Below are 288,358 nucleotides of genomic sequence, written 5' to 3'. Positions count from 1 at the left end.
TAAAAGTAGATGATATAGTCCATTTATCAAAGGAGGTTTGTTAATTTAATCGAATTTTTGTTGAACTCAAATGTTTTTTAAGCCTAAAATTTAATATGCATTTTAGATACAACGATAATAAACACATATAAATTATTAATTTATAATTTAGAGTCCATAACTTCGATTCAAAGTAATTCTAGTGGAACGAGTGAAAAGCGCTTCCAGTATATCAGGTTCTTATTAAAAACTGATTATCATTTACGATCCAATATTTTTGGATTTTTTTTTTTTTATCAGTCATGAATATACTAAATCTCTGATCTCTCGAGGACAAACGTTTAAGGGTCGATCATAATTTTTTATTCAAATTATTTCAAATGGTAATAAGCTTGATGCTCCTCGAGCGTATAAGCCTCAGAGTTTCAACCGCCCTACTAGATCCTCTGAAACTTTTCACAACCTAAATTTCTGCTTGAACTTTTTATCGAATGATCCTTTGTTAAAACAATGTGTAGTTTAAATGTTAGTAATGTTGGTATATGACCTTACATTTCTGTAATTTTTTTATTTTTGTTTGTTATTATTTTATTAATATTTTGTTATCTACAACACTTATTTCATTTAATGTTATAACAACTAAATTTATATGTGTTAATTAATTAATTCATACTTTTTATATGTAAAAATCCGACTGACATTTATATCAATAAATAAATAAATGAATAAATCCAATTGAAAAATTACAATTAAAACCTTACACAAATTATCCATAATGTAATAGATAAATATTATATTAATGACAAAATTTAAACGATTAATTATTATTATATTTTTATGACATATTTTATCATAAAAAAAATAATCGAGATGAATACCTACTTTAATGGAGGTCAGTGATCCGTAACATTTTTAAGTTATAGCATCGTGCGCACCAGCAGTGCGAGTTTATGGGGTGCACCGTGCACACTACTATATTTACTCTTATATATCTTAATGCTCGCTTAATAATAAAAAGGGTGTTAAGTCCCTGGTTCTTTAAGTCCATACAATATTTTAGACCTGCCTTTGAATTAATATCTAATATTTAAGTTATATCGTTTGTTGATAGAAATTATACGAAGAACATAAGCTTATACGTATTAATTTTAATTACGCATCATATAGTCCTTCATTGTGTACTTCTGATATTATAGGGTTTTTTCAAATAGTGTAATATCGTTAGACATGTAAGTACTAAAAATAGATTAAGTGTTTACCTAGCATCTAATTTTTTATACCTATAATCTTTTTATATTTAGTTTTTTAAACATTAAAAAAATATTGGATAATCGATAAGCAAAACCAATATTATTAACTGCAAATAACTATACAACACTGATTAAACAATAATAAGGGGACGCTACACCCGCATGTGTTGTTTCCGTCTTATAAATGTAAAACATAGCAACAATTGTTTGGCGCGAGAAAAACAAAATTTTCACCCCATTAAAAAGAGAACTTTGGCTATGAAATAAAGTTTTTATTTTTTTTGATATCGGAGTCACAAAACAAATTATTCAAGTTTGAAAAACACAAACATTTTAGATTTTTAAACAACAAGAACTTTTTTCGTATAATTTATATCAAAAAAATAAAAACAAAATTTCATAGATAATGTTCTCAACCATATTATACATCAATTTGGAGTCTTAACTATCACTAAACCTGAGTGGTTCTATCCCCCACAATACAGTTTTTGCTATGTTTTACATTTGTAATCGAATTAAAATACGATTTTTATTTCAGTAAATAAAGAGAGATTAGTATATATTTTACAGTTTATATCTCATTATTCAAAACGAATCTGAATCATACTATAAATATAATTAATGTTACATTACATTTTTGAAACCACTATTATTTGAAAATAGTTCAAAATACACTGACATGGAACATGAAGAGTTTTCAAATCAAAAAATAATATGCATCAATAAACACTTCGTTTTCTCCGCACAAATTATTGTTGCGTAACAAAACATTATGTTGTAGATGTTTTATCGGTGTTAGTGGAAAACCTGCTCTGTACATAATATACACTTCCCTTCTGGTTTGACGGCAAACATTGGGGCCTCTTTTTAGGAGAGAAACATCTGGACCCTTCCGGTGTATATGTGCTAGTGTGTGTGTATGACAAAAGACTCAAGGATACGGTGGGTCGGAAGAGGCGGTGCCCCCCTAGCCTGGCCACGACGAACGGAAGAAGGAAAGTCGTGGAGAAGTCCCGCGATTCCCTTTCTGCATCACAATGAGAAATATATAATAATCGTATAAAGAGATTTAACAGTGTACTGCCCTTTTTTACGAGGAACAATCAAACAGCTGCCGCGCACTCTTCAGCTTATTTAAATTCTGACGCTACTTGACTGATCCAGATCACTGAAGATTTGCATACACCTATCGCACTAGACAAATTACACTGTATTCTGACGACCATGGGACACTAGACATTTTTAAGTATGACTTGAGTAGGTAACAGTTTTCATATAACAAATTCGATTCCATTATATGTATAATATAGCAATATGCCAATATGAACACAGATAGGTAGATAGTTTACTATAGGTAGTTTATTATTGTTCGACGAGTATATAGTATACTTCACTATACTTTCTGATTTATTTGACGGTAAAACTCAAAATATATTTTTGTATGTTTACAACTGCTTTAAATTATGTTCGACCACAGTAAAAATTATGCGCTCGATAAACATGTTAGACGTAGATCTATTTATTTATGTAAAATTCAAATGATCTATTATACAATCTAGAATTCGTTATTTTATGTGGCCTTAGTATAATGATTATTCCTACTGACGTTATTTGTTTTTCGTATGTACCTACCTATTAGGTTTTCAAAAAAATTATATGCTGTAATAAGATATTTCTGTGGGTATATTCTTTCTTTTCAAGATGACGTTTAAGAATTATTAAGAAATAATACAATGTCAAGTGAATAAAAATAAAACACTATGTATAAAACATTAAAATACCTAAATTATATAATGAAATGCATTTTTTACGTAAACATTTTCTCCTACCTATACATATAAACTTTAATGTAATTTATTTTATTTGCCATTCCACACACAGATGTATACGTACATGCTTTTAAAAAAAAAAACAAGATCTCAAGAAGTCCCTTGATGCATGAAACTGCAATTATAATAAATTTCTAGTCTAAATTATTATTTAAAGCAATTAACATTTGCCAATAAATTAAATCTATACGAATGTAGTTTGATAAGATTTAGTCATTGCTACGGTCGTCAGCAGATCATATTTTCATGGTTAAAAATCGTTTGGAATGGATATACGGTTTTGAAAACGTTAACTCCGACGATAACACCCCCCCAAAAAAAAAAACGATCGCCGTTCGGCAAATATAAAACCCCGTTCCTACTTGATATACGCACTACATGCCTAGACAATGTCATGCACAACTATGTATAAATATACATATATATATATAGATTATGGATAGCTAGGTACTCTGTATTCTATAAATATATATAGAGAGATTATAGATAGCTACAGGTACTCTATATAATCTATAAATATACAAGGTGTTACCGATTATGTTCACGGATTTTTTGTTTTCCAGGCCACGAGCTACGGACTGGAAGACTGCAGCAGTGGGTATATATAATGTTATTATTATGTACATAAAAGTATTATATATGTATACTTAACATTTATTATTCGGTTCACCGGTAATTGGCGGAATAACAAAATATTGGAACGCGCGATAGCTGCCGTCGCTTTGCTCCAGTGGCCCCGAGTATTACGACACATACGCTCGTGTGTATAATATATACACGAGATTCGCCGTACCATGACCAATGCGTATATATAATAACAATAATTCGCCGCACCGGAGCCCGAGAACGGCGAGAACTACCGTATAGTATATTAATACGAAATGACCGTACAATATCACCGCGGTGCAAGTATATTTATTATACGTATATGTATATATATGCGCCAGGACTGCGGTGTGTTCCACACGTCGTGTGTATTAAACGTTTTGAACGGTTTTCGGTTAGGAATATTCAATGATAATGGGTTTTATGAACACTAAGATATGCGTTTTCCCCCGAGAAATGGGACGAGAAATTTGCGTGCTATTATAATTGCGTACACTGCGGTCTTGCATGTCTTGTCAATTACCAGTGTGTGTGTGTGGGGGGGGGGTGGAAGTTAAATAATTGCTTCGGGTGACGAATTTTTCGTATCGGTGTTGTATTGATGAAAGGTGCACTCTTGAAAGATTGTCCACTGACCACCGTTATGATATTAGTAAAAAGGCATATAGCATTGGTCGTATGTTCGATCGTATAGCGACTGCAGGTCGGGCGTCATGGCCCATACGTAACAGATACGTCCACGATATTGTATACAATTTACGTGTTACTTGCACGTATACATGGGACGAACTTGCTGAATATCGGGCAGCGTGCAAACGAATAGCGTGTACAGAAATCCGTTTCACAGGACCGTCACACAGGACGATGAGGTTCTGTTAAGGAAATGCACGCCCACCCAGTCGTAGGCGTACCTTCGCGCGCTGTGAACACGGACCGACTTGGCGGAATAAAAGTGAAAGTGAGTCTTTCGTCTTGCACGCACGCGACTAACCTAGATTTCACTTTCATCGAGCATGACCCACATACCTGTCGCCTGAGAGCGTGTGATCGTGCATGAACGACACTAAGAAGCGCGTATTATACCCGCTCCCGAATTCACGCTGCCCTAGCTCATAGCTGTTACGCTGACGGTTGACCACGGTAGTTTTACCACGGTGGTTATATAACGTTATTCCATTACAGACTCCCTAGGAGGATCCATGTCGGTTCGGTTTTTGGTGGCACATTGTCATGGTCAATTATTTGTCTTTTATAAACGCATCCAATCCAGCGATATCAATACGAAGTCAAACCAATACGATAGAAAACAGAATGCATAATATTATTGTGGTATAAGTAGGTACATTGTGAGATACAAATCACTAGCGACATTTTTGTTTAACGATTTTAATACTCGATAAACATTATAATTTTATTTAACAATGTTATCCGTTGTCAACAACAATGGAAACAAAATTATTGTCCTCATATTATATAGTATTTACAATTTATACCTACATAATATGTCCTATGTGTTATTATATAAGTTCAAAACGAATAAGACATTGAAACTATAGCTATACATAACTATATATATTTATAGTCTCGTGATTGTGATTTAATATAATTGTATACAGTATGCACTGTAGGTATTATACAGCATATTGCATATATATCTTTACAGTTGTATGATAAACGATTGCAACGAACTAAAAATGTACGTTTATAAGATTTTGTACATACAACTAGTCAAATTTTTAGTAGATTTTATAGTACCTACTTATAAAATAAGTATGATGCAGGATAAACAACTGACGATTTACTAGTTTTCAAATAAAAGATTATGATTTATATAAATCAAACTATGTAATATCTATATAATTAGCAATACTGGATTAATCTAAAAATTATTTCAATTATACAATAAAACACAATTATTTTATAAATTGAGATTAGAGTAAATTTATTTATTTATCTGGAATAATTTAAATGTTATTTTAATAGTAGGTTTATAAAGCTTCTTAGAATTTATTACTATCGCCTATCAGTATAAAACTTAAATCACAATAAATTTAACTCTCTGAACAAGTTCACCTAACCTTTCATTACATTTTTCAAATATTTATTATTCACTCTTGGTTTTATATTATTTACCGAACTACAAAACATACTTCCAAAACCCATTTGCCATTAAATGTAAAGACTGTACAATAATAAATACAAATATAATTCTAATATATGTATATACAAAAACACACAAAAAATAAATAAAGTAAAAATAAAAATTATATATAGTTTATAAAATAAATTTCAGAACTATACATTTTAAATGTTGTTTTAAGAAAATATAGTTAACGTATTTTTGTAAAATTAATATAAATTCATATTAAAGCATTTGAAGCCTTATATAAGGCCTATACTTTATATTGAATGAATATAAATATTTTTATCACATAATAATATAAGTAAGTATTAAGAAAATAATACAAATTACTAATAACTAAGTTTTTATTTCCAATTAATTTCCATTGCTAACACTTTTAAGTTTATCACACAAAATATGGCCGCCTCATCTTCTTACCGACTAAAAAGCAAAGGCTAACGTAAATACGTAATCCATAAAGTATAAACTAAATAAATAAATAATTAAATCAGGTACTACTAATGGAAAACTTCTTCTTCACGCCATCACATCTCTTAAAATGTATTATAGTAATTATTAATTAATTCTATTTTATCACTTCATTGTTGTACAAATTGTTTTGTTTTATATTTAAATAAAAATAATAAATCGCGGAAGTCAATCAGCTGTATAGTACGGTTATGTATATACATGATTTTTAAGTATGTCACTGTAATGGATGTGTTAAATCTTAATTCAACAATAAATCATTGCATAATGCGTATAAAAATAACTCCGAGTGAAAACAATATTTCAATAGTAAGTATTTTTTAAATTAACTAGGTATGTAACTATTATAAAAATACAATAATACAGTAAGTTAAACTTATTTTTCCTGAAAACATTGCATGATAATATAATTATAACTAAAATATAATTTAATATTAGTCTAAATATTTTAAGGATGTATTAATAACAATAATAACAAAAGGTTTAAATTACAACTAAGTAACTAAAATCCGTATGGTTTTATAATGATGTAATTTTTATGTATCACCCCGATTGGAATATAAAAGATCATTAATTTAATAAATAGTATAATTTTTAGATTCTAGTGACAAGACTAATAAAAATATTTTAGTGAAAGTATTACATTAGGCAAATTATTTTGTATGTTTATGTTATGCATATAGGTATCGATAAGTTTATTTCAATTTTACGAATAGTCATCTAATCATTAATAATACTGTATTATTTTAATGCTTTAATTAAGAAAATGTTGGTATTTCAATATTTTGAAATCAGTATAAGATATTTTAGATACTCAATAACTCTATAGGTAATTTCGAGAGTTAATAACAATTTTATTGTTAAACATGTATGTTTAAGACTTCACAGTTCATATGATATAGGTACAATTAAATATGTCTCGATGATGTATAATGTACATGAATTATTTAAAAAGCAAGAAGAAATGTAATTCATAATCACATGGATATTTTCTAACTAAAATGTTTATTTTTTTACTCAAAATGAGAGCTCATAAATAAAGTGTAAATATATTAACTATAGAAAAAACGGCGTGATAATTATAAATTATAATAAGTTAATATTAAGTATTCATCATTACATTTTAATTATAAATAAATATAATATATATATATATATATATGTATATATAAGAGTTTTAATTTTAGAATTTTAGTTATTTCATATTTTGTATAATATACTTACACATAATTTAAATTGAAAATCATAAATATCGAAGGAATAGCATACAACCGTTATAATCCCTATGTATGTATTATGTTGTATTGTATAATATTCTAACTAACTACAGTATTTTTATGAAGAAAATGTGAATGATAGAGATGTGGGATTTTAAGTGAATCGTAAGATGTATGTATTAGTTCTGTAATGTTATTTTTTTCTTATTCTGATGAAGATAATATGTTTTTTGGCCAGTGAAAAAATTCCAATAGTTTTAAGTAAGCTCTATGTATTGGATATATAATCTATTAGAACTTTTGAATTAATTTTTTCTATTTTTTCAATATTATCTTTACGCTAAAAAATACTCAAAGGAGTAATAAAAGTAAATTAATTTAATTTAATTTTAATACAGTTTTATTCTAAATCGTCTTTTAAGTATGGTGAGTTATCATTGTTGAAATATATTGCACAGAGGTAAACAAAACAAAATTATTACCTATTTGATACTATAATTTTTTGTATCTTGCTCGAAGAATTTTGGAATTGTTAATTGTAAACAAACTATTAATAAAATATAAATAAGAGTTAAAAAAAATACCTAAATCTATTAAATACAGCAATAATTTATATTCAAAGAATACCTGTCATTTGATATTATCTAAAAATTACTTTTACTCTTATTTGCATTACAACTAGAAACTCTTACCTAGCTAGTGCATTTAATTTCCTTAAATTCAATATTATAAATAATATTATTCAAAAAAATCAGGTAACGTTTTAAATTAAAAAAATACATTTTCAAAAAAGCCATGTTTCTTACATAATCTTGATTTAAACGTTTGATAAAATATTAAGATTTTTCATAGTATACAATATATCTACATAATAATATTATGTATACATTCGGGTAAAAATGTTTAATAATATGTTTTATTTATAATACGGTTCTGTGTCACTGTTTACGACGATTTAATCTTTAGATACACATTTTATAATATTTTATTTAACTAAAATACTGACAATATGTATGTTAAAAATGTATATAAAAAATATGAAATATTTAGTTTTTATAAAATTATTATAATATTAAAATTAAATATTGTAAAAATCTTATATTGAAAAAAATCAGTTTATATTGTTAAACAAACCATTTAAATATAATTTGATATTATATTATTTTATAAAAAAGAACATTTACATTGAGATTGAATATTAGTATTTAGTTTTATATAATAGGTAGATTTTTTTTTTCAATGATTATAAATAAAAACACTAATTATATTTTTAATTTAAGTGAAAATAATAAATTTAATAATCAATACAGCAAATATTTTAAAAAAACCACATGTTAATGATACATTTTTTTTAAATTGTAAATATTTTTTATAAAATTAAAAAGATATTTGATTATAAGTACTTGATTATCTGAGGTGTTTTAAGAACAGAAATATAATTAGTAAAATATGAATTTATCAATATTAAAAATCAAGGATCGACACTAAATTTTATAATGAATAGGCAGAACATGATATTTTTAGCAATCATAATGATTTAATATACAGTATAGTATTATGAATTATAATAAACTAATTTCTTTATAAAATTGTTAAAATTAAACAAGAAATGTAATCATTTCTTGTTTAATACAATATTAATTCAACTTAAAAAAAACATCTTTATCATTATTCAATTAAAATGTTTATTATTTAAACTAATGTTGATCAGAACGATGATACGTTTTTTTTAACATTTATATGCTATATGTATATATTGTGATATTCATACGTATTATCATTTTATAGACGTTAATAATTATGAATTTAATGTCTAAAAAGTAATTAAAGTTTTTAAAACTTAAAGAATAGTCCAATAAAAGGGTCTCTGAATACCACTCATCAATAAATTGTTATTGTATGGTATCCAATATTTCGGCAAAAAAGAAAGACACTCATCAGTTTTAAAATTATTTATCATTAAATTTAAACTATTGAGTGTTACAATGTTACATATTCACATATTCATTAATGAACTCATTTGTATTATTAAAGGTAGGATTTTTATGATGTTTACATATTTATTTCAGTAGTTTACAGTTAAATGGGAGTATGATGTATTTACGAAAACGATTCACGAAACAACATATTCGTAGAAAAAATTTTATTTTGCATAAAATAGTTTATTTCAGGAGTTAATGAATATTCAATACATTAAAGAATATTTGAGAATAAAAATCAATATTTTTTATTTTTATAAATATTTTTTCGAAGAAAATAATTTATAATTATTATATTAGGTAAATACGACATATTATTTGTATGCACCTTTATGAAAATTGTACATCCATTGTCATTTTGATAATGTTAATCAACAAATATAATGTTCACTCTGCGAGTTATTTTTATATCCTTCTGAGTTCTTCGTAAATACATAAATTAATCATTAGATATTCTTTATCAATGACGTGTATCACGTGTAGTTTTTAGACAAATTAAATAAAGAAAAATCTTCGACTACTATTAAAAAATATAAAAACTTACGTATTACAACTATAGTTTACAAACAATTATTTATTTTTTATTAAATTTAACTTTCATCAAGACAAGTGACATTAGACAAGTTCTCAGTGGAAATAAAACAATTATACTTCCAAAAATTATTAATTTTATTAGAAATTTATTGACATAAAACTTTATTATATTTGTTGTAATATTAAAAAATAATTAAACTTAATAAAGTATATAGTTATTTCAATGTAATAAAAATTATTAAAAAACAAAAAAAATACCATCTTTGTTTTTAATAAAAGAAATTTATAATAAGCTATATTAAACTCATATTTTACGCCCTAAAAAAGTTATGAATATTGTTTTATTAGTTTAATGCATTATGTTAATATTTTATTTAAGAATTACAATAATTGTTATAATCTTAATGTATTTCATAAGTATAAACAGAATGGCATTTTTATTCACAACATCATTAACAGAAATGTTTATAGTTTAAAAAAATTATTTTGAATGTTTGATAACGTTGACAAATTTCCATTGGATCATCAATTACCCCCCTTATACACACGCGTTCACGTGTCCAGTGAGCACACGTGCGTCCGCGGGCCGACCTGGGGCCACGTGTGTTGGAGGACGTCAACCCGAGCCCAACAGGTAGATACGTATACATAGGTAAACAGGCGCGGTGGCCGCCATTAATCTAAATCCTTAAAGTACATGTATATTGTGTATATATATATATTATAGATAGATAAAATAAAACTGAATATAACGCACTGGAATACATGCGACACATCCGTTTATTTAGGGGGGAGGGGTATAATCTATACAGCTTATTTACTCCCAGTCGCCTAACCGAGAACGAGCGAACGAGCTGCGTCGATTTTTCGACTTCTGGAATCCTGGAACTAGTATGTTTCGAAGGTCAACCACATGTTTTTTTACGTATTACAGATGGGCTTTTATTAGGATAAAAGGTTTTTACACACGATCATAATATGGCAGAATAGAAATTAATATATTTATATACATATATAATATAAAAATTCAAAATACTTGATAATCAAACAACTATTTTTATAGGTAAAAACTATATTCGACATAATTAGGTGACGCACTAGAGTTAATGGAAAATTTTAATGAACAATAGATTAATAAATACGATAAATAAAATAATAAAAAAAAAAGTAATAATAATTACTTTACCTAAAAGTACGTCAATAAATTTATAGTCACATATATGTGGTAGATACTTATCAAATTAAAATTACTATAAAAATGAAATATAATTATGCTTGTATGTAAACAAAAGATTTATCTTTGTTGTCAAAGTTTGAACAGTCATATGCATTTAAAAGTAAATAACTATTTTTTTTTTTTAATTTTATTACTCGATGATTGTTATTTGATTATATTCTTTAAGGTTATAAGTTTGTTATACTACATTTTTAAAGCTGAAATACCTAACGGTTCGTTACATTCAATAAATATATAAAATTATTTGTTTTATTTCAAAAATAAGTTTATTTTTATTTAAAAATAAAAAAAACTAATAGGTAAAATGATAATAATTTATTTTATATGTTAATAAGAAATAATATCTGAAATAAAAACGAATAAATAACTTTTTATAGTAAAATAATATAGTAGAATATGTATCAGTAAAAACTAGGTAAAAATATACATAAATATTTAATTTATTTATAACCAAATAACCAATTCATTAATTGAATCTACTCTTATACTAAGTCACTTAGGAAATATTTGGTTATGTTTTTTATATTCTGAGCAGAGCAATAAAACGTTTTTTTTTTACTCTCGGAAAACAAGTTTATTAAAGTAGTGAAAGTGATTAAAATCTTGTACAAAACTGTATTATAAGTTCGTTTTATCTATTGGAAAACGAATACAAATGATACAGTGGAAAGGTCATTATAATTTAAATAATATATTTTCTCAATTTTCACGAAAATTTCTGAAAACCAATCATATTATATTTAAGCTTAAATGTCAATACTATTTTTATATTTATTTTGATAAATTATTGAAATAATGCGATATTAACACTAATATTATATTATTTTCATTGTGATTCAAAAAAAAATTGTTAACGATAGTCAAATATTTACTTTTTAATTCCTGATAATTAATAATTGTTATTATAAATACATTCAATATAATATGTAGGTGGACATTTATTTTCAATGTTGTGAGTAAAGCTTTATATATTTATTAAAATGGCTTATAAGTTATAAGCTATAATAATCAATAATTATATAAGTAGTTATGTATCTCAGACAGTATCTGGATAGTTCTACCAGTAATCTATATTTAAATTTTTAAATGATTTAATTTTTTAATATCTAATATTTAAATTTAAAAAAGTTGAGTTTTTACTTTTTGGTATATTATTAATTGTATGTAGTATACTATTAACGTTTAATCAGAGTATCCTGATAGTATAATTCATACACGGAAAATAATTATAAATATTATTTTATACATGAAAATAATTTTTCTTATACATTATAACTTGCAAATTAAAAATACTTACTTTTGGTCTCTAAATTCTACATTATAAATATATTATAATATATTATATATTATGGTTAAATGTTAATCAGTTGATAGCCTGTTGAATATATAATATTTATTCAAGTATAAGTATGTAAGTAGTGTATACGTTTATATGCAAGGTATAAGATTCGCTTTTACATTAGGATGACTGTACGTCTCGTTTATAACAGAATTGTCTCTTTTTTGAAAAACTTTTCCCTTTGTCCCGGTAAATTTCAAACAAGACACTTTATCCCGTTTTTAGTAAGTAGCCCATTTTTAATCTAGATATCACAATATTATTTAACTTGGTTGGTCGCATGTAAATTCCACCGAAACTTTTTTTTACCCGAAATAAAATTAATTTTATATTGATAATAAGCACTTACATAATCTATGTACAGATTTATTATATATATTATACTTTATGCAAATACTGATTCTTCTTTAATATAAATATAAAATATATTATTATTTCTTCGAATTGTGTAAGTTTCGAATTTCCCGGTTTTATTAATTTTAGATCTATAATAAGAAAATTAGAAACATCTTTAGTCAAAAAATATTAATCCAAAGAAAATTTTAAATCAATCACCCATTTCGGTTCTTTTTTTATAATCTTTAGTCAAACCAAATCTTTGTACCTATAACTCTTCTCCAACTTTGAGTAACTTGAAATCTACAACCTATCAATTTCGTATTTGGATCAATTTAATCGAATGCGTTGTGTATTGCTTTTTTAAAATTGATAACGATGTGTTTTAGTTGAAAAATAAAATCATAGGATAAACATTTTTTGTTAATTAACTTAATATTTTTAAGTTTCTATATAAGAAAGACAAATGTTTGTTTTTTACTACGTAAAATGGCAATGGAACGTAATGGCCATTTGAGTATCCATGTATTTATAGATATATGATTTACAATCAGTAAATGTATATACAATAAGTAAATAATTTAATAACAAAAGATAACAACATGAATAACGTTAGGAGATAGCCCAACACCTAACCAGTGTAAAAACCCTCTAACTTGGGGCGATAGAGAAGATTTTTTAGTTAATTAATACAGATAGGAATTCAATAAATCTTGACACCAATTTCTTATTGATGGAACTGTGGGATTTAGATAATACTTATAAAACTTATTAACAATTTTAATTAGTACATAATAAAACAATGATAATGATATTAATTGAATAAATACATATTTCATAGCTTATTTTTATTCACATTGTGTATTTATTCTCTTGGTATAAAATAGATTATACAATGTATGCCCCCTTTTAAAAACAAAACAGTAGTTAATATTTACCTTTGAATTAGCATGTTAACTTTTGTAATTTACATTTATTTAGTTTAAGTTTGAAATCTAAAATAAGGGAATGAGTTGTAAAAACACGCTTCCCCATCAACCACATATTAAAAATGAATATTCCCAAATTTTTCCTGTACCTACCAATATTTATTTATTTACTTATAATTCCAACGAAAAATGTTCAATTTACAATAAAGTTATAGTGATAACGTAAATAATAATATAATGTAGCAATTACTAAAGTTTTTAAATAATAAAAATTAAAATAAAACAATTGAACAAATTATTAAATATTAATTACATATATATAAACCTAAAAGTAGGATATAGAATTTATGTTATACAAAAATAATATTAAATAAAGTAAAAATAACAATTTTGTATACATTCGTAATTGAAATAATGATTACTTATTAATATTTCAATAGCTTATAAAAAACTTGATTGTTACCAGAAGACAACAAAATATTAATATGGTCATTTTTAATATGTATTTTCGGAAGAAATGGGGAATAAAGAATAAATTACTATTACGAAAATTATGATTATTAATTTTTAAATTTATTTGGTTAAGTAAAAATGAGTCATCAATATTGTTATTTAACCAATTATTTAAAAAAAAAGTATTATAGATAATATTTCTGCATATTTTTGGAGATTCTTAAATTTAAAATATTATTGAAACCAGTGTTGGTAGTTCTTGGTAAATTAGATTTATGACATATGAATCAAAGTACTTAATTTTTTACTTTTTAAGCTGATCACAACGGCTATTGTTATTATTTTACCGAATTAGAGAAACATATTCGAGAGATGAACGGATAAGTGAGGTATACCGACATTTAAATAATTGTTCCTCGTAAGTTTTTTATACGAAAAATATCGGTTTTCAATAAGTGTTTCAAGAATACATTTTTACGAAATCCGTCAAAACACAATATTCATAAATCAAAAACACCATTATTCTACTAAATAATATTATACTGACTGAAAAAATGGATGTAAGTGTAAAATACAGTGCTACATCAGTGTAAGGTGTAAGCTTTCGGTTAATTTCTGTACCCAGTTCACGGGATATGATGGTGTCTGTGTATGTTGTAATCAATTCGACCGAAATGACAATCCGTTTATATCGGAAATAGCAACCGATATATTATCGAGTGTGGTTCAAGCTATACTCTTAAAGTCTTAACAGTCTAAACTTTCCTGATGAAAAAAATTCCCGAAATTTGGTTTTGTATTGTTTTTAAGTTTATAAATATATAGACAGTACTAACCAATAACAGTCATATATATATATATATATATATATATTATATAATCAAAAAAATATTCGATTTACATGTTCAAAAACGAAATACATATGTGAGCTTTAGCCACCCTAACCAACCAATCATATGGGGTCGAAAAACGATGCTATAAACACTCCCAAGTTTCAAAAGCATGTGTGCAAAAATTGGTGCCAGTTAGTGCCAAACCTAACCCAACCTTAGTTTTCAAGTGTATAAGTTTCATCCGAACGTATATTAATTTATATATAGATAGAAAAATAAAATATACTTACTTACCTACTTAGAGTTAATAATCATAATTCATAAGACACGGCAACCATTGGATTAATATAAGTATTATATGTAATATGTATTATGTATAAGTTTAATTATAATTATTTAATTTTGTGGCCGTTCAACATACTTTTAATAATTTATTTCACATGAGATAGTTGATCATACGTTTCATTCTCACGATAGCATAAGAGTATAGGTACTAAAGAATCTTATGTAACTTGAGTATAAAAATTTGGCTGTGATTTCCTACTATTCCAACCAACTTACTAGTAGTCAACAGCACAGTATAGGTGACATAATCAAAAATAAGTATTATGATGCTTAAATGTTCCATAAAAAACCTTAAAAATATTATAAAATATACAATGTGTTATTTTATTTTATTTTTCAACTAGGTTCTTAAATATTCTTCAATTATCGAAACTGCTTTTTTTATTACTATTTTTAAATATTATTTTAATATTATCACATTTGATAAATTATCTAGTTTAGTGCTATTATACGCTATTCATGGCACGTTCAAATGTTTGATTTTAGTTCGTCAACTTGATTATCATACATCACATCAAAAATGATATTATTTAACAATGAATAACTAACCGCAAAATCACGATTTATTATTATTATTATCAACAAACAATATACACACTATACGGATATTTTCAGGTTTGGCTATTACATGATCACCCACTGCCCACTTTCCCTAACCTCATTCAATGCCTGATTGGTTGATAGCCAGTATACGGACGTGAACGAAAATATTATTACATTACTCATTTATACCAATACCCGTAATTTTATTACAATAATATTATACTTGATAATTTTGACAAAATTTGTTATTTTTTATAATTAATTATATTTATCAATTTAAATAACAATTAAAAAAATTAAATTTATATGTTAATAAGCATATTATTGTTACTAAAGAAAATAATATAATTTATAAGGCTGTTATAAATAGTATATATAGATATTTTATACTAATAAATATTAATGTAAATAAAAATTAAATATGTATATAAATTTATAAAAATCGATTTATTTACAATTTATGTCATAATAAGTATATTTATAAAACACTTACAATTTTAAGATTTTGAAATAAACGCTTCTAAAACTATTCTAATATTTGTATGCGTATAATTTAATTATTTTTAAAGTGTCAAAATTAAATCAAATTTTTACTTAACTAAAAACCATCCAAAATTTAGATTATATTATAACTTTTGAATAAAATAAACTTTTATAATAAAATATCATAGCTGAATTTTTCTTAACTTGATAATAAAACCTGCTTAAATAGTGTCATTGTTTTAATTTTACAAGCTAAATAGGTACATTTTTAATGATAATTATTTCTTCAATATATTGTTGCATTTATATAATTTGATTAATATATTAAAATATGTCTTATTAAGCTTATAATAGAAGAAAATATAATTTTAAATAATTAATTTTTATGATTTCTATTGTCTTCTTTAAAAAAAAAATGCAAATTAAATTCAAATACAGTATAGCAATAAACTAACACCGTTTGCTAAGTTTATAGCTATTTTATATGTGTACAAAACACAATGGTTATTGGTTAGACTGTGCGATAATATAATACGGCGTAAGGCTTGTTTACTACAAGTATGTAAAAATGATACGCTATACCTTCTTATTGAAAAAAAAAATATACAATATGTTTGTATTGTATATATAAATATATATATATTATATATAGTACCTACATTATATTATGTTTGTAGACATCCATGCAAAATTGTTAATTATAATTGCCAAAATGTAAACGGCGTTTATGTGAACTTCCGACAATTTAATCATAGCAACATACAGTGTTATATTCACGTAAAAAAATTAACAATTAGTTGTGGTCATCTGGTAGAGAATAATAATTTCTAGAAAATATATGATTCTGTTATTGTCGCACTTTCTCGTAAAAAATTAAATAGTTTTTATAAAAAAAAAAAGCATAGATATTTGATATTTATTTATGGGACAAATCAGCTACGTACCTATATTGTATAATATAATCAGTATAGTTTGGGAATAAAAGAGAATAATATTTCGATTTTAACTGGTACTGGATGTCTGGATATAATAGCGTGAGATAAGCTTAAATACCTGTAGTAAATCCTTTATGTGACCAATAGTAGGGGTCAGTGTTCCCCTTTTGTTCAGATACCGTGAGAGTGAAACCTTTGCAAAAGTCTCATAATAAAGGGTTACGCAAAAAGGGCGCTGGTTGTCTGCACTTGCCTCTCTTGCCTAGCAGGTACAAAGGTCTTTCGAAACACCAGGGGCTGTGCATGAAAATTTGATAATCATTCGTACAAATAAATTCACTGAGTTGAGCAACACTCGGCTTTTATTTAGCACACGCCAATATTCATCCCATGTACCTCGAACCTCGAGGGGATTCACCCTTTTAACATTTTTACAAGACATTTTCTTTCTCACTCCTTCTATATAATTATACATAAAGAATAAAAGTTAATATATATTTATGTGTAAAATGTATGTATATATAACAAATATAAGGTATATATAACAAATATACGGTATATATATCATATATTATATGCACATAGATATTATGTACAGCAGGGAAAAAAAATAACAACAGTAATACTAAGTGTAGCTCGTGAGTCATTCGTGCAGCTGTTTCTAGAGATTTTGTAACACTTTCAAAGAAGGGATGGTGAAGTGAATAGTACGTGCCAAACAATGGTTGCTTTTGTGTAGAAAATAAATAAATTCACAATGAAAAATTCAATAATAAAATATGTAAAGAAATGTCCTGTACACCCGAAACCCTTGAATGAATTACAAGGTCAAATGGAAAACAAGAGGGTTTTAAACAGGTAATATATTATTATTATATTTAAAGCCACATGGGTTTAAGTTCAAGTCCGTTTTCTCATCAAGTGCTGTAAGTGTGATTTAAAGCAATCTGTATATATATATATTATTCAATGTTATACACGAGTATGTTTTTAGACTAAAAAGTATGTATGTTTGAATAATAATTATTTTTAGATGAAATATATTTTGATTAATAAGTATGCTAAAATGTATTATGTTATAAAAACGATAATATCGATAATCTCGTCAAAATAAGTAAATAATGAAAGTCAAAACTGAAATCACATAAATGGAGTATTCAATGACAAGGATTTGTTAATATCGTCGTTAATTGTTCTAATTTCATTTTATGAAGTTAATTCACATCAAGTTGGTATAGTGTTATACGAGATTAAAATACAAATTTAAGTTATTTAAGATCATTGTGTGTTCTATCGGCTGAGTTTTATGTAAGTGTTCTTTGTTGTTATGGATAAGTGGCATTTGTATTCATATACTTCTTATAACAAAGAATCATACATAATTCAGTAATGAATATTTTTTCTTGTATATGAACCAATAATGTTCAATAACTCAAAATTTAAAGCTTTTCTAAGGTAAAATATAAATCATGTAGCTATATTTAAAAATTAAAAATAAATAGGTAAATTAAATAGGAATAAGTTTAAATAAAAATAAATGGTGACACTAACAAAAATACTATTCAAATACTTATTAGTTATTAGTTATTATTATTAAGTACGGATGTATTAAACAGTGTTCTTAAAAAAAATACAAATTTTATTTTTACATTAATACAATTTACTATAGAAATATAGACCATAAATATTTAAACATTTTTAATTTTTTTTTTCTTGATTAGATTGACAATATTTCGCTATATGGACTTACTAGGTTAGAACAAAGACAAACAATTTTATAATAATTATTTATCATTAAAGTTATTTTAGTTGTAATACTAATTCAATTATATTTAGTACAGTTTACAATATTTTGATTAGTAATAGTTTATTTGTCTTGAGTGGTAACAAAAGATAGTATAAATATATTTTTCGGAACTTCGGTATTTCTGGACGGAAAATGTATTTCATAAAGCCATAAAGTTAACCAATCTACTAATGGTTTAAAAATTTTCGAATTAAATGTTAAAAACTAAAACGTTTTACACAATGTACTTATACAAATTTAGTACTTAGCTATGTTAATACATTTAAATTTTAATATCATACTACGTTTCAAATGTTGGATAGAAAAAAAATGTATAACTGTTTTTGGAATTCAGGAAGTATGAAATAAAACTGTTAATGATTGTCGAATGAGGTATCATAAAAACCACACGCCTGGAGGTTCGTGGATTATACATTCTTCACTCTTACGAAATTATATATTTATCCTGTCAACTTATTAAGTATACATAATATTATGTATAATGATAATATACTATGTAGGTTATTAGAAGAAGATTATAATCGTATTATTAATTATACCAATATTAATTTTTTAACACATTTATTATATTTTAAATATTCTTTGAATAAAAAATAAAAATGTATATTTTTCAAACTAAATTAATGAATATATTATAAAAAAAATTATGTATAGAGAGAATACAAGTGCAAGAAATATAATATTGATTCAAATTTGACATTTTTGAAGTGGGTGATTTTTTTAACCACTATTTATTATCGCCTACATATAACGGCGATATACCTAATAGAATTCCTACAGCAACGAGTTATGCTCAACGACGAATTGGATTGTTCAGTTAATAACATTCAATTTTATTTTTCTCTCTTAAACACTCTCCCTCTCACTTACTTTTTCTCTCTCTTTTTCTGTGCGACTAAACGAGTCGTAACCGAGAAAGGAGCAAGTCGGTCAGTAGGCTAATAGAAAGTGAAAATCATGACTGCCAGGTCCAACGGTACAAACAAAATTACGTCACCCCGGCCATTTTTATGGGCTGCCAGGCCCGGACCGAACGAGTGAAAGTGTTGTTCAAGGACGACAGCACATAGGACTTCAAACAGCGCACGTTTACTAGTCAAATAATTTAACTAACAAAACACGTTAATGGGCGTTAGGCAAAATCCAAAAGAAAAAAGAAAATAGCTAGTAACTATAATGGTGAGAATTATTTTTCCAAAAATTCAAAAATCCCTAAATAGCTGGTATACAAAATAAAGTGTTATACACTGAAATTTTGAAGCATGAAACTCATTTTGGTATGTGATAAGACTATATTTTTGATCAAATATTAAAAATATGCAAAATCATATAAATATTAGGTATAAGTATTGAAATTTTTACTTACTTTAAGTTTATCTATTTTATAGGTCTTTTAAATGAATGACATTAAAATGCTCTTTTTATAACAAACAAATTAATAAATCACTAAGTCATTATCATTTGTTTAAAAATGAGAGTTAACAACTAACAAACGAGTACTACTGACTTTAAGATAAACAAAAAACGTGAACATGTTTAAAAAAAACTGTATTCATTTTCGATAATATTTAAAAAATATTAAAATCTATCATTTTATCAGAGCTTATAGGTGACATTTTGCTATTTTTAATCTCTGGTTTAGTGATAGGTGTCAGGTGATAACCCTTCTAACTTCTTAGAGGTATAAAAAAAACTCATTGAATGTAAAAAAAAAACCAAATGAAATATTGCAAAACTAGACTTAAATGCAACTTATTAGTGTTAATATAGAATTACAAACAAAAAATGTACGAGTATATATTTCTGTTTCCGGAAATCTTTAAATGTTTTTATTATGATATAATATAGGTCAATCTTTAGTCAACCAGTTTAAACTAGTTCTTACATTATGGAAACCATTCGCGAATCTCATGAGTAGGAACCTACTAATAAAACGTGTTTTTGCTTATTTATGTTTTTAAATTTTTTAACTTAAACGCATATTATAAAACATATTATGTATAAAAATATTACCAGTTATAAGCTCATCAATTTATTATCATCGTTACCTAACTTACACACAATTTATTTTATTTTTAATATTTTTTCAAACTGAATTATTTAACGTTACTTTTATAGCTTTAATCATATTTTTAAATGTAGTTTTCGCTATAATTTCCTATAATACCACACAATAATAATATATTAAACAAACCTACAAAAGTACAAAATAATAATGTTTATTTTTTAACTAATACCTTAACATTGTCTTCATCTGACAGTAGGTATTAGTTACTGTATGCACTTGACAAAACTAATAATATTGAAAAATTAATAATACTAAAAAATATAGTAATGTTCATAATTAGTTTGTATCACGTATCCAAACATATTGTATTATAAACCATCATCAACCCTACCTTGGGAGTTCAAACTATTGAGCCTTGGCCTTGTCCTGTGCAAATACTACCTGTATGACGAAAAATTTCAAATAGGTAGTAAAGCACTTTCATTTTACGAATCAAAAAATCAGATATTTTTTTGTTTTACATCTCAAGTTAATAATAAATTTTACATCTAAGTAATAATATTTTAAAATTTCTAATATTCTTGCGTATAATAAACTCTATTTTAATTGATATTATATTTTAAGATATTTTTATAATATTTCTAGATAAAATATATCGGTATTTTAAAGCGAAAAATAAAAATTACGTATTTAAATCAAATTCCACTAATTATAATTATAAAGTGCTGGAGATCTTCTTCTATTGTATGGGTTTTGAGTCTTCGAGTGTACACTGTCATTAAGTTATCTAAGTTAGGTTAAGACACTATAATCGTAATAGATGTGTTAAGTTTGAATTTAATGATATAAATTATTAAATACAAAAAAATAATCGAAGCGAAGGAGACGATTGTGATTTATATGTATTTCTAAAAACAGTGTTTGTTATATTATTATTAGTAATTATTAGTAACTCAATAGGCTAAATATACATTTTTGCACAGAATATTGCATATATATAATATAAATTTATATATAAATGTCAATGTATAGACGTGTCGACGGTACGGTGTACGATCCATACCTTGAACTATGTGAATTGATTTCGCGGTATTTGTATAATTAACTTAAAATTAGTCAAAATATTTTGAGAATTCCATTGTGTATTGAAAATAATAATATACGTTATCCCAAAAAGTTTCAAGTCTCTATGATAAATCATTTTTTAATTATAACTTAATAACTAAAATCTTTAAAAGAAAAGTCAATATTTTTCGTTTAAGATGGTACTATCAAATTTCATCAAAATGTAACCTTTAAATGCCTATAAAAAATATTATACATTTTCTATTTTATCAAAAACTTTTATGAACAAATGTTGAGGATCTTTTTATTACATTGTCACGATTTATGACAGAGAAACAAAAATGTTATTATCAACACAAACGTATTTATACAAAATATAGTTTAAAGATAATACACGGAAATAAAAAAGTTCACGCATTTAATTTGTGATACATAAACTAAATCACTTTGTCACTAAGTAAAACTATGAACTACATAATATATTACATGATGATGTATTATATGTACCCACTATAAATTAGCATTAACTTGTATTCAAACGATAGTCGATAACTGATAATTGTTGTATAAAAAAAATGTTTGATAAAGAATTTTACATTTGACAACTGCTTATTTAATAGTTAACGTAATGAATGTAGTAAATACTGTGAAAATGATTAACACATAATTTTAAATTGTACGTATACGCACCCAATTACTAAACTCTGTAATTGTGTACTGAAGTTGTTAAATGTATTTTATTTTATTCCTAAAAAGCTTGTAATAATTAATTTTAATACACTATATCATCACATATTGTGTACCGTCACATGTCAATATTCCAATCTTACCGTACTATTTATTATGTATCATACATAATCGTATACTATTGTATTTGGGCGAAAGCCAATTCATCATCAATATAAAACATTGTTATTAACTATTTTGTCGATTAAATTATCGATGTAGTATCAATAAGTAATAACTAATAAGTAATACCTAACCAATAATACCATACTGTTAGTGCGAGCGAGCCGAATCAACAATGATGTTATAGTAATACGTATAGGTATACAATGGGACAAGCGACACCTACGATGATGGGAGGAGGGATTATGTCGTGTATGTATATACATATCGTTATAGTTCTCAGTTCATACAGTAGTACAACGAAAATCTGCTGAGCGTCGCGATAATTCGGTCGTGTTATATAATCGCATGTGTGTTATACGCATTATTATATTGTTAAAATACGATATTTTTAAATTAACCGATCGGGAATCTAAAATGAAAGTTATTGCGAAACACGCGCACACAATGAAAACGACAATAATAATAATAATAATAATAATAATAATAATAATAATAATAATAATAATAATAATAATAATAATTATTATTATTATTATTATTATTATGAGGTATACCGAAACGGTGGCTGATACAAATATATTGTATTATTTATTGCTCCGTGCGGAATCCGAAGGAAAGAGTTAAACACGCGTACTTTAAAAGAAAAGGTTCAAAAGATAAAAAAAAAAAAAAAAAAAATTCACAGTCGGATCGGTTGACACTCGAGAGGAGGACTTTTCGCGAAATCCACATCATAGACATACACACGCGATCTCGGTTTGGTTGTGTACGTACATCGCGCGTGTGTATAATCATTATTATTTATTACCTATAAAATGTAAACGCGCGGGACACGATCGGACACGACCGGAAAGACCCGCGCGGCGAGAGAGATCCATAACCCGGAGGCGTTTGGTCCTTGACATACTGCGACACGACAGCGGCGGCCGGTGAAGTTCTCCGCCGCGTTCGCGAACCATCTCGCACGACGCTCCGCCGCCTAACCACCAGCGCGGTGCACTTCCCTCCGCGCTGTTACCCGGTCGTCGTCATTATGCTGCTCACCTACTCTATTATAACGTATACTTACTTTAAGTTATACACACACACACATCGCCGACCAGAAGGCGACGTCGGCGTGTGCATAATACTAAAATTATTATGAGAAGGAAAGAAAATGCGGTGCGCGCGTATACCTATAATATCATACCGACCGCGGCGGTACCGCATAATATAATATTATCATAATATATTATATTATGTGGCGTTGCGCAACGCGCGTACGCGGGCCACCGCCGACAACATCATAACAATAATTGTCTTTCCGTTCGCCCGCGCCGCCGTGCGATCCGTCGCCGCTGTCGCTGTCTTCGCTGTCTTCGCAGTCGTCGCAGTCGTCGTCGTCGTCGTCGTCGTTTTCACTATTTTATTTTTTTTTCTCTTACAGTGCCCACCACTCCCGGCGGGCCCGCTTGTCCCGCGTCTCTGCCGCGCGCGTGTCCAGCGCTGCTCGGTCGACCGCGTTATCTAACCGGCGTACATAATGATATTATACATTATATTTTAATAATACATAATCGGTGTCGGCGGGCGATGACGACCAGTCACCCACCAGCCGCGCTACAGCCGTCGCGTTCGTTCCCACCCGCCGCCAAACGTTCCGGCGCGCCCGCACGGTTTTCCCGCCGCACGGGCGCGTTTTGCGTGCGTTTGATTACCGTCACGCCGCGGCGTGCGGCGTTCTGCCCGCGATTATCTGGGCCACGCCGAGAATGCCAACGATCGCTAACAATATTATGCACACGATAATAATAATAATAATAATAAGTATACTGCAGACTTGTGCTGTTTTATAGGTACATACCACCTACCTTCCGACTGTGATGCAGTGCCGTGTATTAATAGGCCAGTGTGTGTGTGTGTGCATCAAAACGTTGAAAAATACATTATGATGGATTTTACGATTCAATTTCACGCATTATACGATAGTCTTTCGTCAGTGCGTATGTAGTATATGACCAAATAATAGTTATACTATTATTAAGACATTTAATTGAGCTATTTAAATATTAACCCGACAGTAAATGGAGTGCATATTGGATTCTGTGGCCTAAGTATATGACCGGCTCTGCAGGTTTACGGTCTAACAACGACGATTGGATCTCACACTCTACCGTGTAGATAGGTACCTACAACAGTGTAACCTAATTAGATACACATGATTTAAAAAAAAACTACAACGACTGTAAAATGAGCAACAATTATTATTTTTCAAGTGTGAGATAGCCAATTTATACAGTTTTTTATGTAAATATTATAAAAGTTGAATTACTAGTTACCACCAAAATCTAGAAACGAAGTATGATCAGGAAAACATGGTGATATATGTGTATATACTTATGATAACCGCGATATTGTAACGTTTGTCAATTTAAAATAATGAGTTATATATATCATTATGTATTAGATTTTTGAATAATGATGGAGATATTGTATAGTGTGGACTTCGGTCGGATTACTCAGATGATAATTAACTCGTTGACACCCCTCTCGCACAGTCCACTTCGTTATAATAGTTAATAACTGTAGACGCGCCATTTTTATCATTGTAGTTTACTATAATTTATCATAGTCCTGACGGCTTAACTAAATCCTCCAATACGTGTTAATACCTAAAAGAGAATAGTACTTTTGGACATATATTTTTAATTTTAAACTTTTTAAGTTAAAGAAATATCTTAATGCAATGCATATTTATTTTGATATCTATTTTTAAAACAATTTAAGTCTTTAAGTCTTATGAGTAGTATAATTTAAGATTTCCTTACTTATACGTATTATTATATAGGTACATAACCTATGACCTCTTATGTTTAATTTATAATAATGTTTAAGTACCAATTAAAAATTATAACTCATTTATAAATATATATTTTTTTTTTACTAGTTCGTAATGTTTTAGATAGGTATAGTTATTGCACAATAACAGTTAAACTATAAAAACAATTGATTTTTATCATATAGCTTATTTTAAAATTATCTTAAATTTGAAATCTTTACTAAATTATTAAAGTTTTATTTAATTTTTCAACTGATCTTATCATCTAGAAATTAATTATTAATAAAACTCTCTGAACTCTTGTGTTCATAAAATTGACCACCTGACATAATCAGACCTCGGCTGATATATTATTAATTGCGAGTATTAGAGCGCATAGCCAAAACATTTGTTTTAACAACCATAACGATAATCCACTCATCAATCTGGTAACTAAGTACCAACGTAATATTGCACGTGACTGACTTTTTCTCTCTTAAATTTCAAAACTTGCATTTTTTTATTTATACCTACTAATACACGCATACATGATATATAAATATATATATACATACATGAAATATTGATATCCACTTAATTCTATAGTAAAAAATGTAGAGTCTTATCTTTGTCTTTAAATAATATTCAAATAAGTTTGAAACATAAATATGACAACAGTTAACATTCATGAATAGGTATAGGTGAATTAATCTTAAGTAATGAATAAATAAATAAATAATAATACATTAATACAATGGAAATAAAATGAGGAATAAAGGAATAAAATATATCGAACTACCATTTTCCAAGATGATTGATCGATTGATGAATAATATCACAATTTAAATTAAACTATATAATATATTAATATACTTCTTACATAATATATATTTGTATATTACACTTACTGCATTACTTAATATACCTAATCGACAAAACAATACTTATAATTATTTTAAAATTAATATAATTTCACTACTATATTTTAGAATGTACTTTAAATGTATTTTAGCTGTTGTGTTTAGATATTAGTATGAATATCACTGGTGTAAATGTATAAAGTATAAGTGATATACTGATATACGTATGATTATATGTTGATTTTATGGATTTCGAAGATGATTACTATTATGTGTCACAAAAAAAAAAAAAATAAAAATTTATCAAACAATCATTGTATGTATTTGAATGTGTTTTAGTATAATTAAAAAAAAATTACCAAGAATAGTGTCTATGTTATCATAAAGACGACAGCATTGTTCTATATATAAAAAAATGTGGTATATAGACGGTGTATATATTATGTTTACATTACATCTTTACTAGAATTATAGAAGAATAGTGGCTTTTTAAAACGCTAAAAAAACCGTATCATAGATAATGTTAATAATTATGACAAGATTTTTTTTATTATTTTAGTATCGAGTGTTAAGGCAACACAGAATGCAAATGAACGCCATTATATTTGAAAGTAAAATAATATCAGAATAATGATAATCAATGAATAATAATAATAATAATACTTATTTAACATAGTTAGGTACACATATAAAGTTTAATAAACACAAGAAGTAATAAATAGGCAATAGACAATAGATACATACGTACACAAAACGTACATATTATAAAAGGATTCCTGTTTCCATTATTATTACTATTTATTAATAGTAGTAATAGTAAAGTAGTATGTAACTAAAATAATATATTAGGTTTAACTTATACTAATTCATGTGTATACGGAAATATAAAATTCATAAAATGTAATGAATGATGTTTATAAATAATATACTTATAATTTATAGCCGAATTAATTGTTTAAATTGTATTTATAACTATTCGAATTACCAATATTATATTTTATAGTACCTTATATATTTATTTATCTAGTTCACTTATCTACATCAACGTTACGTGCATTTTTTCCTATTAGTTCATAAAACATGCCAGTTTTGGTACGTACCTAAATAATATATTTGCATTTATCAAAAACCAAAACGTATTGTATTCTGAGAGTTGTGATGAATATATTAATATGTATTAATTTTACACGAGGTTCTATTATTATTATCTTTTGTATGTAAACACTTTTCTAAGTAGAATGACAGCTTATAGCTTGCATACATTTCATTGAGTACATATTAAAATATTAAAAAAATCCAATTTATACGTATAATAAATTATTAAAACATGTAGGTATATAATTTTCGATTTCCTCAATAGTTTTTCAAGTGCGTAAGGAAATCAATCAAAGAGAAATTGTCTGAAATACTTTTCTTACCAAAGTATTTTTTTATATTTTATTTTAACTTTGTACCCTTTAAATGTACATAGATATTAAGTATAACATAGTCAAATTATTCTCCGTAATTATTGGTACTCATCTACAGAAAATTATCTAAGTATGAACAAAGTAAATATAAATAGTAAGCAGATTGGGATGGATGGAAAATAAAACTAATAGGAATACAAATATACAACACACTCGAATGCGAACGCATAACAAGTATTTATGCCTAATATTATATGAAACACTAATGTACACCAGACAAAAAATTACAATAATTTGTATGTATTCGATTTTGAGTACCTAACTATATTACCAGCGTGTATTGATCATTGAAATCGATCAAAAAATCTTAGAATATTATTATATTATGTACACTTGGTTACATAAACGAATAAAATATTCCCGACCGTTAGAAAAAGTGTAATTACATATACGCTTACCTGAATAATAAATTATCATGTATGATATGAATTTAAAAATAGCATCTGCTTATTATATTGAAGTCGATAATAGTAGTTATGCAGAGAATACCAATACAATTGAAAATGTTACAATTGTTTTAAATACTATAGCTAAACATACATTAAGAATACATATATATATATATATACATTACGATTTATGACTTACTGAATTATTGAACTATTCTATAAATTTTGTAACTAAATTTCATTTTTAACTTAAATATATACATTTTTTATATTTTTATTAAGCGTGAACCTTGTTATTTTAGATTCTGAGCGGAGCGATTTAAAACTATGTGTTTTTTGTGTATGAATACATGATAAGTTTTCCATAAAATGCTTTGATTTTCAACTTTGAGGGTGGTTTTGAATAGAAAATTGGATCTAGTTTGTACTTTCAGAAGGTCAAAATTAAAAATTCACAGTATTTGTTTTATCTTCGTGAAAAATAAACAAAATATTAGGAAATCCGAAATTCTTACGACTAACCAGATTTTGACTAAATTAATTTCTTTATTTTGTTATAATTCAAAAACTAATGACCACAGTAATTTTAAATTATCAAAAAATACTTATGTATATTATAATTTTCTATACTTAAAGAATAAAATTTCAAAATTTAACTTTTTTGAGCTACATGTAAATATTTAATATTTTCAATTATTTTTAGTTTTTTTTTTTTAAATGTCAATTAATAATGTATGAATTTATGGAAATGCTTAAAAAAATATAATACAAGGCTCTCAAAAAGTTTTTCAACCTATGTAAAAAAAATGCTACCGACAACCTATTTAATTTTTTATAAACATTTGAACATTTGAAGTTTTATTTTATTTTTTTTTACATTGGATACTTCCCAGTACAATGACTATTTTCTTTCAAACGATTTTTGTTCTATGTTTCAATTCAAAACGAGTAACCGTATATATGGAATTTGTATAGAATATTTATATTATCATTTTCATTATAAGATAAAATTTTCAAATAACTCATTTTGAAACTGTTTACAGGCATATCAATTTTTCAATTTTTTTAGTATTTTTGTATAATACAAGATTCCACATTTGTTGTTCTTATATATGTAAAAAATATATAGGTGTAAGTTTTTTTTTATGTGCATTTGAAATTACAACTTTATTATTATTAAATACTACATTATCTAAGAAGAAATTATATCAACCTACTATAATACTAAAAGTAAAATAGCTAGATAATATATAATAATAATATGATATAATTAAACAAGCTTTAATAGGTATAGCAAAAAAAAAAAAAAAAACATATCACAAAATAAACTTGGTCATATTAAAGGCTGACAGACGATTTCCGCTCGGAATTGTTTTTCGTATACAATGATATTAAATCATTGAATTATGATTTACACACCCGTAATAGTGACTCACTCAACACCTAATGTACAGCAGAGTGGTACCCACTTGCCTACCTTTTTTTACTTTTGTCTATATTCTTAGATATGTAATATAAGTTATAAGTTACAACAATCATACTTACCTTATGGTTAGAGTTACTATACGATAAATATTGGAATACAAAACACGGTTATCCAACAATAAGTTCACGAAGAGTTATGATGACTACAGTAGACTCTCGTAATAAATTACTCGATACGTCCTACATATAAACTACAGTGGGTAAAAATTGCGATTGCAGGTGGTGCGATGACCTTAGCTAATCGCTTCTGGGGAGTAAAAATGAAAACCATTGCCCGATCGTCTGGAAAATTCAATTAATGATAAGCGTAAGTGTTTATCATAAGTTCTGATGAACGGTGGTCCAAGTGCGTCGCTTTGCAGACCCTTTGTCCTTGGCGCGTTTACGACAATCATTAATCGTCTTCTGTTACTTAATACTATTGCGATTGGCAGTTAATGACTAATAGGTTTAAGTACTGTATTGATCTATTCGTGTGCACTACCTTTCTCATTTTTCGTTGATCGTTGACGAATATAATTATTATAATTTATACATTTTATTAACATTATTAGGAACAACGAATACCGATTATGATGGCCGTTGTTTTAAATCACTATTATTTTTACTACGGCGGACTGTTTAATCTATAATGTAGATATACAATTGTAAGTATACTTTCATAAGCAAACTGAAATGGATTCATATTTCACGACATTCCTCCGATTCGTAAAACTACACAACAATAACAATATCAATTTAAACACATGGGACATGTACACGAGGTAGACTTCAGTATACATATATATAACTACATATGTGATATATGGCCTTCCGAGTGTGAAATTTGTCCACTAAAGGCTGTTAATAAGATGCAATTTTCTCTTTATTATTTATAAATACTTCAAAGTGTATAAGATTACGAGAAGCGCTTACATAAATGATCTACCACTGTTAATTTATCACCTATATAATGTTTATATATATACATATTATACATCTATATTCTAATATATATTCGTTCTTTGATGAATTTGATATTCTCATCTAAAATATGGTTATTAGTTATCACCAATAAGTTTTATTTATTAAGTCAAGTTCATAACTACGTCTTCTATCGTGCCGGGTCCAAAAGTTGAGCTTGGCCTAACTTTGGAAATGTTCCCGGTAGATCGTGACTAGTGAATGATCCATGGTCTATGGTTACAACGACCAATAAACGATAAAAAAAACACACGGCACAACAGATGACGTAGTTCTGATTGTGAACATGGCTTTATAAAGTCACGTATATGGTAACTGGCTCCGAGTTAATTACATTTTTTTTTACGCCGCTTTGAGATTCCTATCATTTCCAAAAGTGAGGGATGCCTGCGACGCCCGCGGGACACGATGCCGTCTTTCTTTTTACTTGATTATCGTTAATGACAGCACAGATTTCACTTAACCGAACTATTTATTATACATATTATAATATTATTATAGTGACTATACTATGATAGTGTCACACCTACATTTTATAAATTTATAACCTTACACGACGTGACGTGTCGATTGTGGTTGTTCGTATTTTTCCGTTCTCCGTGTAAACTGTGAATAATAACAATTAACATCACAGAGGCTCTAAACAATATAAACATGCATGCCTATATTGATAATATAGGTTCCAAGCTCTCCAGTTTATAAATGTCCAACCCCCTTTTTAATCAGTGGGAATTGACGAATCGCCCTACCTAGACTTAGGGTCAGCGTCACTGATTTTTATGCATTCATACGTGGGCGTATATATATAAAAGCGGAGACCCGCCTTTACATTATTCTCAGTTTTTAATCACTTCAATCCTCATAGATAATATAATACACACAAGCCAACGCTACATTATGGTTTAACTACTGTACGTTTATATATTTATCATAATATGCAGTTATAAACAAATATTTACGCAACATAATTCTGTTGATTCTAGTAATAATCAAAAAATAAATAATCACAAACTATCAAATAACTACCTATAGTGATATATCATAATGTTATATAATATATAGACAGACAAATTTACTATATATAATAAATAATAATGTATGTCTGTCACCACAAATCGTAATTTAACTATCATTTTAATATTTGTTTTCTATAAAATGACAATTACCTATTCGTATTATAATTGCATAGTTTGCTATACCTACAACTGTCAGCTGTCGGGTTGTATAACTATTAACTGCTGACGAATATTAATTTTGTTTTTACGATAGTATTAGTATATGTATATCCTAAACCAATACCAATGTATTAAAACTTCGATAATTTTGTTTATCCTTCCCCCCACGAACGGTCTGCAAAACTATATAAATGTACATTAATTTCATTGCGGTAACCGTTTAATCGTTCGTATATCATATTATAACTGCTCAAAGTCAGCGGCCGAGGAATTGGAGTAAATCTGTTGTGGTTTTATAATAATTTATTATAAGAATAATGTTACGTATAGTTAGGTTGTAAACATAATATAGTATTATGTATAGCTGTATAGGTATTTGTTCCTCCCATTTCTCCATAACCCTCTCAATCTTTCTCTCACTATATATATAACCCCCCCTCTTTAACTCTTTCGTGAAAACTCTTGTTAAAAACTAAAATTGACATTATTTATTTTCGGTAAACCGCCTATACTTACACCGTATCTAATATTTGTAAATAGTAAATACCATAACATCATTATTATTTTGATATACCATATACAAAGTCGTCACACCGATAAACCGTTTAACACCTGTATGAAAATCGATTCCGTATTGCTGAGTATAAATATGATATATCTACAATATCGATTTCAACCGTCATCGTCAGCTCTACGACCTAGATATTATGTATATACACGTATAATAATAGCTTACACTTGAGATTTCATGAATAAGTCAATTTTAAATCGTATTAAAAAAAAATGATACACGTAGGTAAAATAATTTTGTCGTTTCGCTATTAAACAAATCACATAATTATTAAACTCAAACATTTCGAACACATTTTACACATGTATTAAACCTATTATTTTTACCCGTAAATTTTATTACAATTTAACAATTTAAAATTATACGCGTTTTTGTCCATAGGTTATTATTATATTATATGATTAATGATATAATATATTTTAGTCGTAAAACGAAAACTAATCTAAAACAATATCATATTATAATATTGTCTCCTATCAAGAGTTAACTCAATTAAAAATTTAGTGATTTATACTGAAAACAATCTGAGTTTCAATATTTATAATTAAATGATCTTGAACAAATCCTATAGGATGTTGAGTTTCATAAATAGAAATATTAAAAAATGTAGAAAACTGTATTATTCATATTTTTTTATAACATTTTTTTGTTGAGATTATTGGGACTCACGTGGAAGCCTTAATATTTTGTTAGTAAAATACAAACTTGAATTTGGGACTCTTATTTAATTATTTTGGTCACATAACTTTTCTACATATAATATTGAAATTATCTGTACTCAGAAGTTTTTAAAAATAAGATTGTATGTATCAAATTTAATTTTTTTTCTATAGGATTCATTAATTATTTATAAAAATGCATAAGTCATGATATCTCCCATTAAAAGGTATTTTGGCTGATAATGTTTATTTTTGATATTCTTAATGACTATGCTGTCTGTCATGAAATATTAGCTTTGGTAAGGTTAAGTATTATTATTCGATATTATAACTTATAGTGTATAGAACAGTTAGTGGATAAAATATATTCCTTTCTAGAGCTTTTTGATTAGCCAATAAAATATCCTCTTCATTTGATGTATTTATTTTAATATTTTATATTAGTTCTATACTTTTAAGTTGTTAACTATTGTTGTAATTGTTATTATTATTCATATATGTCTCTTTGGCTGTCATTTTGTTGTATCTTGTATACATTGTATTTTACTAAAGGGCGTATTATGTCCGTTGAATATTGAATATACAATAGATGAAAAATAAATAATATTATGTAAAAAAAATAACAAAAATAAATAGGTAGAACATTTATTTTAGTTGTATGTAATTGCTGGTACAGAAATACCATAAACTATTTGTTAATGGAACACACTCAGTAAAAATTATTATACAACGTAATATATGGACTATAGTGAATTTTATGTAATTCTAAAAGCAATAAGCGATGCAGAATAAAAAATTATCATTAGCTAAGTAAAAAATGAAATTTAAAAAAAGTAAAATAGCACTAAATTATTGGGAGCCAACGACATTTTTTGATATTATTTCTAATTTTGTTATCTAAAAACTTTCCTTCTATGTATGTTAATATGTCTAAATGTCTTATAAATACTAAATAATTAGGTTGATTTTTTTACATGTTTTATGTTTATACACCTTACAATAACTTATTTGTATTATAGCAAACAATAATTGCTTTAGAAAAATATATGTTTGAAGTGTTCGAACGGAACAAAAATGGTCCGGAAATAAACAAGACAAAAAAAATTATTATTACTAATTTGTAATTTGAAACAATTGAGTGTTCAGCGTATTGTTGGAAATGTTTTTTGTTAAGCCAATTTTTTTTTTCAAAAAATATGTGAAGGTAAAAAAGGTAAAAACAACACCTAAACTATTTTAATTTGTTAAGCCATGGTAAATTTGGAAAAAAAAATCCTTAATCAGCACATACTGTCAAAAAACTACATGCACGCTCGCGCGCTCGTCTTAACACACACACACAACTACACAAGCTATCAGACTATCACAAAACAAACAATTAAAACCCAGATTACCAGCTCTTCGAAGCCGTGTCCCCGCCCACCATGCCTTCTTGAAAAAAATTCTCCGTCTTCCTGACTTCCTTAGACCCACCACGGAAATATGTAGGTCACACGTTCTCATCAATTGACACCGACTTAGGCCTACATATATATAAACGATTTGATAACATTGTATTATTGTTATAATTCAGAGGCCTTTTCTGGGATCGAGAGCACGCGTGCGCGCGCACACGCACCATTCTATTGCTTTATGAACTGTGTTCTACAATGAATCACAATTCACAGGTACCTTCATATATACGTCATATTTAAAACTTCTTACGTCTCTTACGATGACGGGTTACAGCGGATCTAATGATTATTTCGGACGCGATAACGAAATTAACTAGAAACTAGAAGGCGCGCTTTTAAATGGCGATTGGTTAATCAGTGGACAGATCTACTTTTATGAAATAACATTTTGAGCCAGAAAAACAAATTGCAAAAAAAAATGTTTACTTAGTATAGAGATATTATACTACATCATAGCAAATTAAAAATAAAACAACTTAAAATGTCATTACTATAGTATAATGTACCTATACACTTATTACTATAGTATAAAATATTTTATTAAGTTATGCAAATTTTATTATAATATTATAATATGGGTACGCGTGTTAAACGATAAAGGTAACATGAAATATTTTGAACCAATGACATTGAATTTTATTTGTATTTTTTAACTGCTAAAAACTTAATACTGCACTTGTTTTTGAAATACTTAAATTCTTTAAAAAAAATTTCTGCTTAGCAAAACAATATTTTTTTAAATAAACCGTCCCTTTCTATATTAAATTTAAATTTAATTATTTTTTTTAAAGATCTTTGATTTATAAAGATTTTCTTTTATTTAAAATTAGATTTTTAAAAGTGAGTTTCGATTTATACTGGTTATATTCATCATATTTTTTAGCAGTCTAACTACAATTTTAAAAGTTTCGTGTGATTTCGTACTTACGACATTGGGTTTTTTAAAGAAAATTATACGAAATCACATGTAACTTTGTAAAACTATACATATATTGTTACAAAATACAATAAATACACATGCATAAATTGAAATTTTAACTCGCTCTCAATAAATTAATTTTTAGACAAAAAATACTTTGTAAGACAGTTGTTTTTAAAAAAAATAACTTAATCTCAATTCAAAATCAATATTTCTGAAAATAGTAGGGGAAATTAAAAAAAAATAATTTTGCTGCTCATGTGTAACAGTTTTTTAAAATTCAAAATTTCCAAAAAATGAGTGCAATATTAATTAGTTCTTTATTATACAGTAAAAAAAGAATAAAAATTGAGATTATTATATGTTTGAACTTTTGTAAAAACTTTAATTTTTTAAAATTTAAAATTTATTTATTCGTGTTACCTTTATTATTAAACACACTGTATACTTTCATGTATACAGTATATACTTGACCAGTATACATAAATACGTATCTATATAGTTTAATATACAAATAAATATCGTAAATATCAAGTAGAACGCGTTTATGTTACATTATATATATATATATATAACGTTAATACATTATAATTAACGTGGAACAACGTTAGCTCATTTTCAATTAATTATTGTTTATTTTATTTAAAAATATAGTTTTAATTGGATCGATCTTTTTAGATCAATGGTAACATGTATACATATTAAGATATATTTAATATCAAACTAGACTTCTTTATCGGTCACAGTAAAATGAAACGAATAAATTAAAATTAAAATAATATTATTGATATGCCCTTTACAACATAATATTTAAATAAAAATAAAATAAAAATAGAAACTCATTCGTCTTGTTATCTCACAGCATATTTTTATGGTTAAAATAATTAATCAGTATACTTATTATGAGGTTATTAACGTTTATCATTTTAAAATTAATCGGTTTTAATAAATAGGTATTTTTAAAGTGGTCCATTTGGTTGATATGGTTCCAAGGAGTAATAAGTAATAATATTTAAGCATTCCTGTATATTATTATTAATATTGGAAATATATAAAAGTGCAAAACGGAGGGGGGAGTGGTTGGAGGTTCAATCCATACCTGAGTAAATATATTTAACAACGAGAAAAAAAATATTATGACAATTATGTAAGAATAATTTATTAATTATTTTAAAAATATTACGAAATAAAAAATGTGTTTCAATTATTTATTTTATTTGCTATATGTTTGAAGATACAGAATTATCAATCAATTTAATTTATAATTTTACTCTACATTCAATGTTTTGTCTATTTTGAATATTATAGCTTAGTATGTATGGTATTGCAGCGTATACAATTTACCTATAGCGGCTTTAGACCTATAGCCTTTAAAGTATAAGCTATAGTTACCTACCTATGTTTAATAAACAATAGGGTATAAACTAATGATATGTTCCACGTAACCACTTGAAACGTTGTACGATTATTTTGAAATTTAATACACATCAAAGTTTGTGGAGGAGAAATAAAACACCTTAATATATAAGTATCAATTTTTGCCTTTTTGTATTAGTAATATTAAATTATTCTAATTAAATATATTTTATTAAAGACCAATAAATTATCTAATATTAATCATTGACATCAAAAAATTATCATATGATCTTGATTCGTATAACACTTAAGTAAATAATTCGTTGTATGTATAATATCTATATTGTAATAGATATATTATAATTATTTAATATATTTACAGAATTTATAACATTACTTAATTACTGAAAGAAGGAAACATTAAAAAATAATACTTATAAGTAGGTTAACCTACTCGGTAAACTATAGGTATCTACATATTATATATTTGACAAATAAAGATGTTTCGATTAATGCATGTTTTTAAAATTTTATTTTTGAAAATTTGTTTTCATGTCGTTTGATTTTGATTATTTTTATTATTATTGAGTGTGGTTTATATAAAATTTAAAATAAGACATTTTATTATTGTATATATTTTAATATTCTCGAATAATTAAACAAAATGTAGAGTGTAGACGATTTGAATTGTTTTTTTATTAATATTGTATATCTACATGTGTTTTTTCGACGATTCGTCCAATCATATTATAATATATTATAATAGCTCTTATAGATTTGAATAGGTTTGTTCCAATTTCTTACAGACAAAAAAAATTAAAATAATAAAGTTACTGATAAAGCTGGAAATAATGAGGTCTCCTCTTATATGACAACCACGTGTAGATCGTAAAATGACGTACTTCACGTACACACGCACACGCCAATAATGAAAACTAAATATGGTATGATATTTTTTTCCATATATAAAATATTAAGAGTATATTAATCTTTAACGATTTATTAACTACAAGCAACTAAATAATCCTAGATTATTTTTGTCACAAATGCCGACACAGATACAAAGTAAAATATATTATTATCCTAATAGTGTTGCATGTGTTTTGGGCTCAAAATGATTATTATGAATAATATATCGTATAATACAATATTATTATATCGTATTTCTGTTTAATAATAAAACACATTGAAATTTTAAAATCGATATCAAACGTAAATTGAGAAGTGAGTAGTAACTAATACGGTTGGTAGTAGGTATATATTATATTGCTGACGCGATTATTTTGTATTTTCAAACCTTCGTGTACAATAATATAAAATATAGGTTGGTGCCTAAAAAATTTGAGAAAAAAAATGAATTTGTTTTTAGATTTCGCTTGTCGTGTTAACCAGTTTAAAAATAGTTAAGTGTTTTGAGCGATTATTTTGACAGTAAACGTGTATTATTCAAAAAATGTTTTTTTTTTTTACATAATTTGAAGTCATTGCAAGAAAAAATATTATTAATAAAATTAATATTTTATATCATTATCATATCGTTATTATTTTTTTAAGTTTTTATTTTTTGAAAAAACAACATAAATTTTAGATTATGAGTGAAGTGAAAATTGTTATTTATTGTATTAATATCTCATCTTTAATAGTGATTCAAAAATACAAATACTTACGGAACTTTTTTTTATTAACATTTAAAATTAAAAATTAAAATATTGACGAAGTTAGATATTTAAACAAAGAATAACGATGTTAACTATTTAGTTGTCATTCAAAAATATTATACGTGGAGATTTTAAACTTTTACGTATATTATTATATGTACATGGCTACATTTAAAAGTATTTAAATTAATTTTAAACTAGGTATTTGCTCAGGCAATTTTATACCATGAACTTATTCACACCTATTTATAATACTTTATAATACTCGTATATTGTATATATACGGTAACATTTTCGACACCTACTATTCAGCAGAGCAGTTACCTACTATCTCTATTTTTCCTTTCGTATTTTGAAGTAAATTATCTTACTAAAAATTTCAATCTATAATTTCAAATTAATAGTTAATTAATTATAAATATATACAGTTATAACAAATCAGTAATTAGCTATATTAGCTTGTAATTCCATTTTAATGTATAGATATTTTCAAAAAAATACTCGACGTTGAAATATATTTTATATTTTGTACATGACATACCTATACAGTTTTTATTATTCGACTTACTAAAAGTAACAAAAATATGACATAATAAAATAAAAATATTTGATGAAAGTTGTAATGATGTAAAAAAATATTTTTCAAGCCTTTTTAGTTTTTGAAATAATTATTGATTACATACTGTTAAAGTAATTATTCCGTTTATTGAACTACAATAACTATACAATACAGTTCACTCCATACCTATTATAATGTTATATTGTAACATACACTTTTAAAAATTAAAAGTAAATTTTATTGGAGAATCAGAAGTCACGAAAATATAAGTTGTTGTAAACTGTAGTTCATATGTTATAAAAGTATAATAAATTATAATAAAATATTTACGATTTTACATATTTTAATGTACCCGCGTGCTATAGATAGTTTGATTATTAATAGTATACCAAATTAATTTTTTAATTAGCACTGGTAATATTCTTATATGTTTCTAATTTAAATTATCGAAATAATTATCATCAATATTTTTTTTCATTGAGTATATAACATATTTAATAAAATAAACTTATTAGTAAGAGTTGACGTTTTGTATTGTTTTGTCGTAAATCATTCGTATCGTTATTCGAACAACATTATACAATAGATTCTATGATAAAATAATAAATGTTTCTGTTAATACATATAAACGATCCACGAGAAGTTTATAGTAATTATACACACTAGTGTATAAGTTATGATAATATATGATATATCTATATAGACCTACGAAGATAATACATAATAAAGGGGTCTAAGTGTCGAACGTTGTGCAGATTCACGCACATTATTCTAATTCATTCGTAATTTAATAATTAATATTCATTATTTTATGATCAACATTAAAATAGTTGGTACTAAATTTTTATGTTATTCATTTATCAACCAAATATTGTGGTATTAATATTTTATATAATAGCAGTTATTTTAGGTACTTCACCAGTTTGGTATTGTATTTAATTTTTTTATGTCTATTTGATTTTGCCATTATAGTATTAAATAATAATTATTTTGATAGTATGTGGTTATTATAATATATATTTTATATCATAAAGGTACACTATTATTTTGTGTGGCAATTTAGTTCAAATATCATTATTTTAATAAGCGTGTACAATACAAACGTATATCTGTATGACTTATCAATAATCATATATATATATATTATATTGGACCTACATACTTTTTATTAAACAAATATTCGAGTATTATAATTTATTATTACTAATTGTAAATATTTATACATACTGATTCTGATTATTATATATTAAAAACTATAATAATTACAGTCATAAACAGGAAAGCATTTTGTTTAAAATTGTTTTCATATTTAACTTTGTTTAGTCTTAACTACACTTTTAGAGATACCCAAGCACATTATGTTTGAGATAACGTTTAATAGCTTCACTAATTACTAACACACAAAAAATATAAAATAATATGATATAAATTGGAATATTGTGGTATATTTTTATAACATTGAATGATAATTGAGATTTGGTAGGCATCTATTTGGTAGGCAATATATTAATGTCAATAATTGTATACAAGAAAAAGAAAAACGTTTATTGTTTATAACTCAAGTTTAATTCCCAAACAATACATGCTAGTATGCTACGTTATCGTGTAAATTGTCTATGCCCTACATAATTGCATCACAAGATCCGTGGGCATTTGCATTTATTCAGAATTCGATGGTATATTGACAATTGGCATACTGCAGTTGTCCCTTGTCGCTCAGATAAAATGAGGTTTAATCAGAGTAGTGTATAAAATATTTTAAAAACAATAGGTAGGTATATTACTATACATATAAGCCATTATTAGGTTTATATTATACTTATTGGTTATGTTTGCAATATGAGATTGCATGACACATGGCCATCTATAGATGGCCCAACGCCCAATAATAATTTAATAGGTTATTTGTTATCTCAAATTTAAATTTAAAATGTGCTTGTTAATAAAATTGAAATTCGTAAAAAACGATACCTATAACCTATGTATTATATACTTTGCATTGTTTACAATAAAAACGTGATATGTGAAAAGCGCATGGTTGCAGATAAATATGTTGCAAATTAGAGTCTATTTTGTATCGCTGTTCGACGTTGCATTAGTATACTGACAATTTTAACTCGTGAAAATCGTTCGTAAGTCATGCAAAGTAGACTTATAATATAGCATTTTTTTTTACTATCAACAAAAGTTAGGCAAAATTATGTAACTTGACGATATGATGTTTCTGCGGCAATGTATAATGTTTAATAAATAATAATACTTAAATACTATTTCATGCTATAATAATGTTTATAAATAAATTATTGTTTGAAGTTAATACTAATAAGACAATGCACCACATAAAAATATATATTAATATATTATGTTACATAACTATAGGTATATGTCGTACTGACGTAATTATTTTGTGAAATTGATCTTTTCGTGAAAATTTGTTGAAACGTTTTTTGATGCTTCGTGAAATACTAAAATATTTCATTAAATGGTCACTCCAATTTGACATCGTGTAATCGAACGCATGATACAAAATCTTGCCGTACCTACATAATGTGTCTCGTTCAATAGTGTAACATATGTTTTATATTGGATAGAGAGAGGGCGAGTGTGGAATAAACCTCTATATGTAAAAAAAATAGGCATTTTAAAATGCATATAGAATGCCCTTAAAAAAGAGTTTTAAATGTATAATAAAAAATGGTTTTAAGTTAGACCCTATTCCCAAATCCACTGTAAACTATCATGCATATTTGAGAACATGATAACTTTATCATGACATAGTAACAAAATCTACCATATTGCTGTTACTGTGACTATATCTTCAAACTATCACTAACTATTGCGTTTTACTATCATCATGTGCTAATCAAGTGATGTCGAGATCGACGATTAGATATAATATATTGTCTGCGTATTTTGTGTATAATATACCTGCTACTATACGCATATACAATATTGTGGAATACTTATAGCGTAGTACACTTGTACTAAAAAATATCCGTAATTTCAAATTTGCCACTATGTATTATATTTATGAAATATGTGTTATCTATAATATAATAATTACCTTTTTTTTATAATGGGCAATTATATTAAATTTTTAAGGTTTTTCTAAAAAACATTATTTCACCCCTTTGGAATTTACAAGTCCAATTGACTACGTACATGTCTTGTTAAAATTTGCTTGATAGTTCCCAGAACTTATTCGACATATCTACCAGAACAATTCAATTTTTTAAACTGAGGGTTTAAAGAAATAATTCTCCAACTTTTCGAAGAGAAAAATGTAATTATATAAATTTTTTTTACACTATCATTATTATATCATAGATTTATTTTATAATTTTCACGATTGTTTTAACAATGCTCTTACAGGATTTATAAAAAAAAAAAATCAACAGGGGGCAGACCCCACATCACCCGATCGTATACGCCCCTGACTGTGTCATATACTCGCATATTATAGTAAGTATGTGTATATTATATATACATATATATATATATATATATACACGAAAACTCGATAAAATTACAGGAATATAACAATATATAGGTAGGTAAAATTTGTACCGTACAAATGATTTGCAGCAAATCCATTTTAATAAGCAACAAGTCCCGAATACACGCCTGCCTATATACTGCGTATGTAAATAGTGTGTGCGTATAGTATATAATATAGTAATTAACATATGAAATTAACATGAAAATAGTATATTAATATTAAATTATTATTATATAACTACCTACTTCCGATTTATAAAGAAGTGACGGACAACGACGTTTCACTACCTATACCTATGTATTATTATTATTTATATGCGTAGGTATAAAATGTTTATAATATACATATTATAATTATTATATATAGCCAATAGGTAGGTACCGTATAGATATGTATAATATAATGTATACTCACCGTCCTCTGCACTACGACACCAGCAGTGCACTATACGAACTCGGGCGCCTCCTCTGTAACAAGTAACAACACGCACATTTACTTTGCACCTTATCCATTACGTAAAACGTAGGTATATAATGGTAGGTGTCTGGTTATGTACGTATACACATAATATGTAAATAATAATAGCTCATGTTTACAATTTGTTTATTATTATTATTATGATGATTATGTTATAGAGCCTTATAGATAATGACAACTCGGCGCAGTGTTGTATAATATCAATGTTTTCGTTGTAACTTATAAAGTTATAACACTCAAACGAGGAAAAACATTCGTCGAATATAATATGTGATAGAGATTAGCGATACATTTAGAGATTATTCATTTTTTTTCCGTTTGTTTCATTGATGATGATAATAATAACATATTATACTAATACCTTATGGATGAATATTATATAATAATATACGTATAATAATTCTTTTTTCCTTTAAAATTATAATTGTAAATCGTCTTTACGTCAAATATTCATGTAGGTATATTATATTGTATACAATATAATAGTCTTACAGAAATAGCTCATTTGCCGCGTGTCAAATAATTTAATGTCAAACACAATTTTGTATCAAAATCATAATTACATGGTCACTTAGATACTTATGTACAGGTTAAAAGTGTAATTTCACGGAAGAAAGTCCTAGAAAATCAGATTTTAACGACAACATAAGCTTAAGACATATTATGGAAGTACTTACTGCTTTTATATCTATAAGTATACTTGGCTAGGTATGTATAGTTTCTCGTCTTTTCGAGAACATAATTCTCATCAATCGCGATGCAACGCTGTACATATATTAATATATTAAGGAGTTTTGGTATTAATTATGGTAATCATTGTATTTTAAATTAAGAGTAATAACAATATATTATTATAATTGTCGTATTACGGTAATGCGGAACTGAAAAATAATACACTTAGCAATATAGTCTATAAACCGTACTGGATGGGGGAGGTAAAAAGTACCAATTTGAAAAAAAAAATCAAATGACATTACTATAACGCAATATTATGTAAGAAATTATAAAACTATTTTTCATTTAGGGCTTTAGACAAAATCGAATTTTATTTTCTGGTTCAATTAACGAACCTGTTAAATTGGTATATAAACTATATAGATAGCCTATATATGCATGTTAATTATTATTATGTCACGATTTGCGCTATGTCAATGTTCAAATTAAAAAAAAAAAAGCTATTTGTTGAGTACTGAACATATTATATTATTATGGTATACGTGAATATTATACACGACTCTGAGCTATAAAACATTAATCGACTTTACGCTACATAACGCGTAATACGTAATATACCTACGATGTAGACTATTACGTTCTCGTGTGAAGTGGTTTAATAAATGATTTTTTAAAAAAAATTTTAACAATCGCAGTCGAGTTCTCGTCATTCCACATGATTTCCTCTGTCGAGTATTTGAACATTATTGCGTACTCGGGATACGTCACTTTCATACTGGGAGTAAAACAATCATGCATTGTATTTATAGTTATATATATAATAATAATAATTATTATTATTATTGTAATGGTTCCTATACACACAAGTGCAGAAATGTTAAAAGAGGTATTATAAGGGTGAATATACGTGTACATATTATAATATACATATATGATGTATACACACTAAAACACAATTAAAATAATATATTTTAAGTAGGTGCCTACAAAACACATTAATAAAAGTTTTTTTTTAAGTTTTTTTTATTAATCAATAACGAAAAAAATGTAAAACAAAGAGAAAAATATAATATTAAAACCATAACATAAATACATAATAATATTTTAAAAATATACTAACACTAAAACTGCGGAATATTTTATATGATATTATAATGTATGTAACCTATACAAATAAATTATGTTTAAATAATAAAAAATAAAAAATATGTATTACGCGGTACTATTTTAAATAGCTAAAAATATGATATCTTACAAGTTATAAAAATTTAATTTTAGACTAGAAAAAACTACTAAATAGGTAAAAAAAAATTATACTTTAAATTAAAATTAAAAAAAAAAAAAAAACAAACAAAACGTACAAAATGTTTATTATTGTACAACATATGTATAAAAAGGTATTTACAACAAATTTTAAACTCTGTTGAGCCAAAGGCAGTTTTTCGTAAATCTTATACAATATCTAACTTTTTATTAATAATAAAAAAAATCGATTAAAAAAATAGTATTTAGACGTAAAATATATATTTTTACGAAAGGCCGAAAAGAATAAAGAAAACGGTTAATATATAATATTAATTTAGTGTATATAAACATTAAAGTATTATATGCGTATAGATAGATATATTAAAAATCTACTTTTACATAACGGGTAACATTATACCGATATAATAAATTAGGAATTTCGTTAGGTAACTATTTTTTCCTTTCATTTATAATAAACGTTTTGGCATGGTGTGGTTCACATCTGGCTCTAGGACCTAGTATGTTATACACAGGTAACTCATTTGTTGTTCTTGGTTTATTTTTTCAGGTATGAAAATAACGATAATTATTATTAATTATATAGGCACTTTGACATCACAGTGTTTCACAATATTGAAAGAATTTATTAAAATATTATTGTAAAAAAAAGAAGAAAAACACGAAAAAAGATTAAGAAAAAAAAACCTAACCAATTTTGGCAGTTATTATTATAACTTTTCAACCCAATATAATACATTTATTTATTTTTATTATTTATTTTACGGATCGGAGGAGTAGTACGTGACCAAGGAATACTCTAACGTGTTTCCGTCGCTCGAGGGTTTAAGGCAAAACAATTTATAACGACAAGATGTTTTCGAACCGAACGTAATCGATACTTCGTTAAATACTTCCTCTGTACAATGCAAAAATGATAATTAAAATATGCACATTCTGCGCTCGAACACTTAACACCTACTCATAGTTAAGTACTAGGATTTCTGGGTGCGAAGAAAATATTCTGCTCCGGTCGTAATGAACGCAGATCTAAATTCGTACTGAAAGTTACTCGTACATCCTGAACACGCGGGCGGCGGACATTCGTACACAACGCACGTGGTAAATAATATGCATATTTTGTACAGATGTATTGGTGTCGTCACCGAAAGTTTTACGCATACAAATAACAACCCAAACAGCATATTTTGGAAAACAAATAATATTTTAATGACAGTGTTGAAACATTTTAAAATTATTACCGTTTCCAAATGTTGCACGTCTTGTTTTTTTTTACATTTTGGTAAAAATGTCCGCCGATGATAACACTTCCGAATTACGATTTTGTTATACAATACAATCGTATAACACTTATAGACAATCTATAAACATATTATACATCTCCACTGACGTCGTTAATAGCAGCAAGAAACGGCGTAGGGACTATATACTATATAATTATATATATATATATTAATGTATAAGTACGTATAACAGTAATATTATACATAATTTGGTCGATTCGTTCACTCCGATCCTCTCACGGTTATTTGTTTTTGTATAGTATGTACAAAAAAAAAAAAAATAGGTAAGTAAAATAATTATTATAATAAGAGAAAATACAAGAAGACGAGCAATAATCTCCGAAACGATAGGTAATAAAAATTGAACACTCGTGGCGTATGCACATTTATACAAACCTAAAAGGAGGGGTAAATAATGCTGCGGCGTTTCAAAACAATAATAATATATTTGCATAGATTATAAAGGGGTTTTTGTACGAATAGAAAAATAAATAAATAGTTCATAATATAATAATATTCATAATATTATGTCTTAGATATACATTCGTATAAAAATATAGGTACTCGGTAACGAAAGGTTTCGGTAAGAATCGTAATATTTTTTTAAAGAAATTATAATATGCTCTACATTTATATACGTAAACAAAAATAATATCATACGTTATCATTATTACTGACATTATTGTAAGATATTAGTTAAGTAGCTCAGCGTTTGAGCGCCGCCGCCAATATATTTTTATTTTGTATTTTAACGTATATATACTGATGCTCTGCAGTTGTACAGTATTATAGGACTATCATATTAATACATAATATATCATTTTATTTTTTTTTGTGTGAAGTCTCGAAGAAACTTTTAAATAAATGATTTTTATGAACAATAACAATTATAACATTCTATTATTCTAACTAGTAATAATCTTAATAAAAATAATAATAATAAAAAAAAAAAAACAGGTCAGAAAATATTCCTGTTTAATACCAAAAAGTTTGAGAGGAGATGATATTGCATCGGGTTCATCGATGCCAATTTCTTGAAACCTGAAAATAAATCAAATAAGAACTTTAATTATCGAATATCGTCGCAAGCATTGTTCAATATTGATATATTAACGTGTCGATCAAAATAATTAAAACCATACAATGAACGCGATCGAAAATCGAAAGCCTCGTCGTAACATAATCGCACGGTCACAAAACACATCATCAGCAGTGAATCGAAATCGTCGCGTCTGATCAAGGGGGGGAGGCCGTCGCGCGAGAAACGTTCGCACCGCTCACACGTAGAGGTACACGTGCAAAGGGAAAAAAAACGCTCAACAAGTCGTCGTGCAGGAACGACCGTATAAATACTATTATAATAATATCACTCCGTCAGTTTACGCACGCACATTTCCTACATAATATGTTATATTATTACTCGTTTTATGTGTATTTACGCTCGCAGTGTTCTCTTACGTGTACCATTATTATATTATTCGGAAGCGGTGAAATATAAATGTTATCCCGGTTTCCATTGATGAATCGGGGTGGTATCGGACGACGAAACTGCTCTTGTGTGTGCTTTTACGATTTTTAATATGCGAATAAGCTGCAGCAGTCGCGCCCCTGCAACACACTGGGGTGGTTAGTGGCGGCGGTGGTGGCCAGTGTGTGGGAAAATATTCAAAGATTGATAACCTGCCCTCGAGGGGTGCGAGTTTATAACACACACACACATTCGCGCGTGCGCGCACACAAATACTCACACTGCAGCACCGCAAAAATACGCACACAGAAACTCGCGAGCGGTCTAGGGGGTCCATGGGAATTTCGGACGTAAAAAACAAAACATGAAAAAAAAAACAAGGGGCTACAACACAAAAGTGTAAATGATTATGCATGCGCAAACACAATTATATATATATGTATGTACATCATTATATAATATAATAGTAACAGGTTAAGGTGTACACAAAGAAATCGCTCAACTAGGTCGGTAGGTAGGATATGGCTAGTACTTATATATACTATTATAATGCCTATATACATTATATAATAATAGTACCGCACTGTACAATTGTATTATTATTATTATTATTATTCTGATGATGATGGGTGATGGTGAAGAGGGGGCGGACTAACCTAGCTAGGGAGGTGGGCGATCTCGAACACCTGATTTAGTATTATAATATATTTTAATATAACAATTATTTCGAGAAACGTTTAATACTATATGAACGACAATGATTCCCTCTGTACGCACAACCGTTATGGCTTTTGTCGCCGGACACTATACGTATAAAATATTATTATTATTAGGATGTAGGTATATGCGAGTGTTATACAACATCGTATTATTTTATTACATCGATATTGCCGTGTAATAATAATAATAATAATAATATGACGTGGAATTGTAGACGGATGAATATTGTTATAATTTATCGTTTTGTCTGACCAACGGCAGCGCGGTGGTGGAAACCCGGCGAATTTTCGAGTGTGCCTATACATTATATTTGTGTTTCGCAACGCGCGCTGGGAACAGCGTTATTTTGTGCTATTATCATTATTATTATTATTATTATCATTATGTAATGCGACAACGCCGTTTTCCATCTCGCGCGCACATAATATATAATAATATAATATACACTCGACCCAGAAACCCACACGCACGCCGCAGAGTGAAAACAATGTGTGTATACGTGCGGCGGTGGTCATTTCTACGATATAATAATAATAATAATAATTTATATCATTATAACATTATGTATTATAATATAATATATGCGTGTGCGAGGTGTAGGCAGGTGTACGTGTATATTATTGTGTTGTGTTGGCCCGGGAGATCGACCGAGTAATTAATTTATAAACCGTTACGCGATATTATTATTATTTACATTATTATTGTGTCGTGTAATACGCGGTGCTTTAAGAATACGCGACGGTCAAAGGTCGGCAATTGTCAGAACGGTAGTTGTGTACTAACAGCACTGTGGTGTTGCGGTTGTTGTAATATTGTATAGTGATACCGAACACAATATTGTCCGATACAAGCGCCTAGTGATTTTTCGCGATCGGTATTACCAGTTTACCACCACCGACGACGAAGGCGGCGCCAAGCCTCCGGTACCCCAATGCATTGTAATGTTATGCGCATATTGTTTTTATGATAATCGTTATTGCTGGCGATTTATGGAGATTTGCGCCGGTGGGTTTTTTTTCGTCAAACGCGCTTCCGGATCCTGTCGCGGGCAAACGACCACTTTTTCCCGTGAAATGGGTACAGACCGCGGTTTAAATTTTGTACGGCTATTGTCGGATTCGTCGAGTGCAGGCCGATTTCGTTTGATATTTAAAAAAAAAAAAAAAAACAATTATTGTTGATTTTAGTTTATGGCCAGAGCTATAGGTCAAGGCAGGTCTTGACGTAACTCATTACTGAATCGATGATATGAGTGTTATATTATATTCACTCAACTTTTGCTGATAACGCGCGCCGTAGTCGATAATATGCGCTGTATACCCATATATACCGCGTTTAGAGTGATCGCCATGTATACACCTGTACGCATGGTATTTTTCCGGAAAATTTTCATCAATTCACTATCTTTCATCGGTACATATTTTCACACGGCTATACGGGCCTGTGTGAGTTGACGATGCGTCACTGTTTTAATTTACAAGTACGTACGTTTGTATATACCCATTACAGTTGCATTCATCAGTGCTGTCGTCACAGAAATGATCGTTGAACTCGCCAGTTTTAAGAGAAAACAATTTGAGCCTTTGCAGTTTAACAAAAATGATTTGCCGATGTTTCCGAGTTGACCTACTCCCGAGTTCGAACGCAGGAAACGAACGCGCAATCGTTGCGTGCGCCCGCGCCTAACCGTGAAAATCAGTCGAGTGTTATATCGTGTTACGTGCAACTGTGTAATTATACACGCGTCACCATTTTTTGCACCAGCAAAATATCGGCCTCGGGCCATAATACTTGATTTCTTATGATCGCTTGTTACATATTATTATAACTAACAAGTGTAATTTATGTTATTGGCAGATCACACTGGTGGGAAACGTCTCGTGGGATGTATCATAACACACAAACTGCAGAAGCGCGCGCCACCAGAATTCAGCCGACTATCATATGCTGGAAAATCTTTAGGGTAGGATTATGGGGTGAGTGTTGTGCGTGTGGTGTGAAAGGGGTGCGGAACGAGTCACGTGTTTAAATAACTAATTGAATTTACTGTGATCGACGACGATAATATGACAATGTTTATTATACATTAATACCTAATAATAACAATAATATTTACCACGCGTGTGATGGTTCACTGCAAGTGTGGATAGGCGTCGAAATGTTTGTTGAGCTCCCGATGGAGGTGTTCGGGCAGGACGCCCACGTTGGTGAATAGCGACCTGAGCACGTTGAGTTCCTCGCTGAGCAGCTCTATCCTCTTCTGCAGCCGCTCGTTCTCTTTGACCAACAGTTTGACCTTCTCCTCGGTCTCGCGACTGCGGATCTTTGCCTTTTCCCGGCTCTTGCGGACCGCTATGTTGTTCCGTTCGCGCCTTCTCTTGTACTCGTCCGTGTTCTTGTCCACCGACTTGTTGCTGCCGGAGCTCGACTTCCGGTGGTGGTTGTGGTGATGGGCCTTGAGATGCGAGCTACTGCCGTTGCTGGACACGGGAGACGTCTGGAACGCACCCCCCTGGCCGTTGCTAAGGTACTGTTGTTGCTGCTGCTGCTGTTGCTGCTGTTGCTGTTGCTGCTGGTTCCGGAACTCGACGGACTCCGGGGGTTCCTCCTTGATGGGACCGCCCGCGGAAGCCGGCGTGCTCTCGTAGTGCACCGGCTGCGGCATGTACGCGAGCGTGGTGCGCGAGTTGAAACCGTTCTGGTTGACGCCGTTCCGGCCGCCGCCGGTGCCGTTGGGCAACTTGACCTGGCCCTGTTGCAGGATCTCCGTGAACAGCCCTTCGCTGAACTGGCTGTCGTCGATGAGGTTCTGCAGGTCGAGCGATATCTCGGGCGTGGACAGTTCCGATATGTCGTACCTGTTCTTGAGCTGCCCGAGCTGTGCTTTCTTGGCGGCCATCGCCAGTTCCTGTTGGCTGAGCTGGTGATGTGGCTGATGTGCGTGCGGCTGCGGTGCCGTGTCGTACATTTGCGGCGAGTTCATAGTGTACCGTGCGTGTTGGGTAACTGTGTGCGGCGGTGTGTAGGCGTATTACGTCTCTGTACACGCGTGTGCGCGGGACGATACGTACCGGTGCGGTGCAACGACGCAGACGCACGAACGAAACCGGAGCGCGTGCTGAGCGGCGTGCACTGTGCGGCGCTCCGAACGCGTAACACTGTCGCGGAAATTCGGTGTCGACGAGAAACGACTCGGTATGGTCGTCGATCTACCTCTCTACACTTACTCCGGCGATGTACGGTGGCTGTCGTGTCACCGGTAGAACGATGCGTTTACGACGGTCGAATGACAGACGGAGACGGCGATGGCTGCAGCGGACAACGGCGTGACCATCGTGTTCATCGTGTGCGCAAACTGTGATGTACCGTACCCATACGCGTGTGTATTCGTGCACCAATAATGACAATATCGAGTCCTATAGGCGAACGGCACCACCACTCGGATGACAGACAATAATAATATGTAATGAAATATTTTTTTACGCGACACGCGGTAGAGAAAATGCGAATTATTTTCTATAAATGTATTTTCTTATTTTTAGATTTTCACAACGACGTGTGGTGAAAAAACAAAACGCTCGGCAAATACCTCGTGAAGACGCGAGACGCACAGATTTAAAACAATATATTCCAACAATAATATAATAATAATATTAATAATAACTGCTGTATAATAATATTATTGTATTACGGCGCGTACGCGAAAAATAATATTTTTATTACTGTTGATGCGTACGCGAAATAATATTATTATCGAATGATATAGAAAAACGGAACGGATCGGCCGACGACTGTACAATATCACGAGAGCGTGTTCGCACCTACCAGACGCGTGTTCAGCGTGCGACTACCCCGGCGCAGATTCGGCACCAGTTGCGCCGAGTAAAACATAAGTGTATTAGTAGTAGTAGTAGTAGTAGTAGTAGTAGTAGTAGTAGTAGTAGTAGTAGTAGTAGTAGTAGTAGTCGTTGTTGTTGTGGTGGTGTAGTAGTACGACGGCGACGCGATCGCGGCGTTGGCATACGCGCCGATTGAATAGCCGCCGCTGCCACACGCTATCGCCGCCTCCTCCTCCTCCTCCTCCTCCTCCTATTTCTCCTCGTAGGCGATGCTCGAATTCCCCATCCCCTCGCCGCCGCGCCGTCGATGCCAAATCGCTATGCCCACCCCTTCTCTTCCCCGTGGTCCGCCGATCGCGTACGACGACGTCCTCGTCGATCGCTCTCTCTGTCTCGCTGTTCTCGCTCACTCTCTCGTGTACCCAACAACAACAACAACAACAACAACAATGATAATAATCGTATTATTTTTATTTCGTCTTTTTTCCTCCTCACGAATTCTCTCCACTTTTTATTTCGTTTTCGTCTCATTACATATTATTATTATTATTATTATTACTATTATCATCGTTATGCTCGCCATTGTCGTAGTTATATCATAATAATAATAATATAACAAATTATTATGCCATTACTGCGATGGTCTGTACAGTGTATAGCCACTGGTGGCCTGTTGCACGTCGTTTACCGCGCGGTGTACTCGATCGCGTATACATATTATTATTATTTACAACGGTCTTATCGTCATCGGCGGTTACAATATCGTTACTGAATAATAATATTGTAATAATTTATCATTGTGCACTATGTTGGCCGGTGGTTTTTTTTTTATTTCACTCGTTCGTTTTTTAGCGTTTAACAATCCATTCGAGTTTATGAACGTGGTCGCGCACGTGCGGCGGGTGTTGCGGAGATAAGTAAAATTAAACGAATTCGCTAAGCAAAGAGCGGACGATGATTTTCACACACGTTCGTGCGAGTGGGTGAGCGTAGTGGTTGTCGTCTAACGGAAAATCGAGCACGTGGTAGTTTCCGTTTTTGCGAACGCTCGTCTCGGCGCCGTCGTGACGTCTACGCCGGTTTCCTCGAGCCCTTCGGTTCGGAGTCTTATGATATGACTCACTCGTTATAATTAATAATTGTGATACGAAAAATGCAATAACACAACTCACTGATGATGATCACAATAGTATCGCTATTGCTATTATTAGTGTTATTCTACAATTATGATGATATGTTTTAGGTTTTAACCTAAATTAATTTGTGTTCGAATAGTGTAAACGGCATTTGTAATTTTAACTTTTACAAACATTAAACTTGACAAGATATAAAAACCCAATAAAGGTACATAATGACGCAACGAGTAACAATTGTACACTCATTAATATACGTTAACGCTAACATTTTATTTATTTTTTATCTCGGGCTTAGTTCAGACATTAGATAATCAAAAAAATAATAAAAGCCGTGATGGTTTTCTTAAAACCGTAAATTAAGAATATAACTAAGAACACTAACGACTAAAAAATTATAAAATTAGTAGAGTCAATAGTCGCAGAAATAAAAACAGTTCTACACTCGGAGTAGGGGTTTAACGCTTAACACGTACCTACCACCTATACCTACCCATACATGCATAAATACATCAGTGTGCTTAGTTTCTAGTGCCGAATGCGAATAACAATAAATATTAGCATGGACGAAATGTATACCGAAATCAAATAACTACACCACACTGAATTATATTACATTGGTGTCCGATTGTTATCGATTTCTCATAACGATTTTCCATGTCTGTACTAAATTCTACTCATTCTTTACCTGATAATTATAAACCGACAAGGGGCCTAAAGATTCAATGTCTGCGGTGCGCATCAAGTGCTTAGCCGCTGCCTGCTGCTCTGCAATACAGATACAACCCTATACGTGTACAATAGTGTGTATGCTGTACACACGGCATGAAAAACACGGATGTTTAAAAATGTTGATTGTGCGTAAATAAATATATGTCACTATACACGATAAACGAATATCATATAATACATAATGCGAGATTATTATTTATAACATGTGCTCTTCATGATAATATTATTTAAAAGTAGCGTTTAGGCGTATAGGAACTTATCTGCTTATCTTTTACAATGAATTTAATGCGCAAAAAATAATAACGATTAATTTATTAATTACCACAGAAAAATTTATATACACCATTAAAAAAATTAATTAATTAATAATATCCCCTAAGTTATCATTCAATCGCTTAAGACCAGAAGTGATAAATTTATAAAAATCATTTATCGTATGTAAACAACAAACATACGTATCATATTATTGTACATTTGTACAATATATAATTAAAAAATTGTCGGTCAACGAGGCAGGTGTTGAGGCTTATTCTATTGAAAAAAATATAGTAATTATTTGTTATAAATTACGTAATACACTCAAATTCTAATATACAAATCTTGAATTCAATAAAATATTATCTATTCATTTTTTGCAATGAAATTAGGAAAACATCAGTTATATTATCGATACCTAAACCAAAATATGGAAAATAACATTAACATTTTTCAAAAAATGTTATTTTATTTTAAAAAACAATTTAACTAGATACATCAAAGGATTTAATTTTATGTAAAAAAAATAAACTTTCCACTTACAGAAATTATACGAATAAAAATTCCATGAAATAAATTACCTATCTATTTATAATTTACACTGGCTAGTGAGTAGTGACTATAGTGACTTTATATTACTTAATTACCCATTACATACCTATACAAATCGCAATTTAGATATTCGAATAAACATCAAAATAAAATAATACATTTTATTTGTAATTGGAAATTTGAAATCTTTATTTAAATGTGGTCAACAGACTACAAGTGTTAAGTAATTTAAATACACTGTTGATGATTTAAATGTTAAGTAGGTATATATTATGTAGTAACAGCCCGCATTAAGCAAGATAATTATAATAAGCAGTATAAGCACTGTTGGGGAGGAGACGAAGCGAACCACGTGCCGACGCGAGATAAATTATGACTAGGAGTTCCTTCAACCCCTTCGAATAAAAAATAAAATAAAAACCAAGACCCCAATTATTATTCTATTATAATAATATTGCTCCGCGTACCTACTTTCCAAAAAGATCTCTACCGTCGTCACAAAGACTTTTTACGTCCATTTTGCTAGGGGTGGCTGTCGTAGGCATATCGGCTTTACACGCGTTTCGTAATCGTTCATAACAATTGGCTACAACTATATATATATATACCACTGTGGTAAATTACGAAACTCCGCACGCTATTACTTATTAGCAAGCAAATATATTACTATATTATCCCCAAAAACGTGAGCAAACCGAGCGAGGACCACGATTCAAATAGGTACCAAGACAGTTATATAGTAAAAAAAAAAAAACATCACGGATAGCATAACGCATAAGTAATTGATTTCATTTCTTAAAATAGTTAAAATCATTATGTCTAATACTTATTGACTATGTACATTTCTTAGTTAAATTTTATTTATTAGATAGGTACCAATTTTATTATCAACTTGAAAACCATTTTTATTTTATCTAACCTTGAGATCTTCTCTGCTTTTCTTAATCTTATATTAATTATTAAGTGCTTTAAATTATCTCGTAGCCATTTATAAGCATATTATATTTCTATCTATTAGAACAATACATAACATGTAAAATATCTAATGTATTTTTACGTTTTTGTAATTAGGTAGCTACGTATTGTCTCGCATTTTTTTTTTTTAAACTTCCTTCAATAATTTGTATGTTGAATGTTTATTATCTAAAGTTTTTATACCTTTTATAGATGATAGATATAGTCATAAGCAGATAATAAATAATAAATATTATTTTATTAATTAGAATTATTACCTACTTGAAGGTTATTAAAAGTCTAATCTGTTAAAGAATCTATAGCTTATTTAGCCTATAGAGTTTAGGCTATATGCCTATAGATAAATAATTTAAGCATATAATAATAAAATGTAATATTTTATATAATATTTTGTTTGTTTTAACTATTAAAACTATTAAACATCTTTTTTTTTTTTTTTTAGAGAGACATTTTACTCGCTAGTGTTGTCTTCATTTTACTAACGCACAACATCTAATTCTACACGTTGAAGAATTTTGCTGTTAAAAAGTCTACGTTGGATTTAATATTCTTACCTTTAAACGCAATAAATAATAATAATACTATAATAGTCATTTTATTCTAATAGTAAATAATAAATACAACGGAGTAAATGAATTCTTCTGAATGTAAAATACTAAAATATACCTACTATGTCATTTGTATTAATAAAACTGAGACAACACATATGAGTAAGAGTGGTAACATCAACTAAAATGTAAGATCATTATTTGTGTTTGTACGTATGTTCTTTATGACACTTGCAGTTTTAAGTGGATTTATGACTATGTTAAATATTGCAATTTAAAAATGATCATAATAGGCTTAAAAATTAAAATATTGTACAAAACCGACATATAAACATAATGGATATTATATTTACCTTTTAAGTCTTACATAACAGAATAGTTCACTCTAATTATCTAATAATAAAAAATTGATTCTGCTTTAATCAAATTTTGTATGTAAGATGCAGATAAAACATGCAGTTATAGGACATCTTAAATAATAAGGAAACTTTTTGTTCTTCATTTTAAAAATGTCTTGATACATCTAGTAAAAATATAATATTAAAAACATAAAATAATTTGATATGTTTAATAGTTTAATGTTATAATCAACTATAACTGTTGATTCAGTTTTTATAACAAATATCAGATACATTTTTTATTTATAGTTGTAGCTGGTATTGTCTGTAGGTAAATAATATAATAAATACTTAAAGAATGTTATGATTTCATAAATAAAACAACTATTACATTACTAAATAAGATAATAAATAGAATACAAAAATATGAAAAAGAATTCTTTTAAATACAATTTTAAATTACAGATTACTCTTGTGTAGTAATAAAAATGTAAATCAATAATCTTTTAACTCGAAACCAAAATATGTACTTAGACACTACAAATTAATAAAATTAAATAAATTATAAATGTAATTCAAGATAGGTAAACAGCCATCATATTAGATAAAAAGGTTATTCATTATAACGTGTAAATATATAATTCATTACGAAATTTAACATATTTGATTGACATTGCATATTGTATTATTATTTATTCATTTTGACCTTATGCTTACACAAACACCTACAATATTGTTTAGAGATATCACTATTTTATCAGATTTTACTTGAGTAACAATAAAAGTTGCGTTATAGTTTATAAATTTAAAACTTTAATGAAAATATAATGTTTCTTGATAATTAAGTAAAAAAATATATTATTAATATTCATTACAATTTTTATTCAAGTAAAAATACGGCAACAAAGATAGACAAAAATAAATTTTAGGTGTGTATTATGTTGCGTTTTATAAATTTCTCATAACATATAAATAAGAATACATATTATTTTCACAATAAAATACTAATACATAGATTGAAAGGTAATAAAATACATAAAAATATATAAATTACAATTTAATCATCTAGAAAACTAAGTACAAACAGTTTTTATAAAATATTCTATAGTTGAATTCATATAATAAATATAACAATAATAATGAAATTAAAATCTAAATACAAATAACAGTATCGTAAAAATATAGATCAGTAATTATCTGATTGTAAAATTAACTAATAGTAATAAAAATAGTTTAAGTAACCTTTATAAATTATAATGAATACATTTTAATGAGGGATCATGTACTGCAAATAACTGTAAACACTTAATTCTCCCAAGCATTGACAAGCAGCGTCTAAAAAAAATATATCATTAGTAAATTTCTATGAAATAATCCTTATATATTATGTATACAATTAGCAGTTATGAAGAATAATATTCAGAAGCCAGGATAAAAATATTTTTCTTTCTGATTAAGAAATACATTGCATGTTAATGGTAAATTATGGTGATTTAATTTCTGTATTATAATACTAACTCAACATAAATAAGTATAGATTAGTAGTTGAAGTATCTATTAGTTAATTATTGATTAGTATTATAGTTTTACAGTAAAAATATTGTTTTGCTTGGATGGTGTTTTAAGTTTGGAATAAGTAGACAGACTACATTACTATAAGTACTTATTGTTATTGCTTTGTCAATTATATAATTATAAATTTAATAATTTAAATACAAATACATATATTTGAACACCTGTATAAAATATTAATATAAGGATTATTTAATTCAAGTGCAGATTCAGGCATATGGTGGCACTTGAGCAGAAAATATTGTAGGGCTTCAAATAAACTATAAACAAGTCATTACATTTTTTAATTATTAAATAATATTTTCATCTCTCTACTCACAAAACTATACACAAGTAGTTTTAATTCTATATTCTATATATTTTTTTTAATATGTGTATATTTAAATTAAACTCATTTTTGTACTTAATATTAAATAATTACAAAACTGTGGGGGCCTTGGACTGCAGTCTACTTAGCCCTTCTCTAAATCTGGTCCTCTTTTGATTAATTATTTAAGTATAAAGTATGTTTTATTTAAGCATAGATTAGAATATTTTAGATTTAAGATTTATTAGATATAGATAATTTAGTTCTTAATAAACAAAAATAAATGATTGTAATGTTATACCTTTAGAACAATTGCATTTCCATAAAATTTTATTTTGAAATACAGTTGTTAATAATCCATTGGCATCTCTAAAATTTTCTTTGAGAGGCCTAGAGATGGATTCTGAGAATTCAATTACTTCAACGTGAATGATGCCAACAAACAACAATAATTCAGCAATTTCAGATTTAATTGTCAACCATGGAGAGTATATACGTATTATACTATTCTTGGCAACATTTATAGAACAATTGTCTAGAATAACTAACACTTTTTGAACTTCCTTATCTGTAACATATTACAGTAACAATATTTATTGATTTAATTTAATAACAACTATTATTCTAACTCTTTTACCAGATTTTATGTAGTAACAAAGTAGGACAATCATTCTAAATTCCATCCATGCTTCAATAACATTTAATAATGCAGTTTCACCTTGATTTGGCTTATAACTTTTAGACAAGCTCTTCTAATATTCTCGAATACGGGCTTCAGATTTTTTACGATTAATAAGATCTCGAAATTTTCCACTCAATCCATCCTTACTGTAAAAGATATTAAATATTTTAATAATTATTTATGTTTTTTCAAAAAAATCAAGAAACTTACCGCATTTTTTTACGTTTTTTAGCAGAGTCAAAACAATTTGGTGATGATTGGCTATTTTTTGATTTTCTTCTATTTATTTCGGGTGAAAAAATAATATCATTTTCGTGAATAACTCTAGGTGATTCTACGGCATCAATCTACAAACAAAAGCAAATTATACATATATATATATATATTAACCATACTATTATACTTGTACTATAACTTGAAATACACACTTTAAATGGCAGTTCATTGACAAAAGACTGTATTGGAGAAGCTATAGGTTCAAAAAAATTTGGTACTGTTGTGCCATCAATATTCGGTGGAGTTTGAACAGATTGAATGAGTACCTGACAATTTCTTTCATGCGGAGTTGTAGGTGATTGATCGACTTCAATCAATGGAATGTATGGACTTAAAATGGTTTCAGGAGAGTATTGGATTGTGGAATTCTCCAAATTAATTGATTCATGTTCAGGAGTGGCAGGGATTACGTTTATTTCGGAAGAATGTACAAACGATATAATATTGTCTTCATTCTGATTAAAAAGTTTTGCTCTATGAGGCATAATTATTTTTGAATATTCTTTAACTGTATTTTTGGTAAGTTCTTTTGTATTCAAAGGTGAATGTTCTAAAGAATTATTGAAATGATATCTTTGATTATCGTCATTAATTATACATGATTCTGCTGGTCTTTGATTCTGATGTTCTTGTGATACAATCGTTGATTTTTTACGTTCCGTGCAGTAACTTTTTATATTTAATTCAGTTACAGGATACTCCAAAATATTTTCTGTATTGATAATATCTATAGAATCAAAATTAATTTTACTTTTAAAAAATTCGTTTTTGACAATGGTTGATATTGTTTCAGTACTTTTCTGAATTTCATTTTTTGGTAAATTTATTTTACTTTTTCCATAGTCTAATGTTTTATATTCTGATACTTTACTCCCACTGGTATAGTTCTTGATCTTAGTTTTTTTACTATAAATCCAGTTTTTATTTTTTTTTTCGTTTTTTTTTATAGGTGATGTAATTTTTTCGGACGATTCAATAATATCTTCAGAATGTACAGAGTTTATTCTACTTATTTGCGTATTTACATTTTTATATTTTTCATTTAAATTTTCTGGTACTTGTACAGTTGGTAACAAACACTTACAACTATCGTAACTAGAAATAGTAGCTTTATCCAAATTACTGTACTTAACGTACCGTTGTCGATTTGACATAATCACGGGAGATTTAGAATAATCAAAACCTTTAGTGTGTGAATTTTGTTGATCTATATTATGCGATGATTTGATGACCGGTGCATCATTAACAGTATGTAACGACGGAAATTCACTTTTTGTTTGAAATAAACACTTTTTCGATTTATGAATTGTAAAATCTTGATTTCTTATTATTCTTTTTCGATTTGATATAATTTGGGAGGACTGAGTAAGTACATTTAATTGAGATGTTTTGTTTATATTATAAGTTCTTTTTCTTAAGTTAATTGCATAATCAAAAGTTTCAGAAGGTTTCTTGTTTTCTCCTGGGCTTGAATGTTTGTACACTTTTTCATTTTTATTGTCTTGGAACAAACTTCTTTTTACACGTTTGTGAACATGTTCTATTTTATTTTCGTTAATTTTGACATCCAGAGATTTAACCGATTTTTTAACTTTTTCAACACTATCTTCTATATTAATTCCTTTCAATTCTGGTAATAATTTTGGTTTATGAGTACTGGTATTTCTGTTCCAAATAACTTCTAACGGCTTAAAAGATGAATGCTTTGGATTTTCCATTTCTTTTTCTACAAACATGAATACATTATATATAATTAGATATTCAAGAAAAATGTAGAAATTATTTATAGTCTTTAAAATACCTATTATCTATTTATTAAAATATTTATAGCTATGGTATGTCAAATGTATATGGGTACGGTACGCTATATCAATGGTCCCCAAACGTTTGGTCACGTTAACAGTTTTAAATATTTCAATATTTCTTTAAAATAAAAAATATATATCTTATGTCTATATGCATATTTTTTATATATATATATATACACGAGTATATTTTACAGTATTATCTGTGTAATATTATTGTATATTGATGTTCGAATTAATTTTTATCATTAACTATTATCTGCGACGATTCGAGTGTATCAGTAACAAATAATTTGTCGTTACGACGCTGCTGACTAACATGAATTATAAACAAACGGTTATTACTTTATTAGTATGTTGTGACCGTTGTGGGTTGTAGGTCACCAAAATGGCAAAATTTAAACGTTTTTAAAAATATATAGTGTTTTTAGTGAATAATTTAGAAACCTCTGTACCATATAAATTATATAAGAACGATACGTTTATTGTTTAAAACATAGGTTAAAAAGGTTGTACAATAATTGCACCGATCAATTTCAAACTAAAGATGAAATTGTTTATACTGACGTTCGAAGACCAGGAAAATATAGGTTTTATTAATAATTGATATCTAGTAATAATCACTGAAAAACAATTTTCAAAGCAGTACATATACTTACATTATAATATATTTTACTGTTGCATTATGATAATTTTTATTAAATACTCGTATATTATTAAAATTCATACTTTTATTGGGTACTTACATACTATTATTATCTCAATATTATTTATACAAAACCATTTTGAAAAATAACTTCTCAAATAATTACTAGGTATGGTAACCAATATTAGAGTTCTTTTATACAATTTGTGATAGATAGAAAGAGAATTCAAATACCAAATGAAGTGTTCGTGTTACGATTTTAATAAATCATTTTCTCAGGAATCTCATTTTTTCTAAATTAAAACGATTGTATTCAAATAATATTAATATAAACATTTCAATACTGGTAAAATATTAAAAAGAAAAAAAATCCCTAAACTATAGGTACCTAGCTATAAAAACATTATCATTCTGGACTGTAAATCTTAATTACCATAAAAAAAATACTATTGGCAAAACTAACATTATATATTTTTTAATTTTTGGTTAATTTATTAGAACACACATATTCATATCTTATTATTCAAATATTATGATAAAACTACAATTTAAAGCCAAACCACATATACTATTTGCATTAAATAAAATGCTAACAGTATGTAGATTAAAACATATCGTGAACTTTAATAACCTATGTTTGTGTAACAATGAATATAAATATAACACGCATATCATTAACTATAATGCATAATCAATACAAATAAATACATATTGTACCTTGGCCAGAATACTAAATTTCCAATGAAGTGCAAAGTTTCAATTATTAACTATATAAATTTTTTGTTTAATCAAATATCATCTTTTACAACGTATTTCACATAAACATTAGTACATATTATTATTAAAAGCTATAGTATACACATATTGTTTTAAATAATTAGTTCGTATACCATAAAAGACGAATTATTTTATGTACAGATGACAATCCATACATTTTAATCATTTCATAAACACTATTATAGTGTTAAACGAATTTATTGTTCTTAAAAAAATAATAAAAACATTATATTAAGCATACTGAGACCAAATCACAATTTAGCTAAACGCTTAAAATATACACGCCGAAGTGTAGGTATACAATATATAGGTAATCGTATTAAACTGTTATAAACATGAGTCATGTGGTAGGTATATAATCTGTAATCACTAGTGATAGCCTATATAGTGTATATTCTGTATAGCCATAAATATAACAATAATTTTTAAAGAAATTATGTTTTGTAAACAGGGGCGGATTTAAGACACTGCGAACTATGCGGCCGCATAGGGCGGCAAAATTATGTTGAATATTTATTTTGATTTTGTAAAATTAATATATTGATACGTATAGGTACTGTTAAAATGCATAGCTGGTATCTAATAATTTAGTTTTTCTACTTATGGGTATATATAATCTAAAAAAAACTGTATGAATGTAACTATATATAGTGATTTTTTATCATAAAACACTCATTATTTCAAAAAGTATTCATGTTTTTGAAAATATTTTTTCACATAGTTTCAAGTTATTAAAAACAACGTTTTTAATAAAAAATTATATTTTTAAATATTATTTATCCTTATATTTTTTTAAGTTTTTTACTTTTTTGAATGACAGCATAATTTTAATTTGATATTCCAAAGCAGAATAATTTTCTGAGTATTTTTTATACATAAAAATCGAATTTAGGGCGAGTAATTAATGTGTTATAAGTATTTAAAGTTTAGATGCGCGAAATGGAGCGGTGCAGAGTTACCCCGCAAAATGTTTATCCACTACTCCGCTTGTCTAAACTTTAAATACGTATAACTCAATATCTACTCGTCCTAAATTCGATTTTTATGTATTGAAATACTCAGACAATTATTCTGTTTTGAAACATATGAAATTAAAACTATGTTGTCATTCAAAATGTAAGAAACTTAAAAAAATATAAGGATAAAAAATATTTAAAAATATTTTATTTTTTTTTAATAAAAACGTAGTTTTTAACAACTTGAAACTATGTGAAAAAATGTTTTCAAAAACATGAATACTTTTTGAAATAATGAATGTTTTATGATAAAAAAATCACTCTGTATAAAACGTTCCTATTATCTGGCAGTTGTTCGAAAACAATTAGAATTTAGAATTTTAAATCTTTGTACCTATCTTTATAACTATATTATTGGGTCCATAGTAATAAATACATTTAAAATTACCGATATGATTTTGAAGCAGAGAAATAGCTTTGAAAAATAACATTTTCAGAAATGAGTAATGTTTATATTGATTATAATTTATAATACAGTACAATGAGTCATGTACTACCAAATACTTTTTTTTACGATTTAATGTATGTACATTATCAAATGATTTGACCAACCACGGAATTCAGAATGTTTAGACAGATCAGCTATATTGTTATTGATAAAAAATAATTTTATAATTTGCTTTTTACATACCTATACTTTAGCGCTCAAAATAGTTAAATCCAAATTTTGTATTTTTCTAATTTTCATATAATACATTTTTTCAAAAACTTAAAAAAATACTCATTAGGCATTTCAATATTAAATAAATATATTAGGGAAAAATGATTATTAATATAACTGTTATGGGTATAATGATAAAATGGATAAAATATATTTTAATGAATAATATCTGTTTAGTATTTAGTTTAAAACGACTTCAAAGGTTAGTATATAAAAATATTTTTTATAATTGATATTTGAATTTGATATGGATGCGTACCACCAGATGTCGCTGTTACAATTATATTACACAATATATATATAACTATACAGTATGTGGTATAGCATTAGTACATCCGCCAGCTGGCCAGTCACTCACCGGGACCGGGCAACTGCCAACTAGTGGTTAGTCGTTGCACAGTTATCACGGTGTGCACGTGAGGGTAGAGTAAATAATCGGGAAAATTATTTTTGATTACATTTTTGTTATAGTATCCTTAATTATGAATAAAGACAATCAACAAAGTGTATCATTTGTTTTGCTCACAGCTTTTATTGCTGTAGCTGTTATGTTAATCATCCTCAATTATTGTATACTTTGTATAGTTCCAGTTTTGAGTGCATTATGGTTAATAATCAATTATTGGAATTTCTTGGTCAGAGTTTGGCAAACACTTCCAAGGGACGCAATGTAAGTAAACAAAAAAAATACAGAATTTACTAAACATTTAAATGACTCAGGCTGTATCAAATATTCGTCCATTTTTAAATACATTTGTAATTGTAAGTTGTATAACTTTTATAGATTTATGTATAGAATTATCAAACATTGAATATATATTTAAGCTATAAATAAAAAAAATCGGTTTCAAAAATATGCAAAGTGGCCAATGTCAGATGAGAAAATATCAGTGTTAAATAAAGTATAAAATTTGAAGTATAAATATAGTTACACAATGAATGATACAGAAATAACGTAAACATATTATAATATATTATCAAATTTCAATACCAATTACATATAAACATATTTAATGAATAAACAATATTATAAATTTATATATGATAAAATCTATGACTCACAGTAATAAAATATATTATAATAAACAAGTGCAATATTTTCTAACAATTATATACACGTTTATAATACATGTACTGGAAAGAAAAATAGTAAAAGATAACAAAATGCATCAGTTATTTGTCAAAAATTGAAAACTATTGAATATTTAATATGTTTAAATTTAATATAAAACGTTTAACGATTATTCGATTAACTTTAAATTTTGTTAATTAATAAATAAATACGATTATACAAAAATCCCACACGTAATATATTGATCTAATTTCAAAAGTTGTTTATGTGTTTAACCATCAATTATAACTAATTAATAAATAATAATATATTTATAATGTTTTGTCTGAAATTATCATAACAAGTTTTCGGTTAATTTGTATAAATTGTAAAGACCTATAATTTTAAGGTCATAAAGATATTATACAGGTCAAAAATGTAAAGGTTACTTACAATATTTTTATGAAATAAATAAATAATGATATAATAGATAAATGCGGCAATGACGAAATCAGAGGGAAGGCACAATAATGTCCCTAGTATTTTTAATTTAATAAACTAATAAAGTAAACTATGTAGTTAAATATTATGATTATCATATTATTGTACCAATTTTAAAATAAAATCCGTGCAAAGAAGACATTACGGATAAAGCAGTTTTACTAAAAAATGTAAAACCAAAAAACCTGGACTAGATAAAAAGCCGATAATTGGTACTTCTCTGCATCATGGCTTCGTTTACATTATATTGGTTGATAGTGATATATTATTTGTGGTACATTTGAAAGTAATTAAAAAATTAATTTCTATCGAAACACAATTTTGTGGTGGGGTTCGAATAACAGCACTTATTTAAGATTATTAAAATACATTAATGGTTCTTTAAAATTAATTTATGAGATGTATTAGTAATATATGTAAAATTAGAATAATATAATATGCTTAGTTTATGTTCTTAACCATCAATAATAAGAAAAAATAAAACAAAACGCTCAACATTTTATACTCGATCCAAAGCTAAATTTCTAGGATTACTATATTTGTTTACTGTAATGTTAACTAAAACTCGATTTATAATAAAGAACAATTTCATACGTTGTATATTTAATAATTTTTCGAAGTTCTTAGGTAACTTACGCCTTTCTTTTATATACGTATCTTAAGGATAAATTAGTAAACAGGAGAACTCGCTTCGTTTATTGAATAGTATGTTTTTAGTAAATATATATATGATGTAGATAGTAGGTGTCTTGTTAAGGTAATAATGTGTTAAGTATAAACTAACTGCACAGCAATATTTATGGTAAGAAGTAGATTCTGAGCAAAGGAGACTAATGGATTAACATCTATTTCTAAAGATAGTTTAAGCTATATTTAACTTTTAGGTATTATTCTAAAGCCTTATACCTAAATTTGTTCCAATCTTTAAATTAAATTAACATATTTGTTTTGATAAGAGCTCCATGATACATACTAGTATAGCAGTACTATACAATGACCTTAAAATCACTATTCTCTAGATCAGCATGTCAAATACGCGGCCCGCGACTTATTTTTATGAGGCCCTAGCCACATTGAAGCAATGTTAAAATATTTAATTGTTTAAAATAAATTCAATTATTTGAAGAATTTTTTTTTTTTGCTGCCCACAAAATGTTTGGTATTGATGTTTTGAACCAAGTAATACTTTGAGTTTTATATATCTGCTCTAGATTAGTGAGTCTAGACTATCTATACTTGTTTCAATTCATAATAAAACGTTCCACTTTAATACTATAAATCACCCTAATCTACTAATATCTTATCTTTCTTTATTTAAATTCCCGGATAACCCTTACGAAATTTTAGGATGTCATGCAACCTCTTAAACAGTTAAAAATATAGGTATACATTATATACATATTAATATAATCTAATCCAATCAGTTAAGCTAGAGTAGTGCCCCCCTATCATGTCATCTAGTGTTTTGTAAACTTGCACCAAATTTACTCATTATTTTTAATTTTAAAGAATGTAAATTACCATGTTGATTTTTTTACTAGAAATTTTGAGTGAAGTGATGATTGTATTGAATATTGAGGGCTGTTATCACTTCTTGGAGCAGTAACATTTTTTGGGAGGTTTTTGGTACCAAATTAGATCAAATTGATACTTTGGGAGTGAAGGGGGAGGGGTCAAAAGTAAAACCAAAACGCAAAGCTTGTTTTCAACCAAATAAATTTTGTGTTATTTAGAGAATTTAAATCGTAGAAACTTGAATTATTTTACTATTACTTAAATTATCATTTTCTAATATTAAGATTAGTTTTAAGCTATTTTCGCATATTTTAAATTTTCGAATTATTTTTATTTTAAGTGTTGATCAAATTTTAAGAATTAGTCAAAAAGCTTGAAAATGTTATACGAAATCCCACAGATGTTTTTATATAAATTTAAACTATTACTATGAGTATAAAAAAATTAAAAATAACATAATTATAACAATATAATATTCTAATTTTTAACTATGTTGTAATGTCAAGGCTAACTATTATTTTTATGACGTCACGGTACACTTCAATAGTCTCAATAACGATGATTACAATAAAATAATAGTATATTCATTATATATTTTAAAAGTAAATGTTATTTTATAAAATAACTATTACAATAATATTACTATTTACCATGAGGTATAAGCTATAAGTGTTATAATCATCATTGTTTTATATTTTTTAAATAACAAGTAAAATTAAAATAATATTTTAAAGGTAACTACATTTCACACAAAAAATTCACGTGATAATGTTATGGTATGCTACATAACAACTACCTTCATTTGATCACTTTCACTTGGAATCATTATTCATTATTTTATATAGTTGTTTAACAGCACGTACCGTTTCACCTACCTTCTACAATTTACAAACCGTAGTTTTAGTTTGTAAATAAATATTATATAATTAATTCAATGTATTTTATACTACCCTTATTGTGTAAAACTATTTTTTTTTAATTTATACGCAAGAAAACGGTTAAAAATACGAAACAACATTTAATTCATAAATTAATGAAAATACATAATATTATTTGAATTGTATTAAAAAACCTACCATTGGGCAATAGCCTTGAAATATAATTGAATTAGAAATCAAAATCACAAGTTACCTACGCTAATCTTTCAAAAAACTCTTGCATGCATATACTATTATACATTTATGCATATATACATAGACATTTTGAATTAGTGACCATTTTTTAAAACTATTGTACCTACATAGACTACATTTTGTTATCTTAAACACACGACCTTCATCTTCAAAATATTTATTTAAATTATTTATAATTAGAAAACAACACAATAAAAGCTTAATCATATTTAGTTTATATTAAGAAGTATACATACAATATAATCTATATCATTAAGTGGGAACATAAAGAGAAAGTTTTGTTAACTAAAATTTTTTTAAATAGGTTTTGTAACAGTTAATAAGAAATATGATAGATAGGTAGATGAGATATAAAATAAATTACATAATATCAATTGTTTATAAAAAGTATATAGATAAAGGAAAAAGTACAATTTGTTTTGTAATATTCTCAAAAATATGATAAGTGGGATAATACCATTCAACTAATTATAGAATATAGACACTATAGTTTGAAGTCAAAAAAAACATTAGACTTAAATTGTCTTTATTCTTTTAACGGATTTTAAATTCACAAACACAATTATTGTTCTCTGAATAATTTATTAGGAAGGTACTAAATAAGAAAGGTTAAATTTGTGACTAAATAATACATATATATATATATACACATGACTGTACTCAAATCTCATTATTTTTGGTAATTTTGAACTTTTTATTCGTGATTATTTAAGTTTTAAGTTAATAATAAATAGAGATGACTTTCAAGCATTCGCATATTTTTTCTGGTTAACTTTCGTATGCAGAGTAAGTACACAATACATTTTACAACGTTTGAGACCAAATAAGTTTTAGTGCATATTTTGAAATTGTTGGGTTTAAAGGACATATTTTTGATTATAAGAGATCTAAAATTAAAAAAAGATTCCAAATCAATTTAGTATAATAAAATAAGTAAATCAAATTTAGTTACAACTTATAGAGAGATAATATAAAATTATTTAAATTAAATTTAAATTTTTAAGGAAAAAAAATATTTTTAGAACTATAAATTTTAGCGTTTAATTTTTTTGGGTGCATATTTAACTGCATATTTTTAATTTTTGGTGCATAAGTATATAATTTTAAATGCATATTTTTTGATTTTTTAGTGCATGAAAGTCCTTGCTCTAAATTAATAACCTTATCATAGTATAAGTTAACATCAATATAATCTACTTGAGATTATAATTAGAATATCTCAATACATTTTAAACGCAATTTACTATCTTTTACTCTCTTTATATATATTTACTTTGTAGTATATTGTATAGATTCCTACTTAAATAAATTATTATTACAATTTTCTTTATAAAGTAATTATTTTTAGAATTCCGTAGGTATATTATGGCCTAAAAGTATTACTACATTGGATATATTTGCATATGTGTTGGTTATTATTCATTCTTCAATTATGTATATAATATAATATATTATATTGATTCAATAAGTTTAAATAATTGCATATGGCACTTATGTATGAAATTTTTTTATTTAAAAGTTTCATCGATATTTTTAAACATGTACTTATAAAAATAATTATCAAAAATATTCGATAAAATAAGATAATTTAACTAATTTTTACCGTTTAAAAAAAAATAATAATAACAGAAAGATATTAGATAGTTTACGATATTTATTTATTTAGATATTTTAAATAGGATATTTCTATACGTGATTCATTTAACGTTAGACATTCATTATTTTTATATTTTTAGAAAACATTAACAATTTCGCAATTATTTCTATTACAATTAATTTTAAATCGTTATCATGTTTTAAGTTCAATTCTTTTGATGTACATTTTACATTTTTAATTTCATATTCCTAAATATAATATTACTTGGAATATTTTGATCTACAAAATTCAAATTTAGGATGAGTAGTTTACTAGTTTTAAGTATTTAAAATTTTTATGAGCGGAGTAGTGTACTAAGATTTTACGGGGTGCCTCGGTACCACTTCATTCATCAAAACTTTAAATACAAATCTCATATCTACAATCTACTCATCCAAAATTCAATTTATTTTATTATTTATTTTTTTATTCATCGAAGTATTCCAAAAAATATTTTGGTTGGAATAAAGAATTTAAAATGCATATTGTCTTAATTTATTTTATTTTTTAATGATAACAATAAAAATAGTAAAAACATATTTTTTAAGAAAAATTTTATTTTTAACGATCTTAAAATTATGTAAAACATATTTTCAAAAATGGTAAAAGTTTTTGAAATAATGAATATCTTACGTGTTATGTTAAATGGATTTTTCAGTAAATAGATACACAGTACACACGAGCATAGGTATTTAAATCATTTAAGGTGCCATACAACAAATATTATATTATAGATTCTATTTTAAGCGTGAAATGTATATATTTCATACCTATTTTTAATATCTTTATAACTATATCTTAATCTATGAATAAAAATATTAAGTTTAAGAGAGTAATCGATAATCGATTTTTTTTTAGATACCCTCTCGAAGGGTTACGTTATGGTTTTGTATTTTAGTTTTTTAATTATATTATATTATTTAATTTAGTGTTTAATAATATTTCAGAAATTTTATGATTGTCACGAAAAATATGCATTGTTTGCTGATGTATTTATTAATAAATTATTTTTATTGTGTTAATCAAATTATTTATAAATTCCTAGACATTTTGGCTTTAATAAATTCGTTACCAAAATGTTTGAACTTTTTTAAACCGTTGGTAAATTCTACAATTAAATTTAATCATTTATCTTATTCAAAGAATTTTTTTATAATCATAAATAGCCATCAGTAAAAATGTTGTATAGTAATACATATATAATTTTAACGTACATAGATCATAAGTACTATTTTTTTAAATTAAAATTATCAATTTTTAGTTATGTAATAAGATACCTAATTATATTAAAGTATCAAAATAATAATATATTTTTATACTCTAGCAAGGATTCTATTACCTAATATATTTATTTAAACATGATACACGATGTTATAGGGACCGTTCAATTATTAGAGTAGTTACCTTATTTTGTTATGATGTGTCTATTTAACAATCAAGGACGATATTCATATGGCTGTGGCCTGTGAATTATACAGAGTGATTTGATTGTTTATCAATAATGTATATACTAAAAACTAATGTCAAACTCTTTATTATACTTCAATATGATATTTTTTATTGGTATAGTGTACACTATACCTCTAGATATATTATAATTACTGCAAGGCTGTTAATTTAATGCACTTAAAAACTATTAAATATGTACTAAATACTATCAAAATATACTTGAATATGCTCTAATTTCTCAAAAAAATGTAAAAAAATTCTTATTATTCTTTTTATTATTATTTTTTCATTATAATTTTTTATTAATTTTACAATTCAACAAAGAAATCAACGCGAATAAGAATAATACTAGAACACAGGTACGATGCACGTTGATCAATGGATCGCAACAAACTAAAAACAATTGTCTAACGATTTTTTTCATCCCTTATGCACGATTGATATCAGTAAATTAATTTAATCTCGACTTCAACGGTACAATATAGTCAATAATACATTTTAAATACCTGACTAAAAATAGAATAACACAAAAAATCATTAAAACATGCATGTATATGCCCCAACCCATGAAATATGCAAAAATAAGATTTGGTATTTGAACTATAAATAAGTCAAAACAAATTTTGGCTGAATCCATTTTATTATACAGTGTAGTAAATAAAACATGCAAATGCATTATATCTACAGCCTTGATAATTAGTATAATTTATTACGTTTATGTATTAATAATTAATATGTAAATAATTAATATAATTGGTTTCGCCAAAGTGAACTATTTAAGTTGCATTTTAATTTTTAAACATCTAAAAACAGTTGTAACTTTGATGATTAATTTACTCCTTGAAAATTCATTACTTTTAATACATTTTGTACGATAATTACAATAGAACTACTGCGAAAGTCAAAATAATTGTTTTACGCTAAATATCAAGGATGAATGGATGACCCTTTACGTTTGATTAAAAAAACACAGCAGCAATTTAAAAGTCCATACTATTTAAAATCCTTTATAACTTTTAAGTTTTAAGTCTAATCAATCCAATTCCTGATAATAGAATGATTCTGAATAAGACTGTCACTGTGCCTGAACAAAATTTGCACTACATTTGAAAGAAAGCCGAGAACACGACTTCAGGGTTTTATTTATATTATTATATTCTATAAACCAATAATAAATTGATTTCTTCACAATAATTACGCTTCTATTTCTTATAAGCTACTTAAGAGGACGCTACACCCGCACGTGTTGTCTCTGTCTTATACACGCGTAACATAGTTAAAAACTGTTTTGCATGGGACAACTTTACTCCCTCGATATTTCAACCAAAACAACCAAAATTACTTTAATTTATAAGGTAATAACTTTACCTGTGTCGTAGCGTTTTAATTTTGTTGATAACATGAATGCAATTAAAGTTATCGGTTTGAGAACTTTAGGTTTTTTCATTTAATTATTAAAAATTATTTGTTACCACTATCAAAAAAATTAAAACGCTACAACACAGGTAAAGTTCTTCTCAATGCTATTTAAAATTTTAGTAATTTTGATATAAATATCGAGGGAGTAAAGTTGTCCCGCGCAAAACATTTTTTAACTAAGTTACGAGTGTACAAGACAGAGACAACACATGCTGGTATAGCATTATAATAGTACGCCAAGTATAGGCAATTTTTATGCAGCAATAATTAACTATTTGTGTACGTAGTTAAAGAAACTAAATATTTCACTTAGTATTCAAAAGTACTATAACAATACACGTAAAATTATATTTAAATTGATAGAAAGTTTGAATTTTTAATAAGTAGAGCTTAGTGAGCAAGTTAGTGCAAACTTTATAATTTAGATATCCTAGAAAAGGATTGAAGGTACTTAGAAATCAAAATTATCATAAGTTATACAGTATATATAGAATCAAAGATAAGTTATTGTGCATTGCTCAACATAGTACCTATTAGTGACTAATAGTTATGATATGGATGATCAAGTATGTATTATTTTTAGGTCGCACCGCATGTTCAACGTTTTTGCGTGAACACTCTCGCCGCCCCCTAACGCCCAAAATTAGTTCACCGCCCACTGGGGGGACGATATCGCTCTCGTTGAGAACCACTGAATAGATGATAGATGTATAAGGCCGTAATGGGAGGGTTCAACACCCCTACCCCCGAAATTTTCTCGCTTTACACAAACGTAGAAATTATTTTTATTTCATCATTATTTTATACACCGCTCACTAAGATTTGTATAACCCCTACCTCGAAAATTTGGCTTAGATCATACATGTTTACATGCTAAAGTAAAAAAAACCTAGATAAAGGGTTATTCACAAATATACAGTGGTTTGTCTATGAATAGGCGCCTAGGCTGAATATCTAGCCTAACATAGCTATGTTTAAATCAGTTTGTTTGTAAAAAAAACAGAAACCGTAGAATAAAAACTGATATTACCAATATTAGAGTCCAACTATCTAATTTATCACAAAGTCATGCATCCAAAAAAGTAAAAACAGTAAATGTCTATATAGATCATAGAACGAATATAATGCATACTTAAGAATTTAAATTCTCAATAATTGTGAAAAAAAAATTTAACAGTATCTAAATAAATACATTTAAATAGGTGGTTTTTATATTTAACTCTCTATTAGATTTACATATATTTTTCTATTAAGAACTATAAAATAAAACATCTTCATAAATACAAACATACCATTGTAAATCAAAAGGTTAATTGCTCTACTTCAATAATTATTTTCATAAAAATACAAAAATATGAAGCCAGGTGGTTTGCTCGGTAAAAAAAAAAAGTAATAGTTTCACTGTTTATTTATACAATGGTTTATTTATTTAACTTTAAATAAATAGGTAGGTACTTTAAAATTTAAATATCAAGATTCATAAAAGAATTTCTGAGAAAGTAAAATGTCTAATCAATTATGTACCTACTTTTATTTATACATTGACATATTGTTTACATTTTATATTTTAATATGTCTTATAATATTTATTTATATGATATGAACAATATCAGTGATTAAGAAATAAGCATATAAATAGAAAGTACTATACCTATCTAATAAATATTAGGTACTAATAACAGTAATAAGTAAAAACCATTAGTTTAATATATTTTGACCAAATAGTCATTTAAATTAATTTTTAACATAATTGATTCTAGTTATGTAGATATTATAAGTGTCTATTGTTAAATAGTGTATAAGAATTTAATCTGAGTAATATAATCAAAATTAATATCACCTTATAAAAATGTATTTAGATAGGTTATTAAAAATGTAATGTCCCATTTAGTGACAAGATAGAACTAGACATGAAAGTCTTTAATTTTAATTGGTAATGAGCTAATAAATTATGCAGCAAGGCAGAGGTTTCTAAACTTTTTTCACTCATTGCACCCTAAGGTATTTTCTAAAAATCCAGAGGCATCATATAATAGTGTATATCCAATAATTATGTTTGTATTTATAATTTTAGTTTTCTTTAGTAAGGCATAACCATTTTACACATATATATTTTATTAACAAGTTAATTAATTGAGCATGTATGCTATATCTTTCATAAACTCATTTTATTAAATTATGAAAAATATGTAATATGTACTCATTATACTCGTATGATTGCTTTATACTTAAAATACAACACTCCTAATTCAAGTTTGAAACACTCTGATTGAGAACCTTTGAATTTGGAGATAGTATTATAGAAGATATAAATAAAAACATGTTTTATTTTTTCAGATTAATCAAAGACTATTCAACATATTTTATCAAAATAAGAATATGGAATTTATTAGGATGCGACACTTATGCTAAAATTTTTAAAAGAAATGTTGAAAAACATCCTAATAAAATAGCATTTAAACATGAAAGTTCGTCATGGAGATATATTGAAGTAAATATTACTATGATTACAAGAAATCAAAGTTTATAATTTAAAATAAATAACAATCGCTATCATATACAATATAATACATAATATGTGTACAGTGTACTTCCTATTATTTGCATAATATATAATGGATCTAAATATTAAATCTATTAAATACCAAAATTAAAGCTAATTGGTTGAATTGTGAAATGTAATATTTTCATTCATTTAGTAGTATAACCAAGACTAATTTAAAGTACCTAATTAAATATTAAATCCAATCTACAAAAACTAATAACTAATATGAATCATTTGATATAAGTAGAGTTATGTTCAAACACGTCGATTCATGTATCAATACAAGAATAAAAATGTGATGTATTAAGTATAAAAAAACCATTAATTAAAGTTAACTTAGAATACAAAAATACAATATGTAAGACATAAGAAGATGAGTGGTGTTGAGACCCAACTCTAAAATACTGATATCTAAAACTGTGAGTGATGTTACAAATTGCCTTTGAACACCTCAGATATCCCTAACCGTCTGTCGAACTCTTGCATTGGTATCCTTTTTACATGATCTGAACATAAAAAGTGGTGACCGTGGTGGGGGTGACTCTACTGCACAAGAGGTCTTATAACATGATTTAGTATGCTTGTCAACTCACTTCCTTATCCGTGGAACTTTGATTTTCGATTTTTTCAAGAAAAGACATGTAACTATACTTTAATAGTTAAATTTATAACATTTGATTTATATTATAAATATCATAGGTTCGTAACAGTAGTTTGGACATAATTTTTAACATTTAAATTGATTGTGAATAATAAAATTAATATCCTAGTTAATTTAAAGAAATTAACGTAAATTATCACTTGCACATATTGTTATTATTTTAATTACTTTAATTTGCTTAACCTATTTAAATATAATACACTGTTCTTTTTTTTTTTTTAAAAAAAATTAAAATATTAATTCATTAAGAATAATTGATTATATAAATAGAAATAATTATTTTAATGACTAATATTTCCCAAAAATTAGGTTTTATAAGATAAATTAATCAATGATATTTTTGCAGGTATGTACATATTGTACACAAAAAAAGTCTACAGTTATCAATATTACATATATTTTTTACTTTTACATGAAATCCTAAAATTTTTGGTGAGAGAGAATTCCTAAAAACCTCTGTATACATGCTTGTATTTTTGTATTCAATCTTTTAGATTACATAAGTGAACTTATTACTATATAAAATGATTAACACTTCTTTAAAATATTAAAATTACTTTTGGTAAAGCTTAGGTATGTATACTTACAAGTTAATTTTTCACCTTTAAAAATTACTAAATACCTATCTACTAACATTAATTATTAAATTGAATCTAAACAGGTTAGTAAATAATTAAGAAAATTACTGGAATAGTTAGTATAGGACTTTTTTTAAAACATAAAAAGAATAAAAGATTTTTATAATTCTGTCAACAGCAAGTCACAAATACCTATATTAAAAGATTTTCAAATTATAGGTATACACTTTTCCAAAATATATAATATTTTTTATACTTTTATAATTTAGTTATTAACAAATATATATTAGCAACACATCAAATATACTAAAGATAATATTATAGTTTTGATACTTACAATTGTTTTTAGGTAGAACAGCTTAGCAACCAAATTGCCAATTATTTTAAAGAGCAAGGACTTAAACGAGGTGATATTGTTGCTTTGTACATGGAAAGTTGTCCAGAATATGTATGCATTTGGCTTGGTTTGTCTAAAATTGGTGTTATAGTAGCTTTAATTAATAATAATCTACGTGCTGATGCATTGGCACATTCCATAAAAGTATCAAATTGTTCAGCAGTCATAATCGGCAAGGAACAAATTGATGGTAAGTAGATATTTTCATAATCTTCTATATTTTGCAATGGTAAGCAATAAAACACAAGAATGTGAAATTAAAAAATATAAGACTATTTGTTTGTATATTGAAATATGTAGAAATTTAAATTATAAATTGAATATTATTATTAAACTCAAATTTTTAATGTAAATGGGTATTTAGTATACAATGACAATTCTTACTTGCAACTAAACAAATAATATTAAATTGAATGAATATTTTTAACACTATTCTTGGGTTGTTAATGATTAATACTTAATCGTTCCCAATGAATTAAACTACATGCACAGCACGATCAGCAAGTCAACAGTTAACAACGTTAACACTATGGCCAGAGTGTCAGTCAGTTGTTCTCAGTACTATAATACTATTATCAAACCACATGTAAATTATGAATACATGATATCAGTATAAGAATGGCGGCAATTTATTATCATTTATATTTAATTTTTGATAAGAAAAAATAGTAATAACCACGATGTAGAAAGCACTGAACTACAACTGTATACAGTATGGAGTTCAGTGGTAGAGAGAAATCTTCTTTAAGTTATATTTATAATAACTTGTAAAAAAAATTAAGAAAAATTAAAAAATCAGAAGCAAAGTCAAGATGTACAACGTAGAGTAGTTAGAGACGTCTGTCGACATTCGACCACAGTTATAATGTATTATGTAAAGACATTATAATAATACCGACTTGGCGACTTATATTAGTTATATTTAAATAGTTACGATATTATAGTTAGAGCTTAGAGTTATAACTAACTACATGATATCTAGAAGACGATTAATAACGTCTTTATAATTGGATATTTAAGTTAATAGTTATGGAATTTTTCAGTATAGTTTAGGCGTGAATAGGTACAATTTTTGTTTTCTCATTTTCTGTTTGAACAATAATCAGAAACGATCTCAGAAAAAAATCGTGGGGGTAATAGTCTTCAAAATTGCCGACTAAAATTAGAAATTCCAAATTGTTGATAACTATTAAATTATCTTTAGTTATATTTATATAAGTAGTAAGTACTATACATTTTTAATTTATTTATTACCTTATGTTTCAATTTTTAGTTTCAGTTAAATTGTTAAATTTGAAGTAAGAAATAGTAAAAATATCTAATTTATTACCTATTTTTAATTCATATTTGAATAAAATAAAATAAACTAACATAAAGAACAGTTAGTTATTTTAATTCATCACTAATTATTTATTATTAAATTATCATATAATTGAAAAAAAAATATTATAATAAGTGCTTCAATTTATTTTTTTATACACGCAAAAGTATTTAGGTATTTATTTCTATAATAATTACTTGCATTGCATCAATTATATTCAATTTCTATTCGCTTCCGACTTTTCTGTGAGTGCTTTGAGTTTATACAATGAATTTTTCATAAACATAATTGAAACTATAAAATCAAATGTTGTTATTTTTTAAAACAGAGCTAATGGTTGGCTTTTGGTATTTCTATCACGAAAGTGGTTACGTTTAAAATATTTACTATTGTAAATTAATAATTCTAATAAATCATTAATATAATAAAATATATATTCCATAATAATATAATATATAGGTAAATAACATCAAGTTTTGAATGAATAATGCCTACTAGCCTACTTATAAAAATTAATATCGTCAATAATAAATAATACTCTTAAAATTAAATGGGTAAATATTTAAATGATACAAGCTTAATAAAAAGTCAAGTCTACTAATTTGATTATTATTTATAAAATATAAATAAACTTGTAGGTAAACAGGGCTTGTAAGTTTATATAGCCTCGATTATATCATAATCGACAAGGTATAAATAGTTGTAACAAAAATTCAAATACATGATTGAAATGACCAGGGGCCGGTTTTAAATGAAAAATTAAAATTTACAACTCATGGTGCTTTTAAAGTCCCAGTAAAACAGAATCGAATAAAATATGAAGCTTATCGATTATGATAGACATTGACACATTGATGGTACCTATATATTTTTGTTATTCCCTTTACTGGCTTCAAATGGGTGCTCCAAAATGCATAACTTTGGTCCTCTTTCCATCGTGACATTTAGGTTGTTATATTGTGCCGAATCTTGAAGTTTCGCTATGTTTTTGCGGCTCCGTTTCAAGCTCTCCATAACCCGTTACGGAAATATTGAGTTTAAATAATATTAAGATTTTAACAGTTTATTTAATTTTCCTCTCCTCGTTTTAAAGTAATTTAGTTTAATTCAAACGAAAATAATTTTCATTTTGTCGACTGAAAATCAAATATTGCCGAGTGGTGGAGGACGACCCCCATGACCCCCCCCCCAATCGGTTCGTCCCTGATAATAATATGTATTGAAATGATCAAACATAATTCAGACCCAGCTATTTGTAAAAGACAGTAGAATGAAGAGCTCAGTTTTAGTTTATTGAACAACACATTTGTAAATAAAACAGTCTTATTATTTTACCTAATGCATATTGGCTATTTGTTAGGTATTACTATATTATTAGGTACATATTTCAGGATTTGTGAGCTTTATACCTAGATAAATAATGTGTAGTAGAATAGTAGCATAATCTAATAAATAATAATCTTGAAATGTTAAGAAATAGGATCAAATTGATTTTATTTTTTATTTATATTTATATATTGAAACTTGAAATAAATAAACATATATAATTATTTATTTATTTTTTTTTTATAGCGTTAGCAGAAATTATTAATACAACTACAGATGATAAATTGAATAATCTGTTCACTAAATCAAATGTATACATAAAAAATTACATTGACAACACTGCATTGATTAACAAGCCAATAAGTAAAGCTATTAATCTCGACTATGAATTAAAGGAAATATCAAAAAGTGCCCCTGAAAAAGATATTTCTGAAGGTAGTTCAAAAGATCAAATGCTATATATTTATACATCAGGAACGACGGGTATGCCAAAGGCTGCTATTATGACCCAATCAAGGTACCTTCCCAAAAACAAATTAAAGTTTAATATATTATTAACGACCTTTTATTTATTTAAATATTACTATACATATTACTGTTACTACTTATGAAGAATATCTAATTATTTCTTAACTTTATCAGAGCTATCTATATGGCGATGGGTGCTAAATACATAGCTGGAATATCTGAACACGACGTTGTGTATACTCCGTTGCCATTGTATCACACTGCTGGCGGTATCTTGGGTGTTAGTTCTGTCCTTTTAGGAGGTTCAACGTGCGTTATAAGGTCCAAGTTTTCAGCATCTAACTATTGGACTGATTGCTTAAAATACGAATGTACAGTAAGTATAGAAACATGTACAAGGTAATTTATTGAAGTGTCTACACTAATTATTTCAAACATTTTTTTATAATAACTTTTACATAGTTTGTTGTCATTTCTAAACACTCAAAAATATTATTTTTTGCCCTAATTGCATTAATTGTTTACCTACTTTTTTATAACGACATTAAATATTTTAGATTCTGAGTGAAGCTATAAATGTATATATGATTTTACAATGATTAATTAACCATTTTTATAAATAAGTATTCTAAATAATTCTAATGAATTGCTGTTATTTTTATTACACTTACTTAGGTACTCGTGTAGGTCCATGTTTTTGGGAGTACTTTCTAAACATAAAAAAAAAATAAAAAAAAATATTAAAGGAATTACTATAAGGATTTTTTCCTTTTACCCTGCAAGACTGTTGGTAGCATTATTATTATATAGCTACTACAGGTAGGTAATAGTGGCGTATATAGGAATTATTATCATTATGGTCCAATTGATCACTAGTATATGATTGCATACACAACTGGTGCGTTTTTAGGTGGTCGGGTGGTTTTAAATATGACATAAATAATAAAAATAGAGGAATTTTAATTTATATAAATACATATTTATTAATACATTATACATATGTAGTAAATTAAACATTTTTCAACACTTGATTGAATCTGAAATTACGTCAATACGCCACTAACAGGTTGGTTAAAAATGTTGTTTTACAGCTTTTATTTAAAATTCTTTTTATAAACGTTACTTTGTTATTTTGTAATTGCACTACATACAACTGCAGTTATTAAACAATCAACAAAAATATATTATGATAGACATTTTCTTAAAATAATAAACAATAAAACATTAATATTATAATATGACAATAAGTTTACTATCGTTATTATTAAATATGAAACGACAATATTTTATATATGGACACATTTTAAAATTATAAGTACCTATCTATCAATCAGGTCACATCTCAGATAATATAATCCCAAAAAATAACTGATACAACGCACAAAACCTCGAGTTGCTATTCGAATAAATTAGTCTTATTATCGAATTTAATTTTGACAAGTAACTAGTAAATAACCAACATTTTGTTTTCAACACTATTTAATTTCCAAGACCGTTACTGGGGTAGAGTCCAGTGGTCCGGATCCCCATCGCCCGAAATTTTTAAAAGTAGAAACATTTTATTGGTGAATGTAGTTTAGGTATTTACTATAAAATTCCAGTATCTATATAAAAAAAAAAAAATATTGGACCCCCCCTCGAATTTATTTTTCAGTAACGACCTTGTGTATTTCATTGTATTTTCACGAATATTTTATAAATGTAAAATGATTAGTGTAACGTATAGTAAAAACACTAAACCCTAAAATTCATCCACTACGATGCGGTAAGAAAAGAGTTATTGACAAAATCAAATTAATATTAAGTATACCTACCTAGATATGTGTGGTATTATAACATACTACATACATAGGTACATAAGTAGCCAGGTAAATAGGTGCACGTAAGGTAAGTATCGCGTATCGGTTAATTTTGTCTATACGACTATACATAATAGCCCAGGACTTATGTAAATAAAATACTATAATCTGGTATGTGGGTTACCCCTGTGCTGTTCTATAAAACCGTTTAAGGAATCTACATACCAACAACGGCTAGAATAGTTAATTATGGATTAATATTTCCGGAGGCGTGACAAAAATATTGTGTGGCAACTGGCAGTGGCTCGTGCACGCGGGAAGGCAATTTCAGTCTTGTGCTGCAAACGTCAACTGCTACTGAAATAGCCGACTTCCCGCCATTGCAACACAACCATAATATACTATTTAAATATTTTTCCTTTTGAATATCATCAATTTATGTAAAATAAAATGTGAATTAAAGTTGGAATTTAATGAAGTAATAATGTGTGTACACTTCAATTAATCACCTTTTATTGTATCACCAAACCACACTTCTAATATATTATAATTTTATTATTTGACCATAAATATTATTATACAGGCATACTTATATTCTAATTCAATATTACATTAAAGGTTGCACAATATATTGGTGAAATGTGTCGTTATTGTTTGGCTTCACCCCCATCTGAGGCCGACAAAAATCATCAGGTCAGATTAATTTTGGGAAATGGTCTTCGACCTCAGATATGGGAAGATTTTGTTACACGGTTTAATATAAAGAAAGTAGCAGAATTCTATGGAGCCACAGAGGGAAATGCTAATATGAGTAAATACAATATTAATTATTTTAATAATTATAATTAAGATACATTCTTAAAATTTGACATCACATTTTTAAACTGAAAACAAGGTTCAGGGATTATCACTTTTATAATTTTAAGATTCTGAGCTGTTATGAATTACTTGATTTTATAATGGTTTTTCTTCTTTTAATCTGTTTTTTAACAATATATTTGGGCTAAGAAATAGACCAAGAAATGCTCCAAATTATGCTAATAGCTTTATATAGTACCTATATATTATATATTAAAAATGTCAATAGATACTAATAATAGGTAGGTACCTCTGTACCTACATACATTTTCCCCTAGTATGAGCAGAAATTACAAAAAATATTAATTAAATTCAAACAAATTATTTTCAATAGGTATTGATTTTAAAATCCAATAAATTATTGTTTTTAAATCCATTATTATAATCTAAAAATTTGATATACCTACATGAAGTGAGCCCCTTTTCCTCCAATTTCTATAATAGCTTTATTTTTATTTTAATGTCAATTTCATAATTTAAGTTAATTTGTATGATAAAAATATTTTTGATAATAGATTGCTAAAGAAAAGATCCTTCCCAATTAATAAATTTTTCTAACATTAAGATATTGTAAGTTATATAATATTTATTGTTTTTTAGTGAACACTACAAATAAAGTCGGTGCTGTGGGATTTATCCCATTTATTGGAGAACCATTCTATCCTGTCACATTGATACGTGTTGACCCAGATACTAATGAACCTATTCGAGGAGAAAATAATCTTTGTATTAAATGTAAAGTTGGTAAGATTTTTGTTTAGTTTAAATAATTAAATGTACCTACATCATAAGAGGTATGACAAAGATTTTCAATAAATTTCTTATAATACCTACACGTAAGCATTAAAGCTATCTTTTAACACAATTTATTTAACTATATAGGAGAGCCTGGATTATTGGTTGGAAAAATAAGAAAAACAACTGAGAATTCTTTTAGTGGTTATGTAGAGAAATCAGCTTCTGAGAAAAAAATCATCAAAGATGTTTTTAGTAAAGGAGACAAAGTATTCAATTCTGGTAATTTTTTAGTATACATTTTATTTAAAAAAATTATCAAAATTTTAATGATATAATTTAAAATATAGGTGATGTGCTAATTCGGGATGAACTTAATTTTTATTACTTTAAAGACCGCACAGGAGATACTTTCAGGTAAATTTAATGATATTTACTATTTACCGATTGATAGGGCTACCAGTTAAAAAATGTCAATATTAACTCCTCTAACAGATTTCTTTTTCAATAGTTTAAAATTCTAAGTATTATTTAATTGATTAAATTATATTTGATAGGTGGAAAGGTGAAAATGTTTCTACATCAGAAGTGGAGGCTGCTATTAGTAATATAGTTAAATTAAAAGATTGCATCGTTTATGGAGTAGAAGTAATTTACGATATTAAATAATACTTTATATTTGTATTTAAATTATTCTATCAATTTTATATAGATACCACATACTGAAGGAAAAGCTGGAATGGTCGCCATTGTAGATGAATCTAGTGACTTAGATTTGGATAAATTATCTGCTGGAATTAACAAATCATTACCAGCCTATGCACGACCACTATTTTTGCGAATTGTTAAGACACCTGTGTCACTAACTGGTTAGTTTATTTTTCATTTAGTCTTTTAGTAATTTTAACCATACTAGTTTATAAATATGTATAGGTACGTTCAAGATGAAAAAAAATGATGTTCAAAACGATGGATTTGATCTAACCAAAGTTGCTGAAGATCCTTTATATTTTAATGAAGGAAGGAAGTTTGTTCCGCTCACCCAAGAGTTACACGACAGCATTGTAAATGGAGCAAAGAGATTATAAACTGTTTTAAAACTATTGTACATTAAGTATTGGTTTGAAAGGGATTTACATTTATGTTTTTAGTAATACTATGTATGATCGAATTGTTGTTTTCCTAATTGACTTAGTGATTTGTATCATACAATACTAAAAAATAAAACCAAAGACTTTAACATTTATTAGGGTAAAAGCTGTGATTCTTTTTTGTACGTCAACTATACAATAAGTTTGGTTTGTTACGATATTTGATCATTATGTATTTTTTAAATAAAAGTTTATTGTTATAATAATTGGTATTATATTACTGGTACTTACTAGTCTAAAATTAGATTTCTTTGTGTACAAATTTACTGTACACAGTTTTATCGAAGTTACTACTAAAATATTAATAACATTGTAGTATAGGTCTAATAGTGTTAATAAAAGTTTTAGCCAAGAGAAAATATAAAATTTTACTTTAGTTTATATGTGACAATTGTTGAGATTAGATCAAATTATATTTTTGTGAATTTTTCTTATTTTTTTGTGATAAAATGTTTATATACCTACCGATAAAATATTTATTTACTAAAAAAATAAAATAAAATATTTTATTTTAAATTACACAAGTTTAAAATGTTGGTAAATTGTACATTTTAGTGGTGGTAAATCAATAGTACTTCACTGCTAAATGACATGTCTAACCCATGCCAAATTACTAAGTAAGTACCTAATTATTATGTTATGTGTATGAAAAAAATTTCAAATTTGCAACGTAGAGTAGGTATAGACACATCACACATATCGATATATTATTAATTATATGATAATATATCATTAATTTAATTGTCATTCATATTACTATATTAATTTAAAACTACTAAATACTTCAAACTTATATTATATTTAGACCATAAACCGGATTTATACGCGCTTAAAATCTTAAAAATAAGATTTTTTAACATATGATTTTTTATAAAAATGTATTAAATACTTAAAATACAAATAAAATTAACAGTTTATAAAAATTATAAGTTAAATTAATCCTAATCTTAAAAAAAATAAACAGTCACATCTCACATTCAATTTATACTATGGTTATTATATATTGTTGTAATGGAGTATAAATTGTTTAATTATATTTTATATGTTGGATTTTAGCACATAGTTACATACCTAAAATTCAGTTTGATGAATTCAAAAGCAATAATAGTAACATGTATTAAAAAATAAAAATATAAACTAATTTTATGTTAAGGGTAGAAACAAATTTTTTTTATACAATATTCAAATTAAGCCCCAATATGGCAATATATTCCTAAAACATATAATTTTACATAAAATATTCTTTAACTTTCAATTATGATTTTGTATGCGTTAAACATTTTTGTATATCAGCAATTTCATAGACAAATTTTATTGCTGAGAAAGCTTTCTAATTAGAGCTGCATACTCTCAGTATATAAGAATATGTAAAAACATAAAAATCCAGAAAAAATAATAGTCAAGAGTAAATTATTATAATAAATAAATGTATACAATTTTTAAAATTTTATTCTATAAACATGTTTATAATATGTTTGTTTTTGTTTGTCAATGGTCATTACTCATTACTTATTTTTGTAATTATAGTATTTACTACAATATTTGAGATAAGTAGGTTTTGAACTTAAATCATAAGCTAATATAATTTAAATTTAAAGGTCTCGAAGGTGTTTAACAGTTATAATAAAAAAATCACATATGAAACAAAAATATTTATATTTTAATTTAGTCAAACATACATTGCTCATTACATTTAAGTACAATGTTAATGCTAATATTATATTGTTTGCTATCTTCTTGCATAAGGATTTGTTGGCGTAATTTAACTAATTTATTTAATGAAATCTGTTTATTTTAAGTATTAAAAAAAAGTGTAACATACAAAATTTGATATATGAAGTATGCATGTTAAGATCGCATAAAAAAAAAAAATCAATTTTTTTTAGATGTTTAGGTATTTAATGAACAAAATGAGAAGATTATAATATTATAATATGTATTTTCTGTAATATTGTAATATTAATCTAATAAAAAAAAACTATTATAATTAATATTCAAATCACTTATGATTGATTTATATAGAAACGACACATATTATGTATGTTGAATAATAGTAAATTTAAAATAATAATTGCAATAACTCAATAATTGGTATTATTATTTCAATACTCTTCACAGAAAACTGAGTAAAAAACTATAATTTAAAAATTGTATTAAAACAGTTCAAATATTTTTAGTTAAATATTTAAAAAATCAAAATAGGTTTTAATTATTTTATCATTATATGATATTACAATTTTCAGTAGGTTTTAGTAATAAAATAAATTCTAATTGTTTATGATTACAAAAAAAATTTAATGATGTAACAAACACTGATTTAAAAAATAAAATTAAACAATACTTGCATACATTATTCAAATCTAAGCCTGGTTAGGCTATTCAAATTTTGTATCTAACCAGAATCAAACTTTAAAGGTCTAAAAAATGTAAAAAGTGTTGTTGGTATCATGAAAAAAAAGTAATATACTTGATAATAATAAATCTATTTAATTTTATTTAGTGTTTTTCATTGAATTTACTAATACAAAGTAGAACACTTGAAAAGGCACATACATATTTTGCCACCGTAGTGGTAAAATTATGTTTTATTGGCGATGCAAGCATATTATGCTAACAGCATTTTACCAACACAATGACAGTTGATGCTAACCTATTAGGTTTTGAGTTCAGTTTAAATATTTGCCTTTTTAAGATTAATTTTTGAACAGTTTAAAACACTAATAAAAATCATAATTAAATCAACGTGTAATAAATAAAAAAAATCTATATTTATTATTAATTTTTTTTAATACATACAATTTTATTAAAATATTAATAAATTTATGTTTAATGAAACAGTTAATGTTTTTATTAATTTAAAAATCCAGAGTTACTGCAACTATAACATTGCACAATTAAATGATGTGTCATTTCCAACAATAGTTGAGACTATTCATTTAGCTTAAGTATACATGTACAATACATCATATACAATAATTTGTTATACAAAGTCATTGTTTTAAATATTAATTAATAAATTACCAAGTTTGTAAAAAAAAATCCAATAGTTAAGACATATGCTAGATACTTATAAGTAACACAAACTTGAACACTTGGTCTGTAAATATTTAAATAATAAAAAAAAATAATCAATATTTATAAATTATAACTTATTAAGTATAGGTAGTAAATACATATTTCATAATAATGCCTTCATAATAAGTAATTAAAACAATACCTAATTTTACCAAAATATTATATTTTAGTCGCTTACATAAAGTAATTTTATTAAAAGGTTTGTTTTTCAAATATTGTAATAAAAATAATAGTAATAAAAAAAAAAAATATTTTGAACCATATAAAATTATAATAAATTGGTACATACAAGTTATATTAGACACTTTTATTAATGACCACATAATAACTATAAGTAAAAAAGAATTCAGGGGCGGATTCATGGCATACTAGACAACTGCCTGGGATGCACATACTTTAGGGATTACAAACATGTATAATATTATATATAATGTATATTTTGTATATATTATATACTACCTATTATCTGTATTATAAGTTAGGGCATATTAAGGTCTAGAGAGATAGCTTAAAGTTCTTTTAAGCACCACTGTATTAAATCTGCCCCTGGATAAAATAGCATATAAAATGAACACAAATGGGTAATAAAAAAAAAAAAAAAAACAAAATAATGAAAAGTAAAACCTACTGTGGTACCTAATAATTTATTAAATACATTCAAGTTTAGAAAACTAATTTACATTACATGAAAATTAATGATTGTATTAAACCTAGAATTACTAGGTACTCATTTTCACTTATGTTTATTAATAATACAATTGTCTTCATTTTTTAAGAAAAAAATCTCAAGTTATTTTTTAAATATTTATTAATGAGAAACACAATTCAACATCAACTATATTAAATATAATAATTTGTACATTTGAGACACATTGAATTATTAAATAAACAAATTAGTTCGACATTTTTAGTTTATTTAATGATATGTTTCATAAATTATTTTGAAAAATTATGAAACATTGACAATTTTTTATTTTTATGATTTGTAAATTTAATAAAAAAAAAAAAAATTATACCTACAAGATGTATTTACAATATCATACAAAATAGAAACAAAATTATTAATTTATCATTAAAATACATTTACATTTTTTTTTTTTGTAACTCACAAGTCATAACATGACGAGTACACATACACACGTGATGAACAAAATCTAGACAAACAAAAATAGTTAATACATGTCTTAAGCATATCATTGCAACTTAATGATATATTTATGTTATTGAATAAAAATTTAAATACATGCAAAAAAAAGGAAATATATCATAAAATTTTAACTGATTTAATTATTAATAATAGACCTAGATATATTTTTTCTTTTTGTAAATAGTATTTTTAAATAAACAAATGTAAGTTAATATAAAAACTCACAAAAATATAAACAAAATTCATTATTAAAACAAATATTATTTTTATAGTTACAAGTTTAAAGAATATGTGAGATATATGTATGTACTCAAGTCTTATTAACAAACTAAGATACTCAGTGATAAAAATAAATATCTTTAAATTATATTTTCAGGCTAATTATTTAACAAATGTTGTCAACTAAATGATACAAGTATTGGTTTATTTTTTTTGAATAATGAGAAGTATATATAAATTCTCACTATAAATTGGTTCATACATTAGTTATCTCCCCAAAATGCAGTTGATTAATATCTATTTTATTTACATCCATATTTGAATTAGTTGGTTAGGAATAAGTCATAAAAGAAAAATATTTCGTTATTTTTCATGGATACTAATCCACACAAATATTTATGTGCTTTACACATTTGTTGATATTGTAACATTAATTCCTAAATTTCCATTATCCGCAAAGAGTTGTGCTGTACTTGTATCAAAAACCAAACAGTCTGAATTCAAAATTGCTGTTGAAACTCCTTCATGTATACTTCTTGGTGTAGCTTCCCATGCTAAACGTCTTCGATGTCCATTAAGTTCTAGCCTATAAGCAAAATTTTCACATTGCTTTCGGCTACCAATCAATTGCACAATGGCAAAGAACTGTTGGTGTCCTTCATATTTTTCTTGCTTTTCAAGTACAAGCATAAAATGATGGCCAAAACATGATTGCATCATGACCCAATCCACTGCACCGGGGAGATTTATATCTGTTGCTAAAAATACTATATCTTCTCCTTGTAATGTTGTTATAGATTTATGTGCAACCATTAAGTGTTCCATGACTTGTTCCAATCCACCTTGCCATTTACATGAAGCACCTGGACATGGGCAAGTGTATGGGCGACATTCACATAATTCTTCATGTTCAACTTTTTCAGAATGCAATAATGATACAGGACAACCTGATGATGAATATTTACAAGGAAACATGACTGTTGAAGCTACTTTTTCCATGGCTAAATTGCGTATGTTTCCAAGTGGACCACGGCATGTTGGACAACAGTTGAGTTTTGGTCTACATGTACTACAAACTAAATGTCCGCTTTGGCATTGCAATATTGGAGGTAACACATAATCAAAACAAACAGGGCATTCAAAAAGTGACGCTAAATCAGCAGATATAGAAGCAGAATTTGAAGCAGATCCACCATTATGAGAGCTATTACTGCCAACGGCACTTCTTCGCTTTGTCCCACCACCACTGGGCAACAACACACTGACAGTGCCAACACTAGCAGTTGGATTACCAATCGATGTACCACCACTATTTGACCCACCAGATCCACTCATCCTTGTTTCTTGATCAGTGACTAAATGGTGGTTAAATTCCACAATACCACTGTTATTGGAAATGGAGGTGTTTTCTGCCATGTAAAGCTAACAAATAATCATGAGCGTATTTAATCAAGTCTTCGGTATTGAGACACATGAGAACTGAACCAATATAAACCAAATTGTTTGGTATTTAACACGAGTTGTCAGAAAACAAACAAGAATTTGCAAGACGAAACAACAGTGGATGCGGCGAACTTCCTAATGTTGTCCATTTCTAATTTTGTGCTTTTATAATTAGGTCTAATCATATACAAATTAAGCTAAAAATACGTAAGTACCTCGCGCGTACTTTGGGTGTTATTTTTGAATTTGCTGTCAATCACGAACTGCAGGTCGGTGCATGTCCAAATAGGTAGTTTGTACAAGTAATTCAGATGTCCGGCGTTGGGCGAATAAAACAACGAACACACTTCATAAGAATAATAACGTTAGACTACGGTGTTTATTTTAATGCACGAATCAATAGTTACTTCACTTGGTGGTATTGATAAATAAACGGACATAGCCGAAACGCATGAAAACCGTAGAAAAAAAAAAAAAAAATTAGTAAACCTACACTTATAATACACTATTGCCATAGAACATTACCCTGCTATTCATATGACAATCATTTTATCTATTCATCTTCATATTGATACGATAACGACATTGTAGCATTGTACAAGGAGATTACATGGTTACAGTGTCGCCACACTGACATCGTTGCAATAATAATAATAATATAATTATATATAATAACATTATGATATTGTAAAGACAACCGAAACACAATAAATTTTCCGTAGTCGAATTATTTTCCATTATTAGTATTATTATAGTATTTTAATATGAAATAGTTATTTCATAGTGACTAATGGTAAGAAAACATTGAAAAAAATAATAAGACATGGTACATAAGGTTGATACGTTACAAATAAAAATTTCCGCGGCAAATAATTTCGAATCGGTGGTGGATTTAATAACAATTAACGTATTTAGGTAAATACCAAATGCGTATAGGCAGAAATCTATTAAAATTTCAACGGAGGGGAGCTAATAATTTTTTGTATTTATATGAACCAATGTACCTATAACTAAGCTTGAAGGTAATAATAATAATTAGGGCTCGGATTTACATGTAAATACATATTTTTACTGTGACTTGATAAATTAATTTAGATGAGTGATTAGTTCGTTTCGGAGGATTTTCAATGAAACTAACTATATTTTATTTTACATGTTTTTACATATTTTGCCATAAGTACATGTTAATACATATTTCTCAAAATAATAATTTATATAAGTTTTCCTACATATTTCGACAATTTATTCATTAAATGATCTATTTAACGTATTTAGCACGCGCATTTCACCGAATAGCAGAAACCACACAAAAATAGACGATTATCTACAGTTATAAAAATATTTTTAAAAGCTCCTAGCCATACCGAAATATTTAAAATTATGTACCCAGATTTTAGCCTCCCCCACAACCCATTGCAAATTTGGTTTAATGTCGCTAATTATTATGTTCTTTCGAATTTGAAAATTTAAAAATGCATGTTATCATAATTTGTAATCAAGATAATTAATATTTTTAATACGTTTTTTTTTAAATATTTTTACTAATCATATTAGTAAAATACATATTTTGAGTTTTTAGCACATATTTATGTACATATTTTGGTAGCATTATTACATATTTTGGTTTCATAAATACATATAAATCCGAGCTCTAAATATAACGTTAATTTTAATTTAACTCAAATTGTTTAATGATGATTTAACAACATTTATTATTTATAGATATAATAAATATTTATAAAATTATTAGAGATCTGTTTCTTTTTAAATTAAAAAATTATATTATATTATAAAATAATTAACATTAATATTTCATATACTATTCATAATTCACACTCTCCAGTCTTCATAGTCCATAAGACACCATAACGGGAGGGAAATTTAAATCATCTTCTAAAAAATATAGTTCATAGTTGTAAATGTGTAATGATAGGTGAACAAATTCTCCCTAGTGGTGCCCATAGACAATATTCCCTATACCATCTTGAATTACCTACAGTATATTCCATTTACTTATTGAATTACTTATTTTTAATTTTATGTAAAGATGGTAAGTTTCTTATGTAAAAATTAAAAAAAAAATTCTTATGTTCATGATACTTATTATGTATATATTGTATGAACAGAAATCCAAAGATACATATTTAATAAAATAATCTGTTTGTATGGTGCAGTAGGTATATATTAAGATAAATAATATTAATATAAATATGGTATTTATTTTTAAATCACCATTTTGCGAATTTAATTTAAACTAATAATTTATTAATCATAATAATTATAGATAGAATGTGCTTGCTTGGTTACTATGGTCTCAAATGTGATTACAATAACAATACTATTTAACAAAACTTTTTTTTTCATTAGTCTCATTAATAAATTTAAATTAAATAGGGTAATTTAACCTACTTTGCATACTTTTTATCACCTTGTAAATTGAAGATAAATATAACTAAATAAATACAATGGACAATGATGTAAAAAAATTTACAAAACGAGTTATTAACGAAATAATTAATGTTGATTTATATAATAGATAGATAACCACATGAAATTGGCTAGGTATAATCTTAAACAAAAACGAATTAAAAATTTGATAAATATCATAAATCAGTCAAAACACTCCAGCCAGTCGGAACTATATGAAAAAGAAAAGAAATTAATGTTTACAGGTATCAATAATTTAATGACTAAGCTCGTAATCGATAAAGATCGTTTGAATGATTCTAGTGAGTACCTATACCAACAAATATTTTTATTAAAAAAAAAAAAAATATTATTAATAAACTAATATTTACAATAATATGATTATATTAAGGAATTTACAGATCCATTTCTGAGGAAAATGTGATCTTCAATGATTTTAGTAATCGCATGAAAGCAGCTTATGACATTATTAGTCAGCTAAAAGGTTTGATACGAATAGAAAAATTATTTTGGATAGGATCAAAATACAATACAAAAAAAAATAAACAAAGTAAATTATTATGATATTTAATTTTCAATGATATTATTAGCATCTCAAATTACTATAAAATGAATAATGTAAAATATTTTCAACATATTAATACGAATTAATTTTTTACATATTATATGCCAGTCTATATAAAAAAACATCAAAAGGAAATAGTGGCATTAATAACAGGAGAGCAAAGTTTTCATAATTGTAATTGTAGGGGCAAATATGAAATAAAAAAATGTGCTAGCTTTAAATCAAATCTAAAATGTAATAGGCGTTGTCATAATATTATCTACCCTATGTTAAAACAAATAATAAATTGTATATTTTGTGTTTACTTTTTATTTATTTTTATTTAATTTTATTATTAATAATTTACAATATAAATTTATCTATAGTTTTCTAGAATGCATTATTATTACAGGTTATTACGACAATTTTAGGGATGCCAGATTTCAAAATAAAAAATACGCGATAAAACTATAAATAATTAAATTAGGGTTGGGGGTGGGATTGAAACGTCGGTCGTTGGGTACCTACCATCCCAGTATGTTATAGCCTGATAAGTTTTATATAGTTTATTTTGTTAAAAAATGCTTTTTAAAAAATCATATAAAAATATGGCACAAAGGATTTCACGATGTGAGAAAAAATAACTAGTTAAATAAAAATAATTTTCAACAATTAATAATATTCATTATTCAAACAATTAATTCTTATTATTAATTTAAATAAATATACAAATTTTATTTTTATAACACTATTAATAATACAATTAGAATCGTATAGACGTATACAGATAATTTAAAGATTACAATGATCACAAATATTTTTTAATATTTTAATATATTTAAATTATTGAGTTATAGTTAAGAGTATGCAGTAATGCAGTAGTTCACAATCTTGACTTTGGGTATTGTTAGAAACCAGATTCCGAATTGTTTACCGTACGGTAAGTGATAGGAACGCATAGACCGGACACATTTATGCATAGACCTTAGTATAAGGTATATGCATTTATGTTAATATGTTATCTCTGTTATCAGTCAATCAGTGGTTAAAAATATTTTTGTCTTGACATTTGAAAACACATTTTGAATATCATATATTATACAAATATTAAACAATAATGTATTCTACTTTTACGGGACATACGGGACGAGAATTTCATAATACGGGACGTTTTTACGATATTGAATCTGTTACGGGGACACCGGGACACTGTCATGAATTACGGGACGTTCCCGTATAATACAGGACGTATGGCATCCCTAGACAAGTTGTTACTATTAATAAAAATTATACACGTATTATTTGTTTCGTCGTATGAACGTACAGATTACAGAACAAGTTATGTGCTACCTACTAAATATCCGTTTCGTGAAAATTTATTCACATTGTATAATTACTTAAATGAAATTCCGTTTCGTGAACTGGATAAAACTTTTATCCATTTCATAAAACGGGACAGAACGCGAAATGGATGCCATGTTACCAATTTATCAGAAACTAAAAAACAAATAAATGAAATAAATTCATATTATATTACCTATATTGTTTTTATTTTGTTAACCCATTACCTATTAATAACAAACAATGTTTAAATCCACGATATGAATACATAATATTATTATTAACGTCATCAGCATTAATATGATAACTTTATTATAGAATTGAATGAATTTAAAAAGAAAATAAATTGGATGAATAAATCAATAGCTTTAGCTGTTAAAAGATATAATGAAATGAGAATGTTTTTAAATCTTCCAAAGGACAATTTGTATTCAGAAATAAAAAATCCAACGAAACCGTTTGAATTAAATTTTATATCTAAAAAAAAGAGAGAAGAAATAGTATGAATCAAATATGCCATACGGTGTTACATACCCACTTTAAATATAATTATTATTTTTATTGTTAAGGAAAATCAATTAAAATTTAAAGAAACAGAACTCATTTTATATGATTTGAGATCACCAACGGAATTGTTAAACAATAGAATTGTAGATCACGGGATCACTCCAACTTATCGGCTCCTTAGAAGAAATACATCGGGTCAACAATTTATTTACAATTACTCGTGTTCATTGTTTGGGATGTATGGTGAGTGAATTATGTAACTAATTGTATTTTTATGAAGAGTATCTAACATTTTGTTTAGTTGAAGGAAGTGGTACTAGCAAGAATGAAGCAAAGCTAAATACAGCTGCTGAAATGTTGCGTTCAATTATAAGAAAACAAAAAAATCGAACTCTTTCACCGCATATCAGAGCTTTTAACGATAAGGAGTAAAAAAATTATATTATATATATTTTTGTGCCCTTGTAAGTACATATTAAATACATTTCTGTACAGATTAAAAACTATCAGTCCGTTAATTAAGTTTAAAGCAAATTATGTGGAGGAATTGAATAATGAATGCGTTAAAAATAAGCACCAACCACCAATATATACACTTTTATCAGAGCCCAAAAAAGATTACAAACTGGCAGACCATTATTCAATTCAATGTAATGCGATGGACTTAGTTGCAATAGGTATTTAGTTAAAAATAATTTATTTATTAATAGATTATTATTTGATAAACTTATTAAAAGTAATACACATTCATAGGACACAGTAACAAACGATCAGCGGCCAAGCAAATGGCAGCACAAAATGTTATCAACTTATGGAAAAAATTTTATCCTGCAAAAAGCATACCCTTTATGTAGAACAAATATGATTAACTTTAAAAAATACGAGATTATACAATTGTATATACAGGGTGTCTCGTGATGAGGATTTACTCATTGCGATATCTCCTGAAATAATGGAGGTATCATAATTATGATTTTTTAATAAAATTCACAGGGACAAGAACTACAAATATTTCATGTTTTAATTTATTTTAATGTTTTGGTAAAAAAGTTAAAAAATATATTTTTTTATTTAATTATTTTCAAAAATTTGAAGACAGCCATTTTGTAGAGTTCAGTTTTCTGAAAATATTGACGTTTCAATATTTTAATTTCATTAATCTCTTGATTTTTAATATTTTTTCTAGTTTCGAGAAAAACTGTGAATTACACTGAAAGCGTTCGTCGGCCGTACGAGCACTATTCGCAGTTTTTTTCAAAATTAGAAAAAATATTAAAAATCAGGAAATTAAAGAAATTAAAAAGTTGAAACATCAATATTTTCAAAAAACTGAACTCTACAAAATGGCTATCTTCAATTTTTTGAAAATAATTAAATAAAAAAATATATATTTTTTAACTTTTTTACTAAAACATTAAAATAAATTAAAATATGAAATATTTGTAGTTCTTGTCCCTGTGATTTTTATTAAAAAAAATCATAATTATGATACCTCCATTATTTCAGGAGATATCGCAATGCGCAAATCCTCATCACGGGACACCCGGTATAGGCAATTATAAATCTATTTTCATGAGATTTTTAAATTAACTTTACAAGAATTAATGTTTCCTTTATCTATATGTTGATCAAATACAAAATTATAATTTTAAAATACAATTGTTAGTTCATTTTCTAATTAATTCATAATAACTTACCTAGTTGTGCATTGTATTAGTAAAAACTATAACAGTAATAAATTTTCCTAGTTAATTTGAAGAGTAATCCTCTGAATCAATATTAAAAATAATTGATTTTTCTAAACTAAAATGAAATTATTATTAAGAAAATATAGGATGGAAATGTTTATTAAACATTTTATCCACTATGCAGTTCGCTTTAAAAATTTTCGAAAATATTTGCAATGAAACATGTATATCCCCTTTTCTTTTTCAATATTTTAAAATTCTTGTGATTTTTTTTTACTACTTAAAGAATTGAGAAGTGTTTTGTGGAGATACAAACTTGTGTTTTTTAAATGTTAACACCTTTTTTAACTGTTAGGTATTTAGTGGATAATTTTTCTGAAAATGTTTATGTTTCAAAATCAAAATTCGAACGACTATAACGAGTTATTTAACTTTGTGTATTAAGGATAATGGATTTAGAATATATGATATTATGGTAATTAGAACATTTTAGTAATTAGAATTAATCTATTAACATTTATATTTTGTAAAAATAGACCAATAGTCTTAACATAATAATTATTAGATACAATAGCTATATTACATATATTTTATACTTATATAAAATCATTTTTAAAGACTACCTATATTGTCCATATTTAAAATATTTTAATAACTGAGAAACTACTTGTTCAAGTTTTGAATTAAAGTATATTACAATTAAAAATATAAATAAAATAATCTATAATTGGTTATTGGTTCTGAATTGAAAAATGGAAGTTTTTATCACAATAGAACACTTCTTAAGTAGTACAAAAAATGTCGAGAGTTTTAAAGTATGGTCTTTAAGTATACTGAGAAATTCCAATAATTAGAATTCTTTTCTTTATTAAAGGAAAAACATGAGGTGAGAATACTTGTTAAATCACTCTGTATAGAACATAGATAATCAAATTTGTGTTGTATAGGATTTAAATAGCTATTAAAGTTTTTTCTGGGATCAAGAAATAAATATTATTCCATAAGTTTAATAATATTCCGAAGTTAAATGGAGATTGGAAATTTCATGCTGCAATGTGCTAATGAGTATAAGTATTTTATATTAAAATTTATATTGTTGGTAGGTGTAAGTATACCTCCTATTCTTAGCCAAATAATATAGGTGATTTGTATTAGTTACAAGAAAAAGGAGAACATGGTTGTTAACTATTTCGTATTATTGTTGAAAGTTATCTGAAGAAAATCTGAAAATTAAATAAGATACCGACATTATGAATATGTAAGCGTCATCTGGTGACAAAAGTGAGTTGGTTGGCGAAGTTCTTCGCGTATTTGTTAAAAAGTTCATAGCGACGACGATAGAAGACGCTGCTCTAACCAAACATCAGGTCGACTTGACTTAGTTTTACAGTTTATAAATAATACTTAGAAGTTAGAAGTATGATATCATGCTTTATTAATTTTAATACTCTATTGAGATATATGCATTTTTTTTATCGAATTATTGTTTGAAACATGTACACTGATATACTTAATTTCTGATTGAATACATGCAGTTATTCACAAAAGTTTAAATTAATAAATTATTGATTTGATTTTTTTTCAAATACAATGAGAAGATATTATTAACGATGAGGAACTTTAATCTTATATCAATTTAATTAAAATGTTATTATACTTATTTTGTTTTCTGTTTACTCTTAAGTTACTAAGCTATAGTAAATCGTATTTGTAATGGCTGAAAATATAAAGTCGGACATTAGATTTATTGCTACAAATAATAGGTAATAATTAATTAGGATTAATAGTTTTAAATTTTTGAATATAGCTGGTATATATATTTTATGATAGATCCGCAGCAAACGAATTGCGTCCCAAGATCCTTTTTTTCATACGAATTGCGTCCCGATAGTTTTTAACAACTACGCTAGTTGCATCCCGATAATATTTAACAACTATACTAATTGCGTCCGATGTAAAAACATTATTTTCTTTTACATTTAATACAGATTTAAGACTGTCAATAGCAACATGAAATATTATATTGCTAAAGGCAGTTTAAAAATATTTTATTTATCGTTTCGTAATTATGTAAGTATCTTTGTGTACGTTTTTAAGTACATCAATAAATTTGTAGATATTTGGATGAGTAGAATAAAACATACCGTTAAATTTTGAATGGAAAGCTCCACAGATATTTGTTGTCCATGTAATTGACTAAATATTTTAAAATATGTATACAAGGGGGGGGGGAGATTAATAGTATAGCCGGCGGAATCGATATTTAGATATTATAAACAGTAGCCGGCGGATTCGATATATAGATATTATATACTAAATAAACAGTAGCCGGCGGAATCGATTTACACCCGTATAGAAAACTCGGGACGTAATTAGTATGTCACAAATCGCAATTTTTTTATCGGGTAGGCAATTCGTATACAGCCAATTGATCTACAGTGGAAATTTGATTATTTTACAGAATGTTAATTTAATAAGTGATTTCTTATTGGTTCCATATGGTCATGTTCATAACACATTTATTTTCAATTTTTAGTTTTCTTAAAAACTTAATGAATTACATAGGTTTTTATGTTGTTTATTTTTTATGATAAACGACCTAGAGCTCAATATATTATAAATACAACAACAATATACTTTAGATAAGTTATGTTATAGGCATAGTAACAAATAATAACAAATCAACACTGTGTGAAACGAAGGTTCATTATTGACAAGTCATTCATACAGTCAATAAATTTGTTTTGAAGATAATTAGCCGATCGATGTGTGATAGAACATTTGAGGTAAACTTTGAATGTGGCAAACTAGGACCTTAAAACTAATTTTATCAAAAAGAAAAAGCGAGTTAATAGAACCACAAAAGAACTTATTTAAAGAAAGAATGATTGTAGGTATGCTTGCAGTTTACTACGAGTTTAAATTAAGAATACGGAGTACAGGTGTGTAGTCGTGAAAAAGGGAGTCAATATTCAGACCGTATTTTGCAAAGTTTTTGGACTTTCGTTGGACCCTTTCGACTTGTATATAATCATCAGCAATATGAGTGTTCCAAATGACGGTACCACGCTCAACAATGGATCTGACTATAGAGCACAATAAAGCGCTATCAAATAGGAAGAAAAGTTGAACTCACCAGATGCACTTTGAATAAATTCCAAGTTTATTGATGATTTTTTTTATTGGTCGTGTATCTCATGTATTTACTGTATTTATCGTTTTTGTTTGTTGCGATTTTTATAGAGAATGATGAATGTTGAAAAATATCATAATGAAGTTTAAAATAACTAGTAAATCATTTAAATGTACCGAAAGTTTAAGAAGAAATATTTCATCAATTATCTACATGAAATTATTTGCTACAAATTAATTCAAATAATAATAGATATGAATTTAAAATATTTCAAAAAAAAAAAAAAAAAAATACACAAATTTTTAGTAAAAGTATCTAGATATTTCTATCATCGATTTTAATAAGTATAATTATAGTTTCATAATAATATGTCAATATTATACAGCTTTTGACTTTTATTCAATTATTATTTTTTAAAAATGATTTAGCATAACACTGAAGTGGGTCTGTTTAAATGGTGCTTTGGAATAATAATATGATAATACATATTGATATTTTATGATACATAAATTTCGAAAAAAAATACTTCACAGATGGGTGGTCAACGCCATAAGAAGTTTTTGTATAGGCATCCAAATGTACAGATGTATGATATTTTTATACTGGCCGCAAATTGTACATTATATGTGATCCTGGTACTATTACGATATGAATAACCTATCCACTCATACAATAATTACAAATTTAATTAAATTTATACGATTTTGACTGTCGAATGTGCTCAGGATTTCGTGAATTGGATCCGCGACTCCGCATTTAAAGCCCAATTCTGATGTCCCGCAACTTGTCTTAACACAATGAATCGAAAATAGCCGTAAACTGTTGTACGATAAGACCGTCAGAAGTCTAAATGCACACAATATAAAATGTATTCCGCGTAGCGATAGATTGAGTACGATAAACGATTGTTCCCTTTTGGCCGAACTATTGGACGTGTAAACGTACCTACATCAAAGAGTTATGCTGGGCGTATTTCGATTTCTTCTCATTTTGACCTTTTTTACCTTCTTTATGCTCCGATTGCTATCTATTTGTAGCAGCTAGGCCGTAAAATGGAGCATCTATTCCGATTGCATCCCAAATGCAACTGAACGAAAAATACAAGTGTTCGCTGCGTATTGATTAAAAAAAAAAAAAATGTTTTTGATGCAAATGTGAAGAGCAGTGTTAACAAAATATTACGTGTCAAAAAATAGTTTTACTCAAAAACTATACCCATATTTTAATACCCAGGTATAATATTTATAAGTTATATAGGTTATAACTGTTACACATTTTCAGCAATGTTCAATAGAACTATTATTGGCTGTAACGCATGTAATCAATAGTTATTCAATGGTATACATTTAGTGTAGGTAGTTGTATAGTACACATTTTTGTTTAATATGTAATAATATAGGTATAACCTACATATTTAATAAAAACAATTTGTTTAAAATTGTATTCATTTATTTAAATTTAATACCTAATATAATATTAAACTCAAAATATTTTCTAAATTAATATTATTATTGTTTAACTTACTTTAAACTCTAATGAACACTTTTTAAAACACTTAATTATAATCAACATAATAATATACATATGCATATAATTATATAAATAAAAAATTAATTTCAACAATGGTACTCATGGTGTAACACTAACTTTAATGATTGCCTCAATAATAGTCATTTATATTATTGAGTCTAAATAAAATATTTTACAAATTCAACTAAGTTGTCTGGTCTACAGAGCGTTGAATACGTTGATAAATGAATAACTGCTATTCAACATAATACGTGACAATGTAATCATAAGTCTATAGCGTGTGCATGGGCGTTGTTATGACATTTTTCTCTATCCATTTATAAACTTCTAACTTAGGAACACGTATACATAGGAGATAAGATGAAAAATTGCTTGATGTTACCATAAACTTTCAAAATTAATAGCTGATTTAAAAATTGTTTCTGTATACCTACATAAGTTTCATACGAAATACGGACCAATACATAAACGTTTTATTTATTAATTACCAACCTATCGAAGTAAATTTTATTACAATATTGCGAAATCTGTTTTGATTTAAATGGGTTCACGTGTTTGAAAAAAAAATGTAAGTTTAGGAGTAGCTATGTTGTTATTAATTTTTTGTGTCAATGTAAAAATACATACAAATGTAACTAAACAGTTTCCAATTATGATATAATTGGGGCTCTAGACATCACTAGAGCGCTTTAGATTCCGTTTATCCGACGGAAAATTTTCACTTTTTACCGTAGGCACTACTGCTAAAATATGTATATTTAATAACATCAAGTCATATTATATCCATCTGTGCAATTGGGTAACAGAGGTTCTTTATTCAATGGCATCAAAATGTCTTCTACTGGTTTCATTCCATCTTCTTTCCATTCGTCTCTCACCTGAAAATAAGTTAATCTTTTTAGTAAATTATATAATTAACACCAGTGTATTCGTTTATTATTATTACCTTCTCTACTTTGGAAAAGACTCTTAATAAATTGTTGCCTGCAAGTTTCTTTATTTGATCCTCAGTCCACGAATGGTTACTCATTAATGATGTTAATAGCTGAGGATAATGCGATACGTCTTCAAGTCCTTTCGTAGTGCTGAAATCATTTATTAGATCGTATAATATAACACACCATTATTAAAAAGTAGTTTTAAATATACTACGACAATAATGTTTAGAAAATACATTTTCAATATGATTTTAATATTTGGTTTAATTAATTACCATGCATATTCTTTATATTGATAATAATAATAAAAAATAATTAAATAAAAATATATTTTATAATTTGATTAGGTTTTAATTAGGTGAAAAGTGTATAAAAAAACGTTCTGTAAAAATATGGTTTCAAACAGTATTTTTGAAAGTATATTTTAAAGCTTATTAATGTATTTAAGAACTGGAAAGCCATCTGTTTACATGTGCTTCAAAATCCTAATTCCAGTTCTAATGCAGTTATACATTTATACGTGTAATATTCACTGTAGTATCGTGTTATAATATTACATAGATATCTATTAGATATTATATTACATAATATGATATTTCCCAAATATCAATGATGATTAATACATAGTATATAATAATTATAAGTATAGGTATCTAGTAATATGTACAGTGTAATACATTTATATTGTAGCGTATTGCCTATACTCGCATTATGTTATATTTTACTATTTTAGTGTGAATTATTGGAATTATTGTAAATCGGCTTAATGCTTAACAGATTTGAGCCTGATAATCCATAACACAGAGTTGCTGCATTAATTACACATATTATGTCATCACGATTCACGATTGAATAAACCAAATATTGTGTTAGATTCTATAGTATTATTATATTAGAAAGATACATCGTACACTACGGTTTAAAATGTTTAGACATACATATCTGACAGATCAATTTTTTATTCAGTATAATATCGTAATGGGGCCCAATAGGTAACGGATGGCCTGATAATATTAATAATCCAGTATTTAAATGATGGTATACGAATACGCGTTTAATACGCAATACACGCACGTTTATTGGCTTATTAAATATAATAATATAGTATGTAAAAATCTAACCTAACATTGGCTGGATTTCAAGTTAGGTGAGGGAGGTGCGAAATTGTTCGTATTATTATATTCATATCAGATTATTTTATAAACACAATATTTAGGATTTGATTTTAGTTATAGAAAAAGTAGTTAATGAATTTTGCCGAATAGATTATAATATCAATAAAAATAAATGTCATCATCGCGTATCATGTACTTATTGTACCAACGCACCTACCTAACCTAACCCACGCTGGCTACATCATATTAAACATTTTACTATACGTCTATACAAAATGTTTGTAAAATAATAATGCCTATTGTATAAATACCGGTTGAAGATTATTAGTTTATATTTTAGTATTAAAATTATTTCAAATCAATCATTTTTCTTACTGGTTAATTCCGTCGTAACCAGCACCTAGACCGACATGGTCCTCTCCAGCTACGTTTTTAATGTGGTTAATGTGAGCTGAAATTTGCACGAAAAGAATATTAACAATATAATTTTATTTTAACAAACTTAAAACTAGCAACAATTATTTAACACTACTACGATATTAAGTACATACCAATAACTTGTTCCAAAGTTGATGTAGAATTACAGCTTATAAAATAGGAGTAGAAGCTCACCATAACTATACCATCGTTTAAGGCCTAAAATTAAAATAGTATAATATGCAGTATGATAATAATATGTATTTACTCGATTTAAAATATAATAAAACTTGCGTGTACCACTAGTTTGAGCACGTGATCAGGAACATTTCTCAATGAAGTGCATAACGAATATGCACATGAATGTGAGAAAATTACTGGTGCTAGAGTATAGTTAAGTGCGTCTTCCATTGTTTTGACAGACGTGTGACTAAGGTCAACCATCATACCAAGTCGATTCAATTCTCTGAGTACTAGCTAAAAATTAATAATAAATTGATTATAAATATCTAAGTTAAGCAGCAGGAGTAATATTTTATAAATCAATAACGGTTACAATAAATTAACACTTGGTTAATTTTGTGTAAATAAAAACTTCTACATTTGTCGAAAACTTCATTAAGATTTATTATGTATTATGTAATAATTGTAATCAAATAATTACACTATAATGAAATAACTTATTTTTAAGTTAATTTCAATATTATGAAGCAAATAAAATAAAACATCATATTTCGTTGTTAAATCAGTGTGTATTGGAAATTTAATTCCATAAAACAGTATTTACATCTAAACCTATATGATCATATTACTAGAGGTCAGTTCACTTAGATATCTTTAATTACTGTCAACCCTTTTCACAACCATCGTTTACTCATATAATATGTTTATTTGATACTCTCTTTAGCGTACCACAATATACTATATTTATGTCATTAGTTTTAAAAATTTTTACGTTATTATATTCTGTTGAAAGACTAAAGACATGAATTCAAACGTAGAGTTTTTAGGAAACTATAACGAAACTGGCATCTTATATCTATAAAGAATAAACATATTTAGTTTTCAAAATAAATATAGCATGAGATAGATACTACAAATTTACAACAATGCCTATAATAGGTATATAATTTATAACTAAGAGATTTATGTTTAAAAATAGTCCCGTTTCAAATTTTTCCAAATGCGTATGGGATATTTTGTTTTAGTTAATTGTATTAGGTGTATAATTAGATCGATAATTATTTATTTAAATTATTAAATAATACATAAACGTCATAAGCCTTTTATTTTAATCGTAAAATGAAATGACATTTGCAAATATAACATATTATTGTACGGTGGTCTATAATTGGTTTGCAAATCAAGAGTTCCGAAAATCCGAAATGAAGAACTTACATAATGGCGTACAATGTACATATACTTGTGCACTTGGCGCGTGTTTATTGACACGTTAGCACACCAACTAGGTATATGTGGTGCATTGCAGTATTTCAATACGTGAAATAAATATGAGATTGTACTCAACTAATACTGGTGCGTATAACTAGCAGTGGCACAGTCATATGATCGATTTAGATTAGAAGTAGGTAAGTAAATGTACTGTTAAGTGACATTTAATATGTTAGCCGTTATTATTATTATTATTTTTTTTAATTGCATTGTTTAATGTTATTGTACATCAAACTACAGTGAAAGAACTGTAGTATTAATTATTTAAATATTGTATTCAAACATTTATAGTATAGTGAAAACTTCAAATTTGTATTACTTAAGAGGACGCCATACCCGCATGTGTTGTCACTGTCTTACTAATGAACATCATAACAAATTTTCGTTCACCAAAATACATTTTGTGATTTTACCTCTAATATTAGAGTAAATTTACCTATTATTAAATTTAAAGGTAAGAATATTATTTAAACAATGACATATGACTTTAATGATATTATTATTTTAAAGTGAGTTACAGCTATGTAAAATATAACAACTTTAAAATGATAATATCAATAAAATCATATGTCATTTTCTAGATAATATTCTTACCTTTAAATTTGATAATAGGTAAATTTACTCTAATATTAGAGCTAAAATCACAAAATGTATTTTGCTGAACGAACATTTGTTATGATGTACGTTAGTAAGACAGAGACAACACATGCGGGTGTGGCGTCCTCTTAAACAATGAGACTTTCGAGTACGTGTATGCGTATGCTGTTCTCCACGATAAATTAAAATATAATAGTATATACAAAAATACATTTTTTACGGCGGCTTGTATTTGTATTGTCTATAATATTAATATATCAACGATCAAACGACCAATAGGTTATGAATGGGATCAAGTCATTGTCAGACTAGTATACACAAATGCTTTAGATTTAAGACAAACTACATTATGATAGTAGGTATGAACACGGTTTATTTTGTGTTTAATATCACGTCCATTGAATGCGAGCTTAATATCGAGATGTCCATGTTGTCAATGTATATTACAATATATAATACCTAATGTGCTGTATATATGTATTATTATGCGTACTTACCAAACCAAATGGAGATAACCCTTGATGTTCATTCTCTGGCGAATCTAAGCCGGAACAACAGCCAGCCCTATTAAAAACAATATAATATATTATTCATTCGCGGTGAGGTTAAGTTATTATTTCCATTGTCTACCAATGTCTACAGACATTTGTTGTTAACGTTCTAAAAAAAAAAAAAAAAAATGTAATATCATAAATAATAATCTGCAGAATTATTGAGATACGAAATGTGTCTACCTCCAAAGACCAAAACTGTCCAACGTACTGACAAGCATTCTAATCTATACAATATATCGTTGGGTCAGTGGTGCAATACGTATAAAAGTGTAGAGATAGGTAGGGATAGTACCTACATATATTGTTTGGTGCTGTGACCCGCGACTAAATAAACGTCTCGTCATCGACTGACTAAAAGATCCCCCTGCCGATTCTCGGATGTATGGGTAGTTTACAGTTCAAATCGAAAAATAAGGGTTGCAAACCGAATGATTCACGGCATGACTGTTTCAAATAGTATTTTACAATGCTTATACATTTTTTAAATAAACAGAGTCCTTTAATATAGTCGTGTATAGACGTGCTGATTAAGAGCGGTGTGTATTAATATCACTTCTTCATTGATATCAAGAAATTATGTGATAAACTATTAAAAAGTACTTTTTACTATGAAAGTATGAAATGAGACGAACAGAAAAAATTAAAACCTTAAATTCCTTTTCCGGCATTCTGTCAGACGTATCAAATACAATATAATAATATTGCACAGCATGTGTAAAACCAATTTACTATTTACATATTATGTGATATGATTGAAGCACTCGTTTGTTCGACACAAACAGGATACAATGGCTTTATCGGATCAGTTATCGACTGAACATTGAGATTAAGACAAATCGAATCCTTACCCAGCCAGTGGTTATTTAAATTACTTTGAACGTAAAAGATATAATATGTTATGCAAAACTGTATAATTAAGCACAAAAACATGTAAAACCATCTCAATGTATCGCTTATATTTTACTCTATTAAAATAAAAGCATCCATTGAAATCAAACGACATTAACTTGCACTCGAGAATCCGTATTGTTGTTACTAAATAAAACCCACTCATTGACTAAATATTATATTAATGTATACTTACTTAAACAAACTGAATAATCGTACTCCAAATATTAATATGTAAAATCTAACTTTAGAAATAGACACGTGCTGTATAAATGTATTTAAATAGCTCGGGACATAAAATAACAAACTCTAATGTGAAATTGGTAAATTTTAATATATTATTAATAAAAAAAAAAAAAACAATATCATATATTATTATGTTGTATGTATATAATAATATTTATTATGCAGGGATTTTATTTTTGAAAAACGGAAGAAGATAAAAATAAAATATTACAGGTGTATACCTAAAACAATAAAATTATAAAACCTACATTACCTATAATATATAATAATACGTGTAGTTATTTTTTGATGTACAGAATGGTTTATTCACGCATGAATTGATTTCAACTGCGCATAAACGTATAGTACGACAACCATACCTATCATACAGAAAATCAGTTTTTATACAGCGGTAACTCGAAAAATATCTAATTCGTTTTCATACCAAGAAATTATATTACTCCGTGGTTGTAAAACGACCAACAGACGGTTTGAAAAGAAAAAAAAGCCGTTTGAAAAAGGAAACGCAGACGCCACAAGCCGTAAGCCAATTCACGTCATATTTGTTTATTGAATACTATATTATTATCTAAATATGTCAATAGGCAACAATACACGTATGCCGACGCCGCACGAAACGTTTTTAGAAACACTGCAAAAGCTCGTGTAGTATATTATATTTTAAAGGTATGTATATATATATAGGCTAACCTAACCTTCGGCATCCGCAGCCTGCAAGAACGTACGAGCACGTGCCGCCTTTTATTGCCGATCGTTATAAAATCGTAAATAAAAACCGAACGAGAAATATTCGTTCTCGATTAAACCCAAAACGGCCGCAGAGCAATACAGCTAATATTATTATTATTATAGCGGCCATCAGCGCATTTGTTTTCGATTTCATCTACCGTGTACGACCGTCGTGTGGCGCGCGGCGACAATACCTTACACATAACATAATAATATATTACTCTCATGGTCAGAGTCAATAAAGTTTATGTAGGACATGACCCGCGCGCGTATTCGATTAGACCATTGAAACCACTCGAATGTGCTTTGCTGCAGAACACTTAACGACCGTGTGTGTGACGAAATTCAATCAATTCGGACCTTTTTTTTCCTTCTCCGTCCGTCTCCTACGTCCGCTCTCTCGCACCCTGTCCGTCTCCTTCGCGCCCTTTCCAAACGTTTAGCTCGTGTGCGTGTGCGGATTGATAAGAAACCAATGGGCCGAATTAAGAAAAAAAAAGTATTATTATTTCTAAACACTCTCAAAGTGGCTAGGTGATTTATCTTGTTTTTATCTTCTGCTCTTAGATTTATAGATTGTATCGCGATCTCTACTGTTTTTTTCTGAACAGTCAGTAAAAACGCACGCCCTCGAGCATTTTGTCACGAAACAGAAATAAAAAATCCTAAGATTGTATTGACGTTTTGCTGAAATAATGCCACTTATTATTACATCCATTAACTAGGAACAAAAGAACGCGAATAAATAAGACAGTATAATATTATTGTTCACGAGTTTCATTATTTGCATACATCAATATAATATATTTATATTCCTAACATTATATATATATACTAACATAATTTAGCTTACTCCGAGAAACTAATATAGCACACACAAAGTCATAATATGAGCTGAATACGTACAGTTGTTATAGTTAGCTTTATTCAAATTAACGAAATTTGATAAAGTTAATTATGAAAGTCGTTTGATACATTAAGTGGATTCCACAAATATATAACTTATTGGCATAATAATTAAGAAGACTTGGAGGTTTAATCAGATTCTGTTTCACGCATGTAACTTGCGGGCCGAAGCATGTAAGGTATTAAGTATACTATTGTAAAATGTTATTTGATATTTCGAATATTTTGTCATTGAGCGTCACGGAAGATTAATTATACTCGTATACGGAAAGATTATATTGACAGTGGAGTAGTATTAACAGTTAATAACCATTTATATCAAAAGTAATTAACTTTTATTTATTTAGGTTTTTAATTTTTCAATTAGAGAAATTGAAAATATATAAGCACAATCTTGATATCATAATTTTATTCTTTATTATTTTACACTTATTCTTGTTGGAGAATCCATTATTAAAATTTTTGTTTTTCAAATGACTATCGAAAATATCTATTAGAAACTATTTTTCAATTTATAGTTTTTGGTATAGGTATTAGCATTTTAATTGAATGTGTATATTAGATGAATGAAGTCACAATGGTCATTCTGTCGATTTGTGGTGTATTAATCCCTTCGCTCAACTAAGCTTTAAATACTTATTAATAAAAACAACTTTTTGTTTAGTATTCAATATTTTCAATATTTATACATCAGTGGTTTTATAAAATTAATTTGCATAAGCTAGGTTTTAAAATTATAAATTTTGGTTGTCTTTCGAAAATCTAATGTTGATAGTGGTTTATCAACACGAAGGTGAAAAAATAAATATACAATTTTAGAACGTATTTGCGCTTATCTGTTCACTCTATTAAAAATTAATTATATTAAAATTGTTCGCAATGAAAAATGTATATGTTACCTATAGACTATGAGTAGTTAATTTTAAATTTAATGATATAAAATCATACGACTTCTTAGATTTAATGTTTGTCAAATTTTTACAATTGTAATAAAATGTTGTGTGTTTGAAATATAACTTAATGTTTTGTATGAATTTTAATTAGTATAAAAATAGGCAATAATGTTTTGTGTTCTTACCACAATGTATCGCAAGTATGCGTTAAGGTTAAATATCGGGCACCGAGGCTATGAAAAATCCTGAGCACTGCTAGTGAATTACCCAGTGAATGACCACCTTCGACGCCAATTAGACTAGCAATTTTTCTTACTTTGTGTGCCTCTCGTATTCCTGATTAAGCGATATAGATATATGCAATTAGAAAAAGACATGTTATATATTTATGATTTATGTCGTACCTTTTACCGATGTTACAAGCTGTAAATCATTGGAATAGGTTTCAGCCAACCTCCTAATGACGTCAATTTGTTCCATTGTAGTTTGGACACCATCCAAGTGCTTTCTGCCACAGGGTACATATGCTGACCAAAACTGTCAACAACGCATGCACATAAGATATTTAAAAAAAAAAAACATAATTTTATGTAGGTAATTAATCATCAATAAACGCTAATTATCTTTAAAGCACTATGGTGGTATATTATATGATTATTATTTTGGATTTTTAATGGCATGGCGTGTTAAGTTATTTCTTCTAGTAGAAACCAAGCTTTTATAATAATACATATTAGGCAGTTAGGCTATATATGTATTAATCTTTAAGTAATATTATGTTCTCATTATAAAAAATCGCGATTTTGCGATTTGTTAAAAAGATAAAATATGATTTCAATACATTTTTTATTATAATTTATAATTATGTGAAAATGCCTACATACATTTAAAAAATTTCAACTTTGATTCAATAATAGTAAGTTTTTTTCTATTACAAATAAGTAATTTCGAGTAAGTGTGAGTTTGTAATATATTTGAAAATTGTAAACATGATTAATTCATTTCATTATATTATTCATCAATATGATATAATTAAAATATATCCATGTAATAAACAATATAAAAATGTTTCAATGTACCTTATACACTTTTTCTACTTAACAAATAATAATTTTTAATAATTATACTTCATAACATTATACACTGCATACAGAATGTTAAAAAGTTTGGTAACGTAGGTATATAATATTATATACGATATGCGACGGGTGCATTAATAACCAGTATTAAACATTCCTAAATTGTCAATCAAATTCAATATTATCATTTAGTTAACACGAAATGATGGGATTATGAGAGCAATGTATTTTATCGATTGCATTAATATATATCGATTTGACCAACTGTAGATAAATGTTAGTGATTGACATATTATTAAAGATATGAATAATTCAACTAAAATACTGAGTAGTATACAAACTATGTGCTATTAATTAGGCACATTTACGATATACATTATACATAATATAGGAATTAACGGATACATCGCGCAATTAAACTATAAAATACTATATAATCAATACCTACTTGTATGAATATATTTAATTTACATACCTAATAATTTTATAATAATAATAATAATAATAATGGTAGTAATAATAGAAGATTAATATATTATATTGAATGAAATAGCCAAAAGGAATTCAGAACGAGTCTATAAATTTAAATTAGTTTCTGATTGTGAAGATAAAAATTATTTTAACAACAGTATAATTAACATAAATAATGTCAAATAAAACGAAAATAAAAATAATTGAATCACATATTGTGTAACATTATACCTAACACAAATTTACCCTAGTAATACGATAATAATTAATAACTGGGCACAACGATAAAGGGAATATTTCTCCGATTTAATTCGTAACTGTAATTGTCTGATTTAGTAGATATCAACTACTCGTAAACTTTAAGTATTGAAAATAATTCATTCATCTAATAAGAATGATAAGAAAATATTATTTGTCGTTCCATTTTAGTCGATGGTTTTGTTTTTGGTGGTTCCTGTTGGCTGTTATACCTACCAGTATAATTTGTTCAAAGCACTGAATAAGGATTACAAAAACCATATTGTGCTAAAACATTATAATTCTCTGAATACTTAAACGAATAAAACAAGTTAATTAAGCTTGGCATATTTATAAATAAATAAATTATAAAAGTCAACGTGTAATTAAGACTTATAAGATAAGAGAAATTTAAATATAATTTTTGAAAAAAAATAAGCAACCGTATTATACATATTATGTTTTAACTGAAAAATTGATTTTGCTTACATTAATTATAAATAGGTTTTTAAAATTTGAATGAATTTTATCATTAATTTTGTATAGAAAATAATACTTTTGAAATACAATTCTGAAAATACATATTAATACTTATTTTAAATTTAGATTTATTTTTTAGATGAATATTATTACTATAGAAACTATGTGCAATAAATACTTTAGAAATTTAGCTAACTATTAACTTTATAAAAATTCAAAAGTATAGGAATTGTCTATACATTTTCTAAAATAAATAGATATAGGTAGGTAAATTCATTTAAGAGGATTGAAACCCGATGAATATTTACGAATATTGCGTAAGCTATTCGTCCCATAAATTATTTGGTAACATTTCAATCCGTGAAAAGCAAATAGTCATTAATATAGATAAGTTTTTCCATTATATTATATAGGCACTGGACAAAGTTGTACTTAATTTGCACTATTATAGGATTTCCTATAACCCTATCTTAAATATAGAAACTAATAACTAGTATTATATAAATCTAAAACGATAATAATGAGTAAAAATATTATCGTTGAAGTAATTAAAATTTTTAAAATATCTCTTTTAAATGTATGAGTCTGAATTCTGAAAAAACTAGAAAATATCTATTGGTATCCACTTATAAAACACGTAATATTAAATTATAATTGAAATTTGATTTACGATGTATAAGCATATTCGTTTTTAATGTGTTAGTATGAAAGTTATAAAAATTGCTTGACAAATTTTAGTGAATGATTTGCAAAATATCAGGCCTAGGTTTAAAGTCTACAGAACAAAGTAGTAGTGTCAAACTGTCAACTTTACACACGTACGTTTTAAATTATATACTAATGTTTTATTCTATTGAACTATTGAAGAACTATTAATTTTTGATGAACTTAATTTCATCCGATTATTTTCAAATCAACTACCTATCTTTAATCGGTTAGGCAGATTATGAATCATTGCATTGGGCTATGTATTAGAATATATTCCTCTTATTGAATATTTTCAGTAAAATGGAATTTTTAATAATCCAAAAACAAACAAATTTATTTATTTTCTTAAAATTTTTAATGAAAATCACAAAATAGATGAAAAAAAAAACGGATTATTATTTAAATTAAATTAAATTAGTATAATCTAAAATATATGGCTCGATAATAATGACACTGATGTAAAGTATAATTGGTTAAAATAAACTGATATAATTTAAATATATATATATTACATGTGACTGTTGAGAATAAAAAACTACTAACAACTTAAAAAAATATGTTATTTGACCTATTTAAATTAGGTTAGTACATAATATTATATTATACTATATAGGTACACAAATGAAATCATTAGTTCGTTAGTAGAGGTACAATAGATACATATACATATGAGTATTAAAGATATGAAATTATTTTACAAATCTAAAAACACTGTAATTGCACAAAAATTTAAAACCAATCATTATGTTTATCAAAATATAGAACAATTATTTTATTTTAATATATATTATAATATGCACTTTGCAGTCCAAATGTAGTAAACTTCAATGAATACATTTTCAAAATTAAGTAAATAAAATAAATTACTAACCTAAATTTGCTACAAGGTTATGGTTAATTTAATTTTAATACATTTCAATTTTCCAGAAATATAATAGGAATGTTCAAACTTGAACAAATTCAAAGTAGGTACCAACTTTTTTTTACATTGGTTTAAGTTAAAAAGTTAAAATCGATGACATGTGTTACATATTACTTTTGAAAAACGTTTTCTAACTTCAGCAATGTTAAATAAAATATACATAATTGTATAATCAATAACTTTCTTTTTCCGTTTTGCAGAGTATAGAACTCACAATTAAAATATTAAGTATGAGATGTCAATACAATTTTAAAAAAAATATTGTTTTTTTGTATGAATACATAAAAGTTCTGACTATAATATGTATATCTAATGTCTATGTTTGTTAGAAATGTGTTAAATATGTGACATATGTTAAATAACTGAAAAATAAATGTAAAATACTATATATTAGGGATTTTAATAAAATGATGGATCATAAGGAAGATACCGAAAAAATTAATTAGAAAGATAATTTTAATCATAAATAAATTATTTATACATTTTAAATTATAATGATAAATTATTATACTTAAATATTTTTGCAGATAAGATTTTATCCCGTATAAAATCTTTTTAACTTTAAGGCCTATAAATTATTTTTGTAACATTGAATAGTTTTCGGTCTACTGGTTTAACAAGGATTTCACGGAGCAGAAAATATTATATGATATTTTTATATTTTGAATATGATTCGTGATTTAAAAATTGGATTAAAATATTAGTGATTTGATACAGATTTTATAAAAAAAGTTTTTGAAATGTTTGAACTTCTTTCATTATTTTAGACGTAAACGTAACCACTTAAATTCAATGTTTGTGAGCATACACCACGACTGAATATAGCAAAAATATTATTTTCAATTTTGATAAATATTTATGAAGTATTTTATAAGTTGAAGAACTAAAACAAACAAGTAAACAAATTAATACCACTTAAAACTTATAAGTAATAATAATTTTTTTTTTTTAATAAAATTAATTATATTAACCCACAGAAGCATTGTGGTTTAATTATGCGATTGAAAAAAATTCTATATTTGTAAAATAAAAAAAAAATATATTTACATTCATTTGGAAATTTTCCATAAAATACCTAATTAAAGTAATAATAATTAATTATGTTTTCGGTTTCAAATAAAAATGTGCTCTAGTATAGTAAGCGGATACTTAATATTCAGTAAACCAAAAATAACTTATACCATTATGTTATATAGTTATTGTTTTGGAAGTATTTTATTAAAGCAGCAACCTTGTAATTTGCATTAGAGCTTAGTTGCTAATATAATTATAATTACATTTTTTTCTAGCTAGAATCAACAAAGTTCAAAGAATTAAAATCAAGTTTTTTTAGAAAATGTAAAATGTATAAATTAATACCAACATAGCTAAATATATAATGTAAATATGTTTAAATATTACACTGAATATACTAGATAGGTGAATACTAAGTATATTAAACTATATAAAACTAATTTTATCCACTTTAACATTTAAGACGATTAGCATTAATAAATTAAAATATGATCTGTTTTTTTTAATGACTATTAAATAACATTATTCGTTTTTTAAATAATACCTATACTTAGCGTTATTCCTTTAGTTGTTTTTAATTATTTAAAAAATAAGACAGATCAGATATTTAATTAAAGAGTTTTATAATTTATGGTGGAATGAAATTTTTGTTGAAAAAAAAAAGAAAACACAATTAAATAATATTGCTGTCATAAATTATAAGTGCAAATGAATTAATTTATACACTAATATCTTATGTTTTTTTAAACTAGTTTTAATAATTGTATGAGTTCAAATAATATTTAGAAATTTATAATGATATCACCGCTGTAAATTTAACTCTCTAAATAATATTATAATTTTTGGGTTATGGTCTAAATACAAAATTAAATTGATTTAAAAAAATCAAGTTTTTAATTTTTAAGAATTATTATATGGCGTGAATTTAAATAAATTATCTAAAAAAAATGAATGTTTTGATATGGATTAAATAAATAATACGAAATACCTATAATTAATTGTGTTCAAATATGGAGTGCAATATCCATAAATTAAAATAAAATTCTCTCTCTTAGTACAAGAATTCGAAATTAAAACTTTTACATAGATACTTATTTTTTTAATGGGTTTTTTTTTTTATATAAATAATTTTTCCTTTTGTGTTTTAAAATATTAAAATACTCAATTATATATTATGTTTGCACTATACTATACAAATGCAAAATCATTTTGTTATGATATTTTCCAAAAATTGTGAAAATTTAATAATACATTATTAAAAAAATAAAATACTTTCTTAAAGTATATATTTTTCCCTTCGTTAATGTTATATGACATTCAAAACATAGTATCTCGACATTTGAGGGTTATAAGCGTTGACCACACTGAATATAAATATTAAATTTGAATATTATATTGTACTCAATTCTATACAATAGGGCCAATTTCTATTAGAATGTATTTTACTGACCACTAGGCACAGAACTACAAAAGTGGATTTAATATCATAGACCCTAATACCCTATAAAGATCGACAAAAAGATGTAATTTAATATTTATGCATTATTTACAAAACTAATACAAACAAATACCGACGTTTAAAATATATATGTAGTACATTATTCTATGATTTCTATAAAGTAAAGTACGAATCAAGTATTATGACCACATGAAGTAATAAATATAGATTTATATGGTTAATAATGTACGAGTACTCACTTTATAATATTATATAAAACAATAATATGTCTTATACAATTTTACTTACACCAAATTATATTGTTTGATTATTACTAATTTAATCATTTAAATAAATATGTAAATAATAATATGTGCATATTTTACATACAATTTAGAAAGATATTTATTTTATTGTAAAGTATATTTATGTTAAATTTATTATACTTAGCTTTTTATCGACATACAATAGTAATTGAAGACTTTAAACTTTATGACACCTTTTTTTTTAAGATCACGATCCTGGAAAAGTGCGTGGTTTTTAAAAGTAAAATAATTATAATTTAACGAATTGATAATTGGAAAATGTTGAAAGCTACTTCTTAAAATTTAAGTTTAAGAATAATATTTAAATAATTTAAATAAGAATATCTGTTTAGTTTTCGGTATAAAATATCTTACAATAATTCAAAGTCATAATAACTAAGTTTTTTTTTTTAATGATATACTTTAATGATACGTTTCAAATAAGGAATTCATAGTAGATTTATTTTTTTCTTATATAGTTATATTAGTTTTTAAAATAAATAATGGAACATTTTTAAAGGTAGCTTAGTGTATGTAACAAATAATTATTATTTTTCAAGTGGTATATATTTTATTTTATGGTGTTGATATAAAACAAATATTTTTTGTTGACTTTAAGCAATAAGCTCGAAATTTTGTTAATGACGTAGTAAGATGTAAGGACTATGTATTAAGGGGACTGCAGCACGCGTATTTTTTATACGTTTTAGACCAATAAGCGGTGGTAAATTACACGTACTTCGGATTGTCCGATTTAAATTTTTAATACATGTATGAATTCGTTGACAAATCATCTAGGCTTTTTAGGAAGTCGAATTTTGATTTTCAATTTTAAAAGACCTTAAAACTAAGATATTTTTTTCAAAAATCCCATGAAATAATTGCATTGTATTTGTATTTATTTTGAGCATATCTAATTTTAAATCAAAAAAGTGATTCCTAAAGAGCATAGTCTAGAAGATAATAAATTCAACCGTTTTTTTGAAATTTCAATCAAACTTCAGGAAGTATGTTTAATTTACTACCGCTTTTAGTAGTTTTTATAGTTGTGCATACAAGAATATATTTCGTTATTTGTAATTCATTGACATGCGCGTGCGCGTGTGAGAGTTGCGTAAACGCCTAAAGGTTTGTGGATACCTATATCGTGTGTATACTCATTATGGCTTATAATTTATTATGTATATTTATATAGGTTTGATGTTTGAAAAAATAAAACGTGACGGCAGTTTTTGGGAAAATAAAATGAAAATGAAACTAAAAACATTTTATTTAAAAAACGTGTTGCCTCAAATACTTGCTGAAGAAATCAGCTAATTATTATTATAATATTCTGTTCTTTTTTTCAATAATATTATTGTTTGTTATGATTTGTGGTCAAAAATAAACACAGCAAAAAATATATAGTTACTATTTTTATTTTATGTAAAATATTTTCATTTATAATTGTTAATTTATTTATCATGTTCTATGATGCGGGTACGACGCGACTATAATATTATGAATTAATATTATAATAATATCATTTTTTCAGACGAATTCTCATACGGCATTGTTTATTTTGATTATTATCGTAAATCTAGCAATTCAAATTTCGTCGCGAAAAATGCAATAATGGATCACACACACACTAATGTTCATTTACTTTTCACACATTGACATAGCCAAAATGTACATGTAATATGAAATGCCTAAACACTAGTCCTTAAAATATGGTATGCTTCAGCCCCCTTAAATTACGGAAGTCATTGAATAATGAATAGGTATAATAGGTTCGTATATATATATTATATTTATGAAAAGATTTAATTACAAGGGTTTTAGCCTACATGGAATTAAAGTCTAAAAATAAATATTAATATTAATTACATCCTTATAAATATAGTTATAACATGTTTGGAAAATTTATAATTTTTTGCTTAGGTTGATCGTATGGAAAACATGTACAGATTGCTAAAATGTTTTCTTCATTGAGGGTTTGATGTTGAAGGTGGGTCATTTAGGATTTGGCGGATTTAAATATATTTGGGCGAGTTGATTTCTATGATAATATGATCTATTATATTGTATGTATCACACAGTAGTACTGATTTCTAATTGATGATGTAGGCGTAAGTTAAGTGGGTGTGGCCAATTCTTATTCGAGTTATGATCACTTCTTATCTTCCAACCTCAGGAGAGTATTTTAATTATTATGTCAAATTTCGCATTTATAAAGAGAGAGGTATTAATCTAACATTTCTGTCATTCTTCCATTATCTTTTATTGGATAATATTGTGTGTTTCAGATAATGTATGTAGAAATTAAATAATATGTGATGACTGATGGATTCGTAGCTTGCCGAGTCTGCATTTTCATTTCCGGGTATCCCGATATATGAGAGGAACCCACATGAAAGATATTGGCTTAATGGTTTATCAATTATAATTAGGTACATAATATTATATAACACGAATTCGTATTATATACGTTGAATAAGCTCATTTTGTGGATATGTAATTGAGATCGACGAGAGGGCGCTCAGCGAGTTTTTGATTACGATGTTTTAATTTTTTACTCGTATATTTTAAAATGAGGATTTTTAATGCTTCGTAAATATCCGTAAGTATAGAAAGTATCAGGACAATTTAATATGTTCTGTGATCGTTAAAAGCCTACATCATTTGTAGGCATCGATAGGTATATATATTTTCCTAGTATTGTTGGTATATTAGTAACAGTTATATAATATATTATACTGTGAAATATTAAATGTCATTCGCGTCAGAAATCACTGTGTATATATATAATTATATATTATATTGCATTGAAATTATAATACTAACATAGAGCAGTGGCAGGAAAAAAATTAAAACATCGCCGACTTTGTTAACACTTAAAAAATATATTAAGTTCTAATGATAGATTTTCATTGGAATGATTAAATACGAAATGTCCGTTTAAAAGTATCTTTGATAAATTTGAGATGGAATCTATGGATAATTTTGGTTACAACATGTGCAATTTCAGTGGTCTAAGTCTGGTAGATTTTAATAATAATAATAATAATAAATCGTATAAATTAATAAAATAATATCAACACTCCACGGTATAATGAATACCTGGAATATACGTGAATTATAGCTAAAAATGGGACGACGAGTTGAGAATAAAATTGAAAAAACTATGAAAGCAAAAAAAAACATCGTTTACGGCAAGAAAAGAATATAAAAATGGTTTTAACGTTTAACACAATAGGCGAGCTCGATAATGGGCAGCTTGTTATGTGAGACTCGTTTGGCGAGTTAATTTTTTCAGAGTGCAACACGCGTGTAATCTTTGTATTCAGCTTGGGTTTGACGAAAAATATTAAAGTAATCCTTTCATCCGCAACAGAGGTTTTTCGTATACATATTATTTAAACTTACTTGAGCGCCAACCATGCCCTTCCTGAGCCGCGGTAAATCGGTTTGCGACCAATTACTCTTCGACCACGGTTCTACGGTCGTCAAATCCGCAGAGAAATTGAAATACATCAGCTGATTGTGTACGAACTTTCGAATATTCCACGGCAGATCGTTGTGCCTATAAAACAAACGCACATTTATTGATAACCGCGAGTTAAAATATTATATTGTTTATACAAATAGGGTGGGGAAAAATATGTTTTAAGACGTCACGCGCCTAAATGAAGAGTGAATGGTCTTCTGTATGTATGTTTTATATAGATTAATATCCATTTAATATATTTTTTTTTTTTACTAAAAACTAAACGATATAATATATATTTCTTTTTACACAAGTATAAAAAAATAATTATTGAATATTCTATTCTTACCACGTGGTTAGATTAATAGGATGCAAAGATTGCGAGTTAACTTTCAAGTCAGCTGATAAACTAATTAAATACTTCTGATTATGGTTTTGAGCAGATACCTTATTATTTCATAAATCTAAACTAAATATATCAGTAAAACATACACATATTTTAAAAAGGTTTTACCATCTTGCATTTCATTCCCGTGCACCAAAGCTGGTACTTACTTACATAATCGATGTATAATTTATAATAAGTTATAATCTGTTTATAGTCGGTTTTAAAATTATCGAGATTAATGTGTACTACTTATTGTATTTATATTGATGAAATATGGACGATCGTATAAAAAAAAACGAAAAACGCTTGATAAAAAACAAATATTATTTCATGTTATTATTTATATATTAAGTACCTTAGTATATCAAGTATGACGAAAGTATATTAAATACAAATATAACTTCCAGAGTTTTGACTGTTCTAAAGAAACACGCTGAATAAGGTTTTGGACAAGGTCGTTCAATTTGTAGATAATAAAAGACAAGTAGCGTTTGAAAAAGAAATAAATAAATAAAAAAATACAACTAGTAACTATAAACCTCTTTAAAATAATATTTTTTTCAAACCTCCTGACTGCTCCTATTATGTAGTGTTATTTCAGATATTCTAAAGTTGAAAGTTGTAATACATAAAATAAAAACTTGTAAATATCTCAAGTCACCCGTAAGTGTTGAAACATGTTTGAAAATTATATTTGATATTATAATATACCTACATAAATGATGAATATTATTAATTTATTATTTTTTTTATAAAAAATATAGACACTTGATTTAAATGTTTAATATTCTAGTTTATTTTATTATATTATATTGGTCTAGATAATCATAAATTGGCGATACCCTTCAATTACAAATTTATTTTACTATTATAAGATACTAACTAACAGAAAAGTAAATTTATACATAAATGTTTAACCGTGTACACATTTATAATATAATAGTTACCTAGGTGAATATTATGCATGTATAAAATATGTACACACGCGCAGATATAATATAAATGTCAGTACTTATTTATGTAAGATTATTATTACAGGAATAGGTCAATATTTAGGTACATATGATTATTATTTGCATTAGTTTTCATTTTTTCGTATAAAAAAAATATTTGTTTGGTTAAAAAAAACGAAAGCATTTATTTGAATTAATGCGTTAAAATGAAAATATTTAAAATCCACGGTTTAGAACATTATAATAATACAATGATATTTGTAGTAAAGTTACATTTGTTTAATAAAGTAAATTGCATATTTCAATATTTGTTATTATTACAGAAGAAAAAAAAACATACGCAAATATTTAATATTTATTTATTATTATTATTATTACACGTTTCTCTATATGGTATCCCCATTCCCTACTCCCTTGCTGTTAAATATCTTGGTATAACACTTGATTAAAGATAAGCTTGGGTTCACCGTATTAGAATTAGATGACTAGCTCTAAATAATCGCCTACGCATATTCAAAGGTCTATTATGCAGTAATAAATACACTGGTCTCCACGGGATTAAGCTTTTTGTATACAAAACTGAAAACTACTAAAACGGAAATATAGACCGTATAGCTGTGGGATAATTTGAAAAAAATTAATATTAATAAAATTCAAACCTTCAACATTTTACCCTACAAAAGTTAACAAATGCATCTCTTCACGTCTAAAATTATATCTTGAATTTAGATTTAAAATTAAAAACAATACACGATGAAGTCAAATGTTTTTAATGAAAAATTTATCAACCACCACTTTTACGAAACTTATAAAAATTGTACTTAGATTATAATACCTGGATAATCCCAACTACTTCTAATACCGTCATAAAAATATTTGTTAAACGCGTTCAAGTCGGTCAAAATCAGAAGCAGTCTAATAAGATTCACAGAGCATAAAACGCTTTACTAGAAATAAGTGATATGTATGATCAGATCATTAGTAAGATGAAGAATATTTAAGCCAGAAGTATAATAATCCCGTTGTACAGGCCAGAGGCGCTCAAACGGTCGATTGTCACACTTAAAAAATGCCCAGATCAAACAAAACATTTAATCTAAATTTAGACTTGAGTAATTTATTTAAAAATATTTATTATTATATTTTAATATTGTTATTTATACAGTATGTTTGTTAATAATTATAGATGTATAGGTACTCAATAATAAAAAAACATTTTTATGGAAGTCGATCCTCAAAGGTACTGTAGATTTTTAGTAGATCTCTGCCAAAAAAGTTCGGTCACCCTTGGTATAAGTTATAGAAGAACGAGATCTAGTGAAGGTCATAACTTGGCATTTAGAAGCATTGATTTTGAAACCTAGGTAAAGTTTTACACCATTCAGCTAAACAATCAATGCAGACTTAAACAATGCTCAAATTAATTTATTTCTATAAAAAGTTTTACGCGGTCTATGAAACAAACTAATTTACAAGAAGGCAAGAAATTACACGGAAAATCGGTGATATACAAATACTGAAAAAATACAATTATTTAATACTTTTTTTTTTTCATTTTAAATTGTACAAAACTACAAACCATTTCATTGATAGTGTTTATTGTACAGATAACTGTATTGTGGATGTTTTTCCATTCAATGAATTATTAGTTTATACAATGGTTACCGATTGGCGTATAACTAAAGATACACTGATAAATCAAATTAATACTAAACAGGCAATAGCATGGCTATTTTAAAACTAAAACATATTTATACGGTATCAGTATCGGAGTTTAATTAATCAATTTGGGAATTTGTATTATATTATTTCATTTAAACACATTAAATTAATGTTTAAATTTATTTTAACTATTCTCAAATATAAGTATGATGTCCCACCAATAATGTAGTGTTCGATAAATAATTCAAAATATTTCATACTCTATTATATTCAAATAATATAAAACGTATAATAATATCATGAAATACTTGCTAAATTCAATATTTATACCTTTAATGAAATCTTTACATAGTTAATTAATTGCGTGTTCTGATGGGTCATTTATCTTTTAGATGAATAAGAGATACTATAAAATTCTGTCATGAAAATAAATTTGAAATGGTAGTTAATATCACACGATAGAAGAAGGAAATTATTACAAAAGTATTAATTGATATTTTAATTGCTATGTTTATATTTTATTAATTTGCTCAATAATAATATTATATATACCCGTTTATATTGTTTTAATGTCATGACTATGACTGATTATTTTGAAAATTGTATTATATTTTACACTGGGAGTTTAAAGTGAATTAAATAATTTGAATAATCGATAATTTCGAGTTATTGAAAAACATAAGTGTTATGAAAGTTTAAAGGGGATTTTTTTCGAGATAGGTATCGAGAATATAATATTTTCAAGGTTTGAGATAACCTAAACTTTGTGAGTCAACTGTTTTATAGTTATTATTACATCATATATTGTATTGTTATCAAAGATTTTAGATTCTGAGCGGTGTGATAAATGTATTGAATGTGTTTTTTTATTTTTTGTGTGTGTCATCATTTTTTATGGTAATAAAGTTGTGAAACACATTTTTTTATAGACATTTTAAGTTCTTCAATTTTAACGAAGTAATAATTTAAACGAAATATAACGATTTTAGCTATTATGCTGTAATTATTAAAATATTATTAATCGAAGGGATTTAAAACTTTTCATTATTTTGTACATTATTATTGTTTATATACAATGCAATTTTCAACATATTTTGATTAATTTTAAACTATTTACACCATGATTATTTTTTCAGCATTCTATAAGGTATTTTAGTATTAACTTATAAACTAATAATAATAATAATAATTTAATATAATATTATATTATAGTATATGCCATATGTTTTGCAGATTAGTTCAGCCTACCCTCTTACCTTTTTATTTATAGTGATAAAATAATATACTAAAAGAACGACGAAATAACTTTACAAATAGATGTGAACACATTATCTCCTTTCAGAACCCTTTTATGCATGCAATAATTTTCAAATTTAACACATTCATTGCAGTAACTTACTCAATGATGAGGTACACTCAAAGCTTATAATAAAACACCCTGCTATTTTCTTTGTATTATTTTTAAGCCAAGTACCTATTTGAATTTAAATAACGGATTGGTTATGAAAAAGAGTTGTATTCTATATAGAATTATTTTTTTATTTTTTATTATTGTGTGATAATAATAATTTTATAATGATTTTTAATTTTTATAGTATTATAAAGGGAAATGTATAATCAAAAATAACGATTTTAAAAACCTATACATGATTTTCAATTTTCTTTACAGATTATCATTATATTATAAATATATATTTTTAAAATTTAAGAAAAAGGTATGCATAGTAAAGTGCATGACAAAAAGTAGTTCATGACACATTTGTTGAAATTAAAAAATCACAGTATGATCACAGTTAATCGATATTACAAATTTACAACATGGTTTGAATAGAGCAACAATTTACTATTGTGTATTTTTCTCTTCAGACATAATATTACTAAGTACATATACGTATATATATATTTTAATGTTTTGCAACATAGTGTTTTCAGTGGAAGAAAGTATAAAACTCCAAATAGAATATTGAAACTTTTTCCGATCGATATATAACATTTTTGAGAATAACAAACGAATTTTCAAGAATTGTTTTATCGAAAATGTCTTGTCCGACATAGGATTGAATAAATGCCACAAAAAATAAAAATAAAATAGAACCAGGACATTTCTATATAGTATTAAGTGGGCACATTTTCGTCTCGGTTTGTTCAAAACAAGACTTTAGTTTGTGAAAATTGGGTTTTGAGCAGGACAATAACCTAATTCAAAAATTGATTGAGTTAATATGAATTGTGACCATAAATTTAGTTGAAGATTATATTTTAATAAATAAGTATTGATAAAATGTAATATTTATAATATGTTAAAATACATAATTGATAATGGGCGTTTTGAAATGTTTGTTTGCAGCATTATTAGTTTATATCAAATATTTAATCTGTAACGAAGGAGCAAGTACATATTATATTAAGTTATTATGATTTTAAAAAAATGCTTAATTATTTAATCCACGAAGAATCAATAACATATTTATAAATATATTTTTATATTATCTAACAAACAACGATAATCCTTATCCTTTATTAATAGATATGTTTAGTACCTAGTTAATAAGATGTTTGGTAAGTAATAACATACAAGTATATTATACTAAAATTATTTAATAAAACAATAAAATGATAGATAAAAATACTATATTACTTACACTTAATATTCATAAAGCTATAACAGTCTAGAAATAAATGTAAGTAAATGTACGTTTTATTGATTTTTCAAATAAAATATGGATAAATACAATACTTGTGTAAGCTCCTATAAAGTATTTTAACCATTTTTTTTTTTGTTTATAGATTACGAAAACATTTTATGATACGTATTATTGTATTACTAGTATATAAGAAAAAAAAGGGTAGTAAGTAAATGTAAAGTTGTTATTGTTTTTGAATCCTTCATCTAATTATTATTCAATGTAAACATGTAAATCTACATTTAAATTTTAAGATTAAATTATAATATAATAGTACATAAAAATACAGCAATAATACAAATTAAAGATATACATTTTTATTTTAGTTTATAAGTCGCAATGTTGAGATAGTGTTTGATTAAAATCGCGCCATTTAGAGTGACACATCAAAAATTATTATTATTTTATATATTGATTTTTTTTTTTTTAAACTAAGATTATTTAAAAAAAAATTGATTGGTATATGTGTATAATATACTTTACAAAAACGTATCATGAAGAAAGAAATCAAAATTCAAAATAAATTTTTTTTATATTTCTATTAGTTTTGATAAATGTTATAATTTTATTGTTATAAAATATAAAATAAAGTATATAAGCATGTGCTATACAGTATGTATCATTAGTTATCATTGTTTATTTGGTACCTACCTACATATAAATAACGTGTATGTGTTTTTAAGTAATAGCAGGTACCTATTTTACAATAGAAACCAAAATTAAACGCTTAATTCACATTTGATATATAAATAATTGTATACTATTGTCATAGTATTCAATGATATAGTTCCTATTTCTTATATATACGTACACGAACCATTCGGTTTATGGATTTTATTATCTAGTTTCCAGGTCAAAAGAAAAGTACTTTTTATTTAACTTCAGCGGGATTCGTGTAACCAACTGAAAAAACCCTTGCAAACACTTTTGATATTTTCACCAGATTATCTACCTTTATACCATCTTATATTCTGTACAAACTTCAAAGCCTAACTAAACCTTTACGTTCCGTGTTTATTGACTAGTAAACATTGCACGTAAAGTTTCACTGCGGTTTTTAAAAATATTCTAAAAAAGATCTGAGAAATTGAAAATTTTCTTTATTTTTAAAATTGTAAATATTAAATGTGAACAGTAAACATTTAAGTTAAATATTATTTTTTTCAAATATACCTACGAGTATAATAACAGTTTTGTTTGATACTTAAATTTTTGCTACAATATTATTGTCAATGTAAAAATTGATTTCTTACAGATTCCGAGTGACAATATCAAATATAATATAATATCTATATAATATAGATTATATTATTATAATTAGATGATAGATAATCTATAATAATAAACACAACATTAATGTAATATTGTATTGTAAATTGTATATAAGCTATGTTAAAAAAATTTAAAAAAAACATTAAGTATCTAAATAAATATTGCTCATAAAATGTTACCTAAATACAAGGTGATTGACTGAAAACGGGAGGGTATATTGTAAAGAAAGGATACTAAATAATGACCAAAGGGTTGGTTCATGTCTTATTTTTTTTCAACTTATACATATATATGTAGCTTAACAGTACTATATTTAGAATAAATGTTCGTTATGCAGTCAATTTTTTGCGAAATTCCTTTAAAGGTTCAAGAGCTGAAGCTAAGGTCAAATCAGGTATGAATTGAAGAAAACTAATGAATATATTTGTTTAAAACTATAGCGAATTAAAGGTTCTAATACTTATAATTAAATTATTGTGTATAATTTTATTTAAACAAAATTGATATTATAACATTTAATATTGGTTAAATTATATATCCGCGTTGTAAACTTATAAAATAATATTAATAATACATGTCTGGTATATATAGGCGTGCAAAGACTCCAAAAGTAGGTAGTACACACTACCCATATATCATTATCAGTCCTCTATATTAAAACTATTAGACTTTTTTCAAACTTAATGTGCTTTTGATATACATATAATAAAAAAATACAAATCAGACACTACCACATATCATTTTCCAGAGAATAGTCGTAAGTTACGACTCGTAACGGGTTAACATTTAAGTTAAAATACAATCGAAAAGGAAAAATAAATGAATAATGTTATCAATAATAAATAATCACAAGTAAAACATAGACCAATAAGTACAAAAATACAATTAACTCATAACAGTTTTTAATATACTCGTATAATACTAGTCACTACACACCTATACGTACGTTTAAATGTTACAGACTTTCAACAATAGAGTGCACACAGTAAATTATCTTAATATTTAAAATCCACTCTCAAAATATAAACTATTATTGATGTTGGTAATTAAGGTATATTTAGTGAAATATTAGTATAATATGGGAAATTTGATTGAGACATTTGCACTTGTGCAGACCCCTATAGCACACCCATGTGCGTTCATCAATACTTATCGTATCTCGTCACCCAAGATTCCTTATGCCTAATGAGTAACACGGTTGTAATACAATTATTTCAAATTATTGTAACACATTAACACGTCGTATACTTACTATTGTTATATGATATACCTCATATAGCCATATAGAAGTTATTTAATCACTCTTTTTGTTGGTTTATTAAATTACAGAGTTCTCTATATACGTATATGACGTATACGATGTACCTAGTTAGTTGATAGTGTTGATACTTTGCAACTAATTTATTATTACTTTAAAGTTTTAAATATTCTTTATTAACGAGTATTCTGCAGTGTAGACGTGTCCATTAGTTTACGAAAAAAAAAAAATAATGGTTTAATTCGTAAGAAGACTGGATTAGCAGGTACCAGAAATAATTGAATTACCTTTGAAATTCATTCTCAATCGAGTTTCATAACTTCTGTATAAGTGAATATGCGCTGTGTATTTAAATATACAAATTACTTATCACTCGATGAAACAATTTTATAAAATGTTTTAAGTAAATGTAAATATGAAAATGCATCCTATTATAAACTTATATGCTTATTATTTATTGTTTTATACCTTAAAATTTTCTGTAATTTCGAGGTTTGTAAAAAAATAAGCTCAGCATCTGTTCCGTAAAGGACAGAATAAAGTTCAGTGCAACACGCTCGATTTACGATCTTTTAATGGAAAACAAAAAGGAGTATGTTTTTCTAAAGTAAGCGAAAACATCTGGTCTAAAGATGTATGAAAACAGAAAATATATAATTTCCAACATAAGAAATAGGTATGTAAAAGTGCTGAATAAATTAAATAAAAAGTTTAGTTTTAAATTGTTTTATACAAATTATCATGGAACCTATCAGGAGTTGTATGAAAAATACACAATAAATAAAAAACACAACAAACAGGTGTTTTTTTTTTTAACAAACAAGTGATAACATTCGATTATATAAAAATGTGAATGTTGTATGTGAATGTTTGTAATGTACAAGCAGAATTATAATAGACATAAATCAAGCAGCATATGTGCTCTAACAAATTTTGAGTAAAAAATTGCTATGTTATTACCATTCTAGTAGAGTGCATTTACCATTTGAAATTTATTTTTCATACAACCACGAAGTACTCGCAATAAATATCTCTTCATAATAATATATATATATATATATATATATATTATAGGGGACAACGAATACAGAATATAATATCATATAGCGCATTGGAGCATATATTATTGTAACGTATCAATTAGGCGTAATTGTTATTTATTATTCAAATAACTTATCATTTAACATTTTTGTAAAAATTGTATTCAACTTATTTTTTTCTGAATAATAAAAAGTATATATTATATATTTGGACGAGTCATAACATATTTATCTTTATTACTCGTTTTTATGTACAATTTATATAATATTTTGTATGTAAATAGACGTAAGCTGGTTTGGTTTTTCATCCATTAATACTATTTATCAACAAAAAAGAATCTAGCAGATATATTATTATTGTAATAAAACTAGTAAATTTAAAGTTTTTTTTAAGGCTCTTAGTGATGTCTTAAGTTGATCAATTATTTAACTATTTTATCTAAATTATAGCAAAGATATTTTTCTTTATTTTCATTACTCGAGTTATAAGCTGCGTGATTATTACTTATTATTGTTTTAACAATTGAAAATAAAGAAATTATTTATGTGAATTACCAAAATAGCTATGTTGAATTGTATATACGTTAATTAAATTATAGATATAAGTTAAAATTAAGTAATATAATGAAAAAAGCGTTTGTATTAAAACAATTTGCATTAAACACTTTAATACTTCTAAAAAATCTATTTAATTGCATTAGATCGAATACAATTATTAAAATTATATAAAATATTACTTATAGTTCGGGTTATTATATGTATACATTTTATTATAATCATACATATTACTCAGTTATTATTCTTATAATTAAATAAATATTCATAAAAAAATCAAGGAATAGCAGCCTTTTTTCAAGTTCTAACTAATTACCGTGATCATTACTGAGTAATTTCCATAATGTGATATTAATTTTTAGATGTTACCAAATACATATTTATAGAAAAAAAAAAATAAGAAGGATCAAATACAGAGTAGAAAAACTCTTTTATTTTTATAAAATTAGTACAAAAATCTACACTTGAGTATAATTATTTGTTTTTGTTTATAAAAAAAATACTGATATATGCGGCTCTCTCCTTCCAACGCAAATAAAACATTTATTTTTAATTTGAAAATAAATAGAGTTCTGATGTTGTAGATATTTACTTTTTTTCTATTGATCCAATATAGAGCTAGATTAACTATACATTTGCTGCAGACTATGTAAGATTTAATACACAACATTGTATTTATTGTTATAAGTATTTTTAGTATTTTTTCTTTTAAAATGCATTTAAAAAACATTATGAACAATAATATTATTTTGTTTTATTAAATACATTAGAATATCTATCTATTTGCAGTATTCGAAAGGTTAATATCTATTTTTATAGGATATAATGTTCACGGAAATATACCAAATTTGTTTTACTTTAAAATGTTTAATCCATCGATATGGTACAATTGATACAAATAAGAAATTACACGTTGTAGACTTAGAATGGGTACGCCTTTTAAGAGTATTTAGTCGTTTAGTCGTTGTATCTAATTACGAATGTATTTTTAGTTTGTATAATATAATTTTACATTATTGTTTATTTTTTTTGTTAAGGAAATGCTGAAAGTAAAATTTTTTATTCCGTATGATTACTTGACCTAGTTATTATAGTTAAGAAATTGGGTAATATATGTTTACTTTCCATGATTATTCAGTTTTCTTTATTATAATTTATCATATTTTAATTTATTATCCTATACATTAATACGTAAAATTATAATGTTTTTTTTTAAGAATTTTTAGTGTATAATTGCTTGGTTTTAATGTTTATAGTGTTACGACAACCAAACTTGAGTAATAATTATTTAATATTCTTATTTATCATTTATTATGTAATAAAATTAAATCTGAAAATTGTACAATTATAAAATTGTAATTGATACAATTGATATTGTTTTAAAAGTAAGTTTTAAATTGAAATAATAAAAATGTATGTTTTAATATGCGATGAGCTTAAAACTGTCATTATTATTTTTTTTTTTAAATCATAGTAATTAATTATTTAACACAATGTGCCTGATATATTATTTTAAAAATGTACTGTATATAACTAATGTCCAATCTCATATGACATTTTTCAAGTGTTCACATTAAAAAGAGTGTTAACGGAAGTAGGTATTAAAAAAAAGCACTTCAATGTCGAATACTAGAAACAAAAGATTTCTTGCTTCACTTGATCACCCTGCAGATTCTAAAATGCATTACAAACAAAAAATTTTATTCACAATATATATGATAAAATGGAACTACAAAGATATATTAAGAATATATAAAATCATTTTTCCAATAAATTATATATTTTGTTGTGTAAATAATACTATAGCTAAAAATGTCTAATATATTCAAAAATGTTATTATACTGTTTCGAGCATCTAGTTGTATAGGTCGGTGAATGGGGCTTAAATAATTTCAACATAGTTTTGGTTTCGACTTAAATAGTTTTTAAAATGTATATACATAATACATATATCATAGTTTTTAATTATTCTATAGTTATAGTATATACATATACTACATATTATTAAAGTGTGTTTCGTTATAATTTTAAAACCATTCAAACTATTACTAAAAAATTATGATAAAAGATGTAATCGATCGATTGCAGTCAACAAAACCGAATGTAGTGAAAATAAACCGAATGGAAAATACAATAATAAACATACAAACGCGAGGATAGGTTCAATTATTGGAACGCACAAGGAGATGTGACAAATTAATAATTATTATAAAAATTATCCATTATTATGTGTCTATATTCGGAACTTAGAATGTTCGAGTTATCTATAGCTTTTCTTTCGAGTATTCGAGGTTTTCGTAAGGAAATAACATTTATTTCAACTTATCAAGGTTCCACTGTATTTATGTTAATGGCGGTACGTGGACGCACGTACCGTATGTCCCTTCATGGTTATCCTGCGTGTTGTCGCTAATCTAGTTCAAAAATACACTATTCCAGGTAGTGTTGAATAACAGTGTTAAAAATATAAAATAATGTAATTATCAACAGGATATTTTATAGGCTTACAGTCCATTTCATGTTATTATTAATGTATTGACTTACTATACATGGTTGCTATATACATATAAACTTACATATATGTATAATATGTATAAGTTATCACAGCTCACTATAATACTAAGCTGAATGAAAACATTGTGTAATAATATATAAATGTTAAATGAAACATCAACTACAAATATATATTATTCCATGAAAAAACAACCATTTATTATACCTACCTACCCCGCGGAGTCTGTCAGGTATTAAATCTCAATAATCGGCCCAAATATACAAATCGCAGCCATTAAACCAAAATCATAATTTAAGAAATATAGGTACGCCGCCTTCGGTCGACATTACTCTTAATGCTCAACAGCTATCTAAGCTCTTTTATCCCACATTTCCCGGGTACACGGCTTATCCGAAATGAATTGTCTTCGACATATTTTATTGCTAGAGAATCGAATTTGTATTTATATACAACGTGAGAATATTAAAATGCGACAATATCGTATAACGGTAGTCCACCAGTCACGACGCGTATAGGCAGTGCAATAAATATTGTAATAATATATGTATTTCCGCAAACGACTGTGCCCTGACGATAGACAGCCATCCAATCATCCTAACGCAATTCTACTGTTAAACTTATTGTTCTAAAATATCAAAGCACTCATCCCGTTTCCTTTATTATGAACATTTTCGTTTGTGTGGAGAACGATGACAACTCTGTGGTTAACAATGACAGTATGACCTTTCTGTATTATGCATATACACGACGCATACTTAATAATGGTGTGTTTTTCAATTTATTTACACGTATTAAATATATAATATTGTATTATTGTGAATTTATGACTGCTGCAGGTAAGCAGATATATCAGACGCGCGCAACACAACGTGCGAAGCTCATTCGAACAAAGTGCAGTGTAGCTGAATTTAAAATAATTATAATTTATATTATGATACTAAACGAAATTAATGCATTCTTTTTAGATTCTGAACGGAGCGATTAATGTATTGATTTTATCATGTTTTATTATTATTATTATTGTGGATGAGTCACCAGTATTCGATAAGTTGTTGTTGATAAAATGCTTAGAGTTTTAAAAATGAGGGGGTTTTGGATATTAAATTGGATCTAGTTTATACATTAAGCAAGTAAAATAATTTCCAGTATTTATTTTTATTATTAGTAAAACAAATAAAAAATTAAGAAATACAGGAATTTTTACGCAAATCTAATTTTTGAATACAAAATCGATTTTGTTTTTTTTTTGTTAACTCGAAAACAAATAACCGTAGATACTTGATATTTTCACCAAATATTTAAATTATCGTTTTCTATTTAAAATAAAATATTTCAAATATTTTTAAAGCTATTTATAGGCATAAGAATTTTTTAAGTTCTTTTAGTTTTTTTTTATATAAATGTAAATTAAAAATTATTTGATGAGTAGAAATGCTTGAAAATGTAATACAAAGCTCCTAATAAGTGATTTATTAATTATTATTTTAAAATCGTTTAAAGTTAGAATTTGAACAAAATTTATAAAAATAGCGAAAATTAGTAAATTATTTTGTAGTTAAAAATTCATAATATATTTTGTTTTTTACTTAAGATTTTAAAATTTAATACAAGGTTAATCTTTATTAGTTTTTCAACTCAAATATGAAAAAAATTCCGGAAAGCCAAATCAATTTTTCATAAACATTTTAAGTTCAAATATTTACGACATTCGATATTCATCCGTAAAATAATAATTTTTTCACTAAAAGTTTTTGATATTTTATTATACTTTAAAATAATAATAACAACAAAAATTTGATACTTATTATTTTCACCGAATGTTTATATTATCACTTTCGTAATACAATACAGTATTATAATTCATTTAGCTCTTTTTGGGTTATTAAAAAGATGAGAACTGATTTTTTGAATCAAAAATTATTCGCTGGTTCAAAATTTAATATAAGGTAAGTCGTAAGTACCACAATAGTTATTCCTATATTATCTGTATAAAAATTAAAAAATGCATAATTACATATTTTTTTTAAAAGTATTTGAAGTTAGAATTTTGAAAAATGTCAAAATCGCAAAAATTACAAACTATTTTGTAGTTATAAATGCATAAAAACTTTTCTTTTTGTATCTGAATTATACGTAAGAACTTGAATTTTTATGTATTTTACTATTTTATATTATTATGAATCTGTTTTTATTATTTTACAGTATTTACAGAAAGATGTTTTTATATTTTAAGTTATATTAGTTGATATATAATATAATGTAAGCCATAAACATATATATATATATATATATATATAATTATAAAAATCAAATATTAATAATATTATAAACGTAATATTTTCGAAAAAAAATTTATCAACGTACTATAATACTAAGAATAAAATAAATGATTTTAATAGTTATATAAAAAAAGCATTAACACTTGGTGATATAGGCTGATAGACCGTTTCCGCTCATAATCGTTTTTCGTATAAAGTAATATAGGCATTGTTGAATTTATTCTAATTTAATACACCTATAATAGTAACCAAAAATACATACATCTGAGCGGTACCCATTTATCTATTTTTTTATTTTTATTCAATAACTATTTTATAATGTATTATGTATATAGCAATAACGTATAATATGCACCGTAAGAATAATATGAGTTGCTATTATTTTCAAACATGTTGACAAATCATTAATGGGAAAATTGGCTTTTTAATTTATTTGTACAACATAATTATTTATTATTATTATAAAAACGCCATCATTCAATCACTTGAAATACCGTCCTTGTTGGAAAATCCTGTAGTCATTTGTCACCGAGGGGCTCTTCATCATTGGGATAAGCATCGTTATATTATACCTCCATAAGTCTGCGTGGACATTCGTCCGTTTATCATCCATACATACAGTATGGCTTATAGTTATTTAGTACCTTAATAGATAATATTCTATTGAGCATTCGCACTGACCGTGAATTGAACTCTATTTGCAAACACATTTTTTAACATTTGTTTTATATTATAAATAAAAATAAGATTATTTGACATACAATATATATCGCAAACTATCTCATAGAATATTAGCTATATAAATAATGTCGAGATTTAATTTGAAATAGTAGATACTTTTTATAAAATCTCAATTACATCGATAAGTGAGAATTATTCATGTTCTATTTAATAAGATATGTCTTAATATTATGCTCATGATAATGAATAACTCGACTGGATTCAATTAAAAATAAAAACTTTTGTGATAGATGTTCATTTTTACATTTAAAAAGAACGAGTTTCTATCACAATATAGAATCATTTATTTTAATTACAAGTAAACTTATTCGCAGAAGATATTTTAAGGAATTATGTCACTGAGTGACATTAAAAAAAAAAAAATGTCTACGCTACACGTTATAATTAAAATCAATATGAAGATATGAGCCTAAAAGAGAATTTTTTTAATATAAAAAAAAAATAAAAATATAAAATATAATATCTAAAAATACCATAAAAACTCTGAACGCGTCTTAAATAAGTACAAATAAATAATGAATTAAATTTAAATAATATAATAAATCGTTAATGAAATTCAATATAAATATTATATAAGTATAAGAATCAACATTGTATAAAGTAGAGATGTAAGAATTAAAATTATATTATTTTTTCAAACTTTTTCTAAGAATTTATTAATAATTTGAAAAAAAATATTTAGCTAATATTTATAGCGACTACGCCAGTCGCTCATGATGGCTGGATGTGTATTGTCAATACAATAAATATTTATTTTTTATTTTTAGAAACCTTCAGGTAACACGGATTTTCAACCGTAGAAAATCGCAATAACTATTTTTACTTCCAAGTTTAAATTATCAATCAAAATTATACACAAGAATAAAACATAAAAATAAATTAATCTAATTAAACATTATAAATTACTATTAAGTATATACTATTAAATAAAATGATAAAATAATTTCAAACATCGTGATCGGTTTGCTGTACAGTAATTAAATGTATCATATTCTAGACGAAAACATTTTTTTCTTTGGGGAACATAATTATGTCGCCTAGTATGTTAGTATGTGTAAGTAAAAATATCTATTGCTTACTCACATTAACAGTTGTATGATGTCGTTAAATTCATTGTTCTATGGCGTAACAGAATAATAATCGTTCATCAATATCATAGTTAGTTTTTTTTATATCTTAAATATGACTCGATAACTTATTGTTAGTACTTACTACTTAGTACTCTCTCATTATTTGATGGGTTATAACTTATAAAATCGAATTTGAATGTCTGTAAAATAGATTTCTACACATTATGCAGGTTTCTTTTATTGCGTATTCCTCATATCCCGCATGAGTTATGACTTGTGACCTAGTTTTCTTTATGCCATAAATGTCTCATTGAAATGTTTAAGTCCATAGGCTTTATTATTTTTATTCCCTTGTTAATATCTGAATAAAGCATAAGCAACCCGATCGCTATTTTTATATTTTTCTTCTTATTTTCTTTACAGTTCCAGAATCGTTTTTATATTATTTTTGATTCAATTTGATAATATTTTTATAAGTATAGTAAAAAACCAAATCTCTTTATTCAAATTTAGTATTATTAAATTGTTCCGTTATTCTGATTTTGTAACTTGTAGAATAGGTACTTATATGATTTATATAAATGTATGAGCTTATATTGATTTGTTTAAGTTGTATTATATTATATAAAAAGACAAGACATAAATCATGCTGTCATTTAAGTATGTGACTAATAAAACGATTAAAAATTAGAAATTGTTGCGGACTTGCGGTCATTATATTGTCGGATTTGAAGTAAAATATATAAATGGTATAATCGTATAAATGATAATCTTGACAAATCTATCGTATGATAGGATTCAGTGTAGTGTAAAAGATATAAAAAACACAAATTGTATACAATGTCAGATGATCCGTCTAATGATAATAGTATAATTGATATAAATGATATGTTATTATATTAATATAAATCACTATTGGGTCAACATATAAACAAACATTTTAGATTTCATCATATTTTGAAAATTCTAAAATTAAGAAAATCAAGCATGATGAAATTATAATGTAGCCTTTCTTCGATTTAAAATTATATAGTTAGTTACTTTGTTTAAAGAAGGCAACTTTTAATGTCAGCAAAAGTAAAACGCCATTGTTGAAACTTTTTTTTAACATTATAATATATTCAAAAAGTTTATTGAAAGTTTTGTCATGTATCAAAATATTTGAAACAAACATATCGAATGTTTCTTTACTACCTATCATAAATTTATAAACCGTTATGGAATTTTTATTTATAACAACAATAAAATAGGTTATACCTTATGATTATCTAACTGTGATAATTATAATAGTTATTTAGATGAAAAAGTATAATTTAGTCCCATACATATATGTGTTGTGTATTTTATATCAAAAAACAGTCATTCATCTATTATTTCATCTGTGTTCAGTCGGACTTGAACATTTAACGAACCATCGTTAATGTTTTATTGTTTTATTATATTCTGTAATGAGTACACCTACTCGTATGTTAGAATTTTCTTTTGTTAATCATAAAAATGATAAACATTAAAAGAAAAAAAGTAGAACACCAAAAAATATTATTAATTTAAATTTATACAAATGTACATATTTTTCAAAATATATTATCAAGAATTTGTTAAAGAAATTATAATTCAATATTTCTATATTTATGTTAAATTTTTTCATTGTTACAATTGAATTTTTTATAGCTCATAATTAATAATCTATATTCCATGTCATAAAGACTTTACACTAGCCTTCGGGATTAACTATCCTTGAAGCTTCTGCATAGTATATAAATAACTTATATAATAAATTATAACAATTTATTTGGTTAATAACGACACACACACACTTCATATTTTTTAGTAACATAAAACTAAGTACAATAGTAGTCAAATAAATTAGGTAAGTGATAATATTTTAAAATACATTTTTTTCGTCACATTAGTTAATGTCTTTGTTTTTGAAGTTTGTAATTTATATGTTCGTCAGACGATTCTTAACAAAAAAATACACCCTTATAGCTTCAGAAAATTAATTTAGTATAACCTTAACATTTTCAAACTATTATTAATAATATAAAATATTAATATTATATTTATATTCTACTATTATAAAATATTCTCCAACCAACTTTAAATATTATTATTACTATTTAAACCTTTATTTACATATTCTAGCATTTTATGCATAAGTAAGTATTAAAATTTAAAGTATAATAATTTTCCAATCAATATAATAATAAATTATATAGCTTATTCAAACACAATTTATTCTTGAAAATAGATCTAATATTTTAGGTACTACAGTACTCAATGGATTAGGAAGTATACACTGTACATTATTAGTAAAGAACAATAATAGGTATCGCTTTGATGCTAGAAATTATAATTTGAATTTATATTTTAAACTAAAGCGTAATATGTAAAAGTAAAATGTTATAATTATTATTTATTAACTAATAAAAATAAAAATGTATTAGTTATAACAGAATTTTAGTAAATTTAACTAAACTATAATTAATCTATAAAATTCAATTTTTAGTTTATAAAAATTATTTAAAATGTATGCTTTTTAAATAGTAATTAAAAATTTAAAACAAATAAATCGGTTTTAATTATAACCGACAATCTTAAAATGCAAATATTAACGTTTATAACGTTAGCATTCACTACATAGGCTTATCAAAATATTTGTCATATTAGAGTATAATTTAAATATTAAATTATCGTTTGGGTAAACTTAAGCTTTATAGAGTGACTTTATTAAGACACAGACACTTCAGTAGGTAGTTCAGCTACAGGAACGATAATCATGAAAATGCATTTCATCATCGCTTAAATTATTAGAAGGTATATACATATCAAAGGTTTAACCTTTTGGTAATTTTAACGAAAATCATATTGAGTGGATAAATTACCTATTTAAATAATAGGTGTGTATTAATTATAAGTTATAACTATCTAAATTATATAATGAGTATAATGTATACTAAATATTATTATTTCAATAATTTTACCATAATGTCACCAAGTAACTTAGAATTCTCGAAACTCTATAAAATGTGAACTAATAAATTATCGTAATAGTGCTAAAATAAATCCCCATATACCATTTACGAAATAGTAGTTAAATTAAATGTAAATTTGAATATACTTTAAAATTTAACTTTCAACCGTAATGATAATGTAGGATCATATATTTTTTGTTAGATTTTTCAATTTACGTTGATTATACAAGTAAATCATTAACTTTTATGTTGTGGCAAGTTAATACTTATTATTATACAGTAATAAGAAATCTGAATCTTCAATGGGACATTGATCTTTGAGAAGAAGTAGTTATTTTTTTTTTAAATTTTTTTACAAAAAATACTCTTTTGAGAGAAAACGTAAAATAATTTAAAATAGACGCCACCATTGATCATTAATAATAGAAAATTTGTTTTATACCTATTACTTTTATTGCGCTTAATGTTCTGAATTGAAAGGCATGGACTGTATATCAGGGTTGCAATTCAAACCTATTCAACATTTTAATTTAAACCTAAAGCGTTTAAATAAAATAACATTTAAATTTTAAATCGTAGAAACACTAGAAATCTTATAAATTTATTACACCTCTCAGTTAACTGCACTAATGTTAATAAATAAAATTATTAACTCAAATGTTGAACTTTTATTAATTTACGTTATCAACGATGAACAATAACATATAAAATGTGAAATTAGTTACATTTTTCAATTATATTTTTGTAGATTTTGTACACATCCCACTATAAGTTATCAATAAATTATAATTGCGAATATGTTTACTCACACGTGTAATCACTCATGAAGTTACTCAATCATCATATAAGTTTTAACTCATAGATTATCGTAGTTCAAAAGCACATTTATCTTTCCTTAACTTCATGTCAATGTTTGTTCATAACTTTAATTTCGAGGATAGTTATGGAAAATTAAGTATATACAATATTAATATAGGTACTTTGTTTTTGTATAAATCTGTTATTTTATTTTAAACATTGAATGCATCTGTATTCTTTCGTTTACTAAAAATTGGTTATGACGACCATAACTAATCTTAATACTACATCTCTTCTGGCGAAGGTAAGTTTAATTGTCCTTAAATACATATTGGATGTTATACAAAGTTTGTAAATATTAATTTAAATTATACGAGAAGCGTTTCCATTCTTTTTTATATATTTTTTAAAATTATATATTCGCATGATGTCTGATTAATTTGCATAAATAACATGCTGTAGTTTGATATATAAGCTATATTTTTGTACACAATTGCATTATAATAGCATCAAAACTATAAAAGTATATAAATATAAAATCTGAATAATAAACTTTTGGTATCTATCTAATTGTATTCTATACATTAATATTATTATTTATTAATTGGTACCTACCCAATTCTTATGATTTTCAATTTATTTTACCCTAAAATCTTAACATCGTTTCGATCCATAGAAAAAAACTAGGCAACATTTTTTTTAGACAGGTTAATATATTTATTTATAGTAATTTTAAGATAAAATGTTATTTTTATTAATAGTCTAACAAAAGTGCCTTAAGAACATTAAAATAGTTTCCAATATTTGTTTGGAAATGATTTATTTTTAATTTTAATATTTTATAAAACATTATTCGAATGATGTAAAACGATCTCAATATATATGTATATTTACAATATAGCTTGTTGAAATGTACCTTATTGAAATATAGTTTATGTTGTATGTGTGTAATAAATGATAATATTTTTGGAAAGTTTGGTGGAAAATATCTGATAAATTGATTTTATAGTGTACTCATGGAATTATGTAAACTAAATATTATAATCACTTATAAGAACAGACTTGTTAAATAGAAGAGAGTGGTTTTCCTACCTCAGCACTTTGCTACAGTATTGCGTGGGGCTGCTCAAAGCGACCTTGCTCCATGTGGTAGCCCGCGGGTAGGCTTCGTACGGGTTGTGTTCATGATTTAAGGTAATTATTGCTTACCCTTTGCCTTATGTTAAGAGGCTTTCAAATTGGTTTACGAAGTGTCTATACAAAATAGCTGTAAAGAGTAACCACTGGGTGCTTTAAATAGATAGAATTTATTTTATACCTATAATCTAATATCTTTAATCATATAGGTACCAGCCACTAGACTTATGGATCATTTTAATATGATATAATTATTAGTATATTATGGTTAGAACATTGTCATTTTTTTCTATCACACTACCAGTTACCACGTCTTATTATTATTATTTATTTACTTACTCGTATGTGATTAGCATGCATTGTGACAAGATACTGGTCATTGCAAAGTAGGTCACTGTAATCGGGGTGTTAAATTTGAATTCAGTGACACGTAATTGTATACAAAAAACGATTTTGAGTGAAGTCGATCTGTCATATTTTTCTAATAGTAATAGTACGTTAAAGTGGTTAAACTAATTTTTTCGGAAAATAAATCACACATAGGGTATTATAATGTAATAATAACTATAATATTATCTCATACAATAGTACTAGCTGAAATTGACTTATAAGTCATACAAATCTATATACATTAGAACGACACAATGTATTAATTTTATAAAATGCTTATTTTCATTACCTACGATTTCAATATACAACCATTGTAAAATAATAAAATTATTATAAAATAAAAATATTTAAAATTGATTTTGTTCGTTATAATGAATATTTAAAGCAATTCAGATTGGAGTGAATGAAAAACACGTTAAATAAAACAACGTAGGTATTTGGAGCAAGAAGAATAATAACACTTTTAAATTTAAAAGTTGTGTACCTATATATACTTTGTATAATTCACGAAAGATTTACTGACAAAATGGGATGATGCCGTGCATAATCAATCACTGAAAACTTTTATAACTAAGATAAGAACGTCTTTGTCATCAATAAAAGAAAACTGTTTTCTTGGTTGTAATCATCCTCTATGTACGGAACTCATTGAGGCTCTTCAACAAGAACAATGTGTCAGCAAAATGAAAATAAAAAAATACAATACTGTCAAATGAAAAATCAATCTAAAAGTTGTAAATAAAAAAGCTGGTCAGGACACAAAACCAGGTGTTGGACAATGGTTCAGATTCGGTCACCCCAACATATAGGATAGAGAATATTGTATTATAAATTGTATATTTGAAAGAAATGATAAATCGTTGCATTCGGTAAACGATTCTGAGTGGATCTCGGTTAGCTGTTACGTGTGTAGGACAGTTGACACTGTTATAAATTATAATATTAGATTGCTTATAAGAACGATATAATAATAATATAATTATTTACTTGTTTATTTATTCAATAATAATAATAAATGCACATGATGTGCTTAGTATACGTAGATGATACAATTATACAACAACAACATATATACGTATACGAGTTAAACTTATGTGACCTACAGAACACACGATAAAAAAATGTATAGATAATTAAAAGATAATAATAGTAAATTATTTATTATAAGATTATAGATTTTAACACATATTTTAACCTGGTTGGGTTATCATTGAAAAAAATCAAAGTTTTCCATGTAGTGTGATTTTCTTGTAGTTAACAATCTATTAATCGGAGCCAAATACATTAATTTTGGTGGCATATATTGTGTAGAATGTTTGAGTTACACGATTTTTAAAACAAGGGTCATTTATAAAAGTGTTCGTTTCAGTAGTTCTAGTTACTTAATTTGAGAATTGAGTTATTTGTAGAGACAAAGTATATCATTAAATTTTCTTCTCTTTTCAAGTAACTCAATATTAAAATGTTCTATTAGTTGCTTAAGAGATGTTTCAGTTTTGTTGTTTTTTAAGCTAAGTAGTAAATATTTTGAAGATATACTGCATATAATTATTCCCATTCAATACATGAGCTTATTTATTTACTGTTAATTTATGAACTTAAAATGTATAAAAAAAATGAACAATAGCCAATAGGTATGTATAAAATTATATATTCAGGCGTTAAAATATTTTATTTACATAAATAGAATGCGAATCCGCAGAAAGGTTTGACATCGTACAATGTACTTGAGTTATTCGTACTTTGTATGATTGATATATTTTAAAAATTTTAAATTACAATTTTTCGGTTCATAGAGTTGAATCTAAAAAAATGAACATAGACATTCCGATTAAGCCCGTTTTAAAAAATTACAAACACGTTAATATTAATATTGGGTAACTAAAACATTTGTACAGCAGTTTTTTTATTTTCAATAAAATCAAGATGCACAATTTATATTTGAACAAGTATGATATTTAATGCATTTGGTAGAATTAACAATGTAATCTTAAAACTAAACAAAAATATTATTTAAATTTTAACATTTTTTTTTTTTTTTATGGTTTCCTTGAAAAGAAATTACTCAAAAATAGTTTAATATAAACGTATACTATTTTCTGTGTATAAAAGGTATACGGTTACACGGAAGGCGTGCCTCCGTAGAATATTTATCGCTTTTGTGAAGTAGAAGAGAATTTGTAGGCTGTAAGGCTGTAAGATATCTGATAATAGCCCAAAGAAAGAAGGTTTAAATATTAATACGATGGTTTCCGCTATTGTCTCAAAGGCGTCGAAATTTGAAAAAGTTTCGCATGATTTATGGGTTATCCCCTGTCAGCAAAGTCCTTTGTAATAAACAAGATGGAAGATCTAAGAAGACCAATGGTCATCCATATATGCTTTCGGATCAAGATTGATACATTTTTTAGCCAATGATAGTTGTAAAAATGATTTTTATTAAAAATAAAATAAACTATTAAATCTAGTGAATAACTGGTGAGATTCAATACAATTCTCGGATTAATTATTACACTTAACTTAAGTTAAAATATTGTAACAACCAATTTATAACTTTATAAGTAAAAATTATAATTTTTTCCAACTGTCTAATGATATTATTGTGTATTTATTTTTAAGTGTTAAAGTAGTACATAAAATCAATATTTTTGTTTAATTTCAAAAATAGTGGATACTTATGTGTGACATGATTTGTATTTTAAAATGATTAATAAGTTGAATTTAGTTTGAGAAAATTATCTACATAATAGAAAATTACATAACACGATGTACGACATAAGAACAATAACTTCCGTGGTTGGCTCGACATATATACATATTTAATGTACGACATGTTTGATAACTGTTTTTCAATGTTATATTGTAAGAGGAACTAATAAATTAAAAATTAATTGATTCTTATATATAACTGATTTAAGTAAAAAATAAAAAAATATTAGTTTTACAAATAAAAAAAAAAAAAACAATGCAAATACCTAATAGATTTATGTAGATGATTATATTTAATAGTAAATATAATTTGATAAATTCTTTAATCTTAAAATAGTATTAAATAAGATTAAAAAAAGTAAAGGTTAGGTATACATAAAATACTATAAAAATCTACCTAAACTATATTTTTTTAAGTTTAAAATTTCAGATACGAGATACAGATACTTATAGACACCTAACTTTGTCTTATCGTCTTGTAATATTTTTGATAAAATAGTTTTACTTTATTATATGTTTAATAAAAATGAATGAATATTATATAAATTAATACATTTCGATATTTTTTTGGTGTGTAGATAGAAATTAAACAAGTTTAGTGTAATGTAATGATCAAATTTCACTTATCAAATTATAGCTAGGTAAATACATTACTTGAATCGTATTCTTCACCCGATGACGTAAACCGTATTTAATATTTATTTTTATGATACTTGTAAATAGCTAATATGTAAGATTTTTCAACATTTGAAAAGTTCAGAATGATTTTTATAAATTATATATTTACAGTGTTTAGGTATCAAGTATATGTGGTGGATAACATTACGTTCATATAATTTATGACTCTCTGTCGGGTGATTTGCTAAATGGGGTTCATTGAATTTATCAAAACCTCTTCTTAACTTAAAAAATGAGTATATCACGTTCAAAGATTATAATAAATATGCTTTAAAAGTGAAATTCATCATTCTAAAAATATTTTTAACAGTTCTTATTGGATAATATTAAAGCTATAATTTTCAAAAAAATTATTTATCGGATAATTAAAATAAATAAATAAGGTATGTATAGAAAATTAATTAAAATATTATATATTCATTGTCTAAGATAACAATTATTAATATAAACTCTAATCTGTATATTTGGAAGCGTAACGCACAGTTTAATTTTCATATTTTGTTCAGACCATGTAAAAGTAGACTTTAGTTATGTATTTTGGTATTTATAATATTTAAATGAAGCTAACTGTTCTCAAATGTCTTGTATTTTGTTTTAAATAATACCATTGAGTATGGATATTACTATATATTATATATTATACATTTATACTCAATGATAATACTTATTTTGTGTTGATAAATAATATATACTTAGTGTATATTCAAGAAAAGATTACTCAAGTGTTATACAAAACATTGAATGTTTTGAAGTAGAAGTTTGAACAAAGTAAGTGCAGTCTTCCATCATATTACCTCTACAGATAATTTAACGTTCAAACTTTTTTTTGGCTAATTAAAGATGGAAGTTCAAAAGAAGAAACTTTTGGTGCCAAAAAAGTGACAAAAGTTTTTTAAGAAACAAAATCAAGTTGTCAGATATATTTATTTTGACTTAGGTACCTAATTTATAAATGATATGATTTGACTCACGGTTAAACAAATTGTATTGCATCGGAAATAATAAAAAATAACCATTAAGAGTAAAAATAATAAATAATAAGTGCATTTCTCAAATCATTTGAGAGTAATTAACTTTTAAGAACTGATAAAACTTTTATTTTTCATAATTTATTTTCACTATATTTTTAGTTTTTATAAGTAAAGGAAAACGTCCAAACATATCCTCTTATAAAAATATAATGGACCTATGGTATTATTTATATAATTATATTGGCATTTTTTTTTTTTTTTTTGTAAAGAAATTACGAAGTTCAAATAACTACATATTACATAAAACTAATAAAAAAAAATACTATAATCCGTTAAATTTAGTATAATATATTAATTGCAAAATTAAAATAATATTGAAGCACCTTTAATCGCTTACTGTTATAGTAAATTAAAGATTTTTTTATTTTAAAAAAGCCCTTGCTCCATTACAGAATAACTGATTGATATTATGAAGCAAATAAAAGGCAGTTTCTAATTCATATTTATTCCAATTTTTACACATTCAATACACATGTATTGTGATTTTTGATTGAAATAAAGTAGATTTTAAAGCTATATATTTTGACAATGCTAAACATTTTTTATTTGTAACGGCGGAAATTAAAAATAATTACAGTGTAAAAAAATCATATTTTTGAAATACTATGTTTTTATAGAAAAACGATAGTGGTTTTATGAAATAAGTAGAATTGTGGTGTATTTTAATAGATAGGTACTAGGAATTCAAAACTTACCCATCTATTAATGGCACTTCTTCAAGAATTCGCCGGACCACTTCAAAAGTTTCTTCTCGATGAGATGAAAAACTACCAGGTGCCTCGGACGAGCTCGGCAGAGCAATCCATATGAGCAATACGACAAAACCAATTATTACCAATACAATGCCAGCACACGGTCGAACTTGTATCTCATATACAGCTGTAAATAAAAATGATACACACATTATATTATACATACATATATATATATATATATATATAACACTAAGGTTTGTAAAATCTTTTATCATATCATTATAAATAGTTATTATAGTAGATACTTTTATATAAAAGGTAAATAATAATTAAACAACGAAAACGACTTTTTGATTGATAAAATTATAATTATGTATCTAATTTTATTATTTTTAATTTACATTTTGTAGACATTGTAAAAATAACTTACAGACTTTCAAAACTTCAAAAATGAGATACGTCGAGTATGACGTTAGCTTAAAATTATTGAAATTGAAACCTATTTAATGCCTATATAATGAATGGTAATTATATTCAGTCAACTATATTTAAAAATAATTTAAAATACATGGCTAGGTACTTCAATATTAATTTATTATCCTTCAAATACCAACTTAACAAAGCTTTAATTATTATAGTTATTAATTGTTATAGCGAGCATTGAACAATGCAATCTTATAATCAGATTATCGCTTTAAATTAGAAAAAAATTAAATTAAATTGTTTGACGAATTTGATTTGGCAAAATGGTATAGTATAAATTAAAACAGCTTCTTCTCCATTTTATAGTGTGAATTTTGGTTGGATCTAATCCAATAGATATAATATTCTAAGTTATTGCATGTTAACAGTAATTGAATAAATAAGCATTACTAATTATGCGTTACTACATTACCAAAGTGGTAAAATCATTACATACTCGATATAGGTAGTACATACATATTCGGTAAGCAACGCTAATAAGTATTAAACTTTAAATATTAAATGAAATCATGACTAAATCTCTAAGTTGTAGTTCATTAAAAATATATGGTAGTTTAAAGTGTCTTTAAACAACTATCCCACATTATATTTTCTTCTACAAGTCAGTGGTTCGATCTATATTTTAACAGTTTGATAAACTCATTAAATATATTATAGCCTTTAGTCACCTTTAAACGCTAATATACAATGTATAAATAGATCCTCAAAATAGTTTCTAGGCCGTAGACCAGGACCTTTTGAATTGGGTTTCATATAGCACACACTCAATTACTGACCGTGCTTACGAGCAATAAATAAATAACTTTATAGACTAAATGGATTTAAAACGCTCAAATGTTATGTATAATTTTCTTAATATTTTATTGAAGAAAGTGTATCGGTTTATTAAAATAATTCAACAGAATGACATGAAAAAACTATGTATATTGTTTAAAAATGATTATTTTATACAGTTTTAATTTTAGATTATTAGTGGATTGTGAATATAACTACAGTATTAACACTTTTGCCTATTAACTATTATAATAATGTTTATACTTAAAATGTTGTTCGCGTATTGTTATTTAATTTGGAAGTAATGTATAGGACTGCTCTTAAATTATTCAATGACATCCTAGTACAACTGACAGTGACAACTCTAGCCGTTATTGTAAAATATTGAAATAATCAATTCGCCGGGGAAATAAAGGGAATGTTGAATAAGAATAATAGTATAAAATTTACTATCCACAGTTTTAAAAATGTATTACTAGGACTAGGTAGACACTGCAGAAGTTACAAGTAAAAAAAAAAGTTGTAAGAATATTTTAATAATTAAATAGTTAAGTTGATTCTTTGTCATTTGTAAAGTTTAGGCAATGAATATGTACAATATGTTAAGCACTAGCAAAAGAAAGCTAGAAAAAAGCTGATATGTTTTAAACAATTGTAATTTAATGATATTTTTAAACAATATTGTATACTAGCAGTGGCTAAGTTACGGTTTTCGTCAAATAATCAGATGCAACTCGTATCTTGTTTCTAAAATCAAGATTTTTTTATTATTATTATAAATTTTAATTTTTTTTCATATATTTATAACAATTTATTATCAAATTATTTAAAATGTATTTATAAACATTTTGGCACTTGGTATCCATATGACTTGCGAACATAATATTCATATTGGCTATTCCTGATATGAGTATCAGATTGTACTATAAATATAATGAGTGAATAATAATAAGTTCACAAGTCACAATAAATTATACAAACACTTGTAACTCGTTAGTTTATTGTAAATCATAATATATAATAATAATAATAATATGTGCGATGAATTCTCGATAAAATGTTATTATTAGTTAAATTATTTTTGTGATTTTTATTAAACATGTTATAGAATTTAAAATTTTAAAATTAGATTAGTTAGGTAAGTAAAAAAAATATTAAAAAATATGTTTCTTTAAATTTGTTTGTATACATTATATTATGATATTATTGTATGTATTAATATACATATCGTATATGCAATACTATTATACTAAAGTAATCATTTTTAATCTTAACTCTCAATCATTGATCAATAGACTTGGAAAATTATACAGTAAATAAAAACAAAAGGATTATAAGTTTGTGTCTAGAATTTAGTTTTAGAAATTAGGGTTTATTTTCATAATTTCTTTTCCTTTTTTATTTTGTAGCGATACTGGATTTTATAGATGATGATTTAAAACATCTTCAACTATTGAACCAACAGCTAATATCCCAGTTTATAAAGCTTTTACACATTGAAATATATTATAACCATCTAAAATTAAAACGTGTATTTGTATTTGTTTTTTTTTACTTTTTAAGTTATAATTTTTAATTAAATCTTATAAGTAACCTACAAAGAAAGAAAAACATATTCATCAAACTGATATTGAAATATATAATATGATAAACAAATATAACTTCATCGTAATATTAAACAATTTTAAATAAATAAAATTTAAAAATATTGAGATAAATTACAAGAACCTACAAATGCAATCTATTGGGTAGGAACTAGGAATGGATATATAGGTATCAAGTATTTTATAATAATTTCCACTTTTGATAACTCAATTATTTATTCCGAGTCTTTCTCACGATTAAAGTATGATATACAAGATACTGACGAAATATTATTTGGTCATTATAAATTATAATTTTAAGGGTAATGCTGAATTTCAATATATAATTATTATAGTACATATTATAAGGTAAGACACGTACGCGGCATAATAACTTTTTTGTTTAATAGAAAATACATTTATTTGCATATATTATAATAAATGGGTTTTGTCTTTTGTGCTTATGAACTTCGACACTCTTAATTTCGTGACATACACTCAACAATAACTTTGTAGTTGAGAAAGGTAAGAAACTTATAATATCTACCTATATTATTTGCATCGCGTAACAGAAAATACACGTGTTCAACTGTTCAAAGTGTAGACTTACTCAGATTAGAAACTTAAAATCTTTTAACATTAAAATTATCTTACTTCTTTGTCGGTCTCTATCCGACGCAATTGAACTTTCGGGAGATTCATACTCTCTGCTACTGTGAACCTGTCCGTTACATAATCCTTCTCTTCTGACGTTCCCGGAAGTTGATGGCCTGGACGTTTGATGTGCGTCAGGATATCCAGTCTATAAAATAACATTAATAATAATAAATAAAAATGTATCAATTTGAATATAAGTTATCTAATAACCCGTATTATAAATATACTTATATATAACTATTTTAAGTCTTATATATATATTATGATATTATATATTTATAATATTTATAAATTATATACACGTTTTTTCTTATTTATAATGCATATATAACCATACACTAATAATAGTAGACGTCTAAAAAGCATTACTTTGTGTACTCGAAATCAAATATTGAATATATAAGAGTATTATATTTATTCGGATTATTCCTGCCAACAGTACACAATCTGCGAATACATTGAAAGTAGAAAATAAATATTTAATAACATGCGGTCGGTCAATCTTTTGAAAACGTACACAGAATATAATATAGGTATGCTATATATATGTACACGACAAAATCTTTGTGAATCTTGAAATTTGTTAGCATCAAAGGCATTAGTAAGAGGTATATTTTGAATAGAACAGCCTATTTGAATAGTATGACAGAACGTATATTTTAAGAAACATGATAAACGACCGCATTCGTGTATAAATCTACGTGAAACTAATTACATCGCATGTACCTACCATCATAATTTTATGATAAATTTATATTAAGTATCTATCTATAAGCTATAAATATATATAGATAATATAATACATTCTGTGTCGCGTTCACAATTTAGTGAAGACATGCAAGTTAATGAAAACAATTATTAAATTGAGCTAGCTAAGTAATAACTCATAAGTTGATAGCTAAAAAAAAATTATAATTAATTTAAAAATTTTAAAGTAAATGTGGGAAAAATACTAACTTCACAAGATTAACTAGGACACACGCATAGCGATTTAAATTTTGGGAAATTTTTTGTAATAATTAAACATTATCTTAAAAATAAATCCTATTATGTCTTATTATTGCGCATTAGGTGATTTAAATATCCATACACGTTTGCGCGAACAAAATAATTGACTTGAGGAATACTTTTTTTGGTCTATTTATAGTTGAAATAATTGTGTATCGCGTGATTAAACGCATAGTATTATAAGTTTTAACATAATGACATTGTTCGTCACTTTTTTTTGTTTAAATTTTTTGACCTGAGATAATCATATTTTGAAACTCTGCAGTGGCTGGCTGGCTAGATGTGGGTCATGTTTGGTACCCGAGCCGTCGTGAAATTTCAATTCCTCATAATACCACCATCGTATTTCATCGGAACATGGAGCGTCGTTCATGGCCTGCAGTTATCGCAATGTGTGGCTTATCTGTTACGGACTTTTGACGGCTACTTTTTGTGACGTCTCGGAATCGCGTGAAAGCCGACGATGATCAGTACCTACCCAACCTACTACATCACGTGTATTGTGCGTTGTCTCAAATTTGTATTGTACTTCACACTAGTAACTGTCACTCACTATGATCATCTTCTTCACTTTGAGATTTTCGTCAGGTAGGTACTAGAAAGTAGAAATTAATTCCGCCAGCTATACCTTGCCATTGCTTTGCGCATGATATGACGTTACTACTTTTTTTGCGGCAATGAACAATTAGTTAAAATGTATTCGCAAATATTATTTTAATGTAATATTAGATATATTGCAACAGTAGAGTTATTTAATAGATAAAACAGTTGAAATATTTTTATTTGATTTAAATAATACAATTTTTAAATTGTATAAAATTCAATGATTAATATGTTTTAATTTGGATTTGGTCCGATGTATGAGTCGAAGTTTTCAGATATTTTAAGTTGAATCAGTCATTATGGAACTTTGTCATTTGGTTAAGATGTGTTTTATTGTTACCCTGATACTACGGGCTTCGAACACGACTGCACTTAACCTTTAGACTAGTGTATCCTACTCGCAGGTGGTTAAGAATAGTTTCATCGTTTTAGTAAAACAAAAATAAAAAAATAAAAAAAACACATGATATTATATTACACTTCAGTTTGGTTAGATTTGAATAAAAAATAAAAAATTATAAGACTATTTCAACAAGTGGCGTATTGTAAATATTATAAGAAGGTATAAAAAATAATCTTAGCAGTAAATTATTATAATAAAACACATACATTTCCAAAAATCTTGAATATAAGTTAAATAATACTAAATACACCGTTTTGGTGACTCGTGATAGTTATTCATAGTATTCCTGATAATAACGAGATATATTTAATAATTCTAACAAATATCTTCTCAGTTATTAATATGTTTATATTAAGTATTCAAGTATAATAGGAAGTCACTATTAGGTGCTTTACATTTTTTTTTTTTGTAAATTTATAATTATTTGTATCTTCATAGGAGAGTTGTTAAATACCTAGATAGTAAACAGATTTACAGAATTTAAAAATATAGTCTTTAAGTATAATATTTAACAATTCCAAGAATCAGATAGTGAATAACTGCATTATTGTCTATTAAAGAAAAATATCATAATTGTATTAGGCGATTCATACTATAAAAAAATTATTATTTTCATGTTGGTTAAGATTTATTTTTCTATGAAATATTATTTGATATTTGTTTATTTAACTTATTTTTAAACTTGGTATACACTTAACAACAGTTGGACTATTTATTTTTGATTAAACCATGCGTGCAAAATTACCAATAAATCAGGATTAAAATATTATAAAACCTTTCTCAACTAGAATAGACATAAAATCTACACCTATACATACGTATGATAATATATCATAATTTTGATAAACCAATTTTTATGTGCTTTATTGTAATTATAATCAATCAGATTTCCATTATTTGTTAAAAATTAAATGAATTGAAAATTAATTAATCATTTTTTCTAAGCTATTATCATTACAAGTGTCTTGATTATCAGAAACAATATAATATATTAAAAAAAATGAATTTTATATAACTATAAAAATTGTAATTAATAATTAATTTCAGTTTACAATAAAGACTAATGATAATAATAAAAAAACAACATACTATACATAATAGTAAAATAACTTTTGATACTTAAGAGTAATCTATACCTAATTAAATTTTTTTTCTTATAAAAATCAGATCATTTTTCATTTTTATATGTATAATAATTGTTTGAACAATTTAAAATAATATAATAATATAAATAAATTCCCACTATACCATGAAAAAATCTAAAAATTGAATGAAATTATAATAGCAACATCAAGTATCCAATTTTAGTATTTGGTAGATAAGAATAAGATTTTGTTAAAATTTTTAATCATTAGAAATTTAATAATTGTAATTGCTAAATTTATTTGTTTTTGCAATAATTCAAATTTACAATAGTATTTAAATAATATAAAATATAGTATTTTAATCTACACTGTTGCTGGATGCACGAGGCATCGTTTTTTATAAAAACTATAATAAATAAAACTGTTGATTGTGTTTAATAATTTTATTTTTCGGACTTTTTTTAATACTAAAAATACTTAGACAATTTTTTTGTAAATTACGTTAGTTTATAATTTATTAGGTACATAAAAATAAAATAAACATGTTATCTTCTGGCTATTTACTATATACACTTTATATAAAGCAATACATATTCAATTAGAAAATATGAAAAAAGAATTCCATTTTTGTTTAAGTTTAAATTGTCAGCAAGCCAAAAACTAGCATACTGAAATAATTTCTACATAATAAACCATAAACTAGTTATATAAATTATGACATACGATAAACATTAAAAATTCAGAATACATTCTATGAAATATTATAATAACACAAATTTTACCGTTTTTATAAATTTATAATATTCATAGATCAAGAATTATGTAATATAGATACACATATAGGTATTATCCAGGTTAAAGACAAAAATGCTCATATAAATATTTACCAATTTATACTACCATTTACCAGTTTTACAAATATATTTCAACTGAACAATCAACACTAGTGGTATATTCATAAAAATCGTGCAATCAAGAAGGGGGGAACGAGTCCCTCGTTTCTTTGAAAAATACTTTTGATTAATTATCTACAACTATAATTTCCATGAAATAAGTTTATAACTCATAATACTTAATATTAGTTTATTAATAAATGACCAATATAAATAACAATAAAAATAGTCTGAATAAAATAGGTTTTATAATACCTAGAATCATTTTTATTTAACTATAAAAAAGTATTAAATATTTTGGCATAAAAACTTTAATATTTCTATAACTGTAAAATACCACTATACAATAATTATTACTAAGCCTTGATGTCTTTGATTTAATACACATATATATTACTTTTAATGAAAGAATTTATTACTAGCTTTAAACTAACTATTCAATACTATGAAAGTATAAATAATTTATAATTGAATATTAAGTCATATTCTTACATTATGTATTAGATAGAGCTTAGATTTTTTCAAAACATTTTTTTCCTTTATTACCTATTGTTATTATCAATTAGCGAATCATTGATTAGTGTTTTGCTATATTATAACTATTTTCAACTATAGAGTATTTTTTTAGAATTGCTCTTGAAAAATTTATTTGTATAATTTTGGAATAATTACTTTATTAAAATCATTCACAAATATTTTTCTTATTTTTAAATTTTAATAGTATTAAACTATTAAACACTTTTATTTGTATTTAAAATTATGTATTTATACAATGAAAATAATTTTTATCAGGAAATAAAATAATAGTTATTAAACATCAATAATACTGAATGGTATATTTTAATATAAATATTAGATGTGGGAAAAAATATTACTTTTAAAATAATATATAAAATAATAAAACTATGGTGCATACAATTGTATCCTGTTACATATAATAACGGTGGTGCGTTAATTCCATTTGATATTATCTAAACCTAAAAGAAGTTTAATAAGTTTTAGTCAATTAGATTAAAAATGTAAAGTCTGTAAGAGGAAGCATTATTGTTTAAATATAATTCATGAAAAGCTCTTTGTAAATAACTTATAAACAGATTTCTCGATTTATTTCTCGGGTTTGTATTAATCAATACAAATAAATATTTTACTAATAAACCACTATTTCAGTTAAAAATGTATAAATGTTTTAAAAGCCTGATTTTGTGTAATAATTTAAACCAATAAAAAGCAAATTTTGAATTATTTTAAATATATTATCATAACTGAAACGAATTTTATATTATCTATACACTTTTTAAGTTATATAAAATTAAATACTATTCTACTATTATAACAGACATGGTAACAGACTAGAATGTAATTTGTAATGATTAATTGATTGAATGACTGGTAGGTTAAGTGTCAACGTGACAGAACCGTTATTTCCACATGAAAGTTGTGTTCAATTATATTAGGCTGTGTATAATCTTTAAATTATAGTTTAATTTAAGTTAGTTATTATCTTGGTTGTGTATTTTGTGTTGTTGTTAAAATTATTTATTTATTGAGTAAATTTAAAAGTTATCTGGTATAGCAAAAATCTTGTACGCTAAATATAATTGTGTTATTGATTTTTTTTTTTAGGAGTTTTGACTATTTTTTTTTTTAAGCGATTGCTGTAAATTTTACTTACATTGTGTAAGAAAATATCGAAAAATAGTTAAATATCTTGTAAATTGATATAAACTCCAAATAGTTAAAACAATTTAAACAACTCCTTGTTTATTTTTATTTTTTTGAATTTAAATTTGTTTACATAATTAAAATAATGATGATAGTATCAGTGTAAATTTATTTAATTATAATTAAAAAGTTTAATTTATAAAATTCAATTTTTTATTTATTAAAACTGTACATAGCAAGAGTTATTCAAATTACTAATATCTAATATAAGTTAATATTCAATACGGAAATTGAATAATATTGGTTCAAATTATAAAACTGATAAAAAGTACTATATCTCAGTATATATTTATTATTTAAAACTTTTTAAAATTTTTCTGTGAGGTGGGAATTCTTTGATATTATTTTATAATATATAAGACAAACAATTGTTTAACCCGTTAAAATTTATTACTTAAAATTTAAGTCTTACATAAACGAAAACAAAAATATAGAATTTTAAATATTTTTAAAGTTACAAGACAAAATCTACCTTTATTTTTATTAATTCGTCCAAAACTACGTTAATTGATAAATTTGAATCTTTGTAAATACACATCATAGCTAAACTAATAACGCATAAGCATAAGTTATGCGGAGTAAAACCATATTATAATTATTGACATAAAATTGAATAATCAAATTTCCAAGAATATGTTAAAATTTTAAAATAATTAATAATAAGAAAAATTAAAAATTACCTTCACAATACAAAATTATTTACTAAAATTAAATTTTAAATTAACTATATATTATGTGTAAAATAATATAGATAAGCAATTCATTAATTAAAAAGCAAAATAACTTAAAATATTTGTTATACATTTTTAACTAACCTGGTTTTTAAATATTTTTCAAGTTTAATTCAAATTGTTTGAATATAACTTATAAGTAATCTTAGATTGAAAAAATATTTGTTAATAAATTCGTAACTGGTAGCTAAACCGTACAACGAGATTAATATTTATTTACACGTTCGACGGTCGAGACGGTTTAATATTGAATAATAAATCGATTGTTAGTTTATCGTTGTATATCATGTACGTTATTCAAAGTTCGAAATAAATACCAATAATAGTAAATATCGTCATTTCGGGGAAAATATAAATACTTAAATAGGCGTAACGTAAATTCAAATAGTTGAAATCATAAGATTTATGCACAAGTGTATATTATCTGTATTAAAAATCGTAACAGCTAGTCAAAAGCCGAATGTCCCGAGCGAATAATATATCACAGACTAAATTCAGGTTCGGGACCTGGGGAAGGGGATCCAGACCCTCTGACCCCCTTTCTCGTATAACCACCGTTGACTCTTAGATTAAGTTAAAATTAGAAACAATAGAATCATGTTCATAACTATAATAACTAGATATTAACTATTTGGTGACTAAAACCATTTTCTTACGATTTTAGAGAATACAAATTCGACAATCTTGAAAGGTTTGAATAGAATCGTTCTTTAGAGGAAACGAGCCGAACGAGGTCATCCTTCTAAGTTACCTGTGCCTGTGGCATTTGTAACTAACAATAGAAAGTAAAAACTATTTTGATTATGTTCAGCATTGGCATTGTCTGTTGAGAAATGTCCAAACATCCACTGCTCAGTATATAGTTGTTACTTGTGTTATAATTATAATATATTACTTTACATTTAATCTGATCATTAATAATAAAATAAATTAAAATTTTTCTTAAGCAATACTTTGCAATAGTGACTATTCCTATTAACAAAAACAGTAACATGATAGTACTGACTAAGATGGACATTTATCGAAAAGTTCTTACTAAATATAGTTAAAATAAAATGGCTGTTGTCAAAAGTAAGTCACCAGTGATAGATGATATTGGTTCCAAACCAATAAGAAATGTTAAAAAGTTTTTCTCAACTATATATGCAATAACACTATACACTGGTGAAAATATGCCTCCTATACTAAATTTAAAAATAGACGACAATTTAACTGGTTACAAGAATCAAAAACAAATCACTGTACTGAGGACAGCATAACAATATAACGACCTTTTGCAAATTAACTTAGAGTATGCACTTATTATAATCAAAACCTTACACACTTTCCAGATGATACTATGTAGTTTGCATAAGTCTCTTCATTGTAAAGTGTACAAGTTGTGATAAATAAATGTGCTCGTAGCAGATAGCTAAAAATGAAACAAATTGTATTGTATAATTAACTTTTAAATCCCTATTCAATAGGTAGGTAGGCACCTATTTACACCTTATAAACTGTTTAATTCTTCGTGACAATATAAGTAGTTTGTGCCGATTTTGATCAATAATCATAATTCATCATAATCATTCGAGAGGTATATTATACAACACACATTTTGATAGAGCAAATAAATTTGTATTGTATTACACTCTGATAAAAATCAATCAATTACAATATTATCTCGATGAACGAGTGATAGACGATAGTCGGGAATGGTATACGCATATTTAATTTAAATGTCACTATATATTTGGCCTAGAAACAATATAACCCTACGCTTTGAAAATATATTTACCGTGTCATTAAATATCAAAACCATAAATGTATTATTATACATACACACACTTATTAAATGCATCAAAAGTAACTTTTAGTATTGTTGAGCAGTATAAAAGCGCTACATAGTATGAATATACGAGTATATTGAAATAAAAAATATTTTAATCCGACATTATTGTATTCAAAAAAACACCACTGAAATCCCATTTAAAAAATTCAGTAAATATTCGTTTTTATTACATATAACTTACAGCACAACATACACGAGGGCGGAAGAATAGAAAAAAAGCACACGAGTTAATCAATCCTGTTTATCACAAGTTATTATATGGTTTCCCACCAGATACAACAGAACAAATACTTTGGTACAATTTCCGTGACACGAGTATTATTGACCCTTGGAATTTTAGTATATTGAACAAACTTTAATAAAAAAAAAAAAAAACAATACTAAAATGCCAAAAACTCAATATTAAAGTTTTTTTTTCTACTGCCTTATTTCAGCATCACTGCTATGTGTCAATATTAGAAAAAAATGTTTCACTCTAAATTCGTACATTGGTTTACTGTGACGGTTAGACGATATAAATAGTTTTGAAATTTAAAATAGTAAAAATGTTTCAAGAACTATATCATATTGATTTCAAGTCTTATGTAATATTATTTAAAATATTAAAATAGAATCAATAATGAAGTTTACGATTGTAATTAGAATGATTTTACATTTTAGAAAAATGTAAAGAGGATTTTATAATTTTTTTTTTTTTGACATAGAACCTTACAGAATATATTTATTTGAGGTCATCAGTTGAGGCGTGTAAAAAACAAGTTTAAAAACCATTTTTCTCTTCTGAAATTATCTACTTTGATACTTATATGGTAGCAATTTAACATTATTATTGAATTATGACTAGTGATTTATAATTTGTGTTGATGATCTGTGTGTGTAAAATATATAGACGAATCCCTTTCTTCAAAAAAAGTTGGACAAGATACGTCGACTGGGTATTATAAACTCATTATAATTTATAATGCACAAGTAATGTTTTATATGCTATTATTTAAATCAGACAAGGACTGATGATAAAAAACTATATAAAAACAAACTAAAAATTAACACTTAATATATTAATTTAATACATATTATTAATAATTACATTTCGTGTGATAAGTTTTCAAATAGATAAATAATAAACTATTTAGTATTTGCAAATAATGTCGGAACAACTTTTACTGTACTTGTTTTAAATTTTTAAGTACCTACATAATAAGTAAAACTAATATTTACCATTGAAAAAACACGACAGCGGTATAAAAAGAAATAAAAAAAAAAATACGAATTCGGAATACTAATAATATTATCCATTTATTGATATGCAATATGCCAATGTGTCAACATTTTGTGATTTTTAATGATATCCGTTACTAATATGTTTTAGTTTAGTCGAGTATGAAATAAACACGATAACTGAAATAACAGAATATCATAATTAGTTAATGTTTTTTTTTTATTTATAATGCGCAGTAAACATTTTTTTTAAATTCATCAATTAAACAATAAAATTAACCTTAATATATCTGTAGATATGAACAAAATAACACAATTATAATGTCTTTTGAATAATGAAAACGAACATTATTTTTTCAATTTATTCAACAGTACAATAATATAGCTGAAATAAGATTCAAGTGGGCCTTGGTTTGGCTGGGGATACCACTCGTTGTATATCTAAACATTAGGATTGAGGCGGTGAAGAATGTTACCAAGGGATGGGTACAAGCCAAATTGAACCAGACCTTGTTTCCGGAGGGTGTGTTTGGACCTAGTGAGTTCAAAATCGATGTCACATTTGGCTGAAGTCCCGAGGATAACGATGATATTCACGGTTTTGTGCGTGGCCTGTTGTACGTATACCAAAAATGTAACAAATCTATTTTTTTTCTTTAAATATTTTAGACTTCATGTATCATTATGAAATAATGTTTTTCCAATTACATAAGTATAATCATAGTTAAAATTCATATGTTTTTTATTTATTAAAAATAAAATATAGTAGATACTTAAATTTTTTTTTAGTAAATTGTATACTTGAGGATAAATAATATTATTAGTGATTTTTAAAAGATTCACATAATATCATGCAAACTTATAAAATAAAGAATATAATATGTATTTTATTTTTAAAAGTTGTAACTGTCTCAAGTTTATATTAAGGGGTAGCTCTGGTCGACCTACATCCATATAATTTGTTTAAATAATTAAATAATTAAATATTATATGTATATATATACATTTTACATTTAAAAGTTTTTAATTTATTTTTTCATTAAATGAATAATTACAAAATGTAAAAGCTCGTTGTTTGTTAACATTTAATTTTTATGAAATTTAAATTTTAACATAATGTATAAAAAAATATCAATGAATTTGTAATTGTATTGTAATATTATTAAAAATATTCTGTCATCTGTGAGGACGAAAATCATGTTTATAAATAATACCAAATAATACAAACAAATCAAAAATTTACCATCATAAACTATAAATTAAGTCAAATTAATTTTTATGAATAATATTTTTTATAGTAGTTTATTCACAATATTTTTGGGTTCAATTTAGAATAAATAAGTATTATAGTACATAGCTAATAAACATAGAAAATAATATATTAAAATATTATATAGTGTAGATATTTAAGCCGTATAATTTAAACATATTAAATGTATCATAATCCATTTTTGTTGTATTCAAAATATACCATTGACAGTTTTTTATTATTCATCAATTTGAATTTGTAAATTATTATTGTATAAGCAAATTATTATTTTATGATGGTAAAAATTTTAAATAAACCGTATCCAACTTAACTCATATAATTTTAGGTTTCAGTTATTATTATTATTATTGTTATATTATTTTTAAAAAACAAACAATATTTATCCAAAATTCATAACTTGACAATGACAAAGTCTGAACATTGTAAGCTATTATTATATTCACTCCGAACAGGTACAAACCAAACACGTTACTAATTATCCAGATTAAAATAATTGTCAAAATATTAAATTCTAATACCAATATTTTTGTGAATATTATTTAAATTATCATAATATATATAATATAAATGTATTATTACGTTTAGATTAATGATACAATACACAATAGTGTATTTAATATATTCAATAATAAAATATCAGTTATGATACTCGTATAATAATATGAATGAATACTCATTTGATTTACACGACACTATTTAGAATTTCGATGGTTTTACATAAAATAAAATTACAATAATATTTTTATATTATCGATAGTTCACTTGACATCCGTGATAAACAGTATAAAATCAGTTGATATTATTGATTTTCATTGTTTGTATCTATCGGACGCGTTTACTTTAAAACGTGACGATTGTGAGGGTTGAGGGCTAGAACACTTCATCATAATATTTACCGTGTGTATACGTTTGTTGCAGTGCTTATGCGATTTCGATATATTTTAAAATGTTTGCACCTATACGGATAACTATGATAATGGATACCCGTAATTTTGAATTTTGGGCTAATGAATAAACAATTAAAATGACTAATATTAATAATACAATATATCAATAAATATAGTATTATATGTTACGAATGTAAAATAAATTATTAACATGTAATATTTAGCGTTCCGAGGCCGACTTAGTAAACAAACGCCACTGCATTTTTTTCTACCTTTGTCAGTTATGGATTTATTTTTCTATTCTTTCTACTTCTCTTTCGTTTTTCTCCTTTGACATACTTATACGTAATATAATATTATGATAGAACATTCAACAACTACCATGTAATATGGACAAGATCTCGTGTTTGATAATCTTTCACGGTTTCAACCGTCAGTATACTATTGGTGGTCCAGACACAGCTATATCGATTGGTGTCAGGGTGGATTTGCTTTTACAGAGGGCCCCCTTTTTGTTAAAAACCGTTGTTTTCCGTGTGCTCTCATTTCATTTCTCTTTTCTCGGCGCATTTTGACAAACGTCCATTCAGGAAAAAAATTGTGTGATAAATTAGACATACATTTATATGTTTACATGTATATATTGTTTAATGCTTACTCTATCTGCTTATACATAATATACTACGCTTTAATAAATATCCTGTTTAAAGTTGTGTAGGTAATATACTTGCATTACACACGACAGCACTGAGTACGATCGATTTTAATAATATCTGATAAAGTAATAACAATTGGTGACCATAAATTAGGCATAGATTCTTAAAAGTTATAAGCGATTTATTATTATAGTACTGCAATGAAATTATCATTACATATTCGTATATTACAAATTGTTGTTGTAAGATTACTACAGTATTATTATTACCTATACTGATAATAGCTTTAAACATTGGATTAGGTTATTGATGGTTTTAATATTTTTATAAAATTATAAATAGATTTATATTTTATTTAAAATTTAAAAACTAACAAATATATACTATGAACACCAATAAAACAGCGGTGATTGTGGACTTGTGGTGATTATATTATCTATGTTGAAATAATTTTATTTAAACTGTGAATAATATAATTTTATAATTATTTTGTTAGTTGTTTTCACTTATTATTTATCATTTTTGTTTTTAAATGATATAATATTAAATATATGCAACTGTAAAATAGCAGTTTTATTTTGATTGAAGTTTGAGAGTCTTAGAATTATTAGGGTAAGTGTTTTGTTTTCTGGGGCTCAATGCATCAAAGATTCGAGCCTGCATATAACTGTTTTAAGCATCTATCGTATTATTGGGTATTACACGATAAAAACCATAAAAAATTATAAACTGTTTACAGTTATTAATTTTATATTTAAACGAATATTATTATAGTTAACAAAATGACCAAATAAGCTCAGGTTTAAGTTTGAAAATACAAAGCACAATAGTTATTGGTTTCATACAAATCCGTTGTTTTCCTTTGGAATGTAAATTATTCCGAAATCATATTTTATTCGAATAAATAGAATTGAAATAAATCATAAATGTTCAATTCAATAACATGCAAATTAAGGCAATAAATAATAATAATTATAAAATTTCTTAAAGGATAAATTAATATAAAATTTCATAAACACGAAATTGTTGGTTTGGTGAGTGGACTTGACTATGTTGTTATGGACGGAACATATAAATTATAACCACTATGAAAATTTAAAAACTTAAAATTAAAATAACAAAATATATAATATCTAATAATATATTTTATATCAATGATTGCTTAGTGAAAATCATTATTAAAAATTAACTATTATTATGCAAAAATCAGGATACAATATTTTATATACTAATTGTTTTCTATATTTGATATATTATAATAAATTATCATCATCAGAAACTATTATGTATTTACATTATTATTCATTAGAATTCATTGAAATTAAACTATATTATATATTAGATGTACCTATATATAAAATACCTACTAATTGTCTAAATATTTTAAAAAATACAAAACTTGAAATAGTGGTAAATTCACTTTTAAAGAAAAAGTTTTAAATAGAGTTCCATACTTCAAAATCATTATTAATATAATATATACGAAACTAATAATAATATACAGAAAATGGTAAAAAATTAAAAAAAAAAGTAAGGCGTGATGGTTAGACGTTAGACCTTTTTTTGTGAATAGGCTACAGTGCCACACTAGAACGATATATTTTAGAGTTGCAGTATCATAATTAAATTTACAAACGTTATTTCTTCACACAATTCTAAGGATTTTTCATTACACATAGAGAAAAATCATACATCGTCCAATTTATCAAAAAAAAAAAAAAAAAAAAAGAGAAGAACTACCAGAATGAATAAAACACATTGCACATGATAATGTGATACAATAAAATATTCATATTCCTATGTGTTATAATTATTATAGTCGTTACGATAACTTGATTTTTTTTCTTCTCCCTTGAAATCGTTCTGCTGCACAGTAGGAGTCAAGTGTACCTCGTCATTGAGTTGGTTACACAGACTCTAAAACAGTCATTCATTTTTGAATTACAGTAATATAACAAAATTGATATGATATTTAAAGTGAAATATTATGATCATTTTTTAAAATGATAATTTAAACAATTGGTGAAAATTTCAAGTATCAGCAATAATCTGTTGACAAAATCACAAAATCAATTTTGTCAACAATTAGATTTGCGTTAAAATTCCCGTATCTCCTTAATTTTTTATCTCGATTATAAAAAAAGTACTGAGAATTAGATATCCAAAACTATCTATATATTTTAAAATCGAAGTATTTTATTTAATCGACTACTTATCGTGTACACATACACACACAAAAAAAATCACACACATCGTTTTAAAATCAATACACTCATCGCCTCGTTTATTAGAATCTAAAATGAAAAATTCGCGAAAAATGCATGAGATAAAACACCAAATGTTACATAGAAATTTAATTGAAGCCTGGTTCAGGTCAATACACAAAACTAATATTTTTTTTTTATCAATTTCATGTTCACAAATTTTACGAATTAAAAAAATTATTTGTGCTATTTTAAAATTTAAAATGAATATTATTCTAGGTATACCTATTTTATTTTACAATATTTTTTTATGGTGATACAACTTTTTTTTTATAACTATTTTAATGATTTATTGACGGGAAATTTAATAATAATTCGTATCTGTATTATGTAATAACCGTTTTATATATTTTGTAAAATATAATATATGATAGTTCACAAGTTAATTACGGTAGATGTTTGGTATGCGATAAATCCCATATTGCTCGAATCCCAAAAATCGAAGAATTTTTTATGGTATTAAAAGTGTCTTGAATATAATAAAATAATAAACATCACTCAGAATTCAAAACACATAACTTCGATTAATTTGTAGTCCCCTTAAGAGTTGAGTATTGACTGTATTACGATATTATCGTATTATCTTACAACTATGGATTAAATTGATAATAATAATATTAAAAATGATATAAATAGTAACAATAATAACAATAATAATATAAAAATAAAACTAGTTCCAAAAATGTTGATGTGTTCTCTGAGATAACGAGAGTCGTTTAAAAGAATCACTCTGTGTGCGAGTATGATGACGCGCGGTGTCACGGCTGCGGGCTCGCTGCAGTTGTGTCAGCTGCAGCGAGTGTAAGTGCGGCGCTGCTCTACTTCCACGTCCGACGATTTCGCTTTAAAATTGATCCGCAGTGGACCGCCGTCTTTCGGTCACGGCTATTCTTATTGGCCAGGTGTCGGACACCCGAGCTCGTATCATTATTATTCAAGTTTACCGATAACACGTCGTGTCATCGATGTTGTGTATCTCGTCGACATTAAAATAACCGTATATCATGTCCGTCGCGAAATCTCCATCCGACGTGGATAATCATTGGATAATGATCCCGAGAAATATTCCATAATATGCTCGCGTGTACCTATACCGTCGACATTTTCGTATTTCGCCGAATCAACACCGACCGGTGTGATAAAATACACACAATGTCACAACACCACGAGAGCATACAAACGCAATATTAATCGCTGTTATATAATAGTGGTCTCGAGGGTGCGTTTGGCCGGAGTCAGTACCGCGGCCCGTTGGTCCCAGAAATTAGCGACCGCAAATAAACGTTTCGGCCGTTCGACCGCAAACGCATAGACGACGACGACGAAGCGACGCTATAATATTAATATCGCAGGAACGTGTTTTTTGCCTGTCGCGAGGCCGGTCACGACTACTTTTCGGTCACCACTTACCGCGATATACCTACCCGCGTAACATTAAATGGTACACTCGCATTATACATTACGGCGGGACTCGTCGTGTTGCGGTCAACGATTATATTATATTATAATATTATAATAATATCGTTATTTATTATTATTATCGCGGATTACGATCAATACACGACGATGACAGCTGACGCAGTGAGCGTAATAATAATAATAATACGGCAGACCGACCTACCCGTTGACCGATTTTCCGGACGCAAAGGTCGCGAACCGCCGTCAACCGCACGTCACCAATATAATATTATATACCTAAGACCTAAGTGCACGGCGACGACGACGACGACGTGCCGTTGCTATAAACACGCAGCCTCTCGGACCGAATATACACTGTCACGCGCCACCACGGCGATGCGTCGTACTCGCGTCTACACCGGAATACGCACCTATAAATAATACATATACATACACGTGTACGCGCAATTCGATATGTCACGGCATAATAAATAACAATATAATATAATGTTTTAGACATTCGCTGTATACCTATAACATAACGCGTAACACGCCGACACCGAAATATAATATCATGTTATTACTATTTGTTTCGGACGTAGTGGCGTTGCGTACCCTGCAACGGGGGCGGTAAACGTGCTTCAACAGATCATATAACGCGGCGCTTGCACTGCCCCACCATCCGACAAAAAAAAACTACAAACGTACAAGAGTTAATATGACAGAAACGCTTGATTAAAATCGTAACGAAATAATGTTAAACGTGATTGTTATATGTGAGCACGAGGATAGGTATATGTAGCGATAAATGATTCAGGAACGAATTTCTAAAAACTGTCAAAAAATGCTCTACAATATGACGATTCGGTGCGATGAAAAATTACTCGATTTTTTTTTTTTTTTTTTGATTGGCGCGAGGCCATATGACTTTTGGTAATTTCAACAGTACTTTATCTTAGCTAAGCTGACAATAACGCAAAAATAAAATACCGAACTTATAGGTATACGTAATAAATAAACGGTATGGGTTATTGTAAGACATGACATTTGATAACCGCCGTATATTTGTATAGGCAAAGACGTTATTGTCACCAAAACAATAGAACGATTGACATTTTGTATGAATTGAAAGTATCTAAAAACAGTAAAAACTGTTAAATTAAATATCATGAAAATATTATTTATGGAAGTTCCTCGTATTTACAATCGTACGAAATGTATTAAAATATGTACTAAAAATTTGTTAAATTACCTGATAATGTTTGAAAAAAAATCTTAAAAAATGGAGAAACAGCAAATGTCTCAAAATCAAAGCTTCGACTTTGAAGTACTTATTTGTTATACTGAAACACATTAGGTATTTTTTTTTTTTTTTTTAATGCATTGTTCTAGGGCACACGATTTATAATACACTTTGTAATTCGAGATTTAAATTAATAATAATTTATCACAATCGACGATGATTGCGATAATATTACGCCATTAGTGTTATGGAAAAGTTTATTTTTTTTTAAATGTTTATTCGGTTCTTATTCGCATCAATTATACTAACCATACCGAATAACCCATGTTGTATAATACTGTCGGCGATCGCGTGTACGTTATTGTAGTATAATTATGCATACGCCGCGGAAAATGTGGAAACGTTGTTCGTTATACATAGTAGGCCAAGCGTCATTGTAGGAAAACCGAAACCAGCTAATGGGACGGGAAACCCGTATAGGCATCCCCGGTAAAATCAAGTGCCTACTTATGTAACCCATCAAAGCAACATAGGTGCGTATTTAGGAACCCGAAAACAAAACAAAATAAAAGCCACCGTTGCGCGTTATACACATTATTAACGGTTATTATTGGTTTTCTGCGGATCGATCGACTTCAATAGTGTCACTGCCAGACGGCCGGATCATTACTATCGCACGGTTTTGATAATTATTTTTTAAATTCGAACCAATGCGCGTTTTCGGCGGTTGCTCATTATTACAATGACGGCCGTAGAAGTGCCGAACTGTCAATAAAAGTGCTATTGCAACCAGGCCAACAAAATTTTCTGTTTGCTATTAAATTAGTGATTGGAATTTGAAATACGTTCCTATGATTAAATGTATTATGAATGTTAAACAAATACGTCATGTTAAAATGGATGATACAATTATTTTTAGTACCTATTGATTTTTTGAAATCGACTAATATTTAGTTTTATAATTTTCAATTATTATAAATGCTTATTTAAAATGTAGAGTATTTGATTTTAAACTAATACGTTCATAATTATATATTTTTATATAAATATTAGTTATATATGTACTGTAGTCTTTAATTTTCGTTACAAAATATCGCATGTTGGTTAGGTTGAATAGGTTCGATTTATAAGACGCTTAATATTAGTCAAACATTCAAAAACCATATCAGATTTAATTTACTTTACAAATTACGGTTTACGAACTGGTAACTATTGGATCATGAATATTTGTATACATAGGATCAAGGAATAAACCTTTAAAAAAAAAAATCTAGTTCTGTTTTCGAAATATTATAAATTATTAATTCAAGCTAGGAGTACAATGGTAACTGTATAAATCACTCTGGTGCAGGGTTGCACCCAGAAAAAAATTTCAGGGGAGGAGTGGGGTATAAAACTCTTAGTAAGTGGTGTATAAAATAATGATGAAATAATTTCTAAGCTTGCGTAATGCTCGGGAAGGGTTTGAACCCCATAACTCCCCTAGGTACGGCCTTGCACTAGTGATATGATACTTATACTATCTATACCAAAAAATAATATAATGTTTTTGTATACATTTAAAAATACTAAAAGTAATTAATTTCTATAAATATATGTAATAAGCTAATAAAATACTAAATAAACTGAAAAGTTGACATTATAATAATTTTAAAATATTTTATAAATATAATTTTTATATTTTGCAGTATTTATAAAAATGTTAAAAAGAAATGTAGTTTTTTTTTATTTCAAGAAATTGGAATATACCGTATTTGTGTTCCGTTTTTAATTTGTATGATTGTATACTTTATAATATTTTATTTGTTTAATACATATTTATATAATATAATGTTTATGTAGGTATATTTAGAATAAATAATGAAGAATACATTTTTTCACATATTTTATAATGACATATTTGATTGTTTTAAGTACGATTTTTTTTTATAGGATTGATATTTTTTTTAAATATATTTACATGTATTTTATTGTAGTTTTAAAGGTAATAAACATTCACTAATAACTTATCAGTGATTATCACTATTTGTATCGATAATACACATGTATAGTCTTATTATTAATTATGTGCATATTACTCGTAATATATTTTAAAAGGGTAAAGGTTATAATGAAGATAATTTATTTTTTATTGTGTTCATATAAAAATTATTTTATATTATTTTAATACTAAAAATATCAAAATTATTTATCGATATTAAAATATACATATTATATTATGTTTTGATTGATAAATGATTCTATATCTCAGTAATGGCCAATGGGTACAACCATTTTCATGTATTTTTTTATTTTACATCAAATATAATATATAATGGAACATTTCAATAGCTTTAGTCACCAATTAAAATCCAAAAGTTATGGACCATGGAAATCTACTAAATCAAATTTATAAGTGATAGAAACTTTTTGAGGTTTGATAAAACTATAAAAATTTCACAATATAAATAATCATTATAATAATTAAATTTATAATTAATTATAAGTGTTTTTTAAATGGTTATTGATTAACAAAATAATTTGTACTACTGATTTTATTATAAAATAAATGCTTGTACCTAGCTTTTAAAGATAAATGTAATTTAGGTTAAAACTGAAAAGATATTTTCGAATTTAATGTTAAACATTTCATTATAAAAACTTCAATCACCTGTTATTGTAATTTTACATAATAATACTCTTAATAAATTATGCCAATAATAATAAAACGTACATAAAGTCATTATATATTTAAATTCTAAATACGACGAATATTGTATTTTATGTTTTTATTAAGTGTTTTTATGAGAAAACAATTAGATACCATAATTTTGTTTATTATACAATATTATTACTACTTTTAAATTCATTATGATCTAATAAACATATTAAATAGTATTATTTATAAAATAAATATAAATTTAAATTTTATGTTTCATGAAATATCAAAATTGTTTCGATGAATTAATATAAATTTAGATGTATCATATCGTAAAAATTCCAATACTTTTATGGAATTAACTAATTAAATAAAGCAAATATTTTATATCGTTAATCAAATAACTAAAATAGTAAAAATTTATATTTATTATTCATTTTAACTGTTCTTTGAATAACATTATTTGACGAACTCTTACGACAACATTATATAGGTACTGATTATTATTAAGCAAATGATTCTTACAATGTTCCACTGGTTACATTTTAATTAAGAAAAATACAATTTATTTAATGGATGGAATTGATTAATATTTTCAAATTTAAAAGAGTTCATACTAACATTATTTAAAAACCACAACCACTTTCAATACACATTGAGATTTCAAATATATTTTGATTTAATGAATGTATGTTTCTGGTTTTAAAATTATAATTTAGTTTACAATAGCAATTATTATCAAATGCAAGTTTGAAGTGTTTTTATTGATATTATACTGTTGAAATGACATAATTTTTTTCTTGATTCAAATTTCATGATCAATCTAGTTATGATATTTGTAAACTTAAATTATTTTAATAACACTTAAATTTCTCAATTAAAATTATACAAAATAATGATACTTAAATAATATATTTTAAGTTAAAAGACATATACATATTTAATACCTACATACTTAGTAAATGCATAATAATTATAAAATGTATATTAATTTTACTTTAATCAATTTAAATTTAAAATAATAAATATTATAACTAAATAGTTTGTAATATTTTCTTTAAATTAATAATATAGGTAACTTCTATTTTTGGTTTGTAAGTTTGAGATTAAAACACTTGAAAAGTGGAATTGTAACTAAATGTTTTGATATTTTTTAAGTAATTGAAGTTTTTCAATATTTTTTACTTAAAAAATATATATAAAAAAGTATTAGAAACATCTAATAATAAAAAAATATCCAAATGTGTATAAATAGTTCAATAAAACCTAAAATAGTTTTAAAACTATAAAATGTGCAGCTGTATAGACATTATATGGACTAATAAAAATATAAGACATTTATACTTAAATTTAATTACAATATTTATATTTTGTATAATGTAAGACACTAGTTATTTTTCACTATTAACACTTTATAGTATGCAATTGAAAATTATCAATATTTATATAATTGTATGTAAAATACAATTTTAATACTAAAAGGTTGTAAAAGGTTACAATTTAAATTAAAATAACTATTATATTCAAAGAAAATATTACATCAAGAATTTTAAATTAAATTATTTGAAAATACAAGTTTAACCATATTTATTTTTGTATAATAAGATATGTAATGATAAAAACTATATACACATGTTATATGAAAATATATAAATGTATAAAATGTATATAATGTATACATAAAGTGAAAAAAAAGAGTGTACGAATTTTCTATGTAACACAATAGATAAGGTTTACATTTACTCTTCCACATGTTTGCCATTGGGTGCTTTCCGTAAAAATATTCCATTTCCAATTACTACCGTTATTATTTAGTAACTCAAGTCCCAGTAATCTGGATTAAAGTTGAATCTTCTACTGAAATATTATATTTGAATTGTAGTATAATTCATACATAATATACCTCAAATTCAAAAACATATTTTTGCAATTATTATTATTAATTATGTATAAATCATTTACTATAATTAAAAGTTGAATGATTCAAATAAAAAATTCTTTGTATTATCATAAATAAGTATTTGGATATCGTTATACAATATCACCTTTATTTTTCAGTTTTAAAAAAGATAATAAAATATATAGTTACTAGTAGATTAGAAGATTATGTTAATTTTTTTATCTGTTATATTTGTTAATTATTACTAATATCAGTGTAAAGTACCTAGTAATTGAAGAAAAACGAAATTTACTACACAAAATTGTTTTTGCAGTTTTTGCTGTAATTTTAAATGTATTATGGTATGATACTTATCGAACATTATTGAGTAAGACGGTTACCAACAACTTAAAGTGCGCAGAATTTCATAGATTCCACACTTGATTGTATTCTATTGTATTTTTTAACGACAAAAAACGATTTTCTTATAAAAGTTGAACAAAGTGCAAAAGTTGTAAGCCACTTTAATACACACGAGACGAACTATCCATTTCGTGAAACGGATAATATAAATACCTAAGTTCTAAAAGCATAAAAAATAAAAATAATAAAATAAAACAAAAAATATCGAATGATTTTACTAAAAATACCCGTTCGGCGACTAATAATGAAAGAACTTTTAAAATAGGTATACACAAAACAATAGATTTGTAACTTAGCTTTAATTGCTATACCATAACGGTCGTCAAACGTATAGGTACATTATGTAGGTAAATATTGGTATATTATTCACGGTGTATGGATTCCGTTTCTACGTACGATTTATGATTGCATGCTGTATTTGAGTATTGGTATAGTACGTATCTAGGTATTTATATTATAATATTATGCCTTTGTGAATAGACTATAGATATTTTATTTCATTTGCTTCAGGTTATGTGAACGATAGCCAAAAGCCAATTTGCCGAGTTCGAAACACTGAGGTTTATTCGAGGTTTTCATCTGTCCCCTCCCGTGGTACGGTTATAGAATATTCGAACGAATCAAACGCACAAATGGAATATTGATAAAAATAACTTTTTGAATAATATTAATAATACAAATAATATTTTATTCTTTAAGAGAACTTTAAAAAAAAATTATAAACTTATATCTTAGTAATTTTTGTTTAAAATCTTCTATATTCATTTTAGAAAAATGAAGTGCGTTGATCAATGGCGAAGTTGTTCATGTTGTTTTCATATATAATTTTATAAAATAAAATATCTGCCCGATTCAAATGTATAACTTTTATGGTTTTGAGTTGTATTGATTTAACGATAATATATATATAATAATAATAATTCTAATGCAGATTATATTTATAATTAAAGTGATTATTCCTAGTTATAAATTTCAATAAAGAGTCTATTTAGCTTATGTACTTGTATATCTTCAAGACATACTAAAAACAAAGAATAGGTATGTACATTAAAATATAAATTATGATAAAAACTTTAAAGAATATTATCAATATAAAGGAAAACTTAAATATTTCAGATGAACATTAACGTTTGCAAAATATAGAACTCAGAGTTTTCATTCTAAATCATATTTTTTGGGGTTGTCAATTGATTTTTTTTATTATATTAGAGACTTAGCATAAAGTCCTTCGCAAGCAAAGATAATCTTGATTTTTACAATAACAACAAAAACAAAAAATAATATCACAATTTATAAAAATTGTTTTTCTACAATTTATTATTATTTTTCAGTACAATGACTACCAATTAAAAAAACAGGAACTGACTAAAAAGTAAAAATGTTATAGTAATTAATTGATACTTTGTTGAAAAATAATATTAGTGATATGTAACATGGTTTGCTTCTGATGTTTTTCCATTAACTGTTTCAAATACATATCTACTAATAAATACAATTTAAATTATAACCTTAATATCAAGAAAATTACAGAATTAAAACATATAATTGATATACCAGATTTAAATTGAGTGAATTAATTATTTTAATTTCTTAAAACATTCAATAATAATTTATAAATGTATGCTGTTATCAGATACTTTAAAAATAGAATAGTAAAACCTGAGCTGTACAAAAGATATACCGTGAAATGTATCATTAAGAGAAAAAATGTTAGGTCAAAAAACAAGAAAACGTGATGTGACCTACAATTTCAAGAAGGGTTTATGTGGTCGGCAACACGATGTTGTACGATTTTTTTTATCTACCTAGAGAGTTGAACGAGTTTGAATTTCTGAGTACTTTAATATGACATGAAAATACGAAATAACTGCAAAGAGGTTTTCTCACCACGTGGACTCTCTCCTACGGGTTAACACGTTACACCAAAAGGTTCTGTAATGTAAATGAGATTGCTATTTTTTATCGTCTATAGTTTTAAGTAATTTGATTTACATTAAATATAAATGTTGTTTATTATTGTAAAGCAAATTACTATTAATGCCAATAATTATTAATAAGTTATTGTTACATTATTAGTATATGTGTATTGTCTATATAGGTATGTTATACATTTATATAATATAATAATCTTTTTCCATTACACACGTTTAATAAGTATAATAATAATATACCTTACTATCATTATGTATGATTTTTAACGAACCACAACCATACCTCTTTCTCCATAATTCGTTTATTTACATAACATTACCTTCGTCAAAATAAAAAAAACTATAATAATATGATCTATATTAAAGTTATAAATAATAATTATTTTTGCTATTTCAAAATTTCAAATATATACAGACTATAGTGTGGACACTATTCAACTAACCAATATTATATACAGCAAACCAGACTTATTAATTATTAATTTATTTAAACATTGTATAACATATAATATAAAACCATTAGATTCATCCCGGTGTCTACGTGAATTAACATTATACCTACACAAATCATAAAACCATAAAACGTCTCGAAAAAATGATATTTAATAACTTAAATCTTTTATTTGAAATCAGTAATATAATTAATTTATTAATAGTGCATAAACCATACTAATAACTTAATCTCAGTAAACTTAATACTTTATTAATTATAATAAATATAAGTAGTATACGTACTTAGAATAAAATATTTGAATCTAATAATATTATTATATGAATGTAATATAAGAATAAGTATGTAGTAATTACTAACATTAAATTTGTTGTTGCCTAACATTATGTTTTGTTAATATTCCAATCCAACTGTATAATAATTTATATATTTTATAGTAATATATTATAATTAATTTACCGATTTTTATAATGTTATGTTATATAAAATAATATTTCAAAATTTATAGAACAATGCATTATTCTAAAGAACTTTATAATGATGGAATCTTGAATGTGTTTCCTCTAATAACAATAATAGCATAGCATAATCTTATAAAAGTTTGTATACTGAATATAAAATATTAGTATTAAACTAATAATTTTCAAACAAATAATAGAAATAATAAAATGATGTATGTCTATTATATATTATTATAGAAAAATGTCTAAATAATCAAAAGATAATCAAAACTGGTCAAACACAATTACAGCTTAAAAATGTATGTATTGTATATATTATTACTGAAAATGATTCAATCGAATCAAATAACTAAAATATGAACGTACAGTTAACTATCGTATCATACCTATTAGATTTAGTAAATAATATACTTGAACTATTTTAACTAATTATAAATTTTAAAAATATAAATAACTAACTTTTTTAAATCTCCATAGCCTTTATATATTTTAAAATCATTAATATGTAGTCATTATCCTTAGTACACAAATTTAAATAATTAAATTACTATTTGTTTAGATTTATATTTTGATACATCAAAATTGTCGGAAAAATCATTAATTAAATAATTTACTGTATAAAAAGGGGATTATCATTTGAGAGAAAGAAGTAGTTTTGACACTCTTTAAGTAATACAAAAAAAATCTCAAAAATTTGAAAATATTATCTTAAAGTAATTTATTTGAAATTCTAGAAACCAAATTTTGAATTGCTGCACAATTGAAGAACAAAGGGTGAGTATGTTTAGTAAATTACTCTGTGTACAAGTTTTGTTTCACTTATATCTTGAAATATTTACGTTAAATTAAAATGAAGTACTTTTTATAATACAATTATTTGATTCTTTTCTAGTCCTTAATCCATATTAATTTTGTATTACCTTGGGGCTAAAAATATATTAAGTAATAAACTGAATAAATAGTTTTGATTAATTATCAGGTTTTAGAAGAAATTTTAATGTACAAACTTTTTTATAATGAACATTAAATATATAATAACATTCCAATTATTATTAAAAATAAATAAATAAATAATAAGCTGCAAGAGTTAATAAGGAGTACCTACACTTAATAATTTAAATAAGCCTGTTTGTATATATGTATATTGTATATTGTATATACGCAAGTGTACATAACAGTTGTTTTAAGTCATATTATTAAATAAATAAAAGGGTAATAGCAAAGAGCACGTTGAAACAACAAATTATATTATTTAAATAATGTTATTAAAAAAAAAAAAAATCCAAAGTAACAAAACCCTTCGAGCCTTCTCTCTTGTCGACACGAATTATGCTTAAGGGTTAGTATAAAAAAACTATGCATTTTTTAATTTTTGATATTTTAACACAGTATACTGTGACGTTTACGAAATTCTTTAAAATAAATTAGAGTCACGTCCTTAATCTCAATTATTAAAAATATCAGTGTACACTATTTTTTATGACGATTAGAAGTAGGTACCTAATGAATACGTTTATTTTAGTTTAATTTTTAATTTTTAATTATAAATTGAAAATATGGACAAGAATTTTTAATATATTCGATTTAACATTTGAAAAAGACATTTGTTATAGAAATGTATGTATGAAAACAATATTAGTTTTGTCTTTTATACGAGGCATATCCAGAAAGTAAGTGTACTAAGGCTCTCACGACCGCAGGAAATATTTTTTTACTATGTTCGCTATACTGCTGTATAGCTTTACTCCTCTCGTTTATAACAAGACCATTACAAGTTCATTACGTTGAAAACTGTGGTCACAAGAATTTTTCTCGTGAAACATGTCGATCGAGTTTGCCGCGAAATCCGCGCCGTCATTCATTACCTCTATGGAACGCTATAAACTGGAGGGTGATAATTTTCTCAAGTCTATTGTTACTGGAGATGAAACTTGGGTTGCAAACTATATGCCTGAAACCAAGAGACAGTCCGAACACTAGTGTTCACCCTCAACCAAAAAGTTCAAAACCGATTTCAGTCAAAAAAATCGTGGCATCAGTGTTTTGGGACCACAAAGACGTCATATCCATTGAATATTTACCTCAGGGTGAGACCATCAAAGCAGCAAGGTATTGTGAAACCCTATAAAAATTGAGGAGAGCTATTCAAAATAAAAGGAAGGGTCTGTTAACAAGAGGAGTCTGCCTGCTGCACGACAACTCCAGATCCCACACAGCCAATGTCGTGAAACAATTTTTGGGCTCATTTGGATGAGATGTTTTGAACCGCCCTCCGTATTCCCCGACCTGGCGCCTTCAGATTACCATTTGTTCACTTCCCCGAAGAAGCACACGGGTGGAAAAAAATTGTTTACTGACGAGGAGGTGAAGGGGCGGTCGAGAAGTGGACAAAGGAGGTGGCGACATTATTCACAAGAAAAATTCTTGTGACCACAGTTTGCAACGTACTGAACTTGTGATGGTCTTGTTATAAACGAGAGGAGTAAAGCTATACGGCAGTGTAGCCAACATAGTAGAAAAATATTCCCTATGGCCGTGAGAGCCTCAGTACACATACTTTATGGACACGCCTCGTATATCATAATTATATTGTATACCTAGAGGTGAATTTATATATTCTTAATTTAGTTTTTTTTTAACATTACTCTGTGTATCTTCAATACATTTTACGATAAATTACATTTTTTTTAAGGTTTTTATTGCGAATTAATATAAAATAAATAACTAATATAATTTCACGATATTATTATACTAATATATTCTAGTAAAAATACAAGATTTTCTATATAAATTTCAATATCACACCATATTAGATTAATTTAGCAATTAATCTACTGGATTTAATTTAGTTCAATTTTTCATCAATGTGGTTTTCGTTCAATTTTAGGTATATATGTTAATAGTAATTCAAATATCTATGAGATGTTTTATTGCGAATATAACCATAATAGTAACCTATATGTAAACGGTTAGGAATAGATATTATGTTGTATAATACTATATCATAATAGTATATTATGTCAACCTGCAAAAACTTCTTAAGTCTTTTTAGGTGTATTGTTGTTGCAGTGACGTGTCTAGGATTTTGTTAGGTGTATTAACAATGGATATTAAAATATAGTTAAGGTTATATAAATAAAAAAAAAATAAACGACCAATCAAGGTATTCATATCTAAGTATGGAAAAATTATCTAACAATAATAATAGCAATATTGTATACTTAATAACAAAGTAATTTACATAATATAACAAGTGCTAAAGAAATGACCATGTCCCCCGAACATCACCCCTCCCCCACCATACAGTGTTACATTAAAAATGAAGACTTTACGAAGGTATGGTATAATTTCAGATAATATGTCATTTTTTCATTAATTGATTGAAGTATATAATAATAAGCAAGTCACTAACAAAAATAAAAACGATTTTTAATTGATAATGATAATTAAAACATTATATTGTTAAATAGTAATATATATACGTATATATAAATATATTATATGATTAATTATAAATTAATAATACACGCTATAATAATTATTAAAAAAATTATAAAGAAAAAATGCCAACGTTTATAAATAAATGTTTTTGGTCGACTAAAATAAATAATATTTTTCATACTATATAAAATCACAAGCATACATTTGTAAAATGTAATTTCTAGAGCACGGTTAAAATATTGGTAGGCACCTCACCGGTTGTCTGGTCGGTCACCTGCTACACAGATGTCAACTAGATATTAAATAAATTTATATTACACAGTATAATTGCATGTTTTACCATAATAACAACAACAGCACCAACAACAGATGACACCCAAAATACGTTTTCATTTCACCGTTCGTTTTTACGAATGAATGGCTCGCCGATACGTACAGAGCATATACTTTTCAATATGTACACGCGTATTTAGTATATATATATATATATATATACACCTATACTATATTACGAAATAAAAGTGTACATATTTCGCAATTTCGGTATTATATTAATATATCTATACCTGCGTACGCCGCGGCTAGCACACTCGTACGCGGACGATATTGTGTTTTCGATGCCGATCCGCTTTCGCTTTTCCGCGGGTAATTTGCGGAAGTCGGCCGTACAATTCGAACATCAAAACAATGTGTCCTCCGCACATATTATAACGTTCAGCATTATATGCGGACTCCGGACTGTCAGCTGCCGGGTGTTTGGCCGTGTGTGGGGAGGGGATACCTTGCTGCTCCGTAATACGTCATATCGCCACACACCACGCGCGCGCGTATAGGTATCATAGGCAAATACGCCGTATGTATATATAATAATAATAATAATAATAATATGTTCGTGTATATATATTGTTTCTCGTTCGATCGGCGCAAGGAATAAACCGCCGTCGCATTGTAAAACTTTTCCCGAGCCGTTTGTTGCGACGCATACACCGCAGTGCGTGTGTACGTAGAATGTGTGCATATTATACTCTGCATGCGTACACATACGGACACGCTATTGTTATGATTATTGTTGTTTTGCAGTAGTTGTAGTCGTAACAGCGGCAGCAGCAGTAGCAGCAGCAGCAGCAGCAGCAGTAGCAGTAATAGTACATAGACGGAAGAGCATGCGGATGGTATACGCGTCGTTATTTAATGTTACATGTATAGGTATATATATATATATATAGAAATGTATAGATGTATCGAGTGTGGACCACGTATGAGTATGTACACTTCCGTATCGACTGAACCGTATGCGGAAAGAGAGACACGCATATAAATATATATATATATATATATATACATGCGTAGCGAGGGAGAGCGAAAGGGAGAGACTACCCGAGGCGAGTGTTATTGGCATTTCGCTAATTGCGACCGTTTACCGCCGCCGTGGGTAGCCAGCGCACTACCCCCTACCCCCCAAACATTCAATCCCCGCTCCGCCGTCAGTACACCGTCGACATCCGGGGGCGGAGGAAGCGACGTTTTCTACTCCTCAACACGCAGATCCGTATTGAAAAACCGACCGAATGAGGCGGTCCGGGTCCGGGGCGATAACAGTACTTGTTACCGGAGATGAAAAGTCTAATAGGTCAGTGTGTTTTTATTCTTACTCGCACTGTTGTATCACTTGCCAAAGCATAGCTCGTAAAAAATGTCATTAAATGTTTAAATGCAATGGATATAGGTACCTAATATTGTTATTTGGTTTGTTTGCTTTATCTCTCGAGTGATAACTCATTTGTGTATACATTATGTTTATGTACTATAAAAGTTTATTTATATTTTATTTTTCATATAATATAATTGCCTTAGCCACCGAAAACAAAATAAATAATAGGTAATTATTATTAATGAAATACTCAAAACTCTCTATAATATTTCAAAAAGTTTTGTTTATTTTGTTTTTAAATTCTTTAAATTATAAATTTCAATTTCAAGATGCAACTCTTAGGTCACGGGAACAAAAAAAAAAAAAAAAACTAGGAGATGTTTCTCAGTGATGGGAGTAAGCTGGGGTAGAATCCTCTTGTATTTATATTATAAATATTATATATTATTATGTGTATTGTATACAAACAAATAAAAGAAGGGTTTTTTTTATCATTACTCTACGACGAGTATATAACTATGGTGTATCTCAGTTTATTCGTACGCGTATTTCGAAGTTCTCGAGTGTCTATACATTTTCGATATTTCCATAGAGCGATTTGGCTATACTTGCGGAATCATCAAGTTTCAATCAGTAGTCAGTCTTTCTGGTTTTAAAGGGAAATTATTGTACCCATTTAAACCTTAAAAATCACGGTCGTATACCTATTATAATAGTGATATAGTTACAATAAACACGGAAATTTAATAATCAAATTAAACACAATTTTACCAGGAAAAACTATGTCATTCAGTCGGCATATTTATGTTATAGATGTCACCACTAATTTCACCCTATGTCTAATCGTTTATATTGTACGTTGTTGCATTTTAACCATACTAAAATAATTAAATAAAGTCAAAAAATAACACACCACAATGATGGTGTAGCATATCCACGGTTCCGTTTATAACAATACATATTATTGAATTGTATAAACCCACGACACCAGACACGACATTTTATCGTTTTTACATTCAGGTATTTTTACTGTTTTCATAGTATTACAAATTAGTAACCATTACAATTAATGTTGATGTTATTTTTAGAAGGATTAATCGATGCGACTAATATTTAAAGGTAAATATTATCAACAATATTATGTAGCAATTAGATTTAATTGCCAATCATAATTATCTCAACAAAATTATTGAAATAGTAATATTAAATTTATATACAGTACATAGAACAATATTATAAGATGGAGTTATATTTTAAAATAAAAATTATTCTAATCGTTTAGGAAATTACAAAATAGTAAAAGGGAAAATTGTTTTATTTCTTCTAAAATTCAATCATGTACATGTACACTCAAAATGAATCAAAAACTGATTGAAATATAATCATCAAAATAAAGCCATTTACATTCTTTTTTATATTAATACAATATATATATTTTAATATTGTTGTGTTTTAATATATAATTTTGGGCTGATAAAATGTTTTCAGTTTTTTCCCATCACATTTTTAATATTTCTAAAATAATTAAAAACAAAAATAACTCATATGGCTTATATAAAAAAAATTACGCAATATAATTAACTATTTTGTACTATACAGACAGATAAATTGAATTCTTATTTAAACAGAATATGACAGAATATCCTGATGAAAAATAATTTTTAACTGCTTATTTAGAATTTAAATTTGGAGATAAATGAAAATAAACAACACAATCTTTATAAGAGCGAACGTAAAATGTTAACATAATACGCGTACAATCCATCCAGTTTATTAAACTAAGTGTGTTGTTTTTAATATAAAACAATTCCCTTGTTCACGGACTTGTTCGAGTAAATGTGTAATCCATAAAATAGTATACATACGAATTATTTTTTTTTTTTTTGGCGCAAATGGGCGATGCCCATATATACTCTGATACAAATTTTTGGTCATGAAAATTTCTCCTGAGTTATTAAATGGGTATGCACGGTGTAAAGTAGGTAGAAAGGTGCATAGATAATTCTGACAACAAGGAGATAGCAAAAAAGCCTTTTTGATGTTATTCATTGTTTACAGCACACTTAACAAGTTTTTAATGAGAGGTAAATTAATATGACAGAATATTTGTTAGTTTAATGAATGAAGGGGTGGGTTAAAAGTTATCTGATACATTTACAGTCAGAAAAAAAAATTAAATCTTTCAAATCCATAACGTTATTTTATTTTAACACATAATGAATCAAAGTAGTATTATGTATAGTGTAATATATTTTAACATATAATTTTAAATTCATCCAACAAAATTTATCAAGTTTTAAACTTAAGTATTATTAAAACTCATAACATACATTTTGTTTATTTTATAAAAATAATATTCATACCATTTTTTATTTTATTTATATTTGTAATCAGATGTCTATACTATTATTATGAATACAAAAAGTTAAAACAAAGCTTAAACAATGTATATGTATTGAAATGATACATGAAAATGTAATGTAATTTTTTGTGTATAGATATTTTAATTAAATATTAAAGTAAAACAAACCATTTTTGCACAACTAAATTAAATATATAAAATCAAATCAATTTTATTTTTAATATATTTTCTTTATTATCACCGATCGCATAAAATAATTAATTTGACTTATAATTTGCAAATCTACGTACTTAATTTTGTTCATACACCAACATTTAATTAAATTTAATAGTTTTGAAGGTAATGCACTTTATGAACCTTTTGAAGAAGAAAATCGTTATATTTAATTTCCGTATATTACTGTACAAAGGATAGTGACAGATTAAAAAAAAAAATAATAATAACAAAACGAAAGAACATTTCTCTCTAGAAAATATCTTGAGTAAAGGAGACCATGTATTGTTATACGAATAATTATACGGACAATTAACTTAAAAACAAAGGTAAAGAAGTATTAATTTAATGTAATACTACACCATTCCTTTGGTTTTTAGTTTGAGAAGCCAATGTTATATTAAATAAAAGTTTACTTTAAGAATATCTATATAGTATAAACTTATGTATGGGATCATAAAATTAGCTTTTTCTATTTTTACACAAAATACATAATAATACGACGACTAAACTTTTTAAAATATTGTTTATAAAACTTAAAAAATTTGTCTTTGAAAAACTTTATACAAAATAACAATTAATATAATAAGAGTACGATGTGATGTATTTTCTCAAATATAAAAAGATTAAGAATCCGATAGTTATGTTTAAGTATATATTTAATTTGAAAAATAAAAGAATTATATTAGATAGACATATTAACGAAACTATTTAGGTAGTAGAATAGAAACTAAAATGCATTTTACTAAAAGCTAAATTCAATTAAATATTTCATTTGAAGTAGGTACACTATGCATTATAATTTATTAATGTAATTTATAAAATACATATACTGTTTGAAACTATTTACTCTATATAGTCTATATATTTGCTGCTTAACTATGGAATTACCGTTATACGTATATACTAAAATGTGTCATTTGGAAATGTATAAGGTTACGTGGTTACGGTTGTTCACAGTTAGCACTGCTTTCCTGTTCTATTTTCAGGTATGACGTACTTACATAATTTATAATTACAAACAAATACATTTGAATAATAATATTAAATACCTAGTGACAAATATGCGCGATTAGCTATTTAACGTGGTATGTAACACTCTAGTTTTTAAAACACTAACTATGGTTAGTATTGTTATTTGTTAATTATTAAAACAAATATCTTGCATTTTTTTTAATACACCAGTTTTTTTAATTGTATTTCATAAACAAATATATTTGTAAAAATGCTAATAACGGTAGCTCACATTTTAAAATGCTTATTTTACACAACATGAACGAAATTAAGTTGAAAAATTAATGTGATGTTCAATGACCATATAATCAAATGTTAACAACACATAAGGGATTCAGTGTGGATTCCTCGCTCCACTTATACAATTTAAAATTATGAAATTTTTCATATTAACAATTTGTAGAAAATCAAAAAGGCAAGTTTTATGGTGTTTTATTTGTTGTATAAATAAACATAGTTAAGGTAGCATTCTTTGCATTTCAAATATTCATTATTACTGGCCCTGAACGTGTTTAACCAGCCTATATCATAAATTCATCAAAGTTATGGAAATACTTACTAAAACATGGTTTACAAATATTTGATGGTTAATACTAATATAAATAATATGACAGTGACAATTAAATATAAAAATAATAATAATACTGTAAAATCAAAATAACATTTATTTCTATTCCTCGAAATCAAAATCTGTTTATTTTAAAATACGATTTATATATTATCAAAAATAAATTTAGAAAACGTCAAGAATATAAATAATGTTATACATCAATTTATATTAATAACTAGTGTTAGTATCAAATTATAGAATATCAATGCATCAATATAGTTGATATGTGGATATAAATTTACAAATATATAAATACAATATTATAACTTTATTCAAATTTTTATTATTTGAAACGTTAATTATTAAAAATAACTTTTTTTTAGTGTAAAAATCGATTTTGAATATTCATATAATTATATTATTATGTACATATAATACATAAATAATAATTAACAAGGTAAAAATGCTCACTCTGTAATCGTACTAAATTTCTAGTTTCCAAACATGTTTTAATGCAATAAAATAAACTATAATTTACATATTATAAAAGTCAAAAAAAAATTTGTGATATTTATATTTGGTAAGTTCCTATTTTTTTTTTTTTTTAAATATTGATTTCTAGTATTGAATATTTGTATTTTGACATTTTTAATACTGGCTAGTATATGAATTACTTCGAATAGAACCGTTATAAATTTATTTATTATCTTAATATCAACAGTAGTAATTAAATATCTTAATATAATAACAACCGTAACTATGTACAGTAATTATAGACAATAAATAAATATCTAAATATCAACAATTGTAAATTCATAACTATGAACTGGTAACTAACGGACGGACGGACGGTCACAGTGGGTATATAAAGTGTCCTAAACTTGTGTTTAAAAACTAAAAACGATATATTATTTTAAAACAATTTTTAATTTTCATATAACAGCTTAACATTGTTCTGTATCTAATATCTAATATCATCTACTGTCTAAATATACCAAATCGTAAATTATTTATTTATCCAAGACGTATATTTATTAAATTATTTGAATTTATTATTACCACTCCGTTTTCTTGTTGAAAAATTGCCAGTGATTCGTCTATTGTATTAGAAAAATAAAAACGTGAAACGCATAAACCTTTAAAATAATAACTAAAATGGAACTTTTAAAAGGAAAAAAACTACCATGCATTGATTTTAAATTTTAATGCACAGAAATTATCTCGTCTTGGAAATTTTTTCATTCTTTTTATTTCCGCGAATAAAATTTTTAACAAAAAAATCATTTTATTGTATCTATTGTTCGCCAAAAAATAGTCGAAATCATATATATTTTTTTTATATTATCGTTCATGGTAATTTAGCATTTTTGCAATACATATCCGTTATCAAACTTTTTTAAAACTACAGAAATTAGTAAAGTATATATAAACGCTGCAAAATTAAATTCCACGTTTACATTTCAATAACTTTTATCATATAATTTAAAAATAAATAATAGTATGGATTACGGTGCATTTACACATTTTTCTCATTCGTGCAGCTTCTGTTGTATATGGTACACGTTCGTATTAGTTACCTTTCAAGAGTGTATAATGTTTATTGGAGCAGAAAGTTTAACTTTGTTGCTGCGTAAGAATATCTTCGAAACCGTACAATTGTGTATTTTGAAAAGTCACGTTGAAAACAATATACACGTAGAAACCACAAAACATTATTTTCATTTTACTGTTGTATAATATGAGTTAACTGACACTCACACTCAATTCAACGAATGTTTAAATATTTAAATAAAACAAGTTTACATGGCTAAGCAAATCTATTAACAACTAAGTTTAATAACATATAGTTTACATTCAAAATATACCTTAAACTTACAATAATATCTTTTAGTTGTTTTATGATTAAACTTTATTTAGCTAGGTCCCTATTCGCGTCAATGAATGTTAAATTAAGGATTTGCTTGAAGGGTAATAGCAAGAAAATTAGGGTGAATCGATTTATCTGTCAAAGTATTCAATTTTTTAAGATTTTATAAATGGCACGGAAGCAACATTTTACGAGCAATTAATATTTGATATACTTATTGTAATATAGTAAAAATAATATATTTTTATAAATAATGTTTGCATTTATTTGTTTTCAATCATATTTATGTAACATAATTTTTTATAAATTTATATTTAATTAAGTTTATTAACGTATAAGTTTTATGTATTTTTTTTTTATCTGACTGTTTCATTAATATTTTGTTTAAATTTAACAGTTGAGATAACCCGTGAACAAGTAATAATCAGCTGACTGAAATCAAAGAAATATAAAAATGCTGTATGCGTGTATACAGGTATGAATTATTAAGAATTTCTTATTTATTTAAGTGACAATACCCATTAAACAAAAAATATATTACTACATCACTTATATTTACGAAACTAAAACACCAAATGAATATTATCCATCGGTATACGTAATTTAAATTTAACACAAAAAAACGAATCGGAACTAAATTATGTTAATTTAAATTAAACAAAAAAATTAGTACAAATATTATGATTTGTGTTTCAAATAAAACTCAACAAAGCTACAAAAACTGTAACGTGTATAATATATGAATACATGATGGCTATGCTACTTTGAATCTTAAACTGCATTTCACATTTATAAAAATAACATTTTTTTAATTAAATGATGTGTTAATTCTATTTTTATTAAGCTACAATCGACGTCAGTGAATTGATTTTATAAGTCAATGTCAATGTTTGAAACGGCTGAAACCACAAGTAGTACAATATTATTATTAATATTCGTGTTCTAGTATTTATGACTGAAACAGTTGTGTTGAGCTTATTTTATATATACCATTATTCTGTATAATTCTTAATTTTAATAAAAAAAATGTCTTGTATAAAATATATTTTTTTAGAACAAGATGAAAATTAATTGAAATGCTCAATTTATTATTTTTTTTTTTTTTACTATTTAATTGTAAAATTCATTATTTTATGACTTATTAAAAAAAAAACTTTTATACTTTTTAGTTTTTACTGAGAAATTTTTTGTTTCATGTTGTAGTCAATAATTATAATTTGTTTTTTGATTATACTGTAGAGTATAGAAAATAAAAATCATAGGTGTAAACAAACTTCATTGGCAAGATATAAAAACAAAAATTTGACTCTTTCTTTAAAAAAATATATGCCAAAAAGTAAAATCACAAATTATTATACTTAATTAAAATATAAAATATGTTTGTAGTTTGTGATTGTTTATATGAAGATATTTATAACAGTATTTTAAATTCGTCTATAACTTCTTTAGTATCTATATCCTTCTTCTGATGCAATGAAAAAAAATAATTTAATGAGCCTTTATAGTATCGTGATAAAGATACCTAAGTTAGTCCTACATCGTCCCTGTGCACGACTGTTATAAAAATACATAATTTAAAAATTATTATTTTTAAATTATTTATATATATACTTAAAGATGTACGATGTTAATGCATAATATTATTGAGTAATAACAACATTATGTCATAAAATCAATTAAATAAATACATGTTAAGTAGTTTTAAAAAATTATAAAATTATAATTACTACTGATTTTATTTTGATTATAACTTTAATAGAAAATAAGAATGAAAATGAATTTATTTATATATTTTACTATAGTACAATTCACACCTTCTTTTGACTATAAAATAGTTTCAATTTACGTTCCCGAGTGAATACCAGAAAAATACAAAAAACTTTTTGCTCGAGTTTTTAAAAACGAGATTATAAGCAATCAGAGTTAATGTGACATTTATGTATGTTAATTTTTTGTTTATAAAAATCTATTGTAGCCATTGCCAATTTTGGAGAAAAACTTTAGGACACTCGCATCTATCTCGTTCCAACCACACACTTAGGAAAACTTTAGAAATTTCTACTGTCACGAAAATTCAGACCCACGTTACTAAAACTTTACAAAGATATCTGTGTTGAAGGTGGTACTCAAATATATTAATTTTGTTTTGTCTTAATGTGTAAAAATAACAACTAAGGCAATCCAAATCCTATAAGAAATAAACGATTTATTCATATTATGTAAATATATTAAAGACAATTCTCATTAATAATATTAAAAACGTCACGACGACTATAATATAATAGCATTTTTATGTACACGTTGTGACGTTATACCACAGAACATAAAAACTATATTATTAATTTATTGTATAATTTAATAAATGTAATCTATTCTATGATTATAAAACATCATGAAAAGTATTTGATACAAGTAATTTGTACGCTAATAATAGTTAAAATAAGTATATACAATTTTGTTTGATAAGTAAAAAAATCACTTGCAGTAGGTGTCTAGCGTTTCATTTTAATTAAGACAATATGTCTTCTGTACAGTTTGATAAGTCTATGCAACGACAAATTAACGAGCGTCGCTCATTAGATAACGCGTTTACGAGAAAAGATATTACTAGGTAAGTGAATTAATTTATATTATCAGCATTCAGTGCGCTTAAATGTTCCCAATGTCGACATTCTAAGTAGAAATTGATAGTGAGACGATATTAAACACACTATTGTTTAATATTGAGTTCATATGTGTTTATTAGCATATCATCATTAGAAATTTACAGATTTACATCAATATTAAAAGTAATATTTATTTAAAAAAACCAATTATCAATACATAAACATTGATTTATAAACAAATGGTTACGATATGGATATATATACTACGATAAATTGATAACTATTCAATACGTCATCGTAAATGGGTTATAGTTTTAAAAGTTGTTAAAAATCTTAAAATTATGTTTAGAACAAATCGTAAAATAAAATTTAAAAAAATATATATTATGCAAGTACTTATTATTATATAGAAAAATAAAAATATTTATAAGAAAAATAAGAAATCTCATACTTTATTTAAAAATATTGTACCTCCAAATTACACAATAGACCTGTTTAAAATTCTAAGGAAAAATAGGCAGGTACCTATAACAAAAGAATTTTCTTCCATTTAATCGTTTTATTTTTAATTGTTTCTCCGAGAGAAATATATTTTTTAAAACTATATCTCTGTTACAGATTAATAATATATGAATTAATATAAAATTTTATTTTAAATGTTAATTAAAAGATAATATTTTGAACTGTTACATTTAAATAAAGTGGTTTATTTGGTTAAACAATACCTTCTCTTTTCACTAATTTAATAGTTACTTATTGATCTATTACCATAAGATTGAATATTATATTCCTATTTCTAATTCAATCCACCATAATATTATGGCAATACAAATTAAATATATCATGTTTTTATAAAACATCCTTACTGCAGTTTAAATTTTATGCATTGTATGATTTTAATTATTTATAGCGTTTGTTTTTATATTATCAAACTATATTACGTACATACAATAATTATTATAAGATTGTTAAAATTGCATGAACAGAATATGAAAATTACTTTTTTATGAAATTTGTCAGTATAAGAAAAGTGTTTAACGATATCAAATGATCTAATAACAATCCAAAACCGTATTGAACTCGTTTTATACCTATCCCTTACTTTTATTACTACTACTTTTGATTATTCAATTGCATTCAGAAAAAAAGGCAATTTAACTACAGCGTCATTGAACCGAACGACCGCACATATAAACATCCAAGCAATCAGACATTGTCTAAATTAATAAATAGATATATCTACTGTTTAATTTTTAGACTGGACAATATTGTATGATGCACCAAAATCATGCATATGATGCTATGCTGTACATATAATTGTTTGTTTTAGTGTTCGATCTATTGAATCTATCTAATCGACCGAACATAAAAATAGAATATAAGACTGCAGTTTTTTAGTGTCCGAAAATGTTCTGCATATTCCTCGAAAATAAAAATGCCAAACTACTTTATGGAATGAGAATTTTAAAGAATTTGTGCTTTACTATTAATAGGTAAGCGCAGTATATATTTAAATAATCAAAACGTGGAAATAGCTATTTTACTGTTCATAAATTATATTCTCGTCAAAATATTGTTTACGATGGATTGTCGGCATGATTAAATATCTGATTCGGTAGATTTGTTATTCGAACAATCCCAACATCATTGCGCGGAAAGATTTCTATTGTTAGTAGTCCAACTCATAAATTGTTTTAATACGTTTATGTTGTATTTCTGCCGTTATTTAAATATTTTATACTCGTTGGCATAGAGTTTTTTTATACATTTACTTTAACCCGATAACGATGGCGTTCCATTATGATGTTGGTCTGACGCAAGAATAACGTATACCCATATATATCAGGTATACTCAGGAACAACTTTAGGTTAGTCATATTGTATTTTCTTTTTACGTTATTACACATTTTTATTTGATGGTATAGATCACGTATAACTGGCGGCGTGGTATATATCGCACATTCGCACGTACGCCATATCAGTGCCCGAAAATAATAAAATTTCCGCGATGGACGAGACGGGCCATACATACTTCATATCACACACACACACACACACACATGTACGTATACGATATATAATATTATGCATGTCGTGCGCGGAAAAAAAAGACGGAATAGTACGCGTAAAACAATAACACACAATCGTTTGTTGCGGCGGCCACAAATTTGTTTTTCGTATATATTATTGTTATATACATTACGCGCACTTAATACATACGCGTGGAGGAATCGCGAATTGTGCCCTGCAGTCCGTCGACATGCTCTCCGCGGTATGCGCACACATAAATATATTTCCTGGGCGCTTTAATCCGGTAGCAGGGTGCAAAGTTTATGCTGCTCGCTGATGGAGCTCATAAATTGGCCATGCCAGTGCAGATGACGGGCTTATATTATTGCGAGTGTAAATGTGCGCGCGCACGCCCGTGTTTGTGTATTTTTGCGTTATGTGTGTGTGTGTGTGTGTGTGTGTTGTGTGCATGGACGGCACCGCTAACAAAACGCGTATCGTTGGTGGCGGACGGGCGCGAGGGGTGGATGTCAGTGGTGGCGGAGTAGGCCCGAGGCGAGGGTGAGCCGGGTCGGTGCACGCGTTAAGTCCGATTATACAACGTTCCTCGGGATCCACTCTCCTCAACGCCATGGTCCCCCGTCGTTCCTGTCATAGCCGCAACTCTCTCATTCGCCAGCGCCTTTTGTCATCGTCTCGCCGCTACTGTACACACTAGACCAACCTATCGATATTATATTTTACAGTATACACGTGTAAGCATATATATATATATATATAAATGTATATTATATTGTAAATCTATTTTTTTTTTCGCAAAGGAATATCGACTAGATATACATACATGTGGAACGATATATAGCTGCCGTGAGAATAGAGAATCGCAAAGAAGAGTAGATTTATAAGGAGGAAAAATGGTGGATAGTGTGTGTGCGATGTGTGAATCAATTTTATATTATAAGTTATAACACGATGAACCTGTGAAGTTGAATGTGAAATTAAATTTTAATCCTTTTTTGATTATTATCATGAGTTACAAATTGATACGATTAATAATCAGCCATAGTCACTCAAGTGTTCATTATATCGTGGTCATATCGACGACGTTGCACTGACTCACCAAAAATAGTACTATAATTAATATTATATTATCCTTATCACCCAATTCAATAACATCAATCGGATTTAGTGGTATAAAAGTCGCGTCTAAAGAGTGGAGAAGATCATGCAAAACGTACCACGTGCCTACAAATCAATTGTCAAAAATGTCCATCTTTACGGTACCAGTGCAGATCAGTTAAAAAGCATACCATGAAAAGTCAACTGCAGTACACAATATCGGTGCATTAAAGTTTAAATTGACAGTCGAGTTTTTTAAAAAAAAAAGGAAGAGACGTTATGGTAAAATATATATATATATATATATATATATAATATGTATATATTACCATTCAATAGATCTTCTCTATACACTACCACAACCGCCAATACCACTCAGTAGTAATTTTCCCTGTCATCGTGTGCAGTCATTAATCAAGGACTGCAGGAGAGTCGTTCGTTCGGCTCAATCAAGATTTCGTCACGTCCTCCTGTACACAGCCGTATTATTATACCGACCACCGGCGGGGGCTGTATTGATCGCCGAGCGGGTTGTTCACGCGGACCGCCGAGGACATATTATACAAGGGGCTCGTGAAAAGTTTATAAATCATTAGCTTTTATTATTGAGGGTACGAAGGCTGCCGTAGCGGTGACGGGGAGAATTTTTTTTTATCCTTTGTGACACGGGAACGAAGAGTAATATATATAATGTTTGACGTGGACCGAGATACGTTTTAGATATCCCGTTGAATGAAATGTTACAAACTGTTGGGCTGTTCGGTGGATCCGTGATAGATTTCACCAGTGAAGACCTCCGTCGATTTTGATACTGATTGCCGACACATTGCTCAGCCACAAGTGGTTGACTTTCCATAAGAAATTTTTAAAACGAAATACTACATTTATTCACGCTACATTAGTCATTAACTAATCGTGAAAATATTTCTCGTTTATGAAATAATATATTAGATGTAATATATTTTAATCTCAAATTACTCGTTTAAAAAAGTGTTATATTTATTTTGTATGCGTGTATGTATGTGTGTATGTATTTATGTATGTACGTATTCATATATGCATGCATGTATGAATGTATGTATGTATAATGTATATAATAATGTGATTTTCTTTAATTTTTTAACAATGACATTTATGAAGGGTTCACTCGATTCTAACTAGTATTTAAAAATATTCATCTATATTATGACAAAGTAACGACGAATATTATATTTCAATAAATTTGTATTTGCTTTAAAATATTGACATCTCAGAAATATTTAATATTATTAATGAAATTTAAAATTAAATCAAATTTGTTTTAAAAGGAATAAAAAGATAGAGTAAAAACACATATTTTTGTAAATCATATTCATTTTAGTAATTTAAATATTTACTAATATCAATATTGGAAAATATTAAGCAATTAAAAAAACAATACAGTCTGTTATATCGTTTTTTTTTTTATTATTTTCAATATATTACACATCAAAATATACTCCTACACATACAAAATATAAAATAATATTTTTTTTTTATTATTATTATTAAATTGAATTATTATTGAGCAATATATTTACGTATTTTTTATTTTCAAATAAGAATATATCGATGTATACAATGACGGTGGTAATATCCAATCAGATATAGTTTAACGCTAACGCAATATAAAAATATGGAAAAAAAACAATTTTCTTTTAGAAATGACTAAAAAAAAAAAAAAAAAAAAACAGAAGAACTGCGATTAAAAGTTCAATTAACGAAATTGTCTGTCATCAGTTTTATACTTTCCGTCGTAGATTGTAAGAAAAACGAGTATTACACTTTAAGTGAAAACACTATATGAAATAGAATTTACATTATTACTCTGAAGTACCTGTCATTTTTAAATTGACTGGGTATTATGAATAATAATAAACGTACTTGTAATATAAAATATGTTATACGTAACCAGTATTTAGTTAAAAAGAAGAAAACCCCATACTTTTTGACGGACAAAAAAAAGACTACAAACGGAAACATTAAAAAGTAACTTGCTTATAAAAAAATCCACACAATTAAAAACGGCGTTATGGTACGTTTTATTAAACAATGATTATTATTCTTTGTTTATATTTTCGTGTTGATGAAATAGTCAACAATGTGAACATTATCAATATTATATCTGTTGGCTGGCGCAGTGTATAGGCAATTTTGCTATAGCTGTGTGTAGATGGCACGTCCAAAGGTATCCACCTAAACTTTAAATATTTATAATTCATAAACTATATGTCCGCATTTCGATTTTTATGTATTGAAATTCTACGAAAAAATTCAAAAAATATTTTGCTACTGAATATGAATTTCAAAATGTTAACTATCATTTAAAAAAGTAAAAAAAAAAATAAAAAAATGTTAACCATAAAAATATTACAAACAATAATTTTTTTGTAAATATGTTCTTTTTATTTCGACTGAAAATTGTATGAAAAAATATTTTTAATAATGTTAATATATTTTAGAATAATAAGTATTTTTTAATAATAAAAATATCTTCTATATATATATATATTTTACTTTCACTTCAAAAATACAAATTTATCCATCACTAGTTTGGTTAGCATATTCTTACACATGGTACCTAATACACGTTTAAGATTCCGTTTCTGACTATCGATTCAGCATTGCAAACATAAAATATTAAAGAAAATTTACCTACTATTAACCTTGGAGATGAAAAAACATTATTTAGATTCTCTGGATAGGTTTATTTTCAACATTTATAATTCTTAGTTAGTTATGAGCAGATAAACAGTTACGCTATAAAAATACTTACACGACCTCGTGTTTCAAGTTTTAATACAATAAATACAAATTGATATAAACTGACAATAGAATACAGATAATTCTTAGATTAAGTAATAAGTTAAACTTCACCGAAATTATAAATAACTAACTATATCGATAACATCGAACGTGAATTCAGTATGAATTATAATGCGCCTATTTAAGATGGAGACCACAAGTTTTGATATCACGTATTTAAGATAACTTTCATTCCAAAATTCCAAATATGAATTATACTTAACCTATAAATAATTATGTCATACCTTCACATTTTGTGAAATTGATCTTTTCATAAAATGGGAATGACTTTTTTATACTTTGTAAAATGTGACGAATGATATTTTACGAAATAGTCATTTCAATTCAACATTGTGTAATTTTTTTCACCGTGTTAATTCACTTTACCATATAAAATATTCATCGTTTTAATATATATGGATTAATGTACACATTTCTAATAATATTATAATATTATTCGATATCAACTTAATATTATAAAGCAATAAAGCCATGCCTATGCATATTGTGGTATTATATATAAATATACATATATTATATTTTGTTATTTACATTTAAAATTATTAGTGAAAGAATTAAATACTTTTTAAACAAATATTATATTTACTATCGGAAATAATATAAAATATATATGATTTAATTCTTCTTTTGACGCATAAAAATTTCACGGTATTAGAGTAAATATTATTTTCAAAAAAATAAGCTATGAAATAAATAAACCAATGATACATTGAACATTTAATATATATTTAATTATTTTTTATTTAAATATAATTTAAAATCAATACGTATAGGACTAAAGTGAATATTTTATAAATATATGTTTTTTTCCTTAAGTCTTACAACATATTAGGTTGTTATAATTTAATTTACGGACATGAAATAGAAAAAAAATGCAGAGTTTATTAGTAGGTAAACGGAGATAAAAAATTTCCGCTTACATTATCTTAATCTTTTTTAATGAAATCGAGTTACATTGATAAAACATCGATCTGACAGATTATTGTGAATATTATGTGTACAACTTTTAGTTGTATATCCATATCCTTATAACACGCTAACTTATAATTTTCATTGATCTTAACATGATTTCAATGATTTATCTATTAGTATTTAACGTTATCCAACATTTATTGGATTAGGTAAATAGCGTATAGAGTATACTATAAGATATTATAAACTGTTGAACACAGAAAGATCAATGGGATGCCTTAAAGATCCACGAGGATAATATATGGATTAGAGAGATTTATCCATTGGTTAAGTGCTGTCAAATTATGTTTCATTCAGTATACTTTAATATTATAATCACAATCGGGATAGTCAGTTATAGAGGACAAAAATATAAAATAAATTAACTAAACCCAATAATTAGATAACATTTTTATTAGTTGGTTTCTATCATTATACATGTATACTGGTTCAAATAGTAAACTGACATTCACATAAATAGTATAACACCACAGTATTTATCGATTAAATACCGTGAGAATATGAAGCTAAATGATATAAAGATAAATTGAAACCATTTATGTTGTACCTAATGAACCCCAATGGGTAATGACTGAGGTTTTCACATACACGGTAGGCATAGGCACTAAATGCACGCTTGAATTGAAAGATTTCGGAGTACAAATATTTCAATGTCTTTAACATCGTCAACACATGGCGATCTTAATCAATGAGCTAAATAATCTATAGTAGTACTGCAAAATGTTGTATTATAAATACAATATTAAATGGAATATCAATTTTCATTACTTATCATTTAAATTCAGTAGTAATATTCATTACTAAATAAATTACTAAATTACTTAATTGAAAGCTTTCTTAAGACAAGTATATAAATTTCATTGAATTTAAAAAATTAGAATAGTAAGTTCAAATACCGTTTGAAACAAAAATCACGATAAAATTATCAGCTAACAATGAAGAAAATGTGGAAATATTAAATAATAATAAAAAAAAATTTTAAATATTTACTACCAATCTAACAAAACTTATAAAATCTCATATAGTGTATTATTAATTGTCTAATTGCTTATCTTGGAATAAAATTAAAAATAAGTAATATTTACATAAATGCTTAAATATAGACATAATGATGTAATTTACAAAAATTACATGTCTTACGAGGCTATCATAATATATTGTGCATATATATTATGTATACTATTATCGTTAATTCAACCAGAATACCTGATAAAAATTGAAATTGTCCACACCGGATGTATTTTATTGAAGTTGAAATAAAAAAATATTTCTAAACGTTAGACTTTATGTGATACAAATGTATTATACTGTTCTTACAATAGTAATATACAATATATATTTGCAGTAAAATTTGAATATATTTGAAAATACGAATTTATATTATATAATATATACGTTCTACAAAAAAAGTATAAATATACAATGTAAATACAAAATACAGCATACTTTTTGAGCATTTTAAAAATAATATGTCCACAAAATTTCTAACATTCAGTAATTCAACAAAAACAAATACAAAATAAAAATTATACAAATTAAGATAACTTATAGGCATTTTGCATCCACATCATCTACTTTTATATTCAATCATCTATAGTATTGCAAAAACGGCAACTTTGAAAAAAAGTATAAAAAATTTAAAACTTATGATAAATAGTTTAATAATATTTAAACATGTAATTATTTACCCTGAATCTGGAACTAATCAGATTATATTACATTTGTCATTAAAAAAATAATAATATACTTCGTATTAACAGAGTTTTATTCGATGACATTAGAAACTTATTAAATGAATAAACTCACTATATTTGTAAGTAATATTTCACAACAAATATAATAATCATCAATACCAGTGAAACTATAACTATATTTTAAAAAAAAGCATACATCTTAGAAACAATAAAAATGGACGAATACTAAATTTAATTTAATTAAAATATAAATTTAAAAAGTAATGTATAATAATTATAATATTATATTTATACATTTTTTTTTTATAAAATAGTAATTGGTGCTAATGATAATTATAACCATTTTGTACATCAAATCCGATTCTGTACTCGTATTTTTTTTTTTTTTTTTGTGAAAAACACCTATATCTGAACTTTTAATATTAAGTCATTAAAACCAATGGGTTATTATTGCTATTATTATTCTCTACCTGTAGTGGTTATAATAATTCATTTTTTAACGTCCAACATTATTCAAAATTAATATTCTTTTGCAATTTTATGTAACTATAGTATTTAACGTTAGGACACTCCACCGCACCTTGCATAATAATATACTTGTCCTTGTCGAGTAGGATTACCTGCAGCAGCCGAATGCCGAATAATATTATAAAAAAATGTTTGTGAAATTATTTCGTTGTGGGTTCCTATAGAAATCCATTACGGATCATATGCATGAGGTCCGGATGATTGGACTGAATCTCACGAAATAATAATAGCTTTCCATTCTCGTTATCGCCGTATACATTTATTTATACATATAGGGTGATCCATTTAACATAACACGTATTATTATTTCGAAAAATACTAATGTTTATGAAAATATTTCTTTTCAATTAATTTTAAGTCGTTAAAAACAACATTTTTGGGAAAAAATAATTTTTATTGTTTTTTATCGTTATAATTTTTTACTTTTTCCTATTTTCAATAACGAAATACATTTTTAATTTCATATTTAAAATCATAATATTATTAGAAGTATTTGTATGTCTAAAAATCCACTTTCAGACAATTAGTTTATTAGTTCTAACTTACGAGTATGTAAAGCTTTGATGAGTGGATCAATATTTTGCTAGATAGGTACCTATATTACCCCACTCCACTCATCAAATAACCTGAAAGTCATAATATATAAATATTATATATTTATAAATCATAAAATAATCGTCAAAAATTCATCGAATTACTATAAAAAATATTCTACCTTTGAATTAATAATTAAATACGCATATTGTCATAAAAAAATTAAGAAATAAACAAAATGATAATAATAAAACATTTAATTATTTTAATAAACGATGTTCTTTCAACGCTTAAAGTTATGTAAAAATATTTTTCAAAAATGTTAATAGTTTTTGAAATAATAAATTGCTTACGTTAAATGAATCACTCGGTATATAAATATACAAGTGCATGTGCTTGAGTGTATGTTAGGGAGGGAGACGCATAAAGCACGGACCATTTCAACTGAATACACGCGGAGGTGCCATATTTTTGGAGAAGGTTGGCAAACCACTTCTCAAACTCACCAGCCCGTGAAAATAACACAAAAAATATGTATTCGGAGTTTGACCGGTGCGTATTCCAAGTAGGTTCCGCACCTTCTAATTCGAACCCGGGTAAAAATAAAAAAATATCAGCGGACAAGGTAAAACACGATCATACGGATAGTGCGGGTGATGAACACTCGTATCACTTCGCTCACCATAGCACTGGCCAGTGATGCATTATTGTAATACATTTGAAAGTGGACAATGACAAATGATCGCGTTCAAAAACCCATTTAGACCGGACCTCCCTGTATAGGACGTTTCCTGTAATGTTTATAATATTGGACGTTTTTCAAATATTAAGTGCACATAAAACAAATTGCAAAAAATAAATTTTCGGAACGTATTGAATATATACATAGGTATATATATATGTAGAGAGAGAAGGAGAATATTGAAATAAAATATGTTACATGTATGCAATCTATTTGTGTCTTATGAGTATAATTAATATTTAATAATGACTATGATGAGTAGGTAAGTTAATAATCATTTATTTTACATGATAATACCATTTTTAATTGTTAAAATTGTTATAATAGTATTATAATTAAATACACACAAATACAAAAATAATATGATTAATAAATTATTCGAATGAGGTACATTAAAATGATCAATATTATTGTACACCGATGTTCTACAAATTTCGTTGATATTTTTCAATAATTTTTTCCAAAAATTACACGTTTGTACCATCATCCGCTTTTAATTATTTATATAATTGAACTTTTCGATCGTTTCCGAGTGCTATTCGAGTATTTTCCGGAATAAAAAAAACCTGTAAAATACTTTTTGATGTAATATTAAAACATAATACAGACAAAACCCATAGTTGTGTTCAGGATGCAAACTGACGCGTACAATTATTTAAAATCATGGTATGATGCAGGTATAACATATAGTTGCATTTGTATTATTGTTAGTGATTCACAGATTCGTGAGTCCAAATATCTTGTGATATGGTGTGCGTTATTTATTTTTCACTGAAACCGATTGTGTTTTGATAAATTAATGCAATCAACGAAAGTAATGTCTACGACCCAGTTTTTTGTTGCTGGATGCGGTTACAAAGTATTCGTGTGTTTTGAACCGATACAAACCCCGCAATGCGTATTCAAAAGATTCGAAGGATATTGAATTCAACAAGATATGTTGTATACTTGAGTGTATTTGGAAAATAATTCGAAATCAATAACGTTTCGATATGAGCAGTTGCAAATACGAATTACCTACGGATTGAAAAGGTTCAGGATGAATAATTATATTAAATTAATATTTGTACGTAATGTACTTGTTCGTTAAAAAAAAAAAAAAAAAAATGTTTTATTCGTTTGTATAATTTTGTTATCAAATTATAAACTTTTCTGATATCATAAATTAAAATAATAATTGATGTATAGTTATTATAATATTATGTTTATAATATAACGCACTATATAGGCAATTGTAATACATATTAAACAGTTGTCAGTCATAAATAATATTGCGCTCTCCGTAATTTGCATAAAATAGTACGAACAATATACATTACAATATTATCAAAGTTAACTATAACATTTTTATTATTTATGACTAATATATAAATGTATTTATTATTTAGTATTATAAATACAATTTAAAAAAAAGTTTTTCAGAAGCTATACTACTATCATTAAATAGTTATCAAGTGTAATATATATATATAAATATTACTTTGCTTAGGTACTTAAATTTTACTGAAATTGGTATATTATATATATTAAGTAATATGTACAGTATTATTATCTCTTATTATAATGATAATAATATTTTATAAACATTATACATTAATACAAGTCTGTATTTGATATGATATGTAAAACAATAAATCATTTACTGTCAATATGTTTATAACGGCCACGACCCAAAATTTATTTGTCAATGTTTTTACAAAATATCAGTTTCGAGTAATATATATTTAGTCCACTGGGTCACATCAAATCATACGTGACAAGTTAATTTTTAAATTTAAAACTATACTTTATAAAACTTTAAAATGTAACACTCTTTTAAAATATTTTTTATTTTAAACAAGTAGGTTATAATAAAGTAAATGGATTCAGTATGTATTTATTTTTAAATCTTCTAAGAATCCGTTAAATAAATAATACAATTTTAAAATCGCATATATTATTGTTTTGAAAATATCGATTTCGCACACAGCGAAATGCATGAGAAAACAGAAATAATTACGATTTGTATACTAAATAATTATTCACTACCGAAAAATAACTATATTAATGACGAATATGTCACTACTGGAATTTCGTTTTATATTTAACCGGTGTAATTTTTACAATAATCATATTAAAAACGTATAGCACGTACACATAAAATACATACATATTATGTAAATTATAAATATAAATATATTACGATGCGCATTACGCAAAATAATAACGTATTAAAATGTATTAAAAAATAAAATTCACAAACACACTATGTTACGCGATAGGCAACAGACTTTTGTGCGCATTGCCTTGCATTTTCTACGCCAACTCAATGTTTATGGGGCGTTCGAATGCTAGAGGCGCACGAAGACGCGAAAAAGATTATCGCCACACAGATGAATGGACACTTGCCTCGGGGTTAAGCTCCGTGACCCGTTACGAAAACCAACGGTCGGTGAATGCGGTGTTATAATAATTATTATTATGTTACGGGGAAAAACGTGAAATGTTTCGATGTAACAGAACACGTTCTAATCGAATAAATTTGACCATTATGCGCACGTGTGACTCAAACATAACTCGGTTAAAAATATCGTTCGCATGTTTCGCTCGTATATACATACACGGAATGGTAATAATATATTATAGTATTACGCCTATCCGTTAGTTACGCGGGTCCGAGTTTTCATCAGTGCTGCAGTAGTGAGTTAATCGAGATCGGATGATTTTTCGCGTGAAACCGTTTAAACGATAATATTAATTTCGAATTGATCGGAACGGCGTGATCAATACAGTTACCGCGGTACGCTCTGCGCCTATTGTTGTACACAGACACGCATGCGGCTACAACGGTTTTCACGCGTCTATTGTACACTGGCAGATATATTTTCATAAGAAGGACAATATCGCGCGTCTTAAATAATACGAGTGCAATACGTGTACTGTGTACGTTATGCGGGATATAGTCGGCGCGCAGCAAAAGGTGTCGGCGAAAGAATCGAACGTCCGCGCGGCGGTGAGCTGCACTGAATTTAACGTGGTCAAACGATAGGCGCGATGTGGTCGGTGAGCGGCGGCGACGGCGGCGCCGCAGCTGAAAACGTTGGCGCGAACCCTCAAACCCACCAAACGGACGTCGGCCGACACGTACGCACCGTCATTGCCAATTGCACGTCGTCAAAGTAGCTGCACCCGTTCCCCAAACGACATTGACTTTTTGGTCGAGTGCGCAACACACCGCGCGATACAGAGGTGCTTCGCGTGTTATCGGGATCGCCGCGAAATGCCCGGAACGGACGAGATGTCGTGTTTACTGCGCGGAATCAATCTCTGCACCATGCCACATGATATTTCCTTATTTGCTGTCGACGTTTTGGTTTTGTTGTTGTTACATTCTGAGCGGACCGATGAATGAATTGATTATGAGATGCTACATAATATTATACGAGTAACCGAACACACTGAATCTTAGTATACTGCGAAATATACTGCGATCATCAATTTCGAGGGATGTTGATGGTAAAAAATCGGTTCTAGTTTTTACTTCTGCGAACCGGCATTTCCCATTACTTATTAAAATGATCAGAGCGATTATTCATTGTTAAACTATAAACATTATTATTAAAAAATTAGATGATCTCCATTTAGAAGTATGTACAGCCGTGTATCAACCAAAGGTTTATCATTGAACTCGCATTTAACACATCCATTTCAGCGGCCTAATTATTAATGGGGTGATGCATTCGACACCTACCTACAGCTGAGCGGCAGTTAGTTTTTTTTAACTTTTTTTTTTTGCAATTGACTGGAAAATTGTATGGAATTTCTCGTTTAACAGTTATTTATGTGGCCCCCAAACACTCGAAACCCAATAAGTTCACCGAAAATATATACATTATACAAGACTGTATATTTTCATTAGGAAAGGACCCTGGTAATTTTCTGACACGGGACCAACAAAAGTTTGATAAATGCACTTTGTTCCAATAATTAATGTTCTAATAAATTAGTCTACCTATGGGCATAATAATTAAACAATAAAGAAACTTAGAGTTGCATAACTCTGTAGAGCTGTGATATTGACTATAGTATATGTTTATTTTTTTACTAATTTAAGTTAGAAATATAAAACATTTTTTTCAAGTCCTTTGTCAGGTTGATACTGCCATCGTGGTTTAGTGTAAGTATATTCAAAAATCAACAAACGGGCATAATCTAATCCGTATGAAATATTACAAATAATAATATGTACATACTATATTATAACTATATATAATAACTTCACGGTTGGAATAAGAGTATGAGACATAAGTAGGTGTTTACATATAACAATTAAATTGATAATAATCAATTAAGATTAAAACTTTTTTTTGTATAATAAAATTCAGTTTATTCAGAATTTAATTTAATTTAATAGTCTATAAAAAATATAATCTTAAATCAGAATTTTAAAAACTTATTTATACCTATGACTGACTCTAATTATAAATGTTATGTAGTTTTCAATAAAATAATATATATTTAATAAGTATATAATAGTATATAATACTGGTTATTATGAACATTTCTTAAAAATTCTTTATGGTTATCTTTAGTATTATTAAATGATACTCATTAAGTTTACACCGAGTCTTTAATGACTTTACTGAGAAGCAAAAGTCAAGAGTTTGAAAAGTCAATGAAGTATTTTATTATAAGGATTAAAGGCTCTAATGAATCTAAAGTTTCGCCTAGTTAAGTTTATTTTAAATACATTTCAAAGAAATAAAATAATATAATATTATATAGCATAAAGTATTCTAATATAAACATTTTTTACAAAAAAATATATGTATTGCGTGATAGATAAATGAGAACGATTACTATTATTGTTATACAAACTGATTATATTTGATATATAATCGATTAAATAAACATTTTTATCGCATATCATACTTATATTTACATTAATATTAATATAAATTGAGGATAAATTTAATTTAAGGTAATAGTATAAGAGCGTAACGTAGAACTATATTCCATTTTAGGATTAATCTTAAATATTTTAATTTAATTAGATAGGTAGTGGCACAATTCACTCTGCATACACTCAGAAGAAATAATATCCCAAGATCACTAAAATGTTAACATCAAACTAAATACCATTACGCTAATTACTTGCAATACAATCGGTAAATACATAATAAATATTTAATAATCTTAATTCTCAACAAAAAAATTAAAAATAGACACAGAAAAAAATCAATTAAGTTTACAGATGAAAATATTAATTTCTATTTAAAACCTGTGTAATACTATAAAACGCACTACTTTGTATTATTATTTTATTCGTATAATCTTAAAAATTCTTAACAATACCAAAATTTAACGATTAATATATCCATAAATCTGCATAGGTACACCTAATTTATAAATAAATTCTCAGACTGTGAAAATGTATAAAAAGATAAGAACATTTGATTTGAATTCGTTTTATGCTATATATTAATAAAATACATTTTATTAATAGTTAAATTTTAAACTTACCTATCTTATACAATAGGATCAACTAAATATTTAAATGGCTAAATATATAAATTTCATTTTTATCCTCATTTTTTATTTGATTTTATGGAAATGAAAACAACTTATTTTTCAAAAATAAAAAAGGTAAAATTAAATTAAAATATAAAGTACTAACATATTATTCGTATATATAATACATATAATATACATATATATTTTAATATTGAATTCTATGACATACTTCAAAATTTATAAGCTCAGTATATTGAAGTATTTTCAATAGTGAATTGTTATAAGAAAAAAGTTTCTACACAATTAAAATTATAGTATAATAACAATATTATTATTTGATAGAAGAAACTATTGATATCCATCCAACCAATCATATTTAGTAGATTGGAAATGTTTGTAATGATTAAACTTCATTTCTACTTTATCGCTAGCCAGTTGTCCAGTTTTCTGGGGTTATCCTTAGTAAAAACAAAAATATATTTAACTATAAAACCGGGGTAGAAAGTTCATTAAAATCATAAATAAAATAAACCCAAATGATTAAACTAATAAAATGAAAAGTATAGGTGGGTCTATACTATATAATAAATATATATAGGTTGTTTGTTACAATCACAGTACCTACGTCCTGAACTATATACAACCAGAATGTACCAAGGATGTAATCGTATAAGTAAACTAGTATAGTATACATTAATTTTACCTTAAACAGACATACGTACATTACACAGTTATATAAATGAATCCTGAGTACGGCCATTATTATTAATCAAATAGTTTAATTAATTTATGTAATTCAATATGACGAATTATCATAATATTTAATGGTAGATATTCTTGAGATTAATGTACAAATATTCGATGAACAATAATTATTGTATGTGGCCATGTAGGTAACGAACGCGTATTTTAATATATACAAATAAAACTTATATATTTCATACAACACAATAATACTATAGTATACATTCCTATAATATAGCTAATGAGTTAATACAGAACAAAACGAATACTTTAAAATGTCGTGTAACGTTGATGAGATGAATTATTTCATACAACAAAATAGTAAACATTTATTCGACATTACGAGTATATAGGTATTTCCCGTAGACATATTAATAATGGTGTGCACTCAAGTCTCATATCTTATCCCTTATCTACAACATACGAACACGGCACTGAGTGAGAGAGAAACTCATGCCAGAGGTTTTCATAGAAAGATAAATAGTATCTTAAATGACTACAGTATATTATTATTTACACGGAAATACAAATGTATCAATATATTACTTTAAGAGATCTACTCGCATCAGTCCCATTACTTCCACTTAGTGTTTGCATTTGATTTTTTTTTTTTAATCACAGTCCATTCTTAATATAATATATCCATAATAATTTCTAACATTCAAATAATAGTGAATCGAACATTATTATGTAAAACGTGTGTACAATTATGCAAATTAATAATTTTTGTTTTCTACTAAGTTTTTATAACAAATAAAACTAACGTGATTGGATCTATAAAAATCATACAATTTATATTATGTTATCTCAGTAAAGCGACACTTTTATCTTAACTTTTTTTCTAGTTACCTATTAACGGTTTATGAAATACCGAAACTAGAAAACTGCAGCAGGACGGTTATTGAATTAAAAAAATAAAAATAATCACAGAAAATAAAAATCTTCTACAACATTTGATCATATTATAAAAGCACATATTTTTATATGTTAATAAACTATACCAATTGAGATAAAAAAAAATAATTTTTATCAATGCTGTAGGTAGCTATATGTCAATAATTGCCAAAAAATGTTTATACAACCATCGGCTATTACATCAAACTATAGTAAACATAATAAACATATTTATGACACTTTAATGGAAAATGTAGATACGAGGCTTTTATATTATTGGCTATTGAACATTGATAACCGTTTTAATGACTTTTATGTCCATTGGATGTTATGTTTATATTATTATATTGTATTTTATATATAGATTTCTAACAATGCTTTTTTCATTTGCTTTCAAGTTAAAGTCTATATTTCAGACCAATGAATATCCACTGATCACTTAAAATTATGAAAACTGTCCATACGTTTAATATAAACAGAGTATACGTAAGTACATTAATAATACTTTAAATATAAGACATTTTAAAAAATCTCAATATCTATTTAGTTTTACGTTTATCATCATAATGCGTTCGGTAACATAACTAGTTCAAGTATGTCTATTTTGTATTTTTAGAATTTATTTAATAGTTCTTCATCGTTATTGAGTTTATGGACTATAATAGGGGTCAGAAAACAATTTTCTTAGAAAATACATTTTTTTTATGTTTGATTGATTGAGTTAAGTTGACAAGATGATGTCGCTTTGGTTTTGTTTGTGATGTGGATATCACAAAGGCTGAAGTCTGGCTAATCGAGTTATTTATTATATACAAATACCGTAATAATGTAAGACCGTACTTATTATTTAACAAAATATAATATAATTGTGCTATATTCTAAAAATTGACAAAGCTACTTCATATTATATAGTCATATTTACTATTTAATATTTGTCCAGTTAATATATTTTATTGACAATTTAATACACTAATTTATTCAATTGAACTTAATACTAAAATATTTTTATTTTATCATTATATTATTTCCAAAAATATTCAAATGTCTACAATGAGATATATAATAAATAAACTAATATAATACAATTTAAGTATTAAGAACGAAATACAACTTTTACTTTTAATTAAAAAGAAAAGGTAATTTAGCGTTTTAATTATTTTTAACCGAAACTTAAAATATTATTTTTCAATTATTATGAGAAATATCAACTCTATTGATAATTTAAATTACATCATGCCATCAAAATTAAACTATTTTATTTAATTCACACCAGATGATGAATTAGACTAAAATTATAATTCACAGTTACTATAATAGTTACTTGTGTATAGTTTAGTAGTAAATGAGTTTTAAATAATTAATTTAAGATCACATATATACTAATTTATGTACTGTATCTACGTTTAAGTATTGTACCTACTAATAATTTTATAATACCATATTATTATAAAATTGATTTGATTTTAAATTTTAATCCTTGCTTTGCAAATTTCCAAACACAACTATTGTTCATTCACAATTCACATAATGTGTAATAACTAATAATACAATACAAATATAAGATAATTCACTGATTATGATTCATCTTAAATTGGTCAAATATTGTACGTATCAAAGTTTAAATATAGTGAATATCTAGTTACTCTGCGGTTAGCTCCCTATTATTTGTGTTTATTTATGATCCATTTGTATATTACAAAACGAATTTAATTTTTAATATATAAATATATAACTGGGAAGTTTGATAAAGTAATTAGAGTAAATAGAATATTCTATTATCCGTCGATGTTCTTTGTCATATTATTACTAATTTTATGATTGTCCGTTTATAAGTTATATATGTGATTCAAAAATATATAAACTTATTGAGAAAACCATAAACACGTTTACCTTCATTTTTCATCCAATCTCAATGTTGTAATTTTTTTGAGTTAATATTTTGTGAGAAATTAATTGCTGTGAATTGTTTAACAACATTTTTTAATCCCTTCTCAATCAATTTTCCAGAAATGTTGAATTTTTGTTGACAGGGCTGGGGTAACGTATGTAAAAACGATGGTTTATTGATAAAAGAATTACACTGAATATGATATATACATGGATTATTCCCAATAACTATAACAGCCGTCTAGAACGAAATCCTTTGGTAGATGAGTTAAGAAATTCAAAATTAATTTTGAAAATTCACTTATTTGTCCAAAACTTTATTGACTTTGCATAAAGACTTAAATCATAAAAACCATCACGAAAGACATCGATTACAATGGTCGGACAGAGATTTAGATTTTGTAACATCAAAAATAAAAATTGATAGGTACCAAATGTAAGCCAATAAAACGTCATTAAATGCTCGACATCGAAGCACCCGAACACATAACTTTCTAGGCAAACGGTGAATGTAGTTAATCCAAATTCGAATTATGGTAGAGAAAATACTTAATGTACAAAAGATAGGGTCTCTGCGGTATAATTATAGTTCTCGAAAACAGTCAATATATTATAAATTATACATGTACAGAAAAGCGAATACAACTAGAATAAATACTCTATGATTGAATAATATTATGGTTATATACGTTATGTGTTATAGCCACAAGCCGTTCCGCCAATATAACCGATGTTGCAGATGACGCGATTATAATATTAGAATAAAGAATATTTATATTTCGTCCCATAGTATGGTTTTTTTGTTAAATATAATACATGATATGTCCATAATCGACGACATTGTAGCATATTTTGACTTTCAAAAGGCATTGATATGTTTCTTTTCATTTTTTATTGTATACAGCTATAATAGGGTATCCATTATCTTTTTGTAAGAAACGAATTTATTTTATTATACAATCTAAATAAGATATCAAAATAATATTACCATTTTGTATCGAATCTGCCGTTTAACATTGGATTTCTGAGCTGCTCTAACATCAAATAGAAAGTACCTTATAATAATTATGATTAAACGCGTAATTTTTATAATTATTATTGGTTAAAGAAAACGCAACGATATATACTTGTATTCCAATCGTTTATATAATTCCAAGCACGAATGCACGTGTCCCGAGTATTTTTCTCCCAACATGTCAAAAACAAAAATCTGTCGGGGAAATATTACGCCGGTACGTGGTCGTCAGGTCTTGATGACATAAAAAAGTGACGTCGTTCACTTGTCTCGTAAAGAACGTTTTTTTTTTTTTTTTACATGCTTTTATTTATGTTTTCTGTATTAAAACTACATCCCTGCAGGACAAGCGTGACCAGATTATTGTTACAATTTGGAAAAAAATACATTTATAATATTTGTACGTGTTTATTTATTATTTAGCGCCTGTACGAGAGTAGAATTAATTTATATGTAGGTATGTTTAGTAACCGTATAAAATCCGTGATCCTTTTCATTATTATACTACCTACGGTTCAATAGAAGTAATTTATTAAAGTATTTCATTCACCAAACTAAAAACATAAGCAAACGTATTATACAATTCATGATATAGGTATTACATATTATACGCGCTTGAAATTACACAATTTAAAGTTATACGCTTTTCCGATAAGTGATAATTTCAATGTTTTAATAGGACTCGCCATGGACGTCCTCGGAGGTTTTTCTAGAGGAGAGGAGGGGGGACAAAATTAATTTAAAAATAAATGATGATTTTTTTTATACATTTTATTTATAGTACATTATTATGTTTTGTCATTATTACATTATATTATTACAATTAGGTATTATTATTAACAGAGCAATACTACTATATCTCAAACTACGATAAGATAAAATAATTCATTTATTATTAAAGAGAGTTTTATACTATTTATCAAAAATTAAAGTATTCTTATCTACTAAATTGGTAACACATCGTAGTTATATGTATGGAATTAAAGTGAATAATTTATATTAAATTACAAAAGAAATACTTAGTAGTTACGAAAGAAATTTCTTGATAAAAATATTTACATAAAACAGTTATTTGAAAGATTGGAAAAATAGAAATGCAAGCAATTTTTTTTACCTATTATTGTTATTTAGAATAAAAACTACTTTGGGACATAAGCCAATACAGTTTTACATGGATCTTTTAATATAGACGTTATATTTCAAATAGATAATACTATAACAATAAAAACGATTTTTAAGATTTTAATTGTATACCTATATATTCATATTATTTAAATTTGAATTATTAGCTTACAATAGCTTTATAAGTCTAATAGAGTATTAAAAATTATAAATAGCAGCTATGTTGGTTTTCTCGAATACCAACTTCCCTACGTGTTGGCAAAACGGTTGCAGAAGAAATGTGTGAATGTGAGACGTGTATGGCCAATTCTAGTTCTAGTGGTGATAATATCTACTTTTCGGGCTGTGTTAGCGAAGGGCCGACATTTTTGAATGATTTTTTTACAAAAACAATAATTTAATAGTGAATTTTTAAACAATATTGACAAAAATTTGATGAAAAGATAACCCTTGGGAAGTTCAGTAGTTGTATATCGTATGAAGTTACAACATAAACAGTTTTTTGATACAAGGTTAAACCACTATACATAATATAATATTCAAGACCAAAGCAAACTAAAAAAGGATATTGTTTTTGTATGATCAAACTCACTTTATCACCATGTGTATTTGAAAATAACTATATTTTTGCCAAAATCCAATTCTCAACAGTTGTGCGATACCTTTTTTCAAATTTAAATTTGCTTATTTATAAAATACTTAAAGACAATTATTAAAGTGTAATGTGTATTTTGTATTAAATAAACATGAAGTTTTCATACTAATAAAATATAATTTGATATAATATCGTAAGGAGTTTGTAACTAACAACTATTATTTTGTATAATATATTAATAATATAATTATTTGTTACTTTAAGAACACGCTGAAATCAATTTTTGTACGTTAAAATTACATTAAAATTTATTAAGAATTATTAAGAAAATAATTTATGACACGTAAAATATTAAAATTATATTCTAATACTAATGTTATAACTTTAGGCAAATTTTTTTATAAAGTTAGAAACTTACAGCTTGATTTATATTAAATATAGTTAAAATAGCACTAAAATCAAAGTAAATACTATTAAGTATTAATTACTTACATAATATTAAATTTATATTTTTCCTAAACGTAATTCTTATCACTCGTCATAAATTACAATAAAATTTTTCATGAAAATTATATCACACAAAAAATAATAGATTAGCATTTTTACATTTGATTTTTTGTACTATACTTTATATCTCATAAGGTTTAATATAATTTGAAATATTCCATAAAAAGTTTGTGATTATATTACTATACCTGAAGTCTTGAAAGTATAGTAGCTGATAAGTTATAACCTGTGTTCGATTTTTTAAAGCTTTGCAAGAAGTATCTATTAGTGTCTTTATAAAAGAAAAGTCTTATATAACAGTATGGTTTATTAAACGTCCATCCATAATACAATGGAAGAATAATATTGCTCAGAAGAATACAAAAGGAAATTAATACAAAATATAATCTACGTTACGCTCTAAATCTCTGGAAACAATTAGTTTGTCATATAATGCAATATTATTCGAATTTATATAAATATGTAAATGAAACTTGTTCATAAGCACACGATTTTAGTTCGTAGATTGTTCATTTGTATTATGACATATCAAGTTATATCACCGTTTTAGGACAACGACAATTGTATTTTATTGGAAACACTAAAAATCATATAATTCTGTATTTGCCATAGTAACTTGATTATTTACGTAATCAGTTAAAGTAGCAGGTGAGTAATTAAAGTAAAATGTGTTGAAAAGGGAAATATATGCCGCTATACAAAGAACGTCTAAACTATTATTTAGTTACGATTTGAGTTACTATAAAACTTTAGAACGAGTCATAAAGTGCACAGCAGACAACGCGTATTTTATTCCCTTGACAAACAAAGACAAGCTATGTATTTTGGAGATTTTAGGATAGTTTCAGATCTTCAAGTGTAATATAATTTATGACGAAGAAATTAATAAGTGGCTTTAATGTTTCCTCTTAATTTAAATTATGCGTATTATATTATTTAGAGTAATAATCACTTCCTAAACAGTCTGAAACTGAAATTTTATTTAAATATCATTAAATGGTTTTAGCAGGAACCGATTTAAGCTTAAAACAAAGTACACAAATATCATGTTTATTAATTATTGTTCAAATTTTAGAAGCTCATTAGGTATAGATACCTAATATATGTATACACATAATGGTAATTTATATTTTATAATATGTTTTATTATTTATTTAGCATCAAATAATATTCCACAGTAAAAAAAAATATATAGTATAAATTATTATTTTAGCTATTCTATTTATTTCCTCCATTAAATATAAACATTATACAGTTTGTTAATTTATAGAGAAGTACTGAGTTTATTGTAAATCTAACCCTAATAGTACTGTTACCGTACTGCATGTACAAATATTTTAGCATTTTTTTTTTTTTATGTAATAATATATGACATATTATATATCGTGATAAAAGGAAGGAAATTATATAGTCATACATATAATATTACATTAAAAAACAGCACTAAAATATTTGACTTACATCCTGAACTAGGGTTACAGACTTTTCAATTAATTAACACACTGTATTATATATCAAGATTAAAATTTAACCAGAAATTTAGTGTTAAACATTTATGGTTAATAAATTATATAAAAATAAAATTATGTTTTTAATTGGTACATATAGGTAGTTGTTTTTATTAGATTCTTTAAAATATGTTAATCTTTTTTTCTGTGAATTATGATAACATTTAAATTACAATAATACCATAGTAAATATATTACTTACGAAAAGTTATTAAAATGATGATAATGCAAAAATATATTTCAGCTCAGTTAATCTCAACTATTCCCAAATAGAAATTATTTATTCATAAATGTTCCAATTCTAATGTGTTTTCCCTAATGAATCGAATAAACTTTTTTATTTGAGATAAAAATATATCTGGTGCTTCTCTGTCAAGACAAATATCTTAAAATGACAGGTGGAATTGAATATTCTCTTTCCGACACATTGAGCTTTTCGGGGATTAATTAAAACTACAGTCACGTACCCAAGTTTTTCAAAGTAATCCCTTTTATTATTTATCTCGAATTTCCTCGTAATCAACCAACCAAGTCTAATGATCAGAGTTCAAACGTATGTACGATCCAGAGGAATATTTATATTAAAATCTGTATTTCTGATATTATTTACTACAAGCAGTTGTAATACATGTCAATATTTCGTGTTTACTGTTCAAATAATAGTTTTGAAAATTTCTATACAGTTCTATTCCTATATTATAGAATACATTATTAATTGTGCGATGAAGTTACTATATATCATGCTATACTTTCATAAGCTTTAGCTGAACTCAGCTGACTAAGCTACCCATAACGTAAAGATGTATATATATGTAATATACATTTATAGCTATATGTAGTGCTTAAACGCTAAACCTTTACCCTAATACCATAAAATGGATTTTTAATGAAAGTCTACAGTGTTGCCTAAAATATTTCATTTTTCTTAAAATATTGATAAAGTTGACACTGTGATTTGATTATTCCTTTAGTAGGTACGCAACTTAATTATTTCTATTAAAGAACAATTTTAAGCACGTTCCTATTTTGTTTTTTTTTATGGATTTTTATATTATACACTTGATATTCTTTACCACTTATATTATGTGTAAACATTTATGTATCTAACGATAAATATTTATTAGAACTGAAATATTATAACTCTTTTCATTTAGGTACCTTGGAAAAATCCAAAAAGGGCCAATAGGCTAATCCCACCCCAGAACAAAAAAAAATACAATACACGTAGACAATTCCGAATTATCTAAACTAAATTTATTATGTATGTCTATGAAGTATGTTTTATTTATTTTATACAAGTTAATTATTTATATATAATTTGCTTTGAACAATAAAAATTTCATAAAAATTAACAAAAAAAAAAAAAAATAAAACAATTAACCTATGGTGGATGTTATCTCTTTCCTCTTTGACTCTTGGTCTGTTAACTGAATTATCAACCTAATGATATTTTATATTTTCAAAAAAAAATGTTGCTAAATTGTTTATTCATGTGTACATACAATACTGTGTAATGATAATACACATATACTTATGTTTATATACAAAAAGTTTTAAACTATTAAACATAACATTGTCCCACTATTGTATCACAGTCCATGTGTTTTAAACATTCAAAAACTAGTGTTTACACACTATAGTACACATTAACATTATTGTTGGGTTTTGAAACATTGCCAAAGTAATTTTCTAAAATTATCATAAGACAAACTGTTTTTAGAATAATTAAATAACCATATCAATTAATTTGTGAATATATATATGTTTACAGATATTAAAAAAAAAACAATTAAGATCGTGATGCTATAGTTTTGTAACTTTGTAAGCTGTATTATGAATATTGTTAAAATACAGTGAATATATACGTACTGCTTTTAGATGCTTATATAAGTAGACGATGTACAGTAAGGTATTAATATAATATAATCTATACCGATTGGCGATTATGTGTATGATATTATAATAACAATTAACTAACCTGATAATAATCCATATAATTGCCAAAGCCCATGTGGTTGCAAGAACACGTACAAGTCTGAAGATGATACTTGAGATCTAAATCTAAGTCGACATCCTCTCTGTCGAACATTCCTGGTACATGGCCCCTTTCTCTCTGTTCCGTCGATCTTCTGGAACTTTGTTTCTTTCCACAATTTAGTTCGAATTCCGCTCCAGCCAGTCTGGTATTCATCCGCACGCAGGAAGATAACTGCTGACCACATCGTTCTTGTAGCAATTGTTCAACCATAGTCGTTAGCTAACTATCTGTAAAACAAAAAAAAAGTAAAAATAGAATTTTGGTGATGCGAACTTGCTATTAAAATTAAACTGTGTAACTGCATAATCATGTTTATATAATGACAATGTGTTTTACATTAATCCACTGTTTTACGAATAGACTAACCCCAATTTAGTATCAAATCCTAACCTAACATAAACATATCATAAACAATTTTATGTATGCTAAAATGGGTAAAATGTGTAATTCATAAAGTACTGTATATTCAATTAATACTAAAAATAAAATTACATATTATATTACAAATAATATCGACTTGCAACTTAATTTGTTTTCGACTATATAATAATATTAACTATAAAATTTAAAAAAATAAATTGTATTATAGTTATTTATATTTAAAAATTATACAGACGACCAATATAAAGTAAATATTTTACATAGTGTACGTTTAATTATCAACTTTATTCAAATTTAATTTTCGCTTCTAAACGTAAAAAAACTTCACGCCTATTATATACATGTATGAATGTATAATATATTATATTATGGTCTTACTAAAACAAAACTACTTATCATGATACATTAATTCAATTACATTTGGGAATACATTGTACATTGTTTCCAACAGATAATTTTTTTCACTTTTCACTTTTGATTTACTCCTCAACATTCAACTTCATTGCTTTTGAACATGGAGAAATCAAAAGTTTCAAAAAGTTAATCTAGTCTTTTATTAAAAGATATCTAGTAAATATATATATATAGAGAGAGAGAGAGAGAGAGAGAGAGATGAAATTTATGAACTTTCGTTAAGTTATTTTGCACTGTGAAATTAAATATTAATGGTCCAAATCATTTTGAAGACAGCCTTTTAAATTAAATGACAAATACAGTTAATAGAATAATGAAAATAACTTTTGCAAAACCCACAATTAATTGGTACCTATATTTTATAACACGTTGTCTGTGGATGTGCGCGTATATATGTGTGGTAAATATTATGTAATATAGACCGTAAGTAGGCAATAATTTTTATATTTTACATTGGAATTATTGGCGAATGTCATTGTACATTTAAATGTATTGCTTTCCATAGTTTCAAAGTTTAACTATCGGGTTCCGTCCGACACGCGGAACAAATAAACCATTAATTTCCAGCTTGTATAGAATTAATCGATCCTTTCAAGCGTTATTCGAGAATGAGAGAGAGAAGGAGAGAGAAGGAGAGAGAAAAACGCATGCACACTTTACCATCGAGTGTGAAAGAGAGACAAAGTGACTGAGATAATAGTGGGAGCACATTTGTTTGTCTCTAAAAGGACTACTGCCGTAGGTTCATTGTTAACGATTCTAGATGGAAATTTCTATCGGTCACGTTCTACACTAATATTATGTATATTAAATGAAACACTGGAGCTAATAAAAATAAGGTGATACCACACTTGGCACTTCTTACATCCAACAATAATTCAATTCGCTATTCAATCGTGTAATTACTATGGGTAGCGCAATCGATTGAATTATAACTATTATTTGTTAATACGATAAGTATATACTACATTATACCTACAATATATATTTAATAATCTCACTTACGACTTTTCATTTCATTCGAATTAAAATCTATGCACGTAATACTCTTTTACAAGCACCAATAAAAATATAGTGTACCAATATTTAAATATTGAATTTAATAAATTATAATCATCTGAAGTACCTAGCCGGCCATGGCGAAGAATATTGTCTCTATTCATAATTTAATTAATGATTAAACACACTATTTATAAGTATAGTAAATAAAGTCAAGTGTTGTTAAACTCTAAGAAAATTTATCGACACCATTTTATTAATTGTTTAAAAATCTTTCTTCGACGGTTTTAATATACTGTGATGGCTCCGCTTATCTTAACTTGAATTACCTTAAAAGTTTTAACTAATTAACAACTGTTTCAATATTTTATTTATAAAATTGAAATATTCAGAAAAATATTTTTCTTTTTAATAAGAAATAAAAAATGCATTCTGTATTCAAAATAGAAAAAAATGTATTATTTATGAGTCCTTTTCCTTTTAATCGTTATAGCAACTTTAACGGGAATTTAAATTTTCCAAAAATTGCTTTTTTTAATTACACCATACGCATTTGAGTATTTATATTATGATAAAAATCCAAACATCAAGTAAGTGTATCACGGCGTATTGTAACATGACACACAATGCTGATACTGATCGATTAAACTTATGAAAACAAAACTATACATTAAATGAAACTAATAATATTATTTTAAATTAATATCTACTTGATACATATTCCGAAATAACAAATGTCTTGTGTATGTTTCAGGTCACTATATAATAATGCCAACCATTTTTAGCGAGTATAAATTTAAAATCAATTATTATTACAAACTGATAATAATAAAATGATTATCACCGTTAAATTTACCAGCTTAAATAAAATAAAATATTTCAAATTAAATTGATACATTAAAAACAGCCATAAGACCATGATTATATATTTCTTTTTTGAAAATCAACCAATAACAATTAACAGTATAATATAAAGATTTAAATTCTGGTTGATATTTGTAATTTGCTCGTTCAATATTAGACTAATACTATAATATTATTATAACTTATAAGGCTATGGACATTTGTGTCATTATTTTTTATATAAATTATGCTAAATTCATACTCCGAAATTAATAAAACAAATTAATTTTATTTTTCATTTAATTATTACTATTAAAATATGAATAATTCGAAATTAATAATAGTAATGAGTATAATTTGTATTTATTAAAATGGATTATGGTAAAAATATGCTTAAGCAATATAGAGATCCGAAATACATAATGATGTGTTTTCCACGCGAAATCTAAATATTAGAAGTGTACCAACATCTTTTGCGATAGTCATTACGGATCATTGAATTGTAAATCTGTTAGGTTTTCTTTTGGGAAATGATGATTAAGTGTCGTCATCAGCACCACGATATGCAAAAAGACTAAACGACTTCCTGTCAGATTTTCAACGTCAAAAATTCCATTAATCATTTTACTGCAGTAATGTGTTGTTAAGAATTTTGAATATAAAAAAAAAATTGAAGTGCAAAAAAGGTTAATTGTACAGTGGTGTTTTTTTTATTATGCCTGTTAATACTTTTTCGTATAGGAGTGGCGGACGTGGTGCACGAATTAAGACGCGTGTAGAAGGGAAGTATTAGTATCTTGTCTGCATTTCATTTTAAATTATTTTTATTTCAATTTGCTAAATATTGATCTATTTTTAGAATCTTGAATCAATAAACTGTTATAATATAATTTATGTTAATTTTCAATTAAAGTAAGCAATTCATATTTTATTCTAATGAAAATAGTTCAGCCTAACCTTTTGCTAATACTTAGTGATTATCTTAGATATATTAATTTTTTTTTCAATATATTTTTACTCAAAACATTTATGAGAACATTAAAAAGCAAATAATCTAAATATATTGACAGCATATCACTCAAATACTTATCTGATATCATGTCAATTTAAATTTACTGAATTGTATTGAATAAATTTATTTAATACATATGTAAATAATAAATATTAATTATGATTATTATAATTATTTTCTTATGAAAAAAAGCTCAAAATATAGATTCTAAAATTAAATCGTCAACGATTATTTAAACGTTTTTATTAAAACACTAGATACGTTATTAAAATGAATTGCACTATTACCTGTTATGAAAATAAATTTAAAGCTTATTTAAGGGTAGCGAATAGGGATAATTATGAGTGACATAATATAATATTATGGAATGAAAATATGACAGTATTTATGTAGGTAGTTTCGTTAATTTTTTTTTATATAGTATAACTATAAACTAGAAGAAGAAAAATCAACTGGTGAACAGGACTGAAACTGAAACTGATATTAAGAATATTGAGAGCAGGGATTCAATTTTTTTTTAATGTATATTAATAATTTAGATAAGTACTCGTAAATTATAAATTGTAATAATAAATAATTTCAAATAATTTATAAATTAGTAAACGATTGTTAAATGTAACTATAATAATTAATGATAACGGTTTTCGACCAAATGTGTTATCTGCAGACTATGGTGCTGTTATGAAGTTTAAAACACGATTTAGACGCCGTGATTTTAAATTAACTATAAAAAATATTAAATCTGCAGAACTCTTCCTCCACTCTCCATAAATTTGCCCCTGAACTGTTAGAATTTATTCCAGAATATATCTGCTACATAAAATATTACTTCTGATATTTCGTGAAATATGGTATTAAATATATTTATCTTTGGAAAATACCTATATTTGTTTTTTAACAATGTTCTATGATAATATTTTATTTTTAAGACAGTGTTATCATACGAAAACCACAATTTTAATTTTTATATATGGTCTAAATCAAATACCAAACACTCCATTTTAAATTTATTTGAACTATTTTAAATTATTACACTGTTGTTTTTAAATGATTTATATGAAGATATCTATATAAATATACAGCTATACAATATTAAATGTATCAAAAAAAAAAAAAATATACTTAATTTATAAAAATTATTAACCCAATATAATGTTTATACTACATAGTAAGTATGCCTAGATAGTAAGTAATCATTTATTATTCATAAACACTGACGATTTTTTCTTATAAAAATAATTTATTGATAGTATAGAGCTATACATTTATTGTATGCATATATAACAAATACTAAATATTATAAATTTTAATAATTTATTATACATTAAGTCTTCATAATATAGTGAAGACAACAATTATAAATGAGATGCTTCAATATCTGAATTTCGGAAGATTTCAATTGAGGTACAATAAATATTAATACTTTCTTTTCTTTTCGTTTTTTAAGTACGAAAAAATATAGACTATCATACACAAAATAATAATCTAACAGTATACTCAGGGCTGGGCAGTATCGTAGATACTATTATTTAAGATACAAATCTTAGGTACAATTGTATCTTGTATCTTGTATCGAGATACATAATTTGAAGTTATCTTCTGTTGGGTATTTAAATACTTTATTGACTTATATCTAGTATCTGTTTATGATTAGGATACTAGATACATTCAAAAAATATGTTTCATATTTCATTTATATATCAGTTTTCCTAATTGCCCAATAAGTAATGATATGTTTTAACTATTTTAAGATTAGATTAAAGCAACTTTGGTGTCTTACGATAATATTATATTAGTGATATTTTATATATTTTTTATAGACTGTAAATCTTTTTACCTATTATTTCGTTTGTCTATTATTAGTATTATTATTTTAAACGTAACAAATGTGATTTTAAATTATATTGTTAATGATCAATGCATACCATATTATTATACATTTATAAGCTATAATATAATATAAATGATGTATGATAAAATTTAACGTGAGAAAATTGTATCCAAGGTAAATTAAGAAATTAATAATAATAAATAAATATATTAAGTATCTTGTATCTTATACGTATCTCAAATACATGTATCTTATATCTAGTGTCTTTAAAAAATATTATAGTATTTTTTATCTTGTATTTAAATACTTTTTTTAAGGTATCTTGCCCAGTCCTGAGTATACTACGGTAAAAATGTAAATAAAAAAGTTTTTGTATTCTACTTCCAATTGTCAATAATATTTTTATTTTTTGAGATAAATAATGAAAAAAAAAAAATATATATATATATACATACATATTTGACATAATTACTCTTCAATCAAAAACTTCACCAGTATACTTTTACGAAAAATAACATTCAAATACAAGTTATCAGACATTTAATGTCAAATCGATTAAAATCCTTTAACGCCAAATCTCGTCAACATCTTGTAAACACGATTTAGCTGACTTACGCATTGTGTATTAGAGTTGTCCTCATAAACAACAAGCAAACTAAAACTTTTATGTCATGATAGTTATTAATGAACCATCTGTTTAATATAATATAATTCCTATACATAATAATGAGTAATGATTATAATATATATTGAATTCTTCATTTACCCGATATCTTACTTCAAAAAAATAAATGTTCCGAACTTTTTTTACATTAAAAATATTGCTTTGGTCAGATATATAATAATTAATTAACTAGAAAAAGTTTGAGTACACTGTATGTTATAGACGGAAGTAAAGTTAAACAACAATATTGATTGAACTATGCAATATGAGAAAGAATATACGAGTATAAGAGTATAAGAAATTTAGAAATCGGGTACAAGATCAAACTATTCCTCGATTATTAACTAATAGTCATGTTATTAATTATTTAGATGTTCTCTTCTTATCTTTTGAACTTATCGTTAATGCAATTTTATAACAATAGGTACTTAAAAAACTTTATATTTCACACTTTCTCAAGTTACAACAAAAAGAAAGTTACAACCGAATTACCAATTTAAAAAATATCAAAGAGTAGGTAGTTCTTTTGAATTATTATTTAGTACATTAATTTTGATGCTGAAATTTAGTTTAATTTTTGAATTTGAATCATTTGTCATAAACGAAATATATTATTTAGTATTTTTAAATATTAATTTGTCATTCAAAATTTACCCATATTTATTAAATTCCCAATGTACTAAATACAAGAATACATAGTATGTATTATATAAAAACATGTTTATCCTTGATGACCAAATAAATCTAGTTTTGTAATTGAATATGGATATATATAATTTTATAAATTTAAATAATTGTTTTAGTTTAATATACATCAATTATAACCACTTAAATCATATCATACCTAATAACTATATTAGGTAATTTAATTAAGTATAATATGTAATGATTTCTCGATAATTGTCTGCAAATATAATTTATATTACGTATATTTTAATTGATACATTTGATGTGATCGGAAAAAAAATTAATAAACAAGCAATATTAAATAAAATGTATTTAATGTAAGTAAATGTTATAATTATATATTATATTTTTAACAAATAAATCACTCTTAAACATTAAAATGCTTTCAATACTACATATAACGCTTTAGAAATGATAATGGTAAGTACAAAAAATATACATATTACGAGTTATGACTTCAGCTTAACCCCTTAAACCTCAAGTAAAACCAAAACATAATATTGCTTTAACGTGTTTATATAACTATGAATAGGTATATATAAGGTTACTTAAAGTAAAAAATTGTATTAAGTTGTTCAGTATATCTGCATAGTTTGTATATATGATTATATCGATACATTTAAGTAGGTACTAACATATTATATTACACGAATGAAAGTAGAAATTCAACGTTTCGTAGTAAAAAATAGAGTGCTAGCTAAAATATTGATAGAAAATACAGTTCAGACTATATGTTTACTTCAATTTTATATATAATATAAAGTACATATTTATAAGTTATAACAATAGATTAAAAACTAAATGCTATTTACTAGTTAACGTATTCAGTTAAAATATCAAATAACACATCTCTTATAAGTTATAACCATTAAAAAATAGACGAACAAAAATAATTTTTATTGTACCAAGCAGAATATTAAAAAATATATGGTTTCAAAATAAATACTTTTTATAAATATCACACTATACCGTCAATATTGATATTTAAATGAAATTTTATAAAATATGTGCTACAGGAGTACAACTAACATGTTTAGTAAAATTGTAACTTATACTAAGGATCGTACAAATTTACAATCACATCAATTTAATAATGAGAATCAAAATAAATCTACTATCTTTAAATATACTACATTTTAAATTTTTCGACCGGTATAACATTTAAATAAATTAAAATGAACACTATTGGCTTTCAACATCGAAGATAGAGGCTGGAGCTTATGATCTAGCTAATTAATAATTATAAAAATAATCAGTTAGTAAGTCAAATACAGTAGCGTGATTAGAAATTTGCCTTTGGAGGAGGGGGATGAATTTTTTTTAGAAGAAAACTTTATTACTTCAAAAAAAAAAAAACTCTTAAACTCTATTAAGAACACGATAATTAATAACATTATATACTAGTAAATTCTAAGTATTGAAAATAATTAGTAAAATAAGGCTCTGGGAGCGGGATATATCCCTCTAATTTCTCCTTTAATCACGCCCATGTTCAAATATATTATATAACAAATGAAAAAATACTGAAAGAATGTAGAAAAGCTCTGATAGTAATATTATATTTAATTTTATACGTAGCTACAGTAGGATTAATGACTATAAGCAAGGTGACATAGCTATTTTAATCAATATAGTTTAAGAAAAAGTAGTAAGAGAAGCAAGAAGAGATCGGCAGGTGTGTATAAGGTTAGAAAATAATAATATTATAGTTTTAGTACATGAGGAAGATATTATATTATTATAGAAAATAATGATAAGCTTAAAAATAAGCCAAAAAACTGGTATGCAAAAGAAAATATTTTTACTATTGATACTACAAGAGGCTGATTTCATTTATTCCAAAATATATCGATTTCATTTATCATAGTTTTTAATTATTATAATGGTACTTATTTATACCATATTATATTATTAACTTAAGAATTAATACTACCCTACTGTATATTAACGTGAAAAATTTCGTGTTATAAATAGATAATATCATAAAATTAATCTACATATTTTGAAAATGTCATTGCATATGATAAAATTCATAAAATACGTAAAAGTTTTAAATCGACATGAATAATGTTTATGAATTATAATAAAATAATTAGCATCATTATTCATCATTCAAATATTATGTAATTTCCTCTAAACTTGAACTTAATATGTTTAAAATAATTAATTTTGAATTTTTTTAGATTTTACGGTTCCAATATTAATTTCCTACTTATGAGAAAAATTGTATTTTTATAAAATTTTAACTTGCATATAAAAAAAAAATGTGCCCATATTATATTCTTAATATTTTTTATACGGATAGAAGACTAATTTATGTGAAATCTTAAACTTTCGAGCATTTTTACCAGTGATGCATTTTTTATCGATATTTGTACAAAAAATAATTTCAAATATTTTCAAATAGCTCAAAAAGAGTCAAAATATTTTAAAAATTATACCATTACAGACATTAATAATATAAAAAATATTTGATCATAATAATAAAAGTATCTACAGTTATTCAATTTTGAATTACAACAAAATAACAAAAATCGTTTGAGGAGACATAGTTATTTTATGGATGAATATACAATTTGTACTATTTTAAATTCCAAACATTCATACAAATTTAATTTAACTTCCCGTAAAAAAATTGTTACTTCTATTAATAGAAACTTATGAGAAACCTTGTACCTAGCTTTAACATTTTTAACCAAGTGAAAATGTTTTATTGAAATTCAGGGGAAAAAAGATAAGCAAGTGGATTGGATACCGCTCTGATATATAATATTAAGTGTCGATCGGGACACTATTCGCACTATCAGAACATTAGTGTTGCAACTAAAAAAAACCATGTTTTGAGAAAAACGAGTTTTTTGATTTGATAGCATTTTAAAATAATTGCAAGACATTATGTATTCCGCGTATCGTCATCAAATTTTGGATTCAAATTGTCTTAACGTTTACGTATATATTTATTGTATCAAGTTTAAAAAAAATATTAACTTAACTTATTTTTGAGTTAATACAGTAATGTATTTTTAATCTGAAATATTTCCATTCTTAATGAAATTAATAACTTTAATATTGAATTTTATATAGGTACTTAATACTTACTATTGTAAGAAGTAAAAAGGGTATGAACCTAAACTAAAAATAAACTTAAAAACTAAGCTAAAAAAACAATTTTAATTCACAGTTCAGTAGTGAATTATTTCGAAAAAATACAGTACTGCACTAACTATCTATTTAAGTTTATATTAGTAGCAATACTGCAATAGTGTATTATTCTGAGATACCACACTATTCTATTTATAGCTACCAACTATTTTCCTTAATGCATTACCACTTTTTTCTGATTTAAGTGGTTTTAAACTGTAGATACATGATAATACGGTAGTGCATCGTAAAGAACGACATTTTTACCATTATAAAACATATATAACTCAAAATCGACAATTTTTGAGTTACTACAAAAATGTTATGATAGTGCGTATTATGGATGTATTAAATTTGAATTCAATGATATATCATTGTATTTGAAAAACAATTGTGAGCGGAGACAGTCTATCAGCCTATTATCGTTAAGTATATTTCATGTTTTATTTTTGTTTTATATATATATATTGCTATTAAAGTAATTCATTTTACTTTTAATAGTACGGTAGGTCGCTATTGCATTTATTATATTATTAAAATTTAATTATTTTAATAATCTATATTTATACCATATTATAGTAACTTATATCACTTTGAACAGTCTGAACTTAATAATATATTTCTGTAAATACCATAATATAATAAAAATAGATTTATAGTATAAAATATAAATAGATTATATCTTAAAATAAATCAAAAATATCATTGCATATAGTTAAATTCATAATGATATAAATTATAATATAAGTACGTAAAAGTTTCAAGTTACCATAAATATTGCATGATAATTTTAAATTATAACAAAATAATTAACATCGTTTAAATAAATAATTTCATCAAAATTTAAACTTGAAATCTCTATAAAAAATAATTGCCTTTATATAATTTTTAGATTTTAAGGTTTCATTATGAATTACTTATGAGGAATCTTGTATTAAATTCTCAAAACTTAGATGAAAAAACCAAAGTTTTTATGAATTTCTAAACACAAAACAGCTTACTTTTTTCATAATTTATTCTAACTTCAAATGTATATTATTTTTTATTTTTTTTACACAATCTATAAATACATTTTTACAATTAAGTGTGAGTATTATAAAATAATTTAATTACTTTAATATATATAAAAAATGAAGACTGAAGAGACCTGAATGAAGGCATTTCGTTGCAGATGTGTTGGTTTTCATTTAGTTTATAGGTCCCGACACTAATTACATTTTAGACACCTCTCAGGGTCACCAGTGATATTGAGAGGTAGCTAGTTCCTTTACGAGTGGATTGTGGTAGTTTTGGAGGCGAGCATTGAATCTTTTATAAAGAGTGTTGGCGACTTTGGAGACAAGAGGGATAGAAAGATCAGTATGAAATGTGTAATTGGAGATATAATATGGAACTTTAGTGATTTGTCGGAGGCACTTTGACTGGAAAGTTTGAATACTATTTATGTTAGAGGGCTTAGCTGAGCCCAGAACTGGATCCTACAGTTCTAAGTTGGTTTTAAGAAGATTTTATAGATTAATATTTTGTGTTTTGAGGTAAGGAGAAAGCTAAATTGATGGAGTCTATTATTTAGAAAGTGAGGTGCCGATATTAAACGGCGATCAAGTTATTGTAAGTTATTGTAATATATGACGGATATTCTGAGCCGTTGTAAGTGGTATGCTGTTCAGGCCCGATGGTAGGGCAGTATTTATGCCTGAGCATGAATATGCAATGTATTGACTTTGATTGGTTTATTTTGATTTCCTAGTCTTTTTACTAGATTTCTAATAGATTTAAATGGGGTTGAATCATATGTGACGCTATATCAGGATCAATGTGGATAATCAGAATGATTTTATCATCTGCGAAGTTAGCTGTGGCAGTAAAGATTTAGTTGAAAACTTGAAAGTGAAGAGATATAATGGTGCCGTTATTACGGATACATTCTATAATATTTATATACTACTATACCTACATTTTAATTGAACAGTTTTAATATTAACTTATAGCTTTCTCTTAAATTGTATTAAATATTCATATTAATTTAGAAATAACGCTGAAAATATCATCCTATAAATTGAAATAGCGACCCAAACAAATTACCAGTTTAGGAATTAGGTATTCTTGGGCAAAGTTTCATGTGAAGACATCTTTTTCAGTTATATTTAATAATAGAATTTAATAATCACCAAATAAAACAATCATTTGATACTTATTGTATATACAATGTAAATTGCTTTATGCTTTTTAACAGTAAACTCTCGGTGATTTGGACTTTGATAATTTTTAATTATCAATAACACGAAAAAGTATTCCCTTCAAACAATTTTAACAGTACTTTTGTTTTTTTAAACTTTTTATTGTGATCGAACTTCAGAGTAACTAACATTTTTCTCAAATATGCGTTGAACTTGAATTTCTTTTTGCTAATGACCGTAAAAAAACAAATAAACTATATTTTATCACACGTATCTTACAATATTGTTATTTGTTACATTTAACATGGCTAGTCTGTTTTATATAAGTATAATAATAACAAGCAATTATTTATTGAATGTCAGAGTCATTAGGTAGTGAAAAAAAAATATTGATTACAAATGTCTAAATAATATTGGAATAATAGAATAATTTTAGAGGCAATATAGTTACAAAGAATAAAATATAGTTGTGTATATTGGTAATTTTTTTTTTTTTTTTTGAGCATATTATTGAGTTAACAATTCAAAATATAGTACCTACAAAAAATAATCCTCAATACACCTTATTTCATACAAAATAAAATTTTGCACAAATTAAAAAACTCAATGCCACATAAGTGCTTGAGCTGAAAAATTCCATAATTCCCTACTTAAATCAACAGGTTTACTACACTTCAATCTAAATATACGCCGAATACTCAAACAACACCTAAAATTCGGCCGTCCACACAATCTTATTAGTTAATTTATTATTGATTATACATATTAATTAATTATTGATTGTGTATACTTTGTTACTAATAAATTTTACTATCGTTTAATACTATTATATTATGTCCATTTTTCATCACATTAAAACAATTATAATTTAACACTTACCTACCTATATAAAGATGTAGACATCGAATTTTGTAAGCTTTGTTAAATTTTAAATACGTATGATTTTAACGCTATACTAATGTTTTTACTTTATTTATATAATAGCTTCATCGTTTACATACTCGTAGTTATAAATACCAGTGTTGGGTAAGACGTGGTTCAACCAAAAATCGAAGTATTGAAAATAATCGGAAATAAGAAGTCACGTCACTTAAAGGAATCTAATTATAAATTCCTAAAATCTGAAATTCATATATATATATATATATATATATATTATCATAAGTCATAAGCCTCAACGAACTAGTAAATATCGATAAAGTTTAATGAAGAAGTATGGTGGAATTAAAATATTATTTGTGGTAAAAGAAGCTTTACAAAATGTGGTTAATATATAAGTATATACAATCCAAGATGGCTGGCTATTTTATTTATATTGAATAAATTGATTAGAATATTTAACTTTTATTGAAATTTCTCCAAGTTTTCAAAAAATGCATTTATTTAAGTTAGGTTAGGTAAACGTTTGTAACACATCAACGCACTCTTGGCTTTAAAGATCAAAGAATTTTTAAAAACAGACTATTTCATCGCTATGCAAAAAATAAAAATGCGTTTAGTTAAATCCTGCTAATTTGTTTTTTATAAAGTTTTACATGTGTTGCACTAAAAAATGTATTTTACTAAAACCACCTATTTTAATATTATTCTTATGAAAAAATATCATCTCGTTTATTGTGTTTGGAATTCTGAATACAATAGCTCTAAGAATTTTACACTAAAGTGATAATTTTGATACGGAAGACTTAAAACATTTATAAGTCTATATGGCTATATATAATATACATACACACAAACCCATATAATATATACATATACATATAAATATGCATGTATGTATTGTTGTGATATATGTATATACAAATTAAATATTATATTATATATACATGCATCACATATATAGTACATGTGTACCAACTGTAAAATATATACATTTAAGAAATCTTGTGTAGGACGTGTCTCTCCGCGGTATAATAAATTACATAATCACAAAATGTTTATTAACAATACTTTGGATATACCGATAGTTTCTGATTGAAATTCTGTCAATTTATCACTGGAATATTTCATCGTTTTTTGTGCCTGATTTTGAAGATTAGTTACGGCTCCTTGTTGTCTATGATTGTTAATTTTACTACTAACTTTATCTACTGATGTACGACCATCAAATATTACAGAACAGGGAAGTACCTACATTATTATTAGTACCTACTAAATTCATCATTGACTGAAAATAATGAACATTAATGTTATTTCCTATACAACGTCGTATATATACTGTCTAATTTGATCGGAAATATCGTTATTGATTAGTCATTAACGTTAATTTCTCAATTTATGTCTTTAACGGTAACATACCTTAGGTAGGTATTTCGTTCAAAAGGGGACTCGGCCGTTGGCCAGACCGGTCGAACGACTTATTTAATTTTAAAACTATTGTTTAGCGTCGTAGATTAATTTATAGAATATTTTATAGCAGTTCTAAATTTAGCAATTTTAAAAATACCTTTAAAAATCAACCAAATATCGTCAAAGCTCAGCAGTAATTATATACTTGTAAACATAAGTATAATACCACTCTCAATATAGATCTAAAGGTTTAATTAAATATACCAAAATTGATGCAACACTATTGAAAAAATTTAAAGGTACTCTGTATTCGATATAATGTGGCAACCAAAATATATTAATCTTCAAACGTACATTAGGTGCATAATGTGAAAAGTTCAATAAAAGAACTACAAAAATATATTGACATTTGATAACTATTTGTTTAAAAACAAAAAGACTGAAAACGCTGTAAGTAATGTAATAATGACTATATATACTGTTAATAAAAACAAGACCATTATGATATCTCTCCCTCCCGCTGAGGTCAAAGGTTGATTCAAAAAAGGAAGATATTCTTGTAAACAGTAAGTACTTTTGTATATTAAACGTGACATTACAAATAAATATACATGAAAAAAATCTCAAAAAAATAGATCATATAGGTATATGATAACCTACAATATACATCTAACTATTTATGCTAACAAGTGTTCTGATCAGCATTCTTTCAGCAAATTAATATTACATTTCTTGAGAATCGATATAAACGTAAGGTCATTTAGTAATATAAGTAAAATGAGGGTAAATACCCAACAAATTTGTATTATAATTGTAGATTTAGTATAATACAAGACCTCGCTCGTCAATGTAGATGTATATATTTCCAGAAACTTGAGTTTGATTGACTTATCAATTAATTATATTTACGCACTTACTTAAGTTTAAGATAGTCTTTACAATTAATAATAAAACCTACTGGTATAAACTTTTATAATAGAAGGAACATTAATTTGTAAAATCTTATTATGGTAATAAACAATAGTCAGTAAGTCGTTTAGAATAAATAATAATTTGAAAACTGTTTACATACTCTTTTCCTGATGAGATATTATATTACGGTCACCCGTCGCCATTTATTCTTCAAATGTGTTTAAAATAGCTAAGCTATTAAAATATTCAATGAGCCTCTTAAAAACGTTTCAAATGTTAACTAATCAAAATTAACTCAATCAATGATCAAAAGTCTTAAACTCTAAATTGGAACATGAAACTCTTAGTTTCGAATACTTTAACAAATTAAGAAACTTAATTACATCAAGAAGTCCAGTAGCATTCTCATTTGGAGGTTCAGCAATGTTAATATATATATGATCTACAGTTTCAAATTATTATTTGATTAACAATCACTCCGCAAAATAAATGTATTATCATTCTTACAATCCCCAGGTGAATTTATAAATTTAATTAGTTACTTTAGTTAAACTAAATAAATATAACTATAGTTACTCAAAAGTCTAGTAGACTAAATATATTAGTTATTATTTTTAATTTCATAATTTTTCTGACCAAATTAAAAAATACAGTTATGAAACTTTTATACACTTCAATAATCCCAGTCATATTAATATGAACTATTGTATACTATTGTCAGTGTCAAACTTGAAAAAACGTGACTAATCAAAATTATGCCATTCAAAGAACCTTGTAACTATTATTTTTTTAGTCGATGTTATAGCCTCAGCGATAGGTTAGAAAAACTATCCCAAATTTTGTTTAGAAAAAATATTTAAAATCCTTAACATGTGTAAATAAATAACCGAGCCAATATTTTTATTTGTGTACTTCGAGTTGTCAGACATATAATTTAAACATTTTTAAAATTTCTAAATACTATATTATAACCTAACTAAGAATAATATTTAATATGGATCAACTTTTCAAAATATTATAAAGAATTCGAATATTTGTTCAAAATAAAACCAGAATAAGAATTGTGCATTGTAACGTATTAGGGAAATTAGAATAATCTAATTGAGTAAGAAATAAGACATACCTACTATTTTGGTGACCACAGACACAAAGTAGATAGCTGCCATATTATGCTTGCGAATGCGTAAAATCATCCTCTTCATATTATTACTATACCCGTATACTCATACTAATAATCATTTTACGATTATTAACCTAATAATATTGCTGACAGTCGAATGCACATGAAATTACCTAAAAAATATTCTTTAGAAAACAACGAAAGGCAACGATCATTAATCTCGTAATAAGATTTATTTTCAATAAATTAATCAATTTAACGATGGCAGTATCTAAAGTTTTAAACTAATATTATTGTTTTTTTGATTCACGGTGTTTCTAAACAATATTTTATTTTAAATAGTTATAGGATCCAATTGTAATATGATAAATTATTATTATTAATAATAGTAATAATAAGTCTATTCAATATATTTTTTAAAAAGTCTTTCAAACATAATTTCTATTTACTACGTGGTTGTGGGTATATGAAAATTTTACCATCACAATAGCAAAATGTCTGTTGAATTACTTCAGAAGTTTAAATAATAGTATCGTTTTAGACCAAAACTATTACCAATACGCATAGATTATGTTAGTTATACGTTTGACTTCAATGTCGACAGTATTTTAATAATATTTTACATTTTTATGACCGACAACATTGTTTTTTAATATTAGTTACAGTTTATATTGAATATAATATGTACACATAGATCTTTCAAAAGGATAAATGGTGTTTTTATTGGTATATCAATGGAGTTTTTTCAATCTCAGTAAACTATTTCTTGAAAAATATCATGACTTATGATTCATCCACTATACTTACATACAAAAAATTATTTTCATATATATATAGGGTGATTCTTTTATCATAAAACAATCATTATTTCAAAAAGTATTCATGTTTTTGAAAACATTTGTTTACATAGTTTCAAGTTGTTAAAAAGACGTTTTTATTAAAAAATTATATTTTTAAATATTTTTTTAAGATTTTTACTTTTTTGAATGACAACATAGAGTTTTAATTTCATATTCCAAAGCAGAATAATTATCTGAGTATTTTGATACATAAAAATCAAATTTAGGGCAAGTAGTTTATGAGTTATACGTATTTAAAGTTTAGACAAGCGGAGTGGAGTGGTGAGGCGTTACCTCGCAAAATGTTTGTCCACTACTCCGCTTGTCAAAACTTTAAAGAAGTATAACTCATAAAATACTAGCCCTAAATTCGATTTTTATGTATCAAAATACTCAGACAATTATTCTGCTTAGGAATATGAAATTAAAACTCTATATTGTCATTCAAAAAAGTAAAAAACTTAAAAAAATATTTAAAATATAATTTTTTAATGAAAATGTTGATTTTTTAACAACTTGAAACTATGTAAACAAATGTTTTCAAAAACATGAATACTTTTTGAATTAATGAGTGGTTCGCGATAAAAAAAATCACCCTGTATATATATACAATTTTGAGAAATCAGACAAGTATCTGCTACAACACTTTTTATTTAAATTTAATAATTTTGATAGTAATATTAATGTTGAGAACATTTTTGTAAAAAATATAATTTGTTAGATTAATTTATGCTATTATATAATGCATAATATCATACATAAAATAACCAAAAATTTTTATGTTTTGTACTAGATTTTTGGTTAAGTTAATAATTAATATACTAAGTATAATAACATATTCATCCCAGTAGACCACGCATATTAGTGATTTGTGACCATTAGCAGGTATATAATATGATTATTTATTATTCATACAAAATTATAAAATATATAAGTAAATCCAAATTGAATTTATTTTTTATTTAATAATACAATGTCATAGAAAAAAATTAATAATAACCGTTTCAAGTAATACTTAACAAATATTATTTAATATAATAACGCAATAATTTTAAATACCTTTAACATTATATTAAAAGTTTATTTTATAAATGGAAACTATTTAAAACTCGGTTTCAATGAAACTATTATTTAATTATTCGGGAATAATTCAAATAATAAAATAATAATAGCTGCTGAGTTTGTTTAACAAAAAATAATAGGTAGATTACCAATTTATAAATAATATAAATTCTAATTTACTGTTTTTATAAATGTTGATAAATGTTTTTATGTAAATAATATTCATTATAACAATTTATATAAAATGTATTATTTTTTTTCAAGGACTAATAACTCTTTTCAAACCATTCTAAATTTTTAAATTAATAGTTGGATCGCAAGAATAATAATTTTAAAAGCACTAAACAAAATTTTGAACCATTGAAAGTTTAAACTTACTACCCTATATTTCATAAATGATTTCTGATAATATAAATAAAAACCTAAATATTTTATTCCTTATTCTTCATCAAACAATTTATATAATTTTAGTTTCTATTTTAATTAAAATATAATTCATAATCATCATTATTATTATAGATTTAGTAACTTTTATTTAATTAATTAATATCACAGAGTAATATTGGAATACACTTTAGAAATATATAAAGGTACTATTGTTTCAACTATAATTATAAACACAGTGACTCTCCCCTACCTGTTTTATCCTTGATTCATATGGTATTGTTTGAAAATGTTGATACTTATAAATCAAAATTTAAATACCTAAGTAGTTTTAGAGTTATTAAATTTTAAATAATACATTAAATATTAAGGTACTTCAATAATAATTCCATATAAAATATAAGGTAAATGTAATATAATATAATATAGGTAGTCTAATGTACTTACTACTCAAACAGTTTTATATATTAAAAAAATGTTGATACATAAATTTTAATTACTATATAATTAAAGAATTTACTTATAATTTAAGAATCAATATACTAGACTTATTAAACCTGTAAAAAGTTATATAATTCAAAAAGTACTCGTTCGAATAAAATCTATTATCGATGATGGAGATAAATGATAATAATTCATTGTCAAAAATTATAACGCAATAATTAAATTGTCTGTTTTATGTAGGAATAAATACTATTTCCTAGTCATTTTTAAAACGTCTAATAAATGTATGAAGTTTATTGTTAAGATATGAATATTGACTAGAAATTATTAACAATGGCCGATACTCGTTATAAAAAGTTATTTGAAGGGACTTATTTTTTTTTTTATTAAACTAAATTAAAATATTATTTTCACATAGCAAACAACTATAGCATACATAGTTACATATTTTATTACTAGCATGACAGGTAGGTACACTTATTATACCATTTCATTTTACAATTACATTTTTTAAATCCCTGTGGTCCAATGATAGGGTATTATCTAAATCCACTGCCTTCAGAAGAGTTATTTCTTTTTGAACCTTACAAATTCATAATACGTGTAAATGTATAAAAGTACAAGGTATGAACCAGATGAACCCAGACTCTGTCTTATTTAATATGATAACAATATAAAATTGTCATATAAATGTTTATAAAACTCACAATATACAAAACATAGCTTGCGATAGTTTATACGATGCTTAAATAATATTTATAATAATTATAAAAATTCTTAGTAATCTATATTATAATAAACAAATAAATGAAAAATTATAATCATCAGCTTAAAACTCATGCTATTTAAGAAATTCCCTAATCGCAATATAATTATTTTGTGAATGTCAAAATTACCATTACCTAACATAATCATAACATTTTTATCAAAATTATGTTCTATATATATATATATATAAATACCATAAAATCCAACGGTAAAATTTAACGTTTATTTTCGAAATTTTTGTTTTAATAAACATAGGCACAATTTGAGTTTTTAAAATGAAGGGGCTTTACATGTTTAAATGAAACAGCCCCGTGGGAAGCTTTTTCCACTACACCCCCTGTTAAAATACTAATATCATATTCTCAACCACTTTTCTACATATTAATAATATATACATCTATGACCAAAATGAAAATTATTTTTATAAAATAAATAACATCATTTAGGTACTTATTATATAATGTTCTGCGGGTGGTCCGATGTAGATAATATATGAATAATAAATCGTTGTTTAGACTTTAGAAATTAATTTCTTCAAACAGCGATTACTATGTTATATAGATTAGATAATTAATAAAGGATTTAATACTTAAAACACAAATATTTGGAGGGGCTAATTTTAATATTGAAGGGGCTAAGCCTCTCCAATTCTCCCTCAAATTTCACCTATGTTAATAAAGTATAACAAATGACTTATGACAAATAAGTAAGAACTATTTCAGTGACCATATTTAAATTTAAAGTTTGTTTAAAAACAAAAACTGTTCATCAATATTTCATTATATGTATAAGAAGTACAAGTACAAACAAATAACAATTTCAATTGGTAGTTGGTATTTGTTTAGTGTATGTTTTAGTTCGATTTATTTTCATGTTGGGAATTCCTACTTCAACCCATGGGAAATTTCTCAAATTCTAAACAAATTGTAGCTATGTAACTGACGTTTGATTTTATATACTTACATTTTACCTGCCTACTTCACATGTTATACTTATATAACCAAATTTTTTTATTTGTATTTTTTTTAGTATGAATTTTTATTACCTTAGCCAATTATTTAAAACATTTTATTTTTTATTTTATCTAATAAACGGTTAATTGTTTGAATGTATCATACGAAACTCTAATCGCTAATCACATACATAATTATTTATTTGTTCACAAAAAACTACATTGGCATTTTACATACAACAGTATTTAAAATAAATTAATTTAATGTCTATAAAAAGTGTGCAAGTGTGTACCACTCTAGCTGCTAATACAATAGGTATCGAAAAGATCACTGTTAGATACTGATAGATACGTATTAAAATTGAATTCAATTATATGTCATTGTATCCGGAAAACGATTTTGAGCGGAGACCGTATATCAACCTATAATATCCCTAAATATATTATCTATTTTTTATTTAATATTTATATTACTATTCTTAATAATATAGTAGGTTGAAATAATTTTTGTTGAAAATATAAGATTTTAAAATTGTATTGTATGTATAAAATAGATAAAAATAAATTATGTACTTAAAAGTTCTATGTCCCCAAAAATAATGTTTTTGAATTATAACAAAATAATAAATATCATTATTCATAGTTTATTCGTAAATATTTAAACACGTCTAAACTTTAATTTAAAATGTCAAAAAAAAAATTATGATTATATCATGTTTAATTTGATTTTAGTGTTAACAACTTATTACAAATTTAGTACCTATTACATTTTCAAATCCAAGTTATAAAAATTGCACATTTTATACATTTTCAATTACAAAACAATTTACAAATTTTCATGATTTTTTTTTCAAAATTTTAACTTCTATTGTTTATACGAAATAAATTGTACCTACGTATTTTAATTATTTTTAGATATCTAAAAGGACAACTTATTATACATTTATATGTGATCTTTTATTAAGATTTCGAGCTTTTGTCCAAACAAAAAAATTTGTATCGACATTTATAAAAACAAAACTAATACAAACCGAAAATGTCTTTAATTTATTATCATGTATTGAAAATGATCGTACAAACGATTTATGATAATTTCAAGTACCTACAGTTATTCTTCTTCAAGTTACACAAAAAAAAAAAAAACTCCTGTTGTTATTTACCAGATTCATTTAAACTACCGTCAAAGTTGAAAATTGAAACATTTTGAAGACTACTTATTCTGTACACAGGTCCACCCTCCTCCGAAAAAAAAAAATTTTAAGATCATTATAAAATGAATGCGCACCGCTCAAAATCAAAAAAGAATCTCTATTAAAATTTGTATAATATATCAACAATAAATATTTTTAATCCTATTATTCTACAATATTTATTTGTTATAAAATTGTATTTTATTTTATACAAAATAATTATAAATATTGACATATTCGATTATTTACTGTACTATCTAAAATTATTTAAAGTTTGCAAAAACAAAGTGCAAAAATAAAAGTTTGTAGAAAAAAAAGTCTTATTTTGCTTCTTAACTTCGTTACTTCAGAGTTCAGATTACATTTTAAATAATTATGGCTAGTATAATAACTACTTACTTGATGTTATTGAGTACCTCATTCATAATATTAAATGAAATATATATTTTGTTTTATAGCTCATAGAAAATGTAAATAATATTCAAGATATATTTTTAAATTATTTGCTATGCACTGATTAAGACAAGTAACGAACAATTATTTAATAAAAAATCTAAGAAGAACTACTTTCATACAATTATAATTTGAAAATACATTTAATTTTATTAAAAGAGTAAACTTTTGATGACATATCTTTTTTTTAAATTTAATGTAATAATATGTAACATTTAATACTACACAACTGTTGCTTGACACTCTATTTTATTTATTTTACTGACATTTTTTTTTCATCTGGTTTTTTACTGCAGATTTTTACATCCGTTGATTAATGTGTTTTCCCACTTTTCAATTTAAAAACCATCGTCTTTTTATTTGGATTCTTAAAAAAGAAAAAATAGTCGAGTCAGCATATTTAAACTAAATGGAGTAATAAACGGAAAAAGAGGGGAAAGATTTGACGTAAGAGATATCGATTGTATTAGAGTAAAAATTAATTAAGATGCTTTTGGTGTTTCTGGTTGTGAAAAAGTGATAAAGAAATAAATTCATCTTTAACGTTTGAACAAAAAATATTTTAAATAATTTCATAAGTTACTTATCCATTTGAAATCTATTAAATTATAACTTTTGTATTAATATTAATTTAATGTTAAGTTACAAAATTTATCATAAAATATAAATACAATTTAACTTAAACGAAACAAATGTTATAGTTTATAAATAATATCAAAATCTAAATAATTACATACTTTATGATTCACTTCGTAGGTCAGTATTTAAATAATACTCTTATGGTCTTATTTCAGTTAACTAAAATATTTTAAAGTTTCAAAGTTTTATATTATTATTATAATAAAGATGTATTTATAATATTTAAATTATTTTCAACTTAACATCTTTAATAGGTACTTTAGACACACATTTCAGTTGAATCGTGTGCATCTAGCAAACTATATTTTGTTCAGCCAATAAAAATATGATAACAATAAAATAACTCCAAGCTAATATTAATAATTTTATTATATGCTTATAAATATAATCTACTTATGTTAGATAATATTTGAAATCAATATAATTTAATGTTTCACATCTTACATATATTATGATTCAACGTTATTTTATCAATTGCTAACCAAATTTTATTGCTTATAAAATAAGTTTTTACTATGAAAAATATTAAGAACATTTTCTTAAAACTGTCTTATATACTCCTGGCCCCGAAATCACATATAAACTACTTATATCTGTTTATAAATTATCTCTTATTGGGTTCTTAATTTTTATATTTAAATAATTTATTATTATGTGTATTGTATAATTTCCATTAAAAAAAAAAATATATTAAATCAAATTTCTACTATTCAGTAATTAACGCTTATTGGGGTATAGATTAGTATTATCTCATTTATCATTTGGATTTAAATAGACTAGTCCCAATTTACACGTAAACTAACACAAAAAAATCGCCTGTTTGGACTCACAACACCGGTTAATTGGGTCAATTAAAGCACATAAATGGATAAATTACAAAAATACAAAAACTTATCCAGACAAGCCTATGAACAGATTTTATGAAGGTAACTGAAGAAGGACAAACTCAATTAATCCTGGATAAATTGGTCTCAAAAAATAATAAGGTAGTATTTTTAATGATTTATCTCTGATTGTAAAATACCTATCATTTAAAATGTAATCAATATTATGAAATACATAATAAATAATAATATTAATATGTGTTTATAAGTACATAGACTATAGTAATTTATCTATTTCACCAATAAATCTTCTTTTTTCACATATTTATCTGTTTATTCTGGGACTTTAAACTGTATTGACTAATTTGATTAATGATCCAAAATAATCTGGTCACAAAATGAATACAATAAGGAGCATTTACTCTACTTAGAACTTTCCACATCAAAGTAAAACAAACATTTGTTCACTCCACTAGATAAATTTACTGTTTTACAGTTGTTATTAATTTATCTATTTCATTATAGTACATTTGACTTAAAGTTACATACAAAATGGATCTTTCAGAGTCAATAAACAATAAACATTCGATAAATTACTATCCATCAACAAAATTATAGGATTATTTAAACTAATCTACTATAAAGTTGTATACGTATTAGAGAAATTCATGCTATTCCATAGAAACTGTTTCAAAAGAACATGCATCAAGGTGTTAATTTTACTTACAGAAAGTTCTCAAATATTTTTTTTAATAGTTGATACCTACCAAAATAGTTTATAACTAAGTTTATAAGCACATTAGGAGTAGTGGCTCATTTAAATGCTCATGTTGATAATTAAGGATAGTAATATAAAGGGTGGAAAACGATAGGCATCGATCATTTCAATAAGGTGTCAAAACCAAGATAAAATCTAAAACTAAATTTTACAATTAATTTATATATATAACGCATATAAGCGTAAATAATATATTCAGGTACCTAATCACTAAATGCTTATTTTAACTTACAATAACTACGTAAGTACATAACATTATTTAAATTTATATCAAATAATATAATGAAATATAAATATTTTAAGCTATTATGTAAGTACTCGCTCAACTTTTAAAAATCAGTTAAATCAAGGTTTAACCACTTTCAACAATAAAATTTAATTATAATATTTCTTACCATACAATTATTCAACTACATGAATTAATCTCGCTAAACTAGGGATATAAAAAGTTTTTTAATAAAAAAAAATTTATTTAAATTTATATTTTACAAAAAAAAAAAAAACTAAATTATCAAAAGTAAAATTATAAACAAATCAAATTGTTGAAAATAAATTTCAAAAATCAAAAATTATCTTACCTTTTTTTATATAACGTAAAATTTACTAAAATAATATAGATACTTATTACATACCTATATATTTTTAAATACGTATTATCTTCAAGGACATCGTTATATTTATATTTATCCCTTTATAATAATGTGTAAGATTGTATAAAAAATATATGTTAATATTATATACATTGTATACATATTAATATTACTTATACTTACCTGTATATTATACAAATAAGTATGATAATATGAAATATATTTTCAATAAACAATTATAATAGTACACTAACAATAGTTTTTGTTCTTTTAAAAATTTTTGAAATAACAATAAATTTGTACCCAAATTAGTAATGAAATACTAACAAAAATAAAGCAATACAAATAAACTATTTACATATATATATATATAATGTTAATCCTTGTCATTTTCATCATTTTATCAATTTCCAAGTGATATATTATATATAAGTCAACATTAATGTAACACACACTCAAAATGTTCAAACCAAATCAACACCGCTCTTTTGTTCTGTTCTTAACTATACGTGTTTACGTTGTGCTCTATCCAATTTATTGAGAAGTTATAAACAATTAAGTTTTAGATATGTGTATTAGTGTATCACACATGCTGACAATTTGCAATCAAAATGTCTTCACCTAAGCTATGTTTCTCATGGTGTGTGTTGAAAGCATAATTTGCTTTTTCATATATTATACGTTTTAATATAGGTACCTATTCAAATTCAATCCCTTAAAAATATAGCTATACACATATCATAAAATTATAATAATAAATATATTTGCATAGAATTTAATAATAGGTATGCAATACATATATTATTATATACTTGTGATAACAATGAATGTAGTATCTATATATGTATATTATTTTAGATAGTATTTATTACAATAAATATTAAAAATTGTAAATTCTGTAAACTCTCTGTAAGTTACATGTTTTAATATATTTAATTTACAGCTCTGGCTAGATAATAAAATAATATTATAATTAATATTTAGCTGTAAGAATACAAAATTTCAGTGGGAGATCCAACTGAAATATCTTTGATAAAATAACTAATTTAATCATCATTATTTACGTATATTTTGAAATGCTATATATCTATATAGTAAATATTAAATAACGTATTCAGTAATAACTATTAATTACTATTTTGACGATAAATCATTTTTGAATAGTTTTCAGTTCGATGAACATTACAATATTGTAGTTTTCAATTAACAAATTCTATACGAAAATAACTATAAAAATAATCAAGATAAATACATATGTATATCACAATACTTTAATATTTCTCTCTTTATTCTATTCTATTTTATTATTTTTAATTTTATTAAAATATGTAAAAATTCAAATTCAAGTATCGTAAATTCGTTCCCGGATAATTAAAATATATTGTATTATTAAAATAAAATACGTAAAAATTAAAATATTAAAAATCTAATCCGATATAAATTTTTATTGTAAGTTTAACTTATAGTTTTACATCTATATATTTGAAAACATATTGTCAGTATTGCAACTGCATTGCGTCAACTGATATTATGATTGACACAATATATAAATATTATACACAATTGATTCTACTACTTATATACATTGAATGTTGAAATTCGTATAAAAAATTAAGTCTACATGTTACATGAAAAACGGTTATATTTTTTTAACTTAGCAATAGTTAATTCATAACACACAAATTAAATATCCGTTTATAAAATCACTTACATAAATTAAATCTTTTATAATTACATTTCTAACAGTTAAAATATTAAAATTCACATAATAAACTTATTAAAATACCTATTTATATTATCATCTTAACCAATTAACCTAGACTTTAATCATACTCGTAAATCGTACCATTTATATTATAAATGTAAATCCTGTTTTAGGATAAATTAAGCCAAATTTAAAGATTATTTTTTAATTACCTGCTTGATAATATATTCAATTTAGTTTTATATTTTTAAGCATTAATAAATTAGATAAAAGTACACATTAAAAAAAAATCTTTTACTTTAAAATCTATTTTCACTCTAACTAAAAGTAAAAATATCCATTTTTAATACCTTCTGATTATTATCACCAACTTTACCTTTTTATCCTATATGATAATATTCAATAATTAAATTTCAACTAGTCTAACTTGAGATCTACCGTATGCTTACAAGATATGAGTTTGGTTAAAAAATATACCTATTTACACAACTTTATTGAAACTACTATTAAGATAACATTATGTACATTTAAATAAAGATCTTATAGTATTAATTTAATTTAATAAGTACTAATAAAAGTTTAGTCACACATTAACAGAGAGGAATTTTATCTTTGTTTAACCACAACTATTTTCATTTGTTGTGGTCGTTAACGTCTTACGTTGAGATCGAATGAAATTATATTTTTGTGAATTATTTTTGTTTTTATATGATTTATTTATTTATATATTTTTTGTTATGGGTAAAACTTTTAGAAATTTATACAGACATCATATGATACATAACAAATTTATATTTATCTATGCAATTAAAAAAAAAAAAAAATTTAAGCGATAATAACAATATAAGAACTTTTACAAAAGTAAAATAGGATGTTGTGAACTTACAGAACTATTGAGAAGTACCGAAAAATAAATTCTGATGGAGGTTAAGATTTCGATAAATGGCATATTTCAGTGACGATACGTCAATAGTAACAGGTAGATCAAACATTATAGTAGAGCCCTTTGTTTTATAGACTTTATAAATAAGTTGTTTTATTTTTTTTTTTTTTTTACATACATTTATATTGATCAAACACATTAATCTTTATGATAAAATATTTATTTTTCATTCTAATAAATGTATTCTACTGGTTCAATAATTTATATCTATCGTATATTTGTGACATATCTATTAAAAATATATCTATGTATATCATATTATTATTTATTAAATTACTATTTGTTGTATTTATATTTAGTTTTATAGTTTATAAATACTCTTCATTATTTAAATTGTATGTATAGATATAGGTAACATAATATGAATAAATTATTATTTTTTATAGTTTAAAATATATACATTTTATCTCTAAAAGCTCGTGTTTTTTTGTTTTGTTACATTGCGACATACCACTTAAATTTCTGGAAAATTAAATCAGAATATAACGATATTTAATTCCTCTAATAACTAGTCCCGTAGCTTTTATGCTTAAAATCCCACAGAAGTATGTACAATATATAAAAAAAAAATTTTTCAAAAAAAGGACTGCATACCGCCCATAGATATTTTACTAGGTATTTCACTGTAATGTAAATTAATTTCACATATCATTTGAATGGAATGTAAAATTATAAATTAAAATAGGTTAACAAAATCATTTATTTAATTGTTTAAATTATTAAATTACTAAAATTTTAAACATAATACCTAAAAATTAAATTTACATATTTTCATAACATGTATCCTGCGTCAAAATATTTCTAAGCTCTAAGCTTTTACATTTATTTTTCAAAATATAATACTTTTGTTTATCGGAGTTTTCAATAAATAATAAATAAAAATAATATTCAATTTTCAATCAAATTTTAATATAAAAAATAGGAATATCCAATCAAACATTGTTTTTAGGGATGACATTTTTTCAAGTAATGAAACTAAAAAGAGTTCTCTGGGGTCGATTTAAATTTTCGTCTTATCGTGCAATCTCGACAAGCGGACATCAAGAGGCGCTGCGTATATATATATATATATATTATATACTGTTAGGATTATACACAAAAAAAATACCCTTAATGTGAGAAAAAAACATAAACTAATAAATTACAAACCTAATGCGGAAAAATAATAACGAAATCAGTTTGAAAATCAATAAATATATTAAAAAAAAAAAAAAAAACGTAAGTATTTTGATTTTTTTTACTATAATATTGTATTTTTAAATTGTTTTAAGCTACATGCCGTGGGTTGAGTAAAAAAAAAAGAAAAAAATCACGCGTAATATATTATACTATTATAGGTAAGCATCAACAGTAAAACGATTCTCAGTGGGACTGTAAATCTGTAACGGCCACGGAAGTTTTTTTAAAAACCATATTATGGTCTATAGATGATCAACATAATAATAATAGTGAAATGGCAATAAACAGTTGTTCAAAAACCAGTGCTTAAATTGTGAAAGTTTGCTAAAAAAAAATATTTTAATATAGAAATGTATTTTATGTAATTATTGTATTGGTGTCTATTAAAAAAATAAGACATATTTTAAATCTTCTGGCACGTTACCTTTTTTTTAATACACTTTTTTTAATTTTATCACTAGTGTATAGCTCATCACGAAACGACACGAACGACGTGGTTTATATTTTATATTCGTTGGTTTGCATTGTATATCAATTCGAATTGATAAATCAACCTTTTTAGTCGCTGCAGTGCGTATTGTAAGATAATTTAGATTTCGGGCACACTGGCGCAAAAATCATACACTTTGCTATCCTTCGCAAAACTGACGTTTGAATTAGCTGCGCCGCGAAACAGATGATACAGTTTACACGCAGTAGATTTCTAACAGACGTCAGACAATAGTTGCGCGTTACAGATACAATAACTTAGAAAATGCGTTTAATAAAATACATGGCATTATAGAGACGACACGACGACAGTGCATGAGATAATAACACTTTATACTTGTAAAAAAATCATTTCGAGTTAAAGTTTTAAAGTTTAAAACCGTCGTATTACAGCGCACAGTACGATTTTTCTTTAACTCGTATTTAAAAAAAAAAAAAAAAAAATATTTTATCGTATACGAATTACTTCTATAATAACTATTATTGTATTACTTAGACCGCAAGACATTTTTTGGACCTTTTAGTAAGCATGTTTTTTTTTTTCCGTTTTTTCAAAATTCGTCCACTGCGGCCAACCGCGACACGCGTCACGAACGACGTGAATCGCCAATTTTTATATTCCGTACCTACATATATAGGTAAAAGCCAAACTACGGCACTCACCCGGCGCCAAACGAACGTGTTGCGTGAACGTATAAGCTGCAATTTGGCGGCGGCGAAACATTCGTATAACGGACCGCCTGCACCACGCCAGCACGGTGACGGCCACGTGCGCACACAGTGCCCGTGCGAATACGGACCACGGCGTGTTATCGTAAGGTGAATTCGAAAATCGGAACGTTAATTTTTGTATTAACGTCGTGGACGCTCGAAAACGGAACGGACCGGCGGCAGCGATATCGTGCACAGTGGTGTGCGTGAAATTATTGTTATGTCGTCGGGGAAAATGGTTTAAAAATAAAAATCGTTTGTTGTTGAAGTCGCGTGTTTATTGCGGGACACGCGTAACGACACAATGACAACCGAGCGGCGTTCAGAGCAGACCCCCGTGCACGGTGTGGCCGTGCCGCACAGCGACTACAACGCGGTTACACAACACCGCTGTAACGGCGGCGGTGGCTGTGGCGACGGCGTCAGCGGGATCGTCGGTGCACGAGATGGTGGGACGCGGTTGCACGTAGGTGGGTGGGTGGATGAATGTGGGTGCGCACCTTGGCGACGGCGACGACGCCGCCGCCGCCGCACACCCTTGGCCCGGCCACGCTCGAGTCACGGAAAAACCCGGGGGCTTGACCCGACCAAATCCGAGCGCGCGCGGCCGTCCGTCCCCGGCCAAAAGGGCGCCCGAAACGGTGACGCCGACGGCGCGGCGGTGACGGCCAGCGGCCACGCGTTTCCAGACGACTCGCGGGCGCAGTGAACGCGACGTACATGAAACGTGAGCGACGGCTGCGTCGGTGACCGCCGCCCCGACCACTCGCGTTTGATTAATCAACGGACGGTATAACGAGAACTACGCGGCCGTAACAGCGGGCGACCAACGGGGCGGCGTATTGTGTCTGCGGTGGTACGAACACGCGAGACGCGGACGCGCGCGCGGACCGTATAGATGACACCCGTCGAGATTTACCCGGTCCGTTTCCCCCGGAACCTTACCGGCATGATTTTCACGTTTTTATTTTATTTTCCGTTTCCTTGTGTGTGTTACATAATCCTTTTGAATTGTTGGGCATCAGCACTCGTTTGGACGTTCGGATCTCATTGCAGCTAAGCACAACAATACTAGCATAAGTATACGCGCGGAGAACGACTCGACGGCGGTACTTTTTTCTTCTCGAATGAGACAGCATAGTTTGAAATCCGCCTAAAGACGGTATTTTCGAATTTTTGAGATTTTTTGTACTGCTTAAGAAGTACTCCGTGAAGATGCAAATTTACATTTTCCTAACGACAATCCCCCTTTGATACGATAAATTGTTAAGCGGATAATTTTTCTGGACATTTTGACGTGTTCAAATTCAAACGAGAATTTTTCACTCTATGTATCAAGAATAATATAGGTCTATGATTGAATCTATTATATATTTTAGGTTTGGGAAACAATATAAGGGTTATGGTAATTCGGAATGATTTGTATTAATCTATCACTATTTATAGTTTAAAAATGGTTCAAGTATAATAAATACTATACTTATTTTATATTTTTGTAACACCATTTTTAAGGACTATTATCCTTAATATAATCATATTATTAATAACTGAAAAAATATTTGTTCAAAGTTTAATCAAAAGTTATATCAATCACTGAATAATTTACCCAAAAAGAAAGATTCGATTTTAAAAACACGCGTTCATATTGGTATAAGACACTCTAAGGACCTGAAGCGGTGCAAAAAATCTTAAAAATTTGAAAATATGGTCTTCGATATATTTTAAAATTTCAAAAGCCATAATTATTAAATGAAAAAAAAATTAGTGAACATGTTAGGTGAATCCCCTATACATATATTATTTTATTTTAAAAATGTTTAATTTGACTTTATTTATCATGAGTTATGAATCCATGGGTTTATTCGTGGTAAGCAATTCCCGATCCATCGTAGGTACCAAAAATCACCGCCCCTACGAACTTTAAAATAATATGTTAAACAATAATATTTAATTTTGAATTTTGAATTTTCTTATAAATAAATAAACTTACTATATTTTCTTTTTTTTAGGTACGAATACAAAGAAGTAAATGTGTAAAAATCTAATTCATGCCGCACGAATTACTGATAAACGACAATAATGTTAGTTAGATTATTAATTTGTCATCAACTAATAAAAATATTGAAAATCTTTCACTGCTTGAATAATATCTTATATTTTGAGATTGTTTTATAATAATTATTAATTTATTATATCTAATAAATAGGTACAAATGTAAATAATAATTATAATATATACTGAAAGGTCGTAGGTAAGTTATGTTAACGCCTATTTTATAATTCAATAAAATATTTAAACTTTATTATATTAATTGCTGTTAATAAATCATCTATTTGACACGCAATGACGTTGTTAGATAATTCGTTGCATACGCCTTTATGACAGGTACATTAACGCAAAATATATAGACTTTAATGTTCATCATTATACCGACAACGTTTGAATTAGCTACACCATGAAACAGATGATAGTTGATACAGTGAATATCGTATTCAATATTGTACGTGTTACACATATAAAAACTTACATAATTAGGTACACATGCAAATTGCATTTAACACAAAACGCATTTAATGATAATATTTTGTATTTAAAAACTATTTAATGCTAAAGTTAAAACTTAAAATCGATAAATTCTTGAGGTTTGTTCACCGAAATTATTTTCAGATATAAGTACCAATTTTATACTAATATGTAAAAACAACTAATTTTAGTTATTTTCAAACAACAGATGTATAAAATTGTTTATTCCGACAAGGAACCTATAAATTATATAGGTGACTTTGTGCGTCTTACCTATACGGGACGTTTGGCTTTAAATCCTTAAGAAGTAAATGCAAAGCTATAATATGTAATAAGACTTGTTTACTGCAATACTACGACATACAATATGCACACACTGACGGACAACGCTAAAACGATTAGCTAATAGCTATTTATCGAGATTCGGAAATTCAGGTAGAGAATTTAAACACACATCAACATCATTATATATCCTAGAGAATGTGTAAAATAAAAAAATGAACCAAAAATAACAGTCGAAAATCAGATAATGGTTATGGACACGGTAAAAACGACCAAACAAAAATATCGTGAATACTGAATATCCGCTCATCGCCACCGCCAGTGGCATATTTTACGGACGTGGTATGATTCAGTATCCCTGGCCGCCCCCTCCTCGTACAAAAAAAAAAAGAGATGACTAAATATGTTGAAATTTTAGTTTGATATTATAATATATATAATATATATAATGTTTAAACAAAGACTATACAGTATACACAATACTCGTTAAATGTACCTACAAAATATTTTAGAAATAAATAATTTATTGAAAAATCATAAAAACATTATAGAAATTCGATCTTGCAAAACAAAAAGTATTTGGATTTGGATAATGTCTTTCGAAACAATTTCAAAAAATCAACATAGACCTAAAGATGGTTATGAGTTTGGCTCAAAATACATCGGCCGAACTACAATTATTTAAAGAAAATGACGAGTTTTATGAAATTTACATATAACTATATGGGTAAGCAAAATATATTGCAAACAAATTTGAATCAAATTTGAAGATACCAAGAATATCAAATTTACAAAAAAAAATAGAATCAATAATTAAACTGATAAATACTATAACAAATCTTTATTTATTCAATATCTTAACTAATTTATTAATCACCTCAAATTTAGATGTATTAACTACAAAAATATTTTAAATGACTTTCAATTTCTTTTAGATTCAAAGAAAAAAACAATATTTTTCTAAATTCATTGATACATACAAAGAAGAATTCGTTTCACCTATATTAGTTGTAATTGGAGAGTTCAAGTTATGGCAGAGAAAATTAAAAAACATGAGAGACGAGCCAAATAACGCAATTGGTGCGTATTTGACGAGTAGGTATAAAGATATGTATCATGGTATATTCATATTACTTCAAATTCTAGCAACATTCTCAGAAACGACTGCGTCAAAGAAAAGAACATTTTCGAAATTGAAATGAATAAAAGCGTACTTACGTAATACTATTTCTGAAGTAAGTATTAACATTTTATTCAATAAAATATTTATTTATTTTTGTAAAATTTACGATTTTTTTCTTTTTAGAATAGACTTAACGGTTTGTCAATGTTATCCATTATTACAGTAAAGATTTTTTCTCACCTCATAACATTTTAGATGAACTAAAAAAATAAAAAAAAGACTATTAGATTTTGTACTTTAAAATTGTAAAAATGATTTTACATTAAATATATAGGTACCTACAACATTTTAAAACCAGCCATGCAATTCTTAATATCTATTACTAACAATTTTTTATTCGTGTAGTCTATATCTATTAATAACTATTTTGTAATATCAATATATAAAAAATTGTGGGCCTCTCTAAAAATAATTTGATTAAACGCCACTGTCCATCGCCAATTATTCGCCATATACATAAAATGGTCGGTGCTCGTCAATGATTACTGTAGAATAGTAAAGCGGATAAAATCTCATCGGATAAACCTATGTTGTGCAGGTGTAAACAACTTTCTGTATGCGACCGTGAACCCCCTTCATAGTGGCGTCCTATAAACCCATCTATTTATCCATTATATTTACCACATCTTTAAACACTATATCTAGGCAAGCTATTGTATAATTTTTACGAAATGAATGACCGCAAGTGGGTAACAACTACAATATTTTCTAATGGCCATCACAATAACTTAGAAGTTAATGACCTGAGAATAATGCAAACAAAACATAAAAATATCGCCCTCGAGAAAATTTAAAATTAACTACACTTTGTCTAGTTGACTTAAATTAATTTAATTTTATAAATCAAATGCTTACATTAAATAATAAAATACAACAAGATTAGTTTAAAATATAAACAATGCCGTAACGAAAGAAAAATCCAAAAAATTAAAATTAATCGTTATGATTTATATGTTATTTAAACTCATTTTTAGCTAAGAAAGCATCGTCTAAAAGACATTTCAAAAATAAATTTAAAAGTTATCAACTTCTGATCCCTAAACTCATCACTCATCGGTTTTAAGTCTCCACAATCCGCCTCGCCTCCGCCCTCAACCGTCGACAATAAGTCGCCTCTTCCATATTATAACACCGATGGACAAAACAAGCCACCTGTTTCCCATGAGTCCCTTTTTTTAAAAGACGTAAAAAAAAAATAATTTCACTGCTCGAACCGTTCAAAAGAAGAATACAGTGTGCAAAATATTATAATAAGTTTCATTCTATTTATTTCATACTTAAAATTAATTTCCTACAGTGTGATAAATGTGTTTTTGATATATTCGCTCTAATGCATAAAAACATCTATAATATAATATTTATATATTATACAAATAAATAAGAACGACGATTCACAACTTTGGTCCATAATTTACATAATACAAACCTAGTATTATAACAATGATGATATACAATGTAATTTTATCTATTACTATTATCATAGATTAAAATAAATACTCTAGTATATTATAATATTTAACTATCATGTACATTGTATATAAATATACACTTTTGTTTCTTTTTTACCCCCAGTGAGTAGTGACATATTGTTATTGTTATTGTTATTATCCACACGATTATAGTAATCAAGTGATGATCTTTAAAACAAAATATTAACAACCTATTATCGCTGTACAATAAAATTATCGTTCTAATAAAACGACGAAGTACAGACGATTTCGGATTTATAATGGTTTTATTTGAAGAGCCTTATTATTATTACTTGTTTTAACTGATCGTAAAATATTTATACTCACTTCTACACGACCACAGACATAACATAAATGTTACAAAGGTGAAAGACGAATCTATTAAAATGGTAATTTTATAGTACCTATCTAGATGTATGGATGAGACATGTAGTACTATCTACTGCTCCAAGAAAAATAAATTCTCTAAGGTCGAGTTAAATAACAAAAGACGTATTATTACACTCAAAAAGAAACCTTTTGTACCACAAAATTATGCTAATTTAATGTTTAATATAATCTGGCTAAATAATATTTTAAAATGTTTATAATATGTTATATAGCATCATCATCAAAAGCATGCAATTTAAATGAAATTATATAGTTGAGTTTCCCTAGTTCGTATAAAAAATGTATATAGATTTAATAATAATAGCAATAATGTAAATATTGTAACAGACACTGTAGTATATTATACGTATTAATATCATTTTTAGCTAATAAAACTATAAAATTATCTTTACTATTAAGTTAGTTTAATTTAAAAGAAAGATTTCATTAAAAAAAAAAAAACATTGCGTTTTAAAAAACTGTTTTTCTGTTCTTTAGCCACAAACAAATGGATAAATTCATAATACTATAGTATTATATTATTGTAAACATTTGACCTTAAAATAAACTATAAAATTTTTTTTTTTAGATGCCCATACAATTTTATCAATTATTTACCAAAAATAAATACCGACTTCAAATAGATATATATATATATATATATATATATATATATATGTGTGTGTGTGTGTGTGTGTGTGTGTGTAGTGAAATATTTGGCAGTGGAGTTTTTATATAAACCTTTATTTATGGTTTTTAGAAATGGCAAACTATATATAATATTACAAGTAAAAAAATTGAACTTAAAATAATTTTAAATACTATTAAGAACAATTTTGTTAGTATAAGTAGTAGGTAACTTGTTTATATTTTCCCAAAAAAATAATAATTATAAGTATCTAATAATCTATTAATCTATTTATCTTTTTATCTATCTATCTACTAATTAACACATCCCTGTGAAGTTGTAAATATCAATCATACTTATTAATATACATAATATACATTGTGTGTACAAGAAAATATTTAATATATATCGTTAAATCAAAACAAATTTATTTTTAACTTGAACTAATCACAATTCATAAAGTTATGTGAAACATCATTCATAAATTTGATAACATTGAATAAACATAGACCGCAAAATTTAGTTTTAGGTAAGTACTATAAGGTCTATATGTCATTTGATATAGAGTAACAACTCAGTGGTAGCAGTACTATTATAAACAAATTAATTGAATTATAGAAATGGATGGTAAATAGTAAATTATTCATACTGTAAAATATCAAGTTTTAGACATTCAAGAGGATGTAGCACTGGTATTTATTGTCTCCGTCTTACAAGTGTGTAACATAGCAAATTTAAGCTCAGCAGATCACTTGTAGCTTTGTTAGTTTAAAAATTAGAGTGAATCGACCTATTATGAAACTTTATGGTAAGAATCTTTTTGTGTTTGGATTAGGATTTTTTACAATACTTCAATTTTTTAGCAAGTTATGCATATATAATACAGTGTAAATTAAAAATGCTTATAACTCACTTAATAACTGAACTATTGTCAAAAAACTGCATTTACATATTATAAACACAGCTAATGTTCTTATACCATCAAGTTTTATAATAGGTCGATTTACTCTAATTTTTAAACTAACAAAACTACAATAAATAGTGATCTGCTGAGCGTAAAGTCGCTATGTTACGCAATTGTAAGACGGAGACAACGAATGCCAGTGTTATGTACTCTTAATAGTAGTATTCCTAATTCCTAAAGATATTTGAATTTTCACTGTTAAAAAACAGATAAAAAAAAATAAAAGTATTTATTATTATAATATAAAATTAGACAAATTCCAAGAATGAATATTATTTAAAAAGTAGTTAAGTAAATACTATACATTTCATCTGTTTCAGGGCTTCTGGACATATATAGGTGTATATTAGAAATATTAAATATACTTAAAGTTCCTATAAAACCTATTCAAAATACTACAGATTAAATTTTAGAGTACTAAAAAAATTACGAAAAAATAATTTACAAAAATTATGTAATTATAATTTTTTAGATTTTTAATATAATTTCGTATATTATAAATTATATTGGTAATATCATAATGAAAATCATATTCAAATTTGATTTTTTTTTCAAATCCGAATATTGATTTTGGTTTATGATACACATTTATAGAATATTAGACCACTGATAACTGATGAGTGATGGTTATATTAAGTCTAAAATCTAAAAGGCATCAACAAGGTATCTTAAAATGTATTTAAAATTTAAAAGAAAATAATAAAAATATTACCTTTCTTTCAATTTATTAAGGAATTATATTGGTCTTAAAACATCTGAATGAAAATATGGAACATTAATAGCAATAATATAGGTACCTACTAAACATTTAAATAATATCGTTTTTTACTTAAGAACAAAATAAGTACTTAACTTTCATATTGCATGATACTTTGCTAGTTTTATTTTCATTGACGTCAACGAAATGCTTTTAAATACTTTTACATAATCTTTGTCCGTGAACATATTGTATAATATATATATTCCAGAAGGTCATTTTACTTTTCACCCATTTTGTTTCATCGTCTTTTTTCCTTATTATTAGTGTATGTATATTTTTATATTTTATATACATATATTTTTTCTCTCGTTACAAAAGTAGGCGACGTGGTTGTTATCAAAAAGGGTATCATGGAGTGGTAACAAGCAGATGCAAAAAAAAAAATGATGGAATTTTTAATGAGACGGAAAGAAAATCGTACGTCGTTGAACACGAGAACAATTTCACTAGCTATAGCACCTACTTTATGAGGTCTACGTGTATAATAAAATATTGAATGCGCATTCATAAATTTTAAAATCTTTATTTTTTTTCTCCAAAAATAGGGTTTCAATTTAAAACAGATACCATATATTATTTTGATATAAAAATACACCGATACTTGAAAAAAACTCTTTAGTCGATTTTGTTCAATTATAATATTATATATAAGTACCCAACACTATTAATTTATTATATTCTAAAGATTTTATGCCTACTAATTGTAATCTAGAAAAATATAAACTTATAAAAATTTGACAAAATTTGACAAAATTTATATTATAATGCAATATTGTCCGTACTTATCGATATGAATATATCAAAAATCATCGAACGATATAACATAAATACATTGATATATTTTCTTTAAATCTTTTTGCTTTTAAATATTATACACATTACACATATATATGTATACAAGTATAAAAGTATAAAATTCCTGGAAATAAAAAAAAACATCATTCAAAGTCTTAACTGCTAGTCATTGGGGCATACAATAAATTGCTGTTGTAACTTCCGCGTTATGTGAAATATGGTAATCAACACCCACAAACGGTTGCAAATAAAACGAAAATCCTTTATCAGACCCTCCATACTGAAATGTACACCAAAAATAGTGTGAATACTAAGCTGTAGTCCTGAAAAATTTAAAGAGGGGAAGATAAATTAAGAAATAGACAATATCAAAATATTATATCAAAATAATGATACGTTATGTTTATTTATATTATTTATGTATGCATGAATATACTTATATGTATTATTATTTTAAAATAAAAACAGTTACAGAACGAGATGGCTAATTCTTTTGGTGGATAAAATAAACTACAATAGCACAAATTAATGTGTAATATGTAGGTACATTGTGATAAAATATAATTAGATAATAATAACGACAACAGTTATCAAAATCTAGTCATAAAAAAGTCCACTATTTAGAGTTGTCCAGGAGGTTTCACCGTATATATTTATTATATATATTATTTACTTCAAACTGTAGTATACCCAGAAATTTGTTAACGGAGGAGGGGGTCAAATGGCTCAATGCTCAATAATAATTACTTTTTTTAATTTGGGTTTCCGCTAACAAATATATATGTTTAGAATGTTTAGATACATCATAACTAACAGAACACTTATACATGGCTTATATAATGGCTTTATGTAGCCAATAAGTTAGGTAACAAATCTATGGAATAAGTACCAGCATATTTATTTGATAATATTTGAGTATTATTAAAATAATATTTTGTTAAATTACCTAATACGTAGGTACTTGCTGTCTATAAAAATTATACTAGTGTAGTGGTGTCTGTCGTCTGATAAAAATGCTAAGATCTTGATTAAAGACTTAATATTTATACATATAAATAGAATGTTATATTATTATACTTGACCATGCGGCTATGCATAATGTGTTGTCTCCGACTTGCTAACGCATAAAAAACAAATTTTATATTCAGAATAATATATTAATTTAGGTTCCAACTCAATTGTTTTTGATATTAGAATAAATTGACTTATTACCAAATTTAAAGATGATATAATATTATCTAAGACACCGTAGCGTAGATTTTTTTTATAACTTAACTATGAAGCAAGTTTTAAGTAGGTATTTTAAAATTATACATTTATCATAATAATATATTATTTAATATTATATATAAATAAAATATGTGCAATAAACAATTTTGTTCGATTACGTTTTAACGATAAGTATAAGCACATTTTATATCGTCAACATTTTAATGAAGTTGGAACGGGGTCTCGAACTTAATTCATATCCCCATGGATACACCCATGTTGCGAACTAACATTCCGTATTTTAACAGGACTAAAATACCGTGAGAAGGGGAAAAAATCTTCACAGAACAAATATCCAAGGAAAAATATCCAGGAGATATAAAATATCCCAAGGAAAAAAATCCGAAGAAACCATATCTGAGAAAAAATATGTAACTGTGGGACAAAATGTGCGTAGAAATAATATTATATCCGGGGAAAATATACACGAAGATAAAAGTCCTGAAAAGTAATAAATATAATGAAATAAAAGTAATATAACGCTGTAATAAGTAATAATAATAAATAAATGTCGTCGTGTCATAACTATTTTGATATTTATTATCAGTATTGTTATAGTATGATTTCAACATTGTATTATGTATTATATATACAATTATATCGCATAGATACATATTATACCTACTTATAGTGCCTACTTATATTCATTTAGGTACACCTATAAATTCTGTAAAAATAAATAAGTTAAAATAAATATTTTTAAAATTTTAATATAGGTACCTAAATAATAAACTACCTATAAAAATAATAAATAATATTTGTGATTTATTAGATACAGATGCACAATTCCCGATAGAGTTTAACTGGTCAACTGATTTTTAGAACTTTTACCAGCCCACCAGTCCTAAAACCACTAAAATCGGTTGGAACAATAATTTAGTTCAATACTTAATTTTCCAAAATTAAGTCTGCCTTATCGAGGTCCGAGTTAGATTCGATTAGTACCTCGTTGGTCCTATTTAGATCAGCAACATTAGAGAGGGGAAGAGATCACCCTACACTAATAGACCTCACCTAGAAAAATATTATTGGATTATAATGACGTTGAGGTATATTTCTAAGATTTACAACATTTTTCTACCTATCAAATTACAATCTCGAATAATAATTTTTATTAAAAAGGTAAATAAAAATGCAATCGTGTCTTTTGTTGTATATGCTAACAAGAAAAAATAATAGAAAAATATATTAACTATCAACAATGAATATTGCCGAATCAGACAATATTCGCTTGTCAATGATGCAAATGAACGAAGCAGAGACTTACAATTTAACGAAGGGATAAAAAAAAACCACTAACGAAGCATAAACGATCACTCTTGGTTTGGATCCAACATTTAAAATGAGGGGTGCCAGGAAAATGAACTTGTTTATTTAAGAGGACGTAGAACCCGCATATGTTGTCTCCGTCTTACATACTTGCGACATAGTAAATTTTCATTCACAAGTTTCAATATTGTGCTGTTAGTTTTGATATCAGGGTGAACTGATCTATTATAAAATTTAAAGGTAAGATTAATATCCAGGGCCCCACCTTTCCTTTTATTGATATTGTTATTTTTAAGTAAGTTATGATCATTTTAAAATGTACAGTTTCAAAAAGATCATAACTTACTTAAAAATAAATAGTAATAATAACAATAAAAGGCTACATGGGGCCCTGGTTAATCTTACCTTTGAATTTTATAATAGGTCAGTTCATTTTAATATCAAAACTAACAGCTTAATATTGAAACTGGTGAATAAACATTTGTTATGTCTCGTGTGTGTAAGACCGAGACAACACATGAGGGTACTACGTCCTCCTAAGGCAACCGGGCGACACCTACGGAAGTCTCTTCGAATCGAAGTAAGTATTTACGGGTAAGTATGACGATCGCGGAAACATCTAAATTATTTAAATTGTGTTTTTGAGTTAGTGTTATGATAAAATTTTTCGGTCATCTGTCAGTGTTTGAGTAGGTAGGTCACCTACTTAGTGTCCTAGACACACTATATATCAGGGGTGACCAAACTTTTTTTGGCCACGACCTACTAAAAATATAGATACTTTACTTACGAGGATCGACTTCCATAAAAAAACCTAACCACCATGATTAATTTTCGTGTGCGTAGCCTAAAAATAAATTCTAACACGATCGACTTTTAAATCGCTTGCGATCGACCAATAGATTGCAATCAACCGTTTGGCCGCCGCCGCCCCTGCTATTGCTATATTATATATTATATAACAGTATTCTCTGAGCTAATTTTAAACTAAATTTAATTCTTTGTCATTGAGGTTTAAAAGTCTAAACGGTGAAGGTAGAACAGGTAGTCCTATATCGATTTAAAAATAGCTAAATACTAAGTACTTAACCAGTTAATATATTATGGTCTTTTTATTTTTTGTCGTGTAAATTTAGTTAGAAGTACCTTGGTACCTACCTATATGGCTATATCACTTTCTCTAAAAAGTGTATACGTATTATACTACACTTTTTAAATATCTATATTATTAATTATTATTATATTACAATTATGTCAGCTCATTTAAATATAAATCATAGTAGGCAAGTACCAATAAATAGGTACCAAAATAAAGAAAATTGGAAATACAGCACTTACCAACCTATGTCTGAGAAAGTTTATCAGCATATATTTCTAATGATATTTTATACTTAAATATTAAAGTAATTAATTATTTTTACCAAAAAAAAATTATCGGTACCTTCAAGTTAGTAGTATACATACTGACGTACTTTACTGTTGTAAAAAAAATAAAATATTTATAAAGCTATTTTTAAAGATACATACCATATCCAGAAAATGATAGTATAAATAATTGTTGAAAATTACAGGTAGGTATTTATTTTAATTCGTTTTTTCAATTAGAACAAAATAAATTTAGTATTTCATTAGTGTTTATTCCCAGTTTACCATAATTGTTTAGTTTTTCCGCATTTATAAGAAAAGTATATTGGGAATCATTTAGTGATTTGTATGAAATATCCAGATATATTTACTTAGGTTTAGGTAACTTCCTTAAAAGTAGGATTTTGTTTTGTTTTTTTAACAATATTTTTAAAATTTAAGACTAGAATATTAGGTATTTAATATTATGAAATTTTATTCGGCTACTAAGTATTAAAGTATATCTAACTAAATAATAAATTATAAAATTAATATCAGAACTTATAAGATACTTACTGAGTAGATATTCAATATTATTTACTAGCTTTAGCTTTGTCACTGTAAAATACTATATAGGATATAGGTACTCAGTAACTTAAGAGGACGTTGTACCCGCATGTGTTGTCTCTGTCTTATACACGCGTAACATAGCTAAAACCTGTTTTGCGCGGGACAACTTTACTCCCTCGATATTTTAATCAAAACAATCAAAGTTATAAATCCCATTGGGAAGAACTTTACCTGTGAAGAAGCGTTTTAATTTTTTGATAACATGAATGCAATTAAAGTTATCGGTTTGAAAACTTTAGGTTTTTTTTATTTAATTATTAAAAATTATTGGTTACCACTATCAAAAAAATTAAAACGCTACGTCACAGGTAATGTTCTTTCCAATGGGATTTATAATTTTGGTAATTTTGATATAAATATCGAGAGAGTAAAATTGTCCCGCGCATAAGTTTTTAACTATGTTACGCGTGTATAAGACAGAGACAACACATGCGGGTATAGCGTCCTCTTAATACTTGTGTAGATGTTAGTGCAACTGTAGACTGCAGCCTGCAGTTAGTTATTAGATTTGTGTATCATAAGTTATGATTCATAACCTACTTATAATTTAGCATACATGTAGATTGTAAGTAGTTAATAATATTTAATAAAAATATTGTGTAAGTAATTCTAAAAGTTATTAAAATTATTATTTTAAACAATTGAATTACCAACAAACATTATAATAAATTAGGTATACATTAATATATTATGACTTATTCATTGTTATTTGTTAGTAATTTATTATTATTTATAATAGGATAGAAAACACAACATTAAAATACAATTTATACAATTTATACAATAAAGATACCTAGTTTATAATTTGTTTATTAGTAAGTATCTATCAATTAATTCAATTGGTTAAAATATTTAACTAATAAAATTATCAATACAATATTTTTTTATTAAATATATAATAGTAATGATTATTTTTGTTATTATTATTTATATTTAATTATTCTAAGTATCAACATACAATCACTTATTTACATAACAAATAGGTATAATATTATTATAAAAAAATTCTATACTTATCAATTATTGTCATCAACAATAAAAAGTAACCTTAAATACTTCATTATCATATCAAATTGAGATTTTCAACAATTTATTTCATATAATGATTTGTTAGTTTTTTACTTTTTATTCATAATTCATAAGTCATAACAAATACCTACCTTACGAGGAACATATCTTTAAGATCATAGGTAATCATATAGGTTCCTCTAAGAATATATACATTTTTAAATATATGTCAACATAATCATTGAGTCCAGCACAAGTCTACCCAAAAAAATTTTCAATTTACAATTCAATGCCTAAAATTTATCAAATTTCATTATACCATACACCATTAACATTACTAAAATAAAATTAATCATAGTATATAATATTACAGCAAGTAAATAATTAACTATCTAATTACATGCTGAGCTATAATAATATTATATTATCATTAAATTTAAGCTCTGCTACTAATATATGATAATTAATGGTACATTAATTGGTTTAACAGATTTTGATTTTCAAATCAATATAAATGGATCTAAAATTGTTTTCTCTTAATATATTTAAATGTAATGCTCTTTGAATTGTATATTTACATATTACTTTAAATCTATATCAAAGCACTATACATAATATACTTATATATTTTGCTTACAAAAAATATCAGGACAATTATTTTATCAACTTCTTTAAATAATAAAATGCAAATAAATTAAAAAAATAAATTATAATTTATTATTTTACAAGTTATATATACATAGAAATAATACAGCATATAGATACATCATTTAAAAAAATGTTCCATTCTTTCTATAGTAAAACAAAATTATATTTTATAAATGGTAAAAAAACCCAGTTACAGTAAAAACTTCCTTACACAATTATTTGAGAAAATGGTTATGAATAAATCTAAACTTATTAAACGTCTTATTTAATATTTAAATATTACCATTATGAATACTGGCAAATATATTGACAGTTGATATACAATGCCTTAAGACAATAATATTTATTACCAACAACAAATTAGTAAAAAATACCTTGTTAATCATACTGTATATTAGTCTGATTATTTTTTTTATGAACATTAAAAAAGAAAAATAATATGATTTTAAATTTTGATGTAGAACTCATAACACATTACATAACTAAAAAAAAAAAAAATTATAACATTACAATACATACATGAGACAGTTATTATTTTTATTTCTTTTAATATACTTTTGTTAAAAACAAATATACTTGAATATTAAACATTTTTTATCAGTTTAATAAAATGTTTACCTTGATATGTTTAAATATATTTATACTCGTAACAAATATTGAAAAAAAATACTAAAAATTACCATTAAGTAATCAATTTATATTACTATCTAGTTTCATCAGAATCCTGATCTTTATCATCTTGATAAAATTCATTTGGTGCATCAACTCTTCGATCAAGTTCAACCTGTGATTGTCTTACATCTGGATCAACTTCATCTAAAGCAATAGCATTAAATTCCTCTGTAGGAAGTGCATCACCAGGTACATTTTGAATTTGTACACTTGGCGAGTGTTGTACCATTTTAAGGTTATCATAGGTATGTTTAACAATAAGTTCTAAGTATTGTTTACTGTTGGCATTTTCTTGTCGTGTTACAACTTCAGGATGTAATAAAAAGTCTGGAGCAAAATAGTCACGATATTCATGTTCAGGAATTGTATTACTAATTTCTTCATCAATCAAAAGAGATGTTTCATAAGTCCAACACCGAGCAACATTTCTTAAAGTATACCTAAATTCAGATAATGATACGTTTTATAAGGATTATTATAGACATAATATACATAATCTAAAAGATAATTTCTTTAGTTGGATATAAGCACAGTATAACTTATGTTTTTAAATGACCCAACAATTTGTGATCTTTCTATACCACTTGGCTTCTCTTAAAGAAGATTATATTTTAGGTATAATATTTGTATTAAGAAAATGTGTCTTATTTAGAGACTAAATTTAGTTAGCATGTTAAACATATTTTTCTTTATGATTGTTTTAAAATAAGAACTTACCCTCCACCGCCAACAGTTAGAAGAGGTACATTTAAATCTTTAATAAATTTAACACATTCTCCATGTCCTTTGGTACTTAGATTAAAACAACCCAAACGATCACCATTTAATGAATCTGCACCACATTGAAGAACAATTGCTGTAGGTTGGTAAAGATCCATTACATGTTGAATTACAGGTTTGAATACCTAAAATAATAAAGGTTATTTAATAAAAAAAAAAGTTATAAGTATATTTAATTTGTTATTCATATTATTTACTGCATGAAGGAAATATATTTCATAAAATTATTTTAATGAGTTAACCTAGAAATTTAAGTAATATCTGACACCTTTAACATACTTATATTTTTATTGCAGTTAAAAAGTTTGTAATTTAATCTTCATTAAAAATATCCATATATTTTAAAACCAAATGTCCAAAATTAAACATAAGCAATTTTAAAATGTAGACCTCATAATTTTATAATTTGTCATGAAAATTAACTAGAGAAAGACTTAAATATTTTTTATAGGACTACTAATGTTTAAATATATTCATCCGTATTATTTTATAAGCATTATTATATTATTATTTTGTATTTTTTTTTCTTTTGCACAATGTTATCAATATAAATCATATCACTGATCCTTGAAAGTATAAAAATAATAGAAAAGCAAATAAAACTTAAAGGTCCAATAACAATAATAATAGGTACAGGATATATATATTTACTTCTGATTGGGATTTTTTTATTTACTTGAAAGAAAAGTGGTATCTCAATACCAACTTAAGAGGATGCAACACTTACATGTGTTGTCTCCGTCTTACAAGAACACAACATAGTAAATTTACTTTCAGCAGATCATGTTTAGCTCCATTAGTTTAAAATTACAGTAAATTGACCTATTATTAAACTTGATGGTAAGAACATTATCTGTGTTTGTATGTTGGTTTTTTACTATTATTCAGTTTTTAAGTAAGTTTTGAGCAATTTTAATTTATGCTATATGATATATGCATAACTTGCTAAAAAATTGAACTATTGTAAAAAATTCAAATACAAACACAAATAATATTCTTAACATCAAGTTCCATAATAGGTCGATTCACTCTAATTTTTAAACTAACGGAGTTAAACGTGATCTACTGAGCATATATTTGCTATATTACATACTTGTAAGACAGAGACAACACATGCGAGTGTGACTTAATATTTTTGATATCTTTTCTTCATTATTTTAGTATAAGTGTAGAAATTATTATTCTAAAGACTACATTAAACTCATTGTTTAAAATAACTAATGAAAAATTATGTAAAAGGACTATAACAATATGATAGTTAGATAGACTAGTAAAAACATTTAATTGAAATTTAAAAAACAGTATATAGCATCTAGAACGATAAAAATCATAAAAAAATAAAATTATCCAATTATATTAGTTCTGAAATGTGATACCTAATGTACTATTATTATATTTAGTGTTTTATAGTAAAAATAATATTAGCAATAAATGCCTTAAGTATGTTTTAATTATAATGATTTTTAAATAAATATTGAGCATTTTAAAACACTGGATTTTATTTTAAGGACTTATAATCAAATAATTTAAGAAATTTAATAATTATTTTTTAATCTTTTTACATACTTGTGAATAGCTAAAATCATCAATCCCTTCTTTTAAAGGGACATTTACAGAATAATATCTTCCAACATCTGCTCCAATCTCATACATGTCACCAGTACCAGGAAAAAACCAGTTACCATACTTATGAAATGATACAGTCATTACACGATCTGTTAAATAAAATGCTTCTTGGACACCATCACCATGATGTACGTCAATATCGATATACAAAACTCTTGGATGGTATTTTAATAGTTCCAAAATAGCAATTACAATATCATTTACATAACAAAAACCAGAAGCTTCAAACTTTTTGGCATGATGAAGACCACCTGACCAGTTGATAGCAATATCACAACAGTTTTTGTTTAGTTTCATTGCCCCATCTAGCGAAGCACCCGTGTACATGGAACAGAAATCATATAGACCTTCGAATACTGGACAGTCTTCGCCCACATTAAAATGATTCAAGTATTTGCTGTAGGTGGTCAGATTCTGTGGCGTTACCCTCTGAAGGAACTCAATGTACTCATCGTGATGGAACCGGCACATGTCGTGAGCACTAGCACGGTACGGCCGATATATTTTCATTTTATTGTAGAGACCATAGTTTAATACCAAACTGTGTATAACCGACAAACGATGTGGCTTCATGGGGTGCGCTGGCCCATAGTGAAAATTGCCTACGTCGGGGTTGTAAAAATAAAACACACGCTTATTAGACATTTCGATGGCAGTATTAGAACATTCTGAAATTTGTAGATAACACAGCGGTTGACTCCAAAACGATCGTAATCGATCGCATTTCACTTGAATTTAAATTAACATAAAACAAAAACTATTCAATTGAGTAACATTAATGTATTTTATTTTAGTAAACACTTGACAATCTAACGACAACAAATTTATTTTACTGCAGTCCCGCACCGACGGAATTGAAGGTTCAGAAGTTAGTAACAGATATCTGATATGAACAGATACTGTTTGCAATTGGTTCGCAAAATGTTAGTACCTAATCAAACGTCTAGTCGAGGGGGGGGGGGGTAAACTAGTAATTCACAACCGGCTACGACTACTTGTCGACTGCCTTACTCTTGCATGTTATTTTTTAATTGTTACTTGTTAGAAGTCACTGCCATCAGAACGTTCACAGGGGGTTTCGTCAATCGCACCAAATTTGGGACACTACCTGTATAGTATACATCTATTGTGCCGACATTAAAAGAGTTTATTAAAAAGGAATACATCTATTGCGCTGGTCAAAATTATAATAAAAAGTAAATTTAAATAAAAATAATTTACATACAAATTAATCTTTCTAATGAAGTGTCTTGAATCTTAATCTCAATCTAAAAAAATTAAATTAAAATTAGAAAATATAGATATAAAAATAGATTTATATTTAATTACCTTATAATCATTTTTTGTAGTGGTAGCTTATCCGTTGTACAAATTGAAACATATCTAAATTTCAATTTAAATACTTGGATATATTATCTTCAACTATGGTTTTTTTTTTTTTATTCTTATGATTTTTATTCTTATTTTCTTTCTCAACGCTATTCATTTTTATAAATTATTGAAGTTGAATAATTTTTAAATATCGATCGGCGCAATTGATATATGTTCGATTCGTTCGTATCATCGCTTATTCGTCATCGGCTTCAAGCCTTGGCTGTTTTAAATTTTCAATGACTTCAGTAAAACAAGTTTTATTAGAACAGACTCCTCACGTCAGGACGTCTGATATACTCAATAAGGGCGAGACCGTTTTCGACCAAAAACGTACCCTTCACTTTTCGGCCGATTCACTTTTCGCAGACCAAATTTAAAATAGGTCGATTCCCCTTTCGGCCAAAACAAAAATTATAAACAAAATAATCTATATATATATATATATATATATATATAAGAATTTAACCTGATTTTGGAGACGAAGGAAACCGGTTTTGAACGTCTCTGACCTTATCGCTTCCTCTTATAATAATAATTATTATAAATATATATATATTTGTTTGTTAATTTATTATTGTTATTATTATTATAATTATTAACTATTTACTTGTTTGTACTTGCATTTTTTCATTCGAAATATATATTATTCATTGAACAAATAATTTATTGCTACATTTTTTTCTACTTTATCTCTATTATAGCGCCTACCGCCGACTTATCGCGACTACCTTGATTTCACTTGTGCGTTATCGCGACTCCTTTGATTTCGAACCGCTTTGTGACCATTCGAACAGATGCGTTTATATGGTAAAATGCCTTTTTCTTGAAAAAAAGCTACAGCATCTTTTTTTGTAGTTGGTAAGTTCCACAGATTCATTGCCAAATAATCGTAACTGTAAAACAAGTTATTACTACTACCAGCGTGACAGCGTGGTTGTGGCTAAATGTCTAAGTGTCCTAAAAGTTACCCAGCCAGTCTATAAAAATTGCGATAAGTGCGATTGTAACGACATTGGAAAAAATAGAATTAGAAATAGAATTGCATATAAAACGACGTCGCTATAACCCATAATATGATGTAATCGCGATAACGCATATGTGGCGCGCGGTAGGCGTGATATTGAACAAGTACCATAATAAAATTTACCACTCCAGTGGTTGAATTCAAAATGTAGGATATATCATTTTCAGAAATTAGCAATAACATTAACTACAATTTGTAATTATATTATATTATATGTATAGTCAAAAAATAGTCATATGTTTTTAAAATAAATTATAAAAAAATAATTTCTTCCGGAGGAAATTCGGGCAGCTAGTATTTATATATAATTTTTGTAAAATTATAGCAATTATATAATTATATAATTTTGAAAATGATTAAAAATATAAGTTGCCTAAAATGTTGTAAAATAAAATATAGAAAATTATTTAAAATTTATGCATATCTATATATCAACATTATTTTTATGTTAATATGTTACAATATGTATAATATTATATAAAAACATAAAATAATAATATACAATTTTTGTCAATAATAATTAAGTATAATAGTAATATAAAATAGATAATTTTGAAAATTACACGATACAAAAAGTTTAATATATTACGTTTTATGTTATACATATCGAAAATGATTAAAATCTATATATAATATTTGTCATTAATTATTTGAAAAAATGGTCGAAAAGGGAAAGGTACGTTTTTGGTCGAAAACGGCCATGCCCTTCAATAATAATAACATCAACTTAAATTAAATTAAATCTAAGCCTTTTTGGGAAATCTAAATGACTATGTAAAATTATTGAAAATTATTACAGAAAAATATTTACCTACTTTAAATAATATTATTACACAATTATAGTATATTTAACAGAAAGTTCAGAATTAATTTCCTAAAAGCTGAATTTTGGTTCATAATTAGTCTATATCATACTAACCCAATAGTATCACAAATCTCATCAAATACTCAACCCATTAATCCTATCCATTGGCTCAAGATAAAATATTACAAAGATTTACTAACCTAAAAAATAAATAAATTATTTATCTCATTGGATTCCATCACTGGTTGGCCTCTCTCCTCATAATACTCAGTTAAAATGTATATAAATTATCAAATTTATTTATCATACTATGTAATACAGATTGTAAATATTCTTTATAAAATAAATAATCTATACCACATTAATAAATATACATAGTCCTGATCCTGATACTTACTTCTTATGCGTAGTCCTCTTACCATTCATAAAAGCGGCGTGCGCTCCTCTCACTGGTTTCACTTATAATAACTCATTAATGATTGCAATCATAACGGATCATATTATGACCGAGACCATAACATTTATCATAGAATAATTTACTTAAAATATTTTATACATTGTGGCAGGGATTATATCTTAAAAAAGATTTGATTTTTTTTAGCTAAAACCGTTAATCATGTGCTATCGTTAATCAGTTACTTTTACATGTCACATCAAATTATTTCTACAATTTTAATTATCGTAAGTTATAATATTGTTTATATAGACTATGACAATATAATTGTTCAATGTGGGTTTTGACTATCTATTACAAAATAAAAAAATCAGAATTATAATAACAAATTGTAATTTACAATAGACCAAACAAAAACCGTCATAAGATGAATTTTTGACTTAAGTATACATATTTTAGTTTATTTCTTAGTTATAAACATACTAAGATCTGATACCTGCCCCTTATAGCCCCACCCCTCTTAAAAGAGGTGTGCAATTTATTCACTGATTTCGCTAATTATAACTCGTCGGTTAAAGTTAACATAATAATATATTATTTTATGTGTTATAAATGTGTTATAAATATGTAAAATTATGTGTAATATAAATTATTGAATTATGAAATAAATATTATTTACAAATTATAAAATTAATACATGCCTACATTTTTGATTTGTTATTTATACATACTTTATGTTATTAAATTAAATTTCCAATATTTTCGGAAATGTTGAAGTATATAAATGCTGTATCAAAAATAATTTATATACTTAATATTTTCATAATAATTATTTATATTATATTATATAGAATTATAGATGTTCACTATTAATCATGTGCATATATTTATACGCCTGTATATTTTTTATTCAATGATTTAAATTCAGTAAGTTTTTATGAAAATTACCAATTTATGTTTTATGTGATAAATTACTGATAATAAACGTGCTGAAAGTGAATACGTGTTACCAATATATATGTACCAAAATTAGCTTTATAAATAACTATGTAGTATATTTAAATTATACACAATATAATATATTAATATAATAATTTTTATACTTAGTACTCTAGAGGCGTCTTATTTTTACAACTTTCGAATTTTAATTGTGCGGTAAATAAACAAATGATAATGAAAGCATAACAATATGTACTATTAAATAATATTTTTCATTGATATAATTTACGTTGAAATATCAATATAATTCATTATGATTTATGATAACCACTCCTATAGATGTTGTACTACATTTTCAAAACTAATTCATTTAACTAACTCCACTCTCTAAATATTGACTTTTTTCGATTTTTTTTTTTTTTTAATATTTTTAGTTTCATACTTTTTTAAAACTATATAACATTTTTATTTTTTTCATCCATATTATATTTCGTCAAGTATTTTTAAAATTTTTTTATTTTTAAATATTTTGATTCGTGTTTTTCTTAAACTGTATGAAATTTAAATTTCACGAACTTACCTTTTTTACCTTATAAAATATAATAATATCATCCAAGACAAGATAATTACGTTTTCTTGCAAACATGAGTTAAGGTTGGATCAACAAACTAATCCAGCACAAATTAAACTATTTAACAACTTTCAAGACATAAGACGTCAACAACCTTATGACTGAGTATAAAATATTAATCTAAGATCAGACCTCTCCACTGAGAATTTTAACCCAAATATTTTTTGTATATATTTACTAAAAGTATCTATATTTTTTTAGTAATTATGTACTTCGACACTCCGTTGTAATGTATTGTTAAAGATCATTAATCGTTATTATAAAAATCTTCGGGTAATTTAAAAAAAAAAACAATATACATTAGTAACGAATTGTCACTCGGTGTATTACAGTTTAGTTTTTGTGCAGTGTAAGTTTAAGCAATTTATACTTGGGCAAAAGTGTCATTAACTACATTAACTAGTCAGTTAATTTTCTAATTAACTTGAGAACTTATTTAACGGGAAACGACAGATGACTTAAAGCGTCATAAAAACCCAGAAATAGCACGACAGTAAAAAGTCAGTTTAACAAGTGAAAACCACACTGTCTTATACATAAATGCAGTACGCAGACAGCCTATGTAGTTTTCAGTGTTTTCACAGTGCAGAACGTAACGTCAGCGCATTAACGATACCCCGCACACACACCACACGTTTGGCATAAAAACCGGTACACCGTTTCCACCTGGACCACTTCATCTTCAATTCTTCAACTGACAATATCAACAACAGACAGCCCAAAGACTCAAAGATACCAAACGATCAAGCAAGAAACCGTCTACTCCGTACTGATGGTCGTGTCACCGTCCGTATTAGGCACCTACTGACTCGCCGAACATTATCAAGACCTAGCGTTCATTGAGTGCCAGTGCTTTTCAAGCAAGCACAGATACGCAAACCAGACAGTGACTGAATCATCGGGCATTCGCGGTAACACCAATCCCAACGACTTAAACACCACCATTAGCAGTCGAGTATTCGTGTACGCGCAGTTGCCTACTCGCTGAACAAGAGTAACGTTGATTCCAACTCAATAAGTGTATACGAAGACGTTTCCAGAAATCACTGCACCTATACTGGTTGCCTAAACGTGTAACATCATCTTCAATACTGACAACCAAACTTCTGTACGTAATTTTAAACACTGTAGGGGAAACATTTCAAGAAACTAGGACCTCACCGTCATGTTAGCTAGTCAGCAGCTGATCATCGACGAGCTGACGCAAATACGGTTTGGAGAATCTTCTGTTCACGTAACTTATTTAATTTACTATTGAAATCACAGCTTTATTCAGTTGATTTAAAAATAACCCATCAAGTTAAAATTAAAAATATTTTTAAAATTGCTGGTTTTATACAATAATAATAATTACTTTATGGGAGGCACGTAGTACCTACGCATAGCCCAGCGAGAGAACGCGTCACCATGCTATCAAAGCTGGTTCGCTTATGGCTGGGTATCATGCACAGAAAAACTGATTTTGGTCAGTCTGCGGAGGGTTCTCTCGCTGGACAGAGTATAGTTTTAAATAAAAACAACTACAACCTAATACAATATTTGCAGCTATATTTCTTGATAAATATAATAAGTACTATTTTAAATCATATTATACGCATAGATGGGAACTAAATATTTTTTCTGTGATCCACGTATTAATTAAAAATTTGATTGATATTTTTAAACTTATTTGATATTTTTTCCCCAAAATTATCAGCAGAAATTAAATTTTTAATTTATATCAGTCCAGTGGAAGAAAAAATCTACAGAAGCAACTAACAACATAACATATATAGCAAAGAGATAAACAACGGGTTAAAAACAGAAATTATACTTATTATAATAAATAATACAAAGATTTTGGGATGAATACAACTTTTGACCATAAGTTATGGTCCATAACCATTTATTTTATTTGAATATCCGTCATTTTTGGCGGTGGTCTAAACATTGCTTTAACCAAGAATTCATACGGTTTATGGCTTTTACCCAAAAGCATATTTATGTCTTTATGATTCCTCATTTTTCCTTGCTGAGGAAAAATACCTAATAGCATGCTATTACTACTACTTTTTTCACTTTTAATTTTAAATAAATAATTATGGTAAACACTGATACAGAATTCTCCCGTTAACCACCTATAGAAAAATTCACCAGCCAATATTTTAATACTGTTAACCCGGTTTTAAAATATTATTATTAATATAACTTACATAACTTTATTATGAAAATTATATATATATATAATGCGTTTGTTATGTATTCAGCATTATTATCAATATTATCTTCGTTATTAGTATTATATAAATTAATATTATTATCATCATTATTATTACTGATTGGCATTGGATATTGTTAAATATATCACGAATAATTTATAATACACTTATAACCTTTGCCATTATTTAACAGCTGAAAAATGAAGTCTACCTAATTATTATATGTAAGAAATGCTAAATTACTAAACTGTTGTACAAATAATGATTTAATAGAAAAAAAATTAACTTTATAACAATCACAACTTAGGGGAAACATCTAGGCATCAATATGGAAAAACTGATTTACTAAAGTTTGAATGATAATAATAATATGTTTTTATTGAATGTTAAATAGATAAAAGCATATACTATAGAAGAAAAAGCAGTACCTGAATAAAATGGATAGGTATTAAATTACATTCATGATATTAAAGCATATAAGAAGCATGTAGGTACATTTGTGATTTTAATCATCTTATACAGGTGATTCTTTTATCATGAAACACTCATTATTTCAAAAAGTATAAATTCGAATTTAGGGCGAGTAGTTTATGAGTTATACGTATTTAAAGTTTAGACAAGCGGAGTAGTGGACAAACATTTTGCGGGGTAACTCCATTCCACTTCACTCCACGCATCAAAACTTACTTATGACTCATAAATTACTCCCCCTAAATTAGATTTTTATGTATCAAAATAATCAGAAAATTATTCTGCTTTGGAATATGAAATTGAAACTATGTCGTCATTCAAAAAAGTAACAAACTTAAAAAAATATAAAGATAAAAATATTTAAAAATATAACTTTTTAATAAAAACGTTTTTTTTAACAACTTGAAACTATGTAAAAAAATATTTTCAAAAACATGAATACTTTTTGAAATAATGAGTGTTTTATAATAAAAGAATCACCCTATATATTTATTTCCAACTTATGAGAAACCTTGTAATACGTTTTCAAATCTTAGGATTAGGTATTAAAATTAAAAATTGTATGAATTTTTAACTATAAAATAATTTGCGCTATAACTAGTATTATATTTTTTTTTAATTGTAAATTTCAGAAACACTCTAAAATAAAATTGTACCTATGTATTTTAAATATTTTAAACTTTTTTAAGAAAAAAATGAGAAAGATCAAACATTAATACACTGTATTCGAATGTTGGTACTATAAATTAAACAACTATTTATTCACCTACTGCTGTTGATTTCTTGTGTTTCTACTCAATCATATTTTGTGACCATGAATAGTGAAAACTAAGAAGGGGGACTTGATACACGATCGTCTCAGAAAAAAATTTATGGTTACTTGTTAATTCTACAGTGTCTATACAATCTACATTCTCGCACTTACCTAGTACAAAACAACAAATATTATTTAAGTGTAAAATAAGTTTACATTTTGTTTATAATACTACGATAGTGAATAAAATACTACGTTTATTATGATTGATAGGTGCTTAATAAATATTATAATGGCATGATATGGATGATTAAATGAAGGTAGGTACTAATGCACTTTATACTTATTTTGTATTTTTACATTAATAATTAAGATATTTTTTTTTTTTTTTTTTTATTTAAAGATACTTGTATTATTATATTTAAAATGTTAATCGATTGAATTTCAATTTTTTTTCATATTAGCTAGGGAATCGTTGATTATCTTAATTTTTAAAATTTCCAATGCCACTATAACATTCCTGTTTACTTTGGTGATATCATCATATAATTAAGATAATATTATTATTATAATATAATAAGCAGTGGCGACTCGTGTGCGATGGTGCGGTCGCACTCCCTACAGAAATTAACAATGTATAATACAAATATATTTACAAAATAAATAGGTACATATTTTAATACATAGTATAGTATACATAAACAAATTGACAATTAAATATATATTTAATTATTATTAAAATTATTTTCATAATTTATTAGAATATCGTTACTAGCTCGCGATGTTATTATACGGGTATATGGATACCTATATATTATACCATATACCTAAATATAGGTCTATGCAACGCTACAGCTTGTGCAACATTTTGAATCGCACATAAAAATACCAGTTTCCCGTATAAACTATAGGTATAATATTAATATACGAGTAATAATATCATCACGATGGCGCGGCGGCTATAGAAGCTTATGAATTTTATCGCTCAAATCGGATGGCAACGATGCGCGACATGTTTAATTTTGTATTATTATTTTATCATTTTAATTTTTTGTGTGATGTATTATAGTTCTTAAATTTTTTCATCGCACTCCTGTGCTTAACTACTACGAGCCGCCACTGATAATAAATTATATTATAATACTTCAGTCTAACTAATGGTATAAATTTAAGGGGAATGGGTTAAATGTAATCATAATCAAGTGACATTTTAAGGATGACTTTTTATACAATTTAACATCAATATGGTTTTAGTTTACATTCCTGTCGTGGCGTGATATCTATACAAAAAAAAAGATAAGCGTGAGTAATGTAACAATAATAAATTTAAACGTAAATCATCCAATATTTTGTGAACTCAAAGTATCATAGGAGTTTTCATGTGTAAAAATAAATAATTTTTTATAATTCACATAATCTAAATTTCTCATTTGAATTTATTTCATATCTTTAATTAAATAAATAATTCAATAAGACAATATATTAGTTATTTTAAATTTAATAACAATTTGATGATTTTTTAATAAATATAATTTCTTTATTTAAAATATATAATATTTTTTTTTTTTTTTAGTAGGTAACTTTTAAATTTTGATTATTTATTAGTATCGTAGAAAAATGTGATCAATGGCCACTACTAAAATAGTGTATATGATTTTATCCAGAATGTATTGTATTAAATTATGGTATACTATCTGGTTAGTATCAAGATCATCCAATATTTAAACAATATTTTTGATAGTTAATGTTATATTACTTGTGAGTTATGACTAGAATCCAGATTTTTATGCAAAAACATATTTTTAACAAACGTATGCTGTTTGATGAAAGTAAGAAATGTTTGGATTTCATAACCTGTAAAATCTGTCAGAAAAAGTTTTTTTTGCATATTAGTGCATATTTTGACTTAAGAGAATATTTCGGAATATTTTAGCATATTTCCGTAATATTGGATTATATTAAAGGATATTCAGCATTTATAAGACAATAATCACGGACCGCCGTACTAACTTTACTCCGGAAAATTTAGAAAAATATATTATTGTCCATTCTTTTAAAAACATTGTATAATATTTTTTTTTTATGCTAATGTATTGCATTATGTAAAATAAGATATAATTACATAAATTATGATAAATTATAAATTCATAATCATAATCAATAATCTTATTACATTTTTATTTTTTTTACTTATTAGTTAGTATAATCAATATTTTTCAGAATATTTTTTGGGAATATTTCATCAATTTTAGCTGCATATAATCATCATATTTGAAACGTTTTGACAGAATATAAATCCGGACTCCAGTTATGACATATGTTACGCCCAATTTATGAAATTGCCAATCTCATGAAATCGGCAGAAAATAAATAAATAATAAATTCTTTAATACATATGATGATAGATGTTATGATACGTACAAGCATTTTATTTTGATTACTGAGGCCTTTTTATTGCTTTGATAAAAGAATGAGGAACTATAACCATTACCTACATATTTAATGTTCAGTTTTCGATTCATCTGGTGAACTAGCTAACAGTATGTGAAGTACGAACGTTCAACGGTTCTATAAGTATGATTTATTATTAAAATTTAATTTTATTATATTTCCTATGTTTTACACATTTATTAAAATTGAATTATGTTTTATAATTTTTTAAGAAAAGTTTTGCCGATTTCACGCAATTGGCAGTATTATCAGAAATTTCACAAATTCGGCGTAACATAATATACATTATAGATCATAAAAACATCATAAAAACTTGGGACATTGACAAATTTGACTTACTTAATATTTAACAATTGTGTAAAGTTATTATATACTAATACACTAATACACGTATACTCTACAATCTGTATATGTTAATTATACATTTTTTTTTTATGGTTGAAGGTGAAATATTTTATATTCTCTTATATTAATATATATTAACACTTGACAATTCTATCTCAAATTTAATTAAAATAAAATACGGATGACTTAGGATATTCCAACTACTAAGCTATTCAACATACGCTATAAAATATAGTATATACATCTAGCGCACATGAATAACGATTATCAATTATCCAGATAATGTAAACATTACTTGTGCAAATTAGATAAAATAAAAATATTATTTATAAAACGTTTAATTTGTATAATAACCAAAACATTTTCACTATTGAGTGGATAAAGAGTTTATAAAAAATAAAATACGATAAAATATAAATTGTAGATAATTTTAAAGGCAAGAAAAACATGATCACAGTATTAATATTTTAATTACATACTTACCTTAATTAACTAGTTTCTATTTATCTTGTATCATAACCAAACTAATTAATTAATATTTTCAGAATTGTATTCTACTGATAATTACGCAGCCATGAACTAAATCCAATATTTTATACTAGAATAATTAAGAACTACATAATATTCATGAAAGTCGAATTTAAATTAATTTTAAAATCAATCATTCAGCAATCTTCTCCAATAAAAATGTCAAATACGTGTAGAATCGTATTGTTTTATTTAATCACATGCATTTTGACCTGCTCGGCATCGGATACGCCTAAAGTACGTGTTAACTCTGGAGAAATTGCTGGTGGATATGAATATAGCTATAGTGGTCGAAAAATTTACTCATTCTTAGGCATACCGTACGCAAGTCCACCAGTTCAAAACTATCGATTTAAAGTATGTTGAGTATCATTTTTATGTTCATGGGAGGAGAGATTCAAATTAAAAATACATTAAATATTCTTTTTGTAGGAACCACAACCCGTAAAGCCTTGGTTGGGAACATGGAACGCCACCATACCGGGAAGTGCTTGTTTGGGACCGGATTATGAATCTAATTTCAAATTAGTTGGTCAGGAAGATTGTTTATATCTTAATGTCTATACGCCAAAGGTAATTGAAAAATACATGCAAATAGATAAATAATTATATAAACATCGTGTCTCTTTTTATAATGCTATACAGTGGATTCCGCTTATTGGGGGCATCCGCTTAATATGGTCAAAATGGTCTGGTTCCAATATAAATGTATAATAACAAGGTTAAAAAAAGCCGCGTAATATGGGCACTCGATTTGGTTTATGTGGGCAATTTTTATTTTATCATAGTGTTAGAATATACACATATGTATTTAAAAACGATTAATTTATTCGGATTTCGTCATATCCATGAGATTGTGTTTATCGAAAGTAATAAAAAGCACTAGGTACCATTTAAATCTTAAAACCCTTTTCTGCATATTATTGTATCAAAAATGGCACAAATTAGTTTTTTGTAGTTTCTATTGTTGAAAATAAAGCCACAACATTACTACATATACGGCCAGTTACATCTACCTAGCAGTAAAATTGTGAACTTCAGATGAAAAATAAACGACTGAAAATATTATTGTTGTGCAAAGTGAAAAACTACCCACTTTATGTTCCAACAATAACAATTTAATACTAATGATACTATCGATCTTTGGTAAAAAAAAATCTATCCTGTAATACTTTTTGTCCAGAATATTTTAAAAATAAGTATAGATTTTTAAGTACCTAGGTACTTATTGAAATATTCAAATATATATCATAACCTAATTGTGTGTCAAAAATTAATCCTTAATCAACTTTTAAGGGTAACTTCACTTAAATATTTTTTAAATATTTTTCCCATTCTCCTGGTGTTTTTTACAATAAGTACATTTTTATCGAGAAAAATAAAAATGTATGCAGAAAGGGATTTTGTAGACTTTTTATGATATTTTAATTTTGTTTAACCAATTTTTGGTTTTTATGGATAACCGCTTAATGTGGACAAACAGGGTTGGTCCCAACGTGTACCCACATTAAGCGGAATCCACACTGTATACAACTTTATTTAAAATACTCGGAAAATTTATACTTAAAACATACGATTATTTTTAAAGTGATCAAACACATAAACGTTAAAAATTTGAACTTTATTCATTAATTATGTTACAATGCGACGATTGATCACTGTAAATATCATCTATATCCTAATAGTAATAAATAACCAAACACCCAAATATGGAATTGCACATAAAAATATAATTTAATTAACTAAACAGCTACCACAAGAGAATACGCATAATGATTTAATGGATGTGGTGGTGTACATACACGGCGGTGCTTTCATGAGTGGCGAAGGGATTTCTTTAGGTCCACAATATCTTTTGGACATCAATAATTTCGTTTATGTAACGATAAATTACCGGGTGGGTGTATTAGGATTTGCCACCACTGGCGATAGTATTTTGCCCGCAAATAACGGTATGAAAGACCAAGTAGCGGCATTGAAGTGGATACAACAAAACATTGTTGCGTTTGGTGGTAACCCAAACAGTGTTACAATTACTGGCTTGTCGGCAGGCGCGAGTGCTGTTCATTATCATATGATTTCACCAATGTCTCGTGGTACGTATAAATGTGTTTTAAAGTTTAGCTTTGTTAAATTTAATATTAAAAGAAATGGCTTAATGTAGAACTTATAGTTGTTTAACATCGTCCGTGTTATTATCAATTTATTAAATTATGATATTATAAGCCGTTTGGCGTTAAATAATATATATGTATAATAAATAAATAAATAATTTGTAAAAATATGTATTACACTAATATTTTACACATAAATATTATATTATAGATATAAGTAGTTATAAGTTATAGTTATGGCTTTTAAAATTTGTTATATTTTAAGGTTTATTTAACCGTGCAATTCTTCAAAGTGGAAGTGCTTTTTGTCATTGGTCATATACTGAAAACGTTGCAGAAAAAACAAAGTATATAGCAAACATTCTGGGATGTCCAACTAGTAATTCCATAGATATCGTTGAATGCCTTCGTTCTAGACCAGGGTTAGCTATTGCCAAATTATTTATAGAATTTATGGTAAATATTTTTTGATAATTAAATGAAAGTTATATAATTTTATTACAAAAAATGTTTTTTTTTTACATAATGTACACAGCCATGGGTATACAGTCCTTTTTCACCATTTGGTCCAACCATTGAATTAGAAGGAGACGAAAAATTTTTACCCGACATCCCAGAAAAACTCGTTCCATATGATATTCCAGTGCTGATGAGTGTTACCAAAGATGAGGGTCTCATTATTGCTGCATTTATATTTTACGGAAAAATCAGTAATGAACTAAACGACAATTGGGATGAATATTTACCGCATCTTCTTGATTATAATTACACGATTTCAAATGAAAAACTAAGAACCAAAATTTCTCAAGATATAAAAAAATTTTACTTTGGTGATAAAAATATATCAAAAGAAACCCTAAGCAATCTTGTAGAAGTATGTTTATCTATGTTATAATAATTACCTAATATTTGAATAATATTTTTCATTTTTCTGTTTTCAATCAATTAATAAATTTATTATACCTACTAAGTGCTACTATTTTAAATTAACAAAGATTATTTGATTGACGAATCAACAATTTATATAATTTTTATCACTTTAAACAAATTAATCAAGATTTGTTAAAATTTGTCTTACGTTATTTCTTTATTTTGAATATTTTAGAGTTGAGAATCTCAACTTCTTCTTTATTTCTTTTTTATAATTTGTATTGAAAGTATCCGTTTTTGGATAATTTACAAATCTTAGTATAACGTCTTGTTGTCAAAGAACCAAAATTTGATTTAAACGTATTTAATCAGAATATAATTGTTATTTTATATAATGCGGAATTGATTAAAAGCAAAAAAAAAAATCAGCATGTAATAACGAGCAATGATAATAAATTAAAAATATTTTTGTTATTAGTATCATATAATTTAGCATATTGTTGTATTTTTAGTCTTTTTAAATTTTTGAAAATTTGTTTTTATAAAATATATTTTTTCTAATTTTCAATGCATATAATTTCATGCTTTTTATGCATTAATGACCGTCTTTTACAATATTAAATTCACTGTGATGCTTTTTGAATTCATATTACAATCAAATAATAATTTATTATCAATATTCTTCAGATGTTTTCAGATAGAATGTTTGGATATGCTATAAGTAAAGCAGCTCAACATATTTCTGCTAAGAATACGGCTCCTGTATATTTTCATGAATTTGGATACAGTGGTAATTATTCCATCATAGCTCAAACAGATCCGAAATCATATTCCCGAGGATCAAGTAAATCACATATTTTAGATATTTATTGTTTTATTTGTATGTATAACACAGAGTTAATAATTCGTTATAACTAATAAACAATTAGATGTTACTCATGCTGATGAAACCATGTATGTATTAAAAATGAAAAATTTCTCTGTTCACGATAACGAAGAAGACAAAAATATGATGAAAACTATGGTTAACATCTGGTCAACATTTATTAAAAATGGGTAATTATATATCTACCATTTTTTATGATAAACTTGATCATTTTAGTTTTTAATATTTAAATTTAAATGTATAATGAAATAAATTCCTAACAATCCCAACCTAATTCTAATGTATAGAGGACTATAGACTATAGCTGAATAATAAAATACGTATGTTTTTATATTCTAGGTACTTATTAATAGATATTACATTATAATCATAACGTTTATAATTGTTTTGATGTTATTGTTTTAGAGTCCCTGATATTGGAAATTCAAAAATTTGGTTACCTGTTTCTAAAAATCCAACAGATCCTTTCAGATTTATAAAGATTACTCAGCAACAAACGTTTGAAATTGAAGAACGATCAAACCATGGGAATTATGCATTTTGGAGTAGTTTACCATTAACAGAATTTAATGAAGTTAATGTGCCGGAAGTTATAAAAACTGAATTATAAATATTAAAAATACATTGATCACAATAACCAACTTAAAAATATTTTAAAATATAAAGTTTATAAATAGAATATTAAAATGTATAACTTTGTTAAAGAATAATCAGTGATTATTATAATTGTACTGATCATTTTAAATTGTAAAGAACATATGTCAACTTATATTTCTAAAGATATTTAATTATACATTTTTATTGATGTTAGTAATTTCGTTTTCTAATGATCTAATGAGTAATGATAAGGAAAAAGGTAAACTAATTTTTGATAAATAAAAATATTGAACATATTCTAAGTTGTACGTAATAAATATAGCTCAAAATTAATCGTGACCAGATTGGAAAAGTGAGTCTCAAATGCAATTGCAGTTATACCTGCACCACTTTACCACAAAACTTTTATTGTACTCTGTCTAATAATCTATAATGTTTTTAATCTCAAATTTTAAAAACCATTGTACCTATAATTTGCCTTTCTATAAAAATCATTAGAATTACAAATATCTAAATATTTAATACTTAAGGCCACTAAAAACCACTTTTTTTTTTAAAAAAAAAATCGAATGCAAGTTTTTGAGCTGAAAGATTTGATTTTGAACTCTGAAATTATACACACATCATCAATAAATTTGTTTCCAAAACGGTTTACGCACAAAAAAAAATGAGAAATGTTCGATATTTATTTTTTTTGGCCTTCGTCACTTTTTAACGATTTTGCCGTAAAAAACTAGCTGTATGTATTTTTAAGTGTATAGATCTACGGAAAGCTTCCGGAAATGTGCTAACGTCGGCACAAAAAATAAATTAATTATTTTACTGATTAAATAAATAAAAAATAATTTTTTAATAAGAAAATACTTATTATCTGTGTAAACAAATGATACATTAAGTAAATTTTAAAATATACATGTACAAGAGATGGTGGCGTGATAGAAAGGGGCATCCATTGACACTACTTCAATTATAATACATTATTTCTGTTTTAATTAAAATTTTTTTTATTATTATTATTATGTAAGTAAATCACGTGACCAGTTACGTTTTAGACGGCGAAGAGGGTTGTTGGAAATGGTGGCAAAGGAAAGATTATAAATTAGAGGGTTAGGGTGATTATGTGTGTGCGCGTGGAAGTTTGAATAATAAATGCAGGCGATAGTTGCGGTATAGTGAAGATGTTAAAGTCGTTATATAAAGTAAGGTTACTTTATTCATACCGCGGAGCTTTAGTTATTATCCTTAAATTAATTGATTGAAAAGCTTGAAAAATATTGAGGTTAAAGTTTTTGGCAGAGCCCCAGACTCCAGAGTTGGATACCATATTATTTCATAGCCGGGCTAAGAATTTGTTTGTATATTAGTAAACTAAAAAAATTGCAAAAAAAAATTTAGTAAAATCCTTGGCCTTATTTGTATAAATAACAAAAAAAAAAAATGTATTAATTTTTAATTTTTTCTATTTTTTTATAAATAAATATATAATATATAATATTATGATTTATTGTAAGGTCTTTAATTTTGATCATGTTCATTTTGATTAAAACTTTAACCATTGATATATGACAAGTTATAAGCAAAACTAGTGTAAAGATTGCACGATTTTTTTTAAATGCAGATAGAAGTATACGTACAAAGAGTATAGGTGTCAGTAGTACGTAGTATATTTATTAGGGAGATATGAACTACTTTATAAATCTAAAATAATTGAAATAAATAAATAATTCTGTATAGTACAAAATATTTTATAAAATATTATTTTTACTTAGTACTTTATTGGAATCGTTTTATTTTTTACAACATTCGAGTTTTAACTGTGCAATAAATAAATAAATTATAATACGAGCGCAATAATAAGTGCTATTAAATACTAATTCCATTAATATAATTTGCGTCAAAAAAATCAATATAATTTATTATGGTTTATGATAACCACTCATAGATGTCTTACTAAATTTTTAAAACCAATTCTACTAACTCCACTCTCTACAACATATTTTTACCAAAAATTTAATTTATACAAATTAGCTTTGAAATTATTTATATTATATGTTATCTAAATTATGATTATTACTATACAATATATTATAATATTTTTACATAGTATAATGTTTCATATTGATTATTAAATATGAATTACGTCTTTCCTGATACCAAGCGACTAGCCTCAATATTTTCCACTGACTGATGTCTTAGGGGAAACATTAGCATTTTACTGTTTTTCTACTTTCGCCTCACAATATCGTTCAATTCACAACGATATACATACAAAATAACAAAATAGACCCGTGATATCAAAACTTTTACAGAATCTGACCCGTCTACGCTTTACTAATGAATAATAAAATATAGTATTTAATATTATTATACTTAATACCTACAAAATTTTTTACGATACTATAGATAGATACTATAGTTAGATAGTTAGATACTATTTATACGATTAATGGTATTATTGTGGACATTTAATAATAAATAAGAAGTGAAGAAATCATATTTTATTAACGTGAACATTTGACATTTTATATTTTACAAGTTAGTTAAAAATCCGACTTTGTTATCGAATTATGTTGTTTTCGGAACCATTAATTGTTCTTTTATTATTCTCGTCCCTAATGAATGTATTGTAGAACGATACTCAGAAATTGGAACTACGTATGGTTCTGGTGGTGAAATTCCTGAATATTTTACACCAGATCTTTGTGTTTGAGGTTTTTTCAGCCTAATCCTTACGTTACGTTTAAATGGTTCATCATCGTCGTCATCATCGTTATAATTTTCTTTTACACAATTATTAGCGTAACCGTGATATTTTGGCTTATTATAATCAGAATCGTACACAGTTATTTGTTTTTCTTTTACCAAATTTTCCATTTCATTAGTATTCATTGTACATAACACATCTTTCAGATATGGAAATCTATCAAAAAGCATTTGAAAATCTTTAATTTTTTTTTCATACTCTTTCGTGACTATAGATTCGTGTTTTTCTTGATATTTACTCGTACAAAGCGTACACGTAGATGCTTGATTTATTATTACCTATAATTATAAAAAAAAAATTAGCTATACATTTTTTTAGACAAAACAGTAGTTTTGATTTGTATATATCACTTTTATAAATATAAAATTGAATATACGTTATACTTTAGAAGTAAAGCTTTTTTTATAAAATTATATTTAAAATTGTCAAAATTGTTTTATTAGAAAATAATATCTTGAAATCAACCCTGGCCATAGCGGTAGTCAATTTCCTATTAATCTCTCAATCCATTCACGTTGGATGTTATAGGATGACAATAATTTTACATTTATATAGGTATATCTCTATAAGAGCAAAACTATTAATACCTGATAAAGTAAGTAGCTGGGAACATTTTCTTATAAATATAAATTCACGGAATTCTACCACTCATATTACTTGCTGTATTAGGTTAGACGATAGGTAGGGAAGTATTTGAAACAATTAATAGAAAGAAATACCTAATAATTATTATATTACCTAATATCAATCTTATATCAAAGAAAAGTATTGAAGTATTAAAATCCTAAACACGAGCATTTTTTTTACAATTTTTTTTTTAAGCAATTTGATAAAAAAATTATTAGCGATGATGTATTGCAAAGATAATTAATGGATGTAAATATTACATAAGCTATAAAAATGTATGTACTTATTAGCTTTTGTATCAACATTTTCACTATTCATATTTTGAAATTTGACATAAAAACCAATCAGCATGCCTTAAGGAGCGTCGCCCGATTGCAGCCCAAAGTAAACTTTTTACCTTTTCACCTATCCCGATTGCGGCCCGTACATAATAGGTAGGAAATACTATTTAAGTGGTTATCAAAACTAAATAAATATTCGGATTGCGTTCGATACGTATTTTGACATTAATATAACTATCGATTATACACAATTCACACGATCAGCAATACTCGCCACTCGGTGCTGCCATATATTTAGGTTTTATTATACAACGGCTAAAATACAAACATTTTGTGATTATTTAGTAGACACTTATATTGATGATAATTCTGATTTTCTTCCTGAAATACGGGCTACTTGTAATTCCAGTATGTATTTCACAACGATGTGTGTAAAAGTTTCCATTCGAAATTAAATTCACTTTCCAAGTATATAGTTTTTGGAAATTTTGAAAGAACGCCAAACAGATGCTTTTTTTTCACAAGTAAAACACAATCTATACAATTTAATGCACAATAAGTATTTAAGATAAAAGTCTATACATAACATGAATTACTTGAATAATAAACCACCCATTAGTAACACTTAGCTTGGCAAATATTTAAATTGTTGAGAGATATTTTTAATTTAAATGGTCACGACACCATTTCCTTTTGAGTCTGCGTTGTGGATTTTCTGGAAGTGTGAAGGTATGTAACTCTTTTATTAGTGGGTTGAGGTGATTTTCTAATTTAGCAAAAAACCGTTTATAGAATAATTCCGTTTCAGTTATAACAGGTTGGATACCTAAATCTTGATGGATAATAACATTTTAAGTGATCTAAATCGAGGGTTAAAGATCAATCTTTTAGTTTTTATATGTTGGCACCAGGTTAATTTTTGATCAAGAATTAAACCTAGATATTTAACAGCATTGAGGGGTGGAATAGGTATGTTTTTGACTGAGACATTTGGACAGTGACCGTGTCTACGGGTAAAGGTTGTATGAGCTGATTTACTGTGATTTAATTTTACGTGCCATTTTTCATACCATTCCGATTGTAAATTTAAATAAGACTGTAAGTTGGCAGAGGCTATAATTGGGTCATTGTGGACTGAAAGAATTACTTTATCATCTGCATAGTCGGCAATTTTGGCGTTTGGAGTTATGGACTGATCAGAAGTATATATATTAAAGAGAATGTGAGATAGGATAGCTGTTTGGGGTACACCGGCGATAATCGGAGCCATATCTGATGACGTTGTAGAGCCGCAGCGTATTTAAAAGTGGCAAAACAAATGCTAAAATAAAAATGTAATCTATTGTTTCGACTCAATTAATTGTATTTTATATTTTTTTTTTATATTGTAAACAATTTATTATTTTAATATTCGACTATTTATTTATTGTACTTCATAATTTCAAATACAAATACCTCCAAATGGCTCCAGTACAGTATTTAAAAATTTTAAAAATTACTTTATTTTATTAATTATAAGCTGTTTTGTGAACCAATGTGTGCTTGGACGCAATCGGGATACTTATATTTGGGATAAAATACGACTACCTAAATTCGGGCCGCAATCGGGCAACCCCGGCCTTAAGGACACATAATTAGACTAATAAATTAGTTATAGACGTATTATACTTAAAAATTAAAGTACTAACTTTTTTGCTATTTTTCGGCCATTTAAAATCTTTAGAATATATTGTGTTGTCTGTATCGTAGTTTTTATCCTTTGAATTCATCTTTTTTAAAATTTCCATCTTGAAACCAATCAATTATTATACTGTTTGTATATTTTAACAAAAACTATCCCAAGCAACAATAAAAATAAATAATTATTAGTAATAGCAAAGTATATGTTTTATGTTTAATAAAGCATATTATATTTTTAGATTTATATATACATATATTTTGAATTAAATTATAAATATTTTAATTATCGTGTTGAAAACACTTTAAGTTGCTCGAAATGATAATTTTTAATATTTTTTTTAAGTTTATTTGTATAATAAATATATAATTAGTCAAAATTGTTATACGATATATAATAAAATACTATTAAACAACATTTATTTATTTATGTATTTATTCATTATAAAGCTATACATTTTATTTACGAAAATGATATTAATGAACCCAATAAAAATAAAAATGAATAATTCACTTAAATATAACTACACCAATTCAAACCTAAAATTAAGAACCAAAATTTCTCAAATTATAAAAAAGTTTTACTTTGGTGATAAAAAAATACCAAAATAAATCATAAACAATCTTGTAGAAGCACGTTTACATTATAATTACCTAATATTTGAATACTATTTTTATTTAATGTTTTTAATATTTTTTTATTCAACCAAAAAATTATTTAATATTAATTAATTAACATTATAGATTATTAGATAAATATTATGACGATGAATTGTCAAAAAAATAACAATTTACATAATATTTTGTGACTTTGAAAAATCAATCAAGATCAGTCAAAATTTTTTTTACATTACTTCTTATTTTTACAAATTTGAATGTTAAAGAGTTTTTATTTATTTATTTTTTTAATTTATATCAAAAGTATTCATAATTGGGTAATTTACAGAACAAAACATACGGAGTTTATTTTAATACATTTATGACTTATTATCGTATTTTTTTACTATTGTTAGGTCAAATCATCGAAATTATGCATTTTGAAGTATTTTACCATCATAAACAGAATTTAATGAAATTAATGTGTGAGAAGTTATAAAAATTGAATTATAAATATTAAATCACGCGTTATCTCAACAAGAGTTTTAAATATGTTTTAAAATATTTCATATTATAGCTATCCAAGAATATGAAAAATACATATGTGTAGTTTAGATTTGTATGCATTTGAAATTCATATTTTGACAAATTTTGTAAAAACATCAAACATATATGTTAT

General features: G+C 26.1%; 8 protein-coding genes across 9 annotated transcripts; 3 read left to right on the top strand and 5 right to left on the bottom strand.

Moving 5' to 3' along the window:
• Positions 1 to 47,184: 47,184 nt before the first annotated feature.
• LOC113554087 (CCAAT/enhancer-binding protein) lies at positions 47,185 to 52,745 on the bottom strand. Its single transcript, XM_026957774.1, has 2 exons — positions 50,986 to 52,745; positions 47,185 to 47,722 (listed from the first exon to the last, which is right to left on the bottom strand). The coding sequence occupies exon 1, from the start codon at positions 51,850 to 51,852 to the stop codon at positions 51,001 to 51,003; it is 852 nt and encodes a 283-aa protein (XP_026813575.1). The 5' UTR covers positions 51,853 to 52,745; the 3' UTR covers positions 47,185 to 47,722; positions 50,986 to 51,000.
• A 5,676-nt stretch (positions 52,746 to 58,421) lies between these two features.
• Positions 58,422 to 78,372, bottom strand: LOC113551609. Its single transcript, XM_026953955.1, has 6 exons — positions 77,809 to 78,372; positions 60,231 to 61,804; positions 60,013 to 60,149; positions 59,758 to 59,948; positions 59,422 to 59,688; positions 58,422 to 58,576 (listed from the first exon to the last, which is right to left on the bottom strand). The coding sequence occupies exons 2-4, from the start codon at positions 61,794 to 61,796 to the stop codon at positions 59,873 to 59,875; spliced, it is 1,779 nt and encodes a 592-aa protein (XP_026809756.1). The 5' UTR covers positions 61,797 to 61,804; positions 77,809 to 78,372; the 3' UTR covers positions 58,422 to 58,576; positions 59,422 to 59,688; positions 59,758 to 59,872.
• LOC113551608 (long-chain fatty acid transport protein 4-like) lies at positions 65,331 to 85,732 on the top strand. The gene is made up of 12 exons (XM_026953954.1): positions 65,331 to 65,653; positions 76,025 to 76,178; positions 77,821 to 78,058; positions 80,762 to 81,032; positions 81,158 to 81,359; positions 83,401 to 83,593; positions 84,241 to 84,384; positions 84,523 to 84,657; positions 84,726 to 84,792; positions 84,933 to 85,023; positions 85,088 to 85,244; positions 85,309 to 85,732. Exons 1-12 carry the CDS (start codon positions 65,466 to 65,468, stop codon positions 85,461 to 85,463), a joined length of 1,995 nt encoding a protein of 664 aa, XP_026809755.1. The 5' UTR covers positions 65,331 to 65,465; the 3' UTR covers positions 85,464 to 85,732.
• Positions 85,733 to 89,605: 3,873 nt separating this feature from the next.
• On the bottom strand, positions 89,606 to 91,901 carry LOC113552071 (E3 ubiquitin-protein ligase Siah1). The gene has a single exon (XM_026954742.1). The coding sequence runs from the start codon at positions 91,381 to 91,383 to the stop codon at positions 90,373 to 90,375; it is 1,011 nt and encodes a 336-aa protein (XP_026810543.1). The 5' UTR covers positions 91,384 to 91,901; the 3' UTR covers positions 89,606 to 90,372.
• A 332-nt stretch (positions 91,902 to 92,233) lies between these two features.
• On the top strand, positions 92,234 to 97,083 carry LOC113552468. The gene is made up of 8 exons (XM_026955346.1): positions 92,234 to 92,245; positions 93,947 to 94,139; positions 94,229 to 94,387; positions 96,041 to 96,222; positions 96,292 to 96,472; positions 96,531 to 96,657; positions 96,725 to 96,906; positions 96,983 to 97,083. Exons 1-8 carry the CDS (start codon positions 92,234 to 92,236, stop codon positions 97,081 to 97,083), a joined length of 1,137 nt encoding a protein of 378 aa, XP_026811147.1.
• Positions 97,084 to 102,596: 5,513 nt separating this feature from the next.
• On the bottom strand, positions 102,597 to 247,485 carry LOC113552064 (dipeptidase 1-like). Its single transcript, XM_026954732.1, has 13 exons — positions 247,086 to 247,485; positions 216,651 to 216,937; positions 151,763 to 151,910; positions 148,269 to 148,452; positions 121,378 to 121,534; positions 111,720 to 111,852; positions 111,501 to 111,651; positions 107,597 to 107,663; positions 105,351 to 105,527; positions 105,185 to 105,269; positions 105,009 to 105,084; positions 103,527 to 103,665; positions 102,597 to 103,458 (listed from the first exon to the last, which is right to left on the bottom strand). Exons 2-13 carry the CDS (start codon positions 216,918 to 216,920, stop codon positions 103,348 to 103,350), a joined length of 1,698 nt encoding a protein of 565 aa, XP_026810533.1. The 5' UTR covers positions 216,921 to 216,937; positions 247,086 to 247,485; the 3' UTR covers positions 102,597 to 103,347.
• A 15,385-nt stretch (positions 247,486 to 262,870) lies between these two features.
• LOC113551349 (histone deacetylase 3) lies at positions 262,871 to 266,212 on the bottom strand. The gene is made up of 3 exons (XM_026953548.1): positions 265,293 to 266,212; positions 263,664 to 263,851; positions 262,871 to 263,386 (listed from the first exon to the last, which is right to left on the bottom strand). Exons 1-3 carry the CDS (start codon positions 265,995 to 265,997, stop codon positions 262,978 to 262,980), a joined length of 1,302 nt encoding a protein of 433 aa, XP_026809349.1. The 5' UTR covers positions 265,998 to 266,212; the 3' UTR covers positions 262,871 to 262,977.
• Positions 266,213 to 274,066: 7,854 nt separating this feature from the next.
• Positions 274,067 to 281,823, top strand: LOC113550879 (esterase E4-like). 2 transcript variants are annotated; one of them, XM_026952821.1, is made up of 10 exons: positions 274,067 to 274,262; positions 275,197 to 275,244; positions 277,284 to 277,623; positions 277,699 to 277,839; positions 279,017 to 279,362; positions 279,646 to 279,836; positions 279,916 to 280,254; positions 280,938 to 281,094; positions 281,180 to 281,306; positions 281,542 to 281,746. In XM_026952821.1, exons 3-10 carry the CDS (start codon positions 277,366 to 277,368, stop codon positions 281,744 to 281,746), a joined length of 1,764 nt encoding a protein of 587 aa, XP_026808622.1. In that variant the 5' UTR covers positions 274,067 to 274,262; positions 275,197 to 275,244; positions 277,284 to 277,365. The 2 variants fall into 2 exon arrangements, with proteins under 2 accessions (XP_026808622.1, XP_026808623.1); XM_026952822.1 differs by lacking the exon at positions 275,197 to 275,244 and having other exon boundaries at positions 281,542 to 281,823.
• Positions 281,824 to 288,358: the final 6,535 nt, after the last annotated feature.

The sequence above is a fragment of the Rhopalosiphum maidis genome, chromosome 2 (genome assembly GCF_003676215.2).
Source record: "Rhopalosiphum maidis isolate BTI-1 chromosome 2, ASM367621v3, whole genome shotgun sequence".
NCBI classification, from domain to species: Eukaryota; Metazoa; Arthropoda; class Insecta; order Hemiptera; family Aphididae; genus Rhopalosiphum; species Rhopalosiphum maidis.
The sequence above is the reverse complement of the archived record's forward strand: the minus strand, read 5'-3'. Positions and strand labels throughout refer to the sequence as shown.

Excerpts from the sequence above, each read along its gene's own strand:
- LOC113551609 (XM_026953955.1), bottom strand. The coding sequence starts at position 61,796 with ATGGAAAATCCAAAGCATTCATCTTTTAAGCCGTTAGAAGTTATTTGG. Across the intron at positions 60,150-60,230 it reads TCAATGAACTGCCATTTAAA|ATTGATGCCGTAGAATCACC; the intron begins GTGTGTATTTCA and ends TTTTGTTTGTAG. Across the intron at positions 59,949-60,012 it reads AAAAAACGTAAAAAAATGCG|TAAGGATGGATTGAGTGGAA; the intron begins GTAAGTTTCTTG and ends TATCTTTTACAG.
- LOC113552468 (XM_026955346.1), top strand. Across the intron at positions 94,140-94,228 it reads AGATCGTTTGAATGATTCTA|GAATTTACAGATCCATTTCT; the intron begins GTGAGTACCTAT and ends GATTATATTAAG. Across the intron at positions 96,223-96,291 it reads AAAAAAAGAGAGAAGAAATA|GAAAATCAATTAAAATTTAA; the intron begins GTATGAATCAAA and ends TTTATTGTTAAG.
- LOC113552064 (XM_026954732.1), bottom strand. The coding sequence starts at position 216,920 with ATGGTTGAACAATTGCTACAAGAACGATGTGGTCAGCAGTTATCTTCC. Across the intron at positions 111,652-111,719 it reads GCTTGTAACATCGGTAAAAG|GAATACGAGAGGCACACAAA; the intron begins GTACGACATAAA and ends TCGCTTAATCAG. Across the intron at positions 105,085-105,184 it reads AACTTTGGAACAAGTTATTG|CTCACATTAACCACATTAAA; the intron begins GTATGTACTTAA and ends TGCAAATTTCAG.
- LOC113554087 (XM_026957774.1), bottom strand. The coding sequence starts at position 51,852 with ATGAACTCGCCGCAAATGTACGACACGGCACCGCAGCCGCACGCACAT.
- LOC113551349 (XM_026953548.1), bottom strand. The coding sequence starts at position 265,997 with ATGTCTAATAAGCGTGTGTTTTATTTTTACAACCCCGACGTAGGCAAT. Across the intron at positions 263,852-265,292 it reads ATGATTTTAGCTATTCACAA|GTATTCAAACCTGTAATTCA; the intron begins GTATGTAAAAAG and ends TTATTATTTTAG. Across the intron at positions 263,387-263,663 it reads CTAACTGTTGGCGGTGGAGG|GTATACTTTAAGAAATGTTG; the intron begins GTAAGTTCTTAT and ends ATCTGAATTTAG.
- LOC113550879 (XM_026952822.1), top strand. The coding sequence starts at position 277,366 with ATGAAAGTCGAATTTAAATTAATTTTAAAATCAATCATTCAGCAATCT. Across the intron at positions 277,840-279,016 it reads TTAATGTCTATACGCCAAAG|CTACCACAAGAGAATACGCA; the intron begins GTAATTGAAAAA and ends TTAACTAAACAG. Across the intron at positions 280,255-280,937 it reads CCCTAAGCAATCTTGTAGAA|ATGTTTTCAGATAGAATGTT; the intron begins GTATGTTTATCT and ends AATATTCTTCAG.
- LOC113551608 (XM_026953954.1), top strand. The coding sequence starts at position 65,466 with ATGAATAAAGACAATCAACAAAGTGTATCATTTGTTTTGCTCACAGCT. Across the intron at positions 84,658-84,725 it reads AGACAAAGTATTCAATTCTG|GTGATGTGCTAATTCGGGAT; the intron begins GTAATTTTTTAG and ends TTTAAAATATAG. Across the intron at positions 85,245-85,308 it reads GACACCTGTGTCACTAACTG|GTACGTTCAAGATGAAAAAA; the intron begins GTTAGTTTATTT and ends AAATATGTATAG.
- LOC113552071 (XM_026954742.1), bottom strand. The coding sequence starts at position 91,383 with ATGGCAGAAAACACCTCCATTTCCAATAACAGTGGTATTGTGGAATTT.